General features: G+C 40.8%; 7 protein-coding genes across 15 annotated transcripts; 1 reads left to right on the top strand and 6 right to left on the bottom strand.

Annotated features, from left to right (window-relative positions):
• Nucleotides 1–2263: 2263 nt before the first annotated feature.
• Nucleotides 2264–49839, bottom strand: erbin (erbb2 interacting protein). 5 transcript variants are annotated; one of them, XM_070851177.1, is made up of 26 exons: nucleotides 49662–49839; nucleotides 25974–26168; nucleotides 25532–25649; nucleotides 23722–23800; nucleotides 23491–23580; nucleotides 21902–21958; nucleotides 19643–19706; nucleotides 19231–19305; nucleotides 18305–18449; nucleotides 17451–17523; nucleotides 15822–15951; nucleotides 15577–15692; nucleotides 15301–15370; nucleotides 13443–13542; nucleotides 11584–11705; nucleotides 11119–11283; nucleotides 10852–11034; nucleotides 10629–10746; nucleotides 10343–10517; nucleotides 8705–10238; nucleotides 8120–8263; nucleotides 6842–6898; nucleotides 6511–6633; nucleotides 5990–6082; nucleotides 5820–5894; nucleotides 2264–5711 (listed from the first exon to the last, which is right to left on the bottom strand). In XM_070851177.1, the coding sequence occupies exons 2-26, from the start codon at nucleotides 26157–26159 to the stop codon at nucleotides 5604–5606; spliced, it is 4200 nt and encodes a 1399-aa protein (XP_070707278.1). In that variant the 5' UTR covers nucleotides 26160–26168; nucleotides 49662–49839; the 3' UTR covers nucleotides 2264–5603. The 5 variants fall into 5 exon arrangements, with proteins under 5 accessions (XP_070707278.1, XP_070707274.1, XP_070707277.1 ...); XM_070851173.1 differs by having other exon boundaries at nucleotides 6511–6678; nucleotides 49662–49838; XM_070851176.1 differs by having other exon boundaries at nucleotides 6511–6678; nucleotides 10644–10746; nucleotides 49662–49838.
• A 2166-nt stretch (nucleotides 49840–52005) lies between these two features.
• Nucleotides 52006–58078, bottom strand: nln (neurolysin (metallopeptidase M3 family)). Of its 2 annotated transcripts, none has more exons than XM_070851180.1 (13): nucleotides 58015–58078; nucleotides 57222–57472; nucleotides 56820–56968; nucleotides 56192–56296; nucleotides 55834–55936; nucleotides 55578–55738; nucleotides 54636–54771; nucleotides 53851–54217; nucleotides 53387–53588; nucleotides 53096–53282; nucleotides 52882–53010; nucleotides 52466–52602; nucleotides 52006–52363 (listed from the first exon to the last, which is right to left on the bottom strand). In XM_070851180.1, the coding sequence occupies exons 2-13, from the start codon at nucleotides 57448–57450 to the stop codon at nucleotides 52229–52231; spliced, it is 2040 nt and encodes a 679-aa protein (XP_070707281.1). In that variant the 5' UTR covers nucleotides 57451–57472; nucleotides 58015–58078; the 3' UTR covers nucleotides 52006–52228. The 2 variants fall into 2 exon arrangements, with proteins under 2 accessions (XP_070707281.1, XP_070707280.1); XM_070851179.1 differs by lacking the exon at nucleotides 58015–58078 and adding an exon at nucleotides 57913–58004.
• Nucleotides 58079–60962: 2884 nt separating this feature from the next.
• sgtb (small glutamine rich tetratricopeptide repeat co-chaperone beta) lies at nucleotides 60963–65714 on the top strand. 3 transcript variants are annotated; one of them, XM_070850552.1, is made up of 11 exons: nucleotides 60963–61078; nucleotides 61424–61527; nucleotides 61918–61993; nucleotides 63012–63111; nucleotides 63276–63380; nucleotides 63469–63607; nucleotides 63718–63780; nucleotides 64236–64273; nucleotides 64367–64450; nucleotides 64701–64821; nucleotides 64937–65714. In XM_070850552.1, the coding sequence occupies exons 1-10, from the start codon at nucleotides 60979–60981 to the stop codon at nucleotides 64810–64812; spliced, it is 921 nt and encodes a 306-aa protein (XP_070706653.1). In that variant the 5' UTR covers nucleotides 60963–60978; the 3' UTR covers nucleotides 64813–64821; nucleotides 64937–65714. The 3 variants fall into 3 exon arrangements, with proteins under 3 accessions (XP_070706653.1, XP_070706652.1, XP_070706651.1); XM_070850551.1 differs by having other exon boundaries at nucleotides 64933–65714; XM_070850550.1 differs by having other exon boundaries at nucleotides 64911–65714.
• Nucleotides 65715–66023: 309 nt separating this feature from the next.
• trappc13 (trafficking protein particle complex subunit 13) lies at nucleotides 66024–73871 on the bottom strand. Of its 2 annotated transcripts, XM_070850318.1 has the most exons (13): nucleotides 73733–73871; nucleotides 72797–72865; nucleotides 71301–71400; nucleotides 71110–71194; nucleotides 70863–70990; nucleotides 70534–70606; nucleotides 70177–70221; nucleotides 69693–69710; nucleotides 67246–67379; nucleotides 66968–67166; nucleotides 66753–66853; nucleotides 66494–66641; nucleotides 66024–66414 (listed from the first exon to the last, which is right to left on the bottom strand). In XM_070850318.1, the coding sequence occupies exons 1-13, from the start codon at nucleotides 73776–73778 to the stop codon at nucleotides 66307–66309; spliced, it is 1254 nt and encodes a 417-aa protein (XP_070706419.1). In that variant the 5' UTR covers nucleotides 73779–73871; the 3' UTR covers nucleotides 66024–66306. The 2 variants fall into 2 exon arrangements, with proteins under 2 accessions (XP_070706419.1, XP_070706420.1); XM_070850319.1 differs by lacking the exon at nucleotides 69693–69710.
• Nucleotides 73872–75110: 1239 nt separating this feature from the next.
• On the bottom strand, nucleotides 75111–77004 carry LOC139219248 (lysosomal membrane ascorbate-dependent ferrireductase CYB561A3-like). The gene is made up of 5 exons (XM_070851059.1): nucleotides 76818–77004; nucleotides 75892–76100; nucleotides 75617–75771; nucleotides 75269–75428; nucleotides 75111–75137 (listed from the first exon to the last, which is right to left on the bottom strand). The coding sequence occupies exons 1-5, from the start codon at nucleotides 77002–77004 to the stop codon at nucleotides 75111–75113; spliced, it is 738 nt and encodes a 245-aa protein (XP_070707160.1).
• Nucleotides 77005–86880: 9876 nt separating this feature from the next.
• On the bottom strand, nucleotides 86881–105678 carry tnfrsfa (tumor necrosis factor receptor superfamily, member a). The gene is made up of 10 exons (XM_070850103.1): nucleotides 105441–105678; nucleotides 95505–95673; nucleotides 93650–93781; nucleotides 90001–90112; nucleotides 89424–89557; nucleotides 89217–89318; nucleotides 89082–89128; nucleotides 88686–88967; nucleotides 88520–88556; nucleotides 86881–87980 (listed from the first exon to the last, which is right to left on the bottom strand). The coding sequence occupies exons 1-10, from the start codon at nucleotides 105471–105473 to the stop codon at nucleotides 87679–87681; spliced, it is 1350 nt and encodes a 449-aa protein (XP_070706204.1). The 5' UTR covers nucleotides 105474–105678; the 3' UTR covers nucleotides 86881–87678.
• A 14271-nt stretch (nucleotides 105679–119949) lies between these two features.
• LOC139218714 (netrin receptor UNC5D-like) lies at nucleotides 119950–259994 on the bottom strand. The gene is made up of 18 exons (XM_070850381.1): nucleotides 259910–259994; nucleotides 175468–175674; nucleotides 157880–158023; nucleotides 157549–157652; nucleotides 145932–146106; nucleotides 144714–144881; nucleotides 141686–141850; nucleotides 141372–141404; nucleotides 139286–139471; nucleotides 136145–136294; nucleotides 134970–135188; nucleotides 134074–134158; nucleotides 129451–129622; nucleotides 126768–126998; nucleotides 124059–124208; nucleotides 122475–122639; nucleotides 122041–122219; nucleotides 119950–120148 (listed from the first exon to the last, which is right to left on the bottom strand). Exons 1-18 carry the CDS (start codon nucleotides 259992–259994, stop codon nucleotides 119950–119952), a joined length of 2817 nt encoding a protein of 938 aa, XP_070706482.1.
• Nucleotides 259995–266585: the final 6591 nt, after the last annotated feature.

The raw sequence follows: 266585 nt of genomic DNA, 5'->3' as shown, positions 1-266585 counted from the left end.
CGACAGAATTGTGGTCTATTATTCTAACTGTATTTTATTAATAAGAAACAAGATGTTTTCAAAAGCAAAACTGGATTAGTGTGAAATTGTGTGATGCAAGTTGAACTGACTGATTCTTCCCTCACCAAGTGGAGACAGTGTCAATGTCATTTAACCATAAATCTGACTGAATACAGCTCAACTCTAATCGCTTTAGCTCATCAAAGTGAAGATTCAGATTAATAGCATAACAGAGCATCTCCACAACACTCCAGCCAACAGGCTCCTTCAGTGACAAAAACACAGTAGAAGATCTTGATGGTGCATTTCTGTGCACTTGACAAGTTGATGCTGTGCACACTGTCCCTGGCTGTGGCTTCATTTGGAAAGAGGACTTTCATCATTTGCTCCTGTTCTAAATATCCTAATAAATACTGACACAGTTGCTGTGTGAACCAGACTAAAACAAAACTCGGCACCTGCAGTCCCTCATGACTGTTTCCACAAGTCAGAGTGGTGTGAATCTTTATTTAGCATTTGGCAGTGACATAAAGCACAACAGCTTTAGAGTCAAACCTTTAAATGTTAAACACTATAGTTCAGTAAGAGCAGATAAGCCTCCTGTTTCAGTCTGTTTTATACTTTCCCCCCACAGGTGGCTCCTTCTGGCCTTTGAATAATGAACCCCCTGATGACTCAGCCCCCCCCCCCCCCCCCCCCCTGTAGACCAGGAAGAGGTTGACAATGTCAGGCCTAATGATGCAGATGGACTTCAGGAGTCTGAGGTTGAGCCCAGCGAAGGTGATCATAATGCTGAAGAAAATGCCAGGCCTCCCCCTCCTCTGCCCCCACAGCTCCCACCCCCACATCAAGCTCTTTTTCCTGTCTCCCACCCTGGTCCCTATGCTGTTCCACCTCCTGTTCCTCACCCTTATCCCCTCCTCCTGCTGCTTATCATGCTGACCCTGACCCTGTTCCTCACCATGACCCTGACCCTGTTCCTCACCATGACCCTGATCCTGTTCCTCACGCTGAGCCTGACGCTGTTCTTGAAGACTACGAGGACTCAGATGTCAAAAATGGAGGACAAAGATGAAGATGAGTTTGTGATCCCCAAGCTCGTCCTTCAGAACACTGGGCCACTCTCCTGTGAGGAACGTTTGAAGTAGTTTACTGTTGTTCCCAGTCGTAGCTCTTCAGCAGAAGACCCTGCATCTCCCTCAACCTCCGCTCTCAGCTCCTCCACAAGGAGACGCCACAAGGGAAGAGGCGACGACGAGGACTCTGCTGCTCAGAGGCCTCAGCTGGTCTGATGAGAGCGACTCAGATTGACTCTACAGCAGGTGGAAACATCCAGGAAACAATCAGTGGGCCCACAGTTACTCTTCACCACTACCTTCTCCTGAAAACAATAGAAGAGAATATAAGGACGGCAAAGGTAATATATGTTGCTGTGTAAACTGGCTGCACACTACCCATGTAGACATATAACTAGTTGATCTGACTGGACATTGTTTCTCTCCCGATAAGCACTGCGTCACACTCTGCTGCAGATATGATATATATGACAGATCCTGGGCTGCAGCAGAGGGAGCTGGCCTTTCTCTGTCTGCAGGATGATGAGCCTCCTCTCAGGAGGACTCACTGCTCCTGCTGTAAACTCCGGTTTTCCCTGACGACACAGAGGAAGCGCTCACACCCGACCTGTGGGACAGAAGTAACGATTAATGAGAGCATCATCACACGTTTCCTGTAAGTCTTAATATTAGTCATTTAATAATTCAAACATTATTACTCATTCTACTCCGCTTTAAATAGTTTTATTTATTCAATCATTTATTTTACAAAGACTCAACGTTCCTGGAGCGAACCCAGAGTTACCTGAAGAGGAAAAATGAATGCTGGCTCTCAACCAGATGAGAAGGACGACAACATCCTGCGATTACCAGCTGTAGTCTTGCTTTAAGATGGTCTTTTTTAGCACGAATGTGTTAAAATTGAATGGAGACTGATATGTCGGAGAAAACAGATTATAAAACACTACACACCCAGTTCAAGAAACAGGAAGACTTTCAGGAAGTGTGTGTAGGTGTCTCATCCTACAGCAGAAATATCTTCACCACTTCCTCCCATCAGTACGCATGTAGTCCTTTAAACTTAGTGTACATCTCTTCTAGTGTAACTAATGCTATCCACTTGTCCTGTATGTACGGTTATTCATTTACCGCGCTGGTGAAAAAAAAAAAAACCAAGCCAAGACGACAAAATGAAGACAAAAGAATCCTTGATAAAGACCATTAGTTTTATTTTCCACAGGTTACTTCAGAAACAGGAAACTATGTACAAAATCTGGAATGTTGGGTAAATGCATATCAATCATCATCTCACTGTGGTCGTTTCCAGAGAAACTTTAGAAATACTAGCTATACATTAAAACGGTGCCTCTGCATTGCAATTTATTGCTGGTTTTACAATCGCAAGTCACTAATGCCATTATTAATTCTTTTCTCAAATTTTTTAAAGAGTATTTACAATTTGATTAGTAAGGTCTAAAAAAAAAAAAAAAAAAAACCACAGAAGACTGCTAAATAAATAAGAGTATGGGAGCATAAGAAACAGACCAACATGGATGAAGAAAATGTGATGTTTTATCTCCCTAGATTGTCTACAATATCAGATGTTTTTGCTGTGAATATAAAGTGACCATTATCCCAAAAATGTACCCCCCTAATCTTAGAAAGTCAACAGAAATCACCAACAAAATTAATACAGATAATATACACAACAATTCATCTGTGTAAAATACGAGATGTTCTGTGAGAAATTTGGGAAATACACATTAAATCACCATTTGCCTGTGAATAAAATTTTACACTCATTTTAAAAATGAAGGGCACAGCTTCACTTCGAATGGCTACCTTTACAACAGTAGGACTATTATTATTATTATTATTATTAAAGGGGGATTTAGTTTTTGTTAATCACCAGTGTTTTCATTTTGGTTTGACGGTGCCACGAGTACATTACACGGATCAAACGTAGCTACATACAGGCAGATGACACAGTCTGCTGTATAAAAAACTCGAGGGAATGCCATTCGCTGAAACACTGTAGAATAAAACGCTTTTATATATTGTACAAACAATTCAGTGTGCACAAATGTGCGGTTAAAATTCATGGGTCCATTACTTAGTATGTGAATTTTATCATTTCCATTTCTCTTAGAAATACGTCTCGCTGAATAGTTATTTACAAGTGAATGAATATTAACGGAGAGGTTCACAGATGTGGACTTAAAAGCACGTTTTTCTTTCCGACAGTTCTTCGACAAACATTAGGAATGTTCTTTGATGCAGCTTTGACTGGTTTCGTATTTCCGACAGTGTGAATTGATTATTTTGCACAGGTGAACATCAGGAGTTATGGTAATCTAGGCGGAAAACTGTAAAAAGCGTCGGGCAAAGTGACACAAACATTCACTTTTACACAATGCAGAGAAATCTTTTTTTTTTTTTAAGCACTACCGTATATATTTCCTGTGCTATTTCATTATTAAAAAAAAGACTTTTCACAATATAAAAATCATGTAAAATCATCAGGGATTACTAAAAGGTTGTGTTTTTTAAAAAAATGCTCTCTGATGTTTGTCTGAATGAAAATAAAGGCTTTAAATATTGCTTTTAAGCCGTTATGCTGCAAATGTACTCAGAAGGTTGTGAATATGTGAATATTGCTTGGGCTGTGGAGACAAAGGTCCTCCCCTATTCAAACAGTTCAAGGTCTATGGCACTTGACAACTTGCTTCTCCCAACTCGACTCTCTGTACAGCAAAGAAAGAAAAAAAAAAAAACACAGACTGCTCCAAAGTGAGGAGTAAAAAGCATGATAAAACATTTTCATAGACACAAAAGGCAAACTGTGGTCTTCTCCCATGTAAAAAATAAAACTGCTCGATGTTGAAACCCCTGCAATTGTCACGTTACCGACGACTGCCTGAAAGATGAAGCCCTTAAAAAATAAAACACGCGAGTGAAACGTTGACATGTCCTTATTCAGATGTCTCTCTTAACTTCTCTCCTGCTTTTGCCTTCTGTCCACAATTTCTAAGACTTGCTTTGGTTAACTAGCATAACCGCCATGTCTTTCTCTGCTTAAAGGAATAGTTTAGACATTTAGGAAAATGTGTGTATTCTGGCTGGAAAAAAGCAGAGAAGCTGATTCATACCTTCCACTAGCAGACTAGCTCCTTCCAGCACCTTTGAATTATACTAATTAACATGTTATATCCCGTTTGTTTAATGAGTACGAAATCTGAGATGTAAAACTTATAATTAGAGGTTTTACTGAGGGTTAGGTGCCATTTCTTGATGCTGAGCTGTTGCTCCTGTTGATTCCAGGAGGTTGCAGTCACAGCAAATAATCCCTCATTTCACTTTGATTTTTGTACGATTTAATAAAGATCTAACTTTTCAATTAGTGCGCTTTAGAGGTGCTGGTAGGTGGATATGTGTCGAGCCATGTTTGTTTCCCTCTGTTTCCAGTCTATGTGCTAGCTTAGGCTAGCCAGCTGCTAACGCTTCAATCATCTCATCGCATTTCCAAAATGTTGAACTTTTGCTTTAAACCAAAGCTGCTGACTGGCAAAACAGATTAAGGCCAAGCAAACACATACTGCATCTCTCCTCTCCCGTTTCTCCAATATTTCAAAGTCCATTTTCCAGTCTCATTAAATGATCACAAGCAGACTGTATTTCACCAGCATCTCTGAAAAAAGCGCTGTGGTTCATTTCCATTGCGAAGGATCTCTTTCCCCACACAGCACAGGTGGCGGTCTGGTAATGCCGAGCGTTTGCTGTGAGGGTGTTTGGGTGGAAGTGAGGACAGAAATGTCTGTACGCTGGAGGGTGTTTGTGGGTTTATGGAAGCAGGGGTGGATGATTTCCTCTTCTCACCTCTTCCATTTTGCAAGAAGAGAAACAAAGATATCTCTCCGAATAAAAAAAGCCAAAAAAACACAAAACAAATCAAACACCTCCTTGATCTACATTCGTCTCCACATGAAAAGCACGTAACATTGTCCTCCACATAAGATCACTCCGCAGACCAGGAAATGGTTTCAACATCTTAAATAAAAAGTTTTCTTATCTTTTTTTTAAAAAAAAAGGCAAATTGGATGACAGAAGAGAGGGAGCCCTGCCCCCTAGTGGTCAATTCATGTCAATCCGCAGAAATAAAACCTAATTTATGATGAAGGATTTATGAGTTTTGGACTAAAAAAAAAAAAAAAAGATCTGTACAGAGACCACAGTAATTATTTGCTTCAGAGCAGGTCATATCTTCAGCTTCTTTTGTATAAAAATATATATACCACAGTGATGGCCTTTTGAGGACTCGTACTTGCAGAGGTTTTGCCGCCGTCTCACTTTGATCCACTACATTCAGTGGTTTTCCCCGTTAATCAAGGCTATGAAGATCTCTACTATAAATAGTCCCAACAGGTATCAACAGATCAGTCTCCTCTGTGTATAAAAATATGAGAGTCAACATAAATTTCTCCGTTCGTCTCTCTCTTCTCGTGCCTCCTCCCCCCCGCCGCCCCCCCCCCCTTTGGAGGCCACTTGAGTCTATGCTTGTGCGTCTCTTAAGATAGTCAAATCCACAGTGTTTGGAAATGTCTTCAGGAGCGACACTGCATTCCCATGATCGATATTCACAAAGTTGTATCCGTTTGCCTGTGAGAAAACACAGAACTCTGATTAACAGAGAGACAAAAAAACAACAATAAATCTTCAGTTAGTCACAAAGGAGCTTTGTGATATTTCCTACAGGCGGCAGAATACCTGGATAATTTTATCTCCGGGCTGAAGAATTTTGCATGCCGGTCCCTCAGGTTGAACCCTTGTCACAAATATACCCTGAAATCACATGATATGGAGAAGATAGTTATCAAACATATTAAGGCTGTATGTTGTACTGCATGTTTGTGGACTAGAAACAAATGGGAATTTACATTGTCATCTGGACGAAAGGGATTTCCCCGTCCTCCCACTCCTCCAGATATACTGAAACCCAGCTCTGGATTCTTCTCCACTTTCACACGGATCTGAAACACACCCACATGCTTTCATTAGTTATCTGTGTGCATTCATTCACTGTTTATTATACAATTTTTAGTCCTGACAAACCACAGCAGGAGATTAGGGATCACGTATCTTTTGAACTGGCTTGTTGGCGACATATGAAACAAAATGACTAAACCTCTAATGAGTGAAAAGGATCATATCGATATGAATATATATTAAAGTAATAGTTCAAAATATTGGCTGATGCCCTTTCAGATCTGTTAAATACGAAGCTACAGTGGTTAGCTTAGCTTAGCTTAGCATCAAGACTGACAACAAGAAAGTGAAGAGAAAGTATTTTTCAAGTCAAACTATTCCTTTAATCAAACTTGAGCCCAAGCCAACAAAGTAAAACCCCAAAATCCATCTTTTAGCACTTTGGTAACTCCACACAAACTCCGTTGTTCACCTCTTGCTGCAGTGAGTCGAGCGGGATGCGTGGGGGCCCCTGGGGCTGATGGGAGACTTTGAGCATCAGGTAATCGATGAGCTGCTCTCTGGAAGGGTGGCGGGCCATGGACCCCTGGCTCATCTGAGGACGAACAGAAGGGCCCATCTGACCGTTCATCAAAGGCACCTCGAAGACAAAAGCACACGTTGCTGATGTGGACTGTGTGGAGTTACGTCTACATTTCCACCTCTCTGAAGCGCCAAACAAGTCTGTGAATCTAAATAACTTTCTTTTGGAATTCGACCACATCTTTGCACTGCGAGTGAGTATCTGTGAGTATTAAACCTACTTTTCTGTGGGGGTCCATGGTGTAGCTCTGCTGGCCTTGTTGACCGAACACATCATCCTGTGAAAAGAGAAAGTGATGATTATTAACAGAGCGCCAAAAACTCAGACAGACAATTAGACACCGACGTAAACATTCCTCATGTCCGGTACATTAGGCATCGGTGTGTTGCATTAGAAGAGAAGAAAGGGACTCCTCTGATTAAAATGATGAAAAACTGAGATTAAACTGGTTTTAGATTCTATTCGGACACAAAGCTGCATGTAGTTCTGATTATTAGCTTTGCTGGAGATACAGTGAATCGTAAATGTTAAGCAGGGAAGGTTACACAACACTCTCACACATCTTCGGATAGTGCACAAGCTTTTTTCCGTCCTCTACACATTCTAATACCCACTTCCTAAATCACTCACACACTTCTCCCACTTACCTTTGGCAAACACACTTTTCACCCGCACACACAAAGTGAGAAGTTATCAAGTGATTCTGACGTGATCAGAAGTTGAAGTGAAAATGGTGACTGAGCAAAAATGGGGATTCAAAGAGCAGTTAAAGGAGAAGAAAATCATTGTTGATGAGATGCATTGCAATCACAGGAGGCGAGTGTGGCAGGGTGGAGGGATGACACACACCGGGATTATGATAATGATATGCTAAAGAACCTGGCACGTTTAAAAGGGGGCGTTTTGTATCAGACGTGATGTTACACAGCTTAGGAGACACACTGGAAATGTATCACTAGAAATACAAGCCTCCCGCTTGACATTAAAATGCCTTTTTTATGAACATTTTTTCTTGTTCATTACTTGAATGAGACAAAATTAATTGCCTAAATGCCACACGGTCTTTTCAGAATTAACCTAAGCTCTGTAGCAGCCTCCATCAATTCAGAGACCCATCTTTCTCTGATACTATCATGGAGGAGGGTAAAGTCATTAAGGAAACAAAAAAGTGAACATGCCCCTTTTAAACAAGTCAAACTTCATTACACTAAGAGAGGAACTACACAATCTCTGTGAGAGTCCATCAACTGTTTGCTTAAAACGTCACATGAACTAGACAGGTTTGTGTTTGTGAGAAGTCAGAGGTTAGGAGAGACACTTTCACTTGCCTATAAAAGGAAAAGTTAAAGATGGCTGTGGGTCAAGTGACCACTTCTCAACAACGAGGAGAGAAGGAAACAGACATTTCATATCTTCTAAAGGATGTGAAACTAGCAGGAACTGGAAGGTCTGGCTCAGTAAGAGCTGCAGGAGCCAACTTCACGTTCACAGTACTCACACAGAAGCCCAGAGCTCCGTAGGGCTGTCCGTCCCTGGCACTAAAGACCAGAGACCCTTGGCTGGCATGCATGTCCCTACAGCTGCCGTAGTGAGACCAGCTCAGCGGAGCATTATTGGAATTATAGGAGCGAGACAGCGCATTCTGAACGGGGGGGGCGACACGGGACAACCAGCACCAACCGACATGTCAGCGGTGGCCATGCAATCCACCAAATGAGTGACGACATAAAAAGACACAACAGAAAGGTTTACAGCTTATACAGACAAACATGCATTGAATCAGATATATTTTGCATACAGCTGGGTTAGTACGCTTTGGTAAACTTCCAGCTCCATATCAAAATGGTCAGGTAATGTCTGTAGTGTTATCCAGCCATACAGAGACAGTGACGGGCTCTAAAAAGTGGTTCCAGTTTGGATCATTTGAATTCTACACATCATAGATTAACCTCTACAACATGAATTCCACCCTGAAACTATAATATTGAGTCAGAGGGCAACAGAAAAGGAACATAAAACACAGACAGTGAATCATTTTCACAACTACTGATACGTTTCATCACATTACAGAAGTGCTTTTTACCTTTTCCATTTTCTTGGCCTCGATGTGACGCATCACCTGGTCTCTCCAGTCAGTTGGCACCCTTCCTGCTCCAACTCCTCCCGAAAGCTGTCCAGGCCCGTCCAGCAGCGAGTGCTCAGACTTCACCCTGGTGTTGGGCCTCTTGCTGGGGCTGCTGTGCTGGTAGTTGAAATCGCTGACGGACATCGTCCTCTCTGGAAGCTCGTGGGGCTGCGGCCTGGCGCTGAGAGGCCTGGAAGCTCCGGGTACATCAATGCTGTAAGTGCGAGCTGAGAGGGGCCTCTGCATGGCCTGGCTCATCGCCAGTGGCCCCCTAGCGAGGGTATGAATGTCCCTGTACGTCATATATTCCCCTTCGGGCACCTGTATGCGCCTCGGGTCGCCAATGGATGCTGTGGAGGCGGAACTGCTTTGCCTCTGCAGAGTGCTGCTTCTAGACTGGCCTCCTGAGGAATGAAGTCTCTCCTTAGACCACATGTCCCCAGAAGGTTTGGGACCCATGGGAGGGCCCCTCTGCTGGGGCTGCAGAGGGTAGGGAGGTGCCTGATTCCGGTTGGAGAAGTTGGTGTTGGCTAGTGAGTGTGGAGGAGGAGGAGGAGGAAGGTAGCCTTGGTGCTCTGGGGGCATGGGCGTCCTCTGGGCCCAGAGGCCCTCTTTAGGCATGGTACTGCTCGTGTACTGTACATTGTACTGAGGAGGAGGGATGCCCATGGCCATGCTGGAGGAGACTGGATATCTGCCGCTGCTGACAGGGGGCTTAGTGGAGCAGAGAAGGTCTGAGGAAGATGAAGAGGAGCTGGGGTAGATCTGAAGAGTCTGGTCGTTGAGTAACTGACCGGCTGACTTACTCCTGACTATGCTCTGGCCCTGGGCTCCTGGCCCTGGCCCAGCTCCAGCCATCCTTGTCATTCCTGCCGTGTCGTAGGAGTCACCAACGTCATCAAAGGAGTATAGCTTCATGCCGCCTGTTTCCATGTTGCTGATGCTCTGAGACTTCATCACCTGTGGGGGATGGCACCTTTTCTCTGGAGACAGCTCCTCTGTGCTGCGAGACAGAGACATGTCACTGCTGGCTGTCACGCCTGTCGAGGCCACGTGCACAGCAGATGTCTCTACTCTCACTGCTTGGCTTTTGTTCCCCAGACTATTCATGCAGTCACTGACCTGCTGATTTCCATTCAGAAAATGCTCCATGTTATCATTGCCAAAACCCTGCTCGCTGTCCAAGTCTTCCTGGGTTACCGAGCCATTCTTGGTTTTGTCCACCTCATCCAACTGAAGCATGTTGTCGGTTGGCAGCTTGGTCACGTTCATGTTGATCTGGTCCCACTTGGTGTAGGTTTCTCCCATTCCGTTGTTAATCCCCTTCTCAATAAAGGCCAGTCTGGCTTCCATTGACAGGTCGTAGTCCCCCATTTTCTCTGGCGGGTTCTGCTGGGTTTTCAAAAGTGCCTGAAGGGACGTCTCTGAGCCGTTACCGTTGTGGAGGAGAGGGGTGGTGTCTTTAGGCTGGTTCATGTTCTCATCTTCTTGCCTAAAACATAGAACAAGAAGGTACATTAGAGTTTCAAATAGTTGCAGAAGGAAGACTCTCCTTTGTACCTTACATTAACAAATGGTTAATAAAATGGTACTAACCGACTTTTTGGTAGAAAAGGCATCTTTGCCTCTCTCTCGGGGGTGCACAGAGAGTTGTCCTGGCTGCTGTCTGTGGTCAGAGACACTGAGTCAGACATGCGTGACGGCGATGAACAGTTACTGTTGTTCTGGTTGCTGTTGGCCACGGTCTCATCCAGCAAAGAGTCTGCATCATCTGTAAATCACAAATATCGACGTTAGTGTAGTGTATCTAGACACCATCACTTGGAAAGTTTAATTTTCTACTCTAATTAGTATATTTTACTCATTTTAGCAAAACGTTTACCTTTTTTGTCCTTACTTAAAGTCACTACTTTGGGCTGGTTGATGGAGATCTCGATAAGAGGGGGTCTCATCTCTGCAATTTTCATCTCCTCTTCCTCATCAGACAGCTCGTCAGTGTCCTGAGGACACAGCCAATAATTCTCGTAAAACAGCATTTTTCACTTGAAACTTGTTTGTGGGATTGTGAGGATTAAATCCTTTAGAGCGCTAAGTGTTAGGATTACCTCAAGTGTGTCCTCATGGTTCATTGTGGAGCCCCCTGAAGATTTAAGTGGGACTCTCAGAGAGTTGTTAGACTCTGAAGTGTCTTTCGATTCCAGTGTGGATGGATTTTGGGCAGACGTGTTGGTAGATATTTGGGCCTCCATCTCTGATGCCATGCCATTAGGAAAGGGGGCCTCTATCACCTGCACAAGAACAGTATAGATGGTCAGTTGTATATTTAAAAAGGGGAACTAGAGCAAGGTAAAATAAGGTGACACATAGCTGACCTTAAGTCCCACATCCTGCACGCCAATATGGTTCCTCTCAACTGGCTTCCCTGACTCGTCACTCGATTCATCCTCCTTCAGCCTGTGGGCCACAGACTGAGCTGTCTTCACCATGTTCTTCAGCTCGTCTGGGTATGGTGTAGGGTAACGCTTCAGGTTTCCCTCCTGAAGAGCACAAATGCCCACAAAGTTCCCATTAAACTCATCATAGAGTGAGGTGCGTTCAATATGATATAGACACGTTTCACGAGATGCAAAGGTAACAACGCTGCCTCAGTTTAATTGTTGTAGAAAATGGGACGTGACAGCCATTTCAGATGAAAACAGCGTGTGAAGAGAAGCTTAAGTCAAGTGAAGGTTATTACCAAAATAATTCTTGTAACCACAACAGTGTCATTGCAGTTTGGTAGACAACGTCATCACAGTCATTTTCTTTTTCCAATTATATAAACAACTGACACTAACCCTTGGGGGCGTTTCTCTCTCATCCTTGTCCTCATCACACTCAAAGGCCACCTGAGCTCGGTGCTTACGCTGTTCCTCCCAGAGAGCTGGATTGAAGCTCTCAGAGTCAGAGTTGGGGATGTCTGAAATGCAGAAACCAGGAGAAGGGGATGGGAATTGGTTAGTTTTTAATCAAGACTTTGTGAGTCTGTGTAAACTGTGTTTAATTCACACAAGTCTGACTGTGACCACAAGATGGCACAAAGGCAACATGAGGCCAATAAACTGAGGGAGCTGTGGACAAACTTGAAATTCAGGAGCTAATCCCATGAATTCAAAGACAGACATACTGTAATGGATTACTGATACTCAGAATAGTTGTTCCAATAAACTGCATTCATGTGAAAGCATTTGAAAACAAACAATACAGTAGTGTGAAAGGTTTGACCCTGTGCTTCAATCTGATACCACAGTTTATTTAATAGTTTGACATAAAAAGTACAATCAATTAACGTTCCTGCAGGATTTGCCACTAAGCATTTCACTTAATCTCACTCCTTTGCTGTCACTCCTGTAGGACTCCTGCTTATTGGGAGCGGAGGAGCAAGGCCATGATTACTATGAAACTGACGTCATGTAACGGTGAATGTGGCGTTGATGACGTTGCTTTTCTGAAACTTGGCATTAACATCTTGCATTAGTGATCTCCTCTCCAGGTAACAAGTGGGGCACCGAATCTGAAACTTGGCCAAAAATAACAAGCTTTAAGGTGTGAATCACTTTTTGTTTCTCGTGTTAAAAAGGAGTATAGATGCTTACCAACATGCGTCTACATTCTGATTAGGGTCGACAGTCTGAAGTACAGTTTGTAAAGGAAACAACGATTGTAGTTGATTCTGCGCAAACGTCAGCGGAGAACAGACCATATCAAGAACTCTGGTATGGTGTGTTAAGTTGTAGACAACCAGAGTGTGAATGCACAGAGGATAATATGAGTCACCTGCTCTGTTGCTGCCCTCCATATCAACAAGTTGTCATGCATAATCATTGCAGTCAGGTCATGACTTATTCCAGCTTCTCAGGAAAAGCCGGGGAAACAGACGAAGCTCTTTTGGAAAAATTTCTGGTAGATAACTATGGAAAATTGCATGTAGCAGATACAAAAGGAGGGCAGAAGCTATATACAGCAGCTGGTATGGGTGCACCTTCTGGTGGTGCGACGCAGCACTGACATCGTCAGAAAAATCAAGCAGTTGACTCACTACAATTTTAGCAGTTAAAGCCCATAGATCTTGAAGCACTAATTACTCTAAAGCTAAGATGCTACAGGGTCAGCACAAGCTGTCTGGGTAATAGGAAACCAAACCAAACTAACAGATGCTTGACAAGAAGAAGACGACTAGTGTTTCTTCTGCAGCCTTGGTCTCAGGTAACAAGGTCCCTACTAAATTATGAATGCATGAACCCTTGCAGGTAACCAATAAGACTGCTACTATAAAGACGGGTAACGGGTAGATAACGGTAGTCAAAGCAGCGTCTGTGAGTTTTACGTTAAAAGACATTCACTGAAAATTAGATTTGTATACTTTACTGTTCCATTCTTACAAAATCATTCATTCGTCTCCTACTCGGTATGGATCATCAGCTTCCACAAACTGTCAGCGTTTTATTTTTAGAAACTGTGCTCATGTTTGTATGATTGATTGGTACTACTGATTGATTAACAAACTTAAGTCTTGAACACATTTAATATCCGGCCCTGCTCCTAAGAATTGATTGTGGAAAACAGGCCAGAAACATTTGCAGCTTGAGGGTTTGCCAGATTAACCATGAAAGAATAGAAAAGAGAAATGTTCTCTTGTTGAATGCACAGTACTCACAGTCCTCAGTCCTGATTTGTTGAGGGAACATGTAGTTGGTCAGCACAGTTTTGTGTGTCTCTGGATCCTCCTCTTTCTGGAGAGGGATCAGGGGCTTTGACTGTGGGAGACAGAAAGTAGGTTTGAGTGTGCTATCTGCAATCAACGGAGCTTTGTCAAAATTAATGTGGTTCCCCCCAATTTCCCACAGTGCTTTCCAGCTGAGTTTCTTTCTCTAGTCTTCTCCAAACCACCCACTGGCCTCGCTTTGACTGAGACACTGCTCGAGGACATCTGGGTGCCTCTTCCTGTCAACCAGTCCTTAATGGACGTGGCTTAAGCTCCACCAATGTCCCCGAGGCCCCATCACCATTGTGACACCAGCCAAACAGTATCCCTGTCTGTTGGCCCTGCTTGTTGGATTGCCTCTCCTGGGTTTATTTTTGCCCTGCTGAAACAACAGGTGCAGCACTCCTGATTATTATAACTGATTACAGTCAGTAAAATCAAGGCAAATCCCAATTTTAATACACTGAGGCAACGTAAAAACATCAAAAAGGGCTGTTTAACATGATTAAAAAAAAAAGTCTATAGGAAGGCAGGGGAGGAAACGCCTAGTTACATTTGGTCATGAGACCATGGTCTGTGCAGTTTCCTGTAGAGAATGCAGCCTGACTGATAAACCAGCCAGGCTGATACACTGCCTGATATTAACTGACTGCACATACAGTATATCACATCGGTGTATGTCAGCCATTAGGTGACAAATGTGATAGATGTGTTTTGATATGTTTTAGGTTGTGTAAGGAAAATTAATATCAGGCAAAATGTCATAATCTGGGGCAGCTGGACAGCAATGGATTGTGAAATGATGTGTAAATGAGAAAATTCTTCAATTTTATTCTGTACTTATTCTGCACAGACAGCTGACCTGAGGCCAGGGCAGAGGAGACATGGGCTCCATGGATGGTTCTACATGAGTTTGGCAGCATGACAATTGTTAATTTGAAGAGAGATGTAAAATAGTCCAGCTAGCTTGAGATAAAGGCATGAATAATTGATTATCGAAGGCAGTGAGAGTTAACGGATTGTCTTGTAGAAATATTTATAAGCTGGGAAAAGCAAACATGCTGAATCAGAATACATCTGCAGTGTCTTCCCCAACTTAACTTTAGCACACTTTTGAACTCTTCTGCTAAGCTGGACATGAGCCCTTCAAGTATCCCTCTCACATACAAAGCTACAACTGCTTGGACAAAGTGGGACTCAAAGCCACTTCCTGACACATGAGCTGTAGAGACTCAAATGTTTCCACCTGTGATAGGCTTATCTTGTGTTCTGTTGAGGGTTAAATCGGCCGAGGCAGAAGTCCAAATTTCAAGCACCAAAACTTTCCTGGTAATCTTGATCTCTCTACGTCTTGCTTTATTTCCGACTGGCTGCTGCTACCTTTCCTGAAAAACTGTCTCTCTATCGATCAGATTTGTGTCAAACCACTTTCCTGGGTTTTTGACAGGTTTGTCTCAATTACCATACTGTTGTCCTTCAACAATCAATTAAGGTAAGGATGACATTTTCTGACACCCATTAGGATCCATCTACTCTAGAGTTTCTGGTATCACCAAGTCTGACCTGCACTGCCATTTGGCACGTTTAGATCAAATGTCCTGGAAGTGGTTTGCTGCATTTTGAATGTGTTTTCCTGTGAGCTACCTGGTCGACCTGGATTCATTTACAGCTGAATGTTGTGGCAAGTCACGTACCCTGCTGCCATTACAATCTCTATAGAACCCATCACCATTTGACAGCTCTGAACTCAGTAGCACCTTATTGTGAAACCCTTATCCTTGTGATTCATACATAATACATGTGGTCTTACCTGATTTTCAGACAGCCACATTGCAGTCATCTGGTTCAGTTTGGTGAAACTGTAGGGAAGATTTTTTAACCTGCAGTGGAACAAAAACAGTACTTGGTCATCTTGCACCAAACAACCTAAAATACTCATCATTACATTGCATTTGCAGAGGTGATGATTTGCAGAGAATGATTTCAAGCTTTTGTCTTAAAATGACTTTATTGCTATTCAGCTAGAAATACTTCACATTTTACAAGACATATAACACATAAATTATCCCCATGAGTCCAGACTCACTTGTTGTTGCTAAGATTGATGACTTTGAGCTTCTGCATGTCACCCATCTCCTCAGGCAAAGACTCCAGCTTGTTGGAATGTAGGAACAGCACAGTTGCATTCTTCCAGTTTCCCATCTGTGAGGGGAAGAAACCAAGGATTTAGAGCAAAGAGCAACTCAGGCTGCTGTCATGGATGAGCAAGCTGCCACGTCACACCATTTAACACATCTGCACAAGCACACACACGCACATATATGTACTCACCTCGGGGGGAAGCTGGGTAAGGAAGTTGTGATCTGCAGCAAAGGTGCGGATGCTGACACACTGGCCTATGGAAGAGGGCAAGGCTTCGATCTCATTGAAACTGCAGTCCAGCTCATCCAGGGATGTCAGCCTAATGGAGAGAGAAGCAGAAGGAGGAAGATAGGACTTAAATCCCTGGATCTTTTTAATCAGAACCCCCTTGCCCTGTAAATGCCCACATATTTTAAAGTCCACATCCCAAGTTTGTAGCACAAGCTGTCTGTTAATACATTTGTAGCCTCCAAGTCCGTGCCAAGATAACCAGGATAATATCTAATCAAATCAAACTTTGGAAAGCTCCCTCGACAGCCACATTATATAACTGTTGTTCCAGACTGAGTAGGACTATGACAAGTAAACTCAATTTGATGTGTAAGAAGCGCAGTCATGCCTCTTTAATTCTGCTACATCAGACCATTTGATGTCAAAGATTTGGAATGCCAGTCTGGTAAAATAAGAACCAAAATCCTCTAGTCTGTCAATGCAAAGACAAGAAACAGCAACCATAGAGATGTCTGAGATGTCTTTAAACAAGAATTTAGATAAACTCTGATCAATATCAGCTATTGTGAAACTATTTTGCCGTAACCATGCAGCACTAAGACCTTTATAACAACACTGATGCATCTTAAAAGCCACATGGGACATAATTTAAAGTAGTGACATTTCAAACTGAACCCACGTTGGCACAGAAGTGCCGTGCAGCTAGAGCTTTCTGCAGAATGAAAAATGCAAAAAGCACTCTGGGGATTCAGATGAACAGAGTCTGACTTCCGGGCTGCTACTGTGTTATAGTGTCGTCAAACTCCAAAACACAGGACTTGGCCCCTTTCTGCGTATAAAACAGGGATCAACAAAGCTGTGTAGCAACAGTGGACTGAATAAAATCAGCTACATATAGATGAATCAGCTTGCTTTAAGCTAAAAGCCTTGCATGGGATTAAGATAAACCATAGGCTTTGTCACATAATCTGTGTCAAATTACAAAAGGAGACACATTCTGACATAAGAGATAATTGACAGGGTTTGTTTGGAAACAACGGATGAAAAACAGAACTGCACAGCTGCAGCAGTAATTGTCAGTAAATGTTGATTTTTGCTCTCACATGGATGTGAGAGTAGACTGGTGAGCAAAAAAAAAAAAAGGTGGATTAAAAGGAAGCCTAATCTTTGTGCTGGACCACAATGACTCAGAGTAGACAAAGGGTCGGGATGTGGACCTGACTCACTCACTACAGCCTCAGCAGCTGTTGACTGCTGGGTTTACCTGTCTGCTGCAGACAATATCAGTCTGTAGTACAGCTATGGCTGATTTAATCCATCAGCAGTTTATTTGAGGGTCATCTGGCCCACGATTACCACAATAAAGCAAACCTCAGACCATCCTCAAACCGTTAATCAATATCAATATGGTTACTCAATATCATCAGCATTGGACCAAAACAAATAAAGCATTAGAACACATTATGTTTAATGGGAATATCTAATTTATCTACACAGTCGTTTTATGCGATCAGTGGATGGCAGATAATAATCCACCGGTATCTGGGTTTATTCTGCTGATATTAAAGCTCCTCCTGCAATACTCACCCTCCAATGGAGTCTGGCAAGTACATCAGCTGATTCTCATCTACTTTCAGTGCAGTCAGTTTCTTCAGTGAGCCTATGGTAAAAGGAAAGAGAGAGAAACACAGAGAGCATTAGATGCAGCTCGGGGCAGTTACTGATTATCACTTGCTGTAGCAGGAATATCGATTACAAAAATGAATTGGATTCATTCATACTGTCATCAATACAGTAATCAGTTTAGCAGTAATCAAGCCTGATTCCACGACACTGTGCATCTGGACTCATCTGATCTAATTAGCCTGGCCTTATTTTACACTACATTATTTTTTCTAACTAATTACAAATATCAGCTTTATGCCATTAAAAAATGTAAATCTTTGATAATCATGCCAATATGACTGAAAGCTGGGTCAGTTCACAGTTTGACACAACTCAAATAAAAAAATGCAACTCAGAAATGGAAAAAGATGACTCCACAGTACCGAGAAGGTCGACTTGACATTTGAAATGAGCAGTTTTGAGGTATTTTTCCCTTTTCGTAACCATTCTCGTGGCATAATTTTGAGAACTCTTTCATCAAAAACCCAAAATCTTGGGCCACTACTGCTACATACAACTGGCCATACTGACAAACACTGATTGCATCCTCTTCTGTGATGATGTCTCACAGTGCTTGGTGAACTTTGACTGTTATGTAAATGTACTTTAGCGAGCTTTGAAAGCACTGTCACGCCATCGATGGGAACTGGATACTTACAAAACAGCACAAGAATGAAACAAGCATTAGCAATAGCTTAAAGAGCGTTAAGGTGTTTCATAATGAAATAAGATGCGTGTGTGTGTGTGAGTGTGTGTTTGTGTGGTGCAATCTTTACCGATTGAGCCAGGCAGCTGTGTGAGGGCATTGTTGGAAAGCAGAAGGTCCTGCAGACTCTCACAGCCGCAGATTTGCTCATCTACCATCTCCAGGTTGTTCTTCGACACATCAAGGTACACCAGCTGTTTTAGCATTCCCAGCATCTGGATAAATAAAAGGAGACATGCACAAAATACACAGATACTTAGTGCATCTCATTATCCTCACTTAATTTACGCCAAGGATTAGGCAGCAGTGTTGGTTGAACACAGAAGCAGTGGATTAAAACAATCCCCAAAACAACCTCAGGAGTAAGGTGAAGTAACTTAGGTAGGAGCATCCCAGGCATGACACCAAAGTTGGTCAAATTATTGCATTTTTAAAAATGGACAGCACACATCTTACTTGAAAAGGAAAACAGTTACTGTAGTCAGTTTGGTTTACATTCCAGACGGACGTCACTGCTTCTAAAAGGCCAGACTGTGATTACAGCTGATGCTGTTGAAATGCTGGCAGCAGAACTAATGCTTTAATTATGACCCAGTTACAAACAAGCTGGTCATTTGGATGAAAATGAATCTCATGTAACACATTCTGACTATCAAAACATCATTATAAATTAATTATGTTCAAGGAAAATAATTACTTCACAGCTGCAGATTTTTTTGTAATTATTATTGGGACATCTGCAAACCCAAAAGTCTGCTTTTTTTCTGTAAAACATTCCAATTGTGTTCATCCAGCAAGACAATCATGTCTGAACTGCAGCTCCTTCTCTGCTGGTTTTCGGAGGGCTGAAGGTCTGATGCAAACTGGCTGCAGTTTTGATGAAGATTTAAGACGACACATAGACGGGAAATCAAGGGGAATAATCTCAAGATGATGTTCTGGGCCACAGCAGCCCCTGAAAGTGCGTGTGTATGAAGGAGTGACTGTAAATTATACCCCAGGTAAAAACGTCAGTCTGTTCCCGTCCATCCACAGCTCCTTGATTCCAGTCAGCTGCTCCAATACCTCAGGCTGTAGATGTAAAGGAGAGAAAGGAGGTTAAGTGATAGGGTTGTGTGTGTATGAGTGTTTAAGGGTGTGTGTCTGTGTGCGCCTGTGGGTCAGGGACAGGATGAAGAGCTTAACTCGTAAACAAGCTAAAAATGAATCTAAGGGCCATTTATTTATTCCCCTATGATAATCACGTATGAATGAAGGCCATCTTCCAGTGTTGTATGAGCACATTTAAAAAGAGCTTCCATTTCAAAAATGAGGGAGAAGGGGAAGAGATTAAGAAAGGAGGCGGTGAGGTCAGCACCAGAAAGGTAGAAAGCCCTGAGCATCGACAGACCGACGGACAGATACTCACCACTTCAGTGAACTCATTACTCCCCAGGTCCAACCTTTCCAGCTGTGTGAGCTTCTGCATGCTTCTGTAGACGCACAGGACAGACAGGGAGTGAGATCTTACCATCAAAACACTCAAATATGATATCAGATTCCTATATTGCATTTTAGTCTAAATTAGAAAATTATTAGGAAAATGCTAAACTGGCCCCTTTGTTTGGTAAAAAGCACCAGCCAGGATTATAAGCGATGTGTGCCATGTGCTTCAAAAAGCAAGCCAGAAGAAAAAGATGTTATGTTATATTTTGAATAGCATTCAGGCTCCGCCTTTGCTCCTTTCTCTGAATAATTTCATGTGCAAATAAATACCTCTTAGGGCTCAGGCGTGACAGAAATATGCTTTAAATAATGGAAAAAGTGACGTATGTTAGCCCTAAGCCTTGCTCCACATTCAGGTCACACTCTCACATTCTCTGCCACACTGTAAACAAGCAGATAAAAACCAGGCCTTTTTAACTGCTTACAGTCTTTAGTATATCTAACTTAAATACCATATACTTATTTGATCAGCAGTGACAGAAAATATATTCTGAGCTATCAAGAATAAGCATCAGGCCTTTAAGAGCCTTGAACCCTCACTGGCGGCCCCAAAACATCATGAAACATTCTAACTCTGGACACAAATCAGTGTCTAAGTCTCAAAAAGTGAGAGGTAAAATAAAATACATTGTTCGTTTGCTGTTCCTTTCATTGTTTTAGTGTCCTTGATTATAGGACATGCCTCTGAAATATTCACACAAGTGTTGAATTCTATGATTCTGATAAGATAAAGAGCTGTGATACACAAGTCAAGCAAGATAAGGACCACAAACATTTGTTTCAAACCAGGCATTTCCAGAGAGTGAATCACAAGTCCACAAACTGATAAAAGTCTACACATAAAACCAAAAGCAAGGGCCCATGGCCGGAGATGAAATGAAGATGTACTTTGCTCTGTTTGGGAACAGAAATGATGATCCGCTCACAGCAGGGATGAACTGTGCTTCCTTAAAAAACACGAGTGAGAAATCAGGAATGGAAAGTCGAGGCCCACCAACACTACTGTAGAGTCTGTTTAGTTTAGGTGCTGCTTGTAAAATGAGAATGTAAAACACATGGCACCGCTTATAAATATGATTTAAGTCCCTTTGAGTTTTTTTGTACTTGCTGTACTATGAAAAAAATTAATAATGTTGAATGAACTTGAGCATTAGCCAGCTTTGTCACATTCTTACCGAAAAGTTGGCAAGAACACCAAAGACCCCCTTGTGAGGTGAAAGGGGTAAGAATGAGCTGTGCTGGCGCATCTAGAAAGAGTTCACCAGTGAAAAAAAAAAAAAAACCCACTGTGGCTTGTGACCCCAAGTTGTGAGGGACACAGCATCCTTCTTTAAAACACAGACAAACATTTGGTTAATGCATGTGCTTGGTGCATGTCTATGCGCTGGGAGAAAAGGGACCGTGCTTTCTGTGTGGAAGCCCTGAAAAGGTTTCTACTGCGCCCCTTTGTGCACGCACACATTTGTTTACATGTCTGAAATGCTTGTGTGTTGCTCTGGCAACGGTCCCGATCATTAGTCCTTTTCTTTGTCAGGGCTCCAGCCTTTAACAGGTCTGGCCTCCGTCACATAAACACAGCGAGAAGAGAGGATCCGCTCTGAGCTGCAGCACTGCACTGCACTTTATACACCGACTGGCCCGTCACTCAGTGAAAAATAAGAAAAAGGAAAGTGTGTGAGATAAGAGGAAACTCAGCCAGAGGGAAGACGGACAAAAAAGGCAAATAGGGAAACGCAGTTTTGCTCAGAAAATGGGAAGGACAGAAAATGGAGCGATACAGCAAGTGAAGCATGAGAGGAGGCAGAAAGAGAAAGTAACTTTCCCTGCAATCACCTGGAGCTTTCTCAAATATTCGTGGGACATTTAGTCCCCCGGCGGCACTGTGACCCTCTCAAATGGTGAAATAACCCTCACCACTGTCTCAGCAGAGGATTATAAAACCTGCCACAGCAAGCAGCCAAGTAAAGAGGGCTCTTATGTAACACTGAATTTAATACTCCAGTTGGAGGTGTGGGGAGTCTGTAGGATGGAGGACAGAGCAGACACGGAAGAGGAAGGTGGGGTAAAGCTTCTTCACACGCCTCATGTGACAAACAGTGATGCTGCTCCTTTGCTTTGTAATTAAAATGAACATTTTGCAGATTCGATGCTTTGTGGAAAACGTGAAATAAAAACCACTTACTTTGGCAACATTTTTAACTGGTTCTCCCTCAGCTCCAAGATCTGTAGTTTAATCAACCTGCAACCGAGTAAAAACAAAAAAAAAAAAACATTGTAATAATCGTACATCAACACGTAATATTCAAATAACACTGTCCAACATGTGATCTTCATACTGTAGTAAGCCTTAATCAGATATTCTGCCCAGGGCGACCATATAGAAAGCTCGTGTTGGTGTAAGAGGAGTGATGGATGTTTTGTGTAATCAGAAGACTAACTATTGTGTAAATGACAAACATTAAGAGAAGGACTGTTCATGCTGGTTTGATGCTATCACCCATTTAGCCTTTAAGAAAAGGAACCACATCTTAAAACGACATGTTAAATTTAATGCACCGAAACAATAGTTTGATATGGTGCAAAGACACGTGCATTTTTATCACAGGTGCTATATCACAGCCTTAGCTTTGCTGAATTCTCTATTCTGGTCAGTTGCAGCACTGTATGGTCTGTTATTTCTGCTTAACTGACCATTTTAACATTTAACAGAATGCTGCTATGGACGCAGTTCTGATAGCAGAGGCACTAAAGTCATTTTTTAAAAACAATATTTTATGTCAAGTTATTGATTCCTTTGGTACGAAGCCGTGTAATAAGCCGTATAATGTACAGTGAGTCGTGGCCATTATTGCAAAACGAACCCCAACAGGGCCTTGAATCATCCTGAATGACCGACTCGCTGTACATTATCCCTTACTGTGCCTGACTGGTGCTGAGCAGGTTGTGTTGAGTTTTTTTCTCCGTTGCAAACAGCTGCTTGCAGCCAAAAACAACACTTTGAGGGAGGTGGCAGTGGACCAAAACAGTACAGTTCAGGGTCAGACAGCTAAACAATCAGCTCCAACTTGCTATAAAGCTCTGTTAAGTCAAGAGGAGCTGCACAGTCAGGTGATAATCCTCTGTAGGTTCATCGCTATGGGCAACCCCTTTCACACTGGCATATGATACATACATATCAAATGACAGAAATATCTATTATAGCCGCGTTAAAGACTGGTGTTATGAAACAAAACTACATCTAATATAATCTAGTCATCAAGTAAAATGTGTCCTTTAGCTGTAGGGTCACCTGCAGTGTACATTATATGCTGTAATGAACTGTAAATACTATATATTTATTGTAAGCAACAGCTGGGTGATATAGACAAATAGAAGTTCACTTTATGTCCAAATATTATTACTGTAATGTGGAGATCACATGAGCTAGAATTATGTCATAATCAACATTTTGTCAATATACCAGCAGGTTCTACTGTAGATTATACAGTGGAAGAAAATCTCTCTGGCTCATCAGTCCAGTGCCATTTTAAATACTGTTAATGCAGGACGTAAGGTCTTGGCTTTTAAATTGGAGCCAATATTTTATTGATTGCCTTAAAAATGTTGGATTTTAGGTGAATAGTACACTGCAGATGTTCATTTGTTATCCAAAACTTAATTCACAGCTGGTTAAACCTTACACTATCAACTCCACATCCGTTTTAAAACCCGATCGACTGCTGCATGTGGCTTCACAGCCTAACAGTACAGTTATGTTTCCAGTAAACCCACCTGCCAAAGCTGGCGGGCAAGAACTCCAGGAAGGCATCATTCAGGTAGAGCTGTGTCAGACTCAGAAGCTGGGTGAAGCCTTCTGGGAGCCTGAGAACACATACAAGAACAGGAATAACATCACTCACACAAACCAGAAAAAGCTGCTGCAGACAAAATGCGTGCGCAACACTGACGCAAAACTGATTTAATCGAGGATGATAATTATATTTGAGGATGGGCGGGACTCACTTGGATATAGGATTCACGCTGGCTTCTACAATAGCTAGGACTTTGCAGTTCTTGATGTTTTCTGGAAACTCCTGGATACCTAAAGAGAAACAGCAAATGACAAAAAGACTGGCATTAGAGCTTTTAAGGTATGAAAACTACACAGCATCAGTTCAACATCAGCATGATGTATCTCAACCGTTTTATTACCACTGACACAAAACAAACGACTGCTGTCAAACGACAAAAATGAGGGATAATGCAAGCCATCTCGGTCGTGTTTAGTAGGAGAAGCTTTGTGAATGTTAAACACAGGTGGATTGTGAGAACAAGCAGGAAGGCTTCCTGTCTGAATTGTGAGTGCTCAAGATACATTTAGAGTGGCTCTGCACCTTTCCTCTCTAAACAACCACAGAGAAGAGCGGTAGAGGTGACATAATAAAAGAGCAGGAGAGGAAGAAGAAAAAAAATGAGAGGCCACTGAGTGATAGTCTGCAAGTTCTCATGAAACATCCACAACGCACGAACTGCAAGAGAGGGGACGTGACCAAGTCACAAGGTTTATTTCCACCCACTTTGTTTTGTGTCCACAACACTTAGCACAGAGTGCTTTGAGAAGAAGGATAAGCTACTTTTAATGTCAACACGGCACATGCAGCTCTGGTTCATGAAAACACCACCACATCCTTCAACGTTTGTTTAATTCAGGCCGTCTCCGCACTCATTCATTTATATTAGAACTACCTTTTTAACCTTTCTTTGTCCATGGAAGGGTTTTGCTGAGCTTGCATACTCCTTAGCTTCAAGGTTATACAGTGATGATTAACTGTCTAATACAGTAACCTGCAGTGCTACCACTGTCATTTAGCTTACACAGCTTAACCTCTTTATGGGGAAGCACAAAGAGAACGTCAGATGGTGATGTTAATGTTAAAATACTGACATCGTGTTTCAAGCAACACCTTTTATAAAGAATAAGCAACAGGATGTTAAGAAAAATACTCAAATGTTTAAAATAGCACAGTCACCCAATGTCTGTATGTGCAGCTGGGCATTAGAGCAGAGAGCTGCCAAGACTTCAGACACTTTAGTCTGCTGATGTATTTTGTTCTAAAAGTCAGACTAGAACAATATTGACAGCGGAAAGTTTTCATCAGACGGGCGAAAATTGAAAGAACTTCCAGTACAAAGCTCTCGGTCATATTCAACAGTGCAAGTGTTCATCTTCAAAAATGTAAATGTCACCATGACAAACGTTGTCACTTCCCACTCTGTGAAACTGCTGACAAGACACTTTGAGCTGAGCACCTTGTGCAGATGTTCTCACAGTTTGTGTGAGAAACAGCTCTAAGGAGCTTCATCTAGCTCTGTTTCTTCACTGCTGCTACTCTGCACTATGAAGATAGTATCTAGTATAGTGCAGGTCTGGGCTTGTCCACTTCCTTTATCCTCATGTAGTCATGTAGTCCTGTGACGTAACATATGGTAAATGAAACATCTTGTGGCGTTTTACCTCAGAATATCTTTGAGGCAATCGAAATCTGGTATGAACTATGCAACTCTTCTCTGGGAATTTCATTTGTTCTTTTCTTTCATTGGTTTGTGTCAAAAGCAGTCATGACAACACGAGGACAGCTACAGTTACACATTTGAACTTCACAGGTCACTGAGCCAGTGGCTGCGGTCAGTTTTCCAGTTTCAGCAACATGAACTGATGCCACAGTTTTACATGACTCATTTAACATGCCAGTGAAAAACACATCTGACCTGAGTGACATGTCTGAGGGAAAAAGATAAAGACAACAGTGGAATAAGTGCTCATTCGTCTTACTGTTTTTGCTGACATCAAGCTCCCTGAGATTGATGAGGTTTGCGATTGCTGCTGGCAACACTGTTAGGTCATTATCTGGCATGCTCAGTCGGTGGAGTAACTGGCAGTTAAACAGTTGCTGTTGGGAAGACAGAAGAGATAACGGTTTTTATCAAAAACTGTATGGTTGCCCAAGACTATACAGTATAATATTAGCTTTCTTGGGACATTGTGTAAGAGTCCTAATTGTCTTAAAAGTTCAACTGCATCAACTAAAGGCTCTTCTTTCAAGATAAATGAACTGTGCACAATGCAAGCGTTTATATGAGATAAACTAGTTAGGCACATAGCAAATCAATATTTAGTGGCCTCATGAGTAATGCCTTTGTTAAAAGGTTGCAGACAGTGTACATGGAGCAGAAATATAATGTTTCTATACATCAACATAACTTATGTGCCTTACTTTAGGCAGCTCCTCGATCTGGTTGGCATCGAGGTAGAGTTCCTGCAGGGTCTTCTCAAAGCTAAAGATCTCCTTAGGAACAGTCTCCAGGCTGCAGTGGGAGTAGTCCAGCGATGTTACCGCCTCCTCCTCACCCCGCAAGCAGCGGCACGGCACCAGACGAACAAACAAGCTCCGCTTGGACATCCTCAGGCACTGGAGAGAAAAGGGAGTGGAGGATTGGTTTAGATTGAGTTGAGGAAGTAGGTGTACTTTCACACACACTTGTACACTGCTTTGTGTTCTCTTTCTCCACAAGACACATCGCTGTCAGCAATGATAAGGAAAAAATGATGAATCTTCCAGTCAAACAAAACTATATGGGGATACTTTACACTGACAAGTGATGATAACAGTATGAAGCAGGAGTGTCAATGGCAACAACAACAACAAAAAAAACAGTAACAATGGCCGCCCATTTACAGATGAAGAAGGTAAGGATGAGTCATATTGATACAGTGGAACAACCAGACACAAATTGGTAAAAAAGGGATCTGCCATACGTTTGGTGTGAACTCTTTCAGTATTTGTCAACCCAAGTCATATTGACTATGATGACTATTAGTCATAATATGATTTTAAATATGAGCTCTAATGCAGAAACTGTTGCAGGGATTACAGGGACTTCCAGGGGAAAACTTTCTGTGTTTACTTTTGCTGTTTAAGTGGTTGATCTCTAACTAATTGTAACAAGTTTCCCAGAAAGCTGTGGGAGGCTTACACTCCTTGCTGTAATCGACCTTGTTCTTGCCATAGCCTGCGTTCCCCAAATCTTTACAATGGACACTACCTAATGGACAAAAATGTGTGAAAAACTTCAAAGTTCACAAATGCTGGAGTTTCCCTTAAACTCTGCAGTATTGTTTTGAATAAAAGTGTTTCACTGTCTCATTTTTGGGGAACTGCACTTAAAAATAAATATCCCCTTCAGAATCTGCTGTAAAAAGGAGACCAGAGTTCAAGCCAGTTATAGGGCAAAGGCCATCCAACACAATCAGTAGATGTTTAACAGCTCTTCAGTGCAGAGGCACTTCTGTCTGGTTTCACCATCCACACTTTCCTCCAAAGTATTCGGCTGTGACTGTGTTCTCAAATTTGCATATAGATTACAGCTGATCACTGGCAATGAGTCACCACTCTGTGAATGAGTGTTTGAAACAATTGATTAAATAATAAAAAGAAATCACACACTAGAGATGCCTGACATAAAATGTTAACTTTTAGTTTCCCCATTTCTGTTCTTCTTGTGGGAAAACCCGAATTCCACTTTTGATATTCAGACAAAACAGGTATAGGTAGGAAAAGCAGGTTGTAGAACCGTCCTTTACCTTTCCACAGGGATGTATGTATAATCTTTATGGCTCGAGTCTCAGGTCAACACAGACGTTTTCATCAAGTACAGTATGCAATATGGAATGTGTTCTGGTCAGAAGAGGCTTTGTTCCCTGGAGCATGTAGAGAATGTGACTTTTCCTCCCCCTTGTCTTAATCTGAGCGCCGCCACAGCACATAATCTCTGAGTCCTTCACTCACTGCGTATCCTGACTGTCAAACTGAGCTGTAAAATTGTGATAGCCTTGACCTAGACCGTAAGTGCAGACTATGTGTGGGTGTGAGTACATGTTTGTGTTGGAGGTTGATATAAGGAGCTACACTAGTCATTATTTTCTGTGAAATTTGACAAGCTATACATAACCTGTTGCCTTTATCATCAGATGTACGGTTCTGCACTCAGTGTGCAGAGATGCTTTTTCTGGACAGTGTAAAATAAGTGTGACTATTTTAGGAGCTATTCAAAGTATGACCCAATAGCCTGGCATTAGTCATGATGCTGTTGAAATGATGGATGAATGAATGATGTCTTACTAGGCACAAAAGAGACACACGCTCAATACTACTCAATTTAATAACAATGAAGCAAGGTTTCCTAAAGGAGCTTTCAAATATGTCCAAAGTTGACTCGAAGGATGACCGGCCAGCTATCCCTCTATCCCCAACTCATAAAAATGGGTGCATGTTTGCACACACCCACAATCACATGAGGTATGCACAACCAACAGACTGTAAGCCTCCCACACAGTCTTTGCTACAGCAGCAGGCAGCTCACGTATAAATACTCTGAGTTATCTGCTCTATCACCAGAGGAGATGACAGAGGGCTTGGCTCCATTCACCCCGAGTAACGAGTACAGCGAGCGTATGGATGACGCATGCTATCCAGAGTGGGAGGAGAGGGAGGACGGGAAGAATAGGGAGAGTGATATGGGCTACCAGGGAAAGGGGGTAGTTGTGGGTTATTGTGAGTTATGCAAGCAAAGGCAAGAGCAGATAAAGTTTCATGAGAAAACTTATGGGGAGAGATGTGTATAGTATGAAAGAGGAGAGGAGACTGGACGTCAGGTGAACATGTTAAAGCTGGCAGAAGAATTTAATCTCACACTTTAAGGATGTCTTCCAAATGACTCCATCAAATAAGGGTTAATGACCAGAAAATCAGACCGCTGGCTGTATTCCAGAGCGAGACTAATAGTCCACATCCACACGATCCTCCTCACAGGTATCATTTGTGTATCTCACGTAGCCTATTCTTTTCCCAGTGCAGGTTACAGATGTATTTCTAATTTGTTTACATGGGACATGTCAAATGTATTTTTGAGTCGACCCCCTGTACATCATCCTGGTGCTGGAAAAACTCACTAGAGTTAAATAACATTAAACCAAGATTTACATCTTCAGTGGAAACAAATGGGTTTGGGATTGAGAGCCACAGACACAAACTAACACGTTATTGATTTGGGTCTTTTCTGTGGCTTTGTTGACAATTAAAAAACCAAAAACCAAAATATCACCAGCCTTATCCTGTAAAAAGTCCAAACTATGTAGCACAATGTCGTCAACACGCCAAATGCGATAACTGATAAACGACAGCAACAACAGCGGACCCCGACTGACATCCTTATGAGTCAAGGAGGAACTTCAGAGAACATTTTTTCTAAACCGTGCACAACCCGTTACATTACCATTATGCATAACACATACTTGACGCAAGAGTTATTTAACTGGTGCAGCACTGAAGCATTTCTTCCATATGCTGCTAGTAGATTGAAGCACTGCAGCAGTGTTGTTGTCCATCCGTTTATGACAGTGTTTGTTACGGTTTCTGTATCCTTTTTTGTGCCAGTAATGAAGTGTTTTTTTATCTTTCCTCTACGAGAAAGTTTCCCTGCAAGGAAAACAAAGAGAAAGTGAAATGGGCTGGATAACCATGGCACTGCTAGGCTGGCCGTCTTAGTGGCTGAACCCACCCCCAAGAGTAATCTGGAAGGCAGCACACTAATGAGAACCACACTGCCTACAACATAGATAGGCTTATCCACTGACCTACATGTAACTGGAATGATCATCCATCAATCAGGAGCTTTTGACTTGAACTAAGAAAGTTGAAAACATGCAAATAGAGGTTTCCAGACATGTTAAGCTCTTGGCTGAGATTTTCTTAGCCTACTTATTTAAGCAGCACATTTACTTAAAATCAGTGTGCAAGTAAGAGCTTGGCCTAATAGCAGTGAAATTGTTAAAAGCCAAAAAACACCAACCACACACTGGCTGTATTTATTCAGAAATATCTAAATGCGTGGGCATGTGTGAATGGTGGACATGTGACTCTGCAGCCTGGCAATGATCCTTGTGGTCTCCTCTGTGCAACAGAAGAGAATGAAACAGTCCAGAGGGCAGGCCAGTCACAGATTCCCACTTCATTCTCCCAGTCAGAGCCAGGAAACCACTTCCCTGTCACAACCCCTCGCCCCGTAACTTAAGTGCCTCCTGGGTCAGTTCTGTTGCTATAGAGATTACAGTCAAGGGTAAGATCAGCTCTTTGACCCCTAAAGTCATACACAAAAACACACAGCTGAGCTTGCTTAACTGCCCATATAGAGAAGTATTGTGACACAGACAGAGATTGAGATGTCTGTGTTTCCCAAAAGGTCAATGAGTCCTTCCACAGTGGCCAGCTAGCACTCACTGGCCTACTTCTAGTTTATCAAGTAGAACGTGTTGGGAAATAATTAGTAGTTTCTAATGCATCTATACTGCAAAACCAAATCCAATTTATGTCTCGTCTACCTCATTGGGTTGTTCAAAGCCCATAGCAGAGCAGTGGAGCTTTGTGAAAATGTGCCAAAATAGACAAGAGGAGGCAAAGTAGCTAAAGGACGTATTTAACATAAGCATGCAAACTGACCCAGTAGGTACTGTTGGTGTCTGTGTTGTGTGTGAGCATGTAGATTTGTGTGTGTGATGGGTTAAACGGAAGCGAAAGTGCAGCATTTAACAGTGGCAAGCAGCTTGTGTTATTTATAGCAAATAGTACTCGTCTGGTTGATATGGCAGAATGTGATTAGTACGAGCTAGCTCTTGCCTTATGAAAGGAGCTTTTGATCCAGATTGCAGCGAACTGTTACAGGATTGCTGGGCCTCGGCTGAAATTTTATATTGGAGGTTAGAGCAACAAAAACAATGCAGGGGACGTAACAGCCCGCACAGCCTGTGGGATACACTTGAATTGCCTGTCTGTGGAGGAAGAGGAAAGAAAGAGTCACTTCCTCAATACAGGACGCAGTGCCAGTGGCCTACAGGCTTGTCCTCTCACCCTTCCTATTATGCAACTTTAGCTTTTCTCAAATGGGATCATGTCCTTTACCATGGAGACAAATCAAAAGCCAGTGCAGGCAGAAGTTAAACTGCTCTGTGCATTCAAGCTCACACAATAAACATTTCCTTGGTTAATACATAATCAATCAAAGTTGCACAACCTTTAGACTTTTCACCACATTTTACCAACTACACTGCTGTGGAATGCAACTTGTGGTGTGCAAACAAAAGCAAGAGTGTGAGTGCGTGTTTATGTCTGTCCAGCTGTGGACCGATATAGTCACAACCATTCAAGATGCAGTCACAAAACTTGATAGGTGTGGATCTGAAATCACAATAAAGGCCCAGTTTGGAGATGGGTGTGGACCAAGTAAGGGTGCCAAGAGTAAGGGGGTAGGAAGAAGGGAAGGGGGCACTGACCCCCCGGCTTCACAACCCTGGCACTCAATCATTTTAAGTCGCGGATCACTGAATCCCAGATTCAATCAATCATTCCTGTCCACTGATCCAGCACGATCTAGATAACATTCAGCCTTTTTATCACAACAAACGACAGCAGGAACTACCGAGATACATCTGACAGAGGATACAAATACTAACGCAGCATTTTGAAACATCCATTTACAACAACCTTAATAAATCATTGTTTAAGGAGAAAAGGCATTAAACTTTAAGCTGGATGCCCTGTGTGTGTGTGTGTGTGTGTGTGTGTGTGTGTGTGTGTGTGAGGATGGTTGGGCACTCACTTCTCATCAGATTTTCTACTGCACCATACTGATTCAGCATTGTGGCTACTCTCTAGTTTTATATTTCATATATATTTTGAGTACAGTTGACAAAAAAATGTGTTTGTATAGTCGTATAGTGATGCCTTTCCTCAGGGCGCCTCATTAACAGCAACATCCCCTCAACCCCAGCTTGCACAACGGGAGAACTGCAGCTTCTCAATAATGCAGTGGGATATTGAGTTAAGAGGACAACAATTCAGCAACTGACTAAGACACACAGAGCCACGTCTCCATGCTCCATATTCTCAAAGCAGTTCCAAGCACAGCTTAGGCGCATATCCATGCCGTCTTTCTTATTTTACAGCTACTGGCGTTTGGCATTTGGCATTGTCCCCACAATAGGGCTTGTTGACTAAACATAGGAAGCAATTCATGAATACAGATACTAAGCAACAGGAAAAGATGGCTGGAATTACAGCTGAAATGGGTAGAAAGACAACCCTGTTGTCAGTATCTGTAGCGGGGGTATGCAGCTCAGTGGAACCTGAAGTTCCAGTTTCGCTCTCCCTCTGGTTTTGGTTCTCACCGGCGTTCTTAGGTCTCAGTGGTCTTGCGTGACTCTAGAAAACAAAACCATGATTGTTTTCTTTGAATTCGTGGTGAAATGAGGGTAAGTAATCTGATCTGTGACAAAGACAAAAGTGCCTTTTACAGCATCTTCCCAATTTTCTACTCTGAGCAGGATGGCTCTGTTAGACTGGACTCATCATAACAACAAGACTTGCATCTATTTGAATGCTTACATCTAGCCTACACGCTTTCTTCTGTAGTGGAATGTATTTTAGTAAGGCTTTGCAGTTCATCTCTTTGAATGTATGACAAAGCTGTATTATTGTTGCAGCAGTAGGCCACTGTGCTTCGTATACTGTATATGCATATGTGCTGTATATGTAACAAGCTGAAGCTCTAACTGGAATATGCAGTTTCTTCATCTGTGGGACAATTGGCAGTTTTTTTGTAGAATCATAAAACTGAACACATTAAAAGAATACTGCTGTTCTTGAGGAAATGCTTAAAAGAAATCAAAGACTTTAAATATACTCTGTCATCACAGACCGCTAACAGTCAAGCCAATATCTGACTCACAATTTACTACAGTACCCAGTACTGACTATAAACATGCTGTGTTTAAAGATGCAGTCCTCCCACACACACAATGACGTACAGCTACACGCCCACACCCCAGCAAAGTCCACTAGACTACTTGTTTAGAACTGTAACGTTTTTGTCGGTGCAAGCATGGCTTTGTGTTTGTCTCACAAATGTAGAACCAGTATTGCACATACCATAAGATGTTTAATCCCAAGTGTTGTCTGAGGTGACCTCAAAAAAACGGGAAATTTAATTCTAAATCTGGGCCTTGGGTGGCTTTATGGCTTTCCATTATAATCTGTATTGATTCACTAGGATTTATTGGTTCATTACAAGTATTGATAAAGAAGTGAAAGAGGGTTGAACAGTTTTCCTTCAATGCCTCTAGCACAAAATGGATTACCAGTCTGCTACAATATTTAAGAAGTAGACAAATATGATGTGTTTAAATGAGCGCCGATGTCAACTCATGTAACCTAAGTTATGTGAATGGTATAAATGGCCTCCTTTTCTTCCAAGAGGTTATGACATTCTCTTCGAGTCAAATGGCTCTTGTATGCTATCCAATGAAACTTTCATTGAGCTATCACACATTGCGACACACTTCATTCTCCCTTTCACTCTCGGCCCACTCACCCTGGCTCACATTGCAGGGGATTTTAAATATTCTCAATCCAGAGCGTCTTCATTTCGATTCCCTTTGAGATGACTATCATAATTACTCTGATGAATAATTCCCACGTTATTTCTTTAGACACGGATGGGCCGGAGGCAAATGAATGCAGTCTTATTTTCACTTCATTTGTTCAGGCCTTCACAACTCTGAGGTTATAGAGATGTCATGGATCCCCCAGAGAACGAACAAGACTAAGAATAAGGCAGTGCACTTCCAAAGGTTACATCCTCTCTGCCATTCAATGAGGTGATTAATAAGAATGTTTATCTCCTGACCTTCCGCACAAGCTGGTACCAGCCTGTCCTCCACTTCACTTAGTAGAGAAATGTCACTGTAGAAAATATGTAGACAAACTGACATTTCTGCACTGCATAACCAAGGTAATGCTAGGACAATGAATTGATTAATAAAATGGCAATCATTCGAACTTGCTTTGCTTATCCTGTTTTCTTAGGACTTCTTGACCATAATCACACCACATTCTCATGCAACGTTGTTGTACATCAAGAAGCAATATAGCAGATTACTCACGATGAAAGAAAGATGGAGTAGTGAGATAAAACACTTTCTGCATTTCTCCACTCAGTGTCCCATCAATTGAAGATTATAATCCTACTGTGTTGTCTATGAACTGTATAGACAACTGAACCAGTGCTCTAAAAGTCACTGGGGCTGCTGAACAATACATAGATGTATAGATATACGTTTGCCTCCTCTTTCTCAGAGAGCCAATGTAACATTTTCAGGTTAGATACTGTATATGTTTGTCGATATAACCATGCTTTGTGATCAGAACTACAACCACAGCCTTTCATGGACTACATGTTGTGTCTCTGAAAGCCACTTCCTGGCGACGTGAAGACTGATGACATTTCTGCTGAGATGTGAAACAGGGTATCCTGTGAGACAGGCTCACCACAAGTGTCAATTGACGTCAACTATTACTTCATTGTCAGTGCAAAGACTGTGAAAGAAAAAAGATGTCCTTTTGTTCCCAGAAAGCACAATATTTTGAGAAAAGGGTTTCTTGCAAGTGTCTGTCCTGTAGGAGTAGGCTGTCTAATCAATTAAAATCATTTTAAAGCTCTGTATCACCAAACAGGTAATGGTCACAGTTCAAATACTTTGTGAGGAATGTTGATTCCTGAGTCACAGTAGCAGAGAAGCCAATAGCAACAAAGTGTGCAGAATTGTGAAATTTATGTTGAGTACGGCTAATTGAATTATTTCACCTGCTTGGTAATCCATGTCAAAACTGGGGAAACGCTGAAAAGCCTTGCTTATTGACAAGGGTTAGCACATATTAGACTTCTGTGCTTCACAGAATGTAGAGCTGCCTTATCAAATTAAGTAGCTGCTTTATCAACTGTGAGCTGGCTGTCTTCTGTAGCAAAGCACTCTGCTCATCATTTTGCCTCCTTTTTCATCTCTGTATGATTGCCTTTTTCTTCCCCCTTTCCCTTATCGCTTGATGTCCCATTTCTACATTGGATCCAATATTTGCAAGGTCTCAAACCCGCAGCAGAGTCATCCATTTTGAAAGCAAAATGTGAGATGCAAAAGGCTGAAACAAGATGAACAGGTCTACTTCTGACCTGCTAGAACAGTTTACATAACTGTTTGCATAAATGTTGCATCATCTAAACTTTCATTTTAAACAACCTGACTGGTGATTCCAGAGGTGTCCATAATTCTCAAGGCACAGAGAGTGGATTAATGGTTTTGCTAAGACAACTAGCTTAAAGTAAAGCTGTTTGCAGCCTAAAAAAAGGTTGGGGCATATGTACACAGTCGTTTTTATTATAATGTTTTTTGGTCCATACCATTCCGTGTTAAAAAACCTTATACAAAGCAATACATTTAGTTTTGACCATGTTCAAAATACAAGTCTGGATTTTGGAGAGCAGTTTCTTCCTCGTTAAGACTTAACCAGGGCAAAGAAGGAGAGAGCCCTGCTGGTTATAAATAGTAGTCTGCTCAAAAATCCCCTCTGCCAGTAAGTTCTTAATTAAATATGAGATCCAGTTAAATATGGGCCCTTGAGACTCATTTCTGCTGAGAGGAGACCTGAACAATGACATTAGTGCTTATTAACAATGCTGCAATAACTATAGGAGTTATTGAGTAGAGTATATTTCATAGTTCTCATGTTCTTTGAAACAGTATATTTGCTCATGGCTGCCCGAGCACTAAACCTATATTTGTCCATCACAGAATATTTTCAGATCAATCATACCAAGTAAAGTAACATTGGCAGGTTAAACTAATCCAATTTTAAGGTTACTGGTGCTCCTAAGCTGCCAAACAACCATCTTAATGCACCAACCATAACCTCCTGCATTAGTGGTACAGGAGCTGCCAATAACGCCCCCCTACAGTCTGCAAAAACAATGGAACCACCAGCTGTTTCGGTTAAATATCCAAAATGACAGTAAGGAAAAAAAAAAACATGGGCTCCATTTTGGTGACATTTTGCATGTTCACCAATGCCTTTATAATGTTTCTGGAAGTTCAAAACTGCAACATATTGCCCTTTCTGGGGATGAAGGCCGTCCAAATCCTGCATAAACCTTCCAGCCATAAGATTTACTGGCTGACACTCCTCTCCTCATGGATTTTATATAAAATATAATATAGGGAGCCATTTATGCAAAGCTGTGAGTCATGCTGTGTTTTTTTTAATGCCGTTATGCAATTTTCAGGTTTAAAACATTTTTAATCCAAATTGGATTATTTCAAATATAATTTTCCTGTAATGCAGCATGTGACGACCACAGAAAAATAGCAGTATACACAAGCCGTTGGGTTTCATTGTGTCTGGCTTGTGACGCAGAGTTGAGAACGTCGTCCATCCTGGACTAAGATCACTCCCACATGACACTGCATATACGAAGTTCTCTTATTTACCGCAATCATTTCTTTTGAACTATAACATATGAGCCGATTTACGTTTACAGTGAAATAAGTGTGTGAATTTACTGTGAGCTCAAGTGCAACAGACCAATGTTTCTTGTCTCGTTTCCAACTCAAGAGGACCTGGAGGGCTATCTGTTCATGATCTAGGCTACTCTCACAGATGGCCAAGAATGGAAAGAGCAGAGGAATGAATGGCAAATTAGCAGGCCAGACATTAAAAGCAATACCACTTAAGCACACACTTGAGGTAAATGTCTAACTTTTGCCTTGTGTGGTACCTAATTAGATGAACTTGTCTTCCCAAATGTATTTGCTATAAGTAGAATAAATGGACATTGTTTTAGACTCTAAAATAAAGTTCTTAAAAAGCCCTCTCCTCTCCTCCAATGTTGTGTTGAGAGATGATGCTTCCCCAGTAAAGACAGATACAGGACTGTGTATCAGATACAGTCACTTGTCTGTTTGTGTGTTTGTCTATGTAAGCAAGAAAGACAGAGGGAGCAATATGCAGTTTGCCAAGTCTCAATAACCAGGTCAGACACATTCAGGTCACAGTCATGTATCCATGCAGACAACTGCCGCATTTGCCTCGTTTGCCTACAGGAGAATATGGTAATGGATAACACAACCTCCATTTAAAGTCACGAGGTCTGCTCATTAAATGTCGTTTTAAAACAGTTAACAATGAAAACACAAATGGAAAGATGGGTCAAAATAAAGCCCGTAGTCTTTCCCATTCTCAGAAATAACGTCAAAGAGAACCACTGTGGATCATTAGTTTATAAATTTGTATTTCAAGTAGAAGCTGTACTCAACTAAGAGGCTTCGGTAAACACAGAACTGAGAGTGAGCTACTGCAATTTACAGGTTGGATTTTCTTACACAGGAGTAACAGCTTGTCTGGTTTTTGGAGAAAGAAAATGATGATTACTGAGCCTTTCTTCATCTGGCTTCATGTTGCCTTCAGTTTCAGCGATCTCTAGCTGCATCGGAAACATGTTGAAGACGACACAAGGAGACCAAGCTGATGAATCTCACACCTCTGGAGCAAATAGACACTTCATCCTGAAGCAGGAGCTGAAAATGAGACTTTTCTTTGAAGGAACTATTCTATATTAACAGTGTATGAAATCACAATGTTTTGGTTCACTCTCACTGACCTCATAGCTCTGTTTTCAGCCACAGCCGCTCAAGTTTGAGAATGTTTGATGACATTTACCAGGTGGTCAGAAACACGACTCCAAATGAATAACAATGTTCCTCCCAAACACCTGGTTGTGAAAATAAGTTCAACACATCAACTTAAAAATGTGTAATGTATATTTTGCAGAAAAAAATCTGTTATTGCAGGTTTAAAGCCACTGGGCAATAATGAGGTTATTATTAGGTTTAATAATGGCAAAACTGCATCAGAGGCCAAAGCACTGTTGGCTGAAATTGTGTGCATGGAATAATCAGTTAGAGGTTCTGCTATGATATAATGTCACATGCATAAGGATACTTAATTCAATCTGTAATAGTGTATTTCACTAGATACAGCTGTTACACCGATTAATTCTCATTAAGAACTACTAGTTAGCATGAGGAACCCAAGCATGAAAAATCAGTCCCTAGCACCAACGCTGGCAGCCAAGTTTAATGCAGCAGTAAGAGTTCACACAAAAATGTCTATCCTCTGGGAGCATATTTCAACATCTCTGGAATATTTCAAAATACATTTCTGTCTATGAATTAAAAGATATTAACGTCAAAGAAGGATCAGGAGCAATCACAGCTTCAAAAGAAGGTCCTGCATACTTTGAGAGTGGCCTTGAAAGATTAAGCTGCAGGTCCTTGAACAGTCCGAAATGATTTCTCTAAAAAGGTTTCTAAAAATAAGGTTCATAAGAGATTCTGTCCCAGTGTATGTGAACAGGAACTTCCCGTGAGAAGTGAGCTCCTACCCTCTGAAACTATTGTCACATACAATTCATATTGCGATCATAGCGTATGAATGAATGGTTGTATCATTGGCAGGGATGCATTGATCACAGAGCTGAAAATGTGCTTACATAGTGATGCAATAATCACCATTCAGCAGTGCCTTTTGCAATATGGTCTTGATTAATGAAAAAGAAAAAGACTGAAAAGAAAAATTAAAGACTAGTGTGTTGACCATTGTTTGGATCCAGGCATCAAGTGCAAGTCATACTGCTGCAAAGCCAGCAGTGGTGAGAAAGTTATGCAAACAGAATGGCTTTGAGTTAAGGGAAACGCCAAGTAGTCAAACGAGTAAATGTGGACATGTTGCACTTCAAAAATCCTCCAGCTTAGAAATGCAAACCTGTTCCCCGCAGCAAAGCTAAGAAACAAAGCACTCTCAAGTGGGAGAAGCATGTTATGCCTCCTGTCATCCGGTCTTCACTATTCAGGTCAGAGACATGTGCATCCATAGTGTCCTCGAGACAAACTAACTTTATGCTTTACTTGGACCGTCTAGACGTCTGTAGCCGATGTTTTATAACGCACCCCAATATTGGAGAAATGAATTAATCCAGCTATTCAAACACAATGACATATTGTGCTAGCCCAGGCAGTGTATGTTTGATTACAAGAAAGTGACCATAAATGTGTATTAAACAGTAAAAATCGACACAGGTCTTCACGAGGTATCTGTATCATCTTTGATATAAAAATATTATCAGAATTATCATATTCACAGCTCAGCATGAGCTCTCTAGAGGGTCCGAAATTAAGCTTTGATTTTTTTTATTGTTTGCGTTGGTGTAGACAACACAAGTCTTTTTAGCACCCTGAAGGGGGTTTTTGGCAGGTTTGTCCTTTTGACCCAAAATGTAAGCCTGCAGGCAGCCTGTACATATACTATGTTGATCCTTCCTGACAAATGACACAAATTAAGTGGGCATATCCTGCTGGGAATTGTGTATTGGTCATGCAAAATTTTGAAAGTGGGTCAAACAACATCAACAAAGGGACCTTTTTTTTTAAAAACAAGTTTGCCATATAAAAGTACACTGACAACATACAGAAAGAAAATGTGCATATGCAAACAGGAGACGATCATTTCATTTATCCATTTCTCTCTCTTTTAACTTGTATAGCTTATAGCTTATATTGTGCAGCCATTTTCTGTCAAACTGCTATCTAACTGGAGCCCTAAAGCTTTTAACTACATTGTATTCAATTGTCAATGAGGAATGGTCTGAAAAAAAACTACGCTGCTATAAAAGCAGATTTGTTTTTACCTTTTTAAGATGAAATAGGATTGCACACAGGGCTAGTTTGGCAGGTGTATCATGTATCTTGGCCTCCAGGAGAACAGGGTGGGGCACTCTTGTTGTTTCTTGTCAGAGTTGGCCTCATGTTTGACATAAATACGTCACTTCCGTGAGAGCAAAGCTGTTCATACAATCATGTTTGCTTGAGAGAGAAATGTAAGTTTAAATCCAAAAGAAATTAACCCCACAAACAATTCACCCTATTGCTGATGTATCTGATGTGTCACCTAACTGCTGACAACAAAACAGGCTGTTTAACAGAAAAAAGAATATCACAAATCAATGGTTGTGTAACCTGCAGGGTAGAGTTACTGGAGTAATAAATAAAGGAATACATTCTAGCAATAGGAGATTGCTTGACTGGGCTGCCTTATGTACCTTGTCATTTAGGACTCAAGTGCCTGGATCCCAGTGGATGGCAGATGACAGATCCAACAGCAACAATTTGCTTATCTAACGAAAAAGCACAAAGACAAACGAAAACATGAGCACCTAAAGAAACAGCGACCATTCTCAAACCTTTACAATCCAATTTTGATCGTGTTTTTGGCAGTTGTCCTTCCCACCGTTGCCTTCATTTGTAAGGAAAAGAGCTGTGAATTACATGGTAACCTACAACACTGTTCTACTGTAACACTGCACACTGCCCAAGGAAATGATAAACAGACAATCATCTGTTTAACATCACAATATCTGCAACTGAGCAGGAAACACTTCCTCTTCTTTTTTCCAACCTGGTAATAAAAACAGTCACTGCATTAGAAGATCCCTCCTTTTTTTAGACGGCTAAGAAAACAAAACGTACATTTCTGCGAGCCATGGGTGAACAACATAATGAGATAATAAGAAGACCAGCTGACAAGTTCCCAAGACAATGTGATATTGGTGCCCATGGTGCCTATACAGTTTCTTGCGATACATATTGTTGTATTGATCGCTTGTCTAATCCCTTGTGAGTGGTGATGGAAAACTGCCAAAATCCAAACCGAATAATGGGATTAGATTAAGCTTCTGTAAGATCTTTTTTTAACTGTTCCATGGCGCATGTTAATTAGCAGTCAAATTTAGGTCAAAAGAACCTCTTCCTCTCTCATCATGTTAAGTTATGCTTGTTAGGGGTTGGCTTTGCAACTGTGGAAGCTCATGTTCATGTTTGACAAAAAAAATTGATTTGTCAGCAAATACCTCAGTAACTACAGAGAGCGGTTGAGTGGAGGTGGAATTTATTAAGTTTAGGATATCCTGAAATAGCCAGGCTCCTCCTATGGGCCAAGTTAGCACTGCCTGAGGACACACGGATCGAAACACATAAGAAAGGAATTTTCACCATGAGGAGCTCGGTAATTTTCACACCATGCTATCAAAATGTGTTAACAGCGTGACGAGAACTTGAATAAGATCACGATCAAGCTGCGGTAGCTCATTTTGCTACTGAAGACCGTGCTGCTGAAGCAATAGTGCAAGCGACACACTTTGTAATGCCTAATCTGTCTATTTAGTAAAAAATATAATCCAGTTTCTCTTAAAAAAACAAGAACCTGAACAAGACTCAGCCTTGAAATGTGACATAATCTAGCTTCTCAGGTCAGAACACAACACAAGAGTATTGTCGCTGCATGTCTGGAAAAGCTTTAGCCTTGCCAGCTGATCTGAGACAAACTGAGCCAGCTAAAAGATAGGATCATCCCTCCACTATCCTCATCGAGCACAATAGAGCTATAGAGCAGGAACGAAGGGAGGGAGGAAAACAGAAAAGGAAAGAGGTGAGGTGAAAGACAGAGAGGGAGAGAGACATTTTGACTTATTCATAGGGTCTCCCAATCAGCTGCAAACACATTGGACCGCACTGACACTCATTAGTTTCTGCTCCACTTCCTCCTGGGCGCCTTTATCCTCATCTCTATTTGGGATACTGGATCTTGCCAAACAAAAGTTCCCTACATCACTGGAATAAACCAAGAGAGTTGTCAATTTCCAAATTGGGGGTGTTAGCTGTGGGGGATGGGGGCGTTGCAGCTAGGACAACAGCCTCTTCTCCTTTGCAGTTACTTGCCTTTCAGTCAGAGAGCCTTACCGCCACAGCAGCCATACTGTGAAACCAAAAGTAGACGGTGAAGGAAATCACTTGCACCCTTGTTCACATGAAGTCTGTCAAGGAGGAAGTACTTCATACTGTTTATGTGCTTCTGTTTTAGAAACTCTGTGCTCATAAATCTTGTAAATATTTTTTAAGTGTAGCTGATAAACGAATGTCATGTTTTCATTCTGTACATGCAATCTGACAGTGTGCACCCAGCATCTCTCTGTACACTTCAGCTCACTGCGGTGGCAATTTCAAGTGACAAAAACTCACCTTAAATCTAAATCTAGTTTGAATTTATAATATGCAAATTATAACCAACGTGCTAGTGTGTATGTGTGTACATTTGCCAGGCAAATACTGACCAGTGGCTATATTACTCTAAACCTGCTTATTTCTATAAAGATAAAAAAGGTTAAAAATACATATTTAAGCGCCAACAGACACTTCAAGGACTTCCTCCTGAAACTCATACAAATGCAGGATCTGGAGAGTTGAAAGAAGACATTAGTTAAAAGATTTCCTAATATAATGTAATAAAAATTTAACTGGCAAACTTGGCAAAAAGGGCAGAGCTTATTTCTGCTCTTCATGCAGTCGGTCACAGAGATGGAGCCAAGTAATAATGTTGCTCATTTGTTTTGTTTGCTATGGTAATAATGTCATTATTTTTTATTACTGGGCTAATTGAGTATTAGTAATACCAGCTTCTCTGTCCCTTGTCCTAGACAGTCTGTTCCTTTGCTCTGCTAATAGACCACTGAACTAATATCACATTTGGCTCGTTCTCAAACTGCTGTCTATACAAGGCTGTGAGAAAACACAAAGACTCGTATACTCACTGCAGTTAGAAGGTGTGTTCGTTTAATGACATCAACACTGAAAGGAGATACTCTCGGATCAAGGTGGGAGCACGCACGACTTGTTAGTTCTTTTAGCACTAGTGGTAAACAGATGTAAACACGGAGCTGTGCTAAAACTGCAATCGGTCACATGACATCGCAGGCAGGCGATGGTGTATTAGGGTCAGTGAACAAGGTGCTGACCAGCCTGTGCCTGTTCAGCCTGTTTAAATCGCAGAACGCTGCAGCAAATGAGAGCCAAACGCGGAGCTTCTGTATGGGCCCAAACCCACCACTATGCTTCAAACCAGATTTCACATCATTTGAGTTACACTGCCACCAGCACTGGCTAACAGTAGCTGTTTAAGCACATTTAAGCACTAAAACGGAGCTTTCATAAAGCAACGGCTCTAAAAATTCTACCCAAAACACATTGTGAATGCAATGACTCAGGCAACAATTAAAGGTGGTCTGCATCCACATGTGGTCAAACACATTACAGCTGCACTGGAGGGCCAGTAAGTTAATTTTGTAGTACGTGCAGGCAGATGTAAAAGTAATTTTTGTCCCAGTGCTGTCATTAATTGTGTGACACACGTAGCAACAATAGACCACAATCTCATTGAGCAAAAACAATGAGATTATGGATCCCTGTACATGGATCCCAAACGAGACTAATTGTATAATTTCTATTGGGACATGTCAGTCAAGTCAGGAGCCCAGAACAGATGACAGTCTGTTGTGATGCATATGGTAATTTGCATCTCGAGCAGCGAAAGATAAAGTCACTAAGATATGAGTGAGATACATGAAGCGCTGAAAGCAGATTTGAGCTGCAATCTATCTCAACTGGACGACAGCACATATAACACATATTAATAGAGGCCGGTAGGTCTGAACAGAGTCGGAGTCTGTTCACAGGGATGCTGGGTCTCTTTATCACTCCAGACAACCGGGATATCGATCCTGGGCAACCTCTCTCATGAAACTGGTTATCAACGGCTTTTGTTAACCCTTGCTTTTCCAAACCAGCTGTGGAGACAAACCATCACATGCAAAAAAACAGATCTGATTAAATCATTTAAGACAAAATCAATGTACTGATCCTCTTAAAGAAATACGCATTTACAGTGTCAGAAGTCATGTGATTAGCTGGAGAGAAAAAAAAAAAAACTGAACAAGAATCAAAGAGAAACAGAAATGTGTGCAGTGCAGCACACGATATTTATAAACTGATTTTTTTCTGGCTGTGTGTTCCTCTGCAGTGGATATGAATGAACATGAATATGGATGAACCAGGCTGCACTGAGCCTAATCATTGTCCCAAACCTTACCAAAAATTCAGTGTGTTTTCTTTGCAACAGCACATATGCTTCAGCAGTGGCGTCATATAACTGAACAAGCCGACTGCAATTTCTTGCAATTGCATATCCAGATTTTCCGAACAATAAGCTACAGTATGCATGAAATAAAATAAGGTTTGTGTCCAATACTCATTTGCGATAAAATGTTTCTAGCACTTCTACTTTTAACCCTTATGGTGGATTTACCTAGCAGGTGCCGACTGCACTGACCTAGAATATGTTACATTTCTTCAGCATGAATTTTGCATGTGTTGTCTACTATATAAAATGCATGTCCTTGTATCAGTGTTGCACTAAGGGACTGTTTGACTATGCACCCAACCCAACATATAGTTAAGATTAGAATGGCGGAGTCACCCTGAGGACAATGCACATAAACTCAGCTAGTCTACAGAGCATGAAGGCAGCTTTTAGTAGAGATATGACGCTTATCTGTATCTGATATAACAGACCATTCCTCGCAGGGTTTACATCCAAGAACTTTTCTTTGCTCTTCAGTAGTCATTACCCTTTCAAAACTCTCCCATAGCATAAGTTTCAAATTGTTCCATGTGTTATGTAGGTGATATTCCAATCAGCCAGCAGACACCAAACTAAAGGAGGATTTGGCGTTATGAACACATCTGCTGATAGACAGCAAGACCGAATGAGGCAGAGACAGATTTTTTCTCCTAACTGGGTCACAGAAGCAGGGAAATCATTAGGGAGAGACTGAATGCACAGATGTATGTTACAACCGACAGAACAGCATGTCAAAGCTTATGCAAATACACATTTTTTCACAAGCACCAACTCGCAAAACCTGTTATGGGCCATCAACCTACTGTATCAAAGACCTTCATTTTAATGGGCTCTTAATTCAATATTGATATCTACAGTTATTGATGTACATTACCTGCTATTTGTTAAGACAGCTTTAACAGCCAGTGGGCAACAGACCAAGAAAGGAAATCGATAAACAAGTGCTTATGTTTGTCTGATTTATTATCAGGAAAAAAACAAAGAGGTTGTTAAGTACTGCTGACCCACAGACATTTCTCAGATCATTAATTAAAATCACCCGCCACAAGTGTGTTATACAGATAAACCAATTACACTAAGAGCAGAATTCTTCAGTCTCAACGAGTATCATGATGAAGAACACCACGCCAGTCTCTTAAATAGCATAGAGGTGTGTCAGTGCTTTTTACACAGCCTGAGTAAGGTCAGTATGACTGAAATGCTGCTATGAATTATAAATATCAGCTTGGGACATCCCTAGTCTGAATATAGCCTGCTCCAGATCAAGTTAGCTTTGCAGCTTTAGTTACCATGGTGATCTATGCCCTTAAAGAGTGCACCCATATTATGACACTAGTCTGACTCACAGGATGCAGACTGTGGGTATAAAGCCTATTTTTAATCTGCATTCTCCTCCCCTTCCTCTATCTGAATGCTGCCGTTTTCAAAGTCCTCGTGGTTACGTGAAACAGGAGCCATCGCTAATAAAAAGGACAAAATAATTTGATGATGTTATGAAACCGATATTACAGAAGCTTGTGTGAAGTGGAACGGATCTGTGCAATGGTTAAGTCAATGTCAGCGGCGCATGCTGCTACCAGAAATAAAAGATGTGTCAAACGAACTGTGACTGATGATAGCTGTGTCAGAAGACAGATCAAAGTCGGGTATCAGAGTCTTGCAAGATGGGAGTGTGGGCTTTTCCACGGTGCGCTCACAAGCGGTTGCTGTCAATTCCGCTTCACACGAGCTTCTGCGATAATAATAATTCTGCGATTAATGATATTCTGCCAAAGCTCAACAGCTCTACAGTTATGTTTGTATTTTTTAATCAGTAAAAGTTGGATCAATAGTGGACATAATGGGTTTTTTTTACTGTTTTACGTGGCATTTTTTCTTTTGCAGCAACATGTTCCATCAAATGAAGTCAAGAACACTCAGTTTAACATTTGTTGACTATCCTCATTCAATCATCAGGAGACAACGGACATCCATAAAATCTCTGTGGGTGCTCGGCATACAAAGGAAAAAAAACACATACCTGCACACTACTATCTTGTTCACGGTTCTACCTTTACTCTAAACGGATATGACAATGGTGTGACCACTAATGGTCCTCCTCAGCGCGATGACTAATACTATGACCTTGCTTTTTCACAGAACCGTAACTGTATTCACTGCCTGCAGTCAACTCATCCACTGTTGGAGGCTCTGCTGTGTGTTTTCACCTGCTTTAAGGAGTAGGACAAGCACTTTTTGGCTGTCAAACACTTCTATCCGTGGTCTCTGCACAGATTTAGAGGGATCATGGAAAAGCCACAGAAAGGCTAAAAGGAAAACATCAAACACAGAAAACCTGTCAGTGCACATGCACAAATACTGCATTTTACTAATAGCTTAAATAAAGATGCTGCAGTTTAAATATAGAAACTGTGCGTCAGGTCAAGTGCTTAACAGAAATTGGCTGAAAAAGTCGACACTATGTTGTAGAGAAACAGGAATAGATACAACACACCAGAAATGAAAGAGACGGGCTCCGTCTTCCCCTCAGTAACTTCTAAAGCAAAAAGAAAAAAAGTATGACGACTACATGGATCCGAAAAGTGCCACTTACATTCACCACACTAGGCACAGGACACTCCACACTGAGGAGATAACATTTCCAAGGACCATTACACTTGACATGTTTCTGGGCACTTTTAAATAACAGAGAAGCTGCTGAGGCTAATATTACCATGACCCATTTGGACTAGTTTGTAACACAGTTTCCAGTCGAGCACACACGTCCCCAATCTTTTCAATGACTCGTTGCTTCCCATATGTTCAGAATTTATGTGTGGATTTGTCTTAATAGAAAACAAAACACATAAATGTGTTTCAGTATTAAACGATGACAGAATCCTTAAATCTTACTGGCAACAGGAGAGCTGACACTGACTCTTACCCTTTATTACACTCGTTTAAAAAATGTTGTTGGGCTGCAGACAATCATTTTCACTATTGATGAATTTGCAGATTATTTTCTCAATTAATTGCTTGGTCTAGAAACAACAACCAAAAAGCAGCAAATCCTCACAACTGACAGGCTGGAAATAAGAAATGTTTGACCTCGCTTGAACATTTACTTAAAAAATGTGATTATCTGAATACTAAACAATTCGGTCTTTGTCAGTTGAGCTATCGATTAACTGACTTAACGACTTAAAGATGCAGCCTAAACTAAACTGAATGTGCTTTGGCTTAAATGATGATGTGAAAGACATTTGGACTGTTTTCCTTAACTATGCCATGGACACAGAAAACTGTGACAGACTGAATCACATACCAGCCAAGATTACAAAGAAATTACAAATGGCATATTCACAGTGAGAAAACTTGGCACAGTAAACACTGCCTACTTCTTTACTCTGCAACAGTTTCTTACAGGTTTGTTCACTGTCGCAATACAGCGTCACCTTCAACTTGCCAACAATGTCACATGAGTATTTAGTCATTAAACACATGTTCTTTGGTCCACGTCAACAACTCCACTGTTTGCGCATTGCTCTAGCGTTTCTCTTTCCTCCTCACCACAAGGGTAAAAAATAAAAAGTATTTCATTCAGTTCAGGCCTCGTTTTGCTTAACTTTGGAGAAGAAATTTGCAATTTTATAGTCACACATGCAGAATATCTAAGAAATAAGTGTTTCCTATCGGTCATGAGACAAACACTTCTACAGTCCATGTGATACTCAAATTAAATTTGCACACAGCACTGTGTTCAGCAGTCGTTTCGACATCGATACTGGGCATGAACAATAAGCCGAACTATTTTTTTTAAAGAAATCCCACCCTTGTGAGCCTCTTATGGAATCAAACAGCTGTTCAACTGACATCTCATTGGTTCAGTTTTCAACGGGAATTACATCACCTCGAGGAAGTAAGGATAGCATTTGGGCTTTTAAAGGGACTGCCATCAAGGAAAACCAGGCTGAGTCTGTCGAACAAAACAGTGTGGGGCTGTTCAAAAGAAAAAACCTTGCTGACAAGGCCTAATTCTTAAGTTTAGAGCAAGAGTGAGTAAGAGTAAGAGTTTTATTTGTCCAACTCAAAGCATGATAAGAGATATGGGAAAAATTCACAATTGAAGCATTATGGACTTTGGATTAACCATTATGCAGCCTGAGTAACATATTTTGACGTGCAACGATAAGGAAACGTGGCTGTGCCGCTTTTGTTGAACGCTATTGTCGACTCTTTGCTTTCTTTCTGTCTCCAAGTGGCACAACAAACTGTTTTGCAAGTGTATCTGTAACAACAGTGCTTTGGCGCTAGTGTGAGAAAAGAACAGTGCAGTAGAGGGCCTTTGTTAGAGCGAACCTTATCTTCCACTCTAGATAAGGTATGTTGTAAATGATCATGCGAGGAACTTGATAAATTAAAGGCTTTCAACACCTTAATGGAAACAGACCACTGTAGAAAGATTCATGACATTTTTCTGTGATTTATGCTGTGTACAGGCTAAAAACCAGTCTTGCATAACAGTGTTTGCTTTTAATTAGATGAATGATGAAAAACTGCAATACAGAAAGTAGAGCAGAATAATAATACAGAGTATTAAACAGAGGAAAGTACCCAAAGCAAATATTATATTATCACAAATAACTGGATAATAAACAGTTCTTAAGATGATGGGCCGAGAACAATGAATGGCAGGTGTTTGTTTACCTCTTATCACAGCGAGGACAGCTTCTGAAGGCTAATCAGATACTGTATCTGCTTTACAGCATGACAATGCCAGTGAACTGAAGCTTTGAAGGGAGTTTTAGAAGCAATGCAACCCTTCTCTGCATTATGGCACGCAGGCCTTAGTGTGTAAATACCTGCAGAGTTTGTGTCTCCTCATGCTGTCTTCTCTGTGGCAACATGAAGCACTGTCACTTTCAAGGGTGGGTTCATCTGGTTCAAGTCAAGATCAGAAAATCTTACACAGATGTGCATCTCAGTTTGCAATCAGGATGGCTTATTGTCTAATAGTCGTTTCATTTGAGGTGGACAAGATCTCAGCTGAAAGCATAATGTCAAGCTGACACTGAAGGGGTTAAACCCACAGAGCAGCACGGATGTCGTTCAAGTAGCCTCAAAACTGAAGCTTCATCTGCAGGTGTTATTGCTTCTTCGTGGTTTCCTGTGAAGTGTCTGGGCTGCTTGTCTTGATTAATCATTAGTATTAAAACACACACACACACACACACACACACACACACTCACTCAAACACACACACACGTCAATAGACCTGCTGTGAAATTCCTAAAAATCAAAGCTAGAGCTTAACTCCGCTTCTACCACAAATCTTAACAGGATTAAATTACAGTGGAGTTAAGTGGGGATAGTAATCTGATTAGTGAAGTGGTGAGAAAATGAAAACGCCGATATGTTGAGTGTACAGCGGACTAATCCGCCGTCCGTCCGTCCGCCGAGGCGCTGAAGGGGCTCCGCAACAAAAGATGAGACTGCTGCGGTGCAGCTTGTCCGATCATAACTGACTGACACGGAGGACGACAGTAAAATAAATTCATGTTGATGACTGATACTTTAAAATAGTCCCAGCCTGCGTGATACTGGTGCCTCCGATCAGACGAGAGACGCTTGCAAACGGGCAGCCATGTACAGCTGTTTATGTGCCCAAAACACAGACAGCTGCTTAAATCTGTCGTTACCGTCTAAAACACACACCAGTGCGTTAAACAGGTGTGTGATCACAGCCATTACAAGGCTGGTGGCCTTCAGGGGAGGCCGTAACAGCATAATCCCGCTGTTAAAAATGACTGAATTATTATAAGTCAAGTTAGGACAGCACCAGAATGGGACCCCAGCGATACTACGCTGCGCTACGGCTAGCAGCGGCGTTAGCATGCTGTGTGGGGCCCCACAGACACAAGCAGAAACTTCAACGAGAAAAAACAAACAAAAACACTTACCTAGATTACTGTCGGGTCAGTGTCTCGTTTAATGATGTCCAAGTTACGAGCAAAAAACACAGCGAGAAGTGGGCATTAGCTAGCTAGCTTCACAGGTTTGCTTGAGGGTAGTTGAATAGGGTTATGCTAATGCTAGCAGCTAGCTAATGTTGCCCACTTAAAGAGCAACTCGAAGCTGGCCCAGTGCGCACATTCTCCCAGCCAGCCGTCCTCAAGTTGTCTAACGTTGTCGTCCCGAGTTGGGGTTGTTTTTTTCTTTTTCCCCCACCACACTTTAAGATATTTACCCTCCAGATGTTCACTTAAACAAAACTAACCGACGGCGAAGACGAGAGAAAGATGGTCCTTAATTGGCGAGACTTAATGAGACGGAGCATTAGAAAAAATCCAAAATGTCCACGACATTCAGCGAGGAAATACAAAAGGCAAATATGCGCACGACCTCGGGCAGAGCGGAGAGCTTTTCCTCTACAGTGTGCCGCACCCAGGTGTTTTCACTCATAATCTCCTTTCGGGTAATCGCGCAGCTCTGACAGAGTCGAGTGAAGCTACATGGAGGCTGTTTGTGAGCACGAAGCGGTGGCTTTCTTTCTCCGCGACCTCTGTGTGGCTGCACGCAGGAGGAGGAGCAGGCTGTCCGGCACAGGTCCCCCCCACCTACCCACCCACCCACCAGCCCCCCTCCAGCCCCCTCCGAGCCCCCGTGATCACCCTTTCACCATCTCTCCACTCATTATCTCCCCAAATCTATGTGCTTCACGACATGTTTTCCCTCTCTGATTCTCTCCACTTTATGCTTTCACGAGCACAGACTTCACAGATCAGACATTTTTATTAAACCAAGTCAACACGTTGCCTTTTTCTTAAAGGTATTAGAGCCATTAACAGACACTTGAGCACTCAGAATACATTAATTTAGTGTTAAATAAAGGGAATAATCACTCTCAGTAAAATCATCCAAGCGTTAACATTAATTTCTCTTTAACTATGTCAAACTCACACACTATCATTTGCAAACCTGTGACGCCCCCTGGTGTAGATATAACTTATCTGCCCCCTGCAGAGTCATTTTTTAACAGTCTGCAAAATATGCAACTCCCTTTCCTTCCACAATATGGTAATGAAGACATTTCCCTAATCCTGTTCTTAGGGAGAGAGCTCTGGAGATATTTCATCACAACAGCCTAATGCCTTATAAGGAGGGAATTAATACAGGCCTAGATATATCACAGGCATTCACATTGAGGCTTTATGGCTTTCTTGAACACTTGAAGCTTTATTATCCTGCACTGTATGTAAGACTTTGTGCTTTTAACATTGTCAGATCTGTCATTTCTACAGCTTTGATAAGTGCACGTCTGTAGCAGTGAATAGTATATAATATTATAACATGAATGGGAATCTGAGGCATCTGAAAATACTATATCCCTTTAAAAAACCTATGTGAGTGACCATTCAGAGCTGAGGGATCTGAGGACAGAGAGTGTAACTGCTTTAATTAAGCTGGAAGAGGGAAACCCCAGGGCATTCTCCACCATGTCAACCAAAGAGAGACAGACTCTGAGGTCCCAGTCCAGCTCTCCCAACGCACCTCTAAAGGGGTTAAAGCGACCCTACGGAATAAACACCACACCTTAGATACCTGGGCTGTTTTGGACGATGACTCTCAGCATACAGCGCTTTGACAGTGGGCCAGTAACATTCAGTCAGCTGTCGACCACTTACCCCCAGACTGACGACCAACAGAGGGCACTCCTGGGTTAAACAGGCACTTTTCATCAGACTACAAAGTATTGGCCTCTCAGCATGATCCAACTGGACATGTAAGACTTTTCAACATCCTCCTAAAACAGCTTTAGCTGAAGGTAACCCGTCTATTTCCTAGTGAGGATGGGTGCACCCCGACAGTACAGCTCAACGTCAAGGGGAAACTGTACCATGTCTACTTAGATGGTTAACTTAAATGAATGTGTTACCACATTTGAGGAGCAGCTGTTGAAAATCCTCCTCCCTGTGCAGCCCTGGGGGAGCAGGACTTAGCCTCAATCTATGTCACCTGATCTGGAAATGGATCAGGCCTCACTCACTCTCCCTGTTTGTTTGCTTCAGTATGTTACCTATCCTCTGTGAATGACTGTGCAGCAAATCCATTAGATGAATTATGGGTATTTGTTATAGTTATTGCTTTTTCTTAATTCAATATAAGTGTTCTCACTTCAACACTGCTCCTCTCTTTTGGCATTTTATTTTTTTAATCTTGTGCTTTAATCTATGTTTCATCTGTTTGGAGTTCCTGCCTCTGGTGTTTCCTCACTGCAAATTTATGGGCAAATTCATGACAGTGTTTCCTTAGTTCCAGTTTTTATTAAGTGCTTTACTAAATACACACTACTGTACCTACTGTACGTATCGTGAGGGCGCTCCATCCTTGGCAGACATCATCAAGTAGAAAAGCTTTAACACAGTAATAACACACTTCATGCTACAGATGCAGACAAATACAAATATACCTCGTTTTCACAAAAACACTCTTGAAAAGCTCTGTCACGTTTCAGCTTTTGCATTTCCTATGACTTCATCAGTCCTTTGCACTGAAAGAAGGCATCCTGGCACGGGCCACGTCCGAGGAAAGTCTTCAGCATGTCCGTTCCATCCACAGAGCCGCCAGCTTCCAGGATCACCCTTCTGTACTCTTTTCCAACCTGTGTTGAGGCACACTTGTACTGATAAAGACACTTTCCACAGATGTATGCTTACAAGTAAATAGATATAATATGTATGATATGTAGCAACATCAGACCCACCTTTGGATTCATAATGCCTTCCTTTTTAAAACGACTGAAAAAAATGTCCATGGAGTAGACTTCACTCCACAGATAGCTATAGTACTGCCCGTCATATCCTCCTGCCAAGTGGCTAAAGCTGGCCGTCATATTGGTTCCTGGAGAAAACAAGTCTATGTCACCACATCAAAATGGTCTTATGAGCTGCAAATAATCAACATAAGTTCCAACAAGCAAAAGTTTGCTATTTGTGTCTCATACAGGAGATCAAACAAGAACCTTGCCTGCCTACAGTGGGATATTTAATGTATTTCAAATTTAACACAGACAATTAGTTGTCCTCAATTAGAGAGATTTAACACTCAACTTTCATTACTGATAAAAATCTTCACAAACATAATTCACTAAATATGACTGTTGTTGATGTTACAGCTTACCTGGTGTAGCAGGAACACCCAGGATGTCCTGGCAGTGCTTCGCAAACACCTCAGCTGTATCTGCACGGGGGCTGGTGTGCAGAGATTGGTCGACCTTACTGAGGACAACCTGACGCAGGTTCATCAGCCCTGAAGAGAATACACACGCCAACAAATCAACAGAGACTCCTGATTTCTGCATAGATGTTTCATTTGTGTAGTTTGAGAGCCTGACCGGTGTTGGCTACTCTAGATGCGATCAGTTTGTCGAGCAGGCTGTCAGGGATCGGGGTGCCGTCCTTGTAGTGGCGAGACATTCTTCTCAGAGGCTCCTTCTCCCAAACCCAGTTCTCAAGCATCTGCGAAGGCACCTCCACAAAGTCCGTCTCCACCTGGGTGCCACTGAAATCTGAAAAAGTGGTCTGATACAAACGCAGGGATGGTTCAAGCTCTATTGCTCTGATTAATATACAATACACAGTTTACATGCAAATGTGTACTACTGACGACACGTTCACTGACCTACCTTTGAGCAGAGCTCGTGCATAACATGACCAAACTCGTGAAAATAAGTCTCCACCTCATGGTGCTGGAGGAGAGAGGGCCAGCCTTTTCTGGGCTTGGTGAAGTTAGCCACCATAGCTGCCACAGGGAGCCTGCGCTTTCCATCAGGCCCGCTGCAGCCGGGCTGGAGCCCAAAGCAGGCAGCATGGCCATACTTTCCTTCCCTGGTGGAAGACAGGATTGCAAATGACTGAACATCAACAGAAACAATATTACAGAAATAAAGAACCGATAGCTTCCAAGGAGTGACCTTGAGCTCAGCGCAACTGCAATTTGTTTCACACTTTCTAAATGAAACAATCAAATAATCTACAAACTAATCAGCAGATTAAAAAAAGTGATCGTTCATCTCAGCTACATCGTTATGAATAGATGGGTATGAGGGGATCATTTTTTGTCCGCCAATGGAAGTGACACTTTGTCTACCTTGGATGCAAGTCCATGTAGAACTGGCCGATCTCCTCTCCTGTTTCAGTGTCCTGGGCTGAGTAAAGCTTGACATTTTCATGCCACACATGAGCACCTTCCACCTCTGTGAATGTGACACCCAGCAGCTCCTGGTAAATACCAAACAGTCCCTCCGTCACGACATCGAGCGGGAAGTACTCAATTAGTTTGTCCTTGTTCACAGCAAACTTGCACTGCTCCACTTGATTCATGTAGTAGGGTAAGTCCCAGGCGTTGATCTGTCCATCAAACTGGTAGCCCTTCATCAGACACTCCCTCTTCTTCAGCGCGAGAAGATACTTCCTCTCCTTGATTCCAATGGGCTTCAGTGTTTCATAGAAGGTATCTGAAGTGGGAAAAAACAGACACAATCATAGTTGAATTACTGCACATTTTCTCTAGATAGCTCCTTCCAAAGCACAAAGACTCTACTAGATATATAACAACAAGATAGTGACACACTCGTGCGGCCCCTTTTCATCTTGATATATGACCACATGTGCCACGAGCCATAAATTACTGTACATTACACTGCATACAAGAGGCATGTTGTGCAACATATGCTACACTGCATGGAACATAGAACGGCGTAGCATTCCTCTCTTTTAGCTGAGTCTGTATCTACTTCCTCATTTATCAGTCCAGTGAGTTTATTTTTCTAATACCAACCCGTTATCAAATGACATGAGTGACACTGAAGGTTTGTGTGTGTGCCTGAGAGGTCAGATGGTCAAATGGGGGGAGGGGGAGGGGGGGGTCCATACCTAAGAAGTCAGACACGTTGCTTGCATTCTTGGCCATGTTAATCTCCAGCACATAGTTTGCATGGCTACTGTAACCGAGTAAGTCTGAAACCTTTGCCCTCAGTTGTATCAACTGTTCCAGGATTGCTGTGTTTTCCTGGAAGACAGAAAAGGCTGCAGAATAAAATATGCAGATCAGCTAATGTATACGATAGAGACAATTAACAAAATACCCAGTTTCCTGCATTAAAGTTATAATCCTTAAGATTTCAGTCCTGGTTGATTCGGTGATACTGGATTTCTGATGCTAGCAAACATTCCAGGAGGAACAGACGGCCAACTGGTGTATTGGTATGCAGTGCAGCCAAACAAACTCATGTTGCTTAAATAAACAAGCTGATAGCTGGCTTTTTTCCATCATGCCATGAGCAACTGATCTGATTTCATGCAGCACGAGTGGCTTTCAGCACACGAGCAGGGCTCAGTCGGAGAAGCTGGCTGCTTTGCTGAAGAGTTGAAGGACTGTCACCTGCAACTCCTCGTGTCACAGCTCACCGAGGCTGCTCCTTCTCGTGCCACCTCGTGTTTAATGTGAAGCAGCAGCAGTAGGAAACGCACGGTCTGCATTAGTAGTAATTCAATACAGCTCAGATACGGCTACAAGAGAGTGAACAGTAAATAGTGAGGCTGATATCAATGAGATAAAATTACAAAAACTGAAACTGGATTACAAGCATGCATCATTTCCTCTGATACCTTTTTGTGTAGGTAGGCAATTTCAATCTAGCTTTAATATCTTAAGGATTACAACTTTGAGTGCAGTACTTGCAAGTAACAGCTTTATTTCTGCAGATGGGGCTGCAGGTGCATATAGTGTGCATCAACTGGAGTTAAAAACAGACAGGACTTGCTGTGGTGGGGGAAGTGTAGGATACACAGATTTATTTCTCAGTCTCTCGTTACCTCTTTACACCTGCTGTGAAAAGCCGTTTCCATCTTCCTCCTGGTCTCAGGATTTTGACACCTTTTCATTAGGGGGTAGTAATGAGGATATGCAAGTGTCACTTGATACCGACCATCTGCTGTCTTGTCCAGCCCGTTGAGATAGCTGTCAGCTAGCCCACCTGAACAGAGGACATCAACATAAATGGAATTTTGCCAAAGCATATTCATAATACCTGACAGTCAACCAGGCTGAGTTTTATGCTTTGAAACTTACCTAATTCACGCTCAGAGAAGATAAGAAACGTATTGTCCTCATTCAGATTCTTGCTAAACTCTATGCAGAGTTCACTAATAAGCTTGGAAGTTCTTTTTATTTCCTTGGGAGAGAAAAGGAGTCAAGTGAGGAAAATTAAATCTGATTTCCAGGATGATTATTCAAGAATTACAAGCAGTGTTTATTATCTAAATGTAAACACAGGAGTATAATGAACTTGTTTTTTAACACATTAACAGGTGCATTCTGGGTCTGTTAACACTGAGTAAAGCATGCATATGCTTTCTATTATTATGATCAGTTGATCCAATATCTAGAGTAAAATTAGCTTTAACAATCAGATCACATACTGCTTTACCTCTTGTATGTCCTTAGACAGGTGCAATCCTTTCCTCTTGCCTAATGTAACAAGTCTGTCTAAGAGTCTCTTTTCTTCAGGTGAGACGTTGTCTTGGAACTTTTTCTGTCAAAAAAAAACAGACAAAAAAGAAAAACCTTTTGCTCATATTGGAAGAATTACAGCTGCTTTCCAAAACGTCTTCACCTATTTACAGTCCTGTATGCTGCACGTCAAAAAGCCTATCGTGCTTGGAATAATATTGCATTGGCCTACACTGATTGGATCAGATTAAATTTCTTTCCCGAGCTAAATAAGAACCAGTGACAGGGTGAAATGAGGATTTAGTATCCTCGATCTTTAAATAAAACACTTCAGTCCTTGCACATCTATCTTTTCTTGCCTTCTGGCTGACATAAAATGTGAAAGTAATCCATCATCACAGCTACTGTGATAAACGCATCAAATCCTCACACATTAGATTAAATTAGCTTCAAATCCATCTTTAATAGTTAAGATTACTTTAGCACCTCCTTATTATCTTAGTGGACTTGAGGCCTAATTTACTGACATTTTCTATATCTCAACCTTCACCTCCCTCATATTGTGAGTGATGTGTATATTGAAGTGGATGTGACATGATCCGTACCTGCAAGGCAGTAATTTGCTTGAACACATCTTCCCTCATACTTATCTCCACGTCAAACTCAGACAGTTTCTTGTCTGCCTCTGTGCTCGCTGAGCGAACCTCCTTAGAAGGACAAACGTACTGGGGGAAGTCAAGAACATGGCGTGATGCTGAGGGAACAGAATAAACACACACACACAAAATCACCATGAGTGTTACTACGATCTGTGCAACATTGGACATGTGAAAGAAAATAAGGCTGGTGTTAGTAGGATTAATTTAATATAATTTTTCTTGCAACAGTGCAACAGTGCAGCTAACTGATGTGTTTGAATAGTTTTTGGACAACAGTGAAGATACTTAGTAGGATCGCTTCATTTTCATGTGACAAGAAAAATATAGCGCACGGCGTTAAAGACTTACATGCATAATCCAGTCTGACATTCGCCAGTGCTTTTAAGGTGTTTTCTACTGACACGTTCTCTATCTTTAGAGATCCAATGTCGTCGTAGGCCTTCTTCACCCTGTTAATTAAGGTGTCTGTCATGGCCCTGATCTCAGCAGGAGACAGGTCCCATCTCGGTGCGTTCCTCTTATCCCCGGCCTGAGAGCGGTCTCTGGCAGAAACCACGCTCCCATTCTGGATGGTCATTCTCAGGACAGGTTTAGAGACGCTGCAAATAATTGGACATCATTACATTTCACATTAAAACCAAATGATAGAACTTAACAGGTGGCTCGGATATCAGCAGTAAATTCTCCAAGGTCACACTTGAAACGTGCTCTGCATGTTTTCCATGCTAAGCGGCGACCTTTTCCTCGGTCCACTCAGTGTAGAGTTTCATTGCATGGCAGCGGAGGCCTTTCAAAAACAAGCTCATAAAAGTGGAATAACTGCAAATCAGCTATAAATCCAAAAGCCAAAAAGCTAAAAGCAAAGCATGTATCATTTTCACACTTTCATGTGTTTAACAGATGCATGTGCAAATGTAAAACCCAGCATGTAGAAATGAGGATCAGCAGAATGGAGATACCCTCCACCAATGTGTTCACAGGTGTTGACCCCCCAGACTAAACATGACAGATAATCAGGTGTACTTATACAGAACCATACCTGCAAAGCCCTCTGCAGACTACAGCTCTTAACGCGCACATGCCGGCAGGTTCATGCAAGAAAAAACAACCCAAAAAACACTCCACTTTCTTCTCCTCTTACTGTGGCTCAGTCCCAGCAGCAGCAGCAGCAGCAGCAGCAGCAGCAGTAATGGTAACCTCCCTCTCTCTCTTGCATGTGGAGGAAGCTTGTTATTTCCGCTGTCACCGCGCATGCGCAGACGAGGCTTCGCTCTAGCCGACACAAGTCCTCATGACGCGGTAGCAGCAGACAGCTGGATCAGAGCTCAGGTAGGTGGGCGGGGGGACCCTGACCAGCATCCTTTGACATTATCTTACCTAGAAATTGGCTTCGCGGTGTTTGGGGCGGGGGGGGGGGGGGGGGGGGGTCTGAGGTTGAGCTTTGTCTTCCTCCCCTCGTGCTCGGGTGGGTGTTAGTTTCATCCAGCATCACACGGGCTGCACAGTGCGCGGTCCTTGTTGTCTGGATGCTTAATAGAGGCAGGCTTCTGGGGGCGACAGACACCCCCCCGTGCCTCTGCTTACATTGCTTTCAATGCATTGTATTTTTTTTTCAAAGATAAAATGCCCGTATAGAGAATTAAACCCGTCCTATTATGGTATTACATCACAGCTCCTGCATCACTGCATTTACGTGTGTCAACACACGGAGGGAGGAGTGGCTGAGGGGGCCAGACCTAAATGAACATAACAACGTATGGCATCAGCACGTGATGGACGTACGGAGCAATGTTTGTGTCTGCAAATCATTTTCCCCACAGTGCAAACTCAGATCCATTTGGTGGCCTGTGCTGCACCTGCTGCACTAATGTGTTTGTAACTGCTTTGGGAAATAGCAAAATTATTATTATTGTTATTATGGGCATGGATCATTTTGCCTTCCTCCTGCTTTTAGTTGTCTTGGAAACAAGAACCAGATGCATGATCAGTGCCCTTTGTTGTTGTTGGAGATAATAGGTGATAAAATGGCTGGATTAGCCTGATAGGAGGCTAATCCAGCTGCCTGGTTGTCATATTGTAGTCATTTGATTTAAGGCCACTTCAGGAAATGAGCTGAAACTGCAGGATCTGCATTAGTTGACTCCTTTAATTCCTTTAATTAATGACATTACCAAAAATCAGTTGATGTGCAGGGAATCGGTGACTTTTGGGGGCCTGCTTCTCCCATCTGATAATCCATCAACCCAGATGATGACTAGATAAAAAACTAATCAGCAGGACTGTGGTGCAGATTAAGATGCAACTATATTTAACAAAACGTCAAAAACCCAATGTAACCACATGCACAGGCAAGCCATCTTTATTATAGAGCACATTATACAACACAGAAACTCCCTGTGCTTTATATTTAAACAGAGACATAAAAGCATCAATCATCTGCAAATTAATAATAATAATAATAATAATAATAATGATAACATATATTGATACATACCCACAATACTTCAGACACACACATGCAGTAACACTGGTCATACAGTTAGATAGAAAACTTGAAGGTTTTGAGCTCAGTACTAAATGTATACAGGTCCACAGTAACTAAAAACACCTTCAGGGTGCAGCCAGAGAGTCGCAGTCTAAGACCTGAGAGGTCTGATACGGGTGCAGTCAGTGAGCAGGTCAGGAATATATAATATACTGAGGAGCTGAACCATGTAGCGCCTTAAAAAGCAATAAGAGGATTTCAAAGGGAAGTCTCTGCTGAATGGGAAGCCAATGGACTGATTTAAGTGTTGGAGTAATGTCATGGTGCCGTCAAGTACCGTTGGCTGAATTCTGTATGAGCAGAAGTCTTCCTATGGAGTGTTTTTATACTGGAGTGAAAAGAGCGTTGCAGTGATTTAATGTGTTCAGAATGAGCACCAGAATGAACCGGTCTCTCAGAATCAGTCTACGATATGTCTGTTCACTGATGTGTTTCTCAGGTGCTAGAATGACCATCTTGTAATACTTAAGGCCAACGTCCCACATGCATGATGATACTGTCGAGGAACGGTGACACTTTATTACACAAAAGAGTGCAGAACACATGCTTAGCTAATCCATATTTAATGATTAATGATAATAACATGTATTTTCTCTATCACCTCCTTGCTGTGAGTAATGAGTCCTACATGAATACATGAGTTAGAACTCCTACTCAGTGAGAATGAAGCAGATTATCAGGGTTTTGACTGTTAAACTCTTTAGAAATAATACCAAAAGATGTTTTTTTTAAACTGTGATATCTGCTTATTTAGTCAGGAACATTTAATGTTACAGAGAAATACTTATGCCAAGTTATCCAAGGCTTTAATACAAGGAGTATCATGTATTCCTGTTGCTCAGATTCTCTCTTAAAGTGCATTCATTTACAGGCTACAGCACAGTGATGGAGACCAGACCCATGCATTTGATCGACCTCTTTGAAGGCACAACAGTTCCTGTTCTCATAGAAACATGAGCAGACAGATGCAAACAGCCACGTGTTGCCATATATAACCCGACGTTAACGTTAATGTTACATTCACAAGCTGTGGGGGAAGGAATGGTTTTATTTCATGATGATACTTTACATATGATTGTTCTTGCTGTCAAAAGAACTCAAGTGTGGCACAGAAGAGAATGATGAACATGTAGTAGATGCCAGCTGGCAGATTTAGAGGAGAACGGACAGACATGTTTGAGCAAACGTCAGCAGTTTGTATTGTGATGAGGGTGGAAGGTTGTCAGGAATCTGATTGGGAGTTTATCACCAAAGAGAAGATGTTTGACTCTGACCACCAGTTTAATTAGAACATTTCTCTTAGAATAGGTCTGAAATGGCTTTTTCTTTACTAGATTTTAGCTAATTTGGTCGCATATAAATAAATGCATGTTTGATTAATTCAAATAATAATAATAATGATAATAAAATAATAATTGATTGAAGACTATATATATATATATAAAATAAAAGTGTAATCCAATGAATAATACAGTACATGAATAATACAGTCTCTGGTGTGTGGGTGCCTTTCTGTTTCACTCCAAACTGCTTCCTGTGCCCAGCACTTTCTAGGTAAAAATGGCAGTGGAGAAGCGCCTGGCATTCTCTATTGTGCAGTTCCTACGAGATCAAACACATTGCGGTGCTTTGAATTCTGATGAGCAGGAGAGCCTTGAAGGTAGGTCAACCCACTGTGCACTTCCATTTTGGAAAGCGTCTTTCAAAATATAGGACGCTCTGCTCTTGTTCTCCATGTAGTCATGTTCTTAGTTCACTATCCTGACACGGGGAGAATAAACAGGAGCTGGTTTTATCATGAGAAAGAATCAGAAGGGTGTGATGAGCAGTGCGTGCGGTGGAGACTTTCATCCAATATGAAAGATGGACAGAACTGTTTAAATTTCTCAGTCTGACTGTGCAGCCAAGCTCTGACTCACTATACTAACACTGTTAACTCCCAGACCAGTGGTGGAGCTGGTATCCTAAAATCTCACATCTTCTGAACGTTGTCCTGTCGCTGCAGTTGCGATACAGTGTTTGGAGACCACCTTTAAGATCAGCTCCAGTGACTGCCATCTTGCTGTGCCACAGCCTCTGACAGAGATCTTCCTTAATTCCCTGCTCAAGGTGGGTGCAGCACACACAAACACACAAACTTTGGGTTTTATCATCGTGTGTGCTTCAAATGAACTTACACAGCGTCAGGATGAAGATGAATGTATGCTGCTTTATCCACAGTCAACTCTATAAACCTTTCTCTCTGCAGACATTTTGCTGAATATTATGGCTGCGTTCCATTTATGTGTGCCAGTGCATGCTGGCTCACTGGCATTGGTTATTGGCACGCCTATATAGGAGAGAGTTATTATTAATGGTGATATAGTTACAGCTGTGGTTTCCTCTTGTCAAGTCAAAATGTAACATAATATAACGTTTGTTTGTTTACAGTAGTCACTGTTTATGCAAAGGTCATTTCACTTGGAAGTGAAGCGTCTCCTCTGGTTTGCCTTTTCTCAGAATGACAACATCACCGTACCAGAGACGTCCCCATCTCCAGAAGACATTGAACGAGCAGAGCAGCTTAAGAACGAAGGTAACGTTAAAGCTCCTCATTTTATCTCTAATTTCATTCGGTCTGATATCTGCTCCCCCCGCTGTAGCACCACAGATGAGCATCTTCTGGTTTTTGCAATGCCATAAATATTATAAACTAATCAACAGCACAGGACAGCTGATACGTGCAGCTTTCACTTTGTGCTCTTTACCTCGTCCTTGGACCACATGACGTTTAGTCAAAACCACACAGACTCATGCAGAGGAAGTAACCCACAGCCTCCAGACACCTGTCACTGTAATGGTGTGTGTTCTTTGCTGGGTTATACACTCCATGATAGTGGAAAATGGACAAAAGTTGTTCCTTGTAGTGGATCAACTGACTGTGACGCAGTAATGACTAACTAACGCTGCCTTTCAAACAGATTTTTACAATCTTAAACACAATTGTCCACATGCGCGTGCAAGCTGTCGCACCATCTGGTTAAGACGTGCTAAGGGAAGAGCCAGCCAGAGGTCACTTGTTAATAGGAACTAAGTTGCAAAGGGACTCACTGCCTTGAATGACCCAGAAATACAACTGCAGTTTAACAGTTACCAGCGATGTTATGTGGTCAGAAACATCAGAAAGGCTCCCAGCGACCTATCAGAGGAGCTCTGCTGCTCCTTCAACCGTGTGGACTGACTTATTAATAAAATATTGATCTGCAGGAGCCTCAGTACATTGAAATAAAACTGGTGACTATAGGATAAAGTAAAGCACATAAATAAAGCACCTGCCACATTTCTCTTTAGTATTTCCATCTATTTTATATAAAACACCCACAATGATAAGAATAGAAACTGAAACTGCCTGTAAGCTAAATCCAGACTTTAATCTGTTAACATCTGGTGTTACTCTGGTATTCTGGTGATGATGAGCTCTGATTATATCTTAATACCATAATGACTAAAATGGAGTTTCAGTCTTTTTTTGCCATCTCACCAGCCATTTGTCAGGATAATAAACAATGCTGTAACTACAGTCTTACTATGTGCAACCAATATGTTGTTTTCAGGGAACAATCACATGAAGGAGGAGAACTACAGATGTGCAATGGAGTGCTACACAAAGGCCATTGATCTGGACATCAGAAATGCTGTGTACTATTGCAACAGGTATTTCCAGTATATTTTCACTTGTCATTGTTTTGCACTCGGCTTGGTATTTCTGTTGACAGGCTTTTGGACAAAAAGCAGGAACGCAGGAAAAGAAATCAAATAGTCAGTGATGTTTTGTTGATGTGACGTAATGGTTGAACTGGACCACTAACACTTCGCAGGGCTGCGGCTCACAGTAAACTGGGAAATTACACAGAGGCGACTGGCGACTGCGAGAGAGCCATTGGGATTGATCCTACCTACAGCAAAGCGTATGGGAGGATGGGGTGAGTGAGACTGAGCACGGATTGTTTCCCAAGTGTTATTTTTTAGGTCTGTCAACAACGATGTCTGACTCCACATTTTGGGCTCCAGTTTGGCTTTGACGGCCACCAGCAAGTATCCAGAGGCAATTTCCTACTTCAAGAAAGCTTTGGTGTTAGACCCAGAGAATGATACCTACAAATCCAATCTGAAGATTGCAGAGCAGAAGCAGAAAGAAGCTACCAGCCCAGTAAGTCAAAACAAGCTGGATTTTGTTATGCATCATAATGCACATCCCATTATAGAGTATATTACCCAGCCATGGTTATTTTGACCTTTCTTAATGACTGTGTGCCACAGATAGCTGCTGGATTGGGATTCGACATGGCTAGTTTAATCAACAACCCAGCCTTCATCAGCATGGTAAGAGCATGAGTCCTAATATATGCACTGTCACAGCAGAGCCCCCCTGCTGTTTGGTAAACTCACCATTTGTTCTGGAGACAGGTGTCTTATGCTTGTTTTGTGTCTGGCAAGGTTAGACCTGATATTTTCTCTAATTAGTCCCATGAGTGACAGTTAGCCCGTTAATCAACCGAGTTATTTCTCTAGAGGGAAAGGACCTTGTCTGGGCCATCGAGAATCCTGACGTGTTAAACGATGACACACAAGAACGGCTGGCGGGCAAAGAACGCTGCTACAAGCATGCCAGAGTTTTATTGCAGCAACAATGACAAGATGCATCTAAATCAAAGGGCTGTGTGTGCACACTCAGGGCCCACAGCATTAGATAATAACAAAATGGCCAACGCAATCAGTTATAAATCGTTTCTTTCTTTTTAAGGCATTTGTGAGAGACACTTGCTTTGTGTTTACAGGCTGCGAGCGTGATGCAGAACCAACAAGTACAACAGCTGTGAGTGTCCAAAGGAACGCGCTGCATTTAAGGCTGCTTTAAAGTGAAGTGTCTTTGAACATTGTGTGACTCAGTGCATCTCTGTGTGGTCAGTATGTCAGGAATGATGTCTAATGCAGTCGGGGGTCCTGCAGCCGGAGTGGGTGGACTGTCAGACATTTCCAGCTTGATTGAAGCGTAAGTTTCCTCAACTCAAAGTCACAAGGATTGAAAGGACTGTTTGATCGTTCATTATTTAGAGAGCTTTTATATGAGTTAGACATGTATGAACGCCCACTCAGCCAAACATATTAAAGGCAGGGTATGCAACTTTTTTATTTCACTGTATACTAAAAACTGAACTACTACTCATATTGGTTTGTGTGAGCTATTGTTGTGGCAGAAAGCACCTCAGCAGCTAAGCAGAGTTATGTCGTGTCTCTGTCAGGGGACAACAGTTTGCCCAGCAGATCCAGCAGCAGAACCCAGAGCTGATTGAGCAGTTAAGGAACCACATCCGGAGCCGCTCCTTCAGCGGCAGCGCCGAGGAGCACTCATGATCTCCTCAGGTAGCAGCATATGTCAAACCGAACCCTAGCTGACTGTATATAAGATCTGAATATATTTGTCTCATTAACATCCGTTATTTTTATTTCAGTCTCACATGTTTTTTTTCCAAGGAAGGGCAACCATATGGCGCGATTACAATCTCTACACCCATTTCTTAAAGTCAAATCCCCGGCAGAGCTGGACAGAAGAGACAAGGATGGGGATGAAGGCACTTTACTGTGACTAAAGGTCCTGGAGCGGAGAGATGAGGGCCTGGAGACCATGAAATGAAGCTTCCCACACATCTAGGGCAAAACATATTGTAAACACCTAATCGTAAAAAGAGCCACGAACGCACCCAGCCTACTGAGAGAACACGAGTACATCCTGTCGTCAGAGCTTTTACATTCTGCAGAGGTCGTATATGTGCTGAAAATACTGCCCTCTTCATGTTATGAGTTTAGGATCCGTGTGTCTAGCCAGGATGAATAGAGGGTTAGGGAGGAATGTACTTTTACAGCATTGCAGGGAACATTTCAGCTTTGTCTCACACAATAACCATAGGACATCAGGTTTACCTTGTATCTACTGCATCATGTTTAATATTATTTTTGTAGACAGAATACGCTTGTTTAATGGGTGATAAAGAACATTCAGTCCTTGAACACGTAGGACTCACATCACTGCTTCAATGAGTACTACTTAATTTTTGATTAAGACAACTGTTTAATGGTATAGCAGTGTTTGCAGCCTGCATTATGTTGTTATTGCACTTTAGCAAAAATAAATGTCCCCCTTTAAGCCTATTTAATTGTTCATTAACTAGTAACAAAATAATCAGATTGTTCATTTTGCATGCTCTTAAATCTGGTATTTGAGATCAGATGCTTTATGGAAACAAATAGGTATGCTAGGGCAGCACAATGTTTTGTCTAAAACATGTGAATAAATGTCTTGACATTGAGCAACCCCTCGCACTCACGTTTTTATTCTTTGTGTCGTTATATTATACAATAATTATTAGATATTTTAGTCATATTCATCTTTCACACACTGAAGACTATTATGTCTTTGAATAGTGGGCAATATTGAGTTTGAACCTAAGATCTACTTGCCATCCCACACTTTAAAAGTGGCTCTCAGAGGGTCAAAGTCTAAAGGATTCTGTTAGACTCACCATATTCACCAGAGGAGCTTAAAAAATGAGATTACAATGAGTATCTCTCTCTCATAGTCTCTGGGAGCATTTTTAATGACAAAAGCCATCATGGACACCATGACATATGTTTTTAAAGGCGATAGGAAATCAAAGATTACAGAGATTTTATTAACATTTATGCACATTTACATAATTATTTTCAAAGAAGGTGATTTATATTATTCACAAGTCATTTTAAAATACAGTATTATCCCCTCAGGTTGCAAAAAGAGCGAAATGCCAGCATTATGTGCAGAATTCCACTGTTGGTCCATTCATCTAAAATGCAAAAAGGTAAATAAAATGTCTAGCACTCATTACTCGTGTACGGGCAGACCACACACACTTGTGCGATGTCGTCATATTCGTACGTCCTCTTCAGAAATGTATCTGTGAGCCTCAAACCAGAAATACTCTAAAAGAAGCGGAGAATATGACATAAGTAGGCAAGAACAGCACGAGGATATAAAGTCAGAAGAGTGTTTGGATCATACCTGCAGACCCTGGACTGATGAGAGGAGTGTGAGGGGCAGAGAGAGGAAGGCTCCAGGACTAAGCTTCCCTAGCTGTCGCCCTGACACGCCGCACCAGTGGATTGACCTTGTGTTACACATCTCTAGCACCAGGTCCATGGTTCTTTCACTGCAACGCAAAGGCCACAAAACTCTGGCTGTAATTCAATCATGTAATCATAAGTTAATGATTAAATGGGTGTAGGTGGCAGGACAACTTTTAGGGAGGGGGGATTTTTACCTGCAGTTGGTGATTTTACAGATAATGTCAAAAGGTTCTTCGAGGTTGACGGTGTCAGGAATCATCTCCAAAGACAGCCTGATGTCTCCGTACCCTGGGGCCTGGGGGGCGGACGAGGACAGAGCCACAGCAAAATAAGCACAAGAGCAACAAAGAAAAAAACAACTTGATTTGATTTTGGTGATAGCATAGACATAAAAAAAGCATCCTAATACCATCCTTTGCAGCTGGCTGGTCTGTAGCCTCCCTCTCTCCCCGAGATTAGTCTTCCATACGATGTCGAGCTTGCCTATCACCGTCACACCCTTGATGACGCCGGCCTTTTCCGCGTACTCCGGCTTTGGCTTCAGGCAGTACAGGTACTGCCGCGTGTCCATGGGCTGCAGGTAGGACATTTTCCCGAATGTGGACTCTCTGGAAGTGAAAAGTCGCGGATGAGAGTCGAGCCGACAGCAAACATCACCTTTTTCACACATGGCTAAAGTGCTTTTACCCCAGCTCTCCGCACGCGACTATGTTGAGCTCGGTGACGTTGTACATCATGGAGGGCTCTAGAGAGACCTTCTCCATGAACATTGGTGAGGTGGTGATGTTCTGGATCTGAGCCTCCAGGAACACTTCGTCTGTCTGGAGCGAATAAGCAAGAAGTCAAACTAATATTTGTCGCTCACAGTTACGGCAGTCACATAATCTCCAAGGCCAACTGAGCAACACAGTAGTAAGAAGGGTTAGGCTTGTGCAGAGTCCTACTGCCTTAAAGGATAGGTTTCATACTCGTGTTCTATTCACATGTCCATATGTGGAAACTTTTCAAGTTTGACATGCTGCTGTAACTTTCACCCTGTCCACACTGGCCACGAGGAGATTCCTGCCTGACAAAATTTCAATGTAAGAGACGAGGAACAAAATGACATTATAAAGTTTAAGTGATGCTAGTTTGAGGCTTAAGGAGTTTGAGTTGGACAAAACAAGTGTAATTTTCCAAAGTTAGTGTTTTTTAGTATGAAATTCACTCATTTTTCTGTCCTTTCACAGCAGCTCAGCAACAAAAACAAAAAGGCAGATAAATTGTACTAAAATGCAGTAACTTTGCACAACACCCACTTGATTTGACTAACTCGGACTGCTGAAGCCGTTGATTAGCTTTTCTATTTTGCACAAAAAAAAAGGACTCGTATAGATCGTGACACATTAGAAAAGGATCTTTTTAAGGCCAGTAAGAACAGGAGGAATCATTATAAACAGCTGTAACTCTTCCAGATCCACACAGGACATGCGAGTAATGTTTTAATAGTCTTGAAGAAACATGAAACTATCCTTTAAGCTACTCTTTGGGTGGTGTGAGAGTCACGTAATGAATAACATTCATCAACCAGACTCAGATGGCAACAAACATTAGAACATACGAACATTAATAACATTAACTGAACTCTATGGGGTTTGCTCAGTGTACCTTTGAGGACATTGTTAGTACAAGTGCTGACCAGCAGAAGTACAGTAGGGGTTGCACAACGACAGGCAACAAGTCATTCAAGCTGGTTTTGCAAACATCAACTAGTTGCTTGTTTTTCGGATTATTGAATTCAGACATGTGATCAGCATCGGTGCCATTTATAGGAAATGTATTACTGTTGTGCTCTCCTCTACCAATTTCCTTTGGAAGCAACAGATGTCTTAAAAAGGGCTCATGACGGCTCTGAAGGCAGTTATCTGATTCACTTTGCACAAACTGCTCCTGAACTGGTGGTTTCACTTATTCAAATAATATGAAAAACATATCTAGATGAGTGTAAATACAATGATGACAGCAGCAGAGCAAAGACCTAGTGTCATAGTCTGCATTGTAAAATATTTCAAATTCACGATATTCATCACTGATAACGCCCGTACAGACATGTTTATCCCTTTTCAATGTTCGAAAATACAGTGACTTACTTGTCCAGAAAAATATGAAATAAAAATAAGGACTAGTTTATCTTAAAATGAAGGAAACGGTTTCAGCAATGTCTAACGTTTGATGAAAGACACTTGGTTCTGACACGGCCAAATAAAGCACCTTACATGCCTCGGCATGGTGCCTGTAAAATAGTCTCATTCTTGTTCTTGTGTGGGCAACTAGTTGATGCTTTGGAAAAGTAACACTCAGCAGTCACATTTTCAGTGCAACCTCTACTATACAGTAAGATCCAATGAGAGAGAAGCAGAGATTAGTTCATGCCTGCAATATAATATAAGAACTGACCATGAACCATTCGAAATGAGGTTAATGTTAAATCACAGAGCTTAGCATCACTGTTCCATGCAAAGCCATTCCAACCTATTCCTGAAACCTCACTGTTTAAGACATATCATCAAATATATGTTTCATTAACTTAGCATGTATGACCCACTGGTAAATGATTGGAACAAAAAGTAATTTTGCTTTTATAATCACTGGTAATAAGATCTTAATTGGCCTGTTTTATCACAATGTAAGCGTCAGCCCAGCAGTAGAAACCATCATTCATGACTGCAATGCCACGGATTCATTTACATCTTGACAAATAGAAAATGAGAATAAACATAGTGTGGACTCATAGTGTAAGTCCCCCAATGATGATAAGATGCATAATCAATGCAACCCCCCCCCCTCCCGCCACAATTTGACACCACATACGTCAATCAAAAAGTCCAAGCCCTGTGTAGGATGAGTTTGCAAGAAAGCATGAGTGTCCATAGAAAGGGCAAAGGAAAAACAATGGAAAGTTCAAGGCAACGTGGTAAAATTATTATATCACTTGTTCATCTTGAACAACCTAGCGGCCATTTTAACTGTTCATACTTTTCTTTCCATTCTTCTGCTTTGCACCTTTCTGTTGGCCCCAGAAAGACAAAGTCTGCTGCACCAAAAAGGATTAAGAGAAGCTAATGTTCAGCGATGAGAACAGAAGGAACAATTACCACGGAACTGAGGTCACTCTAATGGAGAAAATAAAATACAAGACATAATAAACAAATGAAGTTACATGCCAGGGACGATGACAATGAATATTTGCATACTGCTAATATAAAAGCTGCTGATATGAAAATGAGAAAAAGGAAAAAGCTTGTGGCCTTTATGAGGAAAACGCTTGATCTCCAGCTTTTGAAACAGTGAGCCTAAACAGTATATTGTTCTGGTAAGTTGATGTTTCTGGAGGTACAAGCGTTTCCCACAAGGCCCGTCTTCAACCAACTGCCCCTTTTAGCATCTGGAAATGTTCCTGACTAAAATGAAATATGATATGAAGCGTGTTCTATACAGTATGCTACAGTAAGAACTTGCATGTCAGACATCACAGTTCTTCTATTTGCAGAATGATGTGGTGAGAAATATGAGTGCAAAGAGTCTGTATGTTGGCAGCGGCACTTTGCTCTGTGCTGGGGCTGCTGGTGGCCGACTTACCTCTGCATTGTAGAACTTTGTCTTCACATCCAGCGGCTTTAAAACCTGATTGAAAATAGATTGCAGACTGAACGCTGTAGTTTTCTCACACTGTACCTCCATTCGGCAGAAAAAAATATTTCCATGCAAAAATGTGGGGGGACAATACAGGTCTTAATGAAAATGCTGCTACAGAGAAGGGAGTGGGGTCACAACTGGTTCACAAACTGAGAGCTGAAGAGCGCAAGGCAACAAATCCAAGGCTACGATGGTAATTGCATTTACTCTGTTGTAGACCTGTGGCATTTCTCAAGTCTCCTCCAAGCCGACACGTAGTTAACCACTGTCATCTAATGGAAATACGCAAATATAACTCACCTGGAATTTGAAGAACTTCCGAAAATAGAGCTTCTCCCCATACTGAGTGGTGTAACTGACTGCACAAACTAAGCTGGAAATTAGAAGAGAGGAAATAAATTAAAAAAAGGGACAATTGCTTCCCTGATTTGTTCAGTTGGATCTGGGCAGCACAATAGGGCGCTATAACCGTATAAAGCCAGGGAAATGGTATACTGTAATGGTATCATTAAGTACTAGTATCCGTATCAGCAAGCACCAAAATGTAATTACTTGCATGGCCTGAAATAAATTGGCATTGGTGCATCGGGAAAATGAGGGAGTGTGCAAACTGTAGGAGAAACACTCACATATGTGTTCCAATTTCTTTGACCTCGTGGTGGATAACATCGTCAATGCAGCATTCAGATTTAAGTTCTGCTACTGCAGAGTTTGACGCAGAGAGGTTGAGCCTCTGTGAGCTGGTCTGTAGATCAGCCTGTAGGGGATCACATCACACATCACAATAATCATGGGGAGACTGGAGTGTTAAGTGTGTAATAAATGTTGAGCAGGTATTTCTTGTTTTCTTTTCTTTTTTTTTTTTTTTTATAGCACCTTCACAAGAATGTCCTTCACAACTTGGCTGCTGTCATTGTGCACACTTATGTAACTGGAGAAGGTCTCCCCGAGGAAAATATTCCTGTGTAAGGCAGAGACATGGGGAAGTCAAACCTTTAAACTTTAAAACAAGTTCCCGCCGCATAAAGTACTTAGTGTTAACTGTGCTATCAGCAAATATTTGTTACCCAAAGTTCTGTGGCAATGTAAGCATCTCTCCGAGCATTAAAGTCTCTGCTCCTTTGATGGTGGAGGGGTCCTCCCTCATAAGTTGACCAAACAAATCCCCTACAGAGAAAAAGCACAGACCGTATGTGTAATGTATACGTGACATCTGTTAATGAATTTGGCTCACGTTCCACTGCGAGCAGGAGAGCACCCGTGCGACTTTAAAATGAACAGTGTTGGAGTGTTGCAATGCACAGCTATTATTAACCAAACAAACAAACTATTATTACTATAATTACTGCTCTATTCACTCCAGACCAAAGCTGCTGTTCCATGTGTGTTCATGCAAGTTGTTGCATATTTGTAACTAAAATTAAACTTTGTTTCCATTAACTGCTAAACTCACAATGAGCACTAACCTGTCTGAAGCGTTTGTCAAACCTGTGAACTGTGTAGATATGTGGACACTGTACACAGTAAGGTTTGATGAAAGTATTCTGAGCACTGCAGGGAGAAAGGAGCTTTGAAGATCAGATCAGATCCTTCTGTCAAACAATTCCCACATACTTCTTCTGCTGTGATCAGCTCACTGACTAAAATTAATAATACCACTCTTACTATTATGACTCCCACCCACATCTAACCTCCACAACATAAGTAAGATTGATTCTAGCGTCAGCGCAACGTTGAAAGTGGAACATGATAGCAAAAGGGGGAATGGTTTTATGTTTCTAATGCCACTTCATTGCCTCTCTAATATAAATAGCGATCCTACCGAGAAGTGTCAGCGTGTTTTATGGTCTTTAAGGAGTTCAGTTAACAGTACAGTGAACGCATTTCTCTGTACTGTTCTCTGATGGAGCAGAAAACAAAAACTGGAACTCTCCATCTTATCATCTTACAAGGTCTGAGACTGTAAATATATAATATAATATAATATAATATATGCAATTCAGAATTTACATGAAATAGGTTTTTTCTGGAAATTTTGCCTGTGGACCTCTTTAATAAAGTTTTATGACATGAAGATATTTGATATTGTTCCCTCCAATAAATATGTCAACAATCAAAGTGTTGTCTGCTGTCTAAAATGGGATGTTTGTTAAATCCTAGTGCAACCACAGAAAACGTTAGCTACTAGTTAAAAGTTTCATTTTAGAGAAGAACACTCAGAAAAGCAGAAGCAATTCTCTCAGAGATGCAAAAAGTGGAAGCAAGACATGCATGTACGGTAATCCTTGTCTCAGTCCTTGTGCTGCCTCCCATTGTGCACATTATTAGGAAATGGTCACATGAGCATCATGAGCTGAACGTGGTAAGGCTAAACTGTGGCATGGGTTAGGCTGCTGCATCCACATCTTAACTAAGACACACTGAAATAACAACCACGTCAAATTCAAAGTCTGAAAATCCAAAGTCACAAGATCCCCGCGATTTGGATTAAAAATACAGTTAAAGAATAAATAAATCATTAGCTAACACAGGTATCATATGTCCTATTGACACTCAGACTTACCTGGCAGATCTCGATCTTCACACGTCACTGGCAGGTTTGTGAAAAGTGTTGGTTTTGTTAACCGCATCACTACAAAGTAAAGTGACATTAGTTATTGATTAGACACACAAGTAGGTTGGTTATTGTGGTCATTCTGTGGCGTTATAAATAATCTCTAGCACTCAGGTGAGCATAGCCTGGTGCCAATACCTTCATCACATATTGTAGTCTTTTGTTGCATTACAATAAATGTGTTTGGTTTAAGTATTTAAATATTTCAGCGCAAAACTATATATGTGGGCGAGCCAGAAATTAACTAAACAATGATTTACTAATCTAACAGGTTCATTTTAGCAGCTGTCAGTTTACAGCAAGTAACAACAAGCTTGTGCACACAGCATTAATATATGTTCTTATACAAAACACATAATAAAACAACTTTTAATGCGTTCAATGTTAGAAACATGATCGAGTTTGGTGGCTAACTGGCTGCCTGACACATATGACTGTCAGTAGCTCTCCACGTACTTACACACAGTGTCACCAACACATTTTACAGAGATAACAAACACAGACATGATGTCTTTTCAAAGGTGACGAAGCCGGTGAGTTTTTGAGGACTCAGGAATAAGGGAACAAACGGTTAGTTGCTTAGCTAAATCAGCTAACAACAGCTAATTGGGCTAATTCTTGCTAGAATATATTGCTTCAGTGTCTTTCAGTTTCAGTTTTGAGGTCAAATAACAAAAAGGGTGTCCGTGTTTACGGCTGCACCTGCCACAAATAGTCTTTATTGCATAATAGCAAATGTAGAGTTTTGATTCTGTCTTAGCTAGCGCTATTAGCAGCGTACATAAACAACAAACAGCAGCCCAGTGCACTGACACATTTATCGCGTCTATTTCGCCCCGAAAACAACGACTGGATCTATTTGTTGTTGTCCTGTCGATAAAATACCTTTTAATGCGAGCAGGTGTTCCTGTTTCGCCTGATTTACTTCCATCTTAACAGAGAAAATGGTCTTTTCGGGTGATGTTAGCTCCTATGCTAGCTAGTAGTTGTCAGAGGCTAGCAGGTGAACTTTGACCTTACAGGAAGTGCTTCTTCTTCGTCGCTTAATTAGGGACGCTCTTCTTTGCTTAAACTGTAATACTGCCTCTCATAGTCCGGGGTGGGCGCTACAACAATAGAGAATAAAACTCTTTTCTTTTCTTTTCTTTTCTTTTCTTTTCTTTTCTTTTCTTTCGTGTCTCCACATTTCTCATCCAGACATGATTACATTATTTAGTGCACTCTAATTACAACATAGAAACTGAGCTTGTTGACAGCAATGGGGGGAAAAAAGAGTTTATTATTTGACTCATGTTGACTATCTCAACCTGTCATACTGTCGAAAATACAGGTACAGGCAAAAAAAAAAAAAAAGTTTCCTGGAAATGCCCATGCATATTATCTACACGTCGTTTATTGTTGTCACTGTATTGTCTTTTGCTCTTCACACCTCATCTGAATCTACATTAGGTTGGTACATTTAACCTGAAGAGTTACTGCTGCGCTACACTGATCCCTAGTGGTCTGGGCCCATAGTACATTTGGCCAGAACAGCACTGCAGCTGCACTTAATCAGTTTAACAAGAAACATGACTTATATTGTGTATAATGATGCCAAAAGGACACTGATGAGACTTCTAAACGACTATAAATCATTGACACACATAATTAATCCATCGTTCCAAATGAAATCCTCGGCTACAAGCCTATAAAGGCAAAGATCACATCCAGGAGGGACAAGTATGAAACATCCACACTAGAGTTGAGTTTAATGGAGTGGATTTGTAGCTCAGCCTCAGCTCGATCTGGATTGTCTGAAGATGGTGGAGATGAAGCACTTCATCCAAAAATAATCAAATGAGGATCAAGAAAGCTCAGCTCAGCAGGAGGCAGTCGTACAGTTAAACATCTCAGAGCTGCCAGCAAAATCAGTATTTTCTCTTCAGTTCCTTCTTTTGCCACTTTTTATAGTTGAAAATCATCCAATTTGTGCAGAGATCCAATATTTTTTGAATGAGCTGCAAAAATCATAACTCATCACACATCAGCTACAAAGAAGAATGAATAACTTATGAAATGTATTATAAAACACCGTCTACCTTGAATACTGCAAACTACAACAACAAAACTCTGAACAAAATGAAAAATCAAATCAATTGTTAAAAAACAGAAACATTTTTGTAAACACATGAATCCAATGCAGTTTTTGGGAATGAAGGCCTGCATACAGCTGTTGGGACTCTCCACAGCACACTGATGACTAACTGCAGTGCATCCGGTCTTCTCATGTGTTGTTTTCATTAAGCAGAATCTGCAATTAAAGTGAAATCTGTATTACTATTCAACCCAGAGAGTTAAAATACTAATACAGAATGAACTAAACATATGAATTAATATTGGCGGCGACGGTGATATGATCACTGTTATGGCATCCATACTCACATGAACTCTTTCATCTGTTTGCGGCCGCTGCCATTCGCTTTTGGACAGGATGCCGAAGACAACCAATCCAAAGGCCACAATGAGGATGCCAAGGAAATTTGCAAACTTTGCTTCCACAGGTAGAGAGCTGTACGGTTCGCTTCCATTACCGCTTCCATTACTACAGCAGATGGAAAAATGAATTACATTTCTGCACGGTCCGTTTCTTTGGCACGTTGATTTATAGTGCAACAACTCATGAATGTTGCTTTTGTTAATGTTGTGTAAGGTTATGTGGGATTCTAGCAGTTTTCCAGTCAAAGAAAAGAGGACGCCGTGTTGTCATCTGTAGGATATTTGAGCACTTACAGCGAAAGGAGCAGTTTCTCATTGATACCACTGATGCAGGAGGTCACACTGAGGATCAAGACTGCTTTTCCTATCCACACATGAAGAGGTTTTAGGCTGCGACGGAACCACGGTGGAGAACAAGGAAGCAAAAGGCCGGCCAGACCAAGGACCCACTATTAGCAGCAAGGTGACAAGACAAGAAAGTAATTTATGATTTAATAATTCAGCACCTTATATGAATGATGCACGATGTTTGTAGACACGAGTGCTGTGTTAATATCTGTCATGCGTACCTGGACTGTAAACAGCACCACAGTACAGATGCCCACCCAGCTGTGCAGAGAGTACAGGTGAGGGATGTTGAGGCCTCTGTGGAAGTCAAACACAGCACACAGGCCCAGGACGGACAGGAGCAGAGCCAACAGCATCAGTCCGGCATGCACCAGCTTCCAGACGTGCTTCCTCTGCTCCCAGGTGAACGGTACCCGGTACACAACAGCTGCTGCAAAACATAGTTAAGGATTAAATTACACAAACTGAGCTTTTGTCTTACTGATAATTAGCTGCTTAAAATGTGCTGCTTTCAGTTAAAGTGCTGAATAATTACTTGACACTGTCATTACAGGATAAAATGTAAGAGTCAGATGATATTTTCAGTTGATGCACTCATCCAGTGAAAAATGTAATAAGTTCAGTGTCTGCACAGATTCATTTCAGTTTTGTGGGCATTATGGCGTCTAATTAAAATAATAGAATCCAGTAGGTTTCATCAGCTTCACTGTGTGCCAACACCTCCAGGCTCAGCCAGGCGCGGTGAAAAACAATTTCAGCTAACACATCTATGACAAATGATGGGACATTACTAAATGGAACCTAGATCAATTGGTGGAGCTCTCTTTTCATTGTTGAATTGTTTAAGTACAAAATGTTTGTGCAGTGTGCTGATACGCCCCAGTGTGTGCAGGAGGTTCAAAATTTCACTCCAGAGATTGAGCATTGCATCTATTCTAAGTTAGATGGACTTAAAAATGCTGCAGAAGCCAAGATATCCATGCACAAATGATCCAAGACATTGTAGTAGAATCAATAGTAAAGTCATTTTATTACAGCATGGCCGAGGTTATACGGTCTTATCCTTTATTCTGTCCTCTGTATGCTGCTTAGTGTGTATACTGCCGTGCTGTAAATATACTGCCGTTACTACAGCACGGTCACTTACCATTGCCATAGAGAACGAGCAGCCCAGACACCATGAGGACCGGGTGCCAGTTGAACTGCAGGGCCGAACCGTCCCAGGAGAAGCCACCTCGCCAGTGTGAGCTCCAGCAGCCCACAAACAGCAGACAGAGCAGCCCCAAGCACAGGCACAGCACGAAGGTGAGATAGAAAGACACAGACGGCCTCATATCTGTGAGCTTGGGACAGAGGCAGTTTAAGGTGTTACATCATAAGGAGAACACAGTGAGTTTATCTGAGTGTGAGTCTGAGGTGATACTTTAACTACTTTATATACTGTTGAGCAATTCAGGCTGTAAAAGTTGCAAAAGCTCCCATCTGGCTGTAATTGGGACCTAAAAACGTATTCTCTTAAAACTGGCTAAAAACATCTGGTATTTCAATCTATTTTTAATTTAAAAGAATAATAAAGTGTATCCTGCATCACTGCACTAGAATGATGAGAAATTAAAGCTCAAAGACTAAAATTACTTGACAATAATGAGATTTTGTGTGGGAACAAATTCTAACTGGAAAAAGTGATCAGATGTTTCACATGGAGAATCTTAACTAGTGAAGAAACAAGTAACGACATTTCTGCTGTAAAACGCACAATATTTACCTCTGGATCGTAGAGAAGAAATATAAAGAAGCAAGAAATGGAACATAAATGTACTTAGTTACACTCCTTAATGAAAACTATGTTACTGCCGTCACATTTTTCCTTCAAAGACGTCCATGTGCTGGTTCGTACTCACCAGGCGAGTGCTGCTGTCCCTCCAGTGAATCCTGCCTCTTTACTCTCTCACCATGACATCAAATGTCTTGTTGTCCTTCCTTCTATTTTACGACTCATTTGTAGATTATCTGAGGTTGTTACAGCAGCATCCAGCAGGAATTGTGTTTTATGTTAAATAAGTCTGGTGGTTGTGGTGGTGGTGGGGGGGGGGGGGGGGGGGGGGGGTCAGTGGGACGGGGCCTGTTTTGTCACAGGATTGTGGCAAAGATGAAGACATTAGTCATAGTTATGTGCAAAAAACTCCACTTTTTGCTTGGTCATGCTGATTTTGCCATACACTGGAGCTCATAAATGTCACAAAGCAACCAGCCAGTGACTCTAAAGTGTTAATAAGACATGAGGTGGCACTATGACATCTGCTCAGGCTGATTAAATCCGATTAAATTACACAAGACTGTTATGAATTACAAAACCATATTTGATTTCGCACTATATTCACATTGACAAAGACTTCCAGATGAAGCGTACTATACACGAGTCACCACAAACGTGTTTTATATAAAGTCCTGTCAAACGGATCTATACATGCTGGATTTCATGCATTTATTAGTTCTCAAAATAAAGTATAAGATTTTTTCCTTTTTCAAAAACACCATGTGGGAGATCCAGATCCTTCACCATGTCATATAATTTAATACAGACGTCCAATATGAAGAAAGCCTCCACTGTTTAGCAACAGTCCTGAGCTCTGGACTGAAGCAGATGATCACAGGGAGCCGGTCACGCAAGGAGAATGATGGGAAACGAACGTGTAATCTCATTTTACATTGTAATGACAAAAGCAGAGACGGGAGAGCCGTGAAGCTGAGCAGCAGCTTTATTAAAGGCATCAAGAGAGACGTGTTTACAGCAGTGACAATTCCAAACCATGTTCAGATGTTTAATGTGTAGTTTGACTAACAAGTTAATTCAGGCCTGTTTGTGACAGCAGCACAATGCAACATCCTGGATGTGAGCGGAGAATAGACGAACAAAGGTGTTTATCTACACATCATAGAGCAGCACGGTGACCGGAGCACTCAGCGCCATGTTGTGTATGATTTGTTTGGAACAAATCTTTTCATCATCCTCATCCTCCACAAAGACGGACAGGACTTGATGAGCTTCCCAGGGCACTTCCTTGGTCTCAGAGGCCAGCACGCGGATGCACTTGACGTCTTCCTTGAAGTGGAACTTTTTGCCTCCAGGAAGTTCAGACAAACTTTTCAACATCTTCTCATCACCTCCAGACTTTGAGATAATGAAGGTGTCGAGCTCCAGAACCTTATCTGTGACATACACACGGACGTTCCTCTTGCTGTAGTTGCTCATCTGGCTTGCAGTGGCTATGTTTCCCATTCTGTTCAGGCTGACGTGATCGCTCAGGACCGCAGGTCTTGCTTGAAGCTGTAATTCAAAACAGTGAGATTCCTCATAAACCTGCATGAAGATTTGTGGATACATTTATTTTTTTATGTGCTAAAAATATAACCCCAGCACCCCCAGGGCAATACACACTCTTTTCCTCCTCACTTTTTACATTTATTTCTTTTTCGAATTCTTATTTTCACTTTAACTATCATTCTTTATTTTACACTATCCTAAGCACCACCGCATCGTGTTTCACCTGCATATTAAATGTGACAAACTGAAACCTTTGAATCTTTGAATTGTGTTGTTTTACAGCCATAACTGCAAGATTATCAACACAAACTGATACAGCTTTTCTATTCTGCTGAAGAAGAATGATCAGTTCCAAATTGGTGCTAAAATGAGTTTACCTAGAAACATCGCACCATCCAGCCCAGCATTTGATAGATTTACTCTGTATGAAAGAAAATAAAAAGCCATAGGCTGCAATAATGCTATTTTTTCCATTGTAATATATCTTTTTTTTTTTTGAGCCAACAAATGAAGTCTTCTGAGAGAACAAAATGAGAAATCCTTTCTTCTCTGCATACAAGAAAACACATGCACTAATTTGCTTTAACACAGATCAGTTAGCATCAGAGGTTTAATCACCATTTAATCAGCCTTTTCTTAACATCTAACTTGGACCAAAGACAGAATTCATTCTTACCTGCTGCTACTATGACGGAAAGGTGACAATAATACTTTGTCGCTGTCTTCCTGACCTTTGCTGTGTGCATCTTATGGACAAAGTCTGATAACATGCAAAACCTTTTAGCGCAGCTATTCAAGGGCAAAATACTGTTTGACCTGGTTCAAATGAGCGGAGCCAGTGTGGTGCCTTTTACATGTACGTCTAATATCTGTCAACTCAACGGCTTCGTCTATGAAGTGTCGTAAATTATACAAATGAACAACACCCTTAACCGTTAGAAAAGTTGGAACTCTCTGACGTGTCTGTGGACAACAGTGGAGCCTCATGGGACAGAGGAATAAGACATAAGATAATACTTGTTAGTCGCATCAATTCATTGTTGGTTTTGTTCTTTTGATGGGATTTGCAGACAATGAGAAAAACACTTTGAAGTCATTCTGAAACGTGATACGTCAGCGCACTGATGAGGAAAACCACCACATCTGTCCTTGTGAGCATCACACAAAAACAAGCGTTTAAACTTGAAGCAGAGAAGCAACATAACCCATTAGATACAAGACTTTTCTATAAGCTCAAAGTGATGGAACGTTTTTTTTTACAGCACCTTGTTCGATAGAGCAGAGCCTTTATTTGCTGCATGGTTTGCATACAGCATTCAAAGTGAGGTGATAAGAATGCAGTGAAGATAAGAGCATTTCTGTTGGGTTTATGCTGCTCTCCAGCACTCACTCTCAGCACAATGAGGTCGTGGCTGCTGCTGGTTTCTTTGCTTGTTTCTGACCTCAGTCCCATTGGAGACGGGGACCGGGTCGTGGAAAACTACAGCTGGAGTTTATGCAGAAAACTGCTTCTCAGTGGACAGATGAGCCCCCTGGGACTGGAGATGCTTCAGACCCAGACTGAACACCACTGCACATGCATCCAGAGACGGTGTGTGTGTTTTACTGTGCAGCACAAACAGAGGACCTCCCCGTTTCACTGGGCATGTACAGTCCATGGTGCTCATGGGTGCAGTTTGTGTCATCGGGAATTTACAAGAATCATCCATAGGAATCATATTCACACACTGGTATGCTCATTTCAATCAGTATTGTTATGAATCTGAAATATGCAGCTACTTTATTTCTGTACTTCAACAAACTGACTCCTTCCATGTGTTTCCCTGATGATGCACCGAATCAGCGGCTGCCACTTCATTCCACAGCTTCTGTGAGCTGATAACAGTAAACACGTATTTGTTTCGTCCTTATTGCGTTTGATCTGTTCTGCCGCTTCCAGGTGTGCGCATGAATCAACAGCATAACAGGTAGGATTGTCACATTCAGAATCACACCACCTGAAAGCATCATTACACAGACAAACAAAACCAGGTTTATTTCCGTACTAATTTCACACTGCTGATGATACAAACATCTGACATGCAGCATGTTTTGCGCCTTATCAGAATATTAATGAGCATGAGAGATGAGTTTCCAACTAACACCTCTGAGTCAGAGTGAGAAACTCTCCTGTGAAACTAACTTTCTACGTTCACTTAAACTTTGAGGCAGAGAAGACCTCAGAGACCCACAGACCTTGGAATATTACCAAGATGAGTGCTACAAATGAAAAGTAAATCTATAAATCTCATGGTTAGGCAGACAAGCTGTGGAAAAAAAATAACTGAAATAGTTGTGGAAATGCGAATAACTCCCTGTGAGACCTCCGTCTCTCTACTTACTGTAAAATATACCCAGATATCAATGAATGCTGCATGGTTGACAGCGTGTGTAGCTGAGTGGTGTGCTGGGGGAATCATATGCCATTAAAGTTAAAGCTGAACATGGACAGAGACACACTAAAGCACTAAAGCACCATTAAATGTTAAAAAAACTCACTCCTTGCCGTGATGATTACGCTAGATGAAATGTTACGGGATGATGAAAGTGATTATGATTCCTCCTAAGGGGAAATGAATGTCTGCACTAAATTTCATGGTAATTTATTCAACAGTTGTGGAATATTTAACTCAATAGCAAAAATATCAACCTCACGGTGACACAATTCAGGCTTTATCTTCTGGGGACCATGACGATCGTTAGGTTATGAATGAAGTCGTGCACTTGGCGTGGTTGTTTTTATGCCATGTATTATACATTGTCACGTGTGGTAGTATTGTCATAATGAATTCTATCTTCCTCTCCTGTCACTCCAGGTTGTTTTTCTCCCTTACGAAGAAGGAAAAAGTGTTAAGTCAGATCCTCTACCAGCGGTGCGAGCCATCAGTGAAATCACACCAACAAAGGCTGGTGGGGACACCGGTCATATTGCCATGGACATAATAAAAGATTCAGGTTCTGTGTGGTTACTACATCATCACACAGCTGCCTCAGGCCACAATTTTCAGGCTTTCTTACTGGAGAAATCCAAGAGCCGGGCACCCGCCACCATTGTTCAACTGCAGAAAATGCTAACAAAGAGATACTGTGCCGCAACAACTGTGATCATTTCCTGCTGTATTACAGAGAGCGAAATACGAGCCGTGCAGAACACGAAGAAAATATCCAAAGAACAGATTGCACAACCACAAATAGGACGAAAAGAGAGCACATTGCAAGCGACGGACAGTAAAGTTCTCATGCATGATGATGGACAAAGGTCGTCCAAAGATGTAGTCAGTCAACATGACATCCTCCAAGCTGCTGCTCTGCACTCTGGCAGCTCTTCAGTCAAAACTTCAGATATTTCACAATTAGAGAAGAGAATTATTGAGAAGAATGAGTATTTTAACTTGGACAAAGAGTCCTTGTCAGCAAAAAGTGTTCAGAGGCAAGATTCTTTGAAAACTGCATCTATTGTGTATGATGATGATGATGATGATGGATTTTATATTGAGAGGCAACACTTGTCGGTATCCAGGGAGAAGGAAGAATCCATAAATAGAGCGCAGTATAACATAATGGCTACTCAGGATGATAATAAAGAGGATTTCAGTGGGAAGATCATAACAAAACAAGCAGAGTTTTGGCGCCTGGAGGGAAAAAGAGAACAGTCACATCCAATTACTAATAAAAATGAAAAACAGAAAAGATTAGCATACATCCTACAAACAGACTTTACACATAAAAAAGAAGATAACGATGTCGATGGCAAACAAATGCTCACTGAGTTGGGAGAGGAAGTCTTAATCATGTTACTCTTTCCAGGCAGAGAGAGACAGACTGAAGTTATGAGAGAAAACTTTATGATTAAACCACATAACTCAAATTGTAAATGCTTGAAAGAAAAACCATTTTCATTAGAAATGTCTGCACTTGATGGAGCAGAGAGAATGGCTATAAAACCAGCAGAAGGTACAGCTAGAGTAACTACAGTGTCAGCACATACTGAGGAGCAGGTCAGAGAAACAGCAGAGAAAACAGAGCACACAGATAACGATAATACTACCGCGCATGAAAATACGAGCATGAATCATATCAAACAAGAGGAAAATGTGCCACTAGAGGAACCAATCACACACAAGACAGAAACAGCAGAATCAGAGCATAAAGCAGAAACAACCGCAGTAAACGTGCAGACAAAAGAAGCAACATTCTTCAGTGGAGGCAGCACACAGAAGACAGACAGACTGCCAAGTACAGAGGAGAACCCAAAAACCACAAGGAGTCCAGAATCTGAGAGTGCAAATGAAGCCCGAATTATAATATCTAACACTGGCAACATACAGGCTACGAGTCGGAAGCCATTCTCAGGCCTCAGGATGAGAGAAGACATCCCAGCAGGTGTAAGCATCCTTCATAGGGGCACAGAGAGGCCAGGAAGAGAAAGAAAAGACGAGGAAAATGATCCAAAAGTGAACTCATTCACATTTGTGAGACCTTTAGAAACATCCCACCAGCAGGCGATACACAAACTTCCAAAAGTAAGTGAAGTTGTAGTAGTAACTAATACATCACAGTCCACTTTCATATCTGTCTATTAAGAACGAGGCTAAAGCGAGCAACTGATTAGCTTAGCTTAGCATAAAGAATGGAAACAGAGGGAAACTGTTAGCCTAATTGAAGGTAACAAAATCCTCAAACCAGCACAGTTTAAATTCACTAATTAGCATGTTAATCTCTTTGAAAACAGAAATTTACTGGAGGTTATGTGCAACGTTATTTCTTGGCCAGATACAGTAACTTCTTGATGCCTGCTGGTTGCCTGGCAACTGCCAAGAAATAATAGCATAGCCCCCATAAAATGACAAATTGCCATTTTTACACTTTGGTTTTTGTACATGTTAAACATATAACATGTTAATTAATGAGTTTTAGAGGTGCTGGTAGGCGTATTTTGTGCCAGGCTAGCTGTTTCCAGTCTTTGTACTAAACTAAGCTAATTGGTTGCTGCCATTGGCTCTTTGCCGGGAAGTGAGAAAAGCATATCTCCTAAAATGTCAAACTTTTGCTCTAAGGCACATAAAATGGGGGTTTACATACACAGACGTGTGTGAAATGAGATGAAAAACCTTATATGCAGCAGGAATGGGAATCTGTATGGAGATAAAACTGATAAAGCTGCAACGACGACTTTTGCTTCTTATGATTATTCATGTTTGAAAGCAACAACGAACACTTAATTGTTCTAATCCTCGTTCAATAAAATGAAATAAGTACCGTGACATTTCTCAGTATACTGATGAGAAGCTCTCCTCCACAGACCACTGATGACAATAAGCCACTCTGCAGAGGCCTGATTCATCGCACCGAAGCTGGGTGGAAACACTGTGTGGAGAGATTTGCAGGAGTGGGATCAGAGTTGTTTTCCTCACTGGAACACAAGGATGTAAGAAAGGATCCAGGAGAGCCGGAGAGAGAACATACATCTGTCAGGGACCACAAAGACGGTCCTCTCGATGATGATGATGATGCTCATTTCTATTATTTTGACGGAGTACTGAAAAGAGTTCAAAATAATTTTTACCCCTATTACAAGAGACAAAGACGGCGGAAAAGGGGCCACGGTGACACCGAGAACATTGTTTTCACAGTGAGAAAAACAGGAAGCACCCATGAAAATCTCCTCAATTACATCCGACGTCTCACTTTAAGGAATAAGGGCGGACACTGATGATCAGAAGCACTAATAACTCTAGTTTCTGTTTCTACCTGCTGGCCAGTGAATGAAAGACAATATCCTGATTGAAGAACTCACACAAAAATAGTATAAAGGAGGAAATGTACAAACAGCTGGGTGAGTAAGCAGGGAACACACAAAACCTCTTAGTTATATATCATTTGTAAGACTACCGACTGTACTGACATATCACTGAAGCTATTATGGACCTGCCTGTCGATTTATGGTGATAATGTCTAAGTAAGTTAACACACAGCATCTACCTCTGGATGGACTTTATAATAACCTTTTGCCTTTTCCCACACACACACACACATACAAAGTAGTACTCCCCAAAACCTGTACACAGACTTCAATGTGTAAAACCAGTGGAGCTTCCCTTTAATGTGCAGAGTGCACTTACTAAATCTTTGCATTTGTGTTTGAATTACAAAGTCAGAGGTTTTAGACCACCCTCCTCTTCTTCTGATCCACTTCTCTTAGTTAGCATTGTTTTAAGATACATCCCATCTCCATCTTGGGATATGGAAGACGTGTATATTTAATGAGACAGGCTTGAAATTAATTATACCGTAATAAAACTAGATGGGCACAACCCTGAAAAATCCATGAGTGATTTATTTTTTTGTGTAACCAAACCAATTTCAAACATTTCAAAAGATGTCATCTGTACAAAACATTTATTTGAAATTGACATAAAAACAGCTTTGATGTAATTGCATAATTTATATCTGAAATTCATGACAAGCAAACAATAACTAAGGGGGAAAAATGGCTTAACGGCAACGCTGAACAGAAGTTTTTTTACACAAGAAAAAGGAAGTTAATTGACCAGCTTAGAACTTAGGAAATCAAATATGCAAAAGTAAAAACAGAAATCATAAAAAAAAAAAAAAAGACATACACTCACACGAACTGCCAGGGTGAACAAAACATGCACTGAAGCCTATTCACTGTTATGCTACTTCAGGAAAGGCCAAGAGGAAATCTAAGAGAGAAAGTAGAGAAATGGCTGCGTTTAAAGGGAGAGTGTAAGTGACAGAGGGGCGTTCAGGGTCCCTAGAAATCGATGCAGGCTGTATTTTCATTGTCCGTCAATAGATGGCAGTGCCAGCACTGTAGCATCACTCTTCAGCAATAATATATAACTCTGTAACTCTGTAACTTTATACATATGAGACTGCAGAAAAATGGGCAAGATCTAGTTTTAAATGTCACAACGTCAACATCCAACTACTCTGGCTGGCATTTCTGTTGCTCATAATAATTCCATACCTCACTATATTCTTTTGTTTGTTAATAGTGCTGCATATATACATAGACATTTTGTGAAGCTTATATGCTCTCTGGACGTTCATATGTACATGTGGCATAGTTAGGGAATAAATTTGAGCTTCTTTTTAAATCCAGAAAAGTTTTCCTTCATCTTGTCTGAGTCTAACCGAGACAAAACAATCCGTACCTGCATCCCAAGTCACCGCTGACACGCACACGGGTGCTATTCAGTCAGTCGGTTCACTGAAGCAGTCGGACTCAGCAGGTCAGTCCTCATTTTCCTAAGATGGATGTCATCTCAACTCTGATTTTTAAGTGACACATTCTGCATTTAGCATCATGAAAGCCTCAGCGGCGCCTTGCTGAGCCTCGTCTCAGTGGAAACTCGCTTGTGAAGAAATGGCACGTGTAACATTGACACATTGACAGTGTGGACCAGAGTGCTACACTAAACATATTGCAGCAAAGCCGAAACGGAGTTCGACCAAACGCTGCAGGTTCTAAACCACAACCTTTAAAAATGTGATGTCAGTCATTTTGCCCTGTAGCTAAGCGCCATCACAACACAAATGCAGCGTGTGCTTGTTTTCCAGGGTCGTTTTTGGCAACGGTATAAATAATCAAAGTTAATTATTACTCATTACAATAAATATGTCAATAAATAAAATGACCTTGAAGTTCTCAGAGTTATATGGAAACATGATGGATACATTTGACAACTACTAACAGTTGCAGAAACAGCGTGAAATTCCTTGTACAATGTCATGTATGTAGTAACACTGAACATATAAGACCGAATGACAAAGACTGAAATTGTTTCTCCAAAGTGTCTGTGACAGTTTTGAACCACTTCACTCTATGAACACAATGAAATCATAACAAAAGATTCTACCTAAACAAAATTCGATTATCAAATGGCATTGAAGAGGTGAAGTTTACGATTAGTAAGGCTGCACACTGACTGCTGTTATAACAAATGGACGTTATCTTACTATCGTTAGCGAGGAAAACATTCATGAACGTTACAGATGGTTTCAGAGAAGCCTAAATCTACAAAACAACAAGCATAGCATGATTGTAGTTTTGAACCCTACATGTGCCAGAGGTCAGTGCATCAGAGAGGCACAGTATTTGTGACATAGCTAATGCCACTCCAACAAACCAGTGTATATCAGCGTCTCCAGGTAGTGTGTTATGATCTGGGCAGAGGACCAGATGACCGACACGCGCCCAGAGACTTCTACGCTTTCAGTATTTGGATTCATGTTGCTTCGCTAGAGCCGAAAACATGTCGTCATTTCTGCGCGTGGAAGTTGACGTCTTCGTGTTACTCTGCTCTTTTTGAAAGCATTTTCGTGCTCGGCTTTGGTGGCAATTACACCACAAAATTATTCTTCATTTTCATAATTACACCTCCGCATTTGGCAAGTAGTCAGCATCCTCAGAGCTCTGATCACTACGGCTCGACCTTCCCCTTTTTGTGTTTTTCTTTTTAAAAACTACTGGCTTTTGAATACATGGCTCGTCAGCCACAAAGAGGTAAGCCTGTTCTTGAGGCACAATGTCCACCCATAGTGTCTGTGTGCTTTTAGTTTTCTTGTATTAAGTACTTTGTGTTTACTTCATTTGCAGTCCCCGCCACGTCGGCTTTCAGGGCGTGTCTGCGTGCTTGTAGTAGCCTCTCTGCAGGGCCGCAGAGGCGATGCTCTCAGCTGAGCGCCGCTGGTCCATACTTAGCAAAGCCTCCAACAGGTCGTTGATGTCGGCTTTTAGTCCCTGCCTCTGCATCCAGTTCTTCAGCAGTTCATACACTTTGTCACCGGGGGCGCCGTTCTCCGCGATCCGGATGTGGTTGTCGCTGACGCCGATCATCCTGAAGAACTTGTTATGGATCCGCACATCCAGGTACTCGTCAAACAAATCAAAGCTCTTCTTTAGGGATTTTTCTGACCCTGAAAAACAGAGAAAAAGATTTAGAGTGGGAGACACACAGAGGCAGAATGTTACTTGTTTACCTTGTCATTTCCCCCTTTTGTATTCTCTTACAATGGTCCTATAATAGATTATTAATACTAACCTGCAACTAAGTTAAATACTCTGAAACACGCATATGGCAATCAATGCTTGGACACAGTATATACATTGTTCCTATATGAATACAGGAACAATATGGACATTTCAGTACTTCTTTCAAAGGAATGTGTGCATGAGAATTATGATAGTGGATCAAAGAACGAGTCATGTCCTCTTTAATTTGGCATGAGGAAAAAACAACAGAAAAAAAGACCGCATGTTCCAACCCCCTGGAGGCTCAGATACAGCCTGACTGTCATGAGATTATTAATCTATCAAGCAGCTAATGTGAGATCTTGAGGAGATATTGTTTATTTGTTGGACTGACATGACCTGTAATACACACAGCAAATCAAGTGGCATGAAAAATATGAAATTAGTTTTTTTTAAAAATCGCTTTCCAGAGCAGGAATCTTACCTTGTAGCGGCACCAGTCGATGTCGCAGGGGATCATCCTACAAGATGAGAGTAAATACAAATGTGAGGCTGATTAAAATGAGAAAAACTGAATATCTGTGATAAACAGAAATGATTTGAATGTTTTAAATCTTTCTGGTGCTTTTTAATCTTCTTCCCTCCCTCACCATGTCTGCAGGTGGCAGTCTGAATGCCGTGGGGCTCTGGTGTGGGGTGCTACCAGAAGAAGCAGCTGTGGGCAGGGCGGACAGGCTAGTTTGAGATGAACTAGTGGTGTTGGGCAAACTGTCTCCTAGTCCTCGGTCCTCATCTTCCAGGGGAGGGGAGGCCTTGGTCATGCCGGCCTGGGTCTCCTGCAGCAGGGGCCGTGACTCCGGGCGGGGCTCCTCCCCCTCCAGACCTGCATTCTGATTATTCTGTCTCTCCTCTGCTGTGGCGCCACTCTCGTCCTGACCACAGACAAGCGGAGGATTGCAAACAGTGACTTATTGTACCATAGATTATCCGTGTTAAAAAAACAATTATACCGAAAAGATACAGAACACGAAAGAAATCAAACCTACAATAGGAATCTTCACAATTTCACTGGAATCACAGTGGCTCTTTGAACCTGTTTAAAAACACACAGATAACATTAGGAACATATCCATAACAAGCAAAACAGCATTGTAAAGGTATAGTGCACAGTGTGTACTCACATGACAACACACTTGAATGCTGCTTGACTTTGAACCACCACACAAGCCCTCCAACGAGGAGCACGATTAGCACGATGCCCAGGAAAAGGCACACAGGTAAAACTGGGGAAGAAACTGTTAGATATCAGTGGAAAATGTACTATGAAGTTTAAAACAGCATCCAGTGGTAACCAGTCGGCTTTGTGTGAGACAGTGAGGAGAAGTTACCTATGTCTGATGGAGAAGTAGGGGTCGGTGTAGGAAGAGCCGGGGAGGTTTTGGTGGGAGACGTATCCCGTTTTCGACACTCTGTGTTAGAAAAGGGGGTGCACTTCCTCACCTCCTCCTCCCCTGATTTACACCTAGAATTTTGTAGAAAAAAAAACAGTAATTGTAAAACACACACACACACAAAAAACCCTGATTTCCATTCTGGTTCTCTGCCAGTCGGGGCCTGAATTTGAATTGGGTTGCAAGATAAATCAGATTAATTAATTAATGCAGCGGTTTCTTAACGAGTCAACAAATTTTCATAGAAAGTACATTCATATTAGATGAATCAGCGCCTCATGACTTATGTCCAGTGTCAACGTTTAGTCGGGCCGTTGGATCGACAACCATAACTTTAGCTGCTTTAGCCGTGATCATTCCCTAAGCTTGGCCAGGTGTGCAGGTATCGCAGAAAGGGAGACTTTTTAAATATTGTCAAAGGATTTAAACGCGTTGTCACTGAACGTAATCCTGCTGCATCGGGTCGATGAGTGGGACTGAAAACTACGACAGGAGAGAAGTAAGCGACACTTACTTGGCACATCGTTTGCACACTTCACAGGCCTGATCTGGGACACAGAAGGTACCCGGTCTGCACTGGCACCTGGTGTCTGTAGTTTTGGTGCAGGGTGTGGTTTCAATCTCATCTGTGGATACAGAGACAGAAGCTGTGAGAAAGACTAATTGGTAGACATGGGTTTGCTTGCACACGTCAAGTCAAATTAAACAGGTGAAATCAGAGACAAAGAGATAAATACAAGATTGATATCCTCCCTCTGAAAATATTAATTCATTTAACAGCAAGTTAGCAAACCAAGTAGACAGACAGATGTAAAAGAATATTCTATGATTATTTAAAACAGTGTGTAACCTGTAAGGCAGCTTTAGTCTTTAAAAAAGCAATCAGGTTTGCAACTTGTGATCCAACTGTGTGCAGCGTGCACAGTTTTATAAGTAGAATCATAATAACCCTGTGACGGCTGGCATGCACTAAAAGAGAGAGAACCATTAGAACCTGTTAGAATTATAAGGTAGTTTTTTGCCAAAGTTATGTAATTGGTTTCCAATTATGTCTTACTCAGAATATTAAGGAGAACGAAGGAGAGTTTCTTTATTAAACTGAGACAGCAGCTCTGGCCTTTAAGATACGATCAAAATGAATAACAAACCAGTGGTCCAGCTCCACAGGATGACCTTTCACAGACATTTCATGTTAATGTTTGCAAGTACAGGGAAAATTGCAGGATAAGGTTGGTTTGGTTACAAAATGTGAGCACACTGACTATTTTTCTCCCTTCAGACTGGTGCAATTTCATTCAGACAATTTTCTAGCACATTAGAATGTTTTTATAGAGTTATTCACATTTCCTGTGAAGGTTTATGACCGGATTCTCCCAAATGAGGCCACGTGTTTGGTCAAATTTTCCACAGGTGTGAATTACAGCTGCCCAGCCCCACAAGGCCACAATCAGTCATCTGCTTGCAAACACTTTGTCCCCTTTATTAGGAAATTGTCGAGTGGGTATGTCAGCAGTGCTCTGCTGAGGAGATTCAGGAGCTATTTTAGCAGAAGACATTCTTCTGGTTTGTCCACACATTTGAAGTCAGTATTGGTTAAGTAAAGTTTACTGATCCCAGCCAGCTGACAGACTTGAAGTGAGTGTTTGTCGTGCCTCAGTCTAATCTCTCCACACTGAATTCTTTGTGTCTGTCCCATCATTGGTCATTAGTGACAATCAATGTAATGATCATGAGCGACTTACGCTACGACTGCATGATGCAAGGCGATATATGGACAGACTTGATGATGTATGTATAAAAACACATATACAGACCAATTCTCCTTTTCCAGATTTGTTTTTTTTACAAACCTAAACAGGCAGAAAAGGGCATTACTGTTCACGGTTTACTAGCTCATAGCGTGAGAGCGTATTATAGATTATTGTGGACTCCTCCTTAGTGTTCTTGTTCTCTAAGAAACAGCAGTCCTTATTGGAACAATGACTTTGTTTGTGATCATTTCAATGATCTATAATAATCAAAATTGAATGATGATTTTCCATATGAAACAATTTCCTTCAGGCGTCGTTTTGTTCATTACTAAAGATGGAGGGCAATGTCGAGGGACAATTTCATTTATTACATGGCCATTAAATGCTACGCCCTGCAGCACTCTATGATCCCAAAGACTGTAAAAATATGTCACATAAAAAAGGTTTGAATTTTGTAAAGTTTTTCCACAATGATTCTATTGATTTAAAAAAAAAAAAAAAGCCTGCGAGTATAATTTGTACAGAGAGTTAACCACGATTACAATCATGGTTAACAGAGCTGACTTTGTTGGATTGTGAACATGCTGGTGACATTGTTCAGTGACCTAATCTGCTCCATTTTGTTTGTTTACGATTTAGTTAATTCGTTCAAGCTACAAATGAAGTTCTATTGTTGGGAGTTTCATTGTTTTATGGGGGAGCCATTTTATACGCTGCTGACAAAGCAGCGCTCTCTGCCTCCGTCGTGCTGCGCTACAGAAGCACATGTTTACACTGACACTGTGACGGCTTGAACGCGGACTCAGTCGAGAGCTTCTGTTACATAATTATACTCAGTGCTGATTGGAATGAAACACTTGTAGAAGAGAGCAGCACGGCTTTAAATGGGATCTGAGTCAGGGTAAGCACGAATCTCCATTAAAAAAAAAAAAAACATTCAGAAGCGGCAGACTGGCAACAAGTCAATATTCAGCTACCAGTCATGCAGCTGGTGTTTTGAGGAACACACTGTAATTTCTTGATTATGTTATTTCTATTAAATTGGCAGGTGGTTTATGTGAATCTGTATATTGGGGGTGGGGAGGGCGTGGCATTCAACGCACAAAATCAAAGTGAAGTTAGTCTGAATCTGAATAGTTTTCTCTGTGTGTTCCCTGCATAATAAAAGTCAGTCAGCTGACTTAATCTGGATCATATAGTCAATGAATAACAGCATGTTCTGAATTAAAAGTGAGATTACTTTCACAGATGAAACAAAACATTCATCACAGGGTTTTGTTTAAGTGAGAAAACAGGCAAAATTATGGCTTAAATTGTAAGAAATCAAAGCTCCATCTGTCACCGTTAATGATTAATTCAATGAACTGCAGGTTTGTCAGTGTACGATATTTCCCAACATGAAGTTCTTAAGTGTTGCAGATAGAAGCACAGTTCATTTCAAGTGCAAGTACTCCATTGTGAGGGCAACTTATTATATTTAAATGTCTTTTGAATCCACGTTTCTTTTTGTGTGTTCCAGTTAATTGACTGGTCATAAATAAGTTAAAACTAGAGCAAAACACACAAAGCTTTATCTTAAAACTGCAATGAATGAGCACAAAACACATCCTATGTAACAGTAGTCTCTTTTCTGTCGCTGCAGCCTTTCATTGGACACAAAGAAGGCCAGTGTGGGAGACAATGAGACACAGCCACACCCAGTTCAGCCAGGTAAGATAGATACACAAGCAAATCTCCTGAGACAGGGAACACGCTCACATTCAGCCTACGAAACAAAACAACAAAGACACGCCCTACTACCCCGTGTAACATCATGAGATCACATTTTCATGAGTGGATTTGAAAGGCGAGGGGCACAGACAAAAAGGTATTAACTTTCCCAAACAATATATCTTTGACTGACCAGATTACAGAAGACTCTGCTTTGGATTTAAAGGGCAATTCGCTTAGATGCTATTTCATTTCTTTGTAACAACCTGGGACTTAGTATCGTTGTCCATGAAAACATATTCACAGGGCAGCGGTTGCCCTGTGATAGTGGTAGACATGTCTTTTACAGTCTTACCAGTTATTGAGTATCTTACTGCCTGAAGACTCAACGTGGGCTTGCAATGGACTTTTTTTTTTTTTTTTAACTATTTGCTGACATCAAACAATTAAATGATTAATCAAGAAAATAACCAATGAAATAAATGTTAGTTGCAGACCTATTCATGTGGTTATATGGGCTGGAAAACCTCTTGCACTGATGGGGCTCACTGGAGAGTATTTAAGACCCCGGTTGTAAAAAACACTAACTTGGCAGGACAAACTATTATATAATCTCAAAGGATTACCCTCAATCCTTCCCACTGGCTCAATAAAAACTATAATATCATGAAGGACACATAAAGATGGCGACAGACTTGTTACCTGAGCGGCAGTGTGTGCACGGCAAACAGCGGCTCATCCCGTTGGAGTGCTCCGTGTAGGTCTGTCCATGCTCACAGGGAAGACACGTCCCTTGTTCCTGGTCTCTTTCACATGCCTTCTGCACAAAGGTTCCTGCAAGTAAGACAAGACGGTAATTAAACAGTGATAAATGTACGCACCAAATACAGGCAGTTAAAGTGTTCTTGTTCAAGTGAATCTTGTTGTGAGTAATGTGACGTGTTTCCTGGTGAACTACGCTGCCAGCAAAGGGCCACTCTGTAAAGATCAGCAGAGAAGAGAAGGGCAGTTTGACTTGATGGGATTTTGAGTTTTTTTTTTAACTTGTGCGTGATTCGCCATTTTACACGAGATGACAAGTTTACTGGAAGTTTAAGTTTGCATTTTATGGGGACTGGAAGACGGACAGGAGGCGGTTCACTGAACTACACAGTGATTTGAGCTCCACTAGTAGAAAGTCATGCTTAGAATTTTTATACTAAGTTCATGCATGCCAAGAATAAAACCACTTGATTCTCATGTGTTTTCAGGATTTATCTGATGCACAAATAATAAAAAAAAAGGATAGTACAGAATGGGAGAAATGCACCAGAGGGCAAAGACATCTCTGGTTGAGCTCGCTGAGTCTTCAGTAAGTATTAGTATTGTGGCCGATTCAGGCGTAATAAGGTTTGTTTTAGCTCAACTTAAGTGAGGGTATAACTCATATTCAATACACATCTAGGCAAAAAGTATCTGCCCGATTAAATAAAAGCTCATACTGACAAAAAAAACCCCAGACAGATAACATTTCATACCATTAGTGGCCACAGTGGCTTTTAAGGATGTGGTAACAATTGACCAACTGGCATTGACGCAAGAAAACAGAATTACAAAAGTGGGGAAAACATAAAACCCATTTTTTTCTACAGGCCAGTTACAGTAACTTCATACTCTTTGTGCACATTGTTGATTATCTAAAAGCTTAACTTTCATTGTTACTGTAGATTGACTGTAAATATTTCAGATATATGAGAAACTGATTAGCAGGAGCTCTTGCTGAAGCACCAGTAGATTTGTAGGGCTGAAGGTTTTCACAGTCAAACTGACCCGATCAAAGTAATCTTAAGGTCTTTAAATACTTTTGTCTGTCCATGCACGTATATTTTAACAAAGGGGCATGTGTCTTAGAGATAATAAGTTATAAGCTCATATGGTTGTACATTTTTGATGATGAACCAAAACCAGAGTTGATAAAATAAAAGGCTTTCTTGGAATTCAGAATGGTAAATAAAATAATCCAATCAGCTAACATCAGCATGCAGTAATTGCATCTTGACTAAATAAGTTTGGGCTAAAAAAACAAAAAGAGAGAGAGAGTTGTTAGCAGTCTTACTAAATTCTTTGCATTACAAATAAAGCAAAATCTCTGACACTTTGAATCACGTGTGACTTAAAAATAACCTGTACTTCATATTTTTTTTTACTTGAGTTTGAGCCTTACTCTGATCTGCTGAGATGGAGCAGTTTGCCTCCCGCTCCTGGCCATCAAAAGCATTCTTTCCAGACCAGGCACAGAGTATTTGCAAAACTCATTTGGGATACAGTCTGGGCTATGGGTTTGACATTTGAGTTAAGGTTTTTCACACAAAATGCTTATTCTAAGTGTTGGCTCTAGTTCATTTCATATTAAAAGACATAGATCTTAGTTTTAGGATGTAGAAAACACAGTTTCAGGTTGAAATGTTGCAGGTTGTTGCAGCAGGCGCACTTAAACAGGCCCACACTGACCATGTGTTTGTGTGCAGCTGGAGCTGTAATGGCTACTGCATGTTCTACTTGATGCGACTCTTCTTACCAGCTTGGCAATTGAGGCAGCAGAGTCCCTGGTGGGAGTACTGCTCATTCTCTATACATGTTCTGTGTCGCCGAAGGGTGAGGTTTTTGTATTCATCGCTGGACCACTGAGATGCTGGGAGTTCTGCTGCGTGACAAACCAGTCCGATGAGGAGCGTTACCGCCAACACCTGAGTCACCAAGGTCGGGGAGAGAAAGAGGGAGGGGAGGGGGGAGACAAAAGCTTTGCATTATTTTTGTGTTTTCACAGAATACAGATGCCACCCACTCAAAGTCCTCAGATGAAGGACAGTAAAGAGGAGAGTCTATCTTCATAGGAGACCTTGTGTGAGTAATCTACGACTTAATTTGAACCATCTGATCTGAACATCTGCCGTGGGAAAGCAATTAAGGGAGCCATCCAGCCGGTCAGAACTAGAGGCAAAACAACTCTGTGTGTACAGGATGCTGAGCTATACACTAACTACATGCAGCTCAACCAAACTTAATTACTCCATGATCTGGTTTTCTAGTAGGAGAGGTTTAAAAAGCAGTGACTCTGCTTCCTCTACTGTGGGCGTCACAGAAAGGGTTTGATAAGGTATCTCAGCTAACACCAGCACGGTGCCCGTATCAAATGTGATTCCAGAAATCCATTCATGTGCTAGATAATAACAGGCTTGTATAGGTGGGGTACTGAGAAGAATACAGCCGAACACTTTAGTGTGGCCCCCAGGCGCTGGTGTTTATTCACACGCTTTTCACCATGTCAATGTGAGAAGGCCCCATTCATTGGCAAACAACACACTTTAGTGCCTCTACTTCAAATGACCCACATTCTTAAACCCCGGCCCTTTGAATGCCACGACATGTGACACCGCCATGAAGCGCCTCAAACGCAACGCGACACCTCTTGGGTAAATGAGAGGCCTAGATTTTGAGGTTTTGTCTCCCCCTCTCTCCCCTTTGTCACCCTCCCTCCCTCCACCTCTACCAGACCTGGAGAGAAAAGAACAGGTTAGGGTGGAGAGGGCCGGGTTGAGAGGGAGAAAGAGAAGGAGGAGGGTCGATTCAACGTGAGAAACCGTAGACATGGAGTTGAAGATGGGATGTTCTGCAGGGAATAGGTTGTCTAAAAAGACTTTGTGGGAGAATGACTGGACTAAAGACTGAGAGCAGATAAACAGAGTCAGAGAAAGAGGGACAGGCTGGACCTGAGACTGACTCCTGACGCTAGACTTGCCTCTCTGGAGGGCCGCCATGCCTTGTTGTTCAAAAGAACTTTCCCCTCTTTCTTTCTCCCTCTCTCTGCCTTTTCACTTCTTCCTCTCCCCCTCTGCTCACGTCAGACTTTCCAAAGAAGCTGAGAGGCAGACGTAGAGGGGCAGACGGCCGGCAGAGCAGTCACAATCACACCATTTAGATCTATCCAAACATTCTGGCGAGGGGGGGAGACAGAAGAGAGAAGGAAAGGGGAGGGAGATAAAATGAGAAGGGGGACTAACAGCTTGCATGACACAGGGTGAGTCTTTAGACTTGAATACACCAAGTGTCTGACTGCAGGGTGGGGGATGCAGAGAGAGTAAGTAGAGGGCCGTGTGAAAAGCCAAGAGAGAAAAACCTACGTATAAGCACACGCTCATGACAAAATACTGGAAAGAAAACAGCAGAAAAAAAAGACAACTGGGAAAGAGTGAGCTTCACCGAAGGTAATCCTACACTTCTTCAACACAGAAATAGAATGTGAAGTTGCACTGAAGAGCCAAAAGTTTATTTATCCAAGTGTAAGGAGCTTATAAGTCACTGTGACCAATCAAAAGTTAAAACTCAGGTGTCTCTTGGAGAGTAAAGATGCATAGATGGCTTAGAGGTGACATCATTTCCAGTCTTTGTTCATTTCAGGGCCTGTGATTCAAAACACTCCCAGGTGCAGCCGACCTCAATAGCTAACCTGTTACGCTCAGGCGCTGAAGGTTGCTACTGTACACAGCAGACGTAATTGCTTTCTAAAAGGAGAAGTAGGGCTGCTACTATCGATTATTTTCATTCTCAGGTGGTCTTTGAAACACGAGACAATAATGACAAATACACATCATAACTTCCCATGGTGACGCCTTCAAATGCCTTGTTTTCTGTCCACAAACCCAAAGATACAAAACAGAGAAAAGCAACAAAGCTTGTCATTTAAGAAGCTGCTCCCAGCTGATGTGACGGATTAATCGAGTCATGCTATTAATCACTTAAACCGACTTCTTATTTCGATTCTGAAGATGTTTCATTGCTTAATCACTTCTCCATGTGGGGTTGTGAGAAGCAAAAACAATCTCTCAGCTTTTAATTTGTAATAAACACAGTAAAGTCTGAGGGAATCCCGCTTCATGTTATTTCTTGAACACAGCCCGCTGCAGAGCGAACACCATCAACATGTGTCCACACTAATGTCCTAAGGCTGCTGAACTACATGGGACTAAATGTGCTGTATACATAAACACTATGGGCAGCCACAGTGTGGCTTAGTTTTACCTCTGTAACCAAGCGAGGAGGAAGGCTGGAGTGACCGTAACCTCAGTTCAGAAAACCCTCCAAACCCACAATCCCTGGAAACTCTCCAACCCCCGGCTTAAGTGGTTCAGTCCACTTCACAGTTCTCTCTATCCTCTGTACAATGAGTGGGCTTGGCCGCAGATTATTTGGTAAAACAGTGTCCTTTTGTCATGCTTTCAGTCTGCATGTATAATAGGTTAGTACTATGCTTGTGTGGATGTTAAACTAATAAAAGTTACAATATAATAATGAGGGACCCTCTGTTTAAGTGACAACAGTAGCTCCCCTCCACTTCCTCTAAACACCCTGGGTTCTTCCAAATTGTCTTGGCACAAACTCGACAGATGCCATGTACACTGAGAATGCATTTGTGACTAAGTGACAGGACATCCTTTCAGTTGACCTAGGTTATCAATGGGCCATTTAGAGGGCTGTGATCACTCCTTATCCCAGAGGGAATTACAGTGAGCCCCATTATAAAACACAAAAAATGGGCAGAAAGAGCACACAAGCACACGCACATGCACGAGATTCTTCATTTCATATTGGACAGATGATTTCAATCATAGCCAACTGATAAGGAAAGGCATGATGCACCTCATTATACTCCTGTATCCGGAGCGGGACCTGACTCTCCATATCATGCTTTTCTTATTAGCTGATCCTTTTCTTCAATCAACTGTGGGACATTTGTGCCGGTCACGATATTGTACATGCTCTCGGGCATCATGACAGAGGTGAAAAATGTTCTTGAGAAGTTCACATTTAAAATAAGCTATGTGTAATTTAATTGCTGGGGATGATTGATTAGAGATATCAACACCTCTAATTTTAGGTCACTCAAAATACATATGACTCATTAACACATATGACTTTTCTCGACTTACTCGTGCAGTCCATAGAAAGACAAAGTTGTCTCTTTGCAGTTTATGCAATTGATTCAATCCAGTTTTGAGTCTGACTTAAATGGCACGGTGATTTGATCAGTTTATCTGATTATAGAATGTCAACAGCTGGAGAAGTCAACAACCAAGTAAACCAACACTGATTATCCACTACCACTACTTTATTTCCATGAGGTATGTAGGCATTTTACTGTGATGATATTTAATGACTCAGGCACATGACAGGCTAGAGGATGGCACAAACAAATGTCTTGCCACAGCTGCTGTTGTGTCATAAATGATTTGTTTGCTTCAGTTCAAATGTCAACGAAATGCGTCTTCCTTCGACCTTACTACAGCTCAATCTCTATACAACCCGTTTCCTCCCACAACCACAAAAACAGAGAAACATCCCCCTCAACCTCACACTGGGGGAGGTGACAGCATCTGCATCACATCTGTCAGTATTTTCAGGCACAACTGGTGTCAAGAGTTTAAACACTGTACTGGTCAAATCCTAAGTGATCATCCTGTCTCTTAAATTCAAAAACACACAAAGGTCGTATGTTGCACAGTCAGTCTAAATTGTATTTTCTGCTTGACTGGACTTTCAAAAGCCAAAAACATCATTACCCAATGATAACTGCTAAATTGCCTTATTTTAATGTGCAGCCACATGCAGTAGAGCTGAGCTGCAACTAACAATTACTTTCATGTTTGAGAAATCTAGCCATTATTTTTCCGATTTATTGTTTATTGTCTATATAATATAGCAAAAGTTTAACGAATGGCTACAAGTTCCCAGAGACTTCCAAAAGTTTTTGTTTTGTGTGACACTCGGTTTACTATAATATATTACACAGAAAAGCAGCAAGCTATCGCATTTGACAAGCTGGAACCAGAGAATGTGATAAATTATTTATATCATTTGCTTGAAATGACTAACGATTACCAAAATAGTTTCTGTCAATCGACTAATCAATCAATTAACTAATCCTTTGTTCTGTAATTCAGTTAATTATCGGTTTCTGGCTTGACTGGACTTTTCAAGGCCACGGATGACACATGTTATGGTTTTATGGTTGCTGCCTGCTCAACTGTCTTGCTTAATTGTGAGTGATGGCCTAATTGTCTTTTCTCTAATTACTGCTGTTATGTAGTATTCAGATGGCTCTTTGACCTAAATGAACATACCTGATGAAGCAGCAGCAAACAGATCATCAGCAGAATACCAAACAGAACAGAAACAGTGTGCTGCAGCAAACGTCTTCAGGAATATCATTATGTAGTTTATCAGTGAAAACTGAAGTCCAATATTAGAAGTCCAACATTGTTTTGTTTTTTTTTTTAAACCTAATTCTAATTCAACAAACACACCCCAGTTTATCATTTAAGATGAGACAGCAAGTACATTCTGTCCTAAATGGAACTAATTTAATATGATCTACTCTACAGTGTTTTCAGTAGCTGATTAGGTAATTTTAGTGAAACTGTTGGGTATTGTACAATTCAAATCTCTCGAGGGTGACCTTTACAGGACAGTGAATGCTCTCTGCTGTACAGATAAAGCCTGCATTCCCTAGAGACAGGAGGTGAACATGCACGACTTCCCTTGAGTGATAAATTACACCGACATTCTGGGCTAAATGATGAAGACAACTACAACCCAGCTTATGTCAAGAGAGAGAAGTCTGACACTTGCTGCAGCGCGGTAAATAAATCTAAAGTTCAGCCAAGCTCAGATACATTCATCATTATAAAGCTGAATGATACAAAATGAAGAGAATGACTCCACATGTCAACTGTGAGCAGCAAGACAAGAAAGCGTTTAGTGTGAAAACCACATTGAGTGACGAAAACTGCACACACACACACACACACACACACACACACTGAAGAATACACACATGCACACATACAATAGAGTACTCAAGCACGCATACAGTGTATGTGTGGGAGCGTGTGAAAAGCGCCTGCCCCCTCCTCTCAGGGAGCACAGGAAGCTCGAGACAATACAGAGGCTTCATGCAGGGTTCAGCTCCAAACTGTTCCCTCCACAGCAGCCTGCCTCAGAGCAGGCCCGGCACCCGATTAGATCCACAACATATCCGCTAGGCTGGGTATTTATAACTCAGGGAAGCTCCAGCTTCGCGACACAAATTCTTGAGTTTCCTCAGGAGGTATGCTGCACTGATCTGATGAATATGACAGCGTGTCACAAGCAGGCTAGGTGACATTCACCTTTGCAAAAGAAAAAAAAAAAAAGAAACAACAAAAACAATGTGGGATGATGACAGATGTAATGAGTTTCCTAGCAGCCAATCCGTGACCACAAGTGGGTAAAATGACGTTGATGTTGACCACATGAAAATGGGTTTTTTGTTTTGATGATGATGAAGACAGAGGGCTGCTGAAAGTTTAAAGGGCTCAAAAGTTGTAAGCAGGTGCGACGTGACACAAATTTCCCATTTGTTTGTGTTGTGAGGTCGATGCGGCCTCTGTGGTTTCTAAGGTGACTCATGCTGTATGTTATTGAGGTATAATTGCTTGAATGTTGTACGTCAATCCATAAATTGAATTTAGAAATTTGCATGCAGAAGGGTTATTGGCTTAGCCTTTTCAAATTCTGATTTGGCCCTTCACGGAGAAGCTGAGCAGTGACTCAAAGCACAACTCCAGGAGGTAGAGAAATAAAAGATCAAGAAAGGATGACTAACAGATTAAAGTATGTGCAGGAATCCATCACCTCACCCTAGAGACAATCACATTAGCTCCATAAAAGCTTGTCTTTGTGTAAAAGGAAAAAAAACAGGTCATGAAGCCCTGGCAGTTTATAGCCTTCTCTATAAACACATCCCAGCAAAAATGTTAAATATGTGGCTGGTGTAGCAGGTCAACAAGGACTTAAGTGACCATCAATAGCTGGAATTTATGTTGGATTTATGTCTTTGTAAACAGAAGCCCATTCGTTGGACAAAGGTTGAACTTGTTCTAAGACTCAACACTTTTGTTATAGTCAGTTCATTCATCCAGGAGAGCAGGACGTCAGAGGATGTAGCGCTGATGCAAACCTTATGCCCCTATTGTTTTGTATTGTGTCATGTATCTGAGGCGCCACTAAGTGCCAACTGTACCTGGACTAGAGAGTAGAGCTGAAATCAGTCGACAGAACATTCGTCTGCACCTATTCTGAAAATCAATTATTTCAACTTATTTGTTAAACAAAAGTGCCAAAACTTGGAGGGTTGGTACTTCTCTTCTTTTTGTCTCTTTCTAGTCCTCTGCTTTCTGATAAATAACAGACCAAATGATGAATTGATTCATTGAGACATTAGTCCACAGATCAATTGAGTGTGATAAGAATAATCTTTTTCAGTTCTTCAGTATGAAATGTAGAGCTGCTACTAACGAATATTTTCATGATGGTTTAATCTGCTGATTAATTTCTCCATTGATCGACTGATTGCTTGGCCTAAAAACAGTCTAACAACTCTATGATACTCAGTTTAGGATCACATAAAATAAAGGAAAGCACCAAATCCTTACAATTTAGAAGTTGAACCTTTGCCTGAGAAATGATTTAATCAATGAATCGATTATTAAAATATTTTTAAGTCATCTCAGTTGCCCACATTCCCTGTTGTGACACATAACTGCAGTCTAACAGTGATTTCCCTCTACTTCATGGTTTTCTCTGGATTACAGTACTGACAGAATCCCTGATTAAATCAATTAGAAATTAAGTTAAGTTAATTGATTAAGTTGATTAATACAAATAATTAAAACAGGTTTACCACCATTTCTTCCACAACATCTTTAAATAGCTCTTTTTTTCCAACCAGCTGTCTAAAACCCACAGTTACTCAGTTTACAGTGCTCGATTTGCTTCTTTTCTCGGTTTCATTTCATTTCTAACTGAATATCTTTGGCTTATGTTTTGATTTTTTCTGTCACACAGTTGACAAAATAGCTTTCTGAGATAGAAAAGTATGCCCTCCGGTACACATTACACTTGTGGCTTAAAACATTGTGAAACTGGTAGAATTAGAAAAAAAGCAGAAAAATAGCTGAGAATAGCTTTGCGCCCTTGGGCAACCAGCCTCCATTCCTAGTGTAATGTCCTCAAAGAGGACACTAAACCTCTGGCTCATGTGATCTGACCCATCAGATGACTAGTGAATACATAGGAGAGCTACGCAAGAGAGTGCTGCACCTCAAAGAAGTTGGCAAATTCCTGATGACACTGTGTGTGATGTGGAATTAGTTACTATTTGGGTCCTAAAAAACACATCAGAGTGAAGTGCTGTGCTGCTAATCTGTTTTTCTATTGATGTTTGACACAAATTACCCCCACTCATCTCAACCCTGGCGCTGACTCGCCTCTGTTGGTATGCTTCACCTGAGTAGACAACACCTTAAACAGGTGGCACTCCCTAGGTGAGTCAGCAAGGTCTTTGATAAACGGAGAGTGACTCACATCCACAATGACGACGACGACGACAACAACAGCAACAGATTCTTTCACAATAAAACATCATAAAATATGTCTGCTCTCTAGAATAAATACCTGACTGGAAAATGTGAGAGGCAAACATAAAAAGGCACACAGCCACCTGGTGCGTGACAGTGAGCCGGTTGCACCACATTGCATCATTCAGTGACCATGCAGCTTCTCCAAACCGCAGGCTCGAGTATAACTGTTCACATGGTCACCATGCAGAGCAGCGACAAGCAGCAGCTACTTTATTAGGGAACTCTAAAGCGGCCAATTTGTTGACCACTTCTCTTTCCCCTGTGACACAGTTTGGCCTCTACTTGTCCCAGATGTCGGTCCTGCCCTTGTCTGTGTTGTCCACAGAGACAGAGAGGGATATTTCCTGTGTGAACCAACACCCAGACACTCAGTAAGCAACCACAGATAACGATCTACTGTACATTTGCATGGGCAAGATAATTCTCAGAAGTAAACTGATGCCACTAATATCAGCATATCTGTGTATTCTAGACAGGAAGTTTAGTGGAGGGCCAGGCACGTACACTCAGGCAATTTGAAGGGGTGTGGGGGGGGATTAGAGAGGGGGGAACTGGAGTAGAGAAGGGTTGGGGGGGGGGGTGAAGTTTCCTCACAGTCCCTTAGCAACAAGGCCTGCTGGCGAGGCCCCCAGAATGTACTGTGGTTTACAGAAGAGATAAACATTGACTTTGCCACCCGGAGAAGTAAATCTGATTTCAGTAATGGAAGACTGCATGACTTAAAACACAGATCAGACAACGGAGAAAACAAACGCCGAAGCTCCAGGCTCAACAACAGATGTTACATTTACTTTATAAGCTGGATTTACAGGGAGAGGGGCTACAGTAGGCATCTGCAGTGAGAGGCCACAACATTGTGATCAGTGAAATGACTGCTGCCCTTATCAACCACAGGAGAAGCCAAACGTCATTATGACTCAGATTCATTCTCTTTTTATCTAATACTGTAGTAAACCAGTAAAACCTGCTTTTTTTTGTTTTTTTTTAGAGATGTGAGCACCCTCCTTAAGCCCAATATCAAAATTCAAAATCGTATATTTTGCATGAATCCAAAGAACCTTTCATAAATTGGTTACGCTTTAAGGCCTCAGTGTGAGCATACAGTGTTTATAGTGTCAGGCTTTGGTGCTGCACAGTTGGAAAAAACAACAGCCAAGGAATGAAAAGACGTCTCTGTGAAGGTCTGAGAGTGGAATAAATCTGACTGGAAAAACTGCTGAGAGACTTTGTGGCTTTAATTGACTAACTGGCAGGGTGAATTCTTCGGCTTTTTTTGGGGTCAAACTGATTACAGCTTCAGACATGTTCCCAAACCCGTGCCTCTCACACACTTTGCACAATTTGATTTAAAGCTAGTTTGAGCAGAAGTGCACTTCACAGCAGACTGCACTTATTATTAGAGCCTATAGGGCCAGCTACATCCGCTGTGACAGACCAGGAGCCATCATATGCTGAAAGTCTGAACAATATGACCACATGATGTCCAACACAGATGGTGGCTGTTATGTTGGAGGATGATGATGAGGAGGAGGAGGAGGAGGAAGGGTGAATGATATAGCACATGTACTGTAATGAGCACTTAAAACAGAAACAGGGGCTTTGAGATGAGCAGATCTCTGCAGAAATAAACGCTTTTAATCAACAAACACCGTGTTGCTGCTTCCTGTGCAAAAGCTCCTGCGGGACAATGAACGGGTTTGTTTCATCCTCAACAAGTTCAAGCGGCCTGGCTGTGATTTCTGCGCCCATGTCAGCCGAAAGATTCAAGCTTTGTCTGATCTTGGCTTCATCTTAAATGAGACAGTGGGTATTTTAGCCCATTAGACCCAAACATGCTAGTTAGCGTAACGGCTAATTAATGTAAACGTCCCGCACAGGAGGTTAAACGAAGTTAGGGGCGAATTATTAAAGACAACACGAGCGTGTGTTAATCAAACAGAGTCGTATAAACTCACAGAAAACTAAGCATCCAGTGGGTTTTGGTCGTGTTTACTTACATGAAGTTTCCCGAGCAGCGGATCGAAGTTCATCTTGGGAACTTCGAGATGAGAGGAAATCCCGAGGACTTGGACTCCGCGTTTACAAACCACCCCTGAGAAGTCTCCAGAAAAGACACAACTATGGTGGAAAAAGGTGGGGAAAGAAAACGGCCGCACAAGTCCAGCTTTAAAACTATCCGTCGTCCGGCTTCTTTCATGGGTTTACTCTCGTCCGAGACGGGACTTGAGAGTCTTTTCCAGGAGGAGAGAGACGATCTGAGACCAGCGGAGGGTTTCTTTTTTTTTTTTTTTTTTTTCCGGGCCTCAGCGACGTGTGACGTCAGGCAGCCAGCAGCCAATCACAAAGCAGCTTTAGAATATTGATTAAGTGTCAAGTCTGCAGCCTTTCGTGCAGAAGTGGGACTAATATACCAAACATAAGGTATTTTTTATTTTTATTTATTGTATTTGTTTCTAGAGACAATGCACATTGATCAACACCACTGTAAATGTATCAGAGAGATTTTCTACTGATTAGAATTAGCCATTAAATTGACATTAACACAGACAATGTTTAACATTAGAAAGCAAACACGAGGCAGCTGCAGCAGTTTAATATACAGTTTAACATGTACATTACAGTCAGATATACATCTAATCACAGTGTTTATACTGTATATTGTATGTATGCATATCATATCCGTATTAATTCCAGCATCTTTGTACATCTGTGCACTCTTAGAAATCCTTGTTTTAGGATGTACTCAATTCAGTTCAGTTCAATAAACTTTATTTGTCCCCAGGGGGCAATTAAAAGGCACATAGAGCAGGCAGTGCAACAATGACAAAAAACTATAGCAGCAGACAAGACAACAGGCAGTACAGCTGTAGCACAAAAGAATATAAATGAAAAATAAAGGTAATGAATAAAATAAAGGTAAAGTAAATAAATAAAATAGAAATTCTATATATATATATATATATCTGTAAGTAGTAGTACTCAAATACTTTTTATTTACCCATAGACTGCACACGCATTTACCTTCATCCAGCTTTGTTTTCCTTGATAAAGATAATTCTGATTCTGACTCTGATAAATCAGTGTTAGGAAGACAATTAGTGCAGGAAGTTAAAACATGATAACATAAAATCACAACACAGAAAACAGAGGAACAACTAAATCTGACAAATAAAACAAAAGCCAAGCAAACAAGACAAGTCAAGACAAGCATGCAGCGACTAGGTACTGAACGGTGGCCGGTGTGGTTGTTTTTTAACCAAGTTTTAAGATTGCATGCAAAGGAATGGTTGCTCAGTTTGCAGGAATTAATATGGAATGAAATGTGCAGCTCTGATTTATATAAAACTGAAGCAGACTTATATTTCACCCCAGCCACTGTAGTCATTAACTAGCATATGTAATATGTTACTAACTAGTAATAACTAACAGATGTCCAACAAGTTGAAGCACCAGTGAATGACCTTCGACACAAATACACACTTCAGGCCGATGGACTCACAGTAGTTTTAACTTTACTTTACAGAAGTGGAACAAAGTGTTTTCAACATAGTTTTTGCACTTCAAGAACTCTGCAGTACACAAGAGGAAGGCAAATACCATTTAATGACACCATAACATTATCCCGCTGTTTGTACTAACCTACATCAAACAACAAACATCCTCTCAAATGTGGTTCCTGCTGACAAAATCTTATCTAAAGTGGGTCTGTAGTCTCAAGACTGTCTGTCTGGGGAGCAAAAAACGGAAGATATTTGGGCAAACCTACACTAGACCACGCCGGGGTCATTTACAAAACAAACAAACAAGTAAACAAACAGAGCCAAACAGCTTGTATAAATAAATCTCAGGCCAGCCACTTAGACAGACAGCCGTGTGATGAAAGCAGGATTGAGCAATTTATGGACACATTTAGAATAAATGCTGTCTGGCATTTGTCTCACTTCTCACTCACACTAGTCCACAGAAAACGCTGTGCTATGAAACATTTTGATGATTAGTTAAATATCTTGTGACCAAAGTCATGATAGTGACGGGCGGGGAGGTTATTTTATTCTAATTACTGCACCAGATAGATGGCAAAATGCCTGAGTGCATAGATGATGTTGTTAAAGAGTATTTGTTCAGCTAAACATCTGCAAAACACACTAACGTGACAGTTATCACACATCTATGTTGTTTACTCACATTAAACTGATGGATGCAACCAAAGAAATCTAACGGGAAAAGAGAAGTTGTGAGTGTGTTTGAAAATAAAAAGAAGCACAGATTAACACTAATATTAAAGAAATTAAGTTGTTACACGCTCAGTCATTTCATCTACACCATCACCATCATCACATTTTGCTTCAAAAGGTCCTTTTACCTTTATCCACAGTTTACTTATTCGTATATTATATTACATATGCATATCTTTTGCAGTCACTTTGATGTGTTTATATATTATTCTAATTCTTATTATTATTGGGAACAAACAACACATCACTCCTCCAGTTGCAGAACAGATGCATCCCATCCCTTCTGCCAAAGTTAAACATGTGTTTCAATTACAACTATCTAGGAAATCTGTATCTTCCACTTGGAGCACATCCTGTGCTCCTCCTTCTAAGGTCACTGACTACGTGCTCAAAAACAGGAAGTGTGTGATTGAGTTATTTGCAGGCCTATCCTGAGCAAGTCAGTATTTATGGCCACTGGGTTGATTAGTTCAGCTAGAAATCCTGAAATTTATCATTTGTAGTTTTTTGTGTCTGACTTTACCAACGACCGGAAGTCAGCTGCTAAATTCTGGGTAGTTCGAGAGACATTTGCACATCCTGTGTGGGAGCAGTGTGATGGTTGTGTACCTGCTTGTATATTTGTGTATGGTGTGTGTGTAGGTGTCTTTGTGTGTGTTCGTACACAGATGGTGGTGAGTTGTTGTTTTTTTATTTTTACATAGAAGTGACCTGCAGAGGAAAAGGCAGAAAAAATAAAGGGAAGGGAAACCTTCCTGAGCGTCAGTAACTTATCTTGTGACGCCTGCTGGGTATTGTTTCACTTGCTGTTGAGGACGGTTAAAAAAAAGAACAATGACGAGGAGCTAAACCACAAAGTGTAAGGCATAAGCCATGTTTCATTTTATTTGTATCAACAGAAACGCAAAAGAGAAGAAAAATACAGCCTTGCATCATCTTTATAGAAGAATGTTGGGACATCAGACTTGACTCTTGACCTATTTATCATTTATCAGCGGCTTTTAAAACAATTTCTATTATTTATAAGAGGGGCTAATATGATCCACCCCTCTGGACATCAGTTTCTGTGAGAGCTCTCAATAATAACAACAACAGCCAGAAGGTCATAGCTGCCTGTTTACAGTCAAAGGTAAAAGGTCACAGTGTGAACGATGTGCTGAGAGGCCCCAGCCTGACACTGAGGATGATGATGTTGTTTACGTTTCTCTCGTCTGTGTGGAGGATATGAGCACGACATCAATCCAGCATACTCACGCATTCAGGACTCACAAGTGGAGTAAAAACACATCAGCATGTGTGGTGTCATAAATTACAAACACTCGGACTGAACTTAAAGCAGCTCTAATAATAACAACTGATCTTATGGCTCATTGCATGACGTGGAAGAACATTATCACCCGTCTCTGCAGGTCTCCTCATCCCTACGCCGTGTTTTAGCATCTTTCAGCTCTTTTCAGTTTCGGTTTTACAGCCTGCAGCTTTAACATTTTGCTTCACTCTCACACTCTCAGCAGCGTCATTTTCAGTCACCACAAGCAGCTGTTTTCATCTGTGTTGAAGCACAGGCTTAAGAGTCTGTAGCCACGCTAGCAGCCCTGTGAGGCTGCACCACAGGTATAATGTTAACCACTATAATGTTCACCATTTAGTTTAGTTGCTCTCTGGAACATTAATGTCTGTATTATTATATTATGTCTGTACCAGATTTCAGGCCAATCCAACCAGTAGTCGCCAAGAAATTTCAGTGTGGAGAAGATGGTGACTAGCTGGTGAACATAATGGACCATTTAGCAGCCAGATTTTTCCTTGTGGAGACCAAAAGAAGTAGCTACCAACACAACTTCAAATGAATACTGATGTTGTTCCACATCTGCTGGATTTATAAAACGGATACTTCCTAACAAGTTTGTCAAATCAACTTAAAAGGTTTCAGCTGCCCCAAAATGGCTACACTATTTTAACAAAGCTAAGAGTCTATGGTCCCCGCTAACGGCTCTGCATGTGCTTTGAGCTAAATCCTGTTAACAAGATGACATTTACGATGCTAACAAGGCTAAAAACAATTTTTTATATATGTTGGGAAAATTGTGCTTGGAACAAATCACATACTTGTGTTCTGCCTTTAAGAATTAGATTTGCTAAAGTAAGAATTAATTGTTAGAAATTGGATGAGAAAATTGAGTTTGACTGAATAAGACAGAGTTCTGTAGCATAGAAGAGTGACACAATTCCAGGAAATCCTTGAAATTGGTTGATTTTTCTAAATAAGATAAACAATAAAGGATGAAGAACTTTTGAAGAGTGCCTTTGTATATATTTAAAACAATCACCTCTTGGTAACAATGGGGAAAAAAATCAGCTTATGTCATGGTCCTAAGGTCATCACACAAAAGTACAGGACAAATGATGTGGGAGTTCCTGGCAAAATATGCTGGAAATACATTGTCAAATGTCTTATTGTCGAATAAACTCACACTTCCGAACTCACACAGTTAGAGAATCTGCATCGAGGTCCTGAAGGTGTTTACTTATGAGGTGGAAAAAGGGGTTAAAAGTGATAGAGAGAGAGAGAGAGAGAGGGTGAGACAGGCAGGGAGCGAGAGGCGTGAGCGAAAAGCTTCTTGACTGGTTTTGTCTGGTTGAAGTCGGACTGTAGATTAACACAGAGGATTACGATTGAATGAGGAATGCTTGTCTTTGTTGAAACCTTTGCGGTGATGTCATCAGTACTTTCCCTGGCACCACCTGGGCAGGATTCACAGGAAGGGCCTGGCAGTTTAAGTCAGAGATCGAGCTGTTGTAATATGGCGTGATTAGTCACCTGACTCTGTTTTTTTTAAAGAGTTCTTCGACAAAAGACAGGCTTCAGTCAGCAGTGCCGTAAAGATTAGCTGCCCGGTGAACTGTGTAAACACACTGATGAATTTGTGCGTTTGTGTGAGCTGCATACAGGAATGTGTGTGGGCGTCAGTGTCTGCATGCTGTTGTATACGCTGTGTGAGTTAGGTTAGGAAATGACATGAATAAATAATAAGGTATGTATGAGTGAGTGTAGATGATTAAAAATAGAGACAGTGAGCTGCATGTTTGAGTGTGTGTGTGTGTGTGTGTGTGTGTGTGTGTGTGTGTGTGTGTGTGTAATGGATAGAAAGTGAGAGATGGTGGTGAAAGAAATCCAACATTGAGAAAGTGTGTTGGAAAAAGACAGCGAGTGGGAATTAAATGAGGAGTCGTGGCAGAACCCACAGTGCTGATGTTAGCTGTCTGATCCACTGAGAGACAGTTGGCAGCAGACTGTCTACCAGCCGCAAATGTACAGTAATTCAAAGCATGCGACGTGACGCCGTTCCCTGTGAGCTGGGGCTGCAGTCACCCACCCACCCACGCACACACACACACACACACACACACACACACACACACACACTGAAGCAATACACTCTGTAAAAGTAACAAATGCACTGCGCTCCATTCCACGTGATGCAATTATTCACAGTTCCATGGCAAATTTGGGCTGAAGCTAATCTCATAACTGAATGGCATGGCGCCTCTTGCAAAAACCAGATCTTCTAAACAACTGTGAGGAATTCAGAGTGCTGGTGTCAGTAGCTCGGCTTTATTCTTTCCAAAGTTTACACGAAAAAGAAGTCAACAAAGTTAGTGTAATTATCACAATTCACTTACAGTCAGTAGTGTGCAAATAGAATTTATTGCCTCAATTGATTAGTGTGTGGCCGTTACATAACTAACCATCTGTGAATAGAAGAGAATAATCAGTATTTTTGTTCTTGCCATCTGCACCAAGTTGAATCTCTGAGCTGGAAGATTGGAAGATTAATGGCACAAAGAAGGGGAAAAGAAAACAAAAGAATAACAGTAATGAGTTGGTGAGAGGAAAACAAGATTCCAACTTTTGTAGGTTAGTTCTCATGAGCTTCACATGACTTGCATTTAGCCCTTCTCCCCCCCCCCTCTCCCCTCCTCTCCTCATTCCCCCCTTTCTCCCTCTGTGCTGAGCGCCCTCCCTCCCTTCCTCCTCCACTTCCCACCCCGCTCCCCCCCCCCCCCCCTCCTCTCCGTGCAGCACATAGACTTCCTGTGTGTCCTGGCCTGAATGGTATGTGCATGGAGTGGGTGTCTGGGAGGCCTTTCATCCGGCATGGAAAGAAAAGAGAAGTCGTGAGAGGGTGAAAAAAAAGAAAGTGAGAGAAGAGAGTCATCTTTAATCCGTTTGAGTCAGAGCAGTTGTCCAGAGGCAAGTGGGGTGGGGCATACTAGACGGGGTGAGAGGCCTCTGATTGTGCCAGGGATGTGTGTGTGTGTGTGTGTGTGTGTGTGTGTAGCGTCTGGAGGGGAAGAGAGAGGGCTGCTGGGAGAGCCTGCAGCCTGCCTGTTTGCCTTCCTGGGACAGATGACATCCGGCTGGGACATGGTTTGCACGGCTGAGTGACGATTCTAAACTAGAGCAGGTAGAATCGATAAAAAATTAACCAAAGTGCTCATGCTGTACTGTGGGAAAGGGCTGAGTGTCACACAGTGCATGGCAATCGAGCAAAAGTTGCAATGACAAAATGCCGATTGTGTTGCACGCTGTAATAGAAATGGAATGGGAATCTTGCAGCCCCTGCAGCCTCGTGGGTGAGTGCTGAGCTGCATTTGGCGTTGTCAGACAGGGTGTAGCTGGCTGCTGAGTGCCAGGCCTGACTAGACCCTACCCACTCTGTGGAGGGGCACACATGCAAGTCTGAGAGACTGCCTCATGTCATGGAAAAAACGTACAGTCGCATGTGTGTGTGTGTGTGCACATGCGCACACACAGGATGTCATGACATGCCTGGACAAGATAACCTTTAACAAGAAGGAAGCATACAGTGCCATCTGCTGTTTGGACTGGTCTTTAATAGTTACTGTCATTTAAGCCTCATGAAAGACGTCTAATGATGTCAGAAATATCAACCAGTTATTTATGATACTGGTGGATTATTTTGATTCATAGACACAGATAAATGGGCAGCACATTAAACTATTTGGTTTGCAGTAGTAGAATGTAACAAAGTACATTTATTTGTAATTTACTCGTGTATTTTGCGACTTTACATTTCTGCTCCACTGCATATCACACTCTACTACTGCACTGTACGTCCTCTACTGACAGCTATAGTTACTTTTCACATTACAGTCTTTCATAGCCTTACTGTCCAGTGAAAACCATCCACATTTGAAGATTTTGGTGTCCCTTTCCTACTTCATAAAGCTGAAAACATGCTGCTCTTTACTTCATCTCACACTTATGATGACATGGCACTAAATCTACTGCATCACACTGAGCAGTGTCACATCTTGTCAACGTCACTGTGGTCCTCCTGTCCACAACAGACAGCACAAGCACTACCTGCTGCTTTAGCTAAAACACAGCTTCAAGCTGCTCAGAGTGGGCTCTCTGTGTGTGTGTGCAACTGATTTTTCAGTCAAAATACAACAGTGATATTACCATTATTTAAAGTAATTTGACGTAAAAAGAAAACTAATGGGCCTATGATTGAGCAAATCTGAATAAATCTTCACACGTTAATTACTTTAAGAGACTAATTACGAGTAGTGAGCGGATAATCTGCATTTTAGCAGCAAGGAATGCACGATTCCTTATCAGCCCCGAGATGCTTTATAATAACAACAATTAGTCTGCCACATAAACACACATAACATACATAAACAGCAATTTTCAATCTCATTATTCACATACAGAAGGTGAGGTAACACAGGTTCAAAGTAAATTATATCTAAAGTAGTGTAGTTCATTAACTTAATGAAATGCTGTTAGACTTATCTATAAATGAGGTCCTTGATGTTACTCACAGCTCTCCACCTGCAATTGATATTGTGGATGTATTATGGAAGTGGCCTTCAGTACATTAGCAAAACAAGCACTTGAAATACCTCATTTAGATCGGCACTTTATGAAGCACCACCATAACACAAATGCAAGGGTGTTTCATGTGGGAATAAGACTTTCAACCCTCAGATGATCAGTGCTGTACCATCCTACGCATCCCATCTTCAAAGTGTCAGATTGTAACCTGAAGAGACAAATATTCACTGAATCCTCACTGATTTTTTATTTTGTGCTTGACTGATGTACAAAGTGTATATATGTATATTTTTCTTGTTAATTGAGTTTGATCTAGTTATGCACTGCTTACATGCACTTCCTCACTGAGTTGCAGTGTTTAGTAGACTCTTAGTATTGTTCTTTTGTCGATAAATGCCTCATACATTTAATAACCGAATAACCTCCAAAATGGAGATTTATGAAACGCTAAGCCCTCCTGTGACAAGTTACATGCTGGAGGAAGATTAGATTGAAGTCACTTTCCCCAAGAATTAGCGAAATCAAACTTACACCCTTTTACAGAGCAAGCCTTGAAAAAGACCAAAAATCTGAAAGGAAACTAAGATGTAGAAACCACAGATAAACAGTGATGCCTATGCTTTCACTGCGCATTTATTTCAACACAATACAGTATATACAGTTTCAAAATAAACTGCAAATCTTTGAGAAATAAAGGAAAAAAACAGATGTTGGCCTAAGGGAACATCACAAGTGATAAGCAGTACGACTGTCACACTTTTCACCTTCTTAACAAAAACATTCATATAAGCACATAAATCAAATGTTGAGCACAGAGAATGTATTAGGATATTTCAAATCAAACACACATAAATGCATTACACTGTATACATAACTAGCTGAAGAATAAAATAATATTTCTTTAACATTTCCAGCAGTTTCATTTGATAAATAGAGTATGAGAACAGGATTTAAAAGGCAGTAGTGTAGTTTTTGTCCAGTAAAGAAAAGCAGAGAAATAGAAAGAACACCCAAAAAAATCAAGTAATAAAGTTTTGAATGAAACTTTCACCACATTTGATGAACAAATACACTTTTACTTAAGTTAGCATTGTTGTCTATTTTCTCCAAAGCAATGCAGATCTTAAGATAGTAGGCTGTGAGAAAAACACATTACATCACACACCAGAATAAGCTGAAATAGTAGCACAACTGTAGGCTGGATTTTCCAAGGACACGTAATACAGCTTTTTAAAAGTTACACTCAACTTTCCGTCACGCACTCACGCTCACACACACACACCCTCTGAGTCATCGAGTTTATGTAAAGGACACTGATGGACACACTGAGCATCCTCAGGTGACAGATGGTCAAATCGTTTTTAATCAGCTCATTGTCGCTGTAAGTTCCTGGCATCAGAGATAACAGGTTTAAATGCTTCAGTATTCTTAGGAAACACCTCTGCAATGTACACAAGGTGGGCGCTGTGCATGGCAATGAACAATACAGCTTGCATATAACATACTAGTTTATTTGATATGGTGTATAATAAAAACATTCTGGTCAGACTCTCTGATGACACCAAACCCACACGGATAGGCACAATTAGTTAGAAAGCTGTGATTTTGCACAACATGTAATAATAAAGCATATATTTCCTTGTTAATTATGTGTGTGTATAAATGTCTGTGTGTGTGTGTGTGTGTGTGTATATGTGTGGAGTCAGTTTGAGACAGAACATAAAAAAAGTCTGGATTTGAAAATAATGTGAAATGTAAAATTGTTTTTTGGAATAGGTATTGGCTGCAGGATGTCTTGTTGCCAAAAAAAAAGTAAATTCTAGTCTCAAGGCATAATGTCAAAAAAAAAAAAAGAAAAAAATAAACATTTCCAGAAACAAAGTCAAAATGTCCAAAGTTATGTTCACTCCAGCAGTGTCCATAAAATCTTTACGAGGTGGCGTAAATCACAATGTTCTCACTGTCCGTTATAGATCTGCATAGTGAGGCGTGGCTCCTTCCCTGAATGGAAATCAATGAAAATAGGGAAGGTCGTGTGACACAGATACCCTGACGTGTAAAAAAAGGTGCGCTGTTCGTTGGCATGATGGTGTTCTGGAGTGGTGTGGTGCCATAACGCCTTGGCTGTGTCCTTTCTCTGCACGACATTTCCATCACGTCTCACAGTCCACTTCTTTATATGCAGCTGGTAACTCGGTTGCTCAGTAGACCATCAGCTTTCATCCATCTACTGTGACATTCCTATCCGTGTTATGACATTCAACAAGGTGGTTGTCAAGACAAATTTCCTTTTTCAAGCTCTCTACTGGAATAATTTCAGTTTTTTCTGAGTTGTTGGGGGGGGAGGTTGATATTTTCCTGAAATGTACAGCATGGATGGAGTGACTGAGCACCTATCCAACTACTCTCTTCAAAAGAAATCCCATCTTTGGCTTCATTTCCCGTTAATTCAGGCCAAAAGCCTACAGACAAACATTTTTGTTCTCTCCATGTCCTCCCTTTATGCTGACTATACTTTTTTTGTCACTCCAGCACCTTCCCTAAAAGGTCTCTCTGCACAGCCAGAATGTATCCCATCCAGAGAGACCTGACTGATCCCATCCCAAGCTCAGATACATCTGTAAATACACTAAAAAGTTCTGAGTTTACCAAAAATGATTCATCACACAGGCTCCTTGTGGAGGACGTTTACTGTGCTTCAGCAGAGAGGTCAACTCTTGGAGTGATGATACATCAGTGGGATATGTTGTGGGTAATAGCTCCGGAAACTGTCTTTCAACTCCAATGATTCTGTCCTCTTTGGAGAGCAGCTACAGTAATGATCGTTTTCCAAGAAAAGCAACGTTTGGCACCCTTTGCCAACACTACAGCTCTGCTGGAGGTGCCAGATCTTGAAAAGGTAAGATTGCTCTTCCAGGTGACGTGGTGGGAGACATGGGTGTCAGCGCACAAGAAGTTAACAGGAAAGTTTTGTGTATGTATTACCAGAAAGAAGCTGTTCTCAAAATACAGACAAGTATTTATCCCGCTGCTGTAAAAATAAGTAAATGTAGGTTTAAGTATGGGAGTAACAAATATAAGTTTCAAAATGTAGGACTTTGTATGGCTCATGAACATGACAGTGAGGTCTATATTACTTTGGTTTATGCTTGAAAACTAATAAATAAACTATTCTATTTCTGCAGCAACTTTTAATCCATCTAATGAGATGAGGACAAATCATAATTTCAGTACTTTTGGGAAGAGAGAAAATCAGGTTATCTTGATGCTGTGAGAAGTTGAAGCTGTTGAAGGTTGCAGCTGAGGAGGCCACACACTCAGCTACTGCTAAGGCCTGTTTTACAGCTATGCTGATGATGAGTACTAGTAGCATCGGGAGAGCACTAGCTTCAGGCTTGTCTTAGGAGTTAGGAGACAAATTATTTCTTAAGGATCTACCTCAAGATGAACTTAAAGGATCTGCGCAGCACCTGTTTTGGACTGCTGAATGTGTCAGCCTGGGCTTTGGAACATTGTTCACACTTATTATATTATATAGTTCACGGATCAAACCAATTTATTGTTATTTGACACATTTATTGATAATAAAATGAATCATCAGTTGCACCCCCAGTTACCTCAATTACTCCATTGTGTACTTTTACACACAATCTATGGAGAAGACACTTTACTGTATGTTTATCTGTATTTCACATGTCCAGTTAAGGTTTAGATCAGTAATTGGTGGGACAGCTGGAGAGAGGTGTCCATGTGAGTCAGTTTCTCTTCAGGTGTAAATGTCTTTCAAGGTTTGACCTTTTCACACAGTGACCTTTCCAGTTGATAGTGGAGAATCATTCCCTCCTTAGAGGGGCTGTACATGTGGTGTTCTTTGATCCAACAGCTATATTTGTGTTATTTCCACTTTGATTATTTGGCAGCCATGGCTCATTGAAAACTGCCTTTCAGGAGCTCCAAGTATTGAATGAAATGCATACCTCTGTGGTTGGATATCTTGGAGCATTTCTGAGTACACACATGAGAAGGAATTTGCTTTTCCACTGTAGAGCCAGCATGAGCTCACTTGAGTTTGCTTGAATGTGAAACTGGGAGTCTTAGTTAATTAAAGGAATAGTTGGACAGTTTGAGAAGTTAGCATCTTTGCATTCTTGCCAAAAGTTAGAAGAGAAGATAGATACCACTGAAAAATGTGTCTGCTGAGCTTAGCTTGGCATAGAGACTGGAAATAGTCCTGCACATAACCCCATGTAAAACTGCATATCGTCTATTTTACACACTCGTTTTTGAACGATTTAACAAACAAGATAGTAAGTGTAAATTAGCGAGCCTTAGAGGTGCTGGTAGGAAGGTTTTGTTACCTTTTGATAGAAACAGACTAGTTCTTTATGCTAAGCTAAGCTAACTGCTGGCTGTAGCTTCATATTTACTGTAGATATAAAAGTGGAATCGATCTTCTCATCTGACTCTTGGCATGAAAGCAATGACAGCAGCATTGCTTCATCTGGTCCAAGAAGGATGAACCATTTCCAAGAGACAATACAGAGAATTCCTGCTGTTTGGAGGGATGCAGCACACTGGCCTTTGTTGATAATAACATGAGAGAAACAGAGTTCCTTGAGGATTTGTTCTCTATCTCGAAGACTGCACACCTAAAACAGTGACTTGATAGCTTCTTCATGGACCAATAATTTAATCAGATATTAACAGTTAAGAGTTAAGAAGCCTCATTCATACAGAAGTCCTCCAGGCCTTGCCCTTGAATAGTTTTTGATGAGGACAATAACGTCTAGGCTTTTGATGCTGTTCAAACAGCTACACAATGCAGCATTAACCTGGTAAATTAGCAATGATCTGCCATCCAAACTTAAAGAGCACTTCTTTTACATCTCTCTGGAAATTGGACTTTGTATGGGTCTCCGTTTCATCTCTTTGCTGAATACATTTTTTGAAGATTTACTGTAGCTGATTTCTCTACCGTACAGTATGTGGGCTGCCAGGGCTTTCAAGAATTGAATTCATTAAGAAGATGAAAAGAGAGCCAACACATAGTTCAACACAAAGTCACTTTATTAAGTTTAGGGGCAGGTAGAGCAACCGAAAGAGGGATCTCTCTGATATATTTATTCAAGTGGATGCTGGCTCTGCCGGGAAAGAGAAGACAGAGGAGTGAGAATGAGGGTTCTCTAAGAGTCTCCACATAATAATGTCCACGTATCTCATGTTCCAGATGATGCTCCAGCTCCAGTCAAGCCACACATCAAAAGTCAAAATTCAAAAATCGAGAAGAATCCCAGGGGGTCTTTAAAGTACATACCACTTACTCAGCGCCAACAATTTGATTTGCAGTGTATGTAAAGTTCACACTGTCTGGTTTGAAGCCATTTATCACACAGCGAAACATTATTTTTCCTCCAAAAGAACCACAAGTTGATCATTAGGGAGCGAAGTGTACTCTAACTGCCTTGCCAGGTGCATTTCATAGTACCGTATCTTCTTCTGCAGCCTTTGCTTTGACGATGTGTTCTGCTTTATGGGGTTGAAAATGTTCTACATGAGGGCATTTCTTAAAACGACTGCCATCCATATCATCCATGTCAATGTATCTCTGTCAAAACCTTTAAACAGTCACCTCTTACACATCCTTACATTTTCTGAGCATGTGAACGTCATCAGATCATTTCAAATTCTAAACAAACTTGAACAAACCTGACAAAATGAAAATGAATATATCAATATCAGTATCCAATATTCCTTCACATCCTGTTTTCTCATCCATGTCCAGCGGTAGCATTAGAGACACGGTGCAGAAAAGAAAAAAAGAGCAATAGGAGATCTCAAAAATTAATAAGACAACATAATGACATTACACTAAACAGTTTGACAGCCCAGAGGACTGTTTGAGGGCAAGTGCCAGCACATCGGACCCTGGGAAGGTCACAACGCCAGCCTGACTGGCGGTCTGTCACTCACACTCCATCCTATGCGGAGAGTCCTCTTCAAACAGACATTCATGATCCTTGAATGCGGGTCATCGAATCCAGAAGTGTCACAAGATGACATTTCTCAATCAAAGACTGGTGTGGGATACTTATATCCCTTTCTAAAATGTTTTGTTGGTGCCTCTCAATTACACAAATACTTCAGTCCTTCTGCATTTGCTTCCCTCTCACTCCCTTCTCTCTCACGTTTCTTGTTTCTTGATCCCCGTCTGTCTGTATGTGCTATTTGGTTTAGCAGAGGTGTTCTTTTAGTAACAATCCAAAACTGAGTTTTCCTGCTGTCCTTTTTCGCGTCTCCTCCTCCTCCTCCTCCTCCTCCTCACCATAGGTTAGCTAGTACCAGCTGATCATCAGTGTTCATGCAGTAACGGTTCATCATGATTCGATCTGCTGTAGACCTGACCTACCCAAGTTTAGTGAATTCTGAGTCCTGCTCGTCTCTGCTGCAGTCAAGAGTGGCGGTTCTGGGAGACTGGACCTTGCTGATTTCCTCAAGGGCGCTGGCCAGAGAGTCCAGGTCCCCCGAATCTTGGTGCTGAACCTCCCACAGACTCAGAATCACCGATGATGGGCTCTCTTGACATGCAAAGTAGCACAGGTTCCTACAGGCCAGCGAAAACAGAATATTAGAGTAGATCACATGGCTAGGAGTAATTGTTGATAATGAACCAGAGTGCCAGTTAATAGTGGTTAATTAATGAAGTGATTGCTTCGCTCTGATAATGATAAGAAGGCCAGTCCAAAGTCATTTTAAAGGGGTACTCCAGATTTAGTACCGTACTTCCACACACCCACAAAAGGAAATTAAAATATGAGAAAAATCAGAGCAGCAGAGGCCAAGATATCCTGACTTTTAGTCGCTAGTATGGCTCAAACTTAAAAAAAACACTGGATCCTACATTTCCCATAATACAACTCTCATCTCGTATCTTTTGATTAGACTTTCCAGCCCCCTGAACATCCACTTCTTTCAAACTTCAAACACCTCCAGTAGATCATCCAGCTTTTCTGCTGTCAAACCCAAGCTGGGAACAACCATGATGACATCACTATGACATCATCAGGGTTATCTCTTTCAAACAGAAGAACAACAGCAGACATTATAATACTGACAGTAATACAGACATATTTTCACAGGCTGAGTTGTGGCGGTCTCTTTGTGACACAAACACTGAACTTCTTGTGTAAAATGCCCCTTTAAGCCTCGTCAGTGTCATTTGGAGAAGTAGTTTTAGGTATTTTATTGTGTTTGAGTTGCTGCTTTTGTTATGAAATGGATGCAATGTTTGTATTTAAATTCGAAATGTCTTTTTTTCATCAAGTAACTGGCTTGTCTTAAGGTTAACAATAGTATGACGACAAAACAATTCAGTTAAAGTTTGCAGTGTGAGCACATGTATACGAGAGGAGGCTCCAAGCTGGAATTCGTTCACAGTGATTTTCTTCCTCTGCTGTTGTTATAAGACCCATCCAACAGAGTGCACTGTTTCATTACAATGGCATTTCCATTGTTGCACTCTCCCCTCCTTGGTGTGATGATGTTCCCACACATTCAGAGAAAAAATTATGAAAATCAGCTTAACTAGGTAGAGACATTCCCATTACAAGCCTCCTGGTGTGTTCGACTGGGCTGAAACCCTCCACTCAGAAATCCTTTCCCATTGCTCTGTCACAGATGTTTGTTTTCAGACACGGTTTCACTGAAATTTCTTAATCACATAGTTTATGTCACAGTTTCTTCGTTAACTTTTGCCTCTCGTGTTTCTCCAACTGACAAAAAAAGAGAGAATACTCACTTCCAGTAGTTTTTCCCTCGAGAGCGTGATGGGGCTGACTGCACAGTTCTAAGCAGCTTCGCGGCTATAAGCACTTGATTATTGACTTCTCTACTGAAGCACAAATAGAGATCACCCCATACCAAACAACTAGAATCCTGCACAGCCTACGCAAATACTGACCGGGTACAACCTCTCGAGGGTTTAGCAGGGGCTGAAGGATGAACACATGCAGAGATTCTGCTAATGAAGAGTGCTAACATGAACACATTTTCTTGCCAGAGGCTGGCCTGTCAGCGGTCTGAGACCTTCCTTCAGATTTCTGCAAAACACGGCAGTTTCTCTCCAGTTATTCTCACTGTGCTAAAGTTGGCCCTCACATCTCTCTCTCTGCATGTGTTTCTAGATCTATAATGAAATCAGCAGTGTGGTGTGTTACTGAAGGCTGGTTGGTGATGGAAGATTAGGGTTGACACGGTGCCTAAATTCCAGATTAAAAATAGTATTCAAAGTGGGTCAACGTTTACATAGTGGAGAGACCCGAGCATCCAGCATTTCTGCTTTCTAGTCATTAACACCTATACAAAACAGACCAGTTGATTCATATGACTGGGCTTATATTATACATAAATGACTCAGCAATAGGTAAATGACAACTGCGCTCAGTCATCAGCTGCACTGAGCATGAAATGTAGGTTTCAGAGTGCAATAACTCATACCTGTCAATGTGGAGCTTTTCAGCCAAGAGCTGCCAGTCCTTCCCCTTCGCATCAGCTGAGTCAAAGGTGGCGCTGATCCGTTGACGGATGGACAGGGGGATTTTAAAGGCCCTTGACCCCGTCTGAGAGGTGATGGTACAGTCTGACTGAGTGAAAAAGGGAACCACTCCCTTTTCATGCTAGCGGCAAGAAACAAAAGAAAGTGGTGTAAGGCTGATTTTAGCACTGCAGCTGAAAATCTCAACATGAAGACAAGGACAAAGACTTATCAAGACAATTTGCAATCTATACATGAAAAGCTGCCTGAGAGGCTCATTAAGCAAGCTCTTAAATCAAATCAAGAGTTATTCAGTGTAATAAAAGAACCTATTAACTCGCTGCATGACTGCCCACGCACCAAGCACACGCTGTCTGTTTCTACGCCTGCTGCTCACCTCCACCACAGACGTGTAGACCTGTAGTATCTGCTCCTCCCCTTTGACCTGTCGGACGCTGATCTTGCAGGAGAGCTGGGACGAGGAGTGGCTGTATCGCTCTAAAGAGAAGGCACACTGCAGGGGACGCTGGTTACTGGCCCACACCTGAGAAAAGGAGAACTCCTGCAGAGCGGTGAGAGGCGGAGGGCGGACAGGGAGAACGATGAAAGGATTAGGCAGAGGAGACAACAAACTCATTAAGTCTCTGCTTAAGACGTGCGCTATTTGAATCCTGCTTTGCCACCCACTCCGCTGTTTACATGATTAATTAAGCCTGGCCTTTTTTAGCCAATCAATGATATTACCTAATTTACCCATCAGAAAGAACACCAGCATTTAGAGCCCTAGGAAATGAAATGTATTCTCTCACAGAGCTGGAGTCATCAGTGCAAAAGCGTAATAAATTTTACATTATCTTACTTACTGCCTGGGAGAAATAATTAAGTTTATATTAAAGTTATATTACTTTGGCCTTACACCCTACAGCGTGGCTAGTCTTACATGTAATCATTAGGTCGATGAATATCACAGACCCGAGCCCACATTATTAGCAGAAATAGTCTATGTAAAGACATAAAATCTCCCTCTCAAGGTTTTTTAGTAGCCGCACAGCCCACAGCCTTAAACTGAGACTTTCCAAATCATATTCACCACTTTGTTGGCTTGTTATGTTTTCTTTTCCAAATTCTGATGGTCCAAATATTTATAAGCATAATTGAACATGCTTGTAAATGCCAATCTGTTAGATCAAGAACTGTAATGTGATGATGGTATTAGGACAGAGATGCCTTAATTTACCCAGTTTGCACTGCACATCCTCCAAAAATGCCAGCTGGAAAACCAAAAGTAAATGAGCTTCTGAATGAACAGAATCTAAAAGGCCAATTTTGACTTCCATTACCAACTCCTGTGTGACCCAGACAGTGGCACAGTGAGAACAGGTCAAAAACACTGTTTTACGGATGAATCACACTCTCTTCAGATCCATCAGACAGGAGGATGGCTACTTGGAAAAGCCTCCTTTAGACTAGTAGTGTCTAAGAGTAGTGTCTGAATGAAAGCCTGCAGTCATCTTCTCTGTAGGACCCTCACATAGCGACTCTCCCCTCTCCAAGAAAACCTTGTTGGTATTCTGCAGGCGCAATGTTGGGCTAATTCTGCTAATAGGATGTCACTGGTGGGATGAACATCACAGGGCAGGGCAGAACATGCAGCATGTAAACCCCTAGGAAGATAATGATGAGACGTATGTGTGCCTGTCTGGCAGTGTTGTAAGTGTGTAAGTGTGTGTGTGTGTGTGTGATAGCTGCCTTAGTGATCTCCTGCTGTGCCCTTGCTGCTGTCCTTTGCCTTTGATGTGACCAAGCAAGAAAAAGGGAAACTGATGGAGGAGAGAGTTTCAATGGAGGAACAGAGGAAGCTGAGAAGATGAAGGTGATCTATGACCCTGATGAAACGTAGCTGGGTGTAAGTTAGAACTTTGATGCACATAGAGTAAACCTGCTCGCTGCTTTACTTTCCTTTACAGTAAAAACTGCCTACCTGGCAGGTGGTAAAAGGCTTGATGCTCCAGAGTAACTGTGGGACGTCTTGGATGGACACCTGGAGGCTAAGAGTGTTCCCCCGGAACAGCATCATTTTTGGCTCCTCGAGCAGCCGTCCGCCCCTGCTGCGCTCACCCACTGCCACCTCCTGATAAGGAAAGATTTGGATTGTTTTTCGGAGGGAGTGGGGGACAGTGCGGGTCAGGTAAGTGGAGAAGAAAGGTAGATATTTCATAACATTAGACTCTGTGCACTAGCCAGGACTATAAACTATGTCATCACACAGGAAACACACACAGCTTTGTTATAGTGGATTATCTAGGGTGAAGAGTTGAATAAAGAAATAAATAAAAGAGCTGAAACAATTAGTTGACATCCACTATTTTGACAGTTGCATACTTATTATGGGAACTTTTTCAAACAAAAATGATTTGCATTAACTAGTTTCAGCTTTTTCATTTAAGGATTCTGAATTTGGTTTTAGGGCTGTTGGTAAAACAAAATGAGCACACAAGGAAATTGTGATGGGCATTCGGATATTTTATAGACCTGCTCTCCTTCTCTGGAAAAAAGAAGCATTTTCCTGAATTTACCAATTTCAGAAATGTGACTATATCATAATATCGTCCAAATGCACAGACTAGGAACGAAATGTAAAAGCCTCCCACACAAAGACAAATCAATGTTCAAAGTAAGGCGAAAAAAATGAAGGCAAATACACAGCAGAAGCTTTTAGTAATTGTTTCCATTGGGTTTTAAGATATGTGTGAGTTGCTTCTGCACCCTAGAAGCCTTGACTTTTATTGGTGGGTGCTCTTTGCACATTTGGAGAAACGCTGCGACCGTGATGTAAAAAATAATCAAAACATAAAAGCGGAGACACATACTGTGCATTTTTAAGCTTTCAAAATGTATCCAGAGTGATTGGCCCCTAAGAGCTGAAAAGCTCAACAGTTGCCACTGCTGCTCACAACACGTAACCAGACCCAAAGTGGATCAAATTGACAGACTGCGTGAGTGACAAACCAACACAGCTAGAGTCTGAAAATCAGATAAAGAGAGCAGCCCAAACTGTTAGTATAACATATTGGCTGTACACGAAGATGAGACATAAACAGAGACAAAATCAAAAGTCTTTTGTCAGTATACTTTTTAGCTTCGTGCTCTGTGATGGAGAGAACATATCTGTGTGCATGTGTTGCCGTGTACTTGCACATTTATGTTTACATATTCTTTATATCTTAGGAATGCAGGGAGGGGTGGGGGTGTGAGCCCTGTACGCATGGCTCTTATCCTCTCAGTCACACAGCTCAGAGAAAGGTGAAAGGCGAAGCGCACATTCTGCCTTGAACCTGATCAATTCCTGCTTCAAGCTTGCAGGGGAAATTAATTGTCACATGAAGCTGAAACAAAAGCGAACAAATGATCAAATATCCATGTCCGACTGATGGAGATGTGGAGTGAATTAGCTCTTGGCACCGAGAACCAATTTCTCTTTTGTTCACATGCAATTCTACTTCCTGAATGAAGCCAAAAGTGAAGCAGGGCTACTGGCTATACGGGACAACTAACAAGACTACTTCAGAAAGCCTGTGTGTGTTTAATTAAGATAGGAAAGAAATTACTCTTGCAAAAAGTACATTTTAATGCCTCAACAAAAAGAGGTGTGTTCGTGTTTTTGAGTAAGCCCTCGCTGTCAGGACGAGGACAAACCTTCCACGGCACCACTCTGGAGCACTACGTTGAACCGGTGCTGCGCTCGCGCATGTGTCTCATTTTTAACGTATTCAAACACTTCTCATGTGGAATGCAATGCTGAAACATTTTTAATTAACAGAGAGCAAATTAAATTACGCAAAGAAAGGGCAGAGAAGCAACCTTGGAGCATCTGTTGTCTTTGTAATTAAAAGTCCCTCTTTGTCTCCTAGTCGTCAAGCATCTCCCAATGGCAACGTTACTGAACGGGCGAGATCTTCAGTGGAGCACAAAAAAACTCTTAGCAATTCTTCTAGGGGAAAAAAACACTAGCTGCACCGACCAAATCCTGGCAGTTTATATTTCTTATATTCTACATTTGACTGACTGTTCCTCTTCTGCCGTTATGAGGTGGATATTTCTGGTTTTGAGGAAAATGTCAGGACAATTACAGAATGAATTGCCATGAAATTTGGTTCAGACTTTTGTATCCAGCTCGAGATGAATTGTAATAACACTAATGATCTCTTCATTTTTAATCCAGCACCATCATCAGGTGTTTTTTCCAATAATTCAGTTGTTGGCAAAATACCCACCAAACCAATGACATCCCCATCAGGCTTGTTTGTAGTGCTTATTGGCAAACGTATGTTGGGGACAACAGAAAATATCACCGGCTAAACATCAGCATGATAGTATTTTGAGCTTGTTTGCATGTTCATATTTACATTTAGCTTAAAGCAGCACAGAACAGCCTTACAGAGCCGGGACAGACAGACAAAGGAGCGATTTCCTTTCTTTCTTACAGAAAACGGACTTTAGCGTTTTTCTCCTGTTGTGTACGACAGTGTGTTTTACAGGTTTACAGATCAGAGCAAAAGAGAATCAATGCTTTCTAAATTTAGACATGACAAAGCTGTTCAGTTATAAGTAAATGACACGGTCTTCTTGCATTGAATCATCCCTGGTTCTTCATTGCGTCTGTGTAGATCCCCCCCCTTTTCCCTCATACCTGAAATGCATGGGGCGTGTCGTCCACACAGTAGACCCTGAGGGTGAAGCCCAGAGAGTTGCTGGTATCCGGACTACCAAACACAGCGAGCCTCAGTCGCTTGGCGGCCTCCTGGTTCAGTGGCTCCCCCACCAGTGCGTAGCGACCCGGATGCTCCAACAGCACATGGCACCTCTGGGCCTCCAGCAGACAGTAGCAGGACGTGCTCTCCTCGTCCACTGACATCACTTCCTTTGGTACCAGGAGAGACCAGATTTAGTTCTGGGGCATTAAGCACATATGCTGAGCCATTAATAGCTCACTTTAGGATTTTATCATGAAAACAGCTCAATATTGGAATGCTGTCTTACTGATGATTTTTGGTTTAGAGGATTCAGCACCCAGTGGTGCTATACACAGTGGAGCTGAGCATGATGATTCATGATTATTAGCATTTCAATTACCACTAAGACTTTGTTTACAGGGGGAGGGGGGCACTTTGGCTGAGGACCATCAGCTCGTGTTTTGGGAGTAATACTATCAGTTGCAAATATGATTAATTGAGAAAGATTTATCACATGCAATGCAGCAGGCAATGCAGTTATCTAACAAGCCATGACAGGGTTATGTTCAGCAATTTAAATTGAAGAACTGAACATATTATTATTAATGGGTTATTATTAGACACCTCCCAGACAGTAAACTGTATATTTTTCCTCACACGCAGGCTCAGAATCCGCAACTGTGCAAACCTGAATGGGGGCCAAATGAATAATCACACATCTCACTAAACAGATGGGGATACAGTAACACTGACAAAACGGATTAGTGGGGTGCAGTTGTATCCGATAGCCAATTGCTCCTCGTCTTGTGATCAGTCCTCCCTAAATCACCTTTGAAACATAACGGTGACCCACAGGTCCCGTCTGCATATGGCCTGGTTGAGACATATAAAGCAATGCCAGGTAATTTAGTGGCCCACAGATTCCTAAACCTGCTCCATTAGCGCTGCAGCAGACATGAAGGATCTCCATGACATAGCTCATCCCCGCCAGGCAGCCGGGGAGAAATGATGGAGTCAAACTCTAGCAGCACAAAAGTGCAAGCTTTAATGGGAATGGCGCTGAGAGGCAGACTGGGAGAGAGAGCGAGAGAGAGGGGAAGAGAGAAAGACAGAGAGGGAGAAAGACCTCCATCTCCCATTATATCGCTCATTCCAGAGATTAGGTCTTGAGTGAGCATCCTTTCTAAGATAAAGAGCTCATTATTTCACAGTGACAGAGATGGGTCACGGCGTTACATTTTCTTGGAGAACATCTCCTTTTCTCTCTCTGAACCTGTCTGTGTCTTTCTGTCTATCTCTTCCTTCTCGGCTGACTCTCTCTCCTCGTCTTTCCTTTCTGATGGCATATAGCTCCCGTCAGTGATGGGTCTTTTGATAGCTCCCTTTTGTGCAGCACGGCTACTGGCAAATTACATCTGTGTAAATGTCACACGGAGTGAAAGGACCAGACTGGGAGAGAGCCACGGGCCCTATGAGGTCATGCAAACTTGGTGGCTCCCGGGTCACTCTGCCTCGATGAGGTCCCAAAAGCTTTTTGATGAGGTTAGTTAAACATTAAAAGAGCATCTCAGATATGTCGACTCTGCCGGGATCGCACGAGAAAATGGATAGAGGGTGTTTGGATTGAAGTCAGATGTCTGAACAAGTCTTCGTGAGACTGTAGAGTAGCTCTACGGGGCAGAGTTGAAGGACTTTTCAGAGGTGTTATTTTACTGAAACAGCTATTTGTGAGCACTATACTGAATTTATAGTCTTTTAAAAAGCCCACTTGCCAGTTTTTATCTGTTTTGACCTCACGCTGAGGCATCAGACTGGACTAGGGACATTAACCTTTTAACAATTTTTTATTAAAATCTGTTTGTGTGCCTGCAAATTTCATTTTCAATATAGCCAAATGGTTAGTTCAAGGACATGATGTTAACCACAACTTTCTTCTGTTCAACCTTTTTCATTCATCATAGTCATAGTTAAACAATTACTTTCACGAGTAATTGAGGTCATACATGTTCCTTCATGCCTTTATCTAGATTACTTAATTTGCAACACTTACATACTATCTTCTACCTACAAGTGATCTGTTGCAACACAGTTGTATCTTTGCCTTTACGATAAAACTCTGGGTTCCAGATACAGTTCTACAGACAGACAGGGGCGATATGCAGTATGTGCAAACATATTTGTGTGTTTTTTTTATTGTAATATGAATTGTGCTTGTTGATATTTTATGAACAGCTGCATTGGCGAATTGAGATTCACAGAGTAATGCCTTTAAATATCATTATCATTAAAGTGGAAACAAAATGAATGTTTCAGTGACTAATAGCCATCATTTGCATTTGGTCTGACATTTCTTTTGGATGTATGACAGCATGAGGTAGTACTTGAAAGGCTGAATTTATGCAGAATGACGAATCTGAGCTGGCAACCCTGAAATCGGCTCCGTGCTTGCATGACTACACTGCGGGATGAAAATATTCATCAAAGTAAGTTGCAGCAGTTTTGCAAGATTGTATTGATATTCTGGACGCTGGTGAAAGTGTTGTGTTTGCACTTGTTAACATTCTGGCTCGATGTTACAGCAGAGAATTGGAACTTGTAACGACGACTGAGGTTTAATGAAGTTGACGAGAAATTGCTCACCTCCCACTTGTTGTCCTGCATTTGTCTCTTTAGCCGAATGGTCCAATTATCAGCAGCGGCCTCAGCGCAGTGGGCTATGGTCATGGCTATGGGACAGGACAGGTCGAGGCCTGGTGGGCCATATGTGACTGCAGGGCTCAGGAAGATCTCTGGCCCGTCCTCGGACACAGTACTGCACACACAGACGTACAATTAAGTGACATATTAAACAGCAAATCTCATGACGTCATGAACACTTATGGTGGAATTAAGTAATGCTGGTTTTCTCTGCATGTTAAGATAATTCTAAGACAGTATGAAAACAAAGACATGGGCATCCCTGCAAATGGACCACTGCTTAAGCATTCAGATAGCGACGTGTGACCCTTGCCTATGAACAAAGTAAACTCAAATCCTTGGACACTCATAATGAATCAATCCCCGACTAGCTCACACACAGACACACAGATAGAGGAAGATTAAAGCACCAAGACTAATGGACAGTGGGGCTAGGGAGGACAGGCTTTAGCACACAGCGTGTAAGCTTCGTGGGTCGATGGAGCTTATGAAGCCTGCTCTGGCCAGCCTGGTGACAGATTAGCTGGGCCAAGCTGCTCTTGGCCAGGGGCCCAATCTTGGCTGGAAGCCCTGAAGACTGAGAGCAATCAATAGGACCACCATCAGTCATGCAGTTGGCCCGGCTGGACACCTCACATATACAGGACACAATATTGGTGCTGTTGTCACTGGAGCAGCATGGATATCTCGCAGCATCATTAATACAACTGCAGCGGGGATAAACCTGACATGTAGGCACAGATGCATCACAGATGTGTAAAGTGTGTGTGTACCCACACATACATGCTCACAGAAGTAGGGAACACTGACAGAGTGTGAATGAGTTAGACATTGAAAGCATAATTTTCTTAGGTTACACCTCTCATGTTGTGCCAGTTCCATACTACACACTGGTTCTAAACAGGTTCTGTTGTCAGCGTTTGTTCATGCTGGAGTCGTGACAAAATAAAGTATCACCTGCAAAGTCAGTTTGCATATTGAACTTGATTTCTGAGTGTGCCGTTGATGTACACAGAGAGGAGGGTGATGAGACAGGTCTCAACTCATCTCAGAACAAAGAAGCATTAATCGTTCAAAAAAAACATGAACTTATCGGCTCTTTGAGAAGTTTAACTGCAGTGGAATTCTACAGCTACTGATGACTAACCTCAATCAATGACGGCATTGCATTGTTTCTTATTAGTAGCCCTTATGACGTCAAGGTACCTTGATTTTGTAAGTTATTATGGCTTCAAGTAACATTATCTTCATGGATTATCTTCCTTATAAACCATTGCAAGTAGTTAGTTATTAACTGTCCACTAGTTCCTATCTGCAGATGTCTTTTTTTTGTCCAACCAGTCAGAAAACCAGAGGATATTCAGTTTAAAGTGGCACAAGACAATTTTGCACCTTTGAGAAATTGGAAACAACACATTTGTCATTTTTACGAGTAAAATGACTGAAACAACAAATCATTTCTAATGATACAATCATTTAATATGCTTCATTTTTTTCAGTTGATTAATGTTTCTTTGTCAGACTAATCAATGAATCAGATAATTGTTTCAGCTCAATGTGGGGCTACTTTTTTATCTGACTACTTGTCAACAAGTGTTATTTTTGATAAGCACCACTACTGGAGCAGGATTTTCTCACAGTTTCCATTCCCACCAAAACCACCTAAAAGTTACTTGACAATAGTTTTGTGAATTAGCCAGAGGAGGGAAGGTGAGGAGTGATACGAGCATCTGTGTGCATGCTGAGAGCAGCGTTCCCACACGGCACAACGTGAGGTTGAGCTTGTTTGGCTCCCGTTATTCTAACAGTTTCTGGTGCTGTGTGGAACTTTTTGCTTCATTATGCTGCTAACAATCAACACTAAAAAATTAAAAGAGGTTATGATCCGCTGTCTAAAAATAAAATCACACATCCAGACAGCACCGTGGCCCTGCAGCTGCACTTTTGTGCTAATCAGCCAAAGGCTCAGAGGAAACCAAGGTTACCTGCTGCTTAGACTATGGTAATTAGCCAGATTGCCTGTGAGCAAAGATTAAGGATGGTTATTTAGCATCTCTGATTGTGGTTATGAGAACAAAGAAATACAACTCCAGGTTTATGGTTGAAATGTAAATCGCATTATTAGTTTAGTCTTATGGTAACTCATAAATCTTACAAATGCATATAATGCACCACTTTCTCCTTCTACTCAAAATATCAGCCAGCTGACATTCATTCTTCTTTTTTTCTGTTCAGACCACAATTAGAAATAACATTGTGATGGTGTCTCATTAGTGTTTGATAGCTTGTCTTTTATGCTCTAACAGAAATATCAAATTATTATTGTTATTATTAAAACTGAGTTAATATATGTAATTAAAATGGTAAATTAATCCAAATTAAATAAACCAAAAAAGAGAAAACTAGTGGTACCTAGCCATGCAGATCACCAATGGAGAAATTATGTTAAAATACTCCTTTCTGTCCCCATCCATCCCATAGAGGGTGCTGAAAATGCTCATACATCTGTGGAAATTGCCATATTCTGTCGTTTTGGTATGGAGATGTGCTAGTGGGTTTATTACTAACCTGTCAAATGTCAAAACTCAACATCCCTGGAACATCAGTAGCAATAGTTAGCATTTTATGCTAGGCAGATAGCCATTAAAAAAGTGACATCCCTCGAGGCAGTTTATCAGATTTCCCACAAACCCCCTCAGGCTTTATACAACTTTTTCCACATATGCAGTACTACTCTCCTTGATCTGTAAACAGTAAACAGACTTTGATGTGTAAAATGATGTGAATTCATCTTTAACAGCTTGCCCACTTTCAGCTGCAACAAATGTACAAGGTGATAATAAGCCAGTTGGGGGTTCAGAGCTTAATATACTGCCCTAAGTGACCAAAACTCAATTAAGGGTACATTTAAGGAGAATATCTGGTTTCAAGAGGCTTAGTAAAGTATTAGTGGGAGATAAAGTTGGTTAAATCAGTCAATACAAACATGACAGTTCAACTAATCATTAAAAACAACCACCCACCAAAATCTTATGAGGAATCCTAATCTGAGGGATGCATGATGGACACCGACACTACATAGTAAAAGGTGCCTGCCTGCGAAGTACACTCAAAAATAAGGAGTAAACCGCTCAGCTCACTTACACTTGTGTGAGCTGCATCATATCAAGCGTATTTTGTCACACACACTATGGCTCTGTGCTTGGACTACCCACTGTCCCCTGCAGAGCTGGAGAAGATCACACACAAAACCTCCTCGTAAAGCCCAGAGGATGAATGAAAGTGCTTGTGAACACCTGAAACCGAGCCAGAGCTGATCGATTCCTATTCTTTGCAGAGGAAAGCATCGTCTTATGTAGATGGCCCAGGTTTGAATGGGAAGAAAGGATCCAATTTCTCCCGTGGACTCCACGGCTGTCAGAAGATAGGCTTTGACTGACAGCTCAGTGGTGCACAGCTCCTGCAGCTTCTTAAACGGCAGCCAGAGAAGTAAACAGCATCAGGCTTATCAGAGCAAAGCAGGAGCCTGGAGGGCAGCAGCTTGGCTGAATTGGGAAGGCTTTAGGCGAGGGAGTGCATAACTTGCCCACTAACTGAGCTCTGAGCCACAACCTATACGTGACCTTTGATCTGTATCTTTACCCAGATGACCCAAGGCACTTAATGGGTAGGTGGAGGTGAGGTGAAGTGAGCCTGTGGTGACAGCTGAATTTCAGATGGCACTAAATGTCACTTCTGATTCTCCCGTGATTGTAGAAGTCGAATTTCATTGGGAAGTGCAGGCGGTTAGCCGTGTTGTTAAGGTGATATCTCGCTAGCAGGGTTTCACACAGACGTGCTGACACATTGATAATGTCTGCTATACATCAAGAACTTGTCCAAAAACTGACGTCAGGTTGTCAGATAGCTTTTGAGGCTCTGTTGCAAAGAAGTCAAAGGTATTAGACTCCTTTTCAAATGGTTCTTATCTGTCATACCATTTTCTCCTTAAGTAATAGCTTTGTGAAAGTCTCAGCAGCAAAGTTACAGAAAAAGACTCCTGCTGTCAGACAACAGTCATCTAAATTTTGTAGCATATCATGTTCGCCCGAACCAAAAACCAAATCAATATCACCCATCATCATGACTTAACAATTTTTCGCCACTCTAAACAGACATGACGGAAGGAGATATTGTCACAGTTTTGTCTACACACACAAAAAAGGCTACCAGAGACGTGGAGTGTATCTTCCTCCACTGAGACAGTTGCTTAAGGCAGTCATGCAATCTGTCTACAGCTGCCAATGTATTTGTGACACATCATGTCCTCCCCTGTAGTGTCTGACGGATGAGCAAAGAGCCCATGCTGAGCAGGAATATCCCAGCATCTGTACGTGTGTATGTGTAAAGTATGTGAGTGTATTCCCTGTATGAGAGGATCTGTGCATGTTAGTGGTGCATGTTTGGCAAAGAGAGGAGGAGACGGCGTGGCAGGAAGAGGGATGAGAAATGCTGTGCGACGGGTTGAAAGATTAAAAGAGAGCAGCCGAAGAAGCAGACTGCGTCGCCTCAGCGAGACTCCCTCACCTGCTGTCCTCCTGGTTGATGATCATGTACATTTCCCAGGTAGTATCTTCCGCGATCCCCCCATGAGGCACCAACAGACTGATACCTGCAGAGAAGAAGGTATGCAAAAAGCGATCAGCACACAGCCATGACACGCACACGCGACACACACCTGTCCGACTGTCAGGTCTCTTTACTGAAGGTGACAGCCACAGAGGTGATAGCCTTAGAAAAAGGTGAAGGAAGCAGGTCCCAGAGGCCTTGTGAATCAATGCTGCCAGCAGTCTTTTTGTCACACACACAGTTGCACAGCCTTGGACAGAAACACACATACACAAGATTGCACTGTATGATAAACAATTACTGCAGATCTACACTGCAGTGGATAAAGCCCCTCAAGGGACAGGATAATGAATGCACGTCATGAAAAAGACTTGTGGTAGACCGAGCATCATATGTTTACAAGCACTTATTTCATTATTTACATGTATTTTATAGTGCATGGTATGCTCTTTAGAATACTGAAGCTGAACTGCATAATGCTTTTTAAGTTAATTTATCTAGTGAGACACTAAAAAGTATGCATTTATTACTGTTAGAAGAACTTTCCATACAATGAGAAATGTTGATTGGGTTTGTCAGGACGCACTGGTAGGTTGAAATGCCAACGCTGTCTAACCTCATCACTTCAGTAAAATAATATATTCATATTCATGTTACTTGGTCGATCGATGACATTTGCAGGTTTTCGCTGCAGACCAACACAGACAAGGTCAAACTTCAAAATGCAATACGAGATGCTCCATATCGTTTGCTGTGCAGATTTCAGCTTCTCTTGGATTTCTAGTTTTAGCTCGAAGGAATTTCAATTTACACACAGGAGCGCATCGAATGAAATTTCCCCACAGTGGGCTCACCTGTGTTGGGTACCACAAGCCTCCCTCCAGCATGACCAAACACTGCAGTTGCTTTATGGAGCGGCCTGCTGGGAGTCAGAGAGACTTGCGGGGTGAAGAGGTTTTTGCCTCTTCTGCCCAGCGTCGTTCCCACGGCAACCCCTCTATAGTCTGGAGCCAGGCCCCTTGGGAATGTCTGAGGGTGGGACATGACATGGTACTCTGCTCTCTCTACCACCCCTAGAGATACAATGAAAGGACTGTGACTTTTCTTTTGAAGTTAAACAAACACAGATCATAAACATCAGACAAAGAGAAAAGGCAGGAAAATGGCAGCACTGTAAACTCAGTTCCAACAGTAGACACATATACTGTGAGGAAGAAAAACAGCTCTATTGAAGATAACTCTAAAAGGTAAATACAGAATAATATCCGTAAAACCAATCAGTCACCAACAGACTGGATTTCTCAGCATTTCAAACTGGATGTCCTGAGTCCTGACAAATATCTCTAAAACAATGAAATGTCCCGGTTTTCAATAATCACTCTCAATTTCACCACAGTTAAAACAATAATTATAACATTATACTTGTTTTCAGTGGTTACATACATCTTTATAATGTTCTGTCCCACTCATTATTACCAAACCCAATATGCAAAGATAAACAACGTGCCACACGCCTGAATTCAACATCTGTGTATGTGTCAGTCAATCAAAGTGCCCTGAAGCCTGTTGCTAGTCTGAGAGTCACAGGCAAACGTCATAGTCTATGACACTTGTGGTTCACTCTGAAAGAAGCTGTCAGTAAGAGCAGTTGGCTGTCATGCTGAAGAGGAAGTCAGCCTTTCCAAAAGAGCTCCAGCAGGCTTACTCCTCCGTTTGTCAAGTACCAGGCCATAGTGTTGAAAGGTGCGCTTGGTATGCCTGCTAATGATTTAGAAGCCTGTATTTGTCAACCTCTGTCTGAATTAATGACCTATTGTTTCAAAAATGACCATGAATTTGGAGTGGTGAATCACTTACACTCCATGTAAAAAAAGAAAGGTGCAGCAACAGTAACTAAAGGGGACGGGTCGAAGTGCCAAAGGGATTTTTATCTTTGTATTACAGCTTTCTTAGAGTTCTGCTCTGTAATTCTTTTACTTCCAAAAGCTGACAACCACAAACATTTCAGAACAGTTCTAGTTTCTCTGACCTTTGACTTTGAGATCAGGCAGTGGGTCGAGCAGTGAGCGCTCGGCCATCAGCTCCTTGTCGATGGAGTCCTGAAAGCACATGGGGCTGGTGTAGGTACGTGACACTGTCAGATCAGGTTGCATGGATGAATTAATCAGCAGGGGGTTTGCTGAAAAAAACACAATGAGAGAAAGCTAATTACTGCCAAAAATGTGATATCTTAAAGCAATACCTACATTTATGATGCTTTAAGTAGACCGCGACCATCAGGAACAATACCAACCTAAAGGGTATGTCATAAAAATGAGTTTTTATCCACCTCAGGCTATTGCTGTAATATCATCACCATGGAAACAGGAATGGCATACACCTTACTGCATCAACGTCTCAATTAAAAGTGACAAATGGCAAGTAACAATGGCTGAGGTGTAGTAATAGTTTAATTTGATGTCACAGTGGTTAAAACCAAACTCTGACAAAAACCTGAAATATTACCATTTAATTATATCATAAATTTATTAGGTTAATTATTTGAATTCTTTTTTTTTTTACATTTACATTTCCAACTTGAGGGGCTGCAGACAGTGGAAGGGGTGTTGCTGTAGCAATAGCCAGTGAATCAGTGACATACTGTAGCCATATGCATGCATATGGAATTAAAGCACAGACTCACAGTAGATTGTGGATCAGTCTAGAAACACAGAGTGGAGAAAGTTATTATAGATTAGATATTATAGATTAGATTTATCTTAAAGTGAAATTATTTTGAGATTAACCGCTCAAGTGTTTCAGAGAGCATGAAGTGATAACAGAAGACACTGGTAGGTAAGCCGCTTGGTTTCTCTTGGTGGGCAAAAAAATATATATTGCCACTTCATTTTGTTGGGAATTAAGTGAGTTGTTACAGTGACTCATGATGGCAAAAAAGTTGTAACATGAAATGATTACTGTGTAACTACTGCGGCGGTGTAGATCAGGCGGCAACATATAAGGGGGGACATGTTGGGTTTTAGGGAGGCATTAGCCCCCCTATCAAGGGAAACAGGGACCAAGATTAAAGCTTTCCCTGCCTCCTGCTGTGTTATCAAAATGAACTTTATTATGCCCTGCTGAGAGCTGCTGTAGTAGCCCATAATGGCAGCCTTGTAAAAATATGCCTCAATCTGTGGGGCAAAACACACTGGCTTCTGGGCTCTGATGTTTCAGTGTTTGGAGACATGGGACCAAAACCTTTATTTGGGAGCTGGGTGAAAAAAATGTAATAAATTGCATTTTTAATTTTGGAACCATGAATAATTAAACTTTTGTTGTACGTAAGACAATACCAAAACTGCAGCTAAATGCCACAAAGTGACTCACTACCCTAATGAGGCACTTCTTGTTCAACAATTTGCTTATCTTATGGTACTACAGAAGGTGTGAGTAATAATAGATAAATTGTAAATTACCATAAGTTTTCCATGAATGTTTATGGCTTGGGGCACACTGATGGTTGCAATATAGCAATAAATGCATGGTGTTCTTTATAGATTAAGCTTTATGCTGTACTGTATTTTATTGGACATTTAGTGCACTACAGCACAGAAAACAACAATCTCCAGAGGGCTCACATGAACAAACTGATTAAATACAGTAATTTTAGCCCCTAAAGCATTTTAATAATTGATGTAGTTACATCATAATACAAGCAGATGTATAAATGATTTATGATATATACATATCTACATATAACACATACAAAACTATATGTTTGCTTGTATTTTCTGAAAATTACACTCAATGACATTGATATGTGAGTACATTTACAATATTTGAACAAAAATAAAGTGCAATAAAATCAGTACCACATCTTGTATCTTGCGGTTTCATCTACAGAGTGACAAGCAGAAAAATTGGACCTGTGTCTAGTCTTCCTTTGGAGGAAAGTGACAGTTATGTGAAAGTAATTTATATTATAATGCCATCTCACTTGACTACCAGGCAAAACTGCGGACTTAATTAGTTTTTCTGTGGATGTTTAGGGCCTTTTGAATCATCAAACTAATTAAAATAGTATGATTGAAATTGCAGTCATTTCATTTTGCTTTTTTGTAAAAATGAAATCGATTAAATCCTCATATTTTTGATCACCAGATTGAAACACTAATAGCATAATACACAAATTAAATAGATAAATGAGCAATTTCAGCAAAGACACAATGATGTGGTGCAAATGCAATTTTCACTGAGCGCGGGACATTTTTTTTGTGCTTGTGCCAGTTTGGTCATTTTGCGAACCAAGATGAACCCACTTGTTCAAAGGTGGCTGTAGTGGCACATATAAGGTTGTATTTATGCAAATTGGGTGGCTGAGAGCAGTTTTAGCACTTGTTTTAACAGCCCCATAACAGACCTCTTATTGCAAAGTCAAGAGCACAGAACATTTTATTTGTATCTTTATCTGGTGAAGAGGCTCCTCAAAGTCGCACAAAACCCTTTCATGTACGTTGAATTTTGCCACATACATTTTCAAAACAGACATTTCTTTAATCTGGTACACATTTAAATGGGATGGAGGCAGAGTCTGTACTGGGTTCAAATACAGAAGATCTTAACCAAAATCATCATCCGTGGTTGTTGCGTCTGCATTCTGTTTGAAGCCGTTCTCCTGCAGCCTGGTTGATTGAGTACCTGCAGATATCATGCAGCAGCAGGAATGATAGCTACATTTCAACTCTACTCTCTAATTTATGGGGTGTGCCGAGAGTAATTATGTACAAGTTAAACAGAGTGACTATCTTAATTAATTAATTAAATCATCCAACGCAGCAGCAGACTCTCAATAAACCGCTGAACTTTTCTATACAGCACACTGGTAAGATATTCTGCATAATCTGAATATATATAGTTAAATATTGAAGATGCCCCCCCCAGGATTTCTCTCTATAACTTCCATTAATCATCACATCGTTATGCAACGAAACTCCTTGATTCTTTATTCTGATAGTCTGAACACTGAATGCATCTTCCCTCTGTTATTTCAACCACTAGATGCATCTTCAAGTAACAACTTCTTTTGTCCGTTTTCTTCTGTTACTTCCCAGTTTGGATACAGCGTGTGGTGGGAAGCCTGTGTTCACAGATGGATGCAGTATTTGACTTGTAAGACACATAGGCTCACCTTGACGAGAGGTCTTGAAGCTGAAGGACTGAAAGCCTCCAGTGAGGGCGGAGGAGTCGATGACATCAACACCGTACTCACTCTGGCTCCGTCGGTAAAGAGTAACGGCGATGATCAGAAGCACCACTGTCACCACCCCCGCGGCAAGGCCTAAATACAAGGCCACGTCACTGCTGTTCTCCACACCTTGGAAAGCAAGAGTGAGTAAGAGAGAGAAACATATTTTTGAGCAATATTTTGCTTCTGCTTTCTAAGTCTACTGCGCTTAATTAGGAAGCCAGGAGACATTTTCTCCCAGAATACACTGAAAAACCGTGTTGCTGAGGAAAATCAGATGAATTTAGCTTGTGAAAGTCTTTTATATGAGCAACGTATACCATGGTTTCAAACTACTTTAGCGCCTTTTTTGTTTTCTGCTCCTCATCTGCCCTGCCTGCTGATGCACAGCTTCATTGTTCCATCCTGGAGTGTTAAAGCTACTAATGAGGAACCTCAGAAGGAAGGCGATTATAATCAACCCAGCACCTGACTGTCATTTCAAACACTGCTTGGCTCTGGTGTTGGAAGCACTCTGCGTTCCACTGGGATAATGTGACAAAACCAATTCATTAAATTAGCTCATCGGCAATGATTATGCTCTATCTGGTCCCACCAGTACTGCAGCGTCCAACTCCACAAAGAAAAGCATGAGTGGAAAATAAAGGGGCTGCTAGCTTGTTCTTGAAAGATAATGAGATCTGCGTCGAAACAGGACATGCTGAGAAATCCTCTAAGTAGCCTGAAGCTCAAATGAGGAGAAATTGACAAAATATGCAAAGCGGCATTAACAGCTACAGTAGCAGGTTAATTGAGGGCTTGGGAAGTTTTGGCAGCCTGGCTGCATTCTTTTCCTCCTTTCTGACAAACAAAAAGACATAACTGTTTAGCTGGACAAGTAAGGAGAACATGTGTCTGTAGCTTATGTTGAAGGAGAGTCATTTTACCCACATCATGTAGGTGGAGGGCTATCAGAAGACAGCATCAATGGAAAAAGGGGTAACGCCTTTGTTCTTGCTCCATGCCACAAACATGTATCACACTGATTCTACTTGAATCTTCATCATAGCATAACACGGCATATATAGCATGTTGACCTGATGAAGATCTAAGTAGGATCGACATATTCTCAGTAATAATAATGCATACAGCATACAGCATATACAGTGGTAAAGCACTACTACACCAGATGTACAGTGCATTGGCACAGAGGTAAAAGTGAAGTAATAACTGTGAATAGTTGTGAAGAGTTGATAAAACTGCATTATCATCCAACATACAGTATGTCATTGTACAAGAGTGAAAATGGATACCAAGGGTGGAGAAAACACTCACTAACCATCATAATCTTCTGCCAAAGTGTTCCAGCCGTAGTCAGAAGCGTCTACTCCGTCACACAGAAATCACAGCCAGCCTGGGACTGGAAGGCTTTTAGCAGGAATCTTTTTCTTTCCTCATATGCTAAAACACATGCTAGCAGTGAGCTGGAAAATAACCTGTATTTTCCAATTGCTAGTTGTACATGTTGTATACTACCTGTTTGACACAGCACCTGTATCTGAAATAACTCAAATCTATTTTAAGTAAGGGACAATTCACAATGCGTCATGCAGAGTGAGGTAGTTTTCATAACCGCAGCTGTCAGACTGATCGATCCCCCTTATAGCTCCTTTCCAGCCATCAGAATACAAGCATTGCTTCCTATTTTGGGACCCGCACTCTTAGGTTAAAATTGTTCTCTCACTTAATACCTTAATAAAAACATTGCGTTGGCACTATCCTTACTTGTCAAACATGGACTTTACATGTCCAACAGGCAGTAGCCTAGCAACAGCTGAAACAAGTAGCCCAATTAATTTATAAGGGTGATGATGACATTGAACAAAAAAAGTGAGGCTACCTGAAAGCAAGGAACGGCTTCCAGCCAGTCAATATTGACTGCACACTTACCTCCAGTCAGTTTTAAGTATTCTTCCATGCCATGCTTGGAGACAATGATGTCTTTCAAAAAAACATGACAGAAAGACATGGAAGCTGAGGAGACACTCACCCTGTGGCTTAGCATCATGTAGCAACTTTCGATCTGAAAAGGCAGAGAAACATCAGAATTTGAGAATTTCTCTTCAACTATTTTGAACAGTGTGTTATGTATGTGAAGTGGAGTGGATGAATAATGAAGACGGATGAGGGTGCTGGTAATGAGCATGATTATAATGACGATCATGATCTAGCCCACGCTGCCAAAATTATGAGCAGTAAATTTATAACGGCACAGTCCCTGAACACAATGGGGCTGACAGTAATGATGCCAAACTATCTTTTTCTCGTTGTTAACCGGTGGAGAGAGATGGTGATGGTACCCACTCTGTGTACAGAGGCCGCCGGTGCAGTTGCCTGTAGCGAGAGCCACCCCGTCACACAGCCGTCCTCCATGTTTGGGCTCTGGAGCTGTACACTCTCTGCTGCGCTGCCTCTCACAGTCTGAACTGCACACTGTCCACTCCGTCCATTCTCCCCAGCTACCATCCACTGAGGAAATCAGATACAAATAAAGATGTTAAAAATCACAAGGATGCACATATATACATTTGATGTGCATAATGCACGGCTGGAGGACAGCGAAAGCCTTTCATTCACTTTGGACTGTGTGTGTGAACAAACACACAGGAGCAAAAACAAACAGAAAAATACAGGATGATGACACATGAGTGAAAGGACATGACAAAGATGTGTACTTTTCAAGCCTAAATTGATTCATTTAATAGTTCTCTGGGGCTTTATGAGAGTATGACACTTTCAAGGTAAGAGCTGCACTACCATCTTTACAAAAACATTTTCCTCCTCAGAGTGCCAGAAATGTGCTGTCTTACTGACTTTGAGCACAAAGACGCACCGCTTATTCGACACTCCATCAAGTCTCCTTTCCACCTCCAAATGCTCTAAACGTTCCCTTCGTCTCCCTGCTAATCTAAGCGCAAATGCACCCCGTTTATGTTCAAACTCAGATGCGGGAGAAAGAATCCTTCAGAAGGAGGCAGTTGGCAAAGAGGAGATAATGTTTAGAGGACTGCCTTCCCCTGATAATTTTTTTCTTTTTAAACCTGATGAGCATTTCCCTTTATACTGGTGCTGTGGTTGAAATCATAAATTCGGGCTTGTCTATAAAAAAAAAAAAAACCCACTTGGGGAGAGCAGATTACACAGAAGTTTTGATAAGTGGAACTGCTGCTTTGCTCTTTCTCTCCCAACCTAAGCTTCTGCGGTTTGGTTCTCTCTCAGGTTCTCTGTCTCCCCAACTTTTTTTCTCCCCTCTCTCCATTTTCCACTGACTCTCTCCTCATTTGCTGTTTTTTTTAAAAAGGTCATCTCTATTGGATTTCAGATTCAAATCACTGTCATTATCACAATAAAAAATTTGCAATGCATTCACAGGGAGGTGTAACGGGTCGAAAACAGACTTTTGCTAACTACAAAGTGCATCTCAAGGCTGATTTCCAACTCTCTCAGCTGACATTGTTCGTTTTCAGGCCTTAAAACCAACTTGCAAAGACTTCAAACTATCTTGAGTAATTAATCACAGAGATTAATTAAACAAATTCTGTGGGCTGCCACACTGAAGGCTCTGTACGCAAAAGTCTACAGGCTGGTGTGGGGGGTGGTGATCAGGGTTGTGTCCAGGGACCGCAGTGGGGAAAGGGTGTGGAAGGATTTATAGGTGAGGAGGAGGATTTTGTTTGAGATACTGGGTTTCAACAGGAGTGACTGAAGCTGGATGAGGGTGGGGGAGATCTGCTGTTGTACCAGGGCATGGTGCGGGTGAGAACCCTGGCAGCTGTGCTCTGCACCGTCCAGGGCTTTACTGGGAATCCCACACAGGAATCTATTGCATTAATCCAGATGGATGGTGATAAAGGCATAGATAAAGGTCTCTGAGAGTGATGGCCAGAGTCTGGAAATGTTTTTGAGGCGGTAGCGAGGTGGCTTTTGTGACAGATCTGAAGTGAACTGGAGTGAGAGGGTGGGGTCCAGAATGACACCCGGGTTGCAAACTTTTTGGCAGATGGAACAGCCGTCCACGTCAAGGTGAAGATCTCCAACCTTTTGGAGCAGCACCTTGAGAGCCACAATGATAAGCTCTGTTTTATTGCTATTTAGCTTGTGTAGATTAGATGACATCCAGGTTTTTATGTGGTGCAGGCAGTTGACAAGGGACTGCGGAGGGAGCTGAATGGATGGTTTAGTGCTGAAATACAGCTGTTGTCTTTACTTTTTATCACATCTGCTTATATTGTGTAGTAATACATTTGAGAGCAGAGAGAAACCTCTCCACATTGATGCGTTCAAGGACATGCTAACATTGAAAACTCCTAGAGTTGGCTGCCAAGCAGCAGTCTTTTTAAAGGAATAGTTCAACATTGTTGAACACCATCATTTGCTTCCTTGCCAAGAGTCTGTTAAATATGAAGACAAGGCCAGCAGATGGTTAACTTAGCACGAAGACTTGAAGCAGAAGAAAACAGCTAGCCTGGCTCTGTCAAAAGGTAGAAATACACCTACTGCTACAAAATGTTTTGGACAGGCACAGAAAAAGTGATGACTAGAATCCAAGAAGTAACTGCATCTGGGCAAGAAACAGTTTCCTATAAAAACTACAATGTACTGATCTTTACCCCTCGCTTTTTGTACAAATCAAACAGACAGGATTAAAGGTTCAAAATGAGATGCAATATATAGAATATTAATATATTTTTAAATTACAATGGAATAAAACAATAAAATGGGTGATAGAATAGAACACAGTAAAAAATAAAAAGCAGCCCTGAAGAAATAAATAAAAAAAACAACAGCAATATAACAGTTACACAAAATCTATGCACAGTATATGCGACACCACTGCACTGTAACATGCAAGTTAAAGAGCTAAGACGTAGGGTAGAGGTGGGAATGAGTTTAATGCAAAGTGAATGGGATGATAATGATGTGCAAAATGTGCGATATACTGAACAAGACGTAACGTGTAAATTATTGAGCTTTAAAGGAGCTGGAAGGCTGATTTCACTACCTTCATGTACATACATTAATCTTCTCCTCTAACTCTGTTAGAAAGCAAATGAGCTTTTTCCATAAGATGTCCACTCTGTATTCCTTTAATGCAAGAAATCACCACTTTCACAATTTAAGCCACTGATACAATACTTAAAATCACCTACTCTAAATCTCAACATCTCAGACTCTCCTTGAATGTACCCCTGACGTCAGTTTTAAGATTTTCATGACTTGAGCAGAACTGTTAATTAGAGGTGTGACATGGGAGGACAATTTCAAAAACACAGCCTGCCTTTAAGCATATGCACAAACACTCACAGTATGGAGACTTTGTCCTTGTGCTTACCTGGACACAGCGTGTTGCAGGTGCTCTTCTGTACCGACATGCCCTCACAGAAGGCTCCCCCGTTGAGAGGAGCTGGATTTGTGCAAGTGCGAGAACGTTTCTGCACACCGCGACCGCAGCGTACATTACAGGGAGACCAGTCTGTCCACGATGACCAGCCTCCATTCACTGCATGTGCCAAAGGATGACAAGAGAGGTGTGAACATACATTACAGGCATGAAAATTGCTCTTCATTCTGTGGTTAACAATATATATTCCCTGTCATGACATACAGCATCAGTGTGTGGATAGTACGGGTTCACTCAAATGTGACAATGAACTTCTCATCAAGAAAATAATAACTGAGACGTCTTTAAAAAAAGATCAAGGGTGTCTTCCCTTGTCTCTACTTACACTGCCTCCTTTGATTTGTTGCCTAAAATAATGCAGTGTGATTGACTAATCAGCTCATTTGCTGTCATATCACAGGAAGAAATTCTATGTTTCATTATTGTACATCTGTTTGAGGCTGTTGAGAGTAGTAAGCCTGTCAGAGACTTCATTAGCATTAAGGAAATTAATGATTGATGGGCCTCAACAATGGGCTGTCGCATAGAATTAGATGGATTCCGACAGCCGCTAAATGTCCTTGCTGAAAAAAAATAAAAATAACAGGATGACAGGTCAGTAAAATGAGCAGGGAAACACTCCAGTCAACAAGGTGGTTCTCCTATGACACTATCATTTCACATATTTTCCTTTGTCTCTGTACAGCTCACTGCAGGGGTATAGAACAGTTCTGTAAACTATGTGTGTTGGCCTGCAGGCTATACAAAGCTTTCCACATAAGGTGTTTAGTGCTGGTAGATAATAGCCGGGGGGGTTGTGACAGCCCACATCACTGGCTTTCCACCATTAATAATTGAGCTCTTGTAAATATTGTGCCTGTGTCTCCTTGTTTTTACATGAGGGATCACTTGCCCATTACCTGCTCATTAGGCTCTTGTGTGAGAAAAGACTGCATGCTGTGGTTAAGCAGTGCTTTTTGTATTAATGACTTTGGGGAATTTGCTCATGGTGGCAATTTGACAGCTTACATCTGAAGTGAAAATTGATATTTTGATGCAGACAAAAAAGCTGCTTGACATTGTTTTGGTGATCTGTGCTGCAAACCTAAAGACACGTTTTCTTTCTTTTTGAAAAGTAAGGAAGTGTTTACCTGGCATTCGATATCTTACCATAGACTACAACAGTGGCTGTGGCACTGCGCCTCTTGGCCACAATGTTGTTGGCAACACAGGTGTAGTTTCCGGAATCAGAGAGGCGGGCCTCAGAGATGATGAGATTATGGTCGCCTCTTGTATCAATGACACCTTCAGAGCTTAGAGGCTCTTCATTTTTCAGCCATTCCACCTAACAACAGGACAGCACACGAGTAACTCAACAGGCTGAAGGCTTTCATGTCGACACAAACACATTTGAAGATGTGGCAGATGAAATAATCTAGAAATAGACATAAATGTCATTACTTTTCTGTGGCCCTGATATAAGATCTATTTTTTCTTTTATTATAGTCTATAGTTATAATGACTTACTGCCATCTGTGGTAATTAGAGCTTTGAGCTGTGTTTTGAAACACTCGGCTCTCTTCCCCTGTCATTACAGACATGATCTGAGGAAAGTGTGTGTTGTGATCGCTAATACTCCCCTTCTCAGTCTTGAGACTCTCATAATAACACTTTATGTTGGGCCGACACATGAACTTGCTGGAGACACTATTTGTATTTCAGTGTCTTTTTGGATGATGAAGTGACGCGGTTGTTTACATCTGTGGTTCCTGCTTTCTTTGTCTGATGTCCCCCCCCACAGCCTTATCAATTGAGCTCAAGTACACTTTCATCTGCACCACTCAGAATATGCTCTGATGAATGGAATGAATGGAGTATCAAGTGGATGTTATTTAACACAATCATTATAACAATTTCAACAGCTTTTTCAACACTTTCAGGTGACAATGTCAAAACTGTTATTCCTTATTTTCTGCTACTATAACTATGCATTAACATAACTTTTAACAATGTATCCTTCACTTTCAGTTAATCATTTCTACTTTCCTGGTCGCTTGCCAACTAGTTTTCACTTACACTCAACTGCAACATGTGGTGTTAATGTGTTACAACTGACTCAGGTTAATGGGCAGCCCACTGGTTATTGTACATTTACTTTGTAATCCTATTTGGCTCTTAATTTTCGTAATTTTTTTACTTTAATCAGATCACAATTTCCATTTTTTTGGTGAGTCAGTTGAGTTAATTGCATGAGCTTTCCATGCATCCCCTGACAAGTGAAGATGTACTCCTGAGGGCTACTCCTGGCTGGGGATCACTGAAATACATGATGATGTGACTAAACTAGCTGAAAGTTAGCTCTCATCTCGCTCGCTGTTTCTGGAAAAAAAAAACCCACCAAACCAGAAATCTTGTCCAACTTGGACTGTCAATCAATTACAAAGTCTGCGTATGCATCCTCTCTGCCTCTCGGGTCAACTCTTCCTAAAATTAAGGTGCAAACTAAACAGGGAGAAGCAGCATTTAGTCACTGTGCACCACAGAGCTGGAACTAATTTCCAGAGGTTATTGGACCTGCACCAACTTTACCACCTTTAGGTTAAACACATTTATGTTGTGCACTGCCCTCGTCTGAACCCTAAATACTCGTCGTGAACCATCTTGCCCTCCTATCCTTCTTTTATTTAGCATTTTTGTGTTTTTATGCTGTTTGTTTTTCTTTCTTTAGGTTTTTAATGCATTGTGAAAAGCATTGTGAATTGCCTTTTATGAAATATGCCTAATGACAGTATTTAAAAAGGCGTTTAACTGTTAGTTGATTGAAGTTGCATTTCTTGTTGTTATGTTATAGTAATGCTAAATGAGGGTAGAATCATACACAGTGGTGATGCAAGTGTCAGTGCTTAGTGATAAAAACAGAAATGTTGGAGTGTTGTCTTCATGTGCATTCCCACAGTAGTCTGTCAGGGCAATTTATCAAGGAGGCACAGAGGTTTAAATACAGTGCACAGCATGACAGGACTCTATACAGTACATTATTTTTTAAATAACAGCACAACATATTATTTCTCTGTTATCTCACTAAATTGATTGCGTGTGGGGACGCCCTCTGGTTGCAAGATTAGGGGTTTGTAGGAAATGGCCGAACATGAATGACATCCACTAGGAGTGATTGATGCAGTGGGCAGGTCACACATTCCATCGTTACCAATTCAGTGTCCGTGTTGTGAGTGAAAGTAATAAGAAACTACAAAATAAGGGACGCTCTGTTGATGCTCCTCTGCTCGCATGGCTGGCCCTGTAAATTGCTATTAATGTGCCACTGGCTTGAGCTTTTCATTGAGAGAGACGAGCTGGGGCATGAGGGAGTGGGGTTTGATTTATGGCAGTGTATTTGAGGATTAAAAACTCCGCCCCAGTGGGAGCTCCATGTGTTTGTGCATGGGGTTGTACTCCAGTGTGTTTGTGGAGAGTGCCCATTTGCCAAGGGAATATAACAACAGCCAACAAACTCAGAGATTGCTTTGCTCTTTCGAAACGCCCTGGATGAAAAAATTGAGCCGGGAAATCAATAAATCAGGAGTCATGTTGTCACAAACGTTTTTTTTTTCTCCTTTTGATGGCCCGAGAAGTCTTTCATCATGTGCCTTTAATTTTACTTTTTTCATCATTTGGCTCCACAGCTTTCAAGATAAACCGACCAGCCACACTGGTGGGCTGCATCGGTCATTCTATCAACCCTTGTCTTTATATTTTTGCCTTTCACTATTTCACACCTTCAATGTCTAATCAACCACTGTGTTCCCGTCCATGCTGTATTAGATTCCCCACTGCTGCTTTCATCAATCTGCTCGGTTATGGAAGTGGTCAGTTTAAACCTTCCACAGTAAAAAAAATAGTGCAAATTTCTATTCAATTCACATTTATCTTGTGGTTTCGTCAAAGCAAATGTTTGTATCCATCCATCGCTCACCCCTAAACACCTAACCTATTTTTTTAGAAACATAGAGTTAAGCCAGAAACACACTGTTGTTGTTGTTCTCTCTCTGATTGTAGAAAGCCTACCCTCTCTTACTGAGTGCTGCCCTATCTAGTATCTGAGAAGCAGAGAATTAACCTTGACAAGTAGGAGGTGTGTGCTTCATCACCTTCTCTCCAAATACTGCAGCCTCTTTCATGAAAGAATGATAGAGGTGAGCAGCGCTGTTTTACCATAACACACACTGTATGGTCAGTGTATTGTCTGCAGTATTTGAAAAGATTCTCCCTTGGGGTTATCTCTGATGTCACAGACAGACAATATGAAGTCTCAGTAAAAACAGATTTGACCCCAAATGTACCACTCTGAGATCAGGCTGGTAAAATAAAAAGTTCAAGTTTATTCAAGGTTGAATGCAGGCAGGCAGGGGAGAAAATGGCTGGGTCCACTAAGGCAGAAGCATAACAAAACATCTGGTTGGGAATGAATGGAAGTGAGCAGGTATGTATGCTACTGGGCAAATGAGGAAGTGGAAGCGAGTGTGCAGGTGGGTGGGGGAGGTCAGGTGATGGAGAATGGTGAGAACACAGGGGTCACTGCAGGGCAGGTGGGAATGGCAGGATGTGAAACAACAGGAGCGTTAGTAGATGGCAGGGTGAAAAGGAAGACATGGAAAATATGATAGTAGGAATTGGTTGACATTGTGACAGACGAAGCCTTCAGAAGCTGTGCTGATAATACAGCAACAGCCAACTTTTTGAACTTGCCAACAGGTTATCTGGTGTTATACAAGCAACAAATTACATTCAGAGGAAGATACAGACAGCAGCTCCACTCTTCTATCGCTTTACTTTCATTTCTTCACTCTCAGTAAAATGCTAACTATTTTCACTTAACTACATGTCTTGTTATGATGTGAGAAAAGGTTGAATTAATTAAAGGAAGATGAAGTTAGCTGTCATCAACTATCATTAGATAAGAACTTATATAAGTATACAAGCTCAGTGTTGTAAGGTCAGTTTTGCAACTAGGAAACACTGCATATCAATTAGAACATAGATTGCAACTGTACCTCTACCCACAACATTAACTGATACAATATCGAATTACTCCGTAATGCTCTTCCATTTATTTCAGGGAAGAAAAAAACTCACTAACTATTTTCCTGCAGGCAGCAGGTGGCTATAAACAAGGGTGATGGAGAAACATAATGTGGGAAATTCACTGAATTGAAAATTAACCCGGAATCCTTCCTCCCGACACATGTACATATGGGATGCATATTTATACAGTAGTTCCAAAATTGACTTTGACAGGCACCCAGATTTAAGCATTATGATGTGTAATGAATTATATTTCAACATTTAGTGGATAACATGTCACCTCAGGAAATACAGAGTAAAATTAAATGCATTGCCTAAAGCAAAAAATTCAAAGACGTGCTCCACTGTATTACATTACACACATTTTTTTCAATGACAAATCTAATTTCTATCACAATGTAGCAAGTGAAAATAATGAGCTGAATAAATGTGCAATTACCATCTATTTTGCAGCAGTTTTTCATTGCTCATGTCAGTTATTAAAACAATGCCGAGAAGTGTTTTTTTCACTCATTTACAATGGACCAGAAAGACCAGTGCAGGGTCACTGCTGTGCATTGTGCATTTTATGTGTCATAGCTAAAGGAACAAAATAAACGGGGATACTTTACTGATATAATAATAATTGCAGATGGATTGAACTGCAATATATGACATTATAAGTGTAAGGTTGTCCCTTTGTAATGTTACCCTAATTATAAATTGCAGTACAGTAAATGTCTTAAATGAGGGCCATTGAAATTATATAGCTTTTCTTTTTTTTGTAAGGAGAGAAAGTGATCAAGTTTTCTGAGCTGAGAGTGAGAGGTGTGAGGACAGAGGAGCCGAGCTTTATTTCCTCGCTCTCCCAGAAGCCCGCTCTGTCTGTGCTCTCCTTGTGTTTAAGGGATCGAAAGATCCTCCATTATGGTGGAGGGGGAACGATTTCCAGGTCACAGAAGAAGAGAGGAGGAGAGGAAGCACAAGTTAGCAAATGAAAAGTACCCCTGGTGGGATTTGATCCTTTCTAGTAAGGAAGCACTTGACTCCAGAGCTGCTACACCCGACCATTCAAACAGCTCATCAGTGTCTTCTGTAATTCATTAGACTTGACAACAGGAACCGACTTGATGGAATCAAGGCCTCCTCTTGCTTCTAATATAACTAGAAATGGTAGATATCTGTATAGATATGTGGGTAGTAGATGGTTTCTGTGCTCTGTATGCAACCATTTCCTCTAAAGTGGCCTCTGTGACAAGCCTGCCTCCTCTGTGGCTGTAGTGTGTCTCATGGTAATCCTTGGCTCAAGCCCTGATGCTATATTGACAATTCCCATTGGCAGCATCCGATACAGTATTTGTCAATATGATACTAGGTGACAAACTCATGGCTAATAACATTTTCACTATCTGAAATACTCATACTGTTTTATACTTGGGATAACATGAGGCCGGGAATCACTGCGGCACCGAACACTGAGTCCTGCTTTCAATTAATGGATTTGACTGATAGTGGAAACAATTTATTTTTTTCCCAACATAGACAAAGAAACTGTATTTGTTGTGGATCCATTATGTCATGGTACCCAATCTGCCTAATACAATAACCAGTAAATGTGACTTCTGCTTCATTTCAGAAGTAAATATTGTTGTTTCACTCCAATAAGTTGTTTTTAAACAGTTTTAGCAACTTTTTACTTTTCAGATCCAGATTAGGATACAAAATATGATTATATATTATATGAAAGTATAAAAACTATAAATCACATGAAAACCATAAAATATTAACACAAAACAAGAAAGATTTCTTAATCCGCGTAACAGGATATAATAAAAATCAGGACATTCACAGATGTCCGTAACTGCAATGTTTACAGAAGCAGGCTGAAGAAGGACAGCTGTTATGCTGGGATTTGTTGTGTCACCAGAGTCTGTTCAGTGGTGCAGACAAGCACTATTTAAGTGCATCTTATGTCTGCCAGAACCTTGCAACCACACTTAAAAACACAGCAACTTTCTCATCAATCCTTTTTAGCTGGTATCGATAACAAGTGAGCTGTGTTTGAGTGTTGAAGTATTGATCGCTGCGGTAACGATTTGCCCTTTACTAAGGATCATTCACTCACCCTCACTGCAATACTGTTGAACTGTTTAGTTTGTGGCACTCTCTGTCCCCATTCCCACAGTTGGCTCTGTGCTGTACTATGGCTGTACTGCCTTTACTGCTGTCTTTGTCATCTCTGTTCTTTCTTTGTTTAATTAACCTGTGTGTGTTGCCCACTGACCTTTTCAAATGGTGTGTGTTTGAATGTAATCAAAGATAAGTGAAGGCCTTCGGCTGCCCCCACCCCAGAAGAAAAATGTTCTGTTTTTTTTGACCAGCCTTAACATAAACATTTGTTCACAGACAGCACAAACTAATACTACCAGCCCAGAAATTAGTGTAAGCATATAAGTGTGAACTTGTAATGGAAATATGAGTTCAGTGAGCAAAGGGGATAATTGAGAGGAGATAACAGAAGAAGAAAGTTATCATTCAACCATTTCACAGTTGTCTTCCTCAGTGTAAATGACCACGTCCCTCTTGTCTCTCCGTAATTACAAGAGGCGGTGCGTGCATCCTGTTTGGTGCTGAGTGTTCATGTTTTGAGGTGCTTATCTCAGATAATTCTTATGCTGAAGTAAATTAAAATAATTGTTTTGTGTTTTGTTTTTTCCGTCTCATGTTTTTGCGTTAATTTATGTCTCACTCTCAAAACCCCTCCCTTACTGTTTTTTGCTCGCTGCAGGAAGTGTACAAATCCAGTGTGTGATTTGCATTCTATGTCGGTCCTAGAGTCTCCCCTTCGGGGGAAAACGATAGAGATGCACATGCTGATGAGAAGGCAGGGACAGGACAGACTCAAATGAGTCTGATAAGCCAGCGCCTGGGGAGGACAGGAAACGGATTTGCTTAATTGGCAAATTTGTTCCACTTAGATAACGGCAACCAGTGTTGAACTACACCACACCTAACTCAGCCAATCAGGCCTTAAGGCGGTCTGCTGGTGGTAGGTTTATGAGGTGTCAAGGTCACCATGTTGACCATTAAAAAACAGCACATTTAAACTGAAAGCTGCTGCTTCGTCCCTGTTACAGTTTTCGCTGTAACTTTTGTCTTGTTTAGTAACATTTTCAGCGGAGGAGGAGAGCAAACGACATGAACTTGTGATATGTTGAAAGCAGTATCAAATGGTCAGCAGGGGGTCCATGAGTTCATGCAGCTGAGTTTCATTTTTGTGATCGCTTCAAGATGTTTGAGAGGTTGAGATGAGAGGGCCAACAGGCCTGGAGCAATCTAGTGTCGGCAACATCTTAAACTTTACTCACAGAATGTATGCCACGTCCTTCTAAATCCTCCCTGCATCAGGCCTAAACACTCAATTATTCTGAAAGCAAATGTAATGACCTACATTTACAATCATTTAAATGGGAAGTGAAAGCGACATGAAGACGATTACAAAGCATTGCAGTAGGTTTTGTTCCATCTGATCCAATTAAAGTTGAGTTTCATTAACAAGAGCCCTCCTCCTTTCACTTCCCTCATGCCTGCACCCTCTCCACCTTCCCTCAGTCATCTGTGGCCTTTTCTCGACGCAACAATGACTTTCATGAAATCACATTAAACAAATGAGCCCTCCAAATCTGACAGCAGCATATTCTAGAGGCGGGGGTGGCTAAACCCTTGTTGTGTCCTTGCTTTATCTCCACACCATCTCGGAAATGTTATGTTCAACAGTGAATAATTATATTTTAAGTACTTCAAATGACTTTGGATGAGAGGCTTGATGATTAATTACACTTCGTAAAGAATACTTGGGTGGTTAATGTGGGGCTAATGATTGTAAATCATTTCTTTTTGCGAAGTTTGCCTCCACCACTAAACTTTTAACCTTACAAAGCAAGCCACAATTTTCCCTTCACTCATCTAGAGCTGGCAAGACTCAATCATTATCACTTGGATGCCATTTTAAGTGGGTTGTACAATAGATGTTTGACATGAACCCTTTCTACACGCTGGATGAAATAATCACTTTCCTGGTTGTAACAAACATCCTAAATATATTTAATAAAGTTGAGGCCAGAAAATTGGTCATGTTGTTCCGTGCTTCAGTTGATATTTAAATGTGTTTGTACAAAGCTCTCAGTCTAATCAGTCATCAGAAGGTACTGTATTTACCGATATCCCATAGAGAAAATTTGAGCTTGAGATGCTTGCTTTGTGAGGCTACAAAATCTTTTAGCAAAATTGCCTTGTGAATAAAAGCGTGCAATTATCTGTAACAGTAGTGTCACAGAAAATGACGGTTCCCTGATGGTTTTGATGTTGCCCTAATTGTTTTCTTAGAGCATTCCAAGAAATTGCATTCATTATGCAGTCATTAATATGGTCTTTATCCTTTTAGTGCACAGACTTTACATTAGCTATTATGCATATGACCAAATAATATATTTGGGGTGGCTGTGGCTCAGTGGAAGAGTGGGTCGTCCCTCAATCAGAAGGTCGGGGGTTCGATCCCCAGCTCCTATGGGTCAACGTGTCGAAGTGTTCTTGGGCAAGACACTGAACCCCAACTTGCTCCCGTACTCATTCAGAGTGTGAATGAGTGTGAAAGAATAGTCTCCTCCAAATTGAAATAACTAGAAAGGAGCTATACAGACCATTTACCATAAGTACACAAGTCAAAACAAACATGGAGTTTATATTGGCAAAAAGAAATCTTAATTTCAGTTTGGCTTTAAGAAAAATGATTATGTGATCATTTGCTCTAACCAGAGCCAATAATGTAATAAGATCAACATTGCAGTGAATATAATCTGTATTCTAAACTGCTCCCTGTCTATAAAAAGTGGAGCCAAGTGAAAAGATTTGCCCATCTTGACTCTTGTCACCAATAAACTGAAGCAGACTTAAGCTGTTTTACTATAATACATTCTCTGTGGTTGGACTTACAGTGTGCACAGATTATTGCCTCTATCACTGCTGGGACAGATAATATGGCATTCTCTCACTTTCATTAACATCCGACACAGCAGCCCAGTAAACTCCCGGGTGGCTTAGTTACAGCAAGATGCGGATAAAGTTCTTCCCTCTCTCTCTGTTAGTGTTGCCTCCGAGAACATGAAGAGCAGCGACATACTGTAAGGGGATTTCAAGCTGTAAAGTCGGCTGTGCAATGTTTATGTCTTAAAACAGCATGAAAAGTTGGAACTCATTTCATTTGCATCTTGTCAACTGAATATGTATTGTCAGCTTCCAAAATTAAGTGTTTTTTCAACATAAACATTAATTTCCATCAGGATCCGTTGCAAATTGCAGGAAAGATTCAAATAAATGTCATGACCAAAATAAATATGCATCTGAATACAAATAGAGTTCAGCAGATCACACTGCATCATGACCTCAATTCCTTAAACTCACTGTAGCTGAGCTACAGCTTCTCTCTGAGCCAAATTTCACAGTGCTGGTTACAAAAAGGGCTTTAACCTCTCAGCAATGCCTAAAGTCATGAAAAGAGAAAAGTATAGCCACATACCCAACTCTGGATGTGAGTATTTTTTCCCCCCATTGCAAGTCATACTAGAGGGAGCTGGATTTGTCCCTGCATTATTTACTATTACCATTCTCTTTGTTAGCCAGTCACATTAATGAATGCATGAGCAGTTGCCTATTTGATGACCACAAAGCATGGGGGAGACTCGTGGTACACTGATGCTCCATTTGTGTGAGCTGAATCTTTCATCACACTCACACATACGCACACATACACACACACACACACACACACACACACAATGCACATTTTTACATACATTATGTGAGCTGTGGAAGGAGTCCATGGTCATCTTTTAGAATTCTTAAAGTCCCAATCTGCATTTTATTAACGCAATAAAGAAACAAAAATGCAGCCAGCTGGAGAAAAAGTTTAGGCTAACTTTCAGGAATATATTCACACAATGCTGACTTTCAACTTGAATTTAAACTTGTTTTTATGTCTTAAGGCTATAAACATTAGCGGACATTTGCAGCATCACACCAGCTTACCAGTTGTCTACCTATCTGCACATTGTAACAGTCCAATATACAGTAAGTCTTGGAATAGATTCCACTTTAGTGAAGTGTTTAATGTTCAGGCTTTGCTAACACTGTGACAGACAGGCGTTGATTCAACTCCATAGTAATCTTGAAACTATAATTGAGGTCACGGCTGCTATTATGACATGGTTAACATTAAAAAAAAAAAAAAAATCTAATAGGAATCCTTGTGTAGGGAAACAGAGGTGGATAAAGTGTTAGAAAGACCTGTTGCCACCAAAATGTGATTCTGAGTGGGAAACCCTGTTTAAAAGGGGCAATGAGTCCTACACAGACATCCCAGTATGGCTGTAAATACCCTCAAATACCCTTTAAGGTCTTGAAAAGCAGAGCCTACTGTGAGTGACGACATCCTCTATGAAAACACGATTCTGTGCCCAGAAACAGTTTGGTTACTTAACGTGAGAGATTTCTCGCTGGTCTGATGCAGTCGTGATGTCATGTTACCAATCCTGATATAGCAACATGAATCACAATCTGACAGTTGGTGGGTTGTTTGGTCACTGTCAATCAAATGTGATCAAACCACACCCACGCAGCCCTGATTAAGAAGATCTGAATTTTATGGAGAAATATTTGAAATTTGAAGCAAAGCTTAAAGTGACTTTAAAGCCTAAAGTCTGGTTTTTTCCTTCATTACGGTTTCATAACAAATCAGCTTTGCAGGAAAAGAGCCACACTTACAAAACAGGGTCATGGTCCCAATCATTCTGATTGATGATTGTAATTAAAAAGTTTGACTTATAGATGAAAAACCAACACTTTATAATTCTCAACCATCGTATCGGAAGAGAAAAAACACAAATGTCTGTTTTACTGCTGTTCCCAAACACCACTGATGTAAACAAACCTTTAACTATTAGTGTATGTAAAGACGTATCAACTATTTTGGGAGCAATGGAGGGGTTCCACTCCTGTGCTTTGGAATTTGCCGGTGGGGCTGTCGCTGTTGTTTACGGATGGAACACGGACCGTGTCTTTAAGTAAATGCAAAGCTTCAGATGCATGGGCACACAGGCTTTGATATTGACATATCTGCCTACTGAGCCTTCACATGAAGGCTCACAACATCAGAGCGTAGCACAACACACACCACTCAAAAGCACTGTCCGCAAGAGCCTCATTTTATATTCATAGTAAAAATTAAAATGGCAATGACAGGCTCTCTCTTTCAGACACACACACACACACATATAAAAACACGCACGCACACATAAACACTCTGCACAGACTGCGAGGAGAGAAGGGGGAGTGATAGTGAGAGTGAAATGAATACATGACATCTAAATAAGTCATAGCTGTACATCCTTTCGCCACAGAACATAGTAAACAGAGAAAATAGTGATGCACATGGACAGATATTACTCCCAGAATATGAATGATCACGCTAACTTGAATAGAATGAGCTCAGGAAACCAAACAAATGGCATCTTCAGCTCATCAACTGCAGCTCTGTGCAGATATGTCTGTGGCTGGAGAGTAGCAAAACATTGTATCATGAAGACAGAGTTACAGCGCGAGTAAACCAGACAGACTGCTTCTCTCCAGGCAACACAGGAGAAAACGTGTTTGAAGTGCAAGAAGCCCTCACCTCAGCCACGGGCACTCCCTCTGGGGGACGACAGTGCAACACAATCATGCCATTCAGAGGCACCTCAGTGCCTTGGGGGTCCTGCTCAAAGTTCTTCCTCAGGTCTAGGGAAGACAATAAACAGCCTGTATTAAAGAACAACCACAACAGTGTGAGGGAGCACTAAAAATGCAATTTGTTTCATGTGTGACCTTCTTCCTACGCACGGACATACATGAACATGAAAGAACGATGGCTTCTACAAAATCATGGCACCAGTTTGAAGAAGAATAACCTTTTCAGGGACAAAAGGGTCAGTAGTGTGGTATCAAAGTGACAAGGAGTTGCTTACAGGCAATTCGGACAGTTGCCTTGCGGCTCTTGGAGGTTCCCAGGTGACTCCAGGCGACACACAGACACCAGTAATCCTCTGGGCCATGAAAGTCCTCCACCTGCTGACGCGACACATTGATCATCACCTCACGGATCTTCAGCCCTGCAGACAAGATGGTTGATTGCTGAGATTAGATTTCATTACATCACAGGGATGATCAATCAAAGAGATGAAGATTTGTAGGGACATGAGTGGATGAGTGAAATTTGAATCTGATAGGATTATCAGCACTAAACAGATCTGCCATTTGCCAGAAGGACAGAATCCTTTTAAAACCAAATAAACCTCAGGGATTTTGTTTGGACAACAATTTAAACTGTACTGTATATCTTTATCCAGTTCAAATTCATAGAGCTGACCGCTTTATTGTGAATATTGATATCTATGTTATTACTGGTCTTTTGACAAACCCTTGTTAAAACTTCGGTTTCGGCAAACAGATGGCCAGCACTGCAAATGCTGGTTGTACTAGACATTGTTAGTGAGCCCTCATATCCGCTTTCAGTATCTGTAAAAGATAATCTATTTATACAGAAGTGGCACTAAATGCTTTCCAGTGGAGGCATTAACTGAGAAGGGGAACACATCATCCTGTTATGTTTCGAGGGAGAGCGTGAACACTCTTTTTTTCTTTGAAAACATTTGAAGGGGCTATAATTTAAGGTAGAAAAGAGAAGCAAAACAACACAATTAAGTACTGCTTCTGAACAAAGATACTTTCTCTGACAATCAAATCATCTATTTCTGCAGCAGAACTTTGACTTAATGTCACACAGATCATTCGTTAATATCTGTATAATGTCTGCGATAATGAGCTAGGCGTGAGACGAACATTTTCTGAGACAACTGATGGGAATTTAAAAGCCTGGTATTTCAATTATGCCAGACTATGCCACAAAAGATGACAGACTCGGACCATTAATGTATAATAGGTGGCTTTATTGGGTATCTAGGAAATTACAGCTTTCAACCAACATATGTGATGTCTGTCCAGCATGACAGAAACTCATCTTTCAGTCAGCCAACTTGAAGAGATTCATTAATACATGAATACGTATCAGCATGATTCAACTCTGTTATGACTAGCTATCTTGCCTGATGCTGTTTAATGCTGATTGGACAGGCCTGTGCTTTCTTTACCCGTCCTCACGTGTGATCAATAAATGCACAATTTTGTCTCTATAAGAATTACCTTAAATACACTGGAACAAAAATGTCTTAACTCATTTATATTTAAAGGCTAAAGTAAAGGGGCAGCATGGTGGTGCTGTGGTTAGCACTGTTGCCTCACAGCAAGAAGGTCCCGGGTTTGAATCCCGGTTTGAACCCGGGGTGTTTCTGTGTGGAGTTTGCATGTTCTCCCCATGCTAGCGTGGGTTCTCTCCGGGTACTCCGGCTTCCTCCCACAATCCAAAGACATGCATATTAGGTTAATTGGTAACTCTAAAATTGCCCGTAGGTGTGAGTGTGAGTGTGAGAGTGAAAGGTTGTCTGTCTGTCTCTGTCTCTGTATGTGGCCCTGCGATTGGCTGGCGACCAGTCCAGGGTGTACCCTGCCTCTCGCCCGAAGTCAGCTGGGATAGGCTCCAGCTCCCCCCGTGACCCTGACGGATAAGCGGTATAAAAAATGGATGGATGGCTAAAGTAAAGGTTGTTATATGATTTCTGTCCTAACAGAAGGAGCAACAGTGGTGGTTACTGGTGGTACCAGCACATGTTGTCAAATACCACAGGACACACTCCTGAGCAGCTACTATGTCAGAAATACAATAGAGGGGCAAGTGGTGTATCCGTTCACAGTGCAGCCAAATCATAGATTTATATTTTTATCAACAACTGAAGTCAGTGCTAACCTCAGTGAAAAATACATTGTTTCCTGTGACTGCTTCACAATAAAAGGCATATTGTATTTCACCAGTTGAATGCTTTTATTGTGTGAGCAGCACTAGGAGATGTTGGTTTTGCATTAGCAGTAACTAGAAGGTTGATAGCAATGAGATACAATTATAAACAGTAAAACAGAATTACATGCTGCTTCATTTCCTGTGAATCCCTCATGTGTAGGTAGGCAACTAGAATCCTGCATGGTGGTGGCGGACTCCGCCACTAACAGTGACAACTACAAAGAGAGGTAAGTACAGAATATAAATACACTGAATGGCTATTGCTACAAACAAATGCTGAAAAAATGCTGATAGCATGAAAAGGATTATGATTTGAAAAAATAGAAACTGAATTATTGTTATTAATTTATTTAAATCTACTATTATTAGAACCTAATGACAAGTATGTACCATTTTCTAAAGGCAGTAAATCAGTAAAGGATGTACTTTACAGATTTTTAATACAGCTAACAAGTTGTGCCTAACAACACATCTCACAGCAGCTGTTCAAAAATCACCGTAAAGCTCGGCCTCTTGTGGCTTATTGCTTAATTACGCAGCCCTACACTTGTAGAGGAGCTGTCTCCACAGGCTTTTGCCATCATGCCGTACACTGCAGACAGCAGCTTAGACATGGGCCGGGATTAAATGAAAACTAATAATGTGAAATGAAAGGTTATCAAAGGGAGCCTAATGAAGTAATGTAAAACAGAAATGTTCTCTGAAGACACTGTAATCCTCTGCAACGCCTGACTGATATTATGTCCAATTCACACACACGCACCACTCCATCGTGTCTCCCTTTCCACCACTATAAATTAGAGACTTAATCAACTTGCTTGATTAAGTGAGAGTGAGGCAGATTTACCTACAGGAAAATAAAAACACAAGGATGTACTCTACTGAGGGGGCAAATCCATCATCACATCATAAGAAAAATGCTTTGTCTTTGACTTACTGAAGTTCAGCCCCTCACTCAATACAGTAGAAATGTAAACGAATATGAACGCATTATTTGTCTTTGAACAGAAAATGCACTCTGAATAAACATGAATAGCACCAGACTCACACCACTTGTCCTGAGGGTCATATTGGAAATACACAGACAACATACGCTGCTGCAATCAGCAGGATTCACTCTTTACTCAATATATATGTTTAGAAATCATATAAAAAAGTCAAACTACATCCTTGGCATTTCATCATGATTCCTCAGCATCAGAATAAATTCAGGTGATTGCACAATTTGCCAAAATGAAAACAAACAGGCTAAAACACAGAGGTGAAGATAAGCTTTAAGTTTAATATTCAGACCTTAGCTCAGCTTTCACCAGATTAGTTACACATGGCGGGATAAAGCTTGACTGGTGTTCATCAGGTGTCATTTTTAACATATTAAAGCCGGGCACTGTGAGAGACTTAACCGTTAACACAAGCTTAAGTTAGGGACCATCTCAAAAGTGCCTGTTAAAGGGCCTCAAGAGCTTTAAAGAGTTTTGTCAACATCTCATTTTTTCATAGATTCTTCAAACCATTTTAACAGTCATCTGGGCCTTTTCCCATTATACAAATATTAATTCAAATTATGCAAAGAAAGAGAGAAAAATCTTGCAGGATGGCCCAGTGCAATTATGACTTGTGTTTTCCAACTGCTACCGTCCATTCTATTTTAAATATTTATTTCCACCCGGACCCTTCACAATTACACAGCTTTTATTTTGACTCAGTTTGGACTTTCTTTTTCCATTTATTGTTTAATTATTTAAACAATAATGGTAAAATATCATTCATTTTGTATATATTTTGTTGCCAACTATGCATGTACATAAGGGAATTATAAATGGCAGTAGAAAACAATTTGATTCAGAAAATAAAGCAATCTAGCCAACTCCAGTGCTGTAGAAATCTGGATGGGGATATTAAGACAGATATTTTTTGTGACATAAACAGATACAAACAGTAACTTGGCGTTAGAGATGTGATTCGAGTGAATTTCCTCCTCTTAAGCTCAACAACATTATTTCTGCTGACTTAATGGTGACATTCTTCTATGGAGGCACAGAGTTGCATTCATTTTGTCTCAAAGCAAAGGATAAATAAATGGAAAACTGTTTGGGTCCATGTTGGGCTCTGTGTGAAGTCTCTTAGAATTTCAAATTCTCATAAGTTGTTAAAAATAACTAAACAACCACCTTTATTTCTTCTTTGATGTAACCTCTAAAGTTCAGTCAGTGCTTTTTGACAAGCAATTTTGCTACTGGATTGTGACAATAGCCTGAAGCACCAAGGAGACTAGGGGAATTTAACAATCAGACCTCCTCATCTTTATTAATGATGAAGAAAATAGAAGAAACACCAATGAATAAACAACAGTTTACTGTTTCTGATGCAATGCTTTATGCTGAGAGCAGACAAAGTGACTCACAGAGGGTGAAGTGAGCCTCAGCTCTGGCCATTCACTCCAAAAGCAAAAAAATCCAAAAATCAAAACAGGAAATAAATAAATAGATAAATAATATGAAATGATGCCTTTGATATCAGCCCATTGATGATTACGATGCAACAGTGAAATGAAAAAAATAATATCCGTCACCTTAAATGTCTGCACACGTGTATTGCACAACTGCATGGAATACAAACAATGGACATACACCCACATGGCCACTGTTTGTTTGAGAGAGGGCCATGGTGTTTCTGCTGAAGGCAAGATAAAACAAAAAAAAGAGAGAAATCAGAAAGACACTGACTCCCAGTTTCTCTCACTTTTGGCATAGATCAAAGAAGCTTAGACCCTTTTCCAAGAAGCCTGGTATCACACTCAGTGACATCGTGTTAGAGAAATTATCTGATCACTGCTCGGTCAAATTGATGACATGTGGTCACTTCTCTGCACTCAGGAAAAAGCAATACAAACATCCATTCAGCTTCTTCCATGAGCCTGTCCCTGGCCGCCTGTTTTCCTTTTTTCTTCCCCTTCAGGCTCGTGCCAGTGGCTCTTGACAGAGCGCCACAAAGCCTTGACAACAGACCTCGAGGTGGAGCAGCTTCCACTTGCCCCTTCAATCATGTCCTTTAAAATGCCTCTAATGTAGCCTCTATAAAGGAATCAGGAAGACCTATATCAATGCTGATGCTCACTTATCATCCCACGTTGCTCTCATTCTCTCTTTCCTTCTCTGCCTCTCTTTTGGTCTGTCTGGCACAGGGCCTTTGGTGTGATTTCTCCCGGCTTTGGCCCATTGTTTCGCTTTGGCTGAGTTTATGAAAAGGCCCTACGGGAGCCAGGCAGTGCCAGCTACAAGTGGCTCCTGATCCAAGCAGCTCGGCAGAACCTGACTGGTCCGGCTCAGCTCAATCAGATCCTGGATGTCTCTCTCGTTCGTAACGCCATGTTTGATGGGGGTTTTCAGAAGACTGTTTGTCTGAGGGATCCTAGTGAGGCAGCTGTGTACATAGTGGATGACACGGCGTGGGCTACTGTATGGGTTGAGGTGGACGGGTATAGCTTTAGGAGAGCGTCTGTCTGATGTGAACTGAGCTTTGGGGAAATGTTTGTGTGATGTGACATTGCGGCACGCAGCTCAGCATGTGGGGGCTGTGAGGGTTGGCTGAGGGCCAGACACAGACGAACCCTGCTAGACAAGCGGAACATGCTCCCAGCAACATCTTCAGTCTGGTCCCAGCTGTGTGTGTCATACTTAATCCTGGAACCAAAGGGACGCATTACTCCGTGCATAAAAAAAATCATGATAATTCAGCCATTAAAATGCTGCGAGTCCTTATTTGTGTCATTCCCCCTCGTCGCCCTGTTTATGTTTATCCAAAAACCGTGTGTCTGCTTATTAGGAGCAAGTTTTGCATACAGTCTTCACTCTGTGGGCTGCTTCATTTCACCTCACTTTCATTTCTTTAGCTAATAGTTTGTGACACTGAAAGACTCTGAGGCATCTCATTTTCCCTCACCAGTCCCCACCTTTCTTTCTTTGTCCCGAGTTCATGCTTGGTTGATGGTATCTCTCAGCTGGTGAGGATCATAATACAAAACACGAGAGTCGGTCTTTGACAGAGCATCAACAAGAATAGATATCCATACTTCCTCTATCCACCCTGCATTCATATACTTTCCCTCAATCACTATCTTTTCATCATTGAATCTGCAGGAGCTGCTATCCTCTCCTTCTCGAAACAACCAACACAGTATCCATTTTCAGCCTCTCTTTCACTCTCTCATCGCCCTCTCCATTTCCAATGTCCTCTTTCTCCCTTATCCCCTCTTTCTCTTATCTCTCCATCAGGGTATCATCCTTTCAGCTGAAGTCTATAAGCACAGATATCCCCTCTGTTCCACCTTCCACTCTGCTCTTCTTTCACTCTGTCCTTCAATAATCTCCTGAGTTCTATCACTCATTTCAATCTCCTACCCCTCTTACGCCATTTCAACAGGGACGAAAATAAGGTTGTCTTCTGTGATAGGTCACAGTGTGCTGTTTGCAGCCACTGCTCTTCTTTTATTTTGTCTTTGGAATTTCAAAGTGAGAATATTCCGCTATAAGTAACAGAAACAGACTGATTTAGTGCTTGTATAGGCTTGGTACAGCTTCCTATAATCATTCTAAGGAATTTATCAGTGCAAGCTGTTTTCCTGAAGGGAGGTTAAAATCTGGGTGGCGGTGATTACATGGAACATCCAGCTGAGCCTTGTCTGCCTGTGGTTTATCACAGGGCTTAGCAATTGGAAGGGGATAAGGAAATAACATTGTTGCATTAAATTCAAAGACACATTGTAGTGTGCAGCAATAATTGTGGTCCAGAAAGCTGATCAATGTACCTTTTTCTTGACCAAATCTAAACATTGTGTTGCAAGATTATTTATTTGCTGCATTTATAGAAGACACATAAGAGATATATTATAATAATACTCCTCCAGTAAATACGACGGATCATAGATCTGACTTGGCTATGGGAGATCTCTCTAGTCCACTCAGCTCCTAGATCCCTTTTTGCTCAGATGTTAACCACAAAGCTAACATTAAGAGATGGTTGACAATCAGTACATATAATATATACATATATTGAATATAATGTCACAGTATGTTTAACAACAGACTAGCTAGCTAACCAGCTATGTCACTGTCCCAAAATCTACATCTAGATTTTCACAGACAAATGAATGGAGGTGTGTAATGTCGCTGTCGCTGCAGCCTGAAGCTGCCAGCTGAATATGAGATGCGAGATGATCGCTTGCGCCGACTTCACCCTATTGGATTGTTGCCCTGATTTTCCACACAGGGACATTTTTTGAGGATCGCATACGAAAGCTCCAGATCACAAGCTCTCCACTGCGGACGGGGATCATTGATGGAAACAGTTCACAGACGTTATCAGAGACTGATCATGTGATCTAAAGTCTCAGTGAGTTCAGCGGGGATCAGTCTGCTCCTTGAAGCTTATGTGTCTCCATCTTGTGGTGTTCAGAGCATGAGACAGTGAAGGACCAGTGTTACACTCACTGAAATAAGCTAGCTTGGTAAAGTGCTGCAAAAAATTGTAAACAGAGGCTCTGACTGCGCCCTTGTTGCTATGGTTATTCCAGGCAGCGCATTCATTTACAACGAAGAAGTTTCACCGGAACTATTTAATTGGTGTCCATTATATATTTTTACAGACAATCAGAATGGAGTTTTCACCCAGACCATGGTATAACACTTTTTTTTAATGGACACCCAAGAGCCAATCAGAATCAAGTATTCACCCAGACCATGGTATAAATAATACAAAAAACAATATCTGAGTACGGACTTGAGGATGCTCTCTACAGACAGCCCCCTCCATTTGTGTTTATGTGGGGCAGCCATTACTGTCAGGCCTGATCAGCCTCCTGTGTCATGGTTCAGGTTAGGCCCATTACCTTTAGTGCCAAAGAGAGGGCACACAGACATCAGTGACAGATTAGATGCTTGTAAAGCCAGAAACTGTTTGCTAAACAACGTAACAGCCAATCTGGACGGGTAAAGCACTCTCTCATGTGCACCTAATACATATTTGCATGTTTTCTCAAACATGCCCACAGGGAAACTTTTAACCACCACAAGAGATGCTTAGAAAGTGCTTCTGTATATATATCCAAACTGATAAGATATTGTAAATTCAATTCCATTTGCTTACCCAAATTCCCACTCTCACTCAACAGATGCGGAGAGCAGCAATAAGCCTCCCACTGACCGACTATTAAATTCTGCTTCCTCTGTCTCTGTTACTGTTCTCAATGAAAAGCAACAATGACAAGCAGCCGAACTAGCTAACAACAGCCTGCACTCTGAGGGGAGAAAACATTAACCAAAACTTGTGAAAGTTATGAATAAGGACACTAATAACTGGGTGAAGAATGTACCTAAATAGAAATCTCCTCCAGTGGTTACAAGCATCACTGACTTTAGTCATTATGGAACTTTTGTTCTTTACAGTCTTAAAAACGCACATCACAGATTTTCTCTTTTCCAGTGTTGTCCGTCGAATCTACTTAAGCAGTAAATGTTCAATGAGCCTAATTACTCACCAGAAGTATGGCTGGGTGACACAAGATGCAAAATCTGGTTTTGCTACAGTACAACGTAGTAACAAGGCCACAATCCCAAATATAACAACTATTATGTGGGGGAGAGACATGTGTAATGAGGTGTATACACTATTATTCTACTTCTGCTTTACTACTTCTGAATATATTTTCATTATATTTCATTATCTTGAGTCTGGTCTCAAGTTTTTCTCTCTCTGTCAGAGTTGTCCATTTCAGTATAATGTCTTGACTGAGTGCCGTTGTAGAGTTTGCAAAGCCAAACACAGTCATGGGAAAGTACCATGCTTGACTATCAGCCCATCTAGCCATTTTCTGTGTTGGTCTGCATAAGGGAACGATATTTGGTTAAGCGTGCTTCTTTTGCTAGTCCACCACCTGCCAGCAGCTCAAAGACAACCAGAACCATCACTTTTTTTACACACAATATTTTTGGCACAAAGGTGTGAAGAGAGGCACAAACACATTTTTCACTGAAAGGACGCAACACAAAGCAAAGTGTTTTTTGGTGAAAACTAAATCTCAGATGAGGTGCAACCAAAGGTGATAATTTGGTGATTCTGACAATAAGCGTATGCTAAATCTTTTGGAAGAAATATGAAATAATTCCAGGAATTATGTTCACATTGTAAATAAACAATGCTAATTAAGCATTCACTTGCGAGTAGATGGGATTTCAGAATAACACTCTGCAGGAAGTTAGAAATTAATTGATAGTGTGTGTCATTTACAGGTGCTTTAGGCTGAAAATATGAAAGCCTTCCTCTTCACTTCACTTTAATTAAATCCCTACAACCATCTGAACAGACAGATAAACAGCAGCAGGACAGATAAATGTGATAAATCTGCATTCAGCAGTTTGAAAAGTAGTGCCCTGTGCAGAGCCATTGTGCAGAGCGATCCACTTTGTTTACACTGATTAAATAAGGTGCAAACAACAATTAGATCCCTGCAGACCACACAGACGTCTGCATACATCAAACTGGTCAGTTGGTATTGTGCTACTTTGCATGACGTCCTGTGGATGCACTGGACACAAACAGCTCACAAGTACAAAACATGGGCAATTAAAAGTTCACTATGTTCTCATTATTACTCATCCTGCTCTCTCGGTCTATTTCTCTCTCACTCTCATCACAAACCAGCAGGCAATATTCCTGTATTTCATAGCCTGCTTTTCTGTCTGGCAAAAGTAGCATCTCATTTTAATTCTTTAAACACATGTGTAGCTGTGATATTATGTGAAACAGCCAAATCTCCATGTAAACGGCTTTAAACAAACTGTATATTACTGCTGCTATTATTTATTTCTACAGTTATTTTACACATTTTGTTTAAAGCACAGGACATCACTGGAGAATATCAGTGGGCAATATCACAGGGAGCATGACACGACTTTAACTCTGCACTTCTTACATTCATGTCAACAAACTATGCATCATTCAAACATTATTTTCCTACTTGGTGAAACTCTCTCGTCTCCCTTTGAGGAACTGTTTTCAAAAAGCCACTCTGATTGCTGCAGCTGTTAAAAAGGTACGAGACCAGTTCTGCGTCTGGCTGATAGGTTTAATGCCTCTTTGTCTCTTTATCTGCTTATCTCTCACCTCACTGTTTTAAAGTTTTCATCAAAAGCTTCATTCTGTTACTTTCCAATATCTGGGTCTCTCAAGAGTCTTTGCTCTTTTATTGAAATAATGGTTTGACAATTTGGCACATATGTATTGTTTTCTCTTATGCCAAGAGAGGATCAATCCACTCTTATGTCTGTATACTAAATATGAAGCTACCACCAGCTTAGGTTAGCACAGACTGGAAATGGTAACAAAATACACCTACCAGCACTTTTAAAGCTCACTCAATAACACTTTATATCTCATTTTATGTGAAGTTATACATTTCTTGCTTGGGACCACTAACTCCCTAAAATCTCCGCTGGTTACCAGGTAACTGGTCCCAACCGAGAAATATTCCATCTTGGTGCTAAGCTAGCTGGCTGCAGCTTCATAATCAGCATACCAAAATGAGAGTGGGATTGATCTTCTCATCTAACTCCCAAAAAGCAAATAACCGTATATTCCAAATTGTCACACTTTTCCTTCAACAAAACATCGTGGTTCCCCAGTGCTCATAACTGTGTCATGCATCTGTCAAAATTCAATATTATGTCTTTCCCTAGACATGTTCCACACTGCACATCACCCCACTGATGTTAGCACTGATATGTAGACTGGTGTCAATACTGCAGCTGTTATAATCTGCACAATAAAGAAAACATTAACACAGAAAAAGTAATAAACAGCATAAGACATGCATCTAATAAACTCAAACCAATGATGTGAGAGAAAATGTTATGATATCCAACAATCGGCGTCCTTTTTATCTGACAAAACATTTCTTTACTGATAGACACAATATATTTCAGGTTGACAGCACACCATTGCCCAGTTAATGGTTTGAACAGCACAACAATGTTATCATTCATAATAACTGCATAATGATAATAAATGGGCATTCATTAGAGATTCTACAACCTAGACCATATCAGGCAATGTACATGACAACAGTGTCTGGTTCAAAGTTTCAAAAGAAAAGAAATTATATTGTTTACTCTCGGTCTGAGTAAAATATGGAAATTGAAAAGATGACGAACAAAAAAACGAATGACATCTCTTGTTATACACTGCTGAGCTTCATAGTGGGCACAGTACCTTAGTTCCATTAATAAATGCATAATCCACAAGTCAAAAAAAGACAATTCTTCCACCATCTGACGCTGCTGTATTTGCCGCTGTCATAGAGAAGTAGTGAGAGTTAAGTCACATGCATGGTGGCATCCCGCTCTAAATAAAATGTGTGGTCAGAAAAGCCAGCTGTCAAATGCACAAGGTTGTATTTGTGGTGCAACAAAACATTTTCAAAGCACCTATCTTATACATAATAATGCTTAAAACTTAATGTGTGTCACATTTTGTGGATTTGCCGACTGTGCACTCATTTCTTCTTCTTGCTATTCAAGGTATTGCACATCTCTTCCAGAACTTGCAAGTTTAGAGACTAAGTATATTTGACATTTTTAGAAAGAGCTCCCATTTTCCTCAGCGTGAAATTTTAAGAAGACAGAAGACAAATACACCTCACTTTCTCATTGTCATGGAAAGTTGAGCAGTCAGGATTAGCTTGCAGAGAAGATGAATTGCAGGTATCAAATATTTATCCATTACATGTTGTTAAAAATATCTTTTTACTCTGCTACACATCTTACAGATTGAGAAACACAACACAATTCATCCAGTTGGAACAGACTGTATATGGTGCCAGCTTTACTCATGCTTATGGCAACAGCAGTTGAATATATTCGCAGACGGTGTAATGGATATTTTCTTCTATCTGCTTGTACATTTGTTTTCCGTGTCGGCCTCTCTGTCTGCTGGAAGGCACATCTAAGCTAAGACTGAATCTGAGAAAAACAACACAAAGCTAAAATATATCTCCCTAGCTGAAGTAGCAGCCTCTGGACAGACACGGTCTCTGTCCTCTGCGTCAAACCCCCTGGACAAACAATGTTAGGGCATGTGTTGTTGAGTCTGTCTACATTTAATTCACAGCTTACTGCTTTAATAGCTATAGCCCCCTGCTCGCTGCTGAACCCAGGGGCCATTCTGCCACCTGAGTCAGACTATAATAGCTTGTAGTGAGATGCAGCTGTTCAACTGCCTCCTACAGATGAAGCTGGATGAGCAGCCAGAAGTGTCTTAGCTGAGGCGAGATGTTCATTTTCTCCACATGTAGCATGTGGGCCCACCTCTGACTGTGTATACGGCCTAAGCAGCAACATGGACACAGTCAGTGGCTGATACTGTTTAGAAACACTCACTAAAACCCGCTCATGTCCAGAGAAATCCTCTGGATCCCACACCTGTGAATACTAAAGCATGTCCGAGCGGCAAAGCCTCACATCATCATGCAGGGCAGCCTTCTAGGGGTTTCAACCACAGCACACAATATTATAATACAAGTAGATGCATTTAAGCGTGGATATTTCTATTTGTGTGTAAGTGCTGGGAGGAATGAAAAATAGAACATTTTAAAAAAGGCAATGGAGAGGGAGTGCATGACTTTTCCAGTCATGTAACAATCAGTGCAATCATGTACAATCAGTAGGTAAACAAGACTAAGACTAAGTCAGATCAGCTGATCTGTGAGGCTGTGCTTAGGACATGGCAGGGCTTTGAGCTGAATGCTAATATCAGCATGCTAACATATAATAAGGACGGCGCTAACATGCTGAAGAAAACAGGTCAGAGTAGTTCAGCTATCTTAGTTTAACAAGTTAGCATGCTAGCATTGGTATAAGTATTAGACAAAGGGACATTTTGATTGGATCATGACACTAGATGGAAAGTCATCCCAGTTATAGTATTTCTATGAGGAACATGCATCTCTGAAATTTCATGGCAAACCATTCAATACTTGTTGAGACATTTCCTTCAAAACTACAAGTGCAAAAGTCTAATAAAAAAGAAAATACCACAGAAATGCATTAGGATTAGTCTTATTTTGGTTAATCTAGGAACCATGAATATCTGTACTACATTTTGATCCACTTCATCTGGTAGATGTTGAGATATTTCACTGGATAAGAGAAAATTTTGATCTGCAGGAGGAGCTACACGAGAAGTCAGGGGATCACTAAAGTCATGAGATTCATCCTCTGGGCAATGAATGAAACCATGAACGTGGCTACAAAACTATTCAGTCCAGCCAAAAGTACCAGCATTACCATCCCTAGAGCCATGATTTAAAAAAAAATCTATTCATATTCATTCTTTTATATTCATTACTTCTTTAAATCTGTAGCATGTGACCTTGTGGCAGCTGTATGTTAAGTTATATGCTGGTGTTTCTGACATGAATAATAATGAATCTGATTTTACTATTCTGCTTGTCAAACATGATCTTTTGATAAAAGATTAAAGGATGCTATTGGAAAAGTCAAATCAAGTTATCATTTTTGCTAAAATTGTAACAAAATATTACTAAAAAGTAGTGAAAAGAGTTTTGCATTTGCATGTCTTTCATAAAGTCGTAAAATTATGGCCAATATTGCTACTGGCTATAATATTTTCCATTTTAGTTTCCCAGCTCATCACAATTTACCTCAACAAAACAAATAAATATGTAATTGAAAAATGTCTGAAAGTAAAACAGTCAGCATTAAAGCGGACCAGTTTTACATTCCTTCTCATTTAATGCTAGATTGAAAGGAGGAATGTGGAATCTCTTATTTGGGACCAGAAATTATACCATGCTTGAGAGGACATCTTCACTGCATCGAAATGATGTGTTAAGCAATAATAATTTTAAGATTGGACGCTATTTGCTGCTTTCAGGGGGACGCAGTTGGAGTGTGCAGTCACATCAAGTGTGGGCTGTAAAAGATGGCCAGGTCTAGTGTTCTTAAAAATCAACTGATACTGGCATTAATTTGGGGACATTTTGTTCTCCTCTTTTATTTTCTTTTGAGGCGTCGTCCAATAAAGTGGCTGTACCAGTCTTTTTTTATGTCATGCCAGTGGGCTACAGCCTCACTACTGCTTCATAAATTTTGTAGTTTATCTTCTTGTATACTGAAGCACTAAACTGCTCCATCCATTTCCAGTTTGCTCCATCCTGTGTCTGATTACAAGGCTATGCACTGAGATGATCAGTGACAACACAACACATCTTCCTGATGAATATTGGACCCTGGTGAAAGCTCTGACAACCAACCAACAGAGCAGCTACTGTGCTGTGATAGCATAAGATGAAAGCAATGACTGAAAAATGATTTGCCTATAAACTATGGACTGCATGCTTTATACTGCATATGTGACAGTGATCCATTGGGTTTTGTCAAGTTAGAACCAGTTACTGTGTGCAGCATATGACTGTGTTACTCTAAACTGAAGTATTCAATGTAACTTCTTTTTAACTAACAGTAAAAATTAGCCATGAGAGGATTTCGCTGACGGTTGCATTTATACAGTAATGATGTTTTGGCCACTTGGGTGCAGTGGAAACAACCTGTGAATACAACAGCTTACAGCTGTATACCTTCAGTTAATTTAAGTTATTATATGATAAACTTGCACATGGATACAGACCAAGGATGGCATTTATTTGGCGTCATGTTTCTGGCCACCTGGGGAATGTAAGTTCAATATGGAAAGGCTATGTTTTTGGAAAATGCTCCACTGTGTTCAGCAGCTATTCACTAACTTTCTCTGCCTGCTGTTCATGCTGGAAAAGATACAGAAGACTTTCACTGCTTTTGCTGTAAACAGCTGCCTACTGCAGCAGAAGGCAATGCTAAAAGATGAGTGAGAGAGAACCAATACAATAAAGTTGGAGCTGCTTTAAGCAACTAAAACTACTTTGTTAGGGGTGAAAAAAGAAAAAATGCTATCGTGGTTAAGAGAAATGTTTCTGGGAGATGTGACAATGCATTCAGTCTAAACCATGAAGAATATATAAATTACATTATTGATCAAGTTGTGAGTTTATGCAGGCATTTTCTACGAGCCTCTCCACAAACAGCATGACTTGTTTTTTTCTGCCTTCATTAAATTCAAACTTTGCAAGATTTGCCTGTCTATCCGTAGTGCTGTCTGCTCAGCTTTGGGCACTGGTGCTATACAGCAGCAACAGTCTTACGTGTTAGACAGATAGACAGCATACACAAAACTTACTGAGAACTTCTACAGTATAACGGTTCAACTAAATGCTGAAGTGCATTCGTAAACAAGAAACTTGGCTAATGCTTCCTTTTTGGTGCAGATATTTTCAGTTTGCATCCATTGAGGTTTTATGTCTATTTTTAAATGTATATGTGTGGCGCTTCTATTTTAGCAAAAGTCAAGGTTACAGTTAAGAATAATAAGACACCCTGATTCCACATGTAATCTATATTGTCACATCTTCCAGCAGCTTGTGCACATCCTGACATAGCCCAGGCCTGGACAGCTCCTTCGGCTTCATGAGATACAGGCACAGGTGGATTTTTAAGATGTTCTCCTCTTTGGCTTTTGTTCTCTCTCTCTCTGTCTGTCTGTCTGTCTGTCTCTCTCCCTCCCTCTCTCTGTCTTTCCCTCCCCTATTGAACCTCTCCTTCCTTGTGCCTGTCCCAGTGGAAAAAGATATGAATGGTGATAAGGAGCCAGATGGGAGTGGAGCTATGAATCCAGACTGGAGGCAGTAAAAATTTAGAGGTCCATTGTTAACTCTGGAGGGAAATATTGATTGGTGCTGTGTGTTAAGTGAAGCATCAACACTGTTGCACTAATAGCAGCCGAGGCAGCCTCATAAATATTTTCTCTTCATCCTGACCTCTTTCACTAAATTATAATCTAATTACAGCATAGGATGGTCATCTGATGCCCAGTGCATCTCCAGGACCTAATTATTAGTGTAGCTAATACCTTCATGTGTTATCAGTTCACATGGACACTAGATAGGACCACACTATTAAAAGATAAGATCATTTTCACATTACATACTTGACAATTAGTCTGTTTACTTACAATACTGGTATTCATGTCGAATTTCCGTCAATGTCACTACAATTTGCTGTATAAACGAGTGAATTCAGGAGAGATGCAATACCCATTGTGAGATGATGCAATAAAAACATACAAGAGCTTCAGAAAGAAAGGAAATTTTTCTTTGGGGTTTGAATGGCTTCATGTTGAAGTTAAAACAACAACAACTGTATTTCAGCAAGTTGCATCAGTAAAAGACACCATTCAGTACAAAGTCAAATCCTAAAATTGAACAAGTAGGTGCCTTTCATGGTCTAACAGTTGTCATTTCTGTTCAAATCAAATGTGACACACAGCATGCAAGTGAGGCAAATATATTTGCAGGGTTGGATATTGCTGCAGGCATTGTCATAAAGCCACATTTGCAAAGTTCATTCTTAAGACTTCAGCGCTTGCTACCAGAGATATAAATGCTTTCCTCTAAAATGACAGGAGGAAGGCTTGACGTGAAAGAAAATATACTTCAAGTTGCAAGTTGTATGTCTGTCTGTATATCCCACATGTGTACAACACGTTGTCTGTCAGTATAACTATTTATTAAGGGTGGAAGCAGCATCGCCTGCTGCTGGAGCCTTATTGTTTTTGTTCTCCTTCTTCTTCCTTCTTATTTTTCTTGGCTAAAATTTTTCTTTCAGCAAAATTGGTCAGATCAAAAGGCACAAAAATTGTCAGGCAGGTTGCAAATTCCACCCACTACCCACACACATAAACCTCAAGGTTGTGCTGCAACAATCACGTTTACATTTTTGCAATTATCTGAAAAACAACTTTGCTTAGAGTCAAAAGTCTAATTTTGCATCTTGTGCATCCTAAAGCTTTGCAGGGTCATGAAATTATATTAATATAGATTACACATTATGGGCCTAAGTTCAATTCTAAGTGCCTCAGTTCAAGTCTGTCACTGTATATTATTCCAAATATGAAAAATCAATTAACATCTATATCTCCATAGGTCTTCCTCCTGACAGATATTCTTTTGATGGTATTCACAGTGAATCTGTAGTGATACTCCATATCTTGCTGTTATTTCTACTGTATGCTCAACATTTCTTTTTTGCTTCATCCAATTTCTAAACAAACGTCACCAAAATAATTAACAATACACACAAAACCAGCAGAATGATGTGCTGATGTGTGTTTTTGCAGTATATTATCACCTGACTGTTGAAGGCTACGTGTCAAACAGACAAAAACACTACAGTTTTGCACATGTGCTGTCACTGCCTCAACTTGTGAGGAGATGTGTGCAAAACAATGGAGCAGCCAGTCACTTTCTCTGTAGATATAAAGGTCCTGGGTTCAAATCCCCAGGAACAAATTTTACCCAATCCACCTGAGAGAAGCAGGTTGATGTGTGTTTTTTCCCAGAACTGTATCCCAACAGTTAAATTGTCTACTTTTTAGGTTCTGTGACATCCCTCTCTCAGTTTTCTCAAAATCCTATTTTCGACATCTCATCCGAATCCACCTGGACCTTGATTATTATATTTGAATCAGTATTTGCCATACCTGTCCCCAGGTCGGTGTGCTCTTGAGACATGTGCTGGCTCTGGTGGACCCATTCACCGTTGCACTTGAAGAAGATTTGAAGAGCAGGCCGAGCTTGACACCGGAGCTTAATGGGGTTACTCTTGACAATGTAAGCATCAACAGGCTCCTCCAGGAAGTGGGGCAGTGTCCCAGACTGGCCATGCTGCAGGGCCTCCCCTCGGGGACCTGAGGAATAAAATGAGGACAAAGTGAGACTCAAACAGAGTGACTGAACAAAACGGAATAGAAAAGTTACTTATTTATCAAAGGCAGCAGGATGGCTGATTCAAACCTACTCAATTTTCTTCTCCAACAACTAAAACTGCAGTTAAATTTTCAACAACCTGCTTCCCTCACTCTCCCTCCCCCCTGCAACCAGACACAAACAAATCATTTTGGAGCACAAAGTGAGAAATGACACAACAAAAGAACATCACCCCATCCCCACAGTCCATTCTGTGCCACAGCATTACAATACAATTATTTACAGAAAGTCCACAGTAGAGCGAACCCTCCCGAGTGCCACAGTGTTTTATATTTGAACACAGGGACATGCAGACAATGCTTCAGGGTATTTTGCAGAAAGCTGGGCTACAGTTTATTTTGCAAAGCTGCAAAATATTTATGAAGTACCATCCTTGTTTACTTTTTTTTTTAAAAGTTATATCATCAATGTTTTTGTTTAACATTTTTTTTCTTTCTATGTATTGAAAGGTGAGGTGTTAACCTCCTCTGGGAAATGTGAGGCATTTGCTAAGGGTTATCACAACTGCACTGTTGCCTCAATATATGTTATGTCTCTCCTCTCTGCATGAGCAACAAATCGCTACAGAAAAAATACAGTTTTGTTGGATGGTGAGAAATCCTGACACAAGTTTCCAAGGGAGGACTCTCTGAAGAACTGGCTGAGCTGTGGGACAGTAACTGAAACATGAAGCAGCAACCCTACTATAGGAATGAGTACAAGTACTTTTTGACAAGCACTGTTGCCACCTTTACACTGCCTTTTAAAGGCAGGAATGTTGTGCCATTATTTTGTCTTGCTGTCTGTGTAAAACGTACAAACATGTAATTGGGGGGGGGGCATTGCTGTGGTGGTAATAAGAGAGTCACATAGACTCAGTGTTGGGACAGGATGCCACTAGATACTGGCACCGTTACGTTACGCTCGTCATGCATCTTTTGCTCGCTGAAGGCTGATGTGCTATTTACAATCACACACTGGGGCAGCATTATGCTGGTGTTGATTGGTTTGGTGTAAAAAAAACAAAGCCGGCTTGACAGCAAGTCTTCTTTATGCTAATATTGTGGTAACTGTGAAAAAAGGCCTTGTGCAACACAAAGGCCGACACTGCACGATGACCAGTTGTTACCAATTCCATCCAACAGAATCCACATGTATCCTTTCTCCAAACACAAAACAAAAACTACAATAGATTCCTGCTCAGTGAAACATACATGCCAAGGAAAATGAACAAGACATCCATCTGTGAGGCAGATCTATAGCAGTCCCACAAAGCCTTCTTTGATTTCTCAGATGTTGGTGTTCACTAAAGACAGTTAATTCAGTTAAAGAATTCACTGACAACACACTGGCAACACATTACTAGGCATTACTTCCTTCTTCCTCTGCCCGTCTGAGGTGTGTTCCAGTCAACACACGTTTTGCTACTTCTGAGGCCCTGCAAGTGTAATTACACTCTGACTAATCCCCTAGTTTGCTGGAACCTCTTTCATGCAAGTGTGAAGGGTTTAGTGAGGCAAACCGTTCCGCACCCTCCCCTCCCTATCCCAACTCCCCACTGCACACTGCGTGTCTCTCCACAGTGATGGGTGTACCTCTGAAAACCCCATCAGGATTAGAGAACCCACTCTCTCTTTCTCTCTCCCTCTCTCCAGCTAATCTAATCCTCCTACCTTTCCTGCCGGATGTCTCCTGATTGAGGGGAATAGATAAAAGACTCCGTGTGATTCCCTGGCTGTGAAAATCACAGCACTTGCTCAGTGTTCCTCTCCCCTCCGTGCGACACATTCACATTCTCTCCCTCATTCCTGGAACTGAGGCTGAACAAAGAGACATGCTTTTAATTTCAAAATGACTAGCCCCAGGCAAGCTTTTCTTGTACAGAGTACTCCAATTTGTTTTGCGCACAGAGCATTGACATGGTGTGTTTGTGTCTGGATAGATGCAAAACGTAGACGTGAGTGTGCATCCAGACGATGATAGATGGGAACATGAATACACAAACACACTTGTCAAACAAAGCCACAGCCCTCTAACTAATGACTCATTTGTTAATAGATCAGGTATTATTCTAATGCTTACCAACATGACAGTTAAATGCCACTGCAACTAATACCTCAAATATCAGCACTGACAGCGATAAGGTTTACTAAAGAATCACAGGCTTTATTTCAGAGTTAGTTGTCCTTTCACTTTTTCATTTTTTATTTAGCAGGCTGGATAGTATTGCAGCAGACAGATTAGGCGAGACGCAAGAAAAGACACTCTGGTGTGATTTAACCTCAGGCTGGTGGTGGGACGCGTGACTCCAGGGGGAAACACAAGCACTTAACTGTCTCTGGGAACAGCATAACATTGTCTTTGCTCTTAAAATGGCTGAATATAGATCGCAAAGTGCACCACTAAGAAAAGGACTATAGGAATGCCCCGCTGGCACTGCACCTTGTAGTAAGTACACACATGGCAATGAGATAACTCACACTGACATATCATGTGAGATGTCAAAGAGGCAGCAGAATGTGATGGTGTCGATGGTGCTGTGGAGTTTCTCTTTGCCATTCCAAGCTTCTCCACTCATCTTCAGCCTGTCCAGGACAGTTGGAGGACCACTATCTTTCCTCAAAATGCTTAGCCGCTGTCATTCAGGAGACCGCTGTGCCCTGCGCTTCACAGTTTTCACAGTGATCTACAACCAATGCTTCAGCCCGGCAATAACATATAAGGGGCACAGATACATCTAGCTGAGACTGAGAGGAAAACAAGATATCACTGCCAAAGGTCTGAGTGATGGCTCTATCAGACACCCTCTCTCTTTTCCTCTCTCTCTCTCTCTCTTCGTCTCGCACACAAACAAACTTTTGTCCTGGAAATGCAGACCCAGACTGCTAATACTGCGTTGGCTGTAAATGTAACCTGTAAGGGACTCAAACGTTTTCATTTCCTCAAGTACAGCCAATGCTCCATCTCTTCACATGGAAAATTAAAAGCAATGAGTAAGTGTGGTCTCTTATGTCAGTTCAATGTATTCATAGCTTTTAGTGAATCTCTAAAAGAAATGAGGGGGAAAGAGCCCCTAGCTGACTGGACTAATTTGGTAAAGCCTTTGGGTGGTAGCCCGGGCGGTTTCACACAGAGAGAGATGACTGCTGCTCCACAGCACTTGTCGTGATTTGGAGATACTGTAGGCAGCAGTCAAGCTGATGTTTGCCAATTTCTCCTCAGCTTTCAACATGCTGCAACCTCATATTCTGGCAGATAAACTGCTGTCCTGTCACCACCTGATTCTATGGAAAGCACACTTCTTGACGCACAGATAGCAGATGATCAGGTTCAACAGCAGGTATTCTAACCACCTCTAAAGAAACCCTGGGCAGGCATTTGTCCTCTTCCTGCTGCTTTTTGTTCTGTATTCAGGCAACCTAGGGAGGGTGCACGCTAACCTCAATGCCATCAAATTTGCAGATGACATGCACCCTCTTTCCCCACTTTTCCTCAAAAAGTGCTGACTGAGTCCATCCAGTGATGCCACAATGCACGCCTGAATCACAGTGTTACAAAAACAAGAGTGTAACACGCATCCACAGATGGCGAATAAACAGAGTGCTGCAAAAAAAATCCCCATCTTTGATAACGAACTCTTGAATAGAACACCAAGGTTGTTGTCAAGAATTAATATTTAATAATTTAAGTCCTTTTGGATAAGCAGGAACATTGTCACAACATCCTCTAACCTTTTCACTGTCAGCACAAAAATCTTTTCATTCATCTCCTGATTCCACTCACTGAATATCAAAAACAAGAAGCACCTTCAGAGCATCGTAATGCCTGCTCACCCGGTAACAGGCCACCACTAATGAAGCTCCACCACAATTCCCAAAAGTCAAAAGCAGTCCAAAAATACAGCACCAACCTGGACAACACATTCCAACCCTGCACATCCTGCAAGCACATCCACCTCCGTATTTTTTAAAGACACTGTTGCTTTCAGAGCCTGAACCTTCTGCCTTTACAGGATGTAATTGCTACACCTATTAAACATTCAAACCTCTTGCATGCATGAAATACTGCCCACAAGTTCAATCAGATGTTCTTCTGACAATTTCTTGTGGGTTAATATGGGTCATTGTTGTGCGTGAAAGACCTAGAAAGCAGCTTCATGTCAATAGCATTGACACAAGTCAACATTACATTTGCTTGTTGTAGCAGTGCTGCAGTTTAGATGTTTTAACAACATTTTTAGGGTTTGTTTCTTTTATTTGTCACCTATTGAAAACTATTCGATAATCATTGTGACCTATTTGAAGATTAATAAACCTTGCACTTGCAGTTTTGGTATCCACAACACCGCCACTCTCTACACTTTGCTGGTTTACTTATTTGCGCCCCTTTTGTGCCATTTCAGCTGCTCTTCATGAATGATGTTCATTGAACCATTCTGAATTCAACTATACCAACTGCCACAATGGCACATGTGAGATCTCTGATCTCAACAGGTGGGAGGCACCAAAAACTAATCTAATACTGTATGTGAATTATCAGCATGAACAGAGCTGAACAGGAGACAGTGTGTGTGCTTGCATGAAATAACAAGAAAGACACACAGAGAGTGGGAGAGAATATATGGCTTTAATAAAATGCAGCATTGCCTTAATGTGTTATCCAATACTCAGCAGCAGCTGCAGACTATAACATGTTACACAACATCTCATTTTAAAAATTTTTCTTCCATATATGAGGAACTGAGCGTCAGTGTCCTAGAAATGCTGCAGTTTGAAAAAAAAAAAAAGACAGTAACAAACAGATATCATGAGTCAAAAGTTCTCTATAACTTAGCCTGAGACAAAAAACTATAGAAGCACAGGAAAGTTCTCCAACCGCTTTAACTCACTGGACAGCATTTAGTATTACAGAAATAAGCAGGAAGCAGCTGCTTAGCCATGAATTAGTCTACTAATTAATTCATAGTTTGCTAATTAAGAATCCATGTCTTAATTATTTGTTAATTATTTCGCCATGTTGACATTTAAGTAACAGGTTTGAGAAATAAGGTGCATGGTTATTTGGTGAACGGGGGATGCATTTTGCAGATTTTATTCGCTGCTATGTGCTGCTGCCTTTGTGTAAACACTGACTTTCAGGCTAATGTGTCTGTGTAAATACATGAATAAATACAGCTTGGCAATGGTCAACGCTGCATTAATTATATATGCCCAATGTGAGGAGTCTTCATAGGCAGTATTGACGCAGTTTCGTGCAGCAGATGGATGGTCTAGATTGAGGATCAGAGGTGAAGCTAGCAGAGGAGATGGGGGTGGAGGGAGACTGGTGAAGCAGATGATAGGTGGGTGTTGAAGATAGTGAGAATCACTGAGTGAGCATCTGTTCAGATCAACTGAGTGCACGGTCAGAACACAAAAAAAATTTCAGCATTTTCAGAAAATGCATATGAATTGAAGTCCAAAAAGAAAGATACTTCTTTTTTTTTGCTCGCCGCCAAGTTTGGCCCACTGAAGGATCGCACCCTTTGCTATGCCCCACACCCACTTCCTCTCTGTCTGCAGAGATTTCTGAATGACAGGTTCGCCACAGGGGAAAGATAGACAGGCAAAGATGGGATTTCTTGATCTCCCAGCACAACAACAAATGGGGCGAGCAAGGCGGTAACACGTGAAAGCCTGATTGTAGTCAATGTTTTGCAGACACTACCCACTATTCAACTACATCAAAACACATCAACCTAGCGCTGGAGGTGTCCCCCTGACAAGCTGACAGGTAATGAACTGCTTAGCAACCATGCGTTATGCACACCAGCTGGATGCACGCCATTGCTTCTCAAAAACAGACGGATGCCTCTCAAAAATCTGACTGCACTGTTAAGTTGACATGCTCCATGGTTGTCATGCTATTCCAAAATCTTACCAGACTACAGGATTCAATTTAAGGTGATAACTAGGCAATAGCCAGATTGTACACCACTGCTTAAAATCACATCCCTGTTTCCTTCCTGGTTCTTTTCCCTGTCCCCAGGCAAGTCATACATTGACTTCAGTCAGACTGCAAAAAACGCTTGGAGTTCTGAAGCTATTCTCGAACTTGTAATTTCTTTGCAACGGGAGTCACACAAGCAATACATTTCTGCTCTGCCTCTCAGACTCTTAAAAAACAGCATGGGCCTCAACAGAAAGAGATGCCAGAGCGCTTTGTTCAAATATTGATGTAAACCTCTCATCTGTCATCTCAGGACATAGTGCACAAATACACACACACACACACACGCACACACACACACACACGCACGCACACACACACACACACACACACACACACACACACTAACACCAAAATGTCCTCACTTTCCAAAAATGTCCTCACTCTGTTTGTTAAAAACTTTTTCCAGTCCTCAATATGTGGCAAGTGCAAATACAAGTGTACACACAGACACACACACACACACACACACAGACACACACACACACACACACACACACGCGCACTCAGATAATGTTTGTGCCACAACTGAAGCCCTCCCCGGCTCATGCCAGATGTTGTCCAATCAAAACAAGAACAGACAAATGTTGACTCCTTGCTCTGATCGACTATTTCACAGTCTCATGACCCTTTTTTTTTTGTTTAAATTTAACTTTTCCTGTTGATTCAAGGATTTTTTGCTCACATATGCAGGACAAATTCAAAAAAAAAAAAAAAAAAAAATCAGGTTGTTTCTCTGTATCAGCAAAACCCTGCTTCATGCTGCTCAGTACGACTAAACTCTTATCTGTCGGACAGCAGCCCCACTGGAGCAGCGGGGGGTTAGGAGCCTTGTTTAAGAACACCTGGATGGTGGGAGAAAAAGGAGGGGAGATAGATAGATTGATAGATAGATAGTCAGCATTTACTAGACTGATATACATGTATTTTTACATGTACATAACTGTATAAAAAACAAATCCTCTATTCTATAGGTCTCACTGTGATATTCCGGTACCACCAGAATATATTTTGTTGTCAAAACAACACACCACTTTTTTAAAATTAAAGAGTTTGTGCTCCTGAACTTGTGCACAACCAGTGCATGTGTGTGTGTGTGTGTACAGTTTGTGTGCATGAGTTTGCCTGAATGTGTGTCACCTACAAACACCCAGGTGGTATATGCATCTTCATCGGTGTTGTGACAGCTTGCCAGCCTGGTTTTGGCAGGCGGGAGATAGTGCTTCCCTCAGCTCTCCCTATAATCAAAGAGTAAACATGCTGAAGCAAAAGTGGGTTACCTGGATGTCAAACTGACAAAAAGTCTCCAATCTCTATCCCATCAAACACTTCTCCAGAAGATTTTGCTCATACACAAATTAATATTAAGAAGGAAACAAACTCATCTAAATAAACGCCACACACATTTGTATATGCTTTTCATATTCAATATGTCAAAGAATTCACTAGAAACTGTGCAAACTAAAAATATGAAAAATAACCCCTAGACTCATGTGTATTGGTACAAAGAGCAGGGATAATCCTACAAAATCCACTCAGACTTGTGACTTGACTTTTCATACCTTATGATGACTGGGCCTCAATGATAGACAGCACCAATTTAAACAAGAAAGACATTGATAACAAACGGTATAATGCTGTTATGTAAGAGCTTAGCTCCAATATTTTGTTGTTGTTTGCCTAAAATAATTTCCTGAAACTCTGCTTAAATTGTACTTGCCAAACAATAAAAGAGGCATAAATCTGTTGTGTGCTTTGAATATCACCTGATCTCACGTGAGATGAGAATGAGATTAAAGCCCCCTTTTTTGATACTATGTATAGGCAGCAATAGCCATCCAATGTATTTCTGTTCTATAATTACCTCTCCGTATGGTATTCGTCATTGTTAATGGTGGAGTCTGACATTCCTATAGCTGTATCAGAGCTGGAATTAAGGTGCTGCTAATGCTAATACAGCTATCTTAAATTAAAAGCATTCAACTGATGAAACACTAGGAGGCTTTTATTGTGAAGGACTCACAGGGAACATCATTTTTCATCAAAAACAAGACATTTTCTGGCAGCAGATTAGCTTTGAATATTACAGAAAGTGGTGTTAGGTGAAGAGGAGCAGTCGACAGGCTGCACACCTCCAACTTTTCAGCAAGCTAACCAACTTCTTTGACTGTGCTCTGCTGTTGTTTGGAAAACTGCTTGTGCCGTGCGCAGCATGATATTACATCGCAGTCGCTCATGGCATGATGGATAAAGGCCAATTATTGACTGATATCTTTATTAAAACAACATGAGTTTGTTTGGCTGCCCTGAGAACTCTGGGACCTGTGGTATTAAATTTCACCTCGTAATATCTAGGAGCCTCCAGACTACTAGATGATTTGATTTTTTTTTTTTTTTTAGTTTATCCTTGGGGCATCAAACCATCAAGAAATGTTTGAATAATGACAGATGCAGATACGGTGCCTTTATTAACATGTTATATGCAGCACCATTATTACCTCATCTATCAGCATCCATTCTCTGATTTTGCTCTGGTGTCATTTAGAAAGCAAGCCTCCGTTGACTGACAGTGATAGCAGACAAAAGAAGATAATTGCTTACTTACTCTTTCCCATATAGCCTTTGATCCATTTTGTCTTTTCTGACAGAGAAGCGACAGCGACATAATTAAAGCCATTGTGTGGCGTATACAATCTCAGCTGCCATCAAACTGGGAACCTGACAGCTCACTCTAATGTGAGTGTACTTTGTAAGGGGGCTCAATAAATAAGTAAAACCCTAGAAAACAATCCTCTCTTGCTCTTTTTCTCACATTCTCAATCCATTTCTTCCTGAGAGCTTTAACACAGACCACAAATAAGAGCTGGACTCTATTATTGAGTGAATTTATGAATAAATTACTGGTGTGTGGCCATTTGTGAGTGAGAAAAGGTTCAGAGACCCAAACTTTGTTTTAAACAATGCTGTTTTGACATCTTATTAAATGGCTGGGTAAAAATGAGATTCAATAAAAAAGTTAATATCCTGCAAATGACTAGGCACACACGCTTCTGTATTAATATCATTAATCATCTGTCATTATGTACAAGGGTGATTGTGGAGGGTGATATCCTCAAAGCTTTTTTTTTCATCTTAACTGCATGTCAGCGGTATAATGTTGTTTGGTTCAAAGTGGGTTTTTACAGACACCGTCCAAATGGTGGAGCGTATAGCAGCAGAACTAAGTGCCATATTTTCTAGAAGATTTTTGTCTTGTTTGATGGGGATCACTTTATCGACAGCAAAATTGTTGTTGGTTCAGAGTGGTGGTATCTGACGCTAAATGACAAAGGCTGTAACTGAGCGGCCTTTGGTCAAAACAATTCACTTTTCCTGGGTTCAATATCATCTAACAAATAGGGAAATCTGTCTGCTACTTTGTGCTTAAGAAATATCAATTGAACGTGAAATGTGTTATCATTTGTGTTATTAGGGCAGCGGAGAACGCACTATTAATACAGTAGGACAGTATGAAAAATTTAATATTGTTATCATTAAGCCATTACAGCCTCCTGCCCATTATTTGTGTTGCATTATCCAGCCAGGATGTAAAGAAGTAGCTTTAGAGGATCCACTGCTTCAGAACGCAAATTAAATTCATAGCTTGCTTTTTCAGTTGGCATTTTCCAGAGGACGAGCTTATGTTAAAGGGGCACTCCACCACTTATACACATGAAGATCGGATTAGTCATAATAATGAGTGCTACTTAGTCTGCCAATACAATGCATTACGTCTTCTGTGGTTCTGCAGGGTTTTCTTAAGTCTGAACAAGGCTAATAATGTAGAGCCATGCTAGTGGCTGTTTTAATGGAAACATCAGCATACTGTGATGCTCAAATGCTTATCACATGCTAATGTTTAGTAGGCATAATGTTCACCATTTTCACCATCTGGGTTTAGCGTGTTAGCAATCTAACATTTGCTAATTTGCAGTAAACAAAAGTACGGCTGAGGCTGACTGGAATGCCATTACAGGTATTATGACGTAACCCAAAGTATAAGAAAAATGTTCAATTTGACAAATTATCAATCCAATAGTTGTCGATATTTACTAAATATCAACCTCATGATGGCACGTGAGAAAAGTCAGGGCTCACAGAGGTCAGTTGGCTTCATCCTCTGGGGACTATGAATGTCTTCACAAAATGTTCTAATGTCAATTCATCCCATTTTTGCTGAGATACTGCAGTCTGGGTCAAAGTGGCAGAACAACAAACCAACACTGATGTTCACAGCAACCTTGGCCAAAAAACAACCCAATCATCAGGGTTGTCTCAGCTAAGGCTTGGAGACTTCAAGGCTTGATTTACAAAATGGAAGTGTTTTCTTTGAAAGACAAAAGCATTTACCAGACAGAGGGGGGTCTAATGAAAGCATTGCATGATTCAAATTGTAGGATAAACCTTGACCAAACCTTAGGTCAAAATGTTTCAGCTCCTATATCACTTGATTTGTATTGTATAGGGAATACACTATTTCAGCATTCCCCAGACCTGCTCCTGGAGGCCCACTGCACTGCATGCTTTAGATGTTTCCCTGCTCCAACACAGCTGATTCAAATGAATGGGTTGTTATCAGGCTTCTGCAGAGCTTGAAGAGAAGTTGATTGTTTGAATCTGGTGTGTTAGAGCAGGTAAACATCTAAAAGATGCAGGGCGATGGGCCTCCAGGACAAAGACTAGGAAACACTGCTCCATTTTATTTTTTCCAACGTATCCTGTGTGGTCTGTCCATTGAAGCCTTTAAGTCAAAATGAAATGTGCAATATAAGAATATATCATTGTTCAACCTGTGACACTCAGATTGCAGCATATTATATTCCACAGTCTGACTTCCAGCTTTAGAGTAGAGATTAAGAGCTATCTGAGGTTTCAGGTTCAGCTTTAAGTCTTCATGAAAGCCTTGAACATTTCCAAAGGCTTATCTATAATTTGAAAACACTCTTTCTACTATACAGAAAGGTGTTAACTTCTGCCAATATCATCATTCAGCTACATCAGCTTCAATTTCCTTTTCCCGCTGGAGAATTAATAAGACTCGGCAGAAAAGATGGTCCACGTAATCCTCCACTAGCCAGTAATGATCTACTCGTGATATTTATTTCTGAATAGATGGTAAAATTGAAAAATAAAAGACAAAATGACACTATGGGATGGCTCTAGAGCAAAAGAAAATGGAGGTTAGCCAAAAGCTCATCAGGAAAGCAGTCAGTGGTCTCCTGACATTTAAAATTCATGACAATCAAACACCTGCACAGTGCTTTTCCATGTCTCCAAGCATCCTTGCATATATCAAAAGGAGAAGATCTTTAATGGCCCCTGAAAAATGCAAGAAAGTAAGTAACTTTATCCTGCGCCTCTTCTCTCACCAAGCACTATTCTCTCACCTCATCTCTGATTTTCTTTAGTGAGCAGGGGCCAGTGGTTCAAAGCACCGCATCGAAGCCCAGTCTGCCCTGCATTTTATGTCCCAGTGGAGGTCTTCAAACGTTACTTTTAACTGCCCCACTAATGCAATCTGAGTGGATGGCGAATATGTGATCTAGCTAAAAAGCTCTGCAGTAAATGGCATGTGATCAAGATAACATGAATAATAAACAAGGGAACAAAGTTGATGTAAAGGTTGTATTTAAAACAGATAGCATTGTCTGCTGCTATCTAACAAGCTCTCCCAGTGACAGGATATATATCATTTCTGCCAAGCAAATCGGATGAAAGTCTCCTCTTCACTGTGCAATACATTACTAATGAACAATTTCCCATTTTACTCCTTAATAACTTAAGGGTCCCAGTGCACTGTGCCAAGATTCCTAATGAATCTTTAAAGAAACAGAGAAAAGCAGCAAAACAACAAGAATTGCGATCTTTTAAGGCTGAATACCCTCATTTGTCAAGCTTAGATGGACACGGCAAAAGTATGTCAACATAACCTCTTTGCTGTTGTCACACAAATGATGCTTCACTTCAAATAACCAAGCAAGTGAGCAAGTGAGCGGGGCATGCTCAGCACCTTGTGGCACATCCTCTGCACACAGTGTCCCAGATTCCACCTTACGTAACCTGATTATTTGTGCGCACCCTACAAATACTCAAGGCAAACAAAAAAAATAAAAAAGAAGGCACATTCATTGCTCAGTGTCTCAGGAATAGCGGGCTTCTCCACTGAGCAGGACCTATACATTGTAAAGGTTTGCTATCTCAGCACAACAATTTGTGAAATTCAAGGGACTGCTGAGTAAAGCTACGTAAGACTATAGCTGCTGTAAGGAGGGTGGTGCGCCATCCGTGGTCCATATGGATTTTATGATGATACCATATACACGCAGCCTCAGACATTACAAATCCTACTGGAGTTCAATTAAATGGTTAGGACCACTATAAACCTGATGCTAGAGCTCACCACGAAAGGAAATAACGCCTCAATTAGAAGACCTTGACAGCCTGGAGCGTCAACCCAGAAAACTCCCACTCTCACACATGCAAATATAAACACCTCATTTATGTGCCTGCATTGTTGCCTTTGGGCAAAGCAAAAGGCAAAAAAGCCCAGTTGGTCTGATATTCCGCTCAGTGGACAGCAACAGAAGACTGGGGCTGAGTTGGTGCTGGACAACTACCATATATGTGTGTGTGTGTGTGTGTGTGTGTGTGTGTGTGTTTAGCTGTATGAATGTGAAGCAGGATGCTACTGGAACAGAGACGCTGTGCTCATCACCTGAATAAATCAATGTTTAAGCAACGTTTGAATAATGCCATGCATGCTTGCAAATCCTAGCTGATCACAAATAATGCCCAACTCGGTATTTTGAGACAACTCATTTGTAAAGGAGGCAGAAACGATGCAGTTAAATAAGCTTTAGGCTGTGCAGGTGGCATCATAGTTTTTCGGTTCTACATTGTGCGACTGCTGAGTTATCAGGAATGCAGCAATTTTATCTGCTAATGGATTTGATGAGAAACGGTGTGAGCAAGTTGAACAGATCTATAAGCGATTGTGATTAAATGTGGCAGTGGCTATCTACAGGGAAACAAGCCAGTTATGATCACAACAGAGCAGTAAAATTAATATTGTGTTGATTGTCCCAGACAATCCATCTAATGGGAACCCAGAGTGCAACAGTGGCATACAGAATAACAGTGAAGTCACAGGAGGTCAAGGTGAGGCTGCCACTCAATCTTAAAAACATGAGAGAGAGGTCCACGGTGTGCCGACCTGTGTGGTTCCTGTTTATGCAGCTTTTCAAGCGTGTGTGCGTAAGTGTGTATCTCTGTGCGTCAATGCATAATGTGCTGACAAACACCAGAGGTAAAGAATAAGTGTGAGCTGCTTTATTGAGTAGAGTGAGTGAGGCCGAATGTGTCTGTCTTCATGTATGTGCACGGCCATCGCAAAGTATGTTAAGTCAGCAAACGTGCGTATACTTGTCTGAACACGTTTCTCCATTAATGAATGTATTCACCAAATACCCAGGATTATGGCTAATCCTGAACATTGACTGATCCCACAATGCAATGTTTGCAGGCTAAATGTCAAAAAAATGATCATTTCAATTTAAATGTGATTCACGGATATTCATTTTTAATTAAAGATTATATTGTGACATTTCTGGGCCTATACAGCAGACCTTATGGGGGCAAGAAAGACGATAGAGGGAATGATATGCAACACAGAATGGGATGGCCTTGGGATCAATATCAATTTCCCCACTGCTATACATAAACATCAGACCACAGCTTAATCCACATGCTTTATTAGAATCCATCAAACCTATTCAAACGCACATTCTTCACACAGTTAACCACCCCTGTTTCATATGACAGCAATTAGAATATTCATTAGATAAAAATCTCTTTAGCCCAATCGATGGTCTTTTAGCCAAAGGGATCTTTGTAGATATCTGAGTCAAAATCCATTGGATACAAAGGATCCAATTGCATGAGCTTTGTGACTTCTTCAACCTCAGTATAAATCGATAGACCAGCCCCTCTAGTGGATTTAGCTGCTTGTTAGCAGGCCTGAAACAGCTGTCTTGCCCTGTGTCTTGTGATGTTCTACCCCCATACTATTTCGTCCAGTGTCTCAGCCCACTTTTAGGTTCATTGTGGGTTTATCAGTGTAGTGTGCTCAGGTGAGTGAACACAGCCCCACATCCACTTAGGCTTTTCAATCTCACTGTGACACGGTCAAATCAGGAGAGTGCACAAGATTAAATCGATGCCTGGCCAGTTGACTGCTTGACGCAGCATTCTCTTCCAGACCATTTCCTTGGCCATGCCATCTATCACTCACAGCTCAAACAGACCTCCTCTTTTGTCTCCATTCTCTTCTCTTTTTCTGGCATAATGCGATCGCACCATCCAAGAAAATGTATGGTCTCAGGAGATGTGACACAATCACTATCGTGGAGTTATATCTGTATACCAAGTGATTCCTTTGCTGAAAGTGGCAGAGGGATGACAAACAGAGGTGACACAGCAACGCAGTCTGTGCTGGGAAAAAAAAATCTAATTTACAGTTTGCCCTAGAGGTCAGCCCATCGGACCAGGTCCAAACATCTATCAGATAAATCGGCTTTAGGGCGCCGGCAATCCACTTACGAACTCCACCTTCTGCCTGCTGCCCTGCCAGTTAAGTGACTAAATTGTGCGAGAGTCGAAATAGACAGGACACACAGCAGATCTGTTGAAGTTCAGGTTCCCTTAGAGCTCAAGTCTTTGAAATATTAAAAATGGTGGCATGTAATATGGATAGATACATGCATGTCACAACCCTGGGGGAATGTGTGAGAGTTTAAAGGAGCTCTTTGAATGATTGATTGGTTTCATAGCTCACCTAAATGTGCACTTTTATGTTCTCTCTGCCTTGTCCGCTGTTTTAAACCTACAGGTGTCAGCAACTTGCATCCCTCTAACACGCAATGATGTCTAAATAAACACACCCAAAAGAGGCAGAGCTCCTTCTGTAAGGATATATGAGATATGAGACCCATATGCCCTACAGTACATACTTGGGAACGAGTAATGGTCAAAACTGAGGGTGAATGATTGAGAAAATTACTATTGTTTCGCTGTTAGTTGTTCTAATAGAGGCTTTCTAACAGAGATGAACTGAGCAGCTGCTGAATGGTATGTTCTTGAAAACCTGGTATCAGCAAATGGAGAATGCTGACTTTTGAGAAGACTACTGACATAATTTTAAAAATGTCTTAGTGACTCACGGCAGTGTTTCAAATCCATAATAAGTGAGCAGATTTTCAATACAGAGCGTGATGTTCCTACTCTGAGGAGTATACACACAGTGTATGTTTTATTTATGTCGCAAAAGCCTCTAGGAAACTATGCTTTTTCACGTATCTATTACATGGTTCCAAATAAAGATAAACAAGCAAAAACTCATCCAATCGCAGTGACAGACAATAACAACAGAATGGTACCTTGCCAGAAGCATTACCTTTTTCCTGCAGACCCCTCGCACCCATGGACATTACCCACACCATTAATTAGAATCACAGCCGATCTCTACTTACCGTATATTTAAACTCTGAGATATAATTTGTGGCAGGTTGTAGTGTGTGTAACCATATTAAGTAGTATTCTCTCAAAACACATAGTCACAAGTGCACACCACTTCCAAGAGTTCTCATTAACAAATAACATCTGGTAATGACACCAACACACATGCGCACAAGCCTGTCATTAATGGGGCCCTTTCACCGAAGCCAGTCAAGCGAGAACCTGTCACATGTCCATGTTTCCACTCTCTCCTCAAACACAGCAATTAGGAGCATTGAGCTGAGTGTCACTTCAGCTGCCTCATTGACCTTTCTCTGGCTCTGCTGGTCCGCCTGCTCGTACTGCTCTGCGATATCTTCATTAGTACGACCTGACCACGGAGGGCACATGTGTCTTGGAAGGGCTGCACTGCATTCATGCACAGTTGATGCGCTCTGTTGCATACGGTGACGGTTCAGACACAGAAATAATCACCATCTTTGGCAAGCTGTTTTGCATGTTGTGTGTTGCTTGAGGACATATAGACCCACCACTTCTTGGTATGAACCTTATTCAGCTCTAACCCGTACAGATCTTTAGCATCAAGTGTATCTGTCCTGCTCAGCCCTTCCAAGACAGGGGAAAAGCTGCATGTCTTTTAGGTCACTTTCCATCCAGCAGTTCTGCTCATTTGATCATGGTGAAGGAAACAACTTATCCATACAGTATTAGTTCTGGTCCAAGTTGCAGTCTCACTGAAATGAACCAGGAGGAGTAAGCATGAAGAACAATAATCCATATTGCGCAGGGTTGTGTGTGGTTATCTTTCACTTACTTTTACTGGCTAATTGCCAACATACAGAAGGACACAAGCTCAGCACATCTCTGTTTTAAGTCCTTCTCACTTTATGATTGATGAGGGAGAATCCCAGCACTCACTCACAGGTTACCAAATGATCTTGTACAAATATATTCACTGCTTACACAGATTGCCTGTTAGATCTTTTCCTTGACAGTTCACAATGAGCAGACAGATTAGATAGTAGACACATAGCTACCATCACAAAATCCTCTAGTCGGCCTGTTTTGCTTTCACACCAACGTTGGTTTAAAAGCAGATGGAGACCTTCCTTTTCATGAAAGAGAGTTTGCTTGAACTTTGCCCAGTGTACCCTGTAGGTCATCCAGTCTTGTGAATCCCGCAACAGCTTTTACTTATCTTATAAATCAGCATTGGATGTCACTAAACAATATGTGCTTATCCAACTGAGCCTTACTCATGACAAGTATTATGCTAAAAAGTATTTTTATATGTTATGTGTGGTCAGAGGAAAAAACTGTGTGAAGACTGTGTGAAAAGCTAAAATGTACCTGGACTCACTGGAGAGTGAGAAACACTCTTGATTCCATCATCTTTTGCTGCTTTCTTCAGAATACGAGCTGATGGAAACACACTGAATATGTACGACATAAAATTTACTTGCTAAATTACTTTTTGAGCAACATTTACATGGAGACGGTTTGTTTCCTGATAGGTTAAGGACGGTGCACAAATGATTGGGGTGGAGATGAGGGTTTGAACATTGTGGCAGAGGGGAAGCGGTTTCAATCCCCAGGGTAAGGGTATGATTTTGCACAGATTTTCCACTGTGCTGAATGACATTCAAAATGAAGGACGTTATCATAGCTGGTCAAAGAAGAGCGACGGAGGAGCTGGTGATACATCCATTCTGATAATAATGGTGTCCGAATATCTGGAGCTGTATAAAACAGCGCTAAAGAGCGAGCTGAAGCTAGCGTGCACATCTACTACTGTGGAAAATGTGTCTAAAAAATATAAAAAATATATCTAAACTGGACAATTCATCTCACTATTAATAACTAAAAGAGGCAAAGCTTTAAGAAATGTAAGGTGGCAACCCCAATGTAACTTTTAACGTTTATTGATGAATGATTTTCAATATTGCCACCAATGTGCAGATTAGAAGCAGAATTTTAAACTGCCACATTTTTGACAAACACCACAATGTTAAGTATTATTGCTACACAATTTGAGATATTGAGTTTTTAAATAGACATTTATTACTGCCATTGAATGAATGAATTAGGCACAGATGGCAGTTCTCTGGTATTTCACCCAAATTCCAAGTGATGAGAAAGATGATATTAATAAAATATAAGTCTGCAGTGAAAGAAAAGACCCTCTCCTGCTCTTGCCAATTAAATCACACCGTCCTGACCCTTCTGCACAAAGAAAAAAATACATAACCCTCCCCCAGTTCTCACCCCCGTTTCCCCACTGATCTTCATACAGCCCCTTACAGAAAAAAAAGCCATGACAGGAATACTGAAAAACTGGTCTGGACATAAATGTAGCTATTTTGTTTCTGTTCGCTGTTGCAACCGGATGTTATGCAGAGACCAATGTCACTGCAATCCACTGCGAATCTGAGCAGGAATGTTGGCAAATAAACACACTGGGATGTATCAGTGTGTCTTAAGTGTTGGTGTGTGCATCTCACACCTCTATTTGTGGGCCCCTGACTCTATGCTGTGACAGTAGGTAGAATAAGAGAGTGTTTTATGGCATCTCATTGAGACACCCTTGACGGTGACACCTCCTCTATACTATTCCTGTCGCCGGCTCTTTAGCTCTCTTCCCCCCTTTCACTGCTTTTCAGCTCTATTTCTTTCTAGCCCTCTCTTGCTGTCTCTAAATCACCCCCCTTTTTCTGCCTCTCATCTTTTCCTATCCATCTTTCCCAATCATCTTCTTCCATATTGCTCTCCATCCTCACAAATCTTCAACTCTACCCATCCGAGCACTTCCTCTGTCCCCTGTCTCCCTCACTTCATATACCCCTCTCTCCCTCCCTTCCTACCTCCCCCCCAACCAGTCCCTCTCTTTCTGTCAGAGCACTTGGTACAGTAATGGTGCACTCTGCCACCATGTTCGTTTCAGCATCATCCCTAGAGTGGCTCTGTTTCTATCTGAATATCTGAAATACTTTTTCTTGGAGGAGCTGTAGCAAAGACACACTTGCATTTTTCAGGATGAGTAAGGGTCTATTCATCCTGTCTGTCAGTGCTTTGCATTTAGACAAACAGCATATGCCTTTACAAAATGACATGTGCAGTGAATACCAAGGCTCAGGGGAAAAACAAAACGGGCTCTTTTTATGTTAATTTGCTGCAAGCACAAAGTAACAAAACCACATTCCACTGATCACATTCACACAGGATCAAATTTGGTTTTAAAAGGTGGTGAACTAATGAATAGAGGGGAGATTTCTGTCCATGGTAACAAGCCATCAAGACAATTTTCTCGTATTTCTTCTGTTTCAAACACCAAATTCTGGTCGTATTCGTTACACGCAGCAATGGCTTTGGAGTACGTCCACTTATTGATCTGCATGGCGACTAGAGGGGGCGGCTGTCTCTATGGCTTGTCTGACTATCGTGTAATTAAAGCTGAGGTAAAGGATGTGTTGCACTGATAATGCTGGCTACCCTGCAAAGAGAAAGCTATTTGAGGAAATGCTACAGTTCAGTATGATCAAACTGGGGCTTTGGGTGTTTTGAACACAACAGCTTTGGGTTTTAGTGCCACATTTAGTATCAAGTGGGGGAAAGAAGTTCTAAAACATAAGCAATATTTAAGGAACATTAAGCTGTGCAGTAAAAATTTGCTTTAAATAATAACAAAATTAGATTTGATGTCCTACTAGAGTCTCTTTTGCTTTCCTAAACTCATGTTAAAGTTAAAGACCATCTGTTTCAGGAAAGAGAGCAGGACAACCAAGTTAACAGCCCACAGAATCTAGTTGAAGCCACTAAAGTGTGCATGTTCTTTATGACTGGCTCCAATTCTCATTCTGCCTCAAAATCCTATGCGGAGAGTCAAAGTGTGGTAGGATGCAGAATAAAATCCCGCTTAGGGATCATAACTATCAAGGAGCAGTGCATGCAAGATTTAGATATATTTTACGGGCTTAAAAAATGCTGACATCACTGCAAGAGGAATGCAGCTGCTATCACGGGTGCGGGTGAGTGTTGGGAGTAATGGCGATGTGAAAATGAGCAGACCAGGACGGCCCTGCCTTCTGTTACACTACATTACCCCCGACTGCATCTGAGGGTGATTCACTCAGAAACTCTGATACAGAACGCACTGTGGTGGACAGATGTCATGCACTGTTAGAAGTACACCAAAACAACAAGCGTGCATGCAGACACACATACTGAACAGTACATGCATACACACACACACACACACACACACGGACAGCTTCACAGCTTCACAATAGCATACGTAGGCTTTTTTCATGGGCCATTTCGTTTCACTTGATCTTGTGACATGGCGATGATCTCCATTTTGTCATTTTAAATTGTAATTGCCCTGAGTAGCCTGGAACACTGTCAGAGGGGGAGGGAGAGGAAGGCAGGCAGACCACTGGAGGGGGAGAGAAGGACAGAAAAGTCAGAAAAGAAAAAAAAAAAAAAAAAACAGTGGGAGAAACAGACAAATGAACAAGGAAAGATTAGAGCAGTTCAGAGATAGCAGGAAGAAAGAAATGTCTTGTGTTTTGTTTCGCTTCATTTCTAACTGAAGAAAAAAAAATATAGTAATGCTCCACTTTTCTTTCATTCCTCCTCTTTGAGAGGTAGATAACTCAGATTCTCATTTTCTCCACCTACCCCTCTATCTACTCGGTGACGGAGCTCACATAATTATTCTCTGGCTCTCTGGGCTGCAATTACAAGCCTTCAGAACAAAAACACTTCAAGTCCATCAGTTTTCCTTCATCATAATTCTCCTCTGAGGCTCTGCCACTGTCCTGATGTTCTCCTCTGGGAGGCTCAATGTTTGTCCACGCTCGCTTGTCACTCTTTCCATTGATTCCAATATTTTGTTCATTAAGGGCTTTTCATACAGACACATATATATATATATATATATATTGTATACACTGCTCTACCTGACTTCATGCTTTAATTAAGACAGCAAGGGTATGAAAGCCTGTCCCCTTCTCCTGTACAACTAACAGAACGAGTGTTCAGGGAGCAGAATTTAACATCACAGGTCATGTATGATATTCTCATGGCTGCACACAGAAACCATCCTTCAGTTTGATGCCTTGGCTTTGGTCGGAGAGCAAAGCGGATGTGAGTGGTTTGTCCACTGATCACAGGACAAGAAACTGCTCGCTGCCATCAGTGTGCGAGTGTGTGGGTGACTGAGTAAATGAGCGGCAAAGACCTTGTAAAGAGCTTTGCATAAAAGTGCTACATAAATATATTTTTACCATATTAGATTTAGATGCAGCAACTAATTCAGTATTCAGCTATCTGGATAGTTTTGTGGTGTGACTACTCCATTGTCTGATGTCACTGAGATTTCTGTAGAGTAATGTCAGTTGTGTTTCTTTTCCCTCCACAACTTTCCTTGCAGCTTAAATATATAAATAATATATAGGTGTAAATATCACCCACACTATTGCTCACCTGCTTTCCATAGGTAGAGAATTTTCCATGCAAAACTAACTGTTGCAAATTGCATGGCCTTAGTACCTCCGAGGGACTGCAGAATCCTCTTGGGAACATCTTGCAGATATTTGCTAACTAAAAAGAAGCACAAGCAGACACTCCAGCCTGTTGCGCCTGCTTGTTAAATCTACTGCATATGTTTGGGGCAGAATGTGTCAGATATGCCCCCTGAAAAACAGGTGGAAAAGTCTTATTAAATCTGTCCTGTGTCGTACAATCGCTTCTTGGATTATGCACAGTCTGCACATTTGCACAAACTTGGACATCTTGGAAATGAACAGAAAAAAGAATGCAATCTGACAAAGAAAACAGCTGCATTGTGAGGCAGCACAAAGCTGCGTAGAAAGCGGTGTTCAAGTATTTGTGCACATGAACACATTCTTCCAGTGCAGTTAATAAACATGACTATTGAGTGGCAATAGAGTAAATATTCATCACAGCCTGCTGCCAGATTTCTTAATACATTTTTGACTGCACAGTTATGGCTGTTTCAGGGATTATGGTCATGTTTGGACAGTGTTTCTCCATGTACATTTACAGATGTGAGCCCGAAAGAATCCAGTTACGTGGAGGGTTTTACAAGTTCACAACACATTCTAGCTGCACTGCATCTGATCTGCAAGCAAGCCACGTTATTTTATGTACATCAAAATGCAGAGCTTGGGGTCTTCACAGTGTATGTGTGTAGCAAAAGAAAAATAAAACACACAATTATACAGCATCAACATCATTTAATAGATTCCTGAAATGAAAGTAACTGCTAATATGGAACTGACATGAACGCATTTATACATTAAATCCAGCTCTTGACAGACGGACATAAGAAGAGGGATGTGTCATACCATCTTTCATTTTGCTTTATACCGTACAAATTCTTTCATCTGTTGATTTTCCTTGCATCTGATTTCTCAACACTTTTGTATAGCACATTATTTCAGCGTTTATTTTTTCATCTCTCTTTCTCGATCATGGAAAATCCCTTGGGGGTGAATCTTGTTTGTGATGAATAAAAATCGGAGAGATGCAGCTGAATTTCCTATAGAAGTAGAAAGACTGCGGAGTCTAAAGCGTTTCCCCAATGATCAATTATGTTGAATCCAAATCAATACAAGAGCAAGAAAAATACATTTATGAGTCTTTTGAGACATGTGTTTGAAAGATGGTGAATGATGGGTAATGGTTAAAAATTGAACAAAAGTGTTCTACAGTTTGTCAATCTGAAATAAATTAAGAAGCTTCTCGTGCCTCACTTTGTAACAAAGGGGCTGCCATCAACAGAACAGTGCTTTTAAATGTGGTTAAGGGCTATATTGATATTCATAGCATATTGACATTTGAATAATACTGTCAATAGCATTGTCAGTTAATATGCTTATAAGTGCTCGACCACATCAAGTGCTTACAAATGAAGACCTAAGTGAATTAGAGCCTACCCATTAACATTCTCACTGTTGCAGTGGGTTCAGATTGCAATCAGTATTCAGAATATAGGCCATCATTCACTGGAGGGAAAGTACAAAACAAAGGGATTTTATGGGAACATTTATGCAAATGTATGCATAATTTCTAATTTCACCACAAAGTGAATTCCTGATGCTTGCTATTTGTATCAATATGAATCGTCACAAAGGTGGGTAACAGTTTGATTGCTTGGAAATGTCAAAGAAAATTGCTTTGAATGTAACAGTATGTCCCGTCTCCTGTAAATATCTGTGCAGATGGCAAGGCTACAACCTGAATCAATTATTTTCAGTGTGACATTGCATAATTAGTTGTACTATGTAACAGATGTATTGATCTTAGTACAGCACATAATCAAGACTCGGTGAGAAAATAAACACTTCACATTTTTCGCCTTCAAAATGTTTTCATTAGTATCAAAGAAAAGCTTTCAAAAGTATTCTCTCATTCAACAGTGAATACTAAATCATGACCATTCTAGCCACACAGATTATTGTTTTACTTAGCACTACAACACATAGTATAGCCCAATTAATCCACTACCACCACAGCTGGTCAAAAGTAGCCCATTTCTTTCATGCAATCAAATCAAATTAACAGCTTGAAGCAGTTCATTAACTGCCAGCATTAATGCTTCTGTCTGGTGTGTGACTAATGAGCCTGCAGACAAACACTTAACAAGGCTAACATTGTGGAGGAGCTTTCTGGCATTACTCTGATACCAAGGTAGAGGCTGAACAGCCCACGGTGACGGAAAAACAATCACACAGAACAGGAGTAGTAAGTACTAAGTGTTTGTCACATCGCGGTGATTACAGTTCGGCTGCGACCTTGTTTACTCCTGCCATTTATATCGGCTATTGAATATCGAGGAGCACCGAGCTGCTTGTGTCGTGAAATACAACGTGCAAAGACTTGCTCTTTCCTTCATAACTCAACAATTTAAGCATCGCATACACTGAATAACGTTACTGGAAAATGGCAAAGACCAGCAGCAGCAATACCACCAGTTATTCCAAAGGGAAAGAAATATTTCTGCACTGAGCTAAACCTCCCAGGCTTTGTGCTGAGCGTCACTAACAAATCAAATGCTTTAAAGCATAACATGTTAATGCTACAAATGAGGGATATAACCTTTTAACCTTTATCATTTATCAATTGCGTTCCATGTTTACCAACATAGAGCTGCTACACAAAAACCCTGGGTGAGTCTGAATATGACTGGAATGAATGTCAAATTACAGGCAAAGAATGTATAATTAATGTCCCGCAAGTAATCATTTATCATACATGAATCAATATGAATATTTCACCATAATAATAAAAACTACTATCACCTTCGTTAGCTTTCATTTTTGATGTGTTGTCCATCATGGTACATGTTGTACCTTAGAACTTTAGATTTTACATCGGCAGCTAATTAAAGTTGTGGATTTAGGCATCAAAAGCATACAGCATATAATAATTAAATGATTTTGATAGTAAACCCTGTAGCTTAAAACATAACAATAGTGACAGTAGTTATGTGTAGAAGGTTGATATGTATGTGTGCGTGTTGTCTGTGTTCATCTTTGTCTGTCATTTATATGTGTGTGTGTGTGTGTGTGTGCGTGGGCAGGGTGAAGCGTTCATTAATGTGTTTTGCTACAGTAAGTGGGTGGTGTTTCTTGTTTTTTATGTTTTTGCCTGGCTTTTTTTTTTAAATTATACTTTTTCTAGGCACACGACTTGTTGCTGTTCCATATATTTCATTATAACACAGCACAGGAATGTTCTACAGAAACAAAATAGCACTTTGGGTGATTTTCTTCCATCTGAGTGGCGTTAAATGTTTGACAAGCCAGTCGCAGTTACACTCGACTATCCTTTGGATACAATGCATCTTAAATCCTGTAAAGAGGTAGTTTGAGTTGTCAAACCAATATCCTACAATGCATCAAAAAGGGGGCATTTATACTTACATTTATGTGGTTAAGCCTGGTGGCTGTCTGATCATCGAAGACCTGATCGAATACCAAGCAATGTGATGTTTCCTTGGTGGTTTCTTTTACAACTCTTTCATGCTGTACATTTATCATCATCATTATTATTATACTTTTTCATATTATGTGTTGTAAATATCTTTTTTATGTTTTATATCTATGTTTCTTGATTGTGCCCAAATATACAGAGGAAAATTCTTTGTAATGTGTCAATAAGCCTGATTCTGATACACTAGGTATGTTTCTCTGACTTTAGCAAAATGAAGCAACAAGCAAAGATAAAACTGTGTTTGCACCTTTGAAAAAATACAATGCTATGTGTTATTTTCTAATTCACATCTCACTTCCACTCTCACTTCAATGGAAAGCTAAAAGAGAGGAAGGACAATTTTGTTAGAAAGTAAAATGTGAGCAGCAGCTCGCTCACTGTTCACACTTGGCTGTCAACCTCCTATCTCCAGAGCCCAGCAGGCTCAGAGGTCTCCAACCAGAGCCTGACCATGGCCAGATTGTTATGACCAGCGTATCGTGGGAGGCCAACAGGCAAACCTCACAAGTGGCAGAGGTGACATCTGTAAAGTGTCATAATGAGATCTTTTAGTGTGCCAATGAGGTCCCTTAGAAGCTCAGTGAGTGATGCCCACAGCTGGTCATTATCTGCTTCAGTCACTGCAGAATCATAAACAGCTCTTCAAAAATGGCCCTCAAATCTCAGTCAGGTAGTCCTGCTAAGGGTTGATGAAACTCTCATTTATTCATCTTAAGGACTTGGCTATTTCAAGGTCTGTGGTATGGCTTCTGCTTGAAAGAACATTTGCTTTATTTACAAGGACTTTTATGATGTACTTCATAATGTTACTGCTGATCCAGCCTGTGACCTGACACGGCTGTACAGACACAGCCTTGAGGACCGTATAAAAGGCACACGGCATATCTGTGTCATTATAAAGCACAGCTCATCTCTGCATGGACCTGTGGTCATCAGTCATCAGGAGTGACTTTATCTCTCAGGTGCCAAGGATAACAACGCCAGGGAGACATTGAATGGGGACCCATGGGGTTATGGTGGGAGGGCTGATGAGGGCAAAGACACAAACAAAATGAAACAAAAGGGTTTGACAATGTGTGTGTGTGTGTGTGTGTGTGTGTGTGTGTTAGAGAGAGAAAGGGAGAAAGTGACAGAGTGATGGAGGAAATACTATTAAAGGTAATGAATGTCACTCTGTCATTCCTGCTGTATGATCCAGGTGCCTTTGCCAATTATCCTGACAGCCAGAGGTCTGGTCCCGCTCTCCTTCCCACTGGGGAAAAGCTAAGTTCCAATGCCAAATGTTGGCCTTGTTATGGGATTCACTCGGGACAGCAGCTCCAACCAGAGATCATCACTTTTTAGATAAAGAGCTGCAGCTTCTGCACACTTATAAGAGCAGAGATCAAGGGAAATGTTAATGTGGACAGTGAATTCGATGGTCATCCACCTGTACAGACCCCAGGTGTTTACAGGCAGGAGGAAGGACAAACAGAGAGTCTTCTTTCACCACTTGTGGACATTTTCTGAATAATGAACTGAATAAGGCCATAACTCAGACCACATTTTTTTCTCAGCATTGTTAGGATAAACTGAGAATTAAAACATGATCCATCCCCTGTAATTTAGTGAAACGTTTCATCAACACTGCATGGAGTGCTAATTGCACACAAAATATCCATAAGCGTCTGGCCTACCAACAATTAAAAAGGAAGTGTATTAACACACCTATACATCACAAAAGCTGATGAATATTCCCAGCCCCAGGCCCTGAAAATAAATAAGTGATTATGTTTTCACAACACTTCAAAAGACTAATCTCAAGAGTACTTTTTCACCTAAAACATGCAATAAATTGGTCTCCTAATGGAGCACAGAAGGGGTTTACAGCATATGGCCACTAATATTTGATCACAATGGAGACATTAGCTCTGAGAAAAGGAGAACGCACAGCAACAGTTTCAGTTTCAAAACAATTTCAGCCTCTTCAGGTCATATAACTATAATTAGTAAGGAAAATATGCTCTGCAGAAGGCTCTTTGGATACATCTGACCATGTCTTGAAAAGAAGTAGCTTGCCTCACATTGATGTCACCAATACTGCAATTACAACTTAAATTGCCATTATATTCCATATTAGCCTGTATTTGCAGTCTACATAATCACACGTCAACTTCTAAATAAAGCTCACTGGTTTTCTACAGAACATTTATGATGATGATGATGATGATTATTGTCAGTTTACTTGGTATTACTTCATAATATTAAAATATTATGAAGTGCAAGCTGCATGATTGACCAGCTATGGTAATCACAACAACCTTTCTGGTAAGTCAGGTCAGACAATACTTGGTATCAGACTGACCATGACTGATAACACAGCAGACAGCTCTGCACTAGCTAGCTTCATAGGCTGAAAGGACGAGCCACTTCACAGCTCTACAACCTGAAAGCTTCGCTTCAGAGCTTTTAGGATGATAAGTTAAAATGATTTGTGACTCCATCAGGTAAGTTCACTAGCAGTCCGTCTGTTACACTCAAAAACTACAGAGCTACCAGCTAGCTGACTGTCCAAAACTACTGTGGCCGCCTGTATTTGCAGTCTACACAGGACTGAACAGGATTTGATGGTACCTTAAATAATCACAATGCTAACCAGGTAAAATAATTGTTGTTGAGGTTCTAACAGGGTTCATTCTTTAAAACCTGACAGAAGAAAGTAAATCTTTCTAAGAAAATCTGACTCATTTTCAATAATTTTAGCTAAGATGTGACATCAGTGGTGAAATTGACATTACTCAATAATTTATTATTGTATTATAAGTTTAATCTTGACATTCAAATGTGGCACTGCATTCATTATAATAGCTGCATTGACCAGTTATGACTAACAACCACTAACGATACAGTTGACAATGTCCAATTAATTTAACTCATCTTATGATCTTTCTTTTGGCAGAAAGGGAAATTGTTGTCTGCAGGAAATCCCACCATTTTATGGTTAATGCAAAACTTGCACAGAGGCACTGCATTCCACATTTATTCAGCTGAATTCATTCTATAGTTTCAGTCCAGCCAAAGCTATGGCACAGAAGGTCTGGAAAGGCGGGAGCATGTAGAGAGAGTCTTGGCTTTCCCTGCCCTCTTTCTGGACGCTTTCAACTTAGTTTGGAGATAAAGTCACAGCTTTGATCTTCAAACAGTCTGTTTGAGATGGAATTGGATCCCTTGGTTATTATCACCACACAAGAGCTAGAACTTTAATATATTTTTCTACTTTTCTAATCTTATATCTTTTAATTTTCAGTGCCACTGCTATACAAAACCAGGAGGGCTCAATAATTCACTACACAATCCTCATTGGGGGGCAAGACATCCTTGTTGTGGGCGTACTTTGTAAAATTAACACATCTTTAATAATGCAAACTAACTCACAAATACATTGAGTGTTTAGCCTGAATGTACCGTAATGATATTGCTTTTTATTATGTAGCTTTTTAAATGATTGATGTGGAACTCTAAAAACATTACTTATGTCCTCCTCTATGGGTGAATGGTAACTGAGTCAACCAACTCTGGATGTTAATTACTGAAAAGCACACATCCAGAGCAAATATGAAGCTAAGGCAAATTAGCATTTAAATCATTTCATTGCTAATGGATAAGTCAGAAATCCTCCTCTGTGATGTGCTGCCATTTTGCGAGGGCCTTGATCAGACGGGAGGTTGGTGTGTCAGCCAGGCTGGCAGTGGATCCCCACTGTGTCCATCTGTGTGTCCGTCCTGCAGGGATCCATATGGGGTCCGCTGATAGCAAAAAGAGGGCGACAGAATGTGGCCAAAACATGTGGTCAGTACATAAATGAGGATGCACTGCACATAAAGGAAATCAATGAACAAAGCCCCACTGCCACCGAAATAAATGAGATGCGGTGCAGTGAAATGAGTAGAGCAAGACATACGAGAAAGTACGACACTGTAGGAGGTTTTTAATGAGGTATCATTTTCAAATCTAAATAAAAAGAAGTGGTGAAGAGAAAATCTAGACAAGAGCTCAGAAAATGTATTAATTCATTAATTGATTAGCCAATCAACAGAAAATATATCTGGAACAATTTTGCTAATCGGTTAACCTTTGGGACCATTATCAAACATTTGTCTGCCATTGTCTGCTTCCAGCTTCTCCAGTGTAAGAATCTGTCTTTTCTCTGTCTTCTATCATTGTATATGAAACATTTCTGGATTTCAGACTGTTGCTTTAACAAAGCAACACCAGTAAACATGTCACCTCAGGCATTTTTCTTAGACTAAATGATGAATAAAAAAATTATTATTATTATTATTATTGATTATGAACATAAATATAGAGATTTTCAGACATCCAATCTGTCCTGGAGGCGTTTGACACTCAATGTGACATTAGATCATACCTTTAGCCTTCCTATACTTTAAATAGTATTTTAAAAAGCAGGTCACTTAAAGCGGTCTAAAAAATGAACAGGTCAAGTCTGACAAAGTATTCTGAGCTATGCAATATCATGGTTTTTGCTCCACAATATTAGAAAACACAACAAATTCTCTTGTATCGCTGCCTGGGATATCTGACAAAAGCTATCCTCCAGACGTCTCATCTCTGACAAATCTAATTTGTAACCTTTTGTTGTGTTGCCTTTTGTCCCCGGGTTCTCGCTCTCATCTTTACAGGGTATTTATATAACAAGCGGTGTGTGAGATCACTTCCCAGCATCATTAGTAATCTCACATCCCTACAGTTATCCCAACTGCGTGCTCCTTTGACTTCTAAGAAAGCAATGTAGCGTTGGCTGTAGTGGGGGAGGGTAGGTGGCGTGCTTGGGTCGGATCGGGTGGTCCTAGAACATGCACGCTTCTCGTGGCAGGCACACAAAGAGGGCCAATAAAGAGACAGACAGAGCTGGACGACTGGTAAAAACTTGGAGAAAAAACACTGGCCCACCGATGCAGCAGCCCACCAGGATTTTCCCCAGTGTGCCAGATGGCCAATATACCATAGCGAAGCTGTCTGTTTCATTGCTTACTATAGTGGTGTCAATATCAGTTGACTCTAGTGATGTCCTCTTGTAATCTCCACTACTTGACCCCTGATGTCCCTTGTCTACATTGCGTAACTTTATATTATATATGCATTTTTGCATGCACTATATATACTAATAATTTATGCACATTCACAAGTGAATTTTAAGCTTCAGAGATGGAAGGCAGTCTGGCAATGCGTAACATTAGTAGTGTAGAGAAGAGCCACGAGTACGATGCTTAAGTTTTAAGTTACCATTGAACATTTGGCAGCACAGCTGAAACACAAAACAGCAGAGTGGAGTAGAAAATGGGGGAAACACACACTAGCATTATATGATAGGATGCAACAAAAACTGATTCTATTACAAACAACAATCAAGAATCGGAGGGTAGTATATAGTTATATGGGTAAATACCTTGGAGAAAACACCCAGATTAGATAGGATTGCACTGATAATACCAAGTACTTTAAACCTGTCCATAATAAACTCTTGCCTTCTTTAGCTTTCCACCTGCATTTCAAGACGAGGAGACAAAGTGCTTCCCCTTACTACAGTACAGTTCCTAAGAGCAGGAAAATAAGCATCACCAAAGAACCAAAAAAGTACAAATTACCAAATATAGATGCCAGCAGTGCTCCAGCCATCTTTGAGTACCCAGTAATAGATTAAAAGCCTTGGTGCTTGAGCAAACCTCAAAAAAGGCTAAAAGCAACAGGTACATCTTGAATCTCAAACTTTCGCTGATAGAATAACAGTAAATATTCGCTTTTCAGGTTATGTCAGCACTAAAACATAGAGGATGTAGAAACAGACATCCATACAATTACAATACAATTACATTTGTTATTATGTTTGATTGCATTCCTTTCTTTGTTGTTTTAATTTGCTCTGTTTTCTTAATTCTTGCTTCTCCGATGCTGCAGCTACTCTAGCGTTAGCTTTGGTCACTAAGCTTCCTCACTCGATTGCTGGCCAGCTAAAAGAGACTTAATGCAGGGGGAAATGTTGCTGTTTTAGGAGCTGGGTGGCTTAGCACTAGGGGTTGTAAGGCAGGTATGAGTTGTATACACTGGCAGCAGGTTTCCGCATGGCTCTGCCAAGTCCATCTGGATTCAGCCCAGCCACTGTCCAGAGTAATTATTTCTCCCGGGAGTCGCCTCTAATGCTCGCCACACTGCTTGCCATACAGAGCGTGCAACGTGCCCGGAGACGTGTGTGAAAAAGGCTCTATGCACGGTAGGTGAAACACTGCATTTGGAAGTCAGCTAGTGGCCGTGCATTAGGGTATGTGCGTGTTTGTTTTTGATTTCAGGTTGCACTGAGTGAACAAAGCCATTCAACTACTTGGCCTACTGTGCAGCACTTCATCTCAATTTATAGAAGCAATTAGAACTTTTTTTGTTTCCCCTCTTTTATTTAACCGCCACAGTTTAAAGGAGTGAAAATTGTGCACAGCAAAATTAATAGCATAAATGCTCAAGCGTCTATGATCAAGTATCTTATTAGGCTGGACTAAATTAGTTATTGGTTAGTGTGATTTTTTTCTTTCATGCTCAGTTCACTTTTAATGAGCGTCTATTCCAATTTCATTTGGCATGTCATGCACTGACAATTATCTTAAAAAAAAAAGGACTGCTCTCAATGGGTTGCTCAATCTAGAGATAAACTACACAACATCACAGTGCAGAGTGGCCTAACCGCAGTTTGTTGTGGGGCGAAAACAAATGCAATTGCAGCAATTGCTCCAGAGTCAGTCTCATCATTGGAATCATCATTCTCATCAGAGGTCTGCATGCTGTACATCTCATGAACGCACGTGCATCGCAACAGCAGAACGGTATAGAGACAGGAGATATACAGTATATGCACCTGCAGAGGTAGGTCATCCAAGAAATTAAAAATGCAAATAAGGGTGTGCCATTGACCCAGCAGAGTACACACTGTGAACATACTGTCAACCATTTTTCCTCTAAAGCCCATCTCTTCCACTCTTTCTCTCCACCCCTTAGGCTATTTCCCATCTCTGGAGGAAAAAGGGAGTTCCTCTATGCAAATAAGTGTTAGCAAGGAAAGCAGCTGTCACTCTTTCACAGGCTCACTCTCATTACCTCATACATCATTGAAGACAAGGAATTTATATATATAAAAAAAAAAAAAGGGGAGTCAAAGTGCAAGTCACTACTGAGTACCTCCTGTGGACTGCACTGTATTTGCCAATCTTGACAGAACGCTGGGCTGGTAGGGATTGGGTATTGGCAAGGTCTCTCCTTAGTATTTTTCTCTCTCTCTCTCTCTTTCTTTTCTCTCTCTCCCTCTCTGAACTGAGGCCAGGGTCCTCTTGGGCCTGCTCTATTGTGCCAGAGGAAAATTGCCAATCCAGGCGACTCTGATTGAACAGTGAAAGCAGGAGTTTTATAAAGAAGCTGATTTGCTATTCATTACCTCTCACTCACTCTTTTTCTTTCTCCCACACTCTTCCGTTTTCCACTGGCTCACGTTGCCACACTCCAACTTCCTTTCTTGGCCTTTTCTCCAGCTTTCTTTATACTCTGTTCATCCTCTCCTTCCCTGCTGATCCCCCACCCCCCTTGGAGACTCCCATGGTTTGGCTGGGATATAATATGGCTTTCTAAGTTTTTCCAGTGCTCTGTGTGTGAAATCACTGTTGGTTAGTCTGTCGATATGGCAAATACTGTAATTGCCTCCTGGTTTACCAAAGGATCAGCACACACCTGCCTCGATTATCAAGTGAAGGCTGTGTTTGAAATATGCAAGCCCTGAGAAAGTTCTGAATGTGACAAAGGAAATGATGCAGCAATGGCACAAATAAATAAATGAGCAGTGTACACAGATGAAGAACAAACAGAGCTCCCTTTCTGCTTTGTTTGACTGACATTACGTCAAATAACCATGGATTTAAAGACAATTTCTCTGCCAAGATAAAGACCAGTTCAAGTGATCATTGATCCAACTCATACTTGAATCTTGGCGGAACAGAACAAAGCTATGTTCTGAGTTTTTTTTCAGGTGCTTTACAGGATGTTCCCCACTTATCGACCAGTGTGTGTCAGTTTAGGCTTCAACTGCACCCCCACCCAAGCATGAAAAGGAAAAGTGAGAATAGAAAATCAATGGCAAGATGAACAAGATACAGCCCCAACAATAAATTCCTGTGCTACTGTGGTATCAACAGCAAAAATATCCCTCATAACCAAAAGAGGAAATATTATGGCCTCTTGTGCATTCATAGAAACGATTTGATGATCATCAATATGAATGGGAAAGTGAAAAGACAAGCAAAAAACAATACCGTTAATGTCAAGTTTAGGTCATTCTTGTTATATCAAGCCTTGGTCACACCAGAAGGTGCATCTTCACAAAATATGTGGTTCAAAAAGCTTGGTGAATACTCGCGGTACTAGATTTTGAACTCCTAATGGATAGCTGCTTACTACCAGGACAATAACTTCACACAGTTTATTCAGATGCATTTGTACCATGACTCCTGTCTTGTAACTGTCTGCAAACCATTCATTCTTTGTGGAGTGTTTACACTTTGAGGTGGTTAAATAAAAGTGGAGGAACACAGTTATGGCTCTCCGTTCTCTCAAACGTCAGCACTGTGAAGACAGTTTGCTGTTGGTACTGGTGCAAATTTGTGGGTCAAGGTTCATCAAGGTTGTTGACACATTTACTCTGTCCCCACAAGCAAATCCACTACCTTTTTAGAATCTACTGACTTTACTGCAAATTTTCACCATTTTAGATGCCAGTGTCACTCTGCTTTTACAAATTGTTGAGTGCAACATATCCAAGAAACTGTGTTCCTCATTAGGTGTTGTGACAAATCCCTGTTGCAGAGAAAATCCTACTATGTTGAAATTTAATGCTTGGATGTACAGCTCTCCCCCGAACTGCCCTCAATCCAACGTTACAATAATGCTTTTTTTTCTATTTTATCTCCCCTGTCGACATAAGTGCTACCGGAGATTTATTCAGACTGATGTATTGACTTTCAACTTGCCACCTTAGGTTTGTCATCCCTCTTCAGAAAAGCCTCAGGGCCCAAGTCCCTTCGAGCACTGTCCAGAGTGCTGAGACTAGCCTCTACACTATGTGTCCATATGAAGCTACCACTAAACAGATAGTGGCAAAGTCAAAGTCAAGATAAATGCCTCTATTTTCTCCACTTTTCAACTGAAATAGGAGCTTTGTTATGTTTTCTGAGTTGGATGGAATTGAGCGTTTAGGTTGCAGTGATGAGGAACTGAACATGGCTACAGGATTCATCACAAGCCACAGATCAAGTAGCTCAGTTAGAACTCTTTCACTTTACTGAATTTAACAACACCACTATTAAAGACGTTTTCTGACAAACTTAGTAAAACAGTGCAATGAAAATAGGTTTTAATTAGGTGAAAACAAGATGAGTAAGCAAATTTCTTCCATCTTTCTTTGAAACCAAATTAGACGTTTGTATATAGCAGCATTATGGAAATGTCTAATGACTTGCCATGTGTCATCTTCTTCACTTTTTATTTAATTCTAATGATATTCATGGCTCATTTGTCACCAAAACATAGTCTTCAATGCAGAGGTCTCAAATACAGTCATTATAACTGCATGAAAGGACCAAACTGTTTCCCAGCATCAAACTCTTCACTGTCACGTGTTATGTCCCTTTCTCTTACCCATTAAAAAAAGTATGCAAAAACCTAATTGCTCTTAAGTGTTTAATGGGCACTGTGATCATTTCTAAAACTTATGGGTCCCTCAGTGTGTTAAGTCTGGGCAAAGCAATTAAAACAGCGTACATTTAAAACCATAGTATATTTTAATGCATTAAATGTTATTCCAAGGTTCAAAGAACATGTCTGTCGAGAGCAACACAGACATCATCCTGATGAACACAGTAAAACATTTATTTTCACAATATTATATTGTTACGGTAGGGTTTGGATTTTAAAGTTGCCCCTGCTCTCATACTCTTGACTTGCTTTAGCACAGGCATTGTTTTAGCGGATGTTGAAGTCAGGTTACTTATCGTAGTTTTTAGGTCAGGTTACAACCTGCGATCAAGAAGCAGCCCTAAACAAAAACAGTTAAAATAGTGGGTCATGTTATCAGACTTTCACTTCTATTTTAGACCAATCTATACCTTTTCTTCTTTGCCCTGGATAACATCTGTGCCTTAGAAAGAGTTTGTTAGAGGCAGAGCAGTGATAAAAAAGTCTTTAAAAGCTTTAAACCTAACTGCATCAAAAGATTAAATAATAGATGTAATAGCACAAGTCAGGGCTGCAGGAGTTCAGTTTCTATCTGGAATTATTAAATCAAATTGGCATATTCCAACGGGGTCCTATTTACTGACCAAATGCCAGCACTGATCATTCCCAGTAAGGAACTTGGTTGCAACTGATCTGCAAATATGGCTGCACATTGGTCTGTCCCTCCAACAAGACTGTAGCAGAACTACTGTAGCTCGTTTGCTGTTCTAATCTTCATAGAAAGTAGAAAGTCTTCCTGTGATCTGCCCACAACATTTCTCCAAGAGGTATTTGATTACGTCCAAATATCTTGCTCGTCTTAAATTTCCCATTAATTAGTGGCTCTGTAAAAGCCTACGTTTACAACATTATTGATTCAAGTGTTAAATTAACTGCTTTCAGCCACAGATGATGGAAAGTCCTCGGTTTTGTTCTTTTACACCTTGGTAGTACATATGATACTGTCGACCACTGTATTCTGCTGAAATGCCCTGACCTGTGGGATGCATTAATAGTTTATGTTGTAATTTATGGCGAGACTATTTATTGGTAACTTTACATACATCCCATGTGAGTTTGTCCAGAGGGGTACTGGAAGGTTCTCTTCTTAGACACACTCCAAGAAGCCCCTGCGGCAAAATATTCGTAGTCATGGCATCGGTTGCCATTGTCATGCAAATGACACAGCTTTTTCTCTCCGTTGATAGAAATGTCAGAAAGCAGACTCAAAAGCGGCATCAGATGTAATTTCTTACTGTTAAAAGCTGACAAAACCTGAGGTAATGATTTTAGGTGCTGATATTGCTAGTGAGCAAAATTTTTGACAAGGTGTGTACTGGTTCATGACAGCGCTGTGAGTGTGACAAGACAGCATAAGTGAGCATTCTGTTATAATTTAAATTGAATGGTCCAGCTCGGGAAGTTAGATCTTCCACATCTTAAAACTCTTCTTAAAGTACATCATTTTAAACTTGCCATTTTTCCCTCGCTTACCATGTGATTTATTTATATTTTTTATATTGTGGCCTTATATTAGATTAATGCTTTTGAATGCTTCATGTAGATGAGATAGCTTTCAAAACATTTTCTTCACTCAGCGTCCTTTAATCTAAAAGGTGCGTTCCACATAGCAAAAGTCAACATATTTAACAACTCAATTAGTTGAATACCTTTCGGCATCTATACTGCAATCCTATATTCGATCCACTTATATGAAATACCACATTATGAGTGGGTGAGGCAATTATGTCTCTCTATGTAAGAGCCCACTTAAGAACAGCATACGTACGTGAATATGCAAGAGGACCTGAATGAAGTATAATGATCAAATATGATCAAAGACCTTTAGCCTGTTGTCAAGCATTCATTTGTTGAACTTTCCTTTCAATTTAAGCGGCTAATGCATGCAAGTGATTCTCTAAATGGTCCCAAGAGAGAGAAAGCAACACAGGTTATATAAAAGCTCTTGTCCATATGTGTCTGGATCTGTACACTTTGTGTGTACTTTTAAAGTAGGTGTGTGATAAAATACCTAAGATGAAATTGATATCATATGAAATCTCGGGGAAAACGGGAAAGGTAAATTACAGTGCCCAGAGGGCCTCCTGCTCCCATTCCCCTTGTATCATACGCATCACAGATCCATTGAATTAAAATTCAATAAGATCTAGGCTATTTCCCAAACTGTTTTGCACCAGTGAGCTGTGATATCACCCCTATTCTCCAATCAAATCCTGGTGCCATTCTCTCACTGCTATTTCAACCAATCATAACAACTGAAAATTAATTTGTTGATTTTCAATATAAAGTACTGGTAAGTGATTTATGATTTCAACAAGTATAATCTTTTTTGCAGAAAAAAAAAATCTATTTATATTATTCTATTATTACCTATTTCTATAGACGAAACGGCAAATCTTTTTTTTTTAGGGATTTACATTAAAAGGTATTTAATGAACAGTCCATTAAATAAACAGCATTAAGAGGTATGGGTATGGTAAAGCCTTTTGATTTTCTGAGCTTTGTATTTTACTTCATCTCCTGGCTTAGCCCACACTCACATCATTTTAAATGGGATGCAGTGAATGACTTTGTTCCAGGCTGTCATTATGCAGGCAGCAGAGATATGCACTCTTTGTCCCATGAAAAGTATTAGATTAATTAATGGGTGAACATATTTCCCTTTCCCCTCCATCCTTGCAATCAGCTTTCTAGGTCCATTCTCTGCTCAGTGAACTGATTCATTCTTTCTATCATGACAGGCCTTTACTCCTTTTTACAAAATAAGACCTGCAGCTAATTCTGATTGACTTGATAGATTTGTACTATTCAAATGCTGGCAGTTTAATGAGGGAGAGCTATAATCAAAAGGGGAAAGTTAAAGTAAAAAAAAAGACCAACTTTTCAAACCCAAATTTGCCTCCAGACCATTTCACTCAAGGAACCACTCCTTGCCATTTTTCCAGATATCATCCGGTGAGCAATTACAGAGAATGTACAGTGAACGATGCATCATCCATCCCTGCATGCTGGCGGTCGGTGAAAAACAGGAGTGTTTACTGAGTAGGGGTGCCATTTACCATGGTAAATATGTGCATCCCAGGCCAGTGAAGGGTTGATGGTTCTGCAGCAGTGTGACATCTGATATACGGCTGTATGCAGGGAGAGGGCTGATCAAGGCCACCTCTATCACTCAACCAGATAATCTCTGCACCCAGGAAAAACAAATGATGGTTGCTAGCTAGCCTCAATAGTCTGTCTCACATCTTCATTGTGTTCATTTACTGTGGGGCTATTGCGCTCTTTCTCCTTTTAGTCATTAGCAGGATTCTGCAGTGCTGAGTATTCTGGCATCATTTTACAGTGTGATAAAAAATATAATATAGTATTCATTAATGCAATTCCTAGATCTAAATTACTTGTAATTATGTTCAAACTGCTGTTATCTGCAAGGCTATTTAGGTACAGTACATTTATGTAGGTACGTGTGTATGTGAGTGTGTGTGTGTGCGCCTATATGAAGGTTATGAGAGCTCCTTTGTGCTTCTTGAAGGATATTTAAATTGTACCACAGAGACACAGGTGTCAAAGAGGGTGAGAGTGATTTAGGGGAAGGCGTCTCAAAAAGCAGAAAACATGAGGAGGTCAAGAATAGTTCCCTAGGGCAATTTATGGGCTTCTGTTATGGTTAGGAAATGAGAATAGAGGAGTAAATTGGTAGCCAGTGGGGCCGCGGATGAGAAAGAGCTTCACATTCTGTTCATACGCAGAAGAAAAGCATCCACATACCCCTCCAAAGCCTGCTCCTCTGGTTGGGTAAACAGAGACGGAGATACTGGATTGAGATGGATTGGAAAAACCCAATCGCTGACCAGGGCAGCTGAATGTTCTTTGTCAAATATAGAGCATGTTGGTGGCTTTGATATTCATAAGGTGGCTTAGAGAAGGTTGGGGAGTCAGATGGGATCTGTGATATACGCTAGAGGTGTGATGTGAGGTTGGCAAACGTACTGACACTGGCATTTTGTTAACTGCAAAAGGTGAAAGAGAGAGAAAGGGCTACAAGGGACGGACGTAGAGGGCAAAAAGAAGTGTTTATTCTTTAATGTTATAGATATGCATAGAGCACATGCATGCACATTTTTGACTCACGCGTTGCAAAAAGTCAAACTTGGTTAGTGTAGTTCCTGAATCAAGTAAAAAAAAAACAAAGGCTTCCAGAATCAAGCCGTCACGTAATATACTCATTACATCCTACATACTGAGAGTGATTGTGTTTGCAGTGGGCTATGTTTATAGGATGTAATGAGTCAGAGATAAAGAAAAAATGGAGCAACACAGGAAAAAAACTGAAACTGAGAAAAAGGGACGCAGTGAGTAAGAGAGAGATTCCCAAGTTCCCTGCTGGCAGGGGTTTTCATGTAATCTGAGCACCCATGGGGACAGAAAGAAACTTTGATCACAAATATTTTCTACAGTCCATTTGGAGCTCAGTCTGTTGCGTGAGTGTGTGTGTGTGTGTGTGTGTGTGTGCATATTTCTGTAATGTAATGTGGAGGACATAAGCAGGTCACACAGACACATGCCTCATTCCACTCGCAGCAGACCCAAAGGATTAATTTAACGAGCTGTCGGACGCTTGTCCTATGCGGCCCTCGTTAAGACCATCATGCAGAATCTCCATTTGACTGCTGCCTGCCGTGACTAATTGACTTATTTTGCAGGCCTAAGCAGTACTGAAAGCTCTCATATTTCATATTTATCTCTTTTTGGAGCAATGTCAGGAAACTTCAGTGAGAGCAGGGCAATGCATCCTCCCTTGAATACCAGAGAACCAAAGGGGTGGATACTTCCCAAATGGCTTTAACCACACAGAAAATAAATCACATGTTCCATTTTGTCTTAATTTAGTTTTAGATTTAAAAAAAGGAAAAAAAATCTCACCAGTTTATGTTTTTCAGCATAATTTACTGGATATCTGATCTGATCCCACCAGTCATAATCCACCCTGACAGATATGTCTTCATCTCCTTTTTTTTTCCTTCTTAAATCTCCATCTACATTGTGTTTTATCAAGATTAAACAGGTTTCAAGCATGCTGCCTCCAGCCCAGAAGTAGTAATGACTGCATCAATCAGGCTTTATCCTGTACTGGACTAATACCTAGAAAAATTGACTTGTTTGTTTTTCCTCTGTCATCTCATTGCGAATATCAGCGTCCTCATTCACTCCTCATGGCATCCTGGCAGCATATATACATTCAGGAAGTGTCAAGGCGTACAAAGCTCCCCAGGGCATACAGTCAGGCTTTTAAAAGCCATCTTATTGACTTAAGTTCAGTTTCATTTCTCTGCTACACTAGAGAAGGTTGGTAGTAACAAAGGAGAGAAAGTAATGCACTTTCACATTTAACTTTGTTTGGAAGTGAACTTTAGCAACTCGTCTTTGTTAGCGAATGAAAAAGGAGTCAATCAGCACCACTATCCGCCATCACCCACACAAAACACACACATATCACATCCAGTGCCACAGCATCCCTCTCCCTCGTACATACAAATGCAAACAAAATGCCAGAGGCTGCTGTACTTCACATTGCCGCACTGCTCTGTTGTTTCAACAAGGATGGGCCAATACATTTGTATTAGCTGGTGGCGAATAGCAAGAATGGATCTGAGGCTGCCTTTTATTAGATCAGTATTGTGTCTGAGAACATAAAATCTGACAAGTAAATGGAAAAACATGGATCATGTCTGAGGAAAAAATCAATGATAAAGACTGGGATGTAGCTGCCAGTGTTCAGTGGATGCAGTAGGCTTTGTGTTTTGTCTCTACTGGCAGATTATCACTACACATTTCTTATTGCTTTAATAGAGCCACGATCCAACATGTATTAAAATACATGCACATGCACAGAAACATAAACAGTCTATTGCTCTCTCTATCCCACTTACACACACACACTCACCCATTCTTTCTGCCTTGCCCCTTTTCTCTACGTGGGGATGCGCTGATGGATTGACAGTTTAATTGGATGAAAGCCATACCTTGCTCCCTATAGTTTAGACAGACGTGGTCCAGATGCAAGGCAATCAAGTAAAAGTGTGAGTGGAAGGTAAGAGTCCCATCTGCACACCCACTCCCATGGGTGACCTGGTCTTAAGAGAAACAGCAGAGGAAGAGGAAGAAAGAAGGAGGAGAGTGGGATGGACAGGTGATAATGGGCTCTGGAGAACAGAGAAAACTGTAGATGAGGAGAAAAGTTGTAGATGACACACGATTGGCCAAAGAACAATAGAAATAGAGAGGAAAGAATGGGATTGAATAAGGGGAGGTCTTTTATGAGGGGGTGTGGGTAATAACTGAGGAGAGGTGATGTGTTCATTCCTAGCGTGAAGAGCTGAATCACTAATGGCTGTTTAAATAATCCAGCCAATTGTGAATTATGGAAATACAGTCAGTAAGATTCCTTCTGCTTATAGTCAAGCTCTCATTTGCTTCTACTGTTCCTACAGTACTCAGTATTTATTACAAACACCAGCTACATGCCAACCAACAAACACACAAAAAAATACTGCTCTCTTGTTGCTGCTGTCACCGTTTTTTTCCCTTCGCTTTATCTGGTGTGTATGTGACATCCTGTCTTGTGCCACAGCACTGAATGTTGTTGCCAAGAGAATTAGACATAAAGTGAATGGATTTTTGTTCGCAGTAGTACTACGGATTGGTCCCATTGGTAAAGACTACCATCATTGCTAGGATTTTTGTTTTTTGTCTTTAAGAGCTGTTTTTGTTCTGTTCTTCTGAGTTGGCTGGCCAGCTCCTCCAGCAAACGAACCGTGGAACATTCATCTAGCACAGCAATGTTGTTTTGGTGCAGCCGGCTGCCAGGCTTTGCTGCTTATTGTTCCAGCTTCCTGTGATGAAGGCCAGCGCCAATAAAAAATAGGAAAAAAAGCTGTGTAACTTAATGCCAAGTATATAGTGTATTTGTCAGACAAGCCCAACAATGACACAACTGATAACTCTTAAGTATACCAACCAACAGGAACAGTTTGCAGACATCTGTCAGAGGAATTTCTAATAGAAAGTTTGAATAAACTTTAAATCCGTAAAATTGTTGTGTTTAATAACGGCCTAGCTAACAGGCTTACTAGCTGACAACAAATATTTTGCAAAGAGGCATGGATGGATGAGTCATCAAGCTTTTATGCCTTGGGAAAAGTCAGGAAATTAGGATTGGAAATCACTGGAGTATTCCTCTAAGTAATAATCCTAAACAGGCAGAATTTACCTTTACTGCTTCAAAGAATTTAAGAGGAAAAATTGCATCCATCCAAGACAGCACTTAAAGTGAGTAAATGCCATGATAACCTGCAATGTTCCGATATCTGACTCAACGTGATTGTAAACCCTGGTGTGATGTAACATGAAGCCACATTTCATCTATTATTCCTCTTTGCCCACTTTCATCCATAATTTAGGTTTGTGTCCAGTTCAGAGGGAGTATTTTTTGTGTGGAAATGCCTTTTTGGACTGATCGGCTCACAGAAACAGGTCTGTAACGCACAGGTCTGCTGATTGTACATTCATGCCTCAGGTTAGCCACAAGACCCATTATGTTGTTGTATTTCCTGTTAATTTTGTATGTTTAGGGTCATTTTTTTTAGTTAGTTTGCCTGTATTTCTGGCCACATTGTGAACTATTCAGATCAGATGAAAGTATTTCACACCTTTTAATCCCTAATAAACCATAATAATAGGCTTCTAACTATTTCATATCTTACTGTAATTCAAGTTAAGAGACTACATTGGCTATTTTTCAATCAAGGCTCTCCAAAACAATGTGATAGCCTAAGCATGGGATTGGATACGCTTGAATCAGTATCTCTGTTTCAATCATTTCACTGTGCGTCCTTGTCATGATCTCACAGTGGCTCAGTTGTATAGCTCTCCTTCCCTTGTTCCCTTGGAGTGTTTTTCCCATCTGTTTGTGAGTGTAGCAGTCAACCAATTGTGAGCCACTCTTTGTCGCTTTTACCTCTCTTCCTCTTGATGCAGCCCTCTTTTCCTCTCGTCTTCTGCTGTCTTTAAGCTCGTGGAGTGTGACTGGTAGTTCATGTGATTGCAGTGTATGTCCCCTTGGACTGAAGCAGACGCTGCCTTTGCTCCGAGAGGGGAAGCTCATTTAGGCTCTTCACTCATGAGGGAACAGTGGTCTGTCCTATTTGTGTGTGTGTGTGTGTGTGTGTGTGTGTGTGTGTGTGAGTATGCCTTTGTCTGTGTGCATATGATGGATGAGATATACAGACAGTTAAAAGCAAGGAAACATTAGCGCAGACAGATTATACACAGGTGGCATACCAGTCATTTTCATTCCTGTTGGCATCCTGCTCGTGAGGAAGAGAACATGTCAATTTAAAGGCTCAGCATGTAAGTGAGAAATGTAGAGAGAGACTAGAAAGACGGAGACTAGAAAGAGACTAGCAAAGGCTAGTAAAGGATTGCACTCCCCAGCATGTTGACAGTGAGCCTGACAGTTCATTAATCCAACCAAATCCCTCCAAAGTTACTCAAGTGTGGATTCTATTTTCAAATTTCCTATTAGTTCCTCTTTGTGGATTAAGCACTGCAGTTCACGAGTGAGTGCCCAGCCCCAGCCCTGGCCCAGCACATATAATTGGCTTGTAATGGATTTGGGGTCGTCTTTGCATCAGTGATACGGATAGATCCGAGGCAAAACGGCTGCTTTCCAGTCTCTTCTCACACACAGCCCATGCTAAGGCCTCTGGTTCTGTATAATTCCTTTCTTTGCTGCACATTGTCATTTCTATTTCTGTGTGTAGCTGCGGCATCCATAGCTGGAGGACTGCGGCAGGGGAACGTGACACGGCTGGAGATGAAACATGTCAGGTGTCATGCAGCCTTAGGGCCCCTGTCACCGTCAAGACCCCTGATTCACATTCTTTCACATTCTGAAATCGTCCCCTCATCTCTAACCATGTGCTACTCTTTTGCCCTCCCTTTCTCTTTCCGACTTCTTTCTGTCTTTATTTTTCATTTTGTCCTTGACGCCCCCTTGTTAACTGGTAAACTTGCTTAAAAATTAAGACACAAATGCCAGTGCATACACAATCAGAAACTCAAATGCAGAACTACAACAGCTTACTCATTTTGCACCTAAAATGTCCACAAACAGAATGTATCACTGTTTAGTCCACAAGCTGGAGGATCACACTGACATTTTCTGTCCTGGTATTATATTAAACCGAATTAAATCAATGTTAAATTAGGTATGTTGGGTATTTTAATTAAGCTGTGACACAGAGTCTGTTTCATTGATTAATCATATTCGAAACCTGTTTATTATTCTGAACTCATACTATAAAGACACATTTTCAATTGATTATCGAATGTCATTACATCATAGCCTTATCTTATATATTTATGACAGTATTGACATATTTGCCAAGGAGGAGACAACAAGGTGATGGAAAGTATCGATTAAATCGGGATAAATATTTGACAGTGATGTTTACTTTTCTTTTACTGTAATTTCTTAAAATATTAGCACGGAAATTAACTTTGCTTTATGATGTCTTCAAAGTCAAACTGACTGCTTGTGAAGACATTATTTTAGTTTCATTCACTGTGTCATATTGCCAATTAAAAGAAAGAAAGCCTCTTAAATAAGGATAGATCGACGCACACTTGCATGCAATCGATTCAGGCATTAATGGTAACATACAAACTTTATGAAACTCCCTATAACAGAGCTGCATCAATATTTTGACCAAGCAAAATGTCAGTCAGAGACCCGAGAGAGTTGTGTTCACATTTAGTACACAGCAGCTTTCTGTTAGGCTGGTCATCGTGATAGCCACAGCATATGGGAATTGGTGCCTCCCTGAGTCAATCCTCTGGCTTCCAGCCTCCAGCACATTGTTGTTGAGACAATGACATCACTATCCCGAGACTTCACATAACAGCTGATGATGTGCTCCAGCACTGTTATGGGCTACAGCAGGCAATGCTAGAGACTCATCCTTGCCCTGGCAAAGACGACTGGACAGATTGGGGTGCACACTGACTGAAGCCTGAACTTGGTATGAAGTTTCGCCAGAGCTCGGACCAGAAACTCCCTGCCTGCATCCGTTCTTATTTATTCAAACCGCTACTTCATCCAACTGGTACACAAGCCCAGCAATGCATTATGGGGTTGACCATAGAGCATTACTATACTTGCTTTATATTTAGAAGCTGGGAATGTAGAAGACCTGTAACACAGTAATACTCTGCGGGCTTTATATAGCCAGCAATTCTCTTCTGAAAGACTAAAGCCCATCTGAGATCTTCCTCTTCTGGAAACAAGAACTGAGAATCCATGGGAAACCGATACTGTGTAATTAAATACATTACCACAAGAATCACATTGCGTATTTAAATTGGATCATTATTGTAATGCTCTGGGATGAAGAATTCCTGTGATGCCTGTGTAAAGACTGCCTGCTCTGTGAGGTTGGTTAGTTTACTGGCTGGAATAGACAAAGGTATTGACATAAACAGACACACACACACAAATTACTCCATATTACACTCACACACATGCCCACCAATGTAATGGAGAAGCAATTCAAAGTAACAAAGCTGGAGTCTTTCATATCACAGTCTGATGGTCCCAAGCCAATTATCACATCATAATGAGCTGGTCAGCTAAGCATGCTTGCTTACATTCATTTAGAAAGCACTGCTGAAGTGGGTATGCACGTCTTTTGCTTTAAGGGTGAGTGTGAGTGTGTGTGTGTGATTTTTTCATGCTTATAAACTCGTGATACCGACACAGGTTACAGATGGAAATAAAGCAATAAACTGTGCTGCAGTGTGAAATGAATGTATTCGCATGTATAAAAGGTGGCGGTGATGAGAGTGTATTTTTGAAAAGGCAGTTCGACAAGCTGCAGAGGCAGCTATTTGTGATAAAAGGCTTTTATAAAAGACATTTGTTGATGGTTGATTTCATCAGTGCAACTACTCTGTGCATCCCACTGGATATAATTGCTCTCGTTGTACACACGTTTAGGTATAGCCTGTAATTAAGATTGGCTTACCATGATTAACAGCTAAAAGTAGCTTTGTTGTCCATGCCAGCCCTTAAACAAAGAAAATTCAACCCCTGCATTAGCTAAACAAAAAAGATAGAAGTATATGTTGGTAAATCGGCAATATTGAAAACATCATGTCTCTGCTATTTGCTTTTAAAAAGGTTAATTTTACTGTTTTTGTTCTCTGGTAAAGTGTGTGTTTGTCTTCCCATAACATCATGGAAAAGATTTATTGGTCTTAGAAAGCTGCACAGAGTGCTTTAAAGATATGCAAGGGACAAAATAAACATCCTTCAATGAGATGCACACTTGTGATAGAGATCTATGCAAATAACGGTGTGTCTAACAAAATACAGATAAGCAAATTCCAACCTTCAAAGTCATGGAAGTCAATGAAAAAGCTGTTAACGAATCCTGGAATAAGTCGACTACCGTGGTTCTCTGAAGGAAATCTGCCCTGTACATTGAGTTAGTATTCTGGTTGATTAAAGAACAGATTGGTTTCTGGTGGAGTGCCAATGCTCAGTTAAGCAGTTTTACAAAGTGCTCAATATATATAATGAGGCAGAATCTGGCTGTAATTCATTAATTCTCTACTTTTATGTACACAAAATATATCTAATCTTCGAAATGATAAAATTAAACCTGTATACTTGCAAGCCAGGCGTGACTGAATGTTTGAGGTGGTATATTCATCCTGTGAAGCAAGCTTATAAATATAAAGTACAAATCCTTGTCTTCATACACTGTTCATAAAGCTTACCAGGTCACCAGTAGGTATGGGTATCGCTAATATTCTAACAGTAGCACTGTTACGAATACTGCTTATCCATCCAGTACTTTAATGGTACTCCTATCCTTTTTGTTTTCAAGGGAAAAAACGAAACACATGAACAGATTAACGTTGCTTTACTTTCTCATATGTACTGTAGATACATTAACTTTCTAGAGTAACAAAAGTAGTGGCTAATGGTTTCTTTCTAATCAAATTGAAAACTCTGCATTTCTTTGCCTGTATGTGACACACTTTAGCTCGATGTGCTGGATCAAGTTTCCGCCCTCACATGCAAGAGACTCGTTGCACCTGTGGCAATGAGCATTGTCGGAATCGTCTCTAGTGACGTGTAACTAGACGTTCGAGCATTTAGGTCTCCCTGCCATTGTAACTGAGAGGAAGGGTCTCTCCCTGTGGGTGTGGGTGTGTGTGTGTGGATTGGGAACAGTGAAAATGCATCATAGATGACTGTCTTAATCATACTGCAAATTAGAAACACAGTTGATGAGATAAAAGGTGCAAAATGATGTTTACGTAGCTTAAATAAATCTTAAAGGAAACTTAGTTTCTCCAATACTGATAGCAGCACTGGTAACGTCAGAGCTCATCAGTACTACAATCTTAAATAATTTAGTCAGTTTGAGACCGGGGATTGGTATCCATGACTTGTCACAAGACTGTTGGAGCATCTGGTTTGTGTTTGCACATGACAACAGCATGTCCTGTCGAAAACCAAGATGGTTCTGTCCTTGTGTTAAGAAGAAAGAGAGGCCCTGAAAGCATTTTTCATTTTTCACTTTCGCTCTCCACCACCTGCTCCCCCAGTCCTTTCCCTGCACCCTCATCCACAGCTGCTGGCAAGTGTTGGTGTGGAACTGGGCTGACTGGGATGGTGCCTTTGAGCAACTTCAGTGCCTGATGTACAATCAGCTTTACATTGCTCAAAAAACAACGAATCAACTGGCCTGTGCGACTAGTTATGCTTCAAGAAGGCACAGAATTTTCTTACTTTTACAATCCTGTAAATTTAAAGCTTGAGTTTTGGCCTGTGGGAGGCAGAACACATCAAAACAAGTTGACATGCATATGGCCCTGACATTTCATGAGTTAAATAAACAGCTACATTAGTATTCTGTGGATTCCTGTGTTTTTTTCACCAAACTGAGTCAAATATTCACTTTCCTTTTAGCCTTGATTTGGTCTCCATCAGCTCCTGAGGAAAATGTATGCTATTTTAGTTACTTTATCTATCTGGTGTTTGGTGCTAGCAGACTAACTGACAGAGGGTTTATCAGAGCTTTTTCTGTTGAAAACAGGAACCTAATGGGGATGTTGTGAGTGACTTGAACCACGGTAAATGGGCCAGCCTTAAAACCAAAACAATTAGCTGAAGAAGCTAAATGCCCCTTAGTGCTGCAGAATCAAAATGGTTTCACTATGAGTCAAAGCATTCATTAAAGTCATAGATTCAATACTGTTATCAGACACACTAATTCATTTAGGTTTAAAAATTCACATTGCCTAAGGCCTACGGTGTGTGTCAACTCACAAAACTCAGTCAAAAAAACTGCAAAGAACAGGAGAGCCCTTTTGGACCACATATAAAGAATGAACTGAGAGGCAGTATGACCCCGAGGGCTCCAAGCTCCTCGCCACTGATGGCAGTTGAATCAGATTTGGTCAGAGCCCTGGATTTTAATGATGTGGTGAACGGCTTTGCCCAGAGACAGTGAGGTAAAACACACATGGCTCAAGGTCACACAGCTCTGTTACCAGGTGATAATGTTTACGGCTTATTTAATGAGTGGTCCAACGGTTTGTCTTTCTCCATTATCAATGCTTAGGTCAAGGTGCACAGAGGCTTTGACGGGCCAGTGTGAAAGTTAGTGGTAGCTGCCAGTTATCCAGAATTCTGATTTAATAGAGTTGGCAAAGTTTGGATGAAAAACACAACCACAAAACTCACAAAACATAAATCTAACAAACGAAATCAACTAGCAAACTGGTTCCACTTAAAGAGGGCACACATTTTTCTGTTTTTTTCCTAAATCAGATGGATATGTCCCTCAGAAAATAAAATTCAACTGCGTTGAACTTTATGTCTGTCAAACAGATCAAAATCTGACTTCAGCCCTGTTTAGCAAATGAACGGAATTTACAGTGACCTAAAATTAACCTTCACAGACAGACAAAAAGATCAATGTGTCCTGACAACAGCTGCATTGATTCATTTTTTATTTGTTTTATTATAAGCAGGTAACATGCATCCTATCTGTATAATTGCTAGACATCCCCGGTCAAACACCTTAATTAGGGCTACTAGCCCGAAGCGGGTGGCGATACATTGGAGAATTCTGATGGGTCTGTATTGATGAGGGTAAATTAGGAAGCAGGAAAGTGCAGAAGTAAACAATACATCCTGAAGCACATATACAAGCTGATGTCAATGTCAATATCTTCCTCAATTTGGGATTACTTCATGTGCTCATTAAAATTAACCCAAGGTCGAAAGTTAAGTACAATTCATTTGTTTCTTCATAATTAGATTTTGCCTGGTTAATTGGAGGTTGGTCTACTGTAGATCCCTCAACATCATTTTTATCTCCTTTGTTCAAGAATTTATAATTGAAAAATTTATCAATAAACGCTCATTAAATTAAGGCTCATTTATATTTCTGACAAAAAGGCAAAGCTTCTGAATGCATTATTTAGCACTGTGTTGTTCTGATGTGAGGAATTATTGCTTTGACCCCTGTCAATCAGCGCTTCACAATAAAAGCTCATTTTGCATTATCATTGTTGCTAAATATGTATTTTTTCTTATGTTTATGTTTGCTGTTGCCTTAAGGTCTTAACTATGTGGGCAACATCTTACTGTATAACACACAAACATTATGCAATTAATCTATATTTGGACCTCAACATAACTTACTTAACATAGTATACATTGATATGAATATTTCTTTGAGTTTCATTAAGAAAATGTGGTTTGCTGAGAAATGAGCCATGTCTATTTGTAGTAGACCAACAGTCCGTCATGGTCCAGTGGTCCAGAATTTCCTGTATATGTTTATTTGTAAGTAGGTTTATGTGTGTGCTTCTGTGAGTGTGTGCTTGTAAGGCCAATGTGGCCAGGCCAAGCCAGGCCAGGCCAGGCCAAACTGTGGCATTTTGTTTACCGTGGTTCATCTTTTCTTTCTCTTACTGACCCATCTCAGAGTCCATGCGGACTGGCCCTCACTCCCTGACACTACACGGATAATGGCTTTTCTGGAAACTCAGAGCATTAGGTATCTCCACTGAGCTTTAATTATACCACTAATGTGCCAATTTACGGCAAATTCCTCTAAGGCATTCATTTTTACAGTTTCAGGTGAATTGCGTACAGACCAGAACGAAAAAGTAATTTTTTTACTAGTCACTTTACTATTTATTCCCTGTGTAGTTTTAACCCTGACAAAAAAAATAAAATGCCATGGAGGACAGAGTGATGGGATTTTAGCTCAACACTAGTCACATGATTTGTCCTTGTAACCATGGCGATGGAATTATAAAACACCTTTGAGGTCCTCACCATTGATATTTTAAGTGTTTTTTTAAATTAATGATTCAGTCTGTGGCTGCACTGAAATTTCTCTTTCAGAGTGTTTTAATGCTTTTTTTCTACTTTAATTAGTCTTTGCAGTTAAAGATTTCTACAAGTGTTTGACAAAGGTAAGAAAAGATTTTACACCTACAGTGCAAATCTTTACCATTTCTCTAAAACTGTATTTACTTCTACTGAACAAGCCTGTAATGGTATGCAAACATCTCTCTGTCTCCCACTGTGATTTTGGATGGCATCAATTTAGATTCAATTGCGTCCTCCAGCTTGCCGGTCCCAATGGTGGCGCTAATGCAGTCCTAGCAACCTGCACCAGTTGTAAATGAGGAAGAAGCATTATGATGAAAGGTCCATTTGTTAGCAACTACATTAAAATGACATTAGCTAGCACTGTCCGCACTCCCCAACCTAAACACACATGCACTAACAACTGATTTAATTGATCACTTATTCATGCTAAAAATTCTAGTTATCATTTACACTTTTCCATTATTAATCAACTGCGTGGGATTGTCACCTCTAGCTTTGCGGCTGTTTTTGTTCTTCCATTTTTCCTCCTACGCCTTGCCTTATTACATTCCACCTCCTTATTTCCCTTTTTATGAAACTTATTTTACTTCCACTTAACTCCCCCATTCTTTGTTATATGTTGTCTTCTGCCATTTTAACTTTTATCACCTTTTTCTCTTTCTCCATCTTTTGAAGAGGAGAGTGCACTTAAAAGAGTAAACGAGTGTAACTCTATTCCTCAGTGCTGGTTTTTGCAGTGGTTATTACCATATGATTATTAGTGATGGACAATTGGCCTCAAAGATGTTTCATTATGAAAGAGCTCGCTGGGATCTCATTAGCACTCTCAGTCTAAGGGCTGCTGCTCAAGCCATACTCCGCTCAGGGGAATTACATTTCGATCACCAAGGCTGGAGTTAACAAGGCAACATTAAAGGAATGTGAAGGTGCAACAGCCAAAAAGAGACAAATTAGCAACCTCCAAGAGCGCCAGAGGTGCTCTACTCATATAAATAAGTTATAAGAACTGCGTTGGCTCCTTTAGGCTATTACATTAACGTACAGTATAGCCTGCTTTACCTGAACAATCATTGTTTGGCGAGGACTGCAACCCCTGATGCTGTAGGCATTTGTTTTTCTTTCTGTCTGACAGGAGCATCCATCAAAAAATGTAATTTCATTTCTTTTCAGCTGTTGATAAAGTTGCTGACTTGTGCCAGTCCTCCCCGTAGGATCAATAGCTGTTTATACAAATAATTTTGGAAAGTACAATACACCCGCCGCGTTGCTGGAGGTGACTCTCTCCAAGGGCAGCTGCAGCAGTTTACCGAGGCGGCCCTGTGGTAGGCTGTTTTCATTCTGTATTGTGGATACACTTATATTAACCGCATAAAGAATTGTGCAGGGGTGTGAGTATGGGCCGACAGCAGATGTTATTACATAGAGTCCACTGGCTCAATAATTGAATGCTGTAATTGTTTACGTTGCACGTAAACCTTGTAGAATTGCAGGACCTTTAGGTTGCAACCCACAATTTATTATGCTTGTACACAAGAGGCAGTGCAGAGTGCCCGAGGAAATTAAATTTGTTAACAGCTTATTGACCTTTATTCGCTTTTTTCTTTTCTTTTTTAAATACACTGGTTACTGTATGTCAGAACCATCAATGGCTGAAGCTAATTACTTCTGGCATGCCATTTCAAGCTGTAACAACTCAACTTACTGTAGTCAGCTCTGCATTTAAGTCATGACAACACATCCGATACAAAGTGCAAAAACCTTTTCTCTCGTCCTCTACCAAGGGAAAATACAATTCCTGCAACCCGATTTTATGACTCCGTCTCATCTTTTGTTGAAGTCACCTTAATCCTTGCTCTTTGCAAGGTGCTATAATTATCACCGATATGCCGCATTACCCAAAACAGTTTGAAGAGACAAGCTGACATAAAAGAACAAATGTTCCCCAAGTAAGAGAGCAACATAAGAGATACAAAAAGGGGGCCAGGATATCAGTGAGTTGAAAGTGATGGTGAAAAGGAGGAGAACAAAAAGAAAGAAGACAACATGAGCAAATAAGAGTCACTACATAGATGCAAGTGAGCACAAGTTTTGTGTGAGCTGCACTATCCAAGCTCCTCTACAAGATAGCAGACAGTATGTGTCTCTGAACAGAGGTAGAGTGTAACACACCTGAGAACATGTCACAAGAGACGAGCAAGCACTGAAGTGAGACCACGGCCTTATCCGAGTGCACAACGAGATATTTTCATTTTCAGAATACTTAATGGTGTATTACATAGCTTGACTATAATGTTTTAACTCTCTTGGAGTGTCACTACTGTTACATTTCTTAGTTTCTTTTCTCATACAAAGATCTGTGAATCATGTCCATAACACCTATTGATGATATCGTGCATTTCATACATTTATTCATCTCGTTCTAGGATATTTCACGGTGAAAGGTTTCGATGCTCATAAAACCTCAGCAGTTAGGTGATGTGTCTTAAAGACGCTCTCTGCCTCATTTAATGCTTCTTCAATCAGTGCTGTTGATTATGTGCATAATGATATGCCAGTTTTATCACTTGGTTGTTATTAGACTAAAACCTGCAATAACTGACCATGTGGCAAACCTAAACAGCGACTTTAAGTAATTTTGGCTTGTAAATGATTCACTTTATTGCCTGGGAGAACAAACGACTCTTTTGTTTAACATCCAGTACATGTGGTCACATTTAATGCAGATGCTTGAGCAGAAGAGTTTAGCCATCGAGCGTAAGGGCGAGAAATCAAACTATAGAAGCTGCACATAAAGTAATAGTTTGATTTGTCAGTGAAATTGGCATGTGTTTCTGTAAGCATATTGGCATAGAAAATTGACTTGGTGTCCAAATAATCTATAAAAATCAAATCTGTAACTGAGAATAGGAAATCAGTCGCCAAGCAGCCACTGTGAGAGCTTTCATATGTGCCTGATGCATCACTTCCTGCTTGCTGATTCAAATGTTGAGGGAAAAACCAAGATTGATACATAGAAACATTAAAATGAACATTTTGATGAATCATTTAAGGGCAGGAATTATACGGCGGCCAAATGGTCAGTGCTGTGGATGACTCGCAGTGTAGCCGTGCTGCTGCTTCAATAACTAACTACCCACACGGCCAGTTTGACATGCCCTGTTTTCAACTGGCTATTATGCGCTTACAAGAAAGGATGCTGCTTATTGCTGGGTGATCCGAGGAGCCTCGCTTCCAACACGGCAAATAAACTTCATTTATTATGTACCATTATCATTAAAGGGGGCAGAGGAAAAGCTAAACGCGAGGCAGACGGAGCAAGAGAGAGCAGGAGAGGGAGAGAAGGAAGCCAAACTGCCGCTGACTGCTGAACAGCGTGTAAGCAATTGTGGAATCAGCGAGAAAGTCGCTAAAATAATGAGAGAGCAGTGAGCGAACTAGTTTAAAAGTACGGTGGGTCATCTGCAGCTGTAATAAAGAATAAAGCTAAATTAAGTGGGTTGAGAGCAAAAACATTACCAGTGACACAAACATTGGCAGCCAGGAATGAGTCAGTATGATTAATGCAGCACGTCAGGTCACAACTTCATCTGGACAGACTGAGTTATTTTAGAGTTATTTTCTGTAGCCCCATGTTTAAGATGCTATTCGTTATGTTCAGACACTTCATTTATTATACGTGTGAGTAATTTGGTGTATGTACAAAATGTATTTCATGGATTGATATTTACCTTTTTCATTTATTTTTTTTTTTTAAATACACCGACTCCTAATTATTGCTTGTATACTGTTTTGTCTTCATACAATGTAATATTGCTTATTTGTTATGCACCACTGGTTTTGGCCTCACTGCCCTAAATTTTGGCTGAGGTCCCAATAAATTTGTGTTTCTCAAAGACCAAACTGGTCTTGCCCTAAAAATGAGTCTGTCACTTAAGTCATTTATCAAACAAAAACGCTGAGCTTTTTCTGTGAGGTTTTGCTGCTTTTCTCATCATTATGTGTTGAAGAGACAAAACAAGCACTTCAAATAACTCATTTTATTCTTTCTTATTGTTTTTTCATATTCTTTTCTCAATGATTCACTGAATGATCACATCCACACCCCCAATGATGTATACAGTAAGTCCATCTTTCTCACACTGATTGCAATAAAACATCCACAGGTAATGCACATTTCAATAAAGTCATTTCAGTGCTGTATTTCGAAGCTTTACTATTCGGCACAGTGGTTTGGCATTCCTCTACAAAACCTCCCACACATTTTCTCTGAAATGTTTTCCAGTTCAGCAGATAGAAAACAATTCCACCTGCATGAGAACTCTATGCCTCCTTTTCCACCTTTACCACAACACCACCACCACCTCCTCCTGCTCCCCCCACATCCTTTCTCGTTTTCGCAGTTCAAGCACATCAGCAGGCTGTTGAGACACAACCCTGAGGTCTGCGGCTCTCCACTCAATATTTCCTCATCAGAAAGAAGTGGCAGACCAACAGGAGTGAGGGGAGAGTGCAACGACAGGCAAGCAGACATTAATGACTGGTTGGTTGATGGGCTATAGGCCATATCTCCAACTCTGAGCCTAAGACCTCAGCTGCCCAGCAGTTCACCCAAGTAGTTAAGTGTGTTTGGCCACTCCCTAACTTCTGCAACTCTGTAGTACTCGAGTAGGAAGCGTGATTAATTAATAGCATTGATTGAGTAGTGATTCTTTGCACCTTCCCAAGGTCAGTCACAATGCGGAGTTGATAGATAAGAATTGGCAAGCGATGCACTTCAGAAATACTGGAGATTCTCGGCTGACTCAATGGACTGTAAGGGTGTAGCAGGGTGGTGGAAACATGGAGTGCATGTGAGAGTGTTAGAAATAGTATCACAGGGCAAACCATTCAGGGAAGCAAAGAACATTGTCATGATGAGAGAACACACAGTTCAAAGGCTGTAAACACAGACTAACACACAGTGCTAGCTGATGAAGAACACATGATGTTCTCACAAGCAAGAAATAACTCAGGAACAAAAACGCATGTTAACTGCATATTAGATGGCAACACTTGATGTAGTTTTATCTGTTGTTCTAGTTTCTAATCAGTTCACCTGACAAGTAAGCCTCACATTTTAACAAGGGTCTTTCAGTGAAAACTCTTAAGCACAAGTCGAAGCGGGTACACCATTCATAAAACATTAAGGCAGCTTTTATTTATTTAATTATTGAACACGTTCCCTCGCACAAGAAAGGGATACGAAGCCTCGAGGAATATGGGGAGCAGTTTCAAGCTTTGTTGAGGACAATAAAAGAAAGCAAGGGAACAGAACAGATGGGAAAGAGAAGATAGCTAAAACTCGAATGACATGTCTAGAGAATTCTTTAGTATGCTCCTCTGCTCCTGTCACAAACTGACTTCGTTCTCTTGTGCGGTTCTTTTGAGCCTTCTCAATATTCCTCTCCGAAACCATAGTACTGTGGTCTGTGGGGTATTGAATATGCAATACTAAATTGGACCTCATTTTAACCCAGATTTGCAATTTACATTTTATAATAGTGCTGCTCATTTTGTCCAAAAATGTTCTCTTGTGTTTGCTTTATTTTAATATAAAAGCAACTGTCTAAATTAGACCTTATATTTCTATAATTTGATGAAGTGAAATGAAGATTATTTGAGCAAACTTGCTTTTCTATTATACATATGATACATACTGCACTGAAACACCTGATTATCACTTCATTTTTCATGATGACTCTTATATGAAAGTTGTCATTAACTTTACTTTCCATCTCAACTACCACTAATAGCAGACTGGTCCAAATGTGATGCTTATGATAATTGTATAGGCAGCACTGTGCTCTGTGTGTGTGTGTGTGTGTGTGTGTGTGTGTGCGTGCGCTAGGTCCAGTCAGGGAGATGGCGGCCCACTTTCAGTAACTGATGAGAGTGGGAAAATAGAACGCTTGATTACCCCTGACACCGCTCGAACAGTGCCTCTGCCAATGAAGGTTATTGGGCCTCTATACGCCAGTGGTCAAATATAGCAGGACACAATTATGATCCAGTTTTGAAGTCTTTGTTTTAACTCTGGAGCAATGACGCTTTTGATTAATTGTATATGAGGTCAGGTGTGCGTATTTAAATGAGCCCCCGTGACCTCCATCACAGGTCCCATAATCTTCATCAAAACCTACATCATCATTAGCATCAGGGTCATCAACATTTATCAACAGTTATCAATATTGTCACTGTCTACATCGTCATCATTATCCCAAGCTCTGAATTTCCATTTGACATCCATCACCTTATTTCTCTCAATCACAGACTCGCTGCAACTACAATTTACTCTCAGAGCTTTACTATTCAAACGAGCATGCAAGACACACAACAAAGGCCGTAGCAGCCCTGAACAAAACACTCCCTGAGGACGCAGCACTGATGTTTTTTCTACTGTGCAATGAATAAAAAACACAGAGTGTTACAGCTGTCCCCGAGGCCAGTAAAACCCTCTAAGAATCCCTGCATCCTCCCTTCCTCCCCGCCCCTGCCATCAACTCCAAAAAGACGTGGGAGCAAACGCATACATTTTATAACTAACAGCACCTGTCCAAGTCTGCAGCCATGACAATGCATCAACCAAATGAAATCCACTGTAATTGGAAACATTGCCTTTGTTCTCTGAGGTGTAAAGGCTCCTGCCAAAGACAAGTCAACAAACAATATGCAAACACAAATATACAGCACAGCGTCCTGACCCTCAGTAAACATAGAAGCACATACCAGTACACACGCTTCAGACACACACACAGAATGAAAAGGAACCCGTACACCCCGTCTTCTGAAGTAATGAGGAATAGGTTGGACTGTATTTTTTGGGCCTTAAGCTTCTACTGCTGCCTGCTCTTTGATACCAAAATGTAATTACCTTCTGAAGCTCTGTCTCCCTCTTTCTACTGAAGGATGTGAGAGAAAGACTCAAATGTGTGTTTCATGTGTTTTCTTTGTGTACCGACACTCCAATTACCTAGAAACTTTGTATAAAACCTCAAACACCTGAGCTCTAATTCCTCTCTTACAGAACTGACTTTCCTTTTCACCGCTTTTGCCGAAACACTTTGATATCTAACATCTCTCTTCAACTTAAGAAGTGACTCAATGTGATAACACTTCTTTCCACTTTAGCTCCATAAAAGAGCCAGATTTCCTCTTTCTTTCAGTCTGCAGCACTACATTGTAGCAAAAGAGGTAAAGGCACAAAGAAGTTCGTTTGTGTATTTAATGCGTGTTGTTTGTTGTCTTTTAACATTTTTCTTAAACTTGTGGTGAAAAATGTTAGAACTTTTGTGAATAAATTCAGCAGATAACTACTTGTATTTACAATGGGCCTGTTCGTCATTTTTCTCTATTACTCAAGCCATAGCAAAGATTGTAACTCTACGTTGGTGAGAGTAAGTGCGCTCAACAGCTGTGGGTGTAAAGCATGAAGAGTGTCTGAATCACTCCTTCATGCAGCAGGTAGGATGATCTGCTTGCTGAGGTTGTTACAGTGGGCCGGTGTGAATAATTTATGCATGTTTCATATCCAAAAACAAGTCAACAATAGTCACATTGCTGCTGAATATCAAATTGTAAAAGTATGAATTTTTACCTCTCCATTAAAAAACCTATTTCAGCACCAGATCTGCTGCCTTGCAGCAAGCTGAGGTCATTCCACTGAATTTAGGCAAAGAGAAGATTTATTCTTCTGTAATTGCACTGCTTATCATGGTCCTTACATGAGTTTACCAAAGATCTAAATGTTTTTTCCTGGATGGAAGGAGAGAAGACTGTGGTTCAGTAATCCTTGCTTTATTTTTTGTACGACTCTTTAGCATCGACATACACAAATAGCTGCAGATGTAGAATTTTCATCACAATTTTTTAAACAGCATAACAGCTGGTCCAGACTGAAATGCATTGACAACTATTGCATGGATTTCCATAAAATGTGGAAAACATTACCTGCAAACTACTATGACTTTCTCATCAGATGGTAACAAATGGTAACATTTGTTGATTAGCACTAAATCCTTGCTAACTGGTAAACAATATCTCTGCTAAACTAAAGCAATTTATATTTCCTTTTTTTCCAAATTAGTCAAAGTAGTTTTAATTTGCAACATTCAGACTTAAGTTCAGCTGAGTTAAAGCCAAAGTAAATTAATCAATTTATGAGGTTTCACCACATCTGAAAGGCTGAAATGCAAAATTGGGATACCATCTGGTTCAAAGGTTCAGAGGTGTGACCAATGTGGGCGAGTGACTCTGATATGTATCAACATGAAACCTACTTCTAAATAAATTCAGACTATTAGATGGAAGAGTGGGTGGTCATGATAATGAAAGGCCATGACACTCCCAGAGGCGTGAGGATAACAAGTCAGCATTAGGATAACAAGTCTGCATTAGGAGGAGGCATGCATATAGAGCCAAAGCCAAATCTGTGCAGCACAAAGAGGTGTAAACTATGTGGTGTTTAACTGCATCTGAGGAACAGATGGACCTCCAGGGTTAAGGGCAAACAGGGTTAATGTTAAATGAAACTCCAAAACAGGATAACTGGTCTGACAACTGACAGCTTTATTTTTTTTGGTTTAAGTTCAATATTTGCAGTGCTAAAAAAGTTTGAAAGTTTCCTGATAACTGACAGTAAATATGATAGTCAGACAATTAATATTGCATAAAACAACCCAAGGACTCATCAGACATAAATGTATGAAATATGAGATATAAATAATTAAAAGAATTAAATAGTTACTAAAAGCACATTGAAATCAAGTTTAGCAGCATAACAGATAAACTTTGACATGTTAGAATGAAACTAGACTCAATGGCTTGAACATCAGAGGAATTATGGGATGGTCTTGTTGGGATTTTGCAAAGCTTTTGCAGAGAAGTGCTGTCAGCAAAGTCCATAGTCTGTGTTTTACTGGGAACATTCAAGACTAATACGGACAAGATTACTGAAAAATGAAGTGAAAGCAGTATTTCCTCATCATAAAGCGGGCCTGCTCTGATCAGCATTTCATCAGAGTTTAAACATGAAGGTTATTCTGCGCAGGCTTGCTAGGCAGCCACACAGAATCGACGATCTTAGCGCAACATCCATTGCGTAACCGGTAAAGGCAAGCAGATCTGATCGAATGAGTTTTTGACCGACTGAGTTTTTGTTGAGTGAGTGCAAAATAATTACTGCAAGCCAGTGTTTTCCTAGACTGAACACTTTCTTGTTGTCGTAATTAATCACTTAAATTAACTCCAAGAGATTTTTTGGAGCATAACTAATGGTTGCACGACGAGATTATTGAATTTTCATTCCATTTTAAGACTTAGAGTTGCCCCTATTCTGATAGACTGTAATTACAGCATATTCTAATTCATCTACCAGAAAAGCAACAAAATAACAGAGGATACCAAGAGTTAACAGCTGCTACTCTGGCTTCATTTGAGGTTCTGAAGAGGGAGTTGTTGACTCACTGGGCCAGCCTGCTGTGCTTGAAGCCAGGAGTGTTTGACTGCCACTGCCACTGCCCCCCCCCCGCATGAAAATAATTGGAGGCCTCTGTAAGGAACAAAACATTTACTGGGAACAAGGCTACTCAAGTTTGAAAACACCACAATCAATGCACTGCTTCAAATTAGACCTGTCTTTTTAAGGGAAAGGACAACTAGCCTAACACATATATATATATATGCTTAAACTTTATTTGGGTGCCACCCCAAGAAGTTTCAGTGACCCCATGTGGTCGCCCCTATGAAAAATGTCCACACTTGAACATTAAACTCTATCCAGCATGATCATACAGAGTAAAGAGTACAGTACTGAGATAAACTGTTTGTAGACTAGCCACTGAATGTTCCGCAGTCTTAACACTGCTTTAACAGGCCGTCTTCTGCTCCTGTTATTGATTATAATGGTAACTAATAACTAATAATGTTATTGCACTGAATGAATTAATGGGTTTGATTTGATTTATCACTCCCCGCTATTTTCAGCAAAAGTAAAAAAAATAAAAAAATAGCGTAATATGTGTGCAAAGTCTGACCTTTTTTCTAATACTGCTAGCAGGTGTTATTTCCACCTTATCTCCTGCTCTATAGTTAAATGGCAATCTCAATCAGAATGTGAATATGTCACGTCTCCTTTAAAGCGGGTGACTGGGTCCCTTTTCGATCAGATCGAAATGAGTGTTTCAACGCTGAATGTCAAACGAACAAATGCGAGCGCGTCACTATCTTCATCTCTGTCTTTGCCTTATTCATCACAGTAACAGTTTTCTTCTTTAGCTCAGACCGTCGCCTCAATGAAAATTTTGAAAATGGAACAATGATGCTAAAAACAACTCCTGAAATGCAAGATAGCCTCAATACACCTCACCGTAAGGTAGAGTGCATCTGACTAGTCACAAAGGTGATTACTATCCCGACATGGAAATTCTTATACATAAAGAATGTCATTATCAGGATTGAAAACATATGCTGCATGAATGCACGATGGAAAAAGTTTGCTTTAAAGGTTTTTATACAATAACAGCTCTATTACTGGCTACTTGTAACATCGTCATCTGAGTTTGCTATGGATAGACAGTCTATTCCAAAACTACCATTACAATGTTGCTTTGAGGCAAAATGTTATTTATGGGAGGGAAATCATCATCTACAACAGGAATTAGGACAGTCCTCTCTAAAATATTCAATGATGGAATTGAACAACATGCCATTTTAAAATTAATTGGAGAAAAAAGGTTTCTCCCAACATACTGGAACCAAATAGCAAATGCAGTTTGCTTGATGTCTGCTGTTGTCTACCCCGTATCATCTGCACACTCCTCAGTGTGCACACACCTGATTTGGGTACAGTCCTAGTACAGTTAGGAGGGAACATAAGGACAGCTTACCCTTCTTGTAGAGCTAACTGACAACTCAGTGGAGACTTTGACACTTCTGGCAAACTGTACAGAACTCATAACCCATTCAATGCCAGGCGACTTGGTACTCTAGAGAGTCTGCCCCAGAGTCTACGACAGAGAGCAGCACACGGCAGTGCTCACCTCTAACTTCATCTCCTTGAACAGGGAACTTTAATGATTATCAGTTCATTATTAATACACTTAATCTTAGCTAATTTCTTATAAAACCATCAAATAGCACATTATTGTATACTTTGTAGTATGAGAAAGCCTGGACTCAGGATACAGTGAAAAAGAAAATGAGATCCTGCTTTTGCAGATGCAATTTTCAAATAAAACGTTAAATGAAACTCAGCATCTTTGGGAACCTACCTGTGAGTCTTGTGGGGATAGTAAATTTATGATCTATTCAGAGTCTATGGTGCAGTTACTCACTATGATTTCTCTCACTTTATCTATTGCTCACACTTCACAGGGACTTAGTTTTACAGGCCTTATCCTGTCCAATTTTATGATGAGAAACATAATTAAACTCTCATTCAGCATGTTTTAAATGTCATGGGACTAATAACAGAGCCAGAATATTAATGAACATAAATAAGAATCCACTATTCGGGTGTAGAAGTCACAGAGAAACTACTTCAATTTCCGTATTTCACATCCTCAAAGCTGCTGACAGAGTGCTTTGAAAAGTTTTCCAATCACACTTAATCATCATTCTTCATCCACAAGATCCTGTAACAACCGTAACCAATAAGTAAGACTTCAAACAACAAGAGTTAGTTGTTCTGTGGTGTGGGTGTAAAACACAGACATCTACAAAGCTGCTCTTTGCTCTCTGTGGTTCCTAAAATGGCAGATGAAAGCAACACTGCTTAAATTAAGACAAAGTTCAAACCTGCTTTGAGAGGAGAGCTAAGAACTTTGACACCTAAGTTTTTAAAAAAAGAACAGCTCTGGAAGAGCAGGTAGAGAGAACAAGAAAGGAGGTGTAGAGGGCTGCAAGTGAAATGCCTCCAGGACAGAGCCCTTACTCATCCTCACAAAAGTAAGACAAAAAGTACAGGAGTAGGAAAAATGGAGAATGGAGAGCTGAGCTGAAGAGGTTAGCTCGTGGTCTCCCACTCCCATCAGCAAGCAGTGGGAAGCGGGGTTGCGTGTGGTTAGTCCAGGGGGACTTTCAAGCGCAGGTCAGATCGATGTATGCCCTTAACGCAGATCAGAGCTTGACAACTCCCCTCGGCGTTGGCATTTCTGAGTGAACAGCAATTTTCCACCTCCACACAACTGAATAACATCAAAAGTAATGAAACTCGAAAGCTTTGTTGTAAATTAGGATCTGAAGACAATTATTTAAACGAAGCTTAGAAACTCCTGCTGTATTTTGGGCTTTGGGATTTCAACTGGTGATGTGAGATAATAAGAGATCAGTAAAAATGCTAAATAAGTACATTAAGATGTAGCAAATATCATGCCCTGCTGTCATGCACTCTTTTTTGCTCTTTGCTAATTGCTTTGCTTAATCAGTTGCATTAATGTCATTTGTTATCCATAAAAAAACTACAGAGTGCGGCCTTATTACAGCAATGTACCCGATCCCATTTACTGTCCGTCATTGCAGTATAACACACCGAGATGCTAGTTGTCAAACTACAGCTGTAATATGTTGAGTAAGGGCTTCAAGTATACTTCAGTCCAATAATCAAATGTTTCAATAACACAAAAAAGAGAACACGCTGGGGTAATGGACAATACCATCGTCCATTGTTGATGTCCAACAGTCATCTACCATCGTAGCGTCTTGATTTAAAAGCTGCCACTGTGGAGCTATTGCTGAAGCAAAGCGCTCACTTGAGGGCACGTCTCTGTTCCTCCTCTTTCCCACTGTTAGTCCCCGCTGTGCTTTCCAGGCACTTCCTTGTTTACCAGTAAGAGCAGTGATGTCACCCCACCCCCGACAACGATACCATCATCCATCAAGATTGTTTCACTGTGGACATTGTTATATGATAATTCAGCAGACATCAGCCAACCCTGAAACACACAAGATAAGGTAAGAGAGAAAAACTATCTTCTCTTTGCCACCTGCACCTCCAAGGCCATGTTTGTTCTTAGCATTAGAGACTGCTATGACTCACATATTGATGGCTTTCTCTTGTGACGAAAGAAAATAATTCACTCTGAAAACATAGGAAGCTCACACTGATGTCCTGACATTCAGGTAAATGTGCTGCAAACAATAGAAAGTTTTCTGAGAATTGAACACAATCAGCACAATAACAAACACAGACACAATGTCATCTGTCAGAGGCATTCGGTCATGAAATAAGCCTCGAGTGTAGTGACATTAATTTCTTTTCTAACTGATGACATTTTGTATGCTTTCTCTTGAATGCATGTCTTAAGTTTTTCAAACCTACTGTCTTAATATGCACATTATGTTTAAAGGGGATCTGTTTATTGAGGAACACAGTAGAAAACAAATAAATCCCTATGCACAAGCATGCTTGGTGAGTAATTTCATGTCTATTTAGACTGTAAGTAAAAGAAATACCACCATAATTTTGTTTTTAAAGCCCATACAAATCTAAATGTGTAATGTAATTTCAGCATTATCCTTTAGGGCCGAACTTACTGGATCAGCACACTGAAAATATCAGCTAAACCAATGTGCTGGGCATGACTTGAACTATTGTTATGTGGATCAACAGAACATAATTGCCTTTCTATATGAAACAAGACATGATACGATGTCTGCAAAGGTTCACAGAATCCAGTACACCTTGTGGAAAGAAAACACGCCAGGTGGTATTTTAGGCCCAATTACCCATATGTTTGGGACAAGTGACCTTTCCACACTGGTGCACTGTCTGCATGTCCAGGTAGCAACAGCTACCAGCCATCAAAAATGGTTTATTGAAGTGTTTATTCTTAGCCTTTCCCCAAAGGTTAGATTGAGCTCTCACACTCACTACCCCTCAGCTTTCTTTTGTGTGTCACATAGGCCAACAAGGAAATACGACAGAGCAGATGGCTGATGAGCTAGATACATAATTTCATCATTCCCTTTTTGTCTCGGATAAAATAGTGTGCTGTCATCCAGGCCTGACATAGTTATGATCCCACTTTCCTTCAGTTCTATTCCAAATGAGATTTTATAGCTGCATTTAATTCTGTGGTGGTTCATCTGGGTTTCAGAGGCAATTACCCAGCAACGGGACACTCATCCTAGATCTGAACCATGCTACTTTTCATTAAATAGCATATGGTCTCCTGTGGTCGGTAAAATACACTGATATGAAGCTACTGAGACAGTCAGACTATATTTTTGTAGCAGGCATCGCTTGGCCCAGTGTATGTAGAATCAGGAAGAAGCATTCTCCTAGAAATTCATTAAATAAGGTGGTTGCGTATCGGTTTATCCACCAGCAGCTAAAGAGACCGTACTGCAATGCAGCCACATGACATTTAGACACATTTATCCTCAGAAAGAAGAACTCACTGTTTGGTTATTACTATCACTCCCCCTGCATTTACAGGAAATGGATTAATGCAACACATTTAGCACAATCGCTGAAGGTTGTTGAACAGCATGAAAGGAAATTACTACCTAAAATACATAGAGGGAAGCTGCGGTGAAACAAAAAAGCTACTTAAAGCATGAATCATGTGTGTTACGTGTGTTGAAAGTGCCAGCGTGTGTTACATGTATTAGATCAGTATCTAATATTGGCAGAGTTTAGCTATTGGTATATTATTGTAGTTAGAAGCCAAGATTCAGTCTGACAGACTTCCTTTACTTAATTAAACAATCTGAAATGCAATAGTAGAGAAGTCTTGATGGGAGAAAAAGCATTTATTTTTCAAAGCAATTCACTGGCTTGAAGAGAGACTATACAATGTGCTCTAAATGCTTTACTTCTCAAAGTTCACACAACGCTGCACCCAGATTTCACTTTCTCTCCTGTGCTTATAAAGAATTTTGCACTTGTGTGTTTGCTACTGGGGAGAGAGCCCTCTTGATCAAATCCAGCCACCTTTACCAAGCCCTCATTTTTGCATGAATGAGAAGGTTCACAGGGGTGAGAAGCAGAGACATTGGAGATTGGGGATGTACTATAAGAGTACCAGACTCCCACTGCCCCAGCCCTCATTTTAGAGGCACTGGCAAAAGGTTAATGCTCCGCTACCTGTGGATGGGAGGGAGGGAGAAGGAAAAAGAGCAGGGGGATCAAAGCTTTTAGGCATGCATTTCTGTTAATTTAAAATTCATATGCCGGTGTCTGGAAAATTATATCTGATATAACAGGGTTGAATCTGACAGAATAAGCACGAAAAGGTAAACACTGTCTGCAAACTGTCTTATAATCATTTTAGAAATGCAGCAACTTTCCAGCCTGTTTTTTTACATTTAAGGAAAAGGTATTCATCATAAATCCTCTTGTGTGCTGCTTGGAAATCCACGGAAACAACATAAAATGATGTTTATTTCAGCGATGATGCAGGTCCATATCAAATATATTTTTAATTTAATTGCAAATACACATATTGGAAACTTCAACAGAAATGTCCACTTGAGAATGAAGTACATAGGCAGCGAGTCGAGTTAGGTTACTAAAGTTAATGTTCCCTTCTTCCAGTGACAGGTTGCTCTGAAGAACATGCATGACATCCTCAGACAGGGCCGTGCACATTAGTGCGTCCAATTCAGAAGTGTCATGTTGATGTCTCCCACTCCTCTGTGACTCTGTCATTCCCTCACCTGCTCACTTGCTGCCCCTGTTCTGCTTTTTCCACCCTGACAGTCTTCAAACTCAGCCACCTGGTTGTACACCTGTTCCTCTTCTGCCTATTAGGTCCCTATTAGCTATTGCTTCTATAGCCTCTTGGCAGTACCTTGTTTTTCTGTTTTCTGATGCTGCCTGCCTACTAGACTGACTGTGGGCCTGTAACAAGATGTCATTTTTGTACAAAATTGCCTCTAAACCCGTTTTGTGTCAGCATGAATCCTGTTTGCTACTTGTGAATTGTGACACAATATTGCCCCGAAGAGGATATCACTCCATCAAGATTTCTGCTTGCAAGAATGTGCTAATAAAACCCAACTGAAACTTGGAGGTCGACTAAGGGGAGTGTATATCGTTATCGTTGACCATTGTGTATGGATGAGTGTATCAACCCACAAGGGAGAATAATCCAGGGGAGTTAACTAGACAGTCTATGTATCATCTTATGCCAATATTATTTACCATTCACCGCCAAATAGCAGGTTTAGTTGTAGCTAAAACATCTACATAGCTGATTCCACAATACTTGTCAGTCACAAAGCATGGATAACTTGACTCCTACACTTTGTAAACTAATGCTACAATTAGTCAGACTGGAAAACATGTTTATAACGACCCAGTCATGAGAACAGCCTAAATAAAAGAAAACCTAGAACCCTCACTTGGGTGTGGCAGCTCAGAAACTCTCTTTGAAGGTGATGTGTAGTGCTCAGGTATCACAGAGACATTACCGTAAGAGTGAAACAGCATTGTGGAGCAGACACTGTGAATTGGAGTTAATTGATGGCCTGCTCTCAGTCCACAAAGAAACAAGAAACTACAATAGAAGAGTCTGACAAAGCGTTTTGTTTGTTCTGTTAATACAGTACCTCTGTCATTCCTGAAAACTATCCAAGTACAAACTAAGCCAAAAGAGGTGTGGCCAGTGATGAAAAAGAATGCCTAATGACTGCCTTGCCTCCGCTCTCCGCTTGTAATAACTGCTATCCTCATAATGCATAAGCAAAGCTCTGTCCTCAATTGAGGAGGTGAAATGAGGAAAGATCCAGCTGGTGCACAAACAGATTGATCCACCATGTTCTCTCACCAGCTGTAGTTCAAAGATGGAGAGGATGACTGAGAAATGAGCTTTGCTGTTTGACTCGACTTGCCAGCAGCTCTCTCCCTCGGCCAGGTCTGAAGGATGACAACAGGTTTGCAGTTTCACATCCGCTATTGCCACCTGACCTTAACAAGATCTGCAAAAGCTGCAGAGAGAACAAGGCAGATGCAGAGAGAACGAAGATGCTTCAGGCAAGCTGTCTCTAATTTATGAGGTGATACATAATTTTGTCTATGCTAAATAAAATATCAGTGTTATTTACCATTTTATTGTCCTGGCATAATTTGATGACGTAATAAAGGTTTTGGCAATTGTTTCTGCGAAAGACAATAAATATTTTATCAAAACTTAGTTATATTCACGATATGTTCTGTCCTTGTACAGTCCGTTTCCATCTTTATGATGCACTTGTTAATTCTGCTGTATTGTAGAAAACTTACAGCACCTCTTCTCAAGTGAACACACTACATAACCACCTTTGAAGTAAAGGCAACAGATTTCTGTTCTGAAAAAACTTCTTTCCACAAAATTGTTCAATTCTTAAAAAAAAAAATACTGAAAAATCTAGACCTTAAGAATATGCAAATATTGAACAAGATGTCTCCAACTTCTCTGAAACGTCCTTTCTCAGTGTAGGCTTCAGGTTTCCATATCACATTTTTGACTTCCAAACTAACTGCTATGTCACAAAATCGTGCTTGTATGTGGACACCTTAAACGTTGATTACATTTTAATTTCCCCCTTCAGCAGATGAATGTGAGAACAGCCTAATATTTGCAAACTCTGCACATATTTCATTCTGCACAGTGATTAGTTCCACAGCTCATCTCTGTATTGTAACAACAAGGCACATGAGTAACTACTGTGCATGTTCTGTATTATGTAATCATTGGTGGTTCTTTACAAGCCTTCAAGGATAAATGGCACAAGGAGTAAAAAGGAGCAAGCGATAAAACACACTGTCAGACCTATTACTACACAACTGTCTTCAAACAGAGGATTCACAGTTTGTTGCAGCCAAACACAGTCTATAATGCGCATCTCGTACAAATTCTGCCTGAAAGGAATATCAATGTCTTTCCTAAGTGCATCTTAACGTTTGCTCTAACAAGAAGCTTAACAGCAAAATTCACAACAGGTTTGATCCATGAATCCACCAATACATTTCCTGCTTCAGTTAGAATTGGTATTTAAACAGTCCTCCTCATCCTGCTGTTCACATTCTGACATCACGAGACCAAGACGACACCTAACAGTTGATCAGCAGCACCTCAACACTGGAGGCTTCAAACAGGAAGTCCTCAGACGGAGGTGTTCACTGAGCTTAGAGGGTCACAGAGTGTCATCAGGAGGTTGTAACAGTGATACAGAGACTGGAAGAGTCACAGAAAGGAGAGGAGTGGACGTCCTTTGGCCACATCCCAATTTATTGAGACACCGAAAATTTTTTGTTGTGGTATACCTACCACTGTTGGTAGATTTTCTTTCAATAAATTGTTTAAGATGAATAAAATCACCATTGCATGCTTCTACTTAAATGCCCTACTTTCATGATATAATATCACTGTAGCATTCACTTTTTACATTTTCCATAAATTTCACCTGAAAGTCGAATATCCCTAACTTTTTGTGAGTAGTGTATATATATACACACACACATATATACACACACACACACACACACACACGAGACTAAATAAGACAATTCTATTTAAGTTAACTTTAACCATAATCTCTATTAACAGACATCTGGATAAATGCAAATACAAAATTCTAATACAAAATGTTGGTATTAGAGCATTCTGCTTTTCATTTATAGTCTGTTTGAAGTCAGAGTAACACAGATGACCAATCAAGTTTGAGCAGACACTCCACGAGGAGAGCAAGAGTGCAACACATTGGCCAAAATGCATTTTCAAAACCCATCAGCTATTGTCAGACTATTTGTGGGTTGTTGTTGTTTTTTAATCCTCCTTTCATATGCAGAAATCTGTTTTTAGAGATGAGCCAAAATGTCGAAGACAGGAAAGAGGAAGTCTTCACCTGGATATCCATTATCCGTTATCCACAGGCTACACCAGAAGCCCTGAAACATCGGCTCCTGCCTTCACAGGCTAAATCACGATAGGCGATGTGGTTTGAGACCAACTTCAACCCTGTCTGTTCGCAACAGTTCGATCTCTGAAAATGTGGCTTTTGACATAAACATTTCTTACAACATTTGTCCTGGCATGCAGGAACAAGGAAGAGGTGTAACTGATAGCATTAATGATGGCTCTGTTCCATTTAATTGTGCCAATAAACCATGGAACTAAGCCAGAATGCACAATATATGAGCCCTGGTGGTGACATGGTGATCTCTCACTCTCTTTGTTAGTTTGTGTTCTGTGAAAGGCAGCCATCCTTTACTTGTTGATTGGCTAAGCTGCTTTACTGTGGCTATAGTTAGGCGCCTATCACCTCAACTAAACTAATCTCATTTTGTTCATGTTATATATATATATATATATATATATATATGCACAAATTTATTTAACAGGCTCATACAGAGTGCTCTGCAGATAGACATCTTACAGTAGTTGTGCAGGTTATTACTGCTGCCCTTACATAAATACAGCCTGTTGTCATGGGTTTGGGCTTATGGTTATGTAGACAAATGGCCATGCAGTAGACCTTTATACACCAATAAACATGTTTGTACAAATATCAGCATATCCAAATATTCTACGATACCATGGTGCTCTAATCGCTCCCAAACTGAAGGACACAGTGTCGGTCAAACCAAGTCTTTGGTGGTGACCTTGTTGTGTCTTAGAATAACTGTAATATGAGAACTATTCTATGGATACTGACCTCATTACAATAACAATAACAGCATTGGTTAATTGTGCAAATTGTTTTTGTCTACCTGACTAGTGACTAAATCATGTAGCAACAACATAAGTATTTGTACTTTCTTGCCTTAACTAAGCCATAGTCTTATGATAGGAGCGGTAGATCAGGAAATGCTGATCCTTTGTGAAACAGCCATCAGCCTACAGGTTGTTTTGGAAGGCACATCCTATTTTGTGGTTGAACTATGAGGAGTTGTGGATTCCACACTATCTCTATAGGCATTTCTGAATGACAGTCTTTCAATGCTGAGTAGTATGTCTTCAACTCTCCCGAAAGCAATGGTTTCACATTCTGTAAAAAAAAAAATAGGAGGTACAGATAAAGCAGTGAGCCACAGGGCACCAAAACATCAGGCCTCCTGCTACAACAAGATACCCGTCTCACACCATTACCACATTAATCACGTGGAAAACATAATAAAAAGTACATAATAAAATGCTGCCCTATACATCATTGCAAAGTAGGAAAGCATTATTATGTCACAAGTACATGTAGGAATGACAGACAGAAACAGAACTGGTGGATTGAAAGTTAAAAAGACAGAGCTCTGGCAAACAGATGGTGTTCACTGGACAATTGCATGATCTCCCTTTGTACTGTATATATACTCAAAAACTTGCAGACTCAGAAAACGAACACTGCACAGGTGCACACGTGCCTGATAAACACTAACATTTGAGGCATTATACGTTTGCTTTGTTCATTCTGTTGCAGATACAAAGCATTCGGTCAGCAAGGATCATGGAGCTATTTTTACATTGGAGAGATGGATGAAGGGACATATATTGAGATGAAATAGTGATGATATGGAATGTAAAGACAATAAAGCAGAGATGCAGACAAGTTAATAGCACCTATAATCACAACTACACCACATGAGATGGTGGTGTAATCTACTCCATAGAGTGCACGAGAGAGAGAGAGAGAGAGAGAGAGAATCGTGGCAATAACATGTAACATTGGGTTTGTTGCAGGTGCAGACACACAACTAGGATCCACACTATTTAGCATATCAGTTACCTTGCCTCAATAAAGCCTTCTGTTTAATATATACTATTTAATAAATAAAAGAAAGCCATACTGCATAATGCAATACTCTACATTTCTATTCTGCTCTGCTTAACACAAACAGCAAGGCCGTGTGCACATCTGTCTCTCCCTACTTTCACATTTGTGCAGGACCTCACAAAAGGAGCTGGTTGTCATGGTCTCAGTAGGTAATAGTAACATAGACAGCTTCTCCTGCCAGTTAGCAAAATAGCATAGTAATTTAGTCAGTATTTCCCAGAAGGAGCTAATGGGCTGCTGTAAAGAAATGACACAGTAGACAGAACAATAGACATGCAAAAATGTGCCCATATCCGTCACGGTGAGAAGAGACAGGTGGAAATAATATGAAACCAGGCATAGATGTCAAAGCAGTGCTTCTCACCAGCTTACGGATGTTTATCATGTTAAATCATAAGTACATGCAGCAAATGACAATGTGGGAATTATTATATTATTATTAATTTGACAATGATAAGCTTTAGGCTATGAATAAAAAAAAAGGAACAACAGCAATTATTCTTCAGCAGTCAACTGACCGAATGTAATGCAGTAGAGTAAGTCTGCACATTTAATGTAGAACAGTATAAGTACTGTGCGTCTGAAGAACTTGGTAAATGATATCTATGGCTATTGATTGAATTTAAGCAGTCACATTACGTTATGGACTCCACTCCATCTGAATGCTAAGAGTGAACAGAATCCCTTTGAGATGGGTCTTGACATCATCAGCTTTTGTTCGGTCCTGGGAGTGTTCTCCATTAGCCCTGAAAAACAAACCTGCTTTTCCTTTAGGTTATCATACACCTTGTAGGTCAGAATAGAGGGAGCTGAGTGTCAGCAGTATACACCCTCAGTGTGTGAGGGCTACAATAAACACTGTATCCAACAGACGGCGAGGACATAAAACAGACCAAATCCAACAAAGAAAAATGAACACACATCCCCGTACACATGCACTCATAGACAGTGCCCTTAAAGCTCAAAAAGACGGCAAATTCTCTAATCTTTTGCAAAGGTCAAGAGCCTGCTGTGTATTTGTGATGTGTTTTGTGCATCCATTATGCTGCGATACTGTAACTCCTTGTAGTAGAGTACTGGCACTGGATTGAAGGGAGTGATTGATATGACAAAGCGCACAAAGAGGAACACAGCGGAAGAAGACATCATGTGTGTGTTGACACAGTCAACATACGTTTTCTTCTCAGCGTAGCGCTGGAGTGATCATGTCTCCGTCCCCAGCAGTAAATATGCCTCTGACAAAGCGTTTTGTTTGTTCTGTTAATACAGTACCTCTATGCTCCTTTTCTTGGTCTTTGTGTTGTTCTTCTGGGGGATGGACAGACGAATGGATGATTACTCATTCACTGAAGAGAGCAGTTCTCGTGCGTGTTAACGCACAGTGGATGAATTAGTGTAGCAGAGGAATAACCTTGTGCCTGTCTGCCAATGCAATTCTTAATGTGTTTTGTCATCAATTATTTTGCTAATATTTGTCAAACACTGAAGACAACTCTGCTCTACTCAGAAGGACACAATTTCTAACTTGAGCATGCCCCCCCCCCCACTCAAAAAGAGCGTGTGGGAGCAGGACTGATACATGCAGGCATGCTTTGCGGCTAGCGAAGGTAAAATGTACATGCATAGTGAGTTGCACCTTGCTCATCAAAACTATTCCATTAGAATTAAAACTACATAACTAAAGTAGCCAGCTGGACTCTTTGGGCGCCCGCTGGCACTTATGAAAAGCTCTGCGTGGTCCGTCGTACACTTGGAATACAAATCATGACAACGGTCTACAGTCCAACATTTTAATGTAATGTGACGGTAAAAAACAAAAAAAAGTTCTGAACGGGCAAGAGTGTTTTTTCCATCATGACTTTTATTTTTCTTTTGCCATGTTGAGTTTGATTGTTGGCATTCATGGGCTGAGACTCGGGAGGCCTGTGTTATCGACTGACTATGGATCAGGACAACTCCAGCCTGTAGGCTATTAGGAGAGCCAGCAGTTCAGGCTCCTGCCCTGCCGTTCCTTAATTGGTCCCCTCAGAAGCGCGGCGCACACAAACTTCACAGTCACATTGGAAGATTATAGTGAAAAGAAAAGAGAATCCCTCTGTGCAAGCCGCTTGCCATCGATTAGCTCACTCTATCACTTCAGTTTCTTCTTTACGTTTTTTTTTTTATCTCATTTCTTTTCACCTACAGATTACAATCAGCTGGGGTGGTCTTTGAGTAAACCATACAAGTCTAGATAAAGAGGAGAAGACAGAGGAGAAAATGGCTGGAACAAATGGGAGATGACTCAGGACTGCCTACTGGGTAATTGGGTTTTATCCTCTCATTTTATCAGGCCTTGTTTTGGATTACAGCTATACAACACACACATATACAGGAAAAGAAGAAGGATACCTACACATTAGCAGATCTCAAGATAACTGATTAGAAGTGTGAAAATGGGACAGTTGCTGCAGTCTCATTATGATACTCCACAGACGAAAAGCTTGTCTATTTCTTGTGGAAAACGCAGGGCTCTTCACTCTAACCAATCTAGTATCAAGGTATTGGACACAGTCAGTAAACACAATGCGCACAAAAATGTCAACACGAGGTGCTGCTGCACAATAGCTTGTCTTTTCTATTTCCACATTCTAATTCAAGGCATGTTCATTTCAACCTGACATTTCAATTTCAGATGCTTCTACAATTCAGTGCTTTGAATATGGATCTTGTCAGTACATGTGTATGCTCTGGTTGGAGACCACGACAGGCTGACAATTGCAAGAATCATCCAGCAGAAATCCTGTAGATATCTCAGCCTCTGTTGTTGTTACAAAAGCAACTGATGGCAAACTACATCACTCGGCATAAAGGTTTACTGAGTATACATGCATTTTATTCTGCTAGATCATGTGGATATGACATGTGAAACATGTTTACCCTACACTTTAAGACTTTTTCCACTAACCTGATCAAAACGTACCCTGAATCAAACTCATGAAGATGGACCCTTCTTATGTCAGTCACATCAGATCATTGTAGATTGCTCGAGTTTCTTGATGTGGAAGACCATTTGGTACGGGAAATGTGTTTATTCCAATCACTTTGTCAAATAAGCAATGCAGTTTAAATACAGTACTGGGTTCACCAGCATGACTTCCGCCCTGCACCAAGCTATGTTGTTGAATTGTTTCAGAATATAACTACACTCCCTGAGTTGACTGCAATGAAGGAGCATGTCACCCGGTGTGACAGTATGGCAGTTTAATGTGTTTTTAATAGTTTTGTATGACAGTGGAGCTCTGTAGCTGGGAGGCATACAGTAAGCTACTCAGACTGTGGCTACATGGAAATACTTGTTAGGATGAATTAATTGTAGGTTATAGTGTCTTCAGAGAAGCTGTTAATAATAAAAAGATAGAAATACACTAGCATCAATTCTTTAACAACACTATTGATGTGTGTATATAGGAGCCGTGACTTTAAAAATGCTGTATGGTCTTCAGCTCTGGAGTTGAGTTGGTCTAAACCAGCTAAGATGAAATGAAGCAGAAATAGGCAAAGCTATGTATTGATTCTGCTGTCTGTGAGCTGAAACAAAAGTCGTCTTTAAATGAATGTATCCACATCGATGCATGGAATAGATCTTATCTATCTTGATGACAAAGGGGAGTCCTTGGTTGAAGGGGAACCTCATCAAAGTTACACATGCATAACCTTGCAAAGGTGTTCGGCATGCTGAAGAAAACACACAACCTTACGTAGGGATAAACATTTAAATTCAATTGCTCAAGCCATTAACCAGTGTCAATATGCAAGAAGGGAGGACTTCAACGCTGCTCAGGAAGAATGTAAATTAAATGGGATATTTATTGAACATATTTTGCTTTAAAATGCTTAATTCATTCTTATCTAAATGTAAATCTGCAGAGTTTCTCATTCAAACTAATAGCAAACAAATGCGACCAACCAGCAGCAGAACCAGCATGAGGTTATGCAGCTACAAATATGCCAAGAAAAATGTGGACAAAAGCAATATGTAGTGACTCAGACAAGACTTTGAGTCATTTAGAAGAGGTGTAAATGGAAAAAAAATGTGATACTTGAAAAATCACCAATGCAAACAGCCAAATTGCCTGCTATGAAAACAATAAAAGCATACTTCAAGAAGTACGAGTGTGACTCTACTTCGCAGATGGGAGGCTCAAAAGAACAACAAAAACGCTACTGTTGTAAACCCTGCAAGTGCTGAGGGTCGAGGGACGAAGGAGGTCCTGGAGCATTAGAAAGAGAGGAGAAACAGCCAAAGGCGGGAAGGACAGGCGGCCTGTGTTGGCTAATGACAGCGGTAAGGATCTAACTAACAGGTAATGGAGGGTGGCCTGCCGAGGGGACAATGCAGCAGTCAAGCTGTGAGATGAGCTGCACAGACGGTTTAGTGAACTTGTGATTATTGAAGACACTGCCCTTTAAAAGAAAACAAAAAAACTCCTGCTTTTCACAGCCACATAAAAACAAAAAGAAGGAGACAGCAGAGGTAAATAGGTGCAGTGAATCACAGTGTGGGTTTAAACAACTTCTCCAAACAGATGTGTCTCTTGTCCCATGGAGTTTATTCTTTGTGCTTAGGAACAAGCATGTTGTTCTACTCTGAACCACAAGAATGTTCCTACGAAAGGTGTCTCTGACCAAAAGCTGTAGATTCAATGCCAACTGCATGGTGAAATCAACTATTCTAGACACGATGGTGGCAGTGAAGTACATGTTGAGCAGACAAAATGACTAGAAATATGTTCTGACACATCAAATTGAAGTGTTATTTAATTATCAGGTGAATAATTAGCATACATTCAGGTTCACTTTAAAGCTGATTTCAGCTTCATTTACGTCAGCATTGTTGAATGTTCTGATTTTATTTTTAGAGAAACACGATGACAAACTGACATCCTGATGACATACAGCACTGAAAGTGTTGCTGACTTGCAAACATTTTTCTCCTGCTTCCCATCCAAAAATGGTGTGCTGTAATGTAATGCCTTAGAGAGTAGGGGTGTAACAGCACACGTATTCGTCCCAAATCATCAGGTACAAGACGTTGGTTTTGTTATGCTGTGACCCAAACAATTCCTCTCAAAACGTCCTCACCAAGATAAAAAAGCAATGAAAACATTTATTCTTTATATATTTTATTTCCTTGGGGCACTAATTACAAAAATCTATGTTTTTTTTATGAACAGACCCCACATTTTTTGAAATATTGGCCTCTACCAAACAGTTGAGATGTCGTAAGTAAAACATGTTTTCAATAAGATATAGTGAGTCAAAATGTGCTCTACCATATGGTTGAGCAGAAGGTTAAAGGGTTAACTGTTACGGTCAGAATTGCGGCCCAGGAGACATTGTTAAATGTTTTCTTTTTTTTTTTGTTTTCCCTACAATACTGGAAAAGTACTGAAGCGTGACACAAAAACCGATGTCCATACTGAAAACCATACTGACTGTAAGAATTAGCTCAATTATTATTCCACTGTTTTTCTTTTTAATCTAATTATAGTCTCTTTCAAATCACACGTGCTGTTTGCCACAATGCCTCTTTTTGATAATACCACTTGGGGGAACTGAGGTCAGACATTTGTGAATCTTACACGTAGTGGTTTTAATAAAAGATCTGACTTCTCAAGGGAGGACTTTGACTGGCCATTTTGGAAGCAAGGCAAATTTATTTGCAGTTCTTTTTGAACTTGAATGTTTGTTTTTTTTATAGACTCATTAATTCTGGATTCAAGAAAATGATCCGTCTTTAATATAGTCTAGCTTAGCACTTCTCAGAGATAGTGCCTCTGTATCTTCCCCCTTTGTCTGCAGGACTGAGCGTTTCCTCTGAGGAGCACAGAAAGCATCTTCAAAGACCAAAGTTTCTGTTTTATGCTATGAATGACAGATCTTTGTTGGTTTTACAACATACAGTCACACATGACTACAGAGAGTTATCATGTAGACTTCATAAGCCAAGAGGGACTCTTAAACCCCATCCTCCATCTCTGGCACAAAAGCACCAAATGGCCATTGAGAACAGACGGGGCTGCATGAAATACAGCCAGGCATAGTGCTGTTCTGTAGCTTGGGGTGTCATCTGAATTTGTTTTGCAAATGGAAGAAGGAGAGCAAACCTCACTTGAATTCACAAAATGATGTCTAGATATAAGGAATGTGGACAAACCACCCAAAAAGCTTCCCAACCATTAACCAACATTTCAACAGTCCTGAGACAGAAACAGGACAAAGACAAAACAAAAACTCGAGCCAGAACACTAAATAGGATTGCAGTATACATCATTTTCATACCATTAGAGACGGCCGGTGTCGACGCTAAAATGGTTAATGACTAATGTATATACAGCCATGACAGCATATATTTCCTGACGTATGTGCTGTATTAGTTCTGAGGCACACTAACAAGGAAATGAATCACATGCTGACCTCTATGGATTTCTTACATTTGTCATTTTTTATGTGTTTCCAATAAGTTTCACATCAGTACTGTCATTTATGGTCCATTTTGAAGACTACCTGACAAAACAACATCATTAATGCTGATGGCTTAATGTGTTTTTTCTTTTTTTTTTATTTACTTCCATCATATTTTCTCACTCAACACCAAGACTGGTGCGCAAACACGTTTTCTTCTGCATGTCAAAACACTGTAGCACACACACACCAAACACAAAACACTGAACCTCTAATCCAAAAGGCATTAAATATGTATTTGCTTTTGATTACTCTTGAAATGAATTCATCAGGGAGAGAAGTGACAGGTGCTCGCTGTTACTGACAAACTGCTGGGGCAGTTACTGATAACATGAGATACTTAAGTATTCTGCACTGTAACCCTCCTATCTGTCTTTCTCTCGCTCTCTCTCTCTGCTTTTTCCTTCTAACGTTCCCCCGCTCCCTCGCTTTGCTTCTCCAAGCTCAGCTCTGCTTTCTCCTTCAGTCAGGTGAGTTGAGAAATGATACCAAACCCAAAACATTTGTCACAGCAACAATCCACTGAAGCTAAATTACATCGAAAGGAATTGCATGGGAGGAGTGGACAACAAGAAAGGATGAAGGGACAGAGTATTTATGAAATAAAAGCTCTTGAGAGGAAACAAAAGTGCTACAAATAGGTACAAACTGGGAGGGAAAAGGTGGGAGGAAAGTGTTTGGCATTGAGGTGAATGGTATATGGTGTGAATCTTGCCTTTGTGGCAATGCCCTTGAGTTAGCCAGTGAGGCATTGAATGGTGCATTGTGGATGGGCAGTTATCTCCAAGGCTTCCCTTTCAGTGTTATTAGAAAACACATGACAGCAATGCTAGCTCTTATCGAACAGAAAGCTTCAAGGCTGAGAGGCAAATCTGCAGAAGGCAACTAAAATGGCAGTATTTGACAGCCCGTCATTCTCTTTCCGTCTCTGGGCAGAGACTATAGCACGACATCACAGGGCATGCATGCAAACATTCAGTACGCAACATGCAAAATGAAATGCGTGCAACATGTATGAATAATGTTGAATTATGAAAGTATAATCATCGCATCACTACAGTATGTGATGGACCGTGTCCTGAGCTGATCCTAAGGAGTGGTACCAAGTCTGATCCGGGGATGATTTAGTTGTATTGGCTTAAATGAACCCAATCAGTGCCAGTTCTTTCATTGCTCTACTCTGTTTTCCACCACAGCCTGCTAGTGTTGCAAAGCTGCTCAATTTAATGAAGTCGCGCTCTAGATTTTAAGCATTTCACTGCATATGCCAAGGAAAACCTCCACTCTATCACACAACTGTACAATTGCAAGTGTAGTGATAGTGATACATCTTCTCTACGAAAACAATCCATATAATCACATCAAGTCAGTTTCATGAGTCACATTTTCACCTTCATTAGCTGTAGCGTGTTAAAAATATGGTGTGCATAATTTAGTAGGTTACAGCTGTTACTTTAATGTGCCTGATAGACATTTAATCAATATTGTATATACGTTGCTGTTATGTGTGTTGTTATTTTTATCATGTATCCTAAGGATCTTTGGCACAAAAATGTATTTTGGGATGAAGGAGGACCTACAGCATCTTATCTCGCTTTCAGGTCGTAGCTTATGAGCGTACAGAGCAGCTGTGTCTTATAGGTGAGCATCACTATCAGGTGGGACTCAGATATCTAATATTAAAGGATTTAGATCAGGACTGGAGGCAAAAATACTTGATCGGGACATAGCTAATAAAAGTTGACTCTAAACAATATAATGCCAGAAATAACTACATGTTATTACATAAAGAATTCTACAGTATAGCAAAGACAGAACTTGATTGCAAAGTGGAGAATGGACTCCCATTAATCTATACTTCACCACTGTGGGATTCAGCAAAAATACGAAGCTACATCAACAGACTCATAATGAATGCATTGTTTTCTATTGCGGACAAAAGGATTCTGTTCCAATCAATTCTACCTCTCCTGGGATTATCATGTACAAAAGCTTATCTATTGACCAGATTCCAAAGTCTCAATATCCCATAGACAAAAAACAATAGCTATTTGATTACTACTGTATCTCTCTCCAACCCAGATTTCATCATGCTTTATCAGTGTAATGAGTGTGTGTGTGTGTTTACCTCTAAGTAAAATAACATTCCCAGTCATTTCCCTGTAGTTGACTTTGTAGCTTTCTGCTATGTAGACAACATTTGCTACCCTTTGGCTACTGGTGAGCTCTGAATGCAGAGAAGAACTGATGGCGGGGGGGGGTTGGAGAGTTGGATAGAGAAATGGGTTCCCTTTGAATAATGCAACAGTGAAACTGGGCAATATGACCACCACGCAATCTCCTATAGAATAGAAACAGCTGTGGATTCTAGCCTAACTGTGCTCATGAATTCATCTCATGTGAAATGTCAGTTAAATCAAAGCTGGAGCTTGAGAAAGAGTCTGGCAGTCATTTTTGGGATAAATAAAACATGGCAGAGATGACTCCACTGCCCTTTATTCCTCTTCCTCACTCTTTTTCTCTGTTTCTGTCTTGAGTTCTTTCACTTACACCACGCTCGAGCCAGGATATGTTTTTAGCAGCGGGAGGTACAAAGTCTACATGAGCTGCATCTCCAAGCCTCGGTCACTGAGGGCTTGTCAGATTTGATTACACTGGAAGTGAATCTATGTTCTTGAATTAAAATATGGCGTTGTGCTAGCATCTTACAGTGCTGCAGTGTTGTTGAGACCACCGTGCTTTCCTTGCATGACATTCTGGGCGCAGGAAGGTTAGAGTGACAGTTTTGCTACCCAACCTCCTGCAGGATGATCTCGTGTCATTTCCCCTCACTGCGTGTGGACAGAGTGGTGGCTTGCTCCAGGCTGACCAGTTACATGGTTTGACAGTGTTGTCATGTCAGTGTCACCACACAGGGGGGTATAATGTATTGATTTCATCCCGCTAACTTTATTTAGCCCATTAGGACATAACCTATGTTTGAAATCAAGCCGTCTATCCGATTAGTTTACGGCATTAAAGCATGTCCACCTATCCGTGCTTTCAGACTTTACTACCCTGTCAAGCATTATCATTTTGATAATCCATTAATCAGTAGTCTTGGTTTTTTGTTTTGGGAAAAAAAGTAACAAACATTCCTTTTTTCCAGCTTCTTAATTGTGAGGATTTAATGCTTGGCTTATTAGTTTTGTGTTCACTGAATATATTTACATTTGATGCATTTAGATTTAATGCAAGCTCTTTACTTTTCCTTTGAACTAAAATTGCCATATAAAATATCACATTGTTCTGGGGTCGCCTACAGTTCAAATAATGGGACAATTGAGCATTTTCTGAAACCATGAATCGCTCTTTTTTGCAGCATGACTGATCTGCATAGAAACTAATTACATTAGGGCTGGGCAATATGGCAAAGAATATGATCACGATCATCAATATTTATCACGGTATATAATCTGATAATGTTGTGTTCACAAGTTAAACTTTAAAGTTTAAACTTAGTTAGATTACAGTTTATTAACAAAAGAAATAGGATAATGTAAAAATTTTAATTGCAAAATTGGTTTAGAATATATTTTGTTTTAAGAATTTACTGAACAACAAAACATCTTTGCAAACAGTCTTTATCTACCTTAACAAATCAATATAATTTGGTTTGCCTTGTAACTTTAAATACTGTCCAGAAAAACTAATTGCTGCCTCACAGTTGTGTGCCTCCGGCAATCAGTCAAGCTGCAGTTTGCATTCATGTTTGTCCAGACTCATAATGTGAATAATAATGTCAATAATGTCATAATGTAGTGAAGACGTCGAAGGAACTGTTCCTCATTCAAGTCAACTCATTAGGCTTCACTTTGTCAACCTTTGTTTTTCTTATCAAATTAAACACTGTTTCAAGTATGGATGTTGCTGCAAAAACGCTACAAATTCTACAACGTGGATCTCACACACATCTTATACCAGAAATAATGGCCAGAAAAGTGCTTTTTGCAGAGCATTATATAGTCAAAGTGAAGTTGACCTTTAACCTTTCGGATATAACATTTTAAAATGTTAGTTATCTGCAGGACATTTTGTCATAATTGGCATTTGAATTCTTGAGTCGTTGACCAAAAACTTGCTTTGTGAGGTCACAGTGACCCTGATCCCTGACCAGCAAAATCACATCAGTTCATCCTTGAGTCCAAGTGGACGTCTATGACAAATTTGAAGGAATTCCCTAGAGGCATTCTTGAAATATCGCATTCACAGAAATGAGACCGACGGACAACCTGAAAATGTAATGGCTCTGCCCAAGGCTGCGGGGAGTGCACAGGGACAGTAAAAATAATGTAAATGGCACAAAAGACAACATGATTGACTGTTGTTTCGGTACAGAAGAACCACTAGGACTTAAAGAGAAAACTTGTGGGTGCACCACCGTGGGCCGGCATCGTCATGCTCTCTGTGTGGTCGATGGGATGAGACCTGGTCGGCTCCATCCAGTGGAAGATTTTGCAGACTGTCCTCTGCTCTTCGTTGCTTTTGAAAAATCCAAACCACTTCCATATAAACTGGGTCATTTTACCATTTTTGTTACTTTGGAGGATACCACAAGTTTACTTTCACTGTTGCTTGAGTGAACCTTGGTTTTTTTCCTCATTTCCTGAGGACAGACACTTTCACATCTTCACATTTTCCTCACCAGAAGCTCAAACAACACTTTGTGGTGGGAAATGAGCGTGTACTTTGACATGCAATCCAAAAACTACGGACTACAGGCTGTTGTGGCTTTAATCCTGCTGTGTGACAGGCTGTTAGAACTATCCATTCTGAGTAAAAACGTAAATTTCATCAGGCTTTGCTGCTCTGAGGAATTAGTGGAGAAAAGCCTACGAAGCCAAAGTTCGTCACACTCAAGTTGTGCAGCCACGCTCACATGTGACTCATTCTCCTTACATATAAACATATCAAGGCTGTGGTGCACTTGCTCACTCTCACTCTGCCAACACTTCTGCTCCACTGATCACACTGCAAGCACCTCCGTTATGTTGATTGCTGCTGCTCAACATTTCATCAGCCCCATCTCCTCCCTGGATCCACCTGTAGGCACTGATTCTAGATGTTTTTCCTTTGGGGTAAGTTTGTAATCGGAACTTTGTGTTCTCTCAGTGGGCTAAGATTTAAATTAAATGTGCTTTCAGGTGAGTGAGAGGGTCCCATCCTTACAAGACACGATCAATACATTTGGATTACTGAATCACAATATAACGCAGTTTCTAATTGAGAATTGAATTACCAACTGTAGGGGAGTCTATACATGTGTGGGGCTACAGAACTGAATTTTTACTTCAACCATGCTCCATATTTACACCTTTCCTGCATGTTTTACATTATTCAGTCAGGTTTTTGTGCAATCTGCCTTTTCCATTTCATCTCATTTCATTTCTGCATAAAGTATTTGACTGTTGACATCCATATTATTGCACAACATAAATATTTATTTCATACCCTGGCACAGAGCCATTGCAAACGCAGGCCCCACTTTGAAACCTGACTGCTGTATAACATCTTATACCTATGCAGCCTCTGAAACCTACATTTTGCACACACAGGCACATTTTACTTTCATGCGCTCACAACATTATTGTTTTTTCTGCCAAGCATAGGTCATTCCTTTCAAATACCACGCAACGTACATTACATGGAAATGTAACCACTGTGGAAAGGCTGGTCATGTAAACAATGTGCAGCCAGTTCTGCAAGGTTAAATTCAACGCCATTCAAGCTAACTTTAAAAGAATGACAAACACATCCCTGATCCCTACAGTTGCCCTGAAGATATATGCTTAATCTAATATTTATGCAATGCAAATTTTCCAAGTTAAAGCTAATTTCAAAACTTGGGATGCAAAAATGAAAACCTTGGGGCTACTTAACTAATTGACTTGCAAATGCATCTGTTACACTGTGAGCTAAATGGATGTCAATAGGTCAGGACAGAGGAAAAGGAAACCATTTTATTATGATCCACTCACCGACCAAATTGAAGCAGTTTTAGACTGTGCATAAGATCACATAGGCTACTAGTGTCAGATAAAGGAATCACAAATGTGTGCATCACCACTAAAAAGGACTCTGTGCTTCTTTTTTTTTTTAAACTGCTGATAAAACTGGTGGTTGGGTATCTTCCATCAGTCAACACAGCATATACACTCATTGCATCAACTAGCATTTCTGCACATGCCAGAACAATTTAGACAAAAAGCAACCAAAATCAATTAGTCGATGCAGAAGTGAGCACAACCCTCATGCAATCATCTCCATTTAACCAACAATGTACAGCACACTGTATATTATGAGAAACAAAAGCTTAGGCTACACAAGTGAGCCGAATAGGAAACACAGGCAGGCAACCGACTTCACCGTTTTACTGACATCTTCTCAGCAGATCAATGAACCAGTCCATGCGACTAATGAGACCCTATTCCTATTGCATTTGTCCAAACGTGGTGGCTTTTACAGCAAAAAATGTAAAAGAAATCAAAGCAAACTTGTGAAATGATTCATAAAACACTACTTTCAGAGACAGGGGTGGTTTAGATATAGAAAGCTCCCCCATGTTACAACGTGGCAAATGGCAACAGAGCACATAGTAGGTGCTGTTTAGTGTTTGAGCAGCTGAACTGATTTGGAATTTCAATCAATTTAATTAGAACATTTCACACAGTCTAAAAACACCAATAATGTTAAAAAAAAAACCCAACTGCAACTCACACAGAGCTCAGGCAGCGCGTGGCGCGTTACAAATAAAAACTTGTCATAATTCAGATGCAAACTGGAAAATGTTTTAGACGCACACACCGAACTGTTCACACCGGTCGGGAAACCACTTTTCCGAGCCAACTAAAAACACAGCTGCAAACACTGCATGTTGAGGCGCACACATTTCTTTTTTCCCCGAGGACTGACACCTCTTCTCCCGGTGAGGGTAATAAAACATCCGGCTCGTTAAGGAGTGCCTGTGCTGCGCTTACCTCTTGCCACAGTGGCCGGGACTTGCGCGCCGAGGAGCACGAGGATGCAAAAACTCAAGTAGCATCCTCCCGAAAACTGTCCCATCACTGCTCTGCTCGTGTCCCTCCCTCTCGGGTCTGGGGGCACTGGCCGCGGCTCTCCGGCATTTGTGGTCTGGCTCGTGGCACCTCTCAACGCGCTTCCGCGCCCCGACGGACGCTCTGCCCAGGTGTGGGGTTACGGTCGGTGTGCGCCGGGAGAGCCGTCAGCACACGGTATCGCAGTGCGGAGGGGAGAGGTGGGAAGTGGTGCGGAGCTTTCGGCTGTCGGCACTCTTCTTCTTCTTCTTCTGCGCGAGAGTGGAATAATTAGCCAGAGCGCGCGCGAGCGAGCCAACAGCTGTCGGCTTTCTGAGGGAGAGAGAGGAAGATGTAGAGAGGAAGAGGGTGACAGAGGGAGAGGAGGAGAGAGAGAGTGATCTTGTCCACGCCACTGTGGACCTGTTGAGAAATTACAAGGGTGCGCGTGTGCGTGAGAGCACGAGCCGGTGTTCGTGTGCGCGCATGTAAAGAAAGAAAACGTCTCCAAATGAGCCCTCTCTTCTTTTTCAGATGAATATATTGATATTTTCAGCCTGTTTTTTGGACACCCATGTCGTCACTGAAGTCGGCACCATTGCCTCGGAGCTCCTGCCAGTGGCATTATGTGGAAAATTAGGTTTTTCCTAATTAAAGTCTGTCTTCAGCCTATGAGCGCGTGGCCTCTGATTGGTATCCAATTGCCAATTAAGCAGACAGTAGCTCAGCTGAATGAGGGCTGCTCCTTTCCAACTGTCCCTTTTCCAAATGATTTCATTCATCTACATTGCAGGGATCAGCCTCACATTTGTGTCCCGAAGGAATACATTTTTGCATACATTACATTTTGGATTATTACAGAGGCACAGCCAGCCTTGTAACAATACTACTCTGTAAATACTCCATTACAAGCCCTGGATTCAAAAGTGTACTTTAAAATGAAAAATATAAATGTACTTTAAGTATAAAAGTAAAAGTACCTATTCTGCAGGTAAACTGGCTTCAGTCAGTGAGTTGTTTATAATACATTTTTTTTAAATAACCTCAGGTACTCAAGTGCAGTGACAGTATATGTACTTAGTTACTTTCCAGTATGCTGGAAAGGTAGTCTAATCAATACCAATGCATGATTCATTAAATAATCTCTGGTTTTGAAAGAATATTTTAATCTAAAACAAGTTAACTACTGGATGCCAGATGAATATGAAATAAAAATACAATATTTCCATCAGAAATGCAGTGGAGGGGAAGTGTAAAGCAACACTAAATGTAAATACTCCTGAAAAGCGCATCAAATTTGCCTTCAAGTGCAGGACTTGAATAAATCCTACCACTATGAGCTAGTCCTCTTCCTTACTATAGGAATATAGTGATGAGTCTCTGTGTTATTAACAGCTATTGATGTATAATGAGATGATATAGCCTTTTAATTAGGTTACTTAAAGTATCCACCTCCACAGGATCATTTTCACACTTGCTTATTGGAAGTATATGTTAGGACACACCACTTAGAACGCGTCTAACTTGGTTTTTGTCATGTAAATCACTGCAGTTTGACCTTCTCTTACACAATTACCCTATTGACCAGTTCAGTGGTTCATTTCCTAGATTACTTGCCAGGGGTCATTCTGTCAGGCAAGGTTAACTACTTGATGATATTTCTAAAGGGAGCAATAAACTGTCCATTAAATATTTGGGACGGCCTTAAGGCTATTGAGCAACCTGACAGACCGTGAACAGCAAAAAGATACAGAAAATGCTCTTCCTTTGTTGAATGAACTTCTTTTTTTATTATTTTGAAACAATCCGTATAGCCTTTCCATATCTTGAACAGACCGATTACTCCTGGAGATGCAGGATTTGCGACCGTTTGTAACTTGTGTTTCATATGTGATTGTGATGCAAAGCATGGGCTGCTGATTGACAATGAAAGAAGAGTAACTACATGTCCTTGGGCAGGTCCACAGAGTCTAACACTGCGCTATATTGTCCCTAAAATGCTCATGGGAATCGGCAAGTGTTCAAGCGCCACTGTGAGACAGGACGCTGTGGGTCGGATGAGAGTGGGACGACTAAAACAGCAGCTTTTGACTGTAACAAATCGACCCACGGGACCAAAAGATTTGGCTATGGAATATGGCAGTTCCTGCGTAGTTCAGAAGTGTCACTGCGATCCAACTGGATATAAAAGCTAATCACAAAATAAATAAATAAACAAATACATACATACATAATACATATCTTGTCCACTGAGGACAAGATAAAAGCCTGTTTACAGCCTTTAAAGATTTATTTCGCTCCATCCAGTGTACAGAGCAGACAGGGCCAAACAGTTGTACATTTCTTTGGTAGGTTTTTGTTATTTCCAAATCCAGACTTCTTGAATCTTTTGTAAAATGTTGTCTTTGAGGTATCTAATCATTATTTAATTCAGTCGCAGAAAAGCGTCTTGTCCTTAAGAATGACTTTTTTTCTTCTTATGAAAATCTATTGTGCAGTTCTTCATATTGGATCAAAACATTAAATTCGTGGCTGAAAACATGCTTCTGAGTGTGCTGAGAAAACTTTCTTTTATGGCCATGCTTGACAAGAGTGGGAAGGTGAGCATCGTTTTCACCTTCTAATAAAAGAACTATCCTGCAAGTGCACAGTAATGTAAATACACAGACTTGTATACTTGCAGTTAGATTCCAACAGTGTTTCTATAAGCAGTGAATGACATTCCAGTATTTACTGCTGCCTAGATTTTCTTGCTTTATGTACGTGATGAAGGGACACCCAGAGTGCAAGTGGAAGAGTCTGACAGAAATGTGCAAAACAAGCATTTTACCACATAAAGCATTTAAAAGAACAAAGTGAATAGCTCATCGCCACCAAGCTGCAACGGCATCAGCTTACAACAGCACTGAGTGACAAGCAAAAGCAGCCCACCTTATTGTCTTGTGTATATTGGAGATATTGGAGTGCATGGAACTTCCTCACTGCGTATTGCAGAGTGTGTATGCCGGTCTGAGCATTTACAGTCTTCTCACAACTCTGCGGGGCCTCCGCTGAGGAACAGTGAATGTCACTCATTTACTCAGTCACCTCACACTGTTTTTCAAAAGGGCCTCGACTGTGAGAATGATATTGTTTTTAATATGCAATGTTTTGCTGAGTTTGCATGTTTCTTGCAGCATCACAGCCATGCTTCACAATAATAGTGATACTCAAAGTCAGACTTGAATGGTGCCAGTTCCACTTTTTTTTTTTTTTTTTATAACAGGAAAAACTCCAGAGTAGCAAGTGAAGGTTAAAGGTTTCTTCCTAGTGTTTGGCCACGACTGTAGCTTAACCATGATACTGAGAAAGGGAGAATTTTATAAACCTTGGCACTGGATGTTTAACTCCTCAAGGTACATTTGAGTGCATCACTTGAAAAGTAGTTAAGAAATGATTGACAGTTACTCACCGACTCTCCTTCCAGCAAACTTGGAGTTTTGAACCAGCAACCCCCCCACTCATAAGATCACAAGCCCATCATTCCCCAGGGCTTGGCAATATTGTAATGCTTATTCAATATACGACACGTGAGCTGATACTGAAATAATGGTCCTTCTTCTATTCACCATTGTTCTTTGTTGTTTAGATGTTATGAGGATGCGAATAGCCAAAAGGTGCAATTATGTAACAAAAGAGGAAAGAAAATCAATGTATCGGATGTATTTTATACCCAACTCAGTGGTATGGTGCTAACTATTCATATATCAGTCACTGTAATCCATAATGGAAGAGCCTAGACAAAAGCATACAATAGCATTATTTATTGAACCCATCACTCACACAGCTCATGGTTACCCTTAGGAAGCCTTATATGTCACCAACACTATATTAATTCTTAATGTTTGTGCTAAATAACTCCTGCACTATGTTGCATTTCTAACTTCTTTTTTAATGAATACAAGACACAACTATTAATTATCAATTATCAAATTCAGAAGAAAGACACATTAAGTGCCGATTACACTGAACACATACTCGACAGTACCTATCAGGATACACCAGCATGTCACAAACATGCAAGCCTAAAGATTTCAGAAGTCAAGTGGAGGTCTAAACTAAAAAGTACATTTTCTGATCTGTCTTGTTAAAGATCTTGCTGCAGGCATTCTGACTCAACTGCAGATGATCTTGAGCTTTCTGTTGTGAGAAGCAAATGTGCAATAATTGATTCAAGATTAGATAAGGGCCTGATCTCCTTGTATCAAGGCACAGACGCAGGCAGTAGCGCATGCTCACAGTGCAAGCTCATTTGGGCGTGAACGAGCGGTGGTAATTTCATGATCAGAGGGAAGGGATATCCACTTCTACTGTAGTTGTGAAAGGAGTTATATAAGGAGGTATACTTTAACAGTGGATGTGGTAGGGAGCTGGTCAATAAAGTCGGGTCTTTTCATCTCTCGTACAGTAAAAGCAGTGCACCTCCCACCAGGACATAATGGAAGCCATATAATGGAAAGGAGAGTCAACGCCAGCTTCTCCAGAGAGGTAAATCATGCTCTTGTGTGGGAGGTGCAGAGGCACCTCATATGCAAATATATGGCACCATAACTGTGAATGCACGCCCCAAATATGGATATACAACACCCCAAATTTCTTGCCAACACAGATTGTGTTCTTGTTGAGGCTGCCTTTATTTCTTAATTTATTCCTGAACTGCTGACTGAAGACACTGATTCACAAAAGAACCGCATAGAAAGACTCATCTGTTCCTTCTGTTCCATGAGCACTGATCAAACGTTCAGGTGGTAACTTCAATTTATTTATTTTTTTTAAAAATCGGAGCCAAGAACAACACAAAATTTCAACCTCACCTCAATGTTGTGTGTGTATTACACAAAATGACATCGCATCAAATGTTTGACATCAACATGATGAAACAGTGCCCCCTTACAGTTTGGCTGTAATAAGCACTGTGACAGCCAACCCTGCTCTCCCCTAAATGAAACAGATAATATGTAGAAAAACATCTGGTTTCTTTAACTCCTCCTAGTTGTCCTGATGGTTTTTACAAGAATCTACCCCCCGCCCCAACCCCTCAATTTAAAACAACCCCAATCAGAGCCAGGAGAAGTGCCAATCACCGCTAGTCTGCATGCGAGCTTTGCAAGCATTCATCTATCATAGCGCTAAATGTAAATTCATTCAAATTTTGCAGTACTACTTAATGTGACTGGAAAACATTAGCTAAGTAAACAAGTTAATATGAAGCAGGGTGGGCTGATGACTTTCCACAACATGCAGCACGCTCTCATGTGCACCCAGAATGGCAGGCACACAGACATGGTCATAAAGAGTCAGACAGGCTCCAGGAAGGATATTGGGAATTTTTTTGACAGCACACCAGGATTTGTCCCGATATGCCAGATGGCCAGTGCCCCCCTGATGTGCAGCTCAGATTACCGTTCATCCAGAGAGACGGTAACGTTTCTCATACAGGTAATGAAACTACAGTTATTTCGAGCTATGTGGAGTATAGTTTGTGTTTCCTACTGCCTTCCTACTGTGTTTCCTACTTTGAAAAAGTACACATTTGATCAACACAATGTGCATCACATGTCAGTCACAATTTTTATCCCATGGTTCAGTGTTGAAATAATAAATGACTGACTGAAGGGCTTTGGAGGACAGGGACAGACCTGGAGGTTGCTCTTTCAAATTATTTCAACCTCTTTCAAAGTCCACTCTCCTCTCATTGTTACCAAATGCAGATTTAACTTACTAATTGAATAAAGTGGCATTCAAGCAGTCAATTGGCTTAATATTCAGTGCAGTCATCCAAAATGGCTCTGTTGCCAATACTACATATGAAGTCATAGTCTGATTAATCTATTTGCATGACTTCATGAACTGACAGCTCTCAGTGTAATCCTTCTTGCAGGCCTAAAATGCCATAATTAGTTCTTTAATGATATAAAATTGAATAGCTGGAAGACTTCAGTGATGCCTCTTGTAAGACTGGTGGCTTTCACATACTGTATCACTGATACTTTACCCAGTTGTTTGATGTGAAGGCAATAAATGCAGTAAGAATTTACATTCTGAATGATGGCTTTCCACTGTTTATCTTAGAGGCCAGCACATAAGCAGTTTGAAACACTGGCATCTTACAGTAAGTGCAACTCAGTGATAACTGAATTAATCAGCATAATGATATAGTGTAATGGTACAATTCTTTCCTTTAAGCAGACTGAGCTCTAACCAGTGGACTTTGTGTTTCCTGGTATCACTCACTATCTGGGATATGCTTGTAACATGAAACAGAAACCTGTTTCCATTCATATCCATTATCATTACCAGGCTCGTATTCAGGTTTGGTTACCTCAACAGTTGAGGATGTTTGGTTTCTGGTTTTTTCCTTTTGGTTCTTATCTTGTGGCTGTGTTTGGCCTTGCAAGACTGCCACATATTGTCTGGAGCACAGTGTAGAGTAGCAGCAGGGTTAAGCAGTAGCATGTTAAGAAAAAGTTATAATTCTAAAATTAAACACTGCTACTGTCCTCTAACAATCACTCCAGAAAAACGTATTAATCTTTAGAAAGACAGACAGTAAAACACATTTTCTAACGTCCATTATTTG

The sequence above is a fragment of the Pempheris klunzingeri genome, chromosome 19 (assembly GCF_042242105.1).
Source record: "Pempheris klunzingeri isolate RE-2024b chromosome 19, fPemKlu1.hap1, whole genome shotgun sequence".
Lineage (NCBI taxonomy): Eukaryota > Metazoa > Chordata > Actinopteri > Acropomatiformes > Pempheridae > Pempheris > Pempheris klunzingeri.
Note: the sequence above shows the minus strand (reverse complement) of the source record. Positions and strands in the feature narration are given on the sequence as shown.

Excerpts from the sequence above, each read along its gene's own strand:
- erbin (XM_070851173.1), bottom strand. The coding sequence starts at position 26,159 with ATGTCCAAGCGGAGCTTGTTTGTTCGTCTGGTGCCGTGCCGCTGCTTG. Across the intron at positions 6,679-6,841 it reads CCATGGACCCCCACAGAAAA|GTGCCTTTGATGAACGGTCA; the intron begins GTAGGTTTAATA and ends TTTGTCTTCGAG. Across the intron at positions 6,083-6,510 it reads TCGACTCACTGCAGCAAGAG|ATCCGTGTGAAAGTGGAGAA; the intron begins GTGAACAACGGA and ends GGTGTGTTTCAG.
- nln (XM_070851179.1), bottom strand. The coding sequence starts at position 57,953 with ATGTGCGCGTTAAGAGCTGTAGTCTGCAGAGGGCTTTGCAG. Across the intron at positions 55,739-55,833 it reads CTTCTCTGAGCGTGAATTAG|GTGGGCTAGCTGACAGCTAT; the intron begins GTAAGTTTCAAA and ends TCCTCTGTTCAG. Across the intron at positions 53,011-53,095 it reads ATCTAGAGTAGCCAACACCG|GGCTGATGAACCTGCGTCAG; the intron begins GTCAGGCTCTCA and ends TATTCTCTTCAG.
- sgtb (XM_070850552.1), top strand. The coding sequence starts at position 60,979 with ATGGCAGTGGAGAAGCGCCTGGCATTCTCTATTGTGCAGTTCCTACGA. Across the intron at positions 63,112-63,275 it reads GCTGTGTACTATTGCAACAG|GGCTGCGGCTCACAGTAAAC; the intron begins GTATTTCCAGTA and ends AACACTTCGCAG. Across the intron at positions 63,608-63,717 it reads AGAAAGAAGCTACCAGCCCA|ATAGCTGCTGGATTGGGATT; the intron begins GTAAGTCAAAAC and ends TGTGTGCCACAG.
- trappc13 (XM_070850318.1), bottom strand. The coding sequence starts at position 73,778 with ATGGAAGTAAATCAGGCGAAACAGGAACACCTGCTCGCATTAAAAG. Across the intron at positions 66,854-66,967 it reads CCAGCCAGCTGCAAAGGATG|GCCCCAGGGTACGGAGACAT; the intron begins GTATTAGGATGC and ends TCCGCCCCCCAG. Across the intron at positions 66,415-66,493 it reads CATCAGTCCAGGGTCTGCAG|AGTATTTCTGGTTTGAGGCT; the intron begins GTATGATCCAAA and ends CGCTTCTTTTAG.
- LOC139219248 (XM_070851059.1), bottom strand. The coding sequence starts at position 77,004 with ATGAGGCCGTCTGTGTCTTTCTATCTCACCTTCGTGCTGTGCCTGTGC. Across the intron at positions 75,429-75,616 it reads GAGAAACTGCTCCTTTCGCT|TAATGGAAGCGGTAATGGAA; the intron begins GTAAGTGCTCAA and ends CATCTGCTGTAG. Across the intron at positions 75,138-75,268 it reads AAACAGATGAAAGAGTTCAT|ATTCTGCTTAATGAAAACAA; the intron begins GTGAGTATGGAT and ends CTTTAATTGCAG.
- tnfrsfa (XM_070850103.1), bottom strand. The coding sequence starts at position 105,473 with ATGAACTTCGATCCGCTGCTCGGGAAACTTCAT. Across the intron at positions 90,113-93,649 it reads GTGCACACACTGCCGCTCAG|ATGAGATTGAAACCACACCC; the intron begins GTAACAAGTCTG and ends CTGTATCCACAG. Across the intron at positions 89,319-89,423 it reads TACTTCTCCATCAGACATAG|TTTTACCTGTGTGCCTTTTC; the intron begins GTAACTTCTCCT and ends TTTCTTCCCCAG.
- LOC139218714 (XM_070850381.1), bottom strand. The coding sequence starts at position 259,994 with ATGGGACAGTTTTCGGGAGGATGCTACTTGAGTTTTTGCATCCTCGTG. Across the intron at positions 146,107-157,548 it reads AGGGAGTGCCCGTGGCTGAG|GTGGAATGGCTGAAAAATGA; the intron begins GTGAGGGCTTCT and ends TCCTGTTGTTAG. Across the intron at positions 120,149-122,040 it reads GAAAAGCTCCACATTGACAG|GAACCTGTGCTACTTTGCAT; the intron begins GTATGAGTTATT and ends GCTGGCCTGTAG.